Here is a 227,310-nt window from a genome sequence, read left to right as displayed (position 1 = left end):
TCCACTGAGGAGCTCAGCAACAACAAGGCCACACTGGTGTGTCTGATCAGTGACTTCTACCCCGGAGACGTGACAGTGGCCTGGAAGGAGAATGGCAGCCCTGTCTCCCAGGGCGTGGAGACCACCAAGCCCTCCAAGCAGAGCAACAACAAGTATGCAGCCAGCAGCTACCTGAGCATGTCAGCCAGCAAGTGGAAATCTGCCAGCCAGTTCAGCTGCCACGTGACGCACGATGGCCGCACCGTGGAGAAGGCAGTGGTCCCCTCCGAGTGCTCCTAGGACTCTGAGCCCCTACATTCAGGGTCCTGCTCAGCCAGTTCGCCTGTTCCCCAGCCTCAGCTGGAATCCAGGGACTTCCTCCATCGCCAGTCAGTTCTGACGGGACACATCTCACCCCCGTCCCTCCTCTACTTCTCCTTAATAAAGACCTGATCATTTATCATAAACTTGTGATGTGAATTCTGTGTCTGGATGGGCCTCTAGGTTAAAGGGTCAGTAATTAAAGGAGGGGGTAGTTAAAACCCAAATTCCCCTTTGTCATTGTCCTGCCACCCAATCCCCCAGGGAGCATGCTAGCTCTGTGTTTGGGGGAAAGCCTGATCCTCAGCAGGTACTTGTCCTGCAGGGAGACCCACTGAATGTAGGCTTTGTCCCCTGGGAAGGGAGAAGGGCTGAGTGACCGGGATCTGGGGGCCCTGAGGAACAATCAGGGAGAAAGGAGGAGGGTGACAGGGGAGCCTGAAGCACAGAGGCCAGGAGTTTATGTTCAAATGTTTTGGGGATCAAATTCAAGCTCAAGGTTACCCCACCCAGGAACTAAAGGACCATAACCATGAAGAGTGTGGACATCTGAATTCAGTCAGGGAGAGAGCTCATTTAGGCCTGGGTGATGGACAGAGCTGATGATTTCAGCCTGCATGAGTGGGAGACACAAAAACACAGGGTCACTGAGAAAGAACACTGTCCTGGGTGCAGTGAGGACATCAGGAGAGAGGTCACTTTCAGAGGAGGGAGTGAAGTTAGCTTGGGGCAGATTAGCACAGGGTAAAGTGAGCATGGTCAGGGGGTACAGCAAGGTCTTGTTTTCATGGCGACTGGGAGATTTCAGACCCCCTGTGCACAGCCCCTCAGTTGTCACTCGCTGTGGCTAAGTCCATGGTGCACCTGCAGCCTGGTGTCAGAGACACCCTCCCTCCCAGGCCCTGAGGTGGGGGTGGTCAGCTCACAGATGTGCAGGCCCAGCAGGCTGCCAGCCCACAGCTGCCAGACTCTCTGGCTTCCCTGTGTGAACCTCCAGCTCTTTGGTGACTTGGAGCTGCCCTCAGCACTGCTGCTGGGTGTCCACAGCAGCCCAGGGACAGCGGCTATAAGGGCAGGGAGCTCTGGAGCCACAACAGAGCAGGAGGGGCCTCCTTGGAGCCTCATCACAACTGCCTCTGCTCCAATCACACCCAAACACGTGGAAGGAGGACTAGGGGTCCCAGTGTCCCACAGCATCTGTCTGACCCCTCCCCTGAATCTGAACGTTTGGGTCCCTCCAGGGAAGGGGCTGCCCAGCTCTCTCTCATCTTGGTGGCCCTGCTGCTACAAGGCCTGAGTGTCCCTTCCATGTTACACCACTTTCCCATTCACTTTGTGTGATTTTTTATTGTGGAAAACTGGAGACACAAACATGAAAACGCAGATGAATAGAAATGACCTCATGTTTTTATCAACAAGTCCCCCAAGTCATTGATTCTCTTATCACGCTCAGCCAACAAAACCATAGTAACTCCTATCTTATGCAATATGTTCAAGCAAATCCCAGATGCAACTCTTCATCTGTAAGTATTTTGTCAGGGTGCTGGGAGGCAGGGCCTTCAGGGGTAACTATGTTATCATTGTCAAGCCTCAGCAGAAAGTATCAATAATTTCTGATATCAAAAAAGCACTTTCTCATTAAATGATTCATTGTTTTCATAGTGTATTTTCTTCATTATAGTTTACATAGAGTTATACTTGGTTATGTTTATTGTTTGTTAGTTTGTTTTCTCTCTGTATGGGGATTAGATGAAGTTCCACATACTGATTGGCAGATGCCGGCTCTCTAACTGTGTCTCAATTTGCTCCAGATTTCCGTGCAAGGAGGCAGCTTCGGGCCTGGAAGGGCTGGTGGTGCTGTGTCTCCCAGGGTCAGGGTGTGGTCCCCAGGCTCCCCACACAGTACCTGAGTGGGTTTCTCTGCCTCGTGTCCCTACAAAGTGGTTCTGGCCTCAGAGGCTTCATGAGGTCCAGGTTGGACTGGGGCAGAATTGATCCCAGATGGTTGCTGACTTTGCACCTAGGGTCAGATTGGCCTACTTTGAGTGGCCTAAGCTGCTGTCTTGTGCAATGACTTGCCCACCAGATAGGAAGGAATGCATCATGGGAATTCTTAGCTCTGCCCTCCTCCTGCTCTGAGTGCCCCACAGGCAGAGCCTTCAGCAGCTCTCTCCTCACCCCGCAGGGCGCTTCACACCAGGAAGAAGGGAGCAATGGAGACTCTCCTCTGTTGTCCGCCAGGTCACAGAAAGTCCTTTTGGCCCTGCCTTCCTGTCATGGTGAACGGTTCCTGCTGAGCAAAGTGGCAAAGGACATGGTGTGAATGAGTCTGCTGTGTGAAATTGGCACCATCATTCTCCAATAATGACCACAGTGTGGCTGCAAATGTGGACATTTGTCCCCTGGGAGCCTCTATGGTGGGAAAGGTGCTTCTGGATGCCGTCACCTGACCCCAGGTGATCTCTATGGCTCCTACTTCAGGGTCACACCGTAATGTGTCTCATCTTGGGCAGACCACCTTTTGGCCCGAGATGAGACCCTGGCACAGATTCCCTTCAGTGCAAAGGGGAATTTAGGGCCACAGTCAAGGTGCTGCTCGTATTCCCCTCTGATGAAGGAGAGCCACCATGGCATCACCAGACCCTTCTCAAAATGAGATCAGATGGAGGGACCACAGGGAACACTCGCAAGGTCACCTTATAGGAAGGAAGCCATTTCCTACTAGGGCACCCTGACTTCACCCAGTACAGTCCTACACTAGGCTGTCACTAGAGAAGACAAGGCTGGACTCCTATTTACATGATGTTAGGACATAGAAACTGGCCAATAGACTCTGCACACAGGCCACCTGCCCTTCTTTGGAAGGGAAAGTAGACAGGAAGGATTGTACTCTGCCCTCCCCTCATCATCTTTCCAAGGAATTGGGGTGGTTAGAACCTATAAGCAATGCACCAGCTATTGCCATGGAAACCCATCATCGTGACACCAGTGCCTGCCAAACTCATCCCAAATCCCAGGAGACACAAGGGGGGACAGCATGTTGGACACCAAAACCAACTGGGGGAATTGCTTCCCAAAACCCTGTCCCTATACATGCCCTGTGTCACCCACCCTGCATCTGCTTGTGGGGGAGGGAGTGCGTGTGCCCCACGGAGAGAGGACAGCAGCCTGGGGCACAGGCCTGGGCTTCCTCCATCACAGCTGCAGGTGGGGGGCTGAGGGGTGGGGCAGGGCCTCCCTCAGAGGTTTTTGTATGAGCCTGTGTCACAGTGTCGGGTGTTCGGTGGAGGGACCCATCTCAGCGTCCTAGGTGAGTCTCTCATGCCCTGTCCTTCCCTGCTCTCCCAGCACCTTGGAAAATTTTCCTTTGATTCTACTCCTTTTCTTCATCTTTCCCCATCCAATAGCCAAGATTTCACCTAGGATCCCAGCTACTGGGATTCTGACTTCTCCTATTCCTCTTCCTACTGTCCTACTTGCCCCCACTGGCCACTATCAAACCTTCAGCTCTGGCCCCGGAGACAAAGGAATAGACCGTGTGATTTGTGGACTTTTCTCTGTGTCTGCCAGGTTCAGGCTGGATTCCTGGCCTCTGTTCTTCACTCTCTTTCTGGCCCTGTGTATCAGATTTATTTCTAGGGGTTACTAGGGGTCCCACCTCAAGGAAAAGAGGGGATAAGTAGTATTGAGGCTGTGATGAAACGCAGACTTTTCAAGAACCCAGAACCCTCAAGACCATGGCTAGAGACACACAGGTTTAGAGTTAATGGAAGGACCTCCGGGGTGCGGGATTATGGTCACGGGACAGGAACTATGCAGGCATGGATGGGGCCTGCACACAGCTGCCATGAAGTATCCTTTACCAGTCTTGGGTGGGAGAGCCGTGCAGGAGAGAGAACACAGTGGGGAGGAGAAGGTGCTGGAGAAAGGGTCGTGCAGTGGCAGGGCATGAGGACAGTTGTCCTGCTCTGGCTCCCCAGGACAAATTTCACACAGAGAAGGGCAACCCTACAGCATGAAGGCTCTAGCTGTATGACCAGTTTCCTGAGCCTGCAGCGGGTGGGATAAATGTACAAGGGCAGAGACTGAGGACAGAACAAAAATGTCTGTTGACGAGTCAAGATGCTGTCATGACAGAGAAGGACCAGGAGAGAAAGATTTCAGAGAAAAAGTGACCCCTTCAGACAAAGATCCCAGGAGCTCAAAACAGAAGTCTCAGGTCAGAAATGTACAGAGACTGGCCCCAGAGGAGCTCAGAGACCTCATATCTTCTCTCTAGGGACAAAGAGGACAGACAGCCCCTGTTATGAGGAAAAGTCAGAGGCAAGAGGGTGACAGTCTGGTGTCAGTAGAGTAGAAGAGGGATCGAAGGACATGTGAAGGCAGGGGCCCAGGCTCCCGGTTTCTCAGGAAACTGGGGACTTGTGTTAAGAGCACAGCTAAGTGTTGTGCATGGCAAGGACACTCAGACCCAGAGTGGCCTCTGAGATAGACACCTGACCTCCTCCCCCTCCCCCACCCCACAGGTCAGCCCAAGTCTATACCCTCGGTCACTCTCTTCCCGCCATCCACTGAGGAGCTCAGCAACAACAAGGCCACACTGGTGTGTCTGATCAGTGACTTCTACCCCGGAGACGTGACGGTGGCCTGGAAGGAGAATGGCAGCCCTGTCTCCCAGGGCGTGGAGACCACCAAGCCCTCCAAGCAGAGCAACAACAAGTATGCGGCCAGCAGCTACCTGAGCATGTCAGCCAGCAAGTGGAAATCTGCCAGCCAGTTCAGCTGCCACGTGACGCACGATGGCCGCACCGTGGACAAGGCAGTGGTCCCCTCCGAGTGCTCCTAGGACTCTGAGCCCACACAATCTGGGACCACACCTATTCCCCACCTCTCCATGGTACCCCTGGGATTCCCCCAACCACTATTCTAATACTAGGCTGGTGTCACTGCCTCCCCATTTCTCCATTTTCTCAATAAAACCCTGGTCATATATCATTGTGTGACTTTATGTGTGTTCAGCATCTGATGTCGTCTCCAGGATACAAGGGTCCTCACCCAGACTCAAGGATTGCTTTAGCATGAAATTCTGCTTCTCTGGCCTCCCACCCATCTACTCCCTAGGAACCAGCTGTGTTTTCAGTACTGGGTGGAGCCATGACCCAGAAAATGAACTTGACCTGCACTGCTGGCCCCAGGGACCCTTGTCATCTGGGAAGGGAGAAGGGTTCAATGAGGGGCTTCTGACCACATTTTAGGGTCGGGGGAAAAAGAAAAGAGTCGGGGAGGGTCAATGTAAAGAATCTGGGGGAAAAGATCCTTCAGCCAAGCCTTGTTTTACAGGAACAGCTGTTTAACTTTGCTGTTTTCTCAAGAAACCCACTGGAGTGAACCATTACAAGGTGAGGGTTTTGTTATGGGCTTGTCACCACAGAAATCTGGAGCAATGTGTCCCTTGAGGACCTGTCTCAAACTCCCTCACTGGACCGTAGCTCAGGAACACCCTGACAGTTCCTACAGCAAACACACAGCTCCTTCCGGGAGGGAGCAGGTGAGCACCATCACGAGGGTAGGACACGAGACGAGGAAGGGCACCGTTCCCTGCACTGAGGAGGCAGCACGTCCTGTCCCAAAGAGGGTGAGTGGCCTGGTGTCATGAGTAGAGGGAGGCCTGGTGAGAAAACCTCAAAGCAGGGGGCCTCTTCACTCTGGACACAGCAGGGGCAATCCCTTCAGGGTATGTGTTCCCTGGTGAAGAAGAGAAAGTAGAAAGTCTTCTTTTATTTCCCACTTCACAAAATGAGGATAAGGTTCTCTTCAGCCCTACTAAGGGGACAATTAACATATAAAACAATGACAAAGGACACACTGTGTCTGTATCTGCTGTGGGAGAACAAGGCAATGATCCTCTAGTGTCCACACCAATGTGGTCGCAATGATGGAACTTCTCTGCTAGAGAATCTGCAAGGGGCTCCCTTGGGCCCTGACAGGACCTGGGAACATCCACGGCTCCTTCATATGGACGACACCATGATGGCTGCTCCCTGTGCCTTTCCAAACCCGGGGCTGGAATCCATCCTGACGGAGTGCCCTGAACACGAGTGTAGGATTCAGGGAAACCAGACCCTCATGCTATAAAACCTGATCGTGGAGAGAGAAGGAGTCTCCCAAGTTCCTGGCAGAGGACAGCTTAGCATTCCTTGCAGTACAAATTGAGGAGTCCCTCTGGGCAATCCCAACCTCACAGGTCCACAGGCAAGATGAGGCTGAGACCTCAGGACGCAGCTGGGATCTGTACGTGCATTCTCTCGACTACCGCTCACCAGCATCACGCTCCTTCCTGCTGGGGCTGCAGGACATTCCAAACCCCTGAAAGAAGAGACCTTCTGCTCATTCACATGGAACTTGACCCCTTACAGACACAAATGCCTCCAAGAAATGCATCTCCAGTCCTGGTCTAGGTCATGGAGATAAGAGATCCCAGAGAACTGCTACATTCTCCAACCTGGCAGCCTACTCTTGAGTGCATAGAATCATAGGTCCTGTTACTTGCTGCAACTTGTAGTTGGGGTGGGGGTTATGGGACCCATACAGAGCAGACAACACCCCGGGTTCAGGCCCAGGCTGCCTCCATCACAGCTGCAGGTGGGGGCTCAGGGGTGGGGCAGGGCCTCCCACAGAGGTTTTTGTATGAGGTTGTGTCACAGTGTTGGGTGTTCGGCGGAGGAACCCATCTCAGCGTCCTAGGTGAGTCTCTCCATCCCTTTCTTCCCCGCTCTCCCACCCTTTTGTGCAATTTTCTGCTCTTTCTGCTTCTTTCCTGAATTCAGTCTCAGCCTGTAGCCAAGCTTCCAGCCAGGATCTCAAACTTGGGACCCTGAGCTCCTCCTCTCCCTCCTCTTACTGTCCTGCTTGTCTCCATGGGCACTCTCAGAACTCTTTCTCTGATGCAATGGACAGAGTGACTCGGGGACTCTTCTCTGTGTCTGCCAGAGTCAGGCTGCATTCCTGATGGGCTGTGTTCTGAGTTCCCCGTCGAACCTCTTGTACCAAAAATTTGTTTGAGCAGTAGGTTACTAGCAGTCCTCTCTCAAGAGGAAAGGAGGGTAAGTCGTCCTGAGGTGTGGTCCCATAGAATTTTACGACACCCCTTGGACCCTCAGGACCTTGGGTATAGAGGCACAGGTCAGAGGTGAAGGGAACATTCCTAGAGATGAGAGATTCGTGATCATGGCCTGGGAACGGTGCGGGCCCTGACAGAGCCCGCACACAACTGCCATGCAGTGTCCTTTACCAACTGGGACAGGAGAGCCCTAAAGGACAGAGAACACAGTGGGGAGGAGAAGGTGCTGGAGGAAGGGTCATGCAATGACAGGGCACGAGGACAAGGGGGGCCCCTGGGTCTCTGCAGGACAAACTGCGCACCAAAAAGGGCAGACTCTGCACCAGGGAAGCTCTAGCTCTATGACCAGTGGGCTGAGTGTGCAGGGGGTGTGACAAATGTGCAAAAACAGAGACCTGAGGACAGACTGAAAGACATCTATTGGACTAGCCAAGATTCTACCATGACAGAGAAGGGCCAGGAGAAAGAGATTTCAGAGAAAAATTGGCTCCTTCGAACGGAGACCCCAGGAGCCCAGCAGAGGAATCTCGGGTCAGAAATGTACAGAGACTGGCCCCAGAGGAGCTCAGAGACCTCATATCTTCTTCTCTGAGGATAAACAGAAGGCCAGACACACCTGGTCATGAGGAATAGGCACAGCCAAGAGGATGACAGTCAGATGTCTGTATGACAGATATTCGTCCAAAAGAGAGGTGAAAGTAGGTGCCGGGCTCCAGGTTTCTCAGGGAAGTGGGAACTTGCATTAACAACACAGCAAACTGTTGCACATGAGAAGGACCCTCAGACCCAGACTGCCCTCTGAACTAGACACCTGACCTCCTGTTCCCCTCCTTTTCTACCCGACAGGTCAGCCCAAGTCTGCACCCTCAGTCACTCTCTTCCCACCCTCCACTGAGGAGCTCAGCAACAACAAGGCCACACTGGTGTGTCTGCTCAGTGACTTCTACCCCGGAGACGTGACAGTGGCCTGGAAGGAGAATGGCAGCCCTGTCTCCCAGGGCGTGGAGACCACCAAGCCCTCCAAGCAGAGCAACAACAAGTATGCGGCCAGCAGCTACCTGAGCATGTCAGCCAGCAAGTGGAAATCTGCCAGCCAGTTCAGCTGCCACGTGACGCACGATGGCCGCACCGTGGAGAAGGCGGTGGTCCCCTCAGAGTGTTCCTAGGTCCCTCACTCTGCAACTCCCTTGGTTGGAACCACAGGACCCTGGACAAATCTCCCTACCAAACCCCAATCCATCTCCCTCCTGAATAGAATCATCTATCAATAAAATACCTGCCTGGTCAATCAGACACCATGTTTTCTGCTCATCTTTGCTTTACTCATTTGTGTCCAAAGTCCACCAAATGCAAAGTGGACACAACCCTCTGGCCATGAGAAACATCTTCAGGAAAATAGCCTCCGTGTTTCCCTAAGTGGCAGTTTCACTCCTAATCTCAACGGCCTGTAGAATGTTCCAGAAAGGAGGAGAGGGCAGCATGGCCCAGGAGAGCCCTCCCTTTGCAGCTGTCCTACTACTGCTTTCGTCCTGTGGACCATGTCCAATCCCAAGGCTTGGTCCCCACAGACAGCAAAGTCCTGCTTGAGCGCACTTCCGGGGAATCCTCATTCTTCTTCTTCACTAGCCTTGCATGGCCCCCACCCCATCGGGAAGCTTCTCATCCTCAGGTTTAGGAACTCCCTTCCTGCTTATACACCCCACCACCACTATTCCTGCTCTCCCGGTGAGGACATGTGATGTCTTCAGTTACCAGTCCCTCACTGACACTCTCACCACAGGACCCTCAGTCTCTAGGACCTGGTCGCTCACTCTCACACTCTCTGCAGTGACCCTCACCTCTCACAGGTATCAGCAGGGTCCCCGCTCTATGTGAGGCCCCTCAGAGACAGGACAGGCCTGCTCTCTCCATCCCTTTCCAGGCCGGCCCCTACTCATCCCACCACAAGGTCTAATGTCTAGTGTTCCCAGTGACCTGCCTGCACCTCTATCAAAGTCAGGAATCAAATTCTGAGAATGGGCCATTGACTCTTCAATAATCAGTTCACCTCCTATGGGTGAAATTAGAACAGTAACACACACACACGTGTAGGCCCACATACACATACACTCACACACATGATGTTCATGAAGACACAGGTCCATTGACAAAGATGCCCTTAAAGGGCATCGTTCTGAGAAGCCCTGGAGAAGTTCAGGGAGAAAGGGTTCGGTTGGGACCCCAGGTGCACATGAACAAAGAGAGGCAGCTCACTGCAGTCCCGGCTCTAGAGACAGTCAGGGACCAGACAAAGGGCAGGGACACGCTGGTCCAGATTGAGAGTGAGATGGGAAACCTGATGGAGTTTCTAGGAGGGGGAACAGCCTTCAACAATAGGCTGGCAAGGGCGGGGGGGAGGGGGACGGGAGAGTGTTCGGTGGCCCTGAAGCTGTCAGAGAAGGACCCCAGGCATGTGTGCACCTTGAGTGAGCCCTGCAGATGACATACAGGACAAGAATGAGGGCTGAGCCCCTGGGTGTCAGGTTCCCACTCACAACACACACGTTCAGCCTAGGGCTGCAATGTCTTTGGGAGGCTGGCGGTGCACCCTGTGCGAGTGACTTTGGTGAACTGGGACATCTGGCACTCGGGGTGTAAGGAGGCTCAGGAACTCGCACACTGAGCACTCACAGAAAACACTGTACTGGCACAAGTGACCACCTACCTGACCGTGCAGGGTCCTGAAGGGGCCATTCCACCTCTAATTCAGCCATGGACTCACACAGATTGAAGCTACCCACACTGTTCAGGAGGGGCTCAGTGACTGTCCCAATGAGGCTGGCTCAGCTGAGGCAGGGACACCGCAACATGGGTCTCTGCAGACTGGTCTGGGGACTGGGGGTGAATGTGATACTCCCACACACACACTCCCCATCCCCACCCCTGACCCGACTCCACCTCCTGTGCTGGGGGTGTGATGGCATCCAGGACCTCCCCACAATTCCCAGCTCTCCTCAGGGCTCCCAGCTCCATCCCCGTTCTGTATACACAGCCCTCCGCACCGACTGCACAGTGACAGTGTGCTGGGGGTTCGGCCAGAATGCGGCTCCTTCCCACAGGTGGAAGCAGGTGGAAATCCCGACAGCACTAGCACATTCTCTGCCGTGCCACGTCGTGATAGCCTAGATAGAACTCATGGAGTCCCAAGGTCCAGAGAATGGAACTTCTATCCACAGGGCCACCCTTGTAACTGCCCCCACCCCCCATCTGCCCGATCAGCATGCGTGACAAGGAGGCTGGACCTCGGGCCTCCCGTGCAGCTGCAGGTGGGCCTGGGCAGGGGCTGGAGGGGGTGACAGGAGGTTTGTGTTCGAGGCTGTGTCACTGTGTTATGTGTTCGGCGGAGGGACCTCTCTGACCGTCCTGGGTGAGTCTCCCCTTTCACTCCTGCTTGGGGTCCAGAGTGAACCTGGGCTGGATTGGTCTCCTTTTCTCATTTATGGGCTTGAGATGGGGTTGCAATCCCTCTGGCATCCTGGGACTCCCACCTTTGGCTGTCTGTCTTAGCCCTCTAATTCCTAACTCCTGAGGCACCTGCTGGGGACAAGATGGGAGCGTCCCAGGCTCTGTTTTCTGCCACTTTGCCCTGCGGCCCAGAGATCTGTCTCAGGGGCCGTTGCCTCTTCCCCTCCAGCAGCCTGGTCCCTCAGATCCCCAAGGCTGAGGGCTTAGGAGAGTGAAGAGGCTGAAGGGCCGTGAGAGAAGGGGTCTCTCCATGGTCGTCCAGGGGTATGGGATGTGGGTACAAAGCAGGGGTCCGCTGAATGGTACATGTGTGTGTCACTCTTGACTTCTGTCTCTTCTGGGTAAGTGGAAGTTAGCGAGGGGCGACAAGAGGAGATCCTCACTGAGACCCAGACACGAGGAGGAGACACAGGCACAGGGCAGACAGAGTGGAAGGGAGATTTCCCATGAGACAGCCTCGGGTGCTGGATCTTTCTCCCTCCCCCAGACGGGCTGAACCCGCAGACAGAACAAGTGGCAGGACCTCCTGACAGAACAGGTGGTGGGAGCTCCAGATGGAATAGATCGTGGGACAGTCGGGCCCCAATGACTGCCCAAGCCTAGAACAAGTGCCCAGAACACAGGCTGGGGTCACCTCCTGGGAGAAGTGACCAGGGCAGAGCCGGCCTAGCAGATAGATCTTCTAAGACAGCCAGATTCCCCAGTCAAGCTTACAGGACAGGAAGTCCCACTCAGAACAGTCCCAGACTCAGGCTAAGAACTCAACAGCCATGTTCCATGGAAACCCAGGTAGCCCCCTAAAAGTGAGCCCCCAGTGATAACACCCCTCGATCCCCACGTCTGTAGCCCTCAAGGGTTCTCTGCAGGCAGTAGGGCAGGGGCTGCAGCTACGGGGTCTGGGGACTGTGAGCAACATATGCCATCCCTCAAATGAAGGAGAGCCTGAGCCCAGGACAGACACAGGCCCTCTTGTGAAGACACTGGGCAAAGGAATTGGCTAGGGGTTGTGAGAAGGATAGATGTCCTCGTTCTCTAAGGACAGATGAGCTCTCAAGATAAAGGAGACAGAACCAGGGGAGCAAAGGGTAGGCTGGCAGGTAATGAGAACAGTGGACCTGACACGAATGATGGGCAAAATGGTAGTAACACTCCCAAGAGTCAGGTACTGAGATTTTCCCTACAGGAATTCTCACTCCCATCACTGACTGGACAAAGGGGACTCAAGATGGAACTGGGGTCCATGCCTTAAAAATGGGTGCCTGCTACTGGCATAAATGTCTAAAGACTGAGGTCAGGAGCTTCCAGGATGGATCCTGAGACCCTGACCTCTTCCCCCTCCCCCACCCCACAGGTCAGCCCAAGTCTGCACCCTCGGTCACTCTCTTCCCGCCATCCACTGAGGAGCTCAGCAACAACAAGGCCACACTGGTGTGTCTGCTCAGTGACTTCTACCCAGGAGACGTGACGGTGGCCTGGAAGGAGAATGGCAGCCCTGTCTCCCAGGGCGTGGAGACCACCAAGCCCTCCAAGCAGAGCAACAACAAGTATGCAGCCAGCAGCTACCTGAGCATGTCAGCCAGCAAGTGGAAATCTGCCAGCCAGTTCAGCTGCCACGTGACGCACGATGGCCGCACTGTGGACAAGGCAGTGGTCCCCTCCGAGTGCTCCTAGGACACTGAGCCCCCATATTCTGGGACTCTGCTTACTCACATCTCCCATTTGCCACCTCCCCACTGTGCCCCTGGGACTGCCACCCCTGTCTGCTCAGACTGGACTGGTCTCAGTGCCTCTCCCATTTCTACATTTTCTCAATAAAGCCCTGGTCATTTATCACTGTGTAGATCTATGTGTGTTCAGCATCTGATGACATCTCCAGGATAAAGGGTTACTCATCCAGGTTCAGGGGTGACTCCATTGTGAAACTGCTTCCCTGGCCTCCCACCCACCTATTCTGCAGGAACCAGCCATGATGTCAGTGCTGGGGGGAGGCATGACCCAGAAGATGACCCTGCAGGCCTGGCCCCAGGGACCTGGTCCTTGTCACCGGGGAAGGGAGAAAGGCTAAGTGAGAGGCTTCTGGCCACTTTTCAGGGTCAGTGGGAAATGATGAGGCTGGGGAGGGTCAATGTTAGAAGTTTGGGAAAAGAAGGCCCTTGAGCCAAGCCTCGTTCTTACAGGTACAGCTGTTTAACTTCCCCATTTCCTCAAGAAACCCACAGAGGTGAACCATTTGAGGTGAAGACTTTTGTCATCTGCCTGTCACCACAGAGCCACAGAAATCTGGACCAATGTGTCCCTTAAGCATGTATCTCAAAGTCCCTCATGGGACCCTAGCTCAGTCAGACACTGACTCCCCTGCAGCAAACACACAGCTGGTTCCCGGAGGGAACAGGTGGTGTCCGCCATCGTGAGGGCAGGACACGAGCTGAGTAAGGGCACCTTTCTGGGTGCAGGGGGAGCACCGTGTCCTGTCCCAGAGAGGGCATGTCACCTGAAAGTTGAGAGTAGCAGGAGGGAGGTTCAAAGGTCCTCAGGTCAGGGGTCTTGTGCACTCTGGAAAACAGCAGGGTCAGCCCTCACACACACACACCCTCCCCCCACTGCCTCCCTGGTGACTCAGCACTTTCTTTAATCTCAGGACACCACACCCACTTTGCCTCATCACCAGGGAGCCTTCAGCTGCTCTTCCTTCTTACAAGAGTGTGAGTTCTCTAGTGAAAAACAGAAAGTGAAGAATCTTCTTTTATTTCCCACTTCACAAAATGAGGATAAGATTCCCTTCGGCCCTATTAAGGGGACAATCAACATATAAAACAATGACAAATGACACATTGTGTCTTTATCTGCTGTGCAAGTACAAGGAAATTATTCTCTAGTTTCCACCCCAGTGTGGTCGCAATGATGGAACTTCTCTGCTAGAGCCCCTGCAGGGGACTTCTGGGGACCCTGACACACCTGGGAAAATTGATGGCTCCTGCATATACACGACAACATGATCCTTGGTCCCTGTGCCTTTCCAAACCCTGGGCTGGAATCCACCTTGAAAGGGCGCCCTGAGCATGAATGTAGGATTCAAGACCATCAGATCCTCATCCCATAAAACCGGATTGTGGAAGGAAAAGAGGAGTCTCCACAGATCCTCATGGAGGACGGGCTGGCAATGCTCGCCATACAGGTTGAGGGATCCCTCGGGGCAATCCCAAACTCATATGTCCCCAGGGAAGATGAGGCTCAGACCTCTGGGTGCAGCTGGGGTCCACTGGTACATTCCTATGGCTACTGCTCCTTAAGGTCATGGTTCCCCTGGTGGACTTGTGGAATCTCCAAACCCCTGAATGAAGAGACCTTCTGCTCATTCAAGTGGAACTAGACTCCTGATGGCACAATGTCTCCTAAGAATTTGGTCTCCAGTTCCGGTGAAGGTCATGGAGACAAGGGATCCCAGAGAACACCTACATTCTGGAGCCTGGCTTTCCAGGCAGCCTACTCATGACTACAAGGAGATACTGGTGCAGTTAAATGTTGCAGCTGGGAGTGGGGTCGGGGTTTCAGAGACCTACACAGAGCAGACAGGAGCCTGGGACAGAGGCTCAGTCTTCTTGCATCACAGCTGCAAGTGGGGGGCTCAAGGGTGGGGCAGGGCCTCCCACAGAGTTTTTGTATGAGCCTGTGTCACAGTGTGGTGTGTTCGGCGGAGGGACCCATCTGACCGTCCTAGGTGAGTCTCTCCTTCCCCCTCCTTCCCTGCTTCTCCCAGCAGCTTGGAAATTTTCTGCTGTTTGCAACCTTTTCTGAGTCTTGTCACATCCTGTATAGCAAAGCCTTCACACAGCATCCCTACCTGGGGATCCTGAGCTCCCTCTGTCCCTCTTCTTAATGTCTTTCTTGTCTCCAGTGGTCACTACCAGACCTTCAGACCTCGACTGCACAAATGGGTGGATGGACAGAGTGACTTGTGGGCTCTTGTCTGGGTCTGCCACGGTCAGGCTGGATTCATGAGGGGCTCCAATCTGTGTTCCCCTTCCAGTCCCGGTGTTGTAGATTTATTTCCAGGGGTTACTGATGGGCCCATCTTCGGGGGGGAGAATGGATAAATAGTACTGAGGGAATGATGATGTGCAGACTTTAGAAGGAACAAGAATTCTCGAGGTTATGGCTAGAGACACGCAGGTGTAGAGTTAAGTGAAGGATTCCAGAGTGTGAGGTTATGATCACAGGCCAGGAAATATGCAGCCTTAGGGGGCCTGCACACAGCTGTCATGCCGAGTCCTTTACCAACTGGGAGGGGAGAGCCCTGCAGGAGAGAGAACACAGTGGGGAGGAGAAGGTTCTGAGGGAAGGGTCATGCAATGACAGGAGATGAGGACAAAGCAGGTCCCTCACTCCCTGCAAGACAAACTTCACACACAAAAAGGCACACTCCACAGCATGAAGAGTCTAGTTGTTGTAGGATCAGTATCCTGAGTGTGCAGGGGGTGTGACAAAGGTACAAGGACAGAGGCTGAGGACAGACTGAAAGGCTTCTCTTTGACCCCCTAAGACCTGCTGTGTCAGGGAAGTTCCTGGAGAGATTTCAGGGAAAAACTGATGCCTCTGAACAAAGAACCTGAGACCAGCAGAGAAGGCTCAGGTCGGAATGGTACCGAGATTGGCCACAGAAGAGCTCAGAGAGCTCATATCTTCTTCTCTGGGGACAAATAGAGGGACACACACACCCTGTTATGAGGAATAAGCATAGCCAAGAGGGGGACAGTAACATCTCTGTATGACAGATAAGGGTCCAAAGGACAGGTGAAGGCACGTGTCCAGAGTCCAGGTTTCTCAGAAACCTGGGGAGTTGCTTTGCAAACAAAGCAATCTGTTGCACCTAAGAAGGACCCTCAGACCCAGACTGCCCTCTGAACTAGACACCTGACCTCCTGCCACTACCCCACAGGTCAGCCCAAGTCTGCACCCTCAGTCACTCTCTTCCCACCCTCCACTGAGGAGCTCAGCAACAACAAGGCCACACTGGTGTGTCTGATCAGTGACTTCTACCCCGGAGACGTGACGGTCGCCTGGAAGGAGAATGGCAGCCCTGTCTCCCAGGGCGTGGAGACCACCAAGCCCTCCAAGCAGAGCAACAACAAGTATGCAGCCAGCAGCTACCTGAGCATGTCAGCCAGCAAGTGGAAATCTGCCAGCCAGTTCAGCTGCCACGTGACGCACGATGGCCACACTGTGGACAAGGCAGTGGTCCCCTCCGAGTGCTCCTAGGACACTGAGCCCACACATTCAGGGTCCTGCTCAGCCAGATCGCCTGTTTCCCTCTTCTCCACTGGAATCCAGGGACTCCCTTCATCCCCAGTCAGTTCTGACGGGACACATCTCACCCGCGTCCCTTCTCTACTTCTCCTTAATAAAGACCTGATCATTTATCATAAACTTGTGATGTGAATTCTGTGTCTGTATGGGTCTCTAGGGTAAAGGGTCAGTAATTAAGGGAGGGGGTAGTTACAACACAAATTCCTCTTTATCACTGTCCTTCCACCCAGTTCTCCAGGGAGCATGCTAGCTCTGTGTTTGGTGGAAAGCCTGATCCTCAGCAGGCACCTGTCCTGCAGGGAGACCCACTTAATGCAGGCTCTGTCCCCTGGGGAGGGAGAAGGGCTGAATGACAGGGATCCGGGGGCCCTTAGGAAGAATCAGGGAGAAAGGAGGAGAGTGAAATGTGAGACTGAAACACAGAGGCAAGAAGTTTATGTTCAGATGTTTTGGGGATCAAATTCAAGCTCAAGATTATCCTGGCTGCACCATAACCATGAAGAGTGTGGACATCTGAATTTGGTCAGGGAAAGAGCCCTTTTAGGGCTGGGTGATGGACAGAGCTGATGATTTCAGCCTGAATGAGAGGGAGACACAAAAACACAGGGTCACTGAGAAAGGAAACTGTCCTGGGTCAATAAGGACATAAGGAAGGAGGTCACTTTCAGAGGAGGGGGTGAAGTTATCTTGGTGAAGATTAGTTCAGAGTAAAGTGAGTGTGGTTGGGGGGTACAGCAAAGTCCTATTTTCAGGGTGCGTAGGTGATTTCAGACCCCTGTGCATAGAACCTCAGTTGTCACTCACTGTGGTTCAGCCCCTGCCTGGTACACCTGCAGCCTGCTGTCAGAGACACCCACCCCCGTCCCAGGCCCTGACGGGGTATAGTCAGCTCACAGATGTGCAGGCCCAGCAGGCTGCCAGCCCACAGCTGCCAGACTCTCTGGCTTCCCTGTGTGAACCTCCAGCTCTTTGGTGACTTGGAGCTGCCCTCAGCACTGCTGCTGGGTGTCCACAGCAGCCCAGGGACAGGGGCTATAAGGGCAGGGAGCTCTGGAGCCACAACAGAGCAGGAGGGGCCTCCTTGGAGCCTCATCACAACTGCCTCTGCCCCAGTCACACCCAAACACGTGGAAGGAGGACTGGTGGTCCCACTGTCCCACAGCATCTGTCTGACCCCTCCCCTGAATCTGAATGTTTGGGTCCCTCCAGGGAAAGGGTCGCCCAGCTCTCTCTCATCTTGGTGGCCCTGTGCTACAAGGCCTGAGTGTCCCTTCCACGTTACACCGTTTCCCATTCACTTTGTGTGGTTTTTTATTGTGGAAAACTGGAGACACAAAAATGAAAACGCAGATGAGTAGAAATGATCTCGTGTTTTTATCAACAAGTCCCCAAAAAGTCACCGATTCCCTTATCACGCTCAGCCAACACAACCCTATTAACTCCTATCTTATGCATTATGTTCAAGCAAATCCCAGATGTAACTCTTCATCGGTAAGTATTTTGTGAGTGTACTGAGAGGTAAGGCCCTAGGGATAACTACGGTATCATGGTCAAACCTGAGCAGAAAGTATCAATAATTACTGATATCAAAAAAGCACTTTCTCATTTAATGATTCATTTTTTTCATAGTGTATTTTCTTGATTATATTTTACATAGAGTTGTACTTGGTTATGTTTATTGTTTGTTAGTTTGTTTTCTTTCTGTACGGGGATTAGATGAAGTTCCACATAGTTTTTGGCAGATGCCGGTTCTCTAAGTGTGTCTCAATTTGCTCCAGATTTTCATGCAAGGAGGTGGGTGCAGGCCTGGAAGGGCTGGTGGTACTGTGTCTCCCAGGGTCAGGGTGCAGTCCCCAGGCTCCCCACGCAGTACCTGGGTGGGTTTCTCTGCCTCGTGTTCCTACAAAGTGTTTCTGGCCTCAGAGGCTTCATGAGGTCCAGGTTAGACTGGGGCAGAATTGTTCCCAGGATGGTTGCTGACTTTGCACCAAGGGACACAGGTCAGATTGGCCTAGTTTGAGTGGGCTTAGCTGCTGTCCTGTGCAATAACTCGCCCACCAGATAGGAAGGAATGCATCATGGGAATTCTCTGCTCTGCCCTCCCCCTGTTCTGAGTGCCTCACAGGCAGAGCCTTCAGCAGCTCTCTCCTCACCCGCAGTGCGCTTCACACCAGGAAGAAGGGAGCAATGGAGACTCTCCTCTGTTGTCCGCCAGGTCACAGAACGTCCTTTTGGCCCTGCCTTTCTGCCATGGTGAACGATTGCTGCTGAGTGATGTGACAAAGGACACGGTGTGAACGTGTCTGCTGTGAACAGGCAGCCATTGTCCTCTTGGTATGACCACAATGTGGCTGCAAATGTGGACATTTGTCCATGGAGAGCAGCAGTGTGGAGGCTCCTCTGGATGCCCTGACTTGACCCNAAGTATTTTGTGAGTGTACTGAGAGGTAAGGCCCTAGGGATAACTACGGTATCATGGTCAAACCTGAGCAGAAAGTATCAATAATTACTGATATCAAAAAAGCACTTTCTCATTTAATGATTCATTTTTTTCATAGTGTATTTTCTTGATTATATTTTACATAGAGTTGTACTTGGTTATGTTTATTGTTTGTTAGTTTGTTTTCTCTCTGTACGGGGATTAGATGAAGTTCCACATAGTTTTTGGCAGATGCCGGCTCTCTAAGTGTGTCTCAATTTGCTCCAGATTTTCATGCAAGGAGGTGGGTGCAGGCCTGGAAGGGCTGGTGGTACTGTGTCTCCCAGGGTCAGGGTGCAGTCCCCAGGCTCCCCACGCAGTACCTGGGTGGGTTTCTCTGCCTCGTGTTCCTACAAAGTGGTTCTGGCCTCAGAGGCTTCATGAGGTCCAGGTTGGACTGGGGCAGAATTGCTCCCAGGATGGTTGCTGACTTTGCACCAAGGGACACAGGTCAGATTGGCCTACTTTGAGTGGCCTAAGCTGCTGTCCTGTGCAATGACTTGCCCACCAGATAGGAAGGAATGCATCATGGGAATTCTCAGCTCTGCCCTCCTCCTGCTCTGAGGGCCCCACAGGCAGAGCCTTCAGCAGCTCTCTCCTCACCCCGCAGGGCGCTTCACACCAGGAAGAAGGGAGCAATGGAGACTCTCCTCTGTTGTCCGCCAGGTCACAGAACGTCCTTTTGGCCCTGCCTTCCTGTCATGGTGAACGATTGCTGCTGAGTGATGTGACAAAGGACACGGTGTGAACGTGTCTGCTGTGTGAACAGGCAGCCATTGTCCTCTTGGTATGACCACAGTGTGGCTGCAAATGTGGACATTTGTCCATGGAGAGCAGTAGTGTGGAGGCTCCTCTGGATGCCCTGACTTGACCCCAGGGGATCTCTATGTCTCCTACTTCTGGGTCACAACACTATGGGCCTCATCTTGGGCAGACCAACACTTGGCCTGAAATGAGCCCCTGGCACAAGTCCCCTTCAATGTGAGGGGGATTTAGGGCCACAGTAAAGGTGCTGCTCATGTCCCCATGTGAATGAAGCAAAATAACACTGACAGCACCAGACCCTTCTCAACATGAGACCAGGTTAAGGGACCAGAGAGAACACTCAAGTTGACCTTAAAGGAAGGCAGCCATTTCCTACAAGGCCACCCTGACTTCACGCACTGCAGTCCCATATTAGGCTGTCACTGGAAAAGATAAGGCTGGCTCCCTGATGTGATGGTGGGGGACATAGCAGGTAGCTGATAGACTCTGTCCACATGCCACGTGCCTCTCCCAGGAAGGGAAAGATACAGAGGCGGGGATGTGTTCTGCCCTCCTTTCATGCCACCAGCAAATTTCGGTGATTTGAACTTATGAGAGATGTGTCGTCCATTGCCATGGAAACCCATCCATGGGGACACCAGTGCCCTTCAAACTCCTCCCAAATCCCAGGAGACATAGTAGGGACATCATGTCAGACACCAAAGTGAACTGGGAGAATTCCTTCCCACAGCACTCTTGCTGCTCATGGCCCATTTCACCTTCCCTGAAGCTGCTTGTAGGGGAGTGAGTACATGTGCCTCATGCTGAGCAGACAGCAGCCTGGGGCACAGACTCGGGCTTCCTCCATCAGTTGCAGGTGGGGGCTCAGGGGTGGGGCAGGGCCTCCCAGAGATGGGTTTTTGTCTGAGTCTGTGTCACAGTGTGTTGTGTTCGGCCAAGGAACCCATCTGACCGTCCTAGGTGAGTCTCTCTCCCATTCTTCTTGCTCTCATACACTTTGGGGCAATTTTCTGCTGTTTGTGCCCCTTTCCTGGGTTTAGTCTCAGCCTGTAGCCAAGCTTTCAGCCCCGACCTAAAGCCTTGGGACCCTGGGCTCCTCCTCTCCTTCTTCTTACTGTCTTGCTTATCTCCATGGTCACTATCAGATACTCACATGTGACCCCGCAGACAGAGGAATGCACAGAGTGACTTGAAGATCCCTCTCTGTATCCCTGGGTCAGGCGGGATTCATGACAGCCTCTGTTCTGTGTTGTCTTTTGAGTCCCAGTGTTCCAGATTTATTTCCAGGGGTTACTAGGGGTCCCATCTTTGGGGGACAGAATGGGTAAGTAGTATTGAGGGGGTTACAATGTGTAGACTTCTCAAGGAACAAGAACCCTCAGGGTCATGGCTAGAGACACACAGGGGTAAAGTTAAGGGAAGGAGCTCAGGAGTGTGGGGTTATGATCACGGGCAGGGAAATATGCAGGACTCTGGGCACCAGCGCAGAGCTGCCATGTAGTGTCCTTTACCAACTGGGATGGGAGAGCCCTACAGGAGAGAATACACAGTGGGGAGGAGAAGGTGCTGGAGGAAGGGTCATGCAATGACCGGGGATGAGGACCAGGCGGGTCCCTCAGTCTCGGCAGCACAAACTTCACACAAACAAAGGCACAATCTACACCATGAATACTCTAGCTGTGTGACCAGTGTGCCGAGTGTGCGGGGGGTGTGACACATGTACAAGCACAGAGACAGAGGACAGACAGAAAGACATTTCGTGGACTAGACAAGATGCTACTATGACAGAGAAGGTCCAGGAGACAGATTTCAGAGAAAAACTGACTCCTTCGAACGGGGACCCCAGAAGCCCAGAAGAGGTTTCTCGGGTCAGAAATGTGCAGAGACTGGCCCCAGAGGAGATCAGACAGCTCATATCTTCTTCTCTGGGGACAAACAGAAGGCCAGACACACCCTGTTATCAGGAATAAGCACAGCCAAGAGGGTGCCAGTCAGACGTCAGTGGAGCAGAGGAAGACACCAAGGACACGTAAAGGACAAGGTGTCAAGGCTCCGATTTCTCAGAAAAGTGAAAACTTGCGTTAAGAGCACACCTAACTGTTGTGCATGGCAAGGACACTCAGACCCAGAGTAGCCTCTGAGATAGACACCTGACCTCCTCCCCCTCCCCCACCCCACAGGTCAGCCCAAGTCCGCACCCTCAGTCACTCTCTTCCCGCCATCCACTGAGGAGCTCAGCAACAACAAGGCCACACTGGTGTGTCTGATCAGTGACTTCTACCCCGGAGACGTGACAGTGGCCTGGAAGGAGAATGGCAGCCCTGTCTCCCAGGGCGTGGAGACCACCAAGCCCTCCAAGCAGAGCAACAACAAGTATGCAGCCAGCAGCTACCTGAGCATGTCAGCCAGCAAGTGGAAATCTGCCAGCCAGTTCAGCTGCCACGTGACGCACGATGGCCGCACTGTGGACAAGGCAGTGGTCCCCTCCGAGTGCTCCTAGGACTCTGAGCCCCCATATTCTGGGTCTCTGCTTACTCACATCTCCCATTTGCCACCTCCCCACTGTGCCCCTGGGACTGCCTGCCTGTCTGCTCAGACTGGGTTGGTCTCAATGCCTCCCCATTTCTACTTTTTCCTCAATAAAACCCTGGTCATCTATCACTGTGTGACTGTATGCCTGTTCAGCAATTGATGACGTCTCTGGTATGAAGTGTTACTCTCCCAGACTCAGGGGTCATTCCAGCATGAAGTCCTGTGTCCCTGGCCTCTCCCCCACCCCTTCCCCAGGAACCACCTGTGATCTCAGTACTGGGGGAAGCCATGACCCAAAAGATGTTCTTGTCCTGCTAGGCTGGCCCCAGGGACCTTTGTCACCAGGGAAGGGAAAAGGGCTGAGTGAGAGGTTTCTGGGCACGTTTCAGGGTCAGGTAGAAATGAAGAGTTTCCGGGAAGGTCAATGGCAGGAATTTGGAAGAAAAAGGCCCTTGAGCTAAGCCTTGCTCTTACAGGAAGAACTGTTTAACTTCCCTGTTCCCTCATGAAACCCATTGGGGTGATCTTTATAAGGTGAGGATTTTTCTCATCTGCCTATCACCACAGAGGCGCTGAAATCTGGACCAATGTGTCTCATAAGCATGTGTCCCAAAGTCCCTCACGGGACCGTAGCTCAGTGAGACACTGACTGTCGCGCAGCAAACACACAGCTGATTCCCCTAGGCAGCAGGTGGTGTCCGCCATCAGGAANAGACTGGGTTGGTCTCAATGCCTCCCCATTTCTACTTTTTCCTCAATAAAACCCTGGTCATTTATCACTGTGTGACTGTATGCCTGTTCAGCAATTGATGACGTCTCCGCGATAAAGGGTTACTCTCCCAGACTCAGGGGTCATTCCTGCATGACGTCCTGTGTCCCTGGCCTCTCCCCCACCCCTTCCCCAGGAACCACCTGTGATCTCAGTACTGGGGGAAGCCATGACCCAAAAGATGTTCTTGTCCTGCTAGGCTGGCCCCAGGGACCTTTGTCACCAGAGAAGGGAAAAGGGCTGAGTGAGAGGCTTCTGGGCACGTTTCAGGGTCAGGTAGAAATGAAGAGTTTCCGGGAAGGTCAATGGCAGGAATTTGGGAGAAAAAGGCCCTTGAGCTAAGCCTTGCTCTTACAGGAACAACTGTTTAACTTCCCTGTTCCCTCATGAAACCCATTGGGGTGACCTTTATAAGGTGAGGATTTTTCTCATCTGCCTATCACCACAGAGGCGCTGAAATCTGGACCAATGTGTCTCATAAGCATGTGTCCCAAAGTCCCTCACAGGACCGTAGCTCAGTGAGACACTGACTGCCCTGCAGCAAACACACAGCTGGTTCCCGCAGGCAGCAGGTAGTGTCCGCCATCAGGAAGCAGGACACGAGCTGAGGAAGGGCACCGTCCTGGGTGCAGAGGGAGCACCGTGCTCTGTCCAAGGGAGGCTTAGCCCCAGGAATTCTGGAGTAGAGTGTGAAGGTCAGAAGAGCTCAGGGCAGGAGGCCCGTGGGCTACAGCCGGCTCTGCTCCCCCCTCCCCAGGACACAGCACTGCCCTGGAGCTCAGGGCCCCACACCCACTAGGCCCAACCCCAGGGGCCACTAACAGTTCTTCCTTCACCCCACAGTGTGTGTGTTTCTAGGGAAAAATAGAAAGTGGTGGTTTTTTCTCCATTAGCCACCACCCAAATGGAGGCAGAGACAACGCAACCCAACTAAGGGGACAACTAACATACAAAACGATGACAAATGACACATTGTGTCTGTATCTGCTGTGGGACTACAAGGCGATTATCCTCTAGTGTCCACGCCAGTGTGGTCGCATGATGGAACTTCTTTGCTAGAGCCCCTGCAGGGGGCTCCTGGGGACCCTGACACACCTGGGAACATCCATGGCTCCTGCACAGGGATGACAATGTGATCCTTGCTCCCTGTGCCTTTCCAAACCCAGGGCTGGAATCCAGCCTGCAAGGGCGCCCTGAATATCGATGTAGGATTCAGGACCTTCAGACCCCGATCCCACAAAACCCGATGGTGGAAGGAAAAGTAGAGTCTCCAGAGATCCTCATGGAGGACGGGCTGGCACTGCTCAAAGTACAAGTTCACGAACCCCCATCGGGGCAATCCCAAACTTGCATGCCCCTGGGAAGATGAGGCTGAGACCTCAGGGTGCAGCTGGGTCCACTGGTACATTCCTATGGCTACTGCTCTCTGGGGCCCTGCCTCTTCCTAGAGGTGTGTGAGAGTCACCCTTCCCTGAGTTCACCCAGGGGATCATGTTCCTTCAACCCTCAAAGGAAAGACCTTCTTCTCACTGTGTCGTAGCTTTACTCCCAGTGGCATAAATGCTGTCCAATAAATCCATTCCCACTCCTAAAGAAGTTAATGGGAAACAGGATGCATGAGAACTACGTTCAGCAGCCTGGATTTTCAGACTCCTTCTATTGAGCACAAGCATTCACCTATCCCGTTACGTGGAGGAGGTGGGCATTGGGGGGAGGCTATTACATTGCTTACACAGCAGACATGTGCCTGCAACAGTGACCCCAGCTTCCTCCATTGCAGCTGCAGGTGGGGGGCTCAGAGGTGGGGCAGGGCCTCCTAGGGAGAGGTTTTTGTATGAGGCTGTGTCACAGTGTTTGGTGTTCGGCGGAGGGACCAAGTTGACCGTCCTAGGTGAGTCTCTTCTTCACCCTTCCTCCCATGCTCTCCCAGGGGTTTGGGCAATTTTCTCCTGTTTTCACTCCCTTTTTCTTACCCTCTACCCAAGCTTTCACTCGAGACCCCAGTCTCAGGTTATCACTTCTTCCACCCCTGTTCTGTCTGTCCTGTCTGGCTCCACTGGTCTCATCAGCCTTCACCTCTGACCCCTCTGACAGGCAGAGGAAGGCAAGAGATGACCTGTAGACTCTTCTATCTGTCTGCCACGGTCAGGCAGGGTCCTGGACCTGCTCTGCTCTGTCTTCTCCTATGGGATCCTGTGGGAGCAGCCTGATTCTGGGGGGTCACTTGGGTGCCCAATTAATGTGCAAAGATGGACGATGTACACTGAAAGGTGACTCCAAATGCTCTGAGCTGAGTCTGGGGACAGACGGGTCGGTTTTCAGGGAGGCTCTTCAGGGCTGGGGGACTGAGGATCCAGGGCTGGCAACGGGGCAGGGAGGAGAGGCTCCATGGAGCTGCGATGCACAGTCCTCGGCCACTGTGGGACCCAGAGAACCAGGCAGCAGGGGAGGGGGACTGCAGAGTGGGGAGCTAACTGCTCTGGATGCTAAGAGTGAGGTAAGGAGAATGGAGGACAGGGGACAGTAGGAGAGTGGACTCAAGGATTTCAAGGGAGATGCTCCTCAGAAGTGCAAACCCTTGAGGAAAAAGATCGCAGACACCTCCGTGTTAGATCTTAGGACAATCAACTCGCACAGGTGAACCTCAATCCAGCTCTGCAGATGGGAGAGACCCAAGGACAGGCGGACAGACTCTCCCTCCTCAGTGACTACCCTACCCATTGGAGAGGATCAGGAGAGAGTGACTAGAGTAGAAACAGACCCTTTAGGACAAAGGCCCAAACAGATGGGAGGGTCACGAATGCTTCAAGATTGTCCCAGTTGAAGGTCAGAGTGCACATCATCCTCTCTGATGAAGGGCAGACCCCTCACACAGACTGCGTTAGAATGTCAGGAGGACACAGAGCAGAAGGATATAGGTCACATGTTTGTGTGAATGACCAGTGCCTAGCAGGGTCTGAGGACAGTGTTGCAAGGTGTCCAGTCTCTTGTTACTCCACAAAGGAGGGCAGTTGTAAGGGCAGACACCCAATCTGGTTTCTGTGGCATGGACCTCAAACCAGAGTAGTCCTAACATTAGGGACCCAGATTAAATCCTGGGGAGTGTGCACCCCACATCCAGATGGAGATCAGAGGCTCCCAGGAGGAATGCTGAGCCTCTTACCCTCTCCCTCTCCTTCACCCCACAGGTCAGCCCAAGTCCGCACCCACTGTCACTCTCTTCCCACCCTCCACTGAGGAGCTCAGCAACAACAAGGCCACACTGGTGTGTCTGATCAGTGACTTCTACCCCGGAGACGTGACGGTGGCCTGGAAGGAGAATGGCAGCCCTGTCTCCCAGGGCGTGGAGACCACCAAGCCCTCCAAGCAGAGCAACAACAAGTATGCAGCCAGCAGCTACCTGAGCATGTCAGCCAGCAAGTGGAAATCTGCCAGCCAGTTCAGCTGCCACGTGACGCACGATGGCCGCACTGTGGACAAGGCAGTGGTCCCCTCCGAGTGTTCTTAGTGCCTTCAGTCACCACCCTTGGGGACTGGATCCTTATGGTCTCCCAGGAGACTCTCCCTTTCCCAATGTCTATTATTGTCCCCGCACTTAACTCTCATTAAATCTTTCTTATTGTCCATCAGACATCAAACCCTCTGCTCATTTTTGTGTATGTACTTTGAGCCCAAATTCAACTGTCTCTAAAGGTGAATACAATCTTTTCGACGTTATGGGGAAGGAACCAGTGAAGGAGTCTTTATGTTTCCCTGAGGGGGTCTCACTCATACTCACAAGTGCCCACAGAGTGTTCCTGAACATAGGATGGGACAGCACGATCCAGGAGAGCCCACCCTCCACACCTCCTTCACTACTGCGTTTCTCCTATGGACCATGTTTACTCCCAAGACCCGGCTTCCTTGGTCTCCGTGAACACCAGAAGTTCCCTTCCCTGGAATCTTCAGTCTTCCCATTCACATGCCTCCATTGCTTCCTACCCACTCTGGGAACTTCTCATCTTCATAGTCTAGGGCGTTTCTCCTTGTTTAGCACCCACCCTCCTGCCTGCCTCATCTTGGACACTACCATGTGCCCTGTCTCTTTGACCTTCACTGCCACAGTCACTGCAGAACCCTCAGTCCCTGGACCCTGGTCACTCTCATGCACAGTGTGCCTGGGATCACCGCCCCAACGTGTCACTAGGTTTCCATGGGAACTCATGGCCACTTCTTCTCTCTTTCAACCCCTTGGAGACTAGCCCACCACAGATCCCACCACAAGCTCTAATGTCAGAGTAGCCAAGGGTGGCCAATGAGGCCACAAGTTTAAGGCCAAGAATATGATTCTGGGAATGAGCCATGAACACGTCTCTGAGCTGACTCACTATCTTGGGGCCCCAGAGTGGGACCTGAGAAACCAGGAGATTATTGTTCTTGTAGCTGGCACAGGGTGGGGTTCTGAGCTGTCACACAGGCACGCACACACGCATTCTGACTCACCACGCAAGTACACACATCATATACATGTTTGCACACACAGTTGACACTGCAAACATGGCCCCGTAGATCATGTGTCCAGGACATGTGTGGCATCCAGAACCTCCCTATGGGCCTCAGCTCTGCAGACGGCACAGGCTCCGTCCTCTCTGGGTTGTAAAGTGGACTTCTCACTTCTCCGACTTGACATTCCCTGAGGAGCCAGAGACACAACTCCTTCTGGGACTGTATGGTCCCTGGGATATAATGGGACACTCAGATACTTCCTCCTGTTCCCTCCACTACTGGGGATGGATAGAAGTTACCAGGCGAGGAAGCAAAGTTTCAGGTGGGGAGATGACCACCCTCCCTCACTCTCTCATCAGCCGGACCAGCCCCCATGACAAGGAGGCTGGACTTTGGGCCTCCTATGCAGCTGCAGGTGGCCCTGGGCAGGGGTAGACGGGGTGACAGGAGGTTTATGTTTGAGGCTGTATCACTGTGTGCTGTGTTCAGCAGAAGGACCTATCTGACTGTCCTGGGTGAGTCTCTTCCTTTCCCTCTTCCTAGGAGTCAAGTGAAATTTGGGTCCGTTTTTCTCTTCTTCCCAGCTAGCCTTGGCCTAGAGTCTGAATCGCTCTGGCGTTCTATATTATTCACCGCTTTTGTCTGCTCTTCTCTGGTGCCTTGTTTGGCTTCTGGGGCACCTGGTGAGGACATAATGAAAGGATGCCAAGGACCCTGTCCTGCCCTTCCTCACTGTGACCCCAAGCTCTCCAGGGGACCTTCTCTTCTGGACTCTGGGCTTGATGGGGCCTTCCTTCTCCCCTGAGGGGAGTTCACTCTCACCCAGAAATACCCAGAAAAATATTGCAGAAGAGAAGGTAGGGCAGAGGACCCAGGATACTTGTCCTGGGCCACTTTCTCTCTGATGACTATTCTTTTGTTTTTGTTTTTTCTTTCAGTTTTATTTTGCATTGGTTTCAGGTGTGTAGCTTAGGGCTTAGTCAACTATATACTTCACATAGTGTTCCTTCAGTATTTCCAGTACCCACCGGCACCATACCCAGTTATCGCAGTGTTATTGACTATATTCCCTAGGCTTCACTTACACCCCTGTGGCTATTTTGCATCTACCAATCTATACTTCTCGGTCCCGTCACCTTTTTCACCCACTCCCCCACCCCCCTCCCCTCTGGCTACCACCAGTTCACTCTGTGCATCTCTGAGTCTGTTTCCATTTTTGTTTGTTTGTTTTTCTTTAGATTCCACATATAAGTGAATTCACATGGTATTCTCTGACTTATTTCACTGAGCATAATACCCTCCAGGGCCATCCACGTTTTCACAGGTTGTAAGAATTTATCCTTTTTTACGGCTGGGTAATAGTCCACTGTATATATGTACCACTGCTTTTTTATCCACTCATCTACCAGTGGGCACTTGGGCTGCTTCCATAGGTTGGCTATTGTAAATAACGCTGCACTGAATATAGGGATGCATATAGTTATTTTGAATTGGTGTTTTGGGTTTCTTCAGATGAACCCCAAAAGTGGAATCACTGGGTCATAAGACAGTTCCACTTTTAATTTTTTGAGGAAGCTCCGTACTCTTTTCCATGGTGGCAGCACCGGTCTGCATTCCCACTTCCAGTGCACGAGGGTTCCCTTCCTCCACATCCTCTCCAGCACTTGTTTGCTGAGTTATTGATAATTGCCATTCTGACAGGTGTGAGGTGATATCTCATTGTGGTTTTAATTTGCATTTTTCTGACAACTAGTGACATTGAGCATCTTTTCATATGTCTATTGGCCATCTGCATCTTCTCTTTGCAGAAGTATCTATTCAGGCCCTCTGCCTATTTTTAATTTGATTATTTGTTTTTCTGGTGGTCAATAGTATGAGCTCTTTATAGATGTTTATTATTAACCCTTTATCAGATGTATCATTGGTGTATATGTTCTCCCACTGAGTAAGTTGTCTCTTTGTTTTGTTGATGGTTTCTTTTGCTGTGCAAAAGCTTTTTTAGTTCCATTTGTGTATTTTTTATCTTATTTCTCTTCTTCAAGGAGATGTATCAGAAAAATGTTGCTGAGAGAAATGTCAGAGATTTTCTTCTAGAATGTTTATGGTTTTGAGTCTTACATTTATGTCTTTAATTCATTTTGAGTTTATTCTTGTATATGGTGTAAGCAGGTGCCTAGTTTCATATTTTTGCAAGTATCTGCCAATTTTCCCAGCACCATATCTTAAATAGAATGTCTTTACTAATTGTATGTTCTTGTGGTCTTTGTCAAATATTAATTGGCCACATAGACATGGATTTATTTCTGAGCTCTCTGTTCTGTGCCACTGATCTCTATGTCTGTCTTTATGCCAATACCCTACCATTTTCATTACTTTGGCCTTGTAGTATAGTTTGATGTCAAGTAGCACGATACCTCCAACTTTGTTCTTCTTTCTCAATATTGCTAAACTTATTTGGTTTCTATGTGTGTGTGTGTGTGTGTGTGTGGTTCCATGTAAATTTGGGGGTACTTTGTTCTGACTCTGCGAAATACACCATTGGTATTTGATAGGAATGGCACTGAATCTCTAAATTACTTTCTACAGTATGGACATTTTAATGATGTTAATTCTTCTTATCCCTGAACACAGTATATGCTTCCATTTCTTTATCTCTTCTTTTATTTCTTTCTTCAGTGCCTTATAATATTCCAAGTACAGGTCTTTTACCTCCTTGGTTAAGTTGATTCCTGGGCATCTTTTATGCAATTGTAAATGGGGTTGTTTTCTTAGTTTCCCTTTCTGTAGTTCATTATTAGTATATAAAATACAACTTATTTCTGAATATTAATTTTGTACTCTTCTACTTTACTGAACTCATCGATTGGTTCTAGTAGCTTTGTGGTGGAATCTTTAGGGCCCTTTATACACAGTATCATGTCATCTGTGAATAGCGATCATTTTACTTCCTCTTTTTCAGTTCGGATACCTTTTATTTCTTCTTCTGGTCTGACTGCAGTGGCTAGGACTTCCAGCTATGTTGAGGGAGAGGGGCAAAAGCAGGCATCCCTGTCTTGTTCCTGATCTTAAGGGAAACGCTGTTCGTTTTTCTCAGTTGAGTATGATGCCGTCTGTGGGCTTGTCATACGTGGCCATTATTATGTTGGGGTGTGTTCCCTCTAGTCCTCTTTGCTGAGAGTTTTTATCATAAATGGGTGCTGGGTTTTATCAAGTGCTTCTCCTGCATCTATTAATAGGATCATGTCATTTTTTTATTGCTATTCATTTTTGACCCATTTCCAAATCCTACTGCCTCCCACTGGCCTCCAGGTTAATGTCTAAGCTCCCTTCTCTGGGATCCTGGGGCCTCATTGTCTGGGACTGTGGGCAAGACAGCCTCTCCCCAAATAGGAGGAGAATCTGAACCCAGGACAGACAGATGCCCTGAGGAATGATAAGACCTCAAGGCTGATATCCAGCAGCACCACAGAGCACAGCGGTGGGGTGGTGAGTTATGAGGATGTGAGAATCCAAGGAGAGGTTAAGGCCGAAGAGAAGCCCAGAAGTTCCATGATTAGGGTGCTGAGATTCTCCCTACAGATTGGTAGGGCTCTCTCCCACCCACCCACCCACCCCTGTCTTCCCCAGCCCCGCTTCCTGCACCAATGGGCTCTCAATAAAATGCCCTCACTGTGTCAGTCAGGAACCACACTCCCTGCTCATTTATTTTGTCTCATATTTCATTTGCAACCTCTCATGGTTCTTGGGATGGGGTAGGGGAACCTTGGCATCCAGTGGGAAAACACCCTATGGGGAGAGGCATACAGTCTTCCTGGGACACCTCACAAGAATCTCACCAGGACACAAGGAGTCTGGTTACCGATCAGTCCTCTGCCCTCTCTGCTTCCCCCGGTTCCTCCTCCAGCCCACTCTGTCCCTCCTTCCTGGTCAGAGCTGGCCATGCCCAGTGACCTCCAGGTAAGCCCTCCCTTTCTGCTGTGGTCAGGACCCTTCCCCGCCACCCCCACCCCTACCCCTCATGCCCTCTCTTTCCTCGGGCTGGAACCCTCGCTCTAGCTCCCGGCCCTCGCCCCTGGAACACCCTTTCTTCTGTGCTCAGCTCAGCTCCTGCTCACCCTCACCACCTCCCTGTCTGTCTCTCAAGTTGGGCCACCCATGGAATCCGGGACCCTCCAGCAGCCTCTGCTTCACAGGCCTTAAATCTGGGCCCATGTTGACTCTTCACCTGATGGCACGTTCAGATGTAAGAGGACTGGAAGGAAGGCGGGAAGGAAGTTGGTTACCACATGAAGACCAGTCGGGAGGCTTTGGCACTTGACATAGATAAGCTCTGAAGGACGTTTCTGAGGACTAGGATAGGGACACCTATGGGGACCCCTATGGGGACACCTATGGGGGACCATGGTCAGTTTCCCAGGGGTTTGAGAAACCTTCTCCTATATTTCTCTCTGTTGCTGCATCCTACCCAGTGGTCAGTCTGGGCTACTTCTGGGGCCTTCTCAGCCCAGGCACAGCCCTCCTCCCTCCCTGGTCCCCTGCAGTCCTTTCTCTTCCTGGGGTCACGGGGTGGGCGGAAGTTGTTGATTTTAGCTTCAGCCTGAGGCATTTCCTCCCACTGGCCCCAGCTAAATGCTCTCCCAGTCTTACCTTCTGAACACCTTACCACACTTGAAGGAAGATCCTGCTCTGGTCCTCAGACTGCAGATGAAGACTCCAAGGCCCAGAGACCCTGGGCGACGCTCTCAAAGTCGCAGCAGGCACTAGACCCACAGCCGCCTGCCTGGAGATCTCAGCTCCTGACCCCCGTTCCCACTGCCCTCAGTGTCCTGCCCACCTCGGCAAGGCCTCCTGGTTAGTCCCACCTCCTCCTTGGAGAGCTCGGGGCCCACCTGTACCTCGATCCCCACCCCAGGACCCATGGCCTTAGGGGGCAGAGTTGTTGGGGCTGATGAGAGACCAAGAGGGACAGAAGCCTCAGGTCAGAGAGACTGGCTTTCTCAGACCCTTTCTCCTTCCTCCAGGTTAAAAATCAGTGCCAGGGCACCTGGTGGGGCAGGGGCGGGGGCATGAGGGTGTCTCCTATTCCTGGGGATCTCACCTGAGGTCGGGTCCTGGGAGGCACAGGTCACCATAATATTCACCCTTGGTTGCCCCAACTCGGGAAGGCCAGTCTCTGGCAGGCGGCTTCCCTGGTTAATCCCTCCGTTCCCTGGCCCAGCTGCTCTTCCCCAGGAGACAGGACTTCTAACAACACCTTCAGTCGAGGACTGCTCTCTGAGGGAAAAACACGCGGAGCTGTGGGTTTGGGGCTCCCGAGAAAAGGGGCCCAGGGCCGAGCACAGCAGGTGGTCCAGGGCTGGCAGGTGAATGGAGACACTGACTTGCGCGAAACTCCCAGGGAGCGGGCCAGGACAATGCACCCAGACCAGTAAGAACACCAGGCTGGCTTCCCTTCCCCCCACTCCTGACCCCCTCCGTGCCATCCACTCCCACCCTTGCCCTTTCCCAGTGAGAAACTTCCAGGCCCCTGTTTCCTCCAGTATCATATCTGCTGCCCTAGGAGATGTCACCAAATCTCCAGGGGGAGGTGCAGAGGGGCATCCAGCAGAGTGGATGTGGCTCCGGGGAGGGACCCTTGGACCCGGAGATGGACAGACTCACCTTACAGGGGAGCACACACAGCCCAGGTGGCAGGGTTCGCTTTGTCTCCCAGATCCACCATCAGCTCCGCCGCCTCACCCCTGTGAAATCTCAGCAACACCCCATTCCCTGCTGTCACTGTCAGTGCTTGCTGCTCCAGTCCCCTGCCCCTGGGGCCCTTGGGAAACCGAGGCTGGCGCTGGGGCTGGAGAAATGGCAGGCCCACAAAGGACCCCAGCCCCACCCACGTCCCAGGCCACCACCACAAATCAGCAGCAGTTTTCCAAGAGCCAAGTGTGCCCAATCCCAGTGGGGGGCCCAGTCCTGGCCTTGCCTGGCCCCCGCCGCCGCCGCCGAAGTCATGGCAGATGCCGCTCAGGCGCCCTGGGCTGCAGTCACAGCTGCCTCGGGGCCCTGCGCCTTCTCTATGAGCCGGCAATCCCTCAGTCCCCGCACCACTGACCGGGCCTCAACACCTCCCAGTGGCCATCACTGAACCCCAGACGCGCTCCAATGGGGAACAAGTAACCCAGGCCCAGTGAAGCACCTGGACTCGGGCTGGCCCACCTGTGACCTGACATGGTCTTGAGGATTTTATTTCTCCGTAAGAAAACAATGAGATGACTGAGTGTGTGAACAACCCTATAGGGGATTATGTGAGGAAGCCCCTCTAAATCTGGGACACAGGACACCAACAGAGCCTTTGACCTCTGACCCCCTCAGTTAGCAGGCAGCCCCAGTGGCTTCCAAGGTACTTGGTCACTCCGGGGTAAGCCATCTGGTCTGTCCAGGTTGCCCCTCCTGGTACTCCCCGGGCCCGACCTTGGGTACAGCACATCTGATGAGCCCCTTTCCCATCACCCCTCCTGTCCCTGTGGCCGTGAGCCCACTCTGGTGCCCTCACCAGACCTCATCTTAAATGCTACCTTCTCTCCCCTTGCGCCTACTTCCCTCCCGCCCCTTCCAGCACATCTCTGGGACTCCAGGACCCCTCCCTTTCTGCCATCTCCCCATCTCTCCCCTACAATGGCCAAACCACCAGTGACCTTCAAGGGGCCAAATTCAACTGCCCCCTCATTGTCTTCCCCATTGTCAGCCTCTGGGTGGCCTTGGGCACCACACACTGTCATCTCCATCTTGAAACTCCTCAGCCCCCCAAACCCTCTCTTGGGTCTGTGTAGCCTCCAGCCTCCCTGCCTCGTTGGCCCCGCCATGATCAGCAGGGGCATGGGAAGCTGGTCCCTTAGCTGTTCTTCCCTTCTCTGACCCTATAAGGCCAGAAGCTGGCTGTATCTAAAAAATGCCTCTTATTTCTTTACCCTCACAGTCTCTTAGGCTTGCCTTGGCCTTGACAACCAGGGCTACAGACTGGGTTCAAAATGGTGGGCGCCTGAGGGCAGGGGCTACATCTGCCCTGGTCCCCCAGAGGAACAGATGGGTGCTGGGCAGGGCGTGGTCAAGCCCTGATGACTGCTGCCCAAGTGTGGAATTGTCCCCAGCCCTGTTCCATGGTGGCATTGTCCCCTGCTCTGCTCAAGTGTTATCTCGCCCACTTTGAGAACAGCGACCCTGGCCAATTGCTGCTCCTTGAGGGAAGTTCTGCTCTGACGTTAGACGTGCTTCACCTCCTGTGATCCCCAGGTCACCAAAGAGCCAGGCGCTCACACCCGTACAGAGTTTCCAGGCCCCGAGGCAGCCTGCTCATGTCCCACAGTTGTACAGGGCCACACAAATGGCAGGTACCCAGGCTTCCTACCCAGGGTCCACCCAAGGCCACTCATTTTTTCCGATGCCAGACTAAGGAGGACCCGCCACAGGTGCTCAGGACCACACAGACTGCCCACCCTGTGGTCATCTCCACTCCCGGGGGACTGTGCCTGTGCCAGGCCAGGGGAACATGCTGAGCACATGGATGCCAGAGGCCTCCTTAAGCCCCAGGGGTCGGGGGGTGGGGGCGGGAATGGGTGGGGATCTAGGTTCCTGGACCTGTAGGAAGGAAGTCAATAACCCTCTGAATCCACAAAGTGGAGCAGGAACAGGTATTGTGTCCCCATTTCACTGGGGCTGTGATGGGGGTGAGCTGCTCTGGGTCACGAGGTGAGTTGGTGGCTGACCTGCCCCCAAGTTCTCTCCACAGCTCCTCAGACCCGTGTGACGTGTCATTCACTCAGTCACTCATTCATTCACTCAACAACGCTCAGTGAGCATGGCTGTGGGCACAACGAGATGAGAATGACCTGTCCTGCCAGGGCTCATACATCCAGAGGGCAGTTCTGGAGACCCTGGATGACTGCCAGCCCTGTCCCCAGGCCCCTGGGGTCAGCCCCCAGGCCNGGGGGGGGTGGGGAATAGGTGGGGACCTAGGTTCCTGGACCTGTAGGAAGGAAGTCAATAACCCTCTGAATCCACAAAGTGGAGCAGGAACAGATGTTGTGTCCCCATTTCACTGGGGCTGTGATGGGGGTGAGCTGCTCTGGGTCACGAGGCGAGTTGGTGGCTGACCTGCCCCCAAGTTCTCTCCATAGCTCCTCAGACCCGTGTGACGTGTCATTCACTCAGTCACTCATTCATTCACTCAACAACCCTCAGTGAGCATGGCTGTGGGCACAACGAGATGAGAATGACCTGTCCTGCCAGGGCTCATACATCCAGAGGGCAGTTCTGGAGACCCTGGATGACTGCCAGCCCTGTCCCCAGGCCCCTGGGGTCAGCCCCCAGGCCCCTGATGCAGCACAAACCTTTCCCTGTGCACAAAGGACAAGGTTTCACCCACAGAAAAAGTCACCCCATGTGGCAGTTGCCCCCAGCTGCCAACACTGGGCACCTCTCCAAGCATATCACACTCCCTCATGGACCCTCCAAGTCCCTGTCAGGGCTGTCATTGCCCATTTCACAGAGGGACACTGATTGTGATGGTCACACTGGGGCTACCCTGCCCAGCTCAGGGCCAGGGCAGCCCTGGGGGTAATGCCCCCAACGCAACAGGTGGGTCCATTTTTTGGGGGGCGGACCCTCCTGGGACAGAAAACAGTGGCAGATCTGGAGATGGGGGACTTGGCTTGGGCCCGCCTGCCCCTCTGTGCAACCTGAACAGGCCTCTCTCTCCTGGGCATTGCTGGTGGCCAGGGCGAGGGCAACATTGAGTCAGATGGGGGAAGGGAACGGTAGCTTCCTCCACAGCCAACCAAATAACCAGAGCTCAGAATAGTCTTGGGCAGAAGGGCCCTGGGGGAGGGGAAGGGAGGATAGGTGAGTGCTCAGGGCCCTGGGAGAGGGGAGGGGAGGAGAGGGAGGTGGCTGTTCAGGGCCCTGGGGGAGAGGAGGGAGGTGACTGCTCAGGGCCCTGGGGGTGGAGAGGGAGGTGACAGCTCAGGGCCCTGGGGGAAGGGAGGGGAGAAGAGGGAGGTGACTGCTCAGGGCCCTGGGGTGGAGAGGGAGGTGACTGCTCAGGGCCCTGGGGGAGAGGAGAGGGGTGACTGCTCAGGGCCCTGGGGGTGGAGAGGGAGGTGACAGCTCAGGGCCCTGGGGGAAGGGAGGGGAGAAGAGGGAGGTGGCTGCTTAGGGCCCTGGGGGTGGAGAGGGAGGTGGCTGCTCAGGGCCCTGGGGGAAGGGAGGGGAAAGGGCTGCTGGGGCCCTGGAGGAGGCCTGGGAGCTTCTCCTGGGAAGAGCTGGCTGACCCTTCCTGTACCAGGACCCCTATGAGACCTGTAGAAGCATCCCCCAAGCAGGCACAGCACTCACTGAGCGGAGCAATGGTGGGAAGGGGGTCCTGCCCCCATCTGTGACTTCTGGAGACATACACTCACCAGGAAACAGAAAAACAAGACCTGAATGTCCAAAATGAGGCAAAGCCCACTTTTCAACACAAAGGCCCCAAACCAGGCTTCCAGCCACCCTGTCAATACAGCCTCCAGGAGTGTCCACACTACAATCAACTGCTCACCGTGGCACCCACCAGTTTAGTGACACACAACACAGCACAATGACAGTCACACCTCTCAGAGTGGGATGTCCTTTGACACATTCCTCCCAACATATCAGCCTCCCTTGGAGACCTCTACCACCCCCAGGCCTGGTGCTGCCCAAAGCCCATCTGGGGCCAGATTTCACACGCACTTCCTCCTAGCAGGAAGCGTGGGAGGGACAGGGCCCACAGCACGCAGGGGAGCATCCCAAACCAGCACCTACAGAGCAGGGCAGCTGGCTCTCCCCCCAAAACACTGCCATGCAAAGTCTGCAAGAGACACCTCTTGCGGTGGCCTTTGTGAGAACTCTCTCCCTGGGGGGCGACCTGGGAGAGCCCCTGCTCCGTACGATCACCTTGCAGAGCCGCAGCCCGGCCTGCAGCATCGGGTCGGGCAGGGCCAGGGTTTGGATCAGCTTCTCTGAAAAGCCAGTTGGTCACTTGGAGTCACAACGGACTTAATCCTCTTTGGCCCAGAATCCTCAGTGACGGTGTCCCCTGAACCACCAGGTCCAGAGCGAGCTCTGGGGGTGGCCTGGTCCTGGATTTTCCCAGACTTTCCCAGTTCATGCCTGGGTCCAGTATTAATAACACCCCTTCCATTCCCTGAAATGGAAGATAAATGTTGGTCACCTAAGCTCAGAGTGACTGATTGCTGAATGACTAAATGACACTCCCTGTAATGGGTTAAAACGGAGGGGGACCAAGGCCTGTCCCTAGGCCCTGTGTCAGCTGTGCCGGACACTGTGTGGCTCCCGCCTTGACAGAGGGGCCGAGATGGGGGCCAGCGGCCTCACCAGGGACCACATTCAGGAGGCCACCGTGAGGTTCCAGGTCTCTGCAGGCCCTGCCTTGGTCCCCTGGGTGTGAGCTCACACCATTTCAGCCCCTGAGAGATCCAAGTGTGACCCGGATGCCATTTCCCACTCAGTGACCACACAGCGTATGGGGAGGGTCAGCAAGGGACTGGTCTCCTGGGCAGCCTTTGTCCCTGAGGAAACGGGCAGAGGTCAGTGGGACTGTTTCAGGGCAACCAAGACAGAGGCCAGGGTAGGGCTGAGTAACTTCCGTGACCAGCGTCACAGAGCTGGGGTCAGCAGATGCCTTCATGTCCCTCTGGGGACAGAGTAGCGGTGGTCACCATGACCCCCCCAAGGCACCTGCCAATGGGTCTGTTTCCACACAAGTCGCCCCTTTGTGGTGGCACCCACTTCCTGTGGCCACATCAACAGCCCAGGTCTCTCCTGCTCCTCAGCATCCAGCCTGGGGACATCTGAGGACGGGGTTGATGTCCCCTGAGTGTTCACGGGGCCCAGGGTTGTGCTGGGCACCAGGGCCCAGACCAGCCACAAATCCTCATTAGGAGGGGCAGTCCCAGCCACCACCACCCCCCCACCCAGTGCCCAGCCTGCGTGGGGAGATATCGGGGTCTCCTGACTCTCCTGAGAGGAAGGAGGAACCGCAGCCAGACCCGGCCTTGCTCCCAGCGGTGGAGAGAAGGCTTCGAGTGCTAGGTGGCCAAGAACAATTCTCTGAAGCAGAACAGGCTGGGAAATGCAGGACCCTAGACCAGCCAGGTGAGCCCCCATTCTACTAGGGACCAAGGCCCAGCACGAATGAGGCCCCTGTGCAGACACCACCCAGAGCAAAGCTACCCATTGAGCGTCTCTCTCGGAGCCCCCGCTGTGTGGGGCCACAGCAGTGGGCAGCCCAGACACAGCCCTGCTTAGAGCTCACTCATTCGGGGAACGTGGGGTCAGCCCCACAGTGTGGTGGTTCCCTGCAGGAGACAGGGCCCTCGCAGTGGGGAGAACAAGGTCACGGGGGTAGGGGGACAGGGTCAGAGCCAGGGCCAGGGACCCTCCTGCCAGGGTCTAACCAGTCAATGTCCACACAGCTGGAGGGGGCGCAGGGCCAGGAGGAGCCCTGACTCAGGGCCAGGTCCCTGCAGCTGGGGTTGGTGGTTGAAGGCCTCAGTTTCCCCCCAGTGCAGCTGGGTTCACAATAATGGAACCACACTCCCTGGAGGGAAGGACTGTCGGATGGAAAATGGACCTTCTGCTCATCTCTGTGGTTAACTGTTGCTGCCGTTGTTGGTGGGCTGTGCCGACCCCAACCCGCCTCAACCCAGCACCCCGGACTCCAGCGGCCCCACACCCTTGCCCCAGTGCAGCTGGCCTGGCGAAACCAAGAGTCCCCGATGCCCAAAATAGCTGGGAAACTCCGACCGGTCCCAGCCTTAGCAGCAGGTGTCCCCAGTTCCCCAGGGGGGGCCGGGATTGGGGGGGGTGCTCCAGCTCTGGAAACTTCCACCAGCCCAGCTGGAGAAGGGGCCCACATCCCAACACGATGGCCACCAAGCTCCTGTGGCCAGGCCTGAGCAGGGCAAAGTCTCACTCAAGATCATGGTCAATTCACAGTCAGGAGAGGATCTTCTGCTCCAGAACAGTGCTCGTGCGGGTCGCTCTTGCCCTTTTGGCACCTTCTAAATGCCAGGCGCAGAGCTGCAGCTGCTGTGGGCACAACCAGACACCCGGGGTTCAGGGGGGCCCTGCGTGTGCAGGGCTGGCCAGGGCTGGTGCAGGACACTGTGGGTCACACCTCAACTGTCACCCCCAGGCCAGGGACACTTCAGGGTGTCTGGACCAAGTCAGGGGAGGGAGAGAGAAATGTGGACCGTCACAGTTGCTGCCCTAGGAGCCCAGGGTCTGGGGTAATAAGGAAGAACCCAGAGCTCAGCTGTCCCCCACAAGGCCACACAGCGTCCTCCCCCAGTGGACAGGACCTCAGACTGATCAGTCACTTGCCTGTTTGTCCCTGCACGAGTCTGTCCATCTGTTTGTCCACCCATCTACCTACCCATCATCCATACTTTCATCCAGTCGCCCACCAAGGCCCCCTGAGACTGGGGACCTCATCTGTGTGGGGTTCTCAACCGTCATGTCCCAAGCAGAGTGGGACAGGCCCAGTCAAGGCCAAAGTGAGGCCTGGAATGTGCTTGCCTCACCATGGCAGGGGCGGGTGTCAGGCCCTGGGTGCCCGGTTCCCTCCGAGTCTGCCCCAGGCTGGCCCTCGATGCTGAGGACAAACACAGGGCGGTAAGGTCTGATGCCCCTGCCCAGAGGGTGACCAGAGTCCCTAAGCACCCCAGTTAGGGTCTTCCCTGATCCACCCTTGAAGCCGACCCCTCCTTCTGTTTTCTCTCTGCCCTTCTCCAATCAGACAGGTCCTCAGGACATTCCAGGGCTCCAAGGTCCTACTGGGAGTGGAGATGGGGGTCCATGTACCCAGCCACAGTTTCCTGGGTTCACCCCCAAGGTTGGCATATTCCCTCCACCAACGGGGCTTTACCAGTTCATTCTCGGGGGACACTGCCAGTAGCTCCCTCGGCCCAGAGAAGCCAGGAGCCAAGCCTGCTGGCTGCAACCAGATCACCCTGTTACCTGACACACGAGATGTACAGGGTCTGGTGGCCCAGTGCCCTGACCGGGGGCCAGAGGGAGTGTGCCCCCTTCAGCCGTGATCAATTGGCTCATCACCTGCACTCACTCCCACCCCGCTCAACTCCCCTGTGACAGGCATATACCTGCCCCGCCCAGGTCGGGTCTTGGACTCACCCCTGCTCAACCCAGAGCTCAGGCTGTGGGCCAGACCCTCCCTGCCACAAACATTAATGGAGAAGACACAGGATTGGGGACACTGGGGGTCCTGGACAGTCAGCAAAGGTGGTTTGGTGGCAGCACCAACTTGAATCACCTCAAAATAGGGCCTGAGAACTAGATGCCCAGGGCTGAGGGACAGAGAGAAGAGGGGCATCCGGGGTGGGGGAGTCTGCACCAGCAAAGGCACAGCACCCCTCAGATAGCACACAGACGCCCGGTGAAGACCCCTGACCCCTCCACCTCAGTGACCCCAAACTTCTGCCTCCCATGTCACCTGGCCCACCACCCTGCTCACTGCCCCAGGAGTCCTTGAATTCTGTGGTCAGGCCATGCCCTGGTAAGGAAGGAAGATTGGATGAAGCCAGTAATGCCAGGCAGAGGGGAAACATGCAGAGGATGCTGGGATTCTGACCCAGGGTGAGGCCCTAGGGGATGCACAGGGTTCTCCAGGGGTGAGGTGTGGGTACAGGACACAGAGGGGGCAAGGCCAGAGGTAGAGGCCCCGGAGGCCTTGGCATTGACCAGACCTGTGCTTGCAAAAGCTGCTGCACCCTGAGACACTGTTGAGCAGCTCATTGTCCTTGTGCCGTTTGTAAAACACAGGAGACGAGTTATCCGGCTAAGCCACTCACATGTTCTGCGAGCTGACGGCCAGAATCATCAGCCCATCCCACAGGCAGGAAAACTGAGGCTCAGAGTGACTAACATCTTGAGAGGGAGACAGAACCAGCTCCTGGGTGTCCCAGTGCCAAGCCTGGTCTTCCCATCTGACGGATGAAGAAACTGAAGCCAGCCTGGGCTCACACAGTGGTAGCCTGCATGATGCACTGCCAGGAGCCATGTGCTCACTTGGGGCAACTTCCCCCCACCATTCCCCAGCCTTGGCTCCATCTCAGGAGTGCAGAAAAGAGGCCCAAGAGTGGACCCCATGGCCACCCCTTCCCAGGGAGGAGGGTGGCTGGCCAAGAGCCTGAGGAAGACTTGGAGTGGGAGACCAGACCTCAGAGCAGACAGGGTGGGGTCTCACCCACACACAGCCCTTCTCAGCCCTTGACCTTGACTGTAAGCTGTGACCTTGCTTCTCCTCTGTGGGCCTCAATTTCCTCCCTGGCAGGGTGGGTTTGGGATTAAAGAAGATGCCTGTGGCATGCCTGGCCCATGGTGACTCTCACCAACCCCCCCGCCATTGCTATCATTTCCTGGGCTCTCACTGGGGCCTGCCTCTGACATGCTGTGTGACCCCGGGCAACTTCCTTCTCCTCTCTGGGCCCCAGCCTTGCCTTCTGCTCAAGGAGGAGTTGGGTGAGGGGACCCAGGGGCCAGAAACTACAGGAAAACTAGAATTCCTGAAGGAAGGGTTTGCTTGGGAAGGCCCTGGGCCTAGAGGGGCCGTGATGCCTGAGGCGGGAGCAGGCTGAGGGCGGGTGGGGAGAGGGGGGAGGATCGGTGTTGGCCCAGGCTGCAGCTGGCCACCCCTGGGAATCCCCAAGCTAAAGTTAACCCTGAGCTGGTTGAAACCAGAACTCAGGGTGGCAAAAGGGGAGAAGTAAGGGGAAGAGAAACTGAGCCCATGGTCAGCAGGGCGTGGGGCCAGAGACAAACAGGACCAGCTGTGGCCCAGAAATCAGATTGGGCAGTTTCAGAGCTGCGGCCGGATGTTTGTGCAGCTCCCAGGTGGGGGGAGTGGAGCCCTCCTGCCACGGCCGGCCCCTCCGGGCCCAGTGCTGCCCCCTGGCTGCCTCCCTCCTCTCCCCTGAGTTCCATCCTGGGCCCTGGGATCCTGGAGGGCCCTACCTCAAGGGATCTCAAAACCACCTGAGGTGGCCCTCATTGTCAGCAGGGTCCCAGGGAGGGGATGAGCAGGGTCAGAGAGCAGGTTGACACAAGAGGGAGGGGCCGGGCTCTGGGGCCGCAGCCCAGGCCTTTCCTGCAGCAGAACGAGCGGATGAGTGGGCGGGCGGGCGGGCGCAGGCATCCTGGCTTCCCAAGACCTCGTGATTCTGAGGGGCCTCAGGGACACACAGTGCAGCCTTTCAGGAGGGAACTTGTCCCCTGTGTCCATGACCTGGGAAGGCATTTCCCTTTGAGCCCAGCAGGCCCGCTTGGTAGAAAGTCATGGTGAAGGCATCACAGGGCCAGCACGCGGGGATGCCAAGGTGAGCCCTTCAGTGCGTGTCTAACTAGCCCGTCTGCTCGTGGTGGCCTGAGGCCTGCAGCTCCCAATTGCTCTGGAGCCGGGCAGAAACCGATGCCAGGGCGGGGGACAGTGGCACCTGGGCAGGTGACAGGAGAAGGAAGGCCTCTCTTGAGCCCATCTTTGTAGAAAGGACACAACTGCATTCAGAAAAAAGTCTGGAAGGACCCTGGTCAACACACTGACAGGAGTCCTCTCCGGTGGGGAGAGGGGCTGTTTGCTGTACTTGATTCTTTTTTAAAAATTTTTTTTTATTTATTTATTTTTAGAGAGAGGGGACGAGAAGGAGAAAGAGTGGGAGAGAAACATCAGTCTGTGGTTGCCTCTCATGTGTCCCCTACTGGGGACCTGGCCTGCAACCCAGGCATGTGCCCTGACTGGGAATCGAACCAGCAACCTTTTGCTTCACATTGTAGCCCGTGCTCAATCCACTGAGCTACACCAGCCAGGGCTGCTGTACTTGATTCTTCACACATCTCCCAGCCTTCTTATTTCTCCAAGGATGTGTAGTACTTTTACCACCAGAAAACAAAATAATGAGCTGACTGAAGATGAATGATCCACAAAAAAATGGTCTCTGAGGTTTGAATGACATCTGAAAGGGCTTGAATGTGTTAGCCCAGAGAAGTCACAAAACGTGACCCGTGTGAGGGCGTCTCTCTTTTTCCACACCTGTGCTTGTACCCGAATCTATTACCAGGGCCACGGTCGGGGGGGAAACGACAGGTAATGTTGTTTTCTATTGTGAGCACTCGACTTTTATCATTTTGTGCAATGATTATACATTTAATGTATAGTGATGGAAAACAGAAGATTTTTTCTCACTAAAGTAAGTATATTTATTTCCGTTCACTTGACACCCAACACACATTTGTCTCATGTTTGCTGCATCAGGACAGGCCAGGTGCAGGGTCTGGGATCACAGGGATGACGAAGACAGAAGCGTGTCTCTTGGGCCGTGGGACGGGGGGCATGCCTAGGGAGAAAGGTCATTGAAGTACCAGTGTGGGCTCTTACTCCTTGGGGCTATTAAAAGCCCCTCAGGGCTCCATCCCCAGCTCCACACGGGGGCAGGAAGCGGAAGGAAGGTTTCTGGCCACTGGAAAAACAAGAGAAGGGAGCTCCAGGGGTGGCGAGGGCCCGGCAGCCAGCAGTGAGCACAGCCGATTGGGGAAAAGCAGCCCTTTAAATATGGTTAAAAACAGAAGAGTGAGCAATTGCAACCAGAGTTTAAACACTGCCTTCAAACAGTGATACGAATCCCCCTGCAGATAAAGCAGAGTGGCATGGGGCTCGGCTCGTCCGGGGCTGGTGGGAGTTGCGAGGGGAAGGAGCACCAGCTGAGGCAGGCCCGAAGCCACCTGGAGAGATGTCCCTGGTCCCTTGGACAGGGAGACCTAGTTATGTATTGCTCAGAGCTTGGTGCGTGAAGGCAGGAAGACCTAGGTTGACAAACTCCTCTACCGCATAGGTGACAATGCACCCTGACGGTCTCTCTCCTGGTGTTCTGATCTAGTCGATGTTGATAATATTAGTTGCTAGGCTGCATTGTCCATTATGGGGAACGTGAGAGAATATAAAAAAAATCCCTCAACAATACCTGGTTTGATGAATAGTAGACACTCGTTAGAAACTGTTACTGGAAACTCACCCTACGTTATCTAGCTTGTTCATTCTAATTATATTCATGTTAGCTACTAGTCATTTCTAGACATGCCATTTCTTTCCTTATATTCATAAAATCTCTGTTTACAGAAACTCTCCACTGAAGCTCATGGCCAGTGTTCTGTTCCACAAGTGACGCGTGGACAGACACCATACCTCAGTGGTTCACTCCTCACTTTCCTCCCCGAAAAATACAGTTTTAAACACAATCCGGTGACCCTAGTGCTGTGGCCTAGAGCCCCAAATGACAGGAACTCGGCCATCTCTCCAGACTCTGCTTCCTGGCCCAGACCCCCCCTTCCAGAACCCTCACTGACCAAGGAAAACCCTTACTGGCCCCAGGAGGTGCGGCTCCTTCCCAGGTCTGCAGACTCCTCGTCTCAACGCCAGCCCACTGCCTGGCAGCTTCACGATTCTCAATAAACACTTTGAATGAGGGAGAAAGGGAGGGAAGGAGGGGAGGAGGGGAGGAAGGAAGGAAGGGAGGGAATGGACGTGTGCATGGCTGAATAACTTATTGATGGGTGGATGCGTGGGTGGGTGGAAGGATGAGTGGGTGGGTGGGTTGGTGGGTGGATGGTTGGGTGTATGGTTGTATGAGTGAATGGAAGGATGAATAGTTGGGTGGGTGTATGAGTGGATGGGGAGATAGGTAGGTGATTGATGGATGTCTGGATGGATGGGGAGGTGCATGGATGGATGGATGATGAATAGATAGGTGTGTGAGTCAGTGGGTCGGTGGGTGCAAGAGTGGATGGGTAGTTGGGTGGTGAGTGGATGGATAGATGTCGGCTGGGTGGGGAGACCCTAATCATGAAAAATGTAGAACCTTGGTGCCTGGCAGCTCTTGGGAGAAGAACTGAACCCAGCCCTTGGGTTCCAATCCCACATCTGATGCTGACTTGAGTGGGACCTCGGACAATTTCCTTAATGTCTCTAAGCCTCGTCCTCTCATAGTCAAAGAGCATGTTGGTCCCCACCCTGCACACCTCGCAAACTGCTGGGAAGGATACGGAGGGACACACGTCCGTGAAGGTGCTGTAGAAACTGTAGAGGGCTTCTCGGGTGCACTGCTGGTGTTGGGAGGACCTTGCAGGTCATCAGGCTGACCGCCCCACCCCCCAGGGCTGGATCACAGCTCGTGGTAAGAGTCTGAGCTTGGAGCCCAGACAGACCTGAGTTCTAGTCCTGGATCCACCACTCTCCAAGTGTAGCTACCACCTTGAGCTGGCAACTGTCCTCTGTGTGTCCTCCTCTGTGATGTGGAGGTGACAAGAGTGGCAAGCAGCCTGCAGGGCTGTGTGAGGAGTGACATGCGGACAGCCACGGGGGAATAATTTCATAAAGCACTCGGCACAGCACCAGGCACGGGTGGAACTAAGGTCTGCCTCCGGCGTCACGAAGAAGAGACTGAGCCCCGCTACCTGCAGTTCAGGGCCCTGGAGGCCACCTCATCCCGAGGTGGCGAAACTCTGAAATGTGTCTGTATGAACGTGCGTTGTGGGGAGAGTGCCAGGGCTTTGGGCAGAAAGGGGGCCATGACCCAGAAGGGATTAACCATAATCCAAGGCCCTCGTCTAGGAGACTGAGACTTGCAGCCCCCCCAAGAGCTTGCGGTGGGTCCAGGGACAGCAAAGCCCGTGCATTCATCCCAGTGAGGGACCCTCCCGGCCCAGGAGCAGGGCCCGCCTGGGAACACCTGGCCTGAGACAGACCACCCCCACCAGGCAGAGGCTGCAAGCGTTGGGGGTTCAACTTTCCTTTCAAATTCGTCTTTCAAGTTTGTTACAAGAGAGCTTTAACAAAAACTGAAGTTGAAGGAGGAAGAGGCAGTGGCTGGTGGCAAAAAATGCCCACCCACGCCCTTGAGGGAACCTTCGGTTCTCTAGTCCACGAGCTTGTGCTAACAAAAGTCAAGCGAGAGGCCAAAACAAGGGGAAATACAGAGTTTGTCAAACTCGGAGTGTGCCGCAGGGCCTGGGGCCCATCATCCAGGAGGGAAATTGCCGGGGCCAGAAGAGATTTCTCTCCAGTCCAGGGCCCACCCTGTCCGAGGTTCCAGAGCCTCCAGGGCCCCGAACTCCAGGCCCAGGTGGAGGCAGCAGGGTGTGAACGAGCAGCGAGGACACAGGTGTCCATCCAGAGTGCGGGAAATCACCTTGTTGTTTTCTGAGTTCCTCTTAAAATAGAGTATTGGTCTTGGTCTTTAGTTTAAAAACAATAACTCCTCGCTGTAAACAATGTGGAAAGCGCAGAAAAACAAATAGGAGAAGAAACTCACCTGCATACTTCACCCAGAAGAGCCACTGCTAATACTTTGATGGATCTCCTGTTTTAATTGTAAACTGTAAGGAGCACAAAACAAACAAATAAAATATTATTTATTTTTTAATCGCAGAGTAATAATCATAGTGGTGATAGTTGTACAATGTTGGGAATGTATTAGGTGAACCACTGTTCCCTTTTAAATGGTGAATTCTGTGTGATGTCAACGTCCCATCATTAGCCTCCCAGACCCAGAAGGTGGCCAGGACCTCGGGATCCCGAGTTCTCCACTTTTCCTTACAGCTTCACCTCCTCCGCGCGCGCCCCTAAGCCCCCCACTCCTCAGCTCCATCTGCGTGTGAACGTCACACAGGTTGTTAGGCGGCGTCTTGGACACGCACTCTCGTGGGCAAGGAACCCACCCCTCCCTGCGCCCGGCCGTGGTCCACGCTTGGCGGCTTGTCCCGGAGCAGGGTCCGGCAGCACCGCCTGGAGCTCGGGTGACGGTCTCTGATGCCCTGTGTGTGCGCGACGCCTCGTTTCCCTTCGCTTGGCTTTCGAAGACGGAGACAGCTTAAGTTTTTTACTGATTATGAGAAGATATACAAAGACTCTTTTAAAATGAAACAGGAAATTAAATATAAAGAAGTTTCCAGCACAGCCTGCAGATCCATGCTGGGTGTATGTAGTATGTGTCCTTCCAGACATGACCTTGAATTTCACATTGATGATACTTAGATAGGTGGATGATAAATGACAGGTAGACGACAGACAGGTGGAAGGGGAGTGTTCCTTCTGCCCAGAGCGGCACCCCACGCAGCTGTGGGTCACCCGGGCACACAGCACCCCGTGAACCTGCGGCTCCAGCAACACTCAGGCTGCCCGTCCCGGGTCCCGCGGGCAACACTGTCCCACACAGGACACAGCCCGTGCCCGGCTTCCATCCCTTCCATCCATGGCCCCACCGCTGACTGCAGGTTGACCTTCCTCCCACAGATCAAAGGCCGTGCTTGCCTAAGGCTTCGAAAGAAAGACACAGACCAGCTTCCAGACCTTCCAGAAAGACAAGAATGCACCACCCCATCCCAAGCACCCCTCAGACCTGGGACGGCCCCCTGGGTCCTAAGGAAGGAACGGCGCAGGTGTGGACAGAGAGGAGCCTGGGAACCCTGCTCTCCCACCTGTCCCGCCCCCACCCCGGCTCTGCTCTGAGGCAGAGGCAGAGAGGGACCCCAAAGCCTCTCCCCGGCTCCTCAGAGTTCCCCCCACCAGAGACCTGAACCAGGCCCAAATCCCCTTCCACGTGGAGGCCTTGGACCCCCCACACCCAGTTGCTGTGTCTGCCTGGCAGCACCGAGCCCCCCCCCCCTGCCCCGAGGGAGGAGAGGGCTCAGTGCTGTGAACGCGTCCTCTGGCTGCTCTGGGGGTTTCGAGGGTGTGAGCGCTGGGAGCAAGGGACTCGGAATGTGGCCCAGGGTCAGCAGGCTGTGCCGGGGGCCCGTGGGGTCTGCCCTGTGGGCTGTGGGAGGGCAGGAGGGGCCCGGTGGTGGTTCCCACAGTTAGGGCCCAGGAGGGGGATTTGTCACTCCTGTCCCAGATAACACATGGCCTCTCAGGTTCTGGGGACAGAGACCCCAGTCTGACCTTCTGGCACAGCTGCCCCTGACGTGGGGGGTTGGACAGACCTCCAGCCCCAGCACCTCCAGTAGCAGAGCCTGGTGCCCCCACCCCTGAGCCTGGTCTCAGAGCCTGGAAGTCAGGCCTGTCAGGGGTCCCGGCTGCCCAACCCAGCTGCCCCAGAAGCCAGAGGAAGGGTTGGGGGTCACTGGGGAACCTGGAAGGGACAATCCACTCAGCTTGCACAAGAGAAACCAAGTCCCACAAGCGGCTAAGGACTCAGGACTCAGGGCCTATTGCACCCCCACACGGCACCAACATACCCTTGGCCCTAAGGGGGCCTTCCTCTCAGCTATTTGAGCCCTGTGACCTGCATCCTGAGGCTTAGAATTGGCCACTTGGAGCTGAGGAGCCCCCCTGGTCCACAGTCAAGGCCAAAGAGCTGGCTGCCCCCTCCAGGCCTCCTGGCCCAGCCCACTTGGCCCTTCCAGGCCCGGGTCTTCCTTCCTCTGGGCCTTCAGACACTCAAGACTGAACGTCAGCCTCCCAGTCTCTCAACTGCCCACCTCACACCCTAACCAAGGAGACCCAGGGTCAGGGGCGGCACCGGGCTGGAGCAGGCAGCCCCTGTGTGACCTCCCTGCGAGTGGGTCTAGTCGCACCCTGACCAGACAGAACGTGAGGGGACCCGGGAATGGGGTCTCAGTTGTCAGGAGCATGGTATACAGTGTCTGAGAGGACAAGCTGTCTCCTCCTGCCACCCCTCCTTCCAGGTCCCAGAGAGCACAGTGACCCCACTGCCCTGTACTCCACAGTCACCCACAGACCCAGGTCCCTTCTGACCAACCAGGCCCCACCCGGGCTCTCCCCAGGCCCAAGGGGCTCAAGTGCACCCTGAGGAGAGGAGCTCGGGCCTGTCAGGAGCTGACCTGGGAGCAGAACAGCCGGGTGGCGAGGACCCCAGCCCAGCGGGCACCACACACCTTGCAGAGGTGACGCCTGCACAGAAATGTCACCACCTTCACCTGACTGTCCTCCGTGGGCCACAGAGAGGTGTCCCACCTGCACTCCTGGTCAACACACCCCAAGTGTCCCTGCGCAGTGCCCCCTCACTCAGGTTCAAGTGCACACATTCACATACGCACACACACACAACTCATGCACTTTCACACTCACACAGGAGCACACCCAAAGTGACAGTGCCCTCTAGTGGTACCTGTTGTTATTTCTCTAAAAGGTCACACTCCTCTCAGTAATAACCCCAGGAGTGTTTATCACAAATCCCTACTGCAGGAGTCTGAAGAACGTTCTCTCCTTTCACAGGGAGGCATGTGACCTGGCCAAGGTCATGCAGGAGGTAGGTGGTGGAGCCCTGGCCCCCTGACTCCTAGACCAGTGCTCTCACCCCTTCCTACTTGGCCTGGGCGCTCAAGTTTCGGCTCCCCAGGCCCTGCCAGAGCACAAGGGCTGGACCCTCTCCCAGGGGAGGGGCTGTGGCAGAGGGGCTGATGGGGGTCTCGAACCCCCACCTTTCACATGCACAGGGTGCACAGTCCCCACGGAGGGAAGAACGGACCCTGGGGGAGAGGAATTTCCAGACCAGAGAGTCCCTGAGGCAGGGCTCCTCCATGCTGGATGGGGGGGGGGGGGTGTCAGCAGGGAAGGGGGTCAGGCTTTACAGAAACACAAAAAGGCCCAAAACGTTGATATATAAACGCAGAAGCAACAAATGCTGACCTGGGGTCAACTAGCTCAGGTGTTTTTATGAAGGGAAGTGACTCCCCTTGCCCCTGTCCCCACCCTGCATCTCAACCCCCAACCCCATCCCATGAGCTCCCTCCTTCCCCAGAAAAAAAAAAAAACAAGCACTTTTCATTCCACAGGCAGCTACTGCGCAGCTGCAAAGCCTGGTGCTGCTCTAGGTCCTGGGAAACCAGCAGTGGCCTCTAAGACCAAATCCTGGAGCAGAGTTCCAGTAGGTGACACAAGCCAGAACAAACAAGACATTATTCTATAATTGGACAGAGAAGGGGACACTGTTGGTTTAGGTGGGTGCTCAGGAGAGGCCACCTCGGAATGACACAAGGGGACTAGCCAGGGAGGTGCCTGGGAGGGAGTGTTCCTGGCAGCAGGAGCAGCACATGCAAAGGCCCTGGGGTGGATCATGCCTGACAAAGGACCGGAGCAGCAAGGTCAAAGTGGCCAGATCCAAGGAAGTGGGGGGAAGGCAGGAGAGGGAGCCAGCGGGCCCCTGGGGCCTTGAAGGTCACGCTGGGCACCTTGCATTTTGTTCCAAGTCTTCAAATGTACCTGAAGGACATCATGCCAGCAACCGTGCTCCTTCTAACTTCCTACGAATGTAGGAGTAGGGTCCTACCACATCAAATACAGAGAGCTAGATGGCTGTGTGAGAGCAGACCGCACGGTACTGGCCTGTCCCCAGTGGGTGGATGCAGGGGCAGCTCTGGTTCTTCTCTCACACACGTGGCCCAGGGGACCACTGCGCATCCTCCACGCAAACACCAGCACTTCAGGAGTGTACATACCCGACCTGGAACTGGGGGACACAGGGCGTCTATGTTAGGGTCACCTGTGAGCTGCAGCCCACTCTCTGGAGCAGCAGGATTAATGTACAGCCCAGCGACAGGCCACCGTCCCATTCCCCGAGTCAGCCCTTCCTTGGGTTGTTGACACCGAGAACTTGGGATCCCCAATAGTGGCTTCATCCACTTGTGGCATAAAATGAGGACTCAGGTAGAGCGCACAGGCATCACTCGGCAGTCACTAAGTCCCACCGTCCTGGTCCCTACACTGTTCCTGTCTCATGTGACCCTGGACTCTGAGACTCAGTATCCTGTAGCGTCCCTCGGAGGTCCCTGAGCCCCTCCTGCCTTCCTAGTCCCCACTCCTCTGATCTTGGAGCCTTCCAGCATCTCCGTGCGCTTCTGGCGAGGGGACAGCGACCCCTGGCGGCCGATGTGAGTGAAGCGGTCCCAGAGCTTGATTGCACAGGATTAGAGGAGGACTAGACCCAGCGGGGCGGATCCCCAGAGTCCCTCCCCAGGGCCCACACTCTGGGAAGAAGCTGGTCCAAGGCTGTGCCAATAGCAGGGACAACTCCAGGTCGCCTCTCAGTTGGGGACAGGGTGACCCAGCTACTGGGTCCTCAAGGACAGAGAGGGAGAATTCTGAGTGGTCACTGGAGAGAACCAAGACCTTCTAGCCATGACCTGGAAGCTGTCCAGATGGCCAAAGGAAGGAGGAAAGCGCTCTTCTCAGTCCAGTGGACCTGCGCTTCTCTCGATTAGAATCAGCTCCTTGGCTTCTACCTCCCTGGAAAAAGGTACAGGAATTTTGCACCTTTAACCAGTTCCCAAGGGGATTTACCTGTCAATTTGGGGAACACTGACATCTTCACCACACTGAATCTCTCAATTTGTGACTATCCTCTCTCCCACTGAGAGGTTTTAATAATAGATTTTAATCTTCCCCATAAACAAATGGCTCGGACAGCTCTCTAGATTAATTTCCAGTTAACTCACATTTTCGGTGTAACTGTACACTTCTTAAATGTTTTCTATTCACTTGCTGATGTATAGAAATACAGTGAGTTTCTATACTGAAATTGGGTCTGGTAAATTTGCTCTACTTTTTCATGGATTTTGTTCATTCGTCTGTACATCCTGTAGGTTAGGTATCTGTACATCCCTACATACCTAAGTGTGTCACCTGTGAATGATGACAATTTTGTTGCCATCTTCTCAGTTCTCACGCGTTCCATCTCTTTCCTGGGCCTCACTCTGGGTCTCCGGTATCAGGAGCAACAGCAGGAAGGGTAACAGGCATTCTCGTCTTCTCACACGGAGATGTTTTCCAGCATTTCATTTTGAAACACGGTGCCTGCAATAATTTCCTCCAAAGATTCTCTTAGCCGATGAAGGAAGTCCCCATGTGTTCCTTATATGATAAGTGGGTTTGTAAAACATCATTTGTTGGGTTTTATTCGCTGGTTTTTTCTGCATCTTTTGATGTGATTTCTCTCTCTTCGCATTTCAAATTAATGCATAGAGTTTCCTAATGTTGAGCTGATCTTCCATTCCTGGAATGCGTGAACCAGGCTTGCCCATTATGCTGTTCTGCACTATTGCTGAATTCAGTGTGATACTATTTTGCTCAGAATGTTTTCATCTCTATTCCTGAGTGATAGAGTGCTGTTTTCCTCTTCCCACTGCCCTTGTCAGATTTTGCAGTTAAAGTTGTGTTTGCTTTATGAAATGAGATGTTGTTTATTCTCTAAAAGAACTGCTTTAGTCTCTGGAGACATTTGAACAAGGTTGGAATTGCTCACCAATGAAGCCCTCTGAGCTGGTTTTCTTTGTAGGAAGATTTTTGACTTCTGAGTCAATGCCTTTAGGAGAATTGAGATTTTCAAGTTCTCCTTGAGTCAAATATACATGTTCGATCAAGTTTTTCTAGGAATGCCCTCATTTCATCTCCAATTATTGGCATAATGGTATTATAATAGACTCTGGTTTTTCATTTGAGGTATTCCATGTCTACAAAACTGTCCCCCCTTTCCTTCCTGATGTAATTTTTGCCTTCTTTCTTTGGTTCTTGGTAAATTTGCCAAATCGTTTCAGTTTCAGTTGTATCGTAAGGGAACCAACTCTCTGTTTTCTTGTTTTGCCATCTCCACTATTCGTAATCTGTTTTTTCTTTTTTGTGTTTGTTCTTCTCTTTCTGATTTCCTTTATTCTATTTTCTTTGAGATTACTTTGTTGTTTTCTAGCTCTCTGAGATATATACTTAGCTCATTAATTTCTGGCTCTTTGATTCTCTATAAGATTTCTAAACACATTTTAAGGTTATCAATTTCCCTCTATGTGCTGCACTAGCTGCATGCCACAAGGATTTTATGTAGTGATTTCATCATTGTTTGGTTCAGAACGTTATCTAATTTCCGAAATGTTATTTACTTCCCTAAGCTGTTGGGAGCATATTTCTTTATTCCCAAACATGTGAAGCTGTCTATTATCTCTGTTATTGATTTCTATTTTATCATTGATTTCTACTATTTTGCATATAGAATATATGCTGAATGATTTCAGTCATTCAAAATGAATGACTTCAGTCATTGCTTAGGCTTGCTTTATGACCCAGTGTATGGTCAATTTTTGTCAATGTTCTTTTTTGACTTGGAGGAGATATCCACACTGAAAAGCTGGGTGTATGTTCCAGATATAAGTCCACTGGGTCAAGTCATTGAAGTCTTCCAATCTGTTATTATCTTCTTCAAGTTATTTCAGGTAATGCTTCTTGGCCATAAAGCTTTTAAATCTGATCTCAGCATGACCACACCATATTTCTCTGGGGTAGGAATTTTATGGTATCTTTGTCCATCCATTTACTTTTAACTCAACTGAATAACCTGACCCACCCCCCATTCCTGGAAAGAGTGTTCTTCTCCAAATGACACTCTCCATGCATCATGCATTTGTGGAGTGTGTACCAAGCATCCCATTGAGCAAAGGCATTTGCCCCTTACATTTTCCATAGCCTGCTTGCTTTGGTAGGATGGAAACTCATGGCCTTTCCTCTCCGGTCTTTAAGGCTGGGGCAGAACTACCAGGCACCTCTCCATCCTTTAGGAGCATGTAGGCAGACCGATGCTTAGTGTTTTCAGTGATCCTGTGGAGCACACCAAAAACCAAAATAGCCTTAAACAAGGAAGGAATTATGGGCCCACCTAACTGGGCATTTATACCTGGGGCACTCAGGGCCACCTCAATGCAAGAGACCCTGGCCCTGCTTCTCCCTGCCATGCTCTGGTCCCCACATGGGCTGGCTTCCCTTCTGGAGGACTCACCCCTGCACCTGACACCGGGTAGGAGGTCGTGAGCCTGGTTTCCCAAGGGGTCTACTGGTACCACCTGAAAGTGGCCATCGGCAGCGCTGCAGTCCACGTAGGCAGGACAGCAGTGAAGGAAGGACACCTCTCCCAGGGACAGAAGACTGAAGAGACCATTTCAGATCTGCTCAGTCTGCACTGAGCAATAGCAAGAAATTTGTATCCACAGTGATTCATAGTAGTCACCAGTGGTTTGGATAGATGGTCAGTGTTATGGGCTAAATGTTTATGTCCCCCCCCCCAAATCCATATGTTGAAGCCATCACCACCAATGTTGTGGTGTTTGGAGATGGGGTCTTTGGAAGGCACTTAAGTTTAGATAAGGTCAGGAGGGGACCCTGGTGGTGGGACTAATTTTCGTATGAGAAAAAGAAGAGAGGGAAATCAGTCAGTATCTCCATCTCTATCTCAGTCTATCTCCATGCACAGAGAAGGGCCAGGTGAGCACTCAGTGAGAAGGCAGCTGACTGCAAGCCAGGAAGCTCTCATTGGGACCCAAATCTGCCCACACCCTGACCCAGGACACCCCAGACTCTAGAACTGAGATAAATAAATGCCTGCAGCTCAATCCACCTAACCTACCGGTTTTGTTGTGGCAGTTCAAGGTCTCAGAAGGATCAGTAGTCGGTATCTGAAAATATATGGCACAGAGAGTCAAAAGAGGTACAGGATGGGTCTCTTGGAATGGGCACTACGTAAAGATATTCATATTCCACGTCACTGAACAGCATTTGAACACTCTCTGCAAAAGAGGTCCCAGTAATCAAGTAGACAAAATGACACACTGCACGATGGCAGTCGACCTCATTCCCAGCCATGCCAGTGTTTGCCCAATGGGGCTCATGAACAAAGAGACCCTGGTTGCAGGCATGAGGACTGGGCATGAGCTGGTGGACATGGTCTTCCCCTTACCAAGGCTGAGCTGGATGCTGCTGCCACCTAGTGGCTAATCTGCCAACAGCAGAGAACAACAGGGAGCCCCAGAGCCATTCCTTGGGGGAATCAGGTAGCCACCTAGTGGCAGGTTGATTTCATTGCAACTCTTCTGTCATAGAAGGGATACAAATTCTGGATACGGATTTGTTTTCACTGTTATGCTTCTTCCCGCACCAACATACCTAGACTCTTGGGATTTCTTAGCCACCATCATGGTATCCCCCACAGCACTGCATCTAATCGAGGAACTTATTCCACAGCCGAAGAAGTGCAACAGGGATTAACTGGTCGTAGCATACACACCATTGCCCTGAAGCAACTGACCTAGTTAAAAGTGAGAGTAGCTTACTGAAGACTCTGTTACAGCACAAGTTGAGAGATGACACCCTGAAATAAAAATACTGTAGTTCTGCCTTGCAGGATGCAACTTATACTTCTAATCAAAGATCATGAAATGGTACAATCTCTCCCAGAGACATAATACTTGAGTCTGGGAATCAGGAAATAGAAGTAGGAATGGTTTCTTTCATAATTAGTCTTCATAATTCGCTCAAAGAATGTTTGCTTTCATCCTGGAAGCGTTGAGATCTTCCACTTTGGAGATCTTCATTCCGAAAAAGGTAACACATCCAGCAGGGGGCGCGGCAGTGATGCCACTGAGTTGAAACCAACAGGCAGAAAAAGAGGCTGCTCTTCTGGTGGAACTAATTGATCCTGATTGCTAAGGAGAAATTGGGCAGCAGCTACACGAGGGGGCAAGAGGACTTTGTCCAGAACCTAGGACAGTGAGCATTTTAGGACTTCTTAGCACTCAGAGCCTTAAAGAACAAATGTTTAGATCCACCACCAGGTAAAGAGACCCGTGACCAGCTGAGCTTCTAGCTGAGGACAAGAGAAATATTGAATCGATAGAGGAAGAAAGATGTCATGGACATTAACTCTGACCTCATGACTAAGGTTGCTATATTTAGCACGTAGAAATACAAATGGCCGCTTAAACGTGAATTTCATATAAATAACAAGTAATCTTTTTAGTATAAGTATGTCCCATAAAATATTTGGGACATATTTATACTTTAAAAAAACATTCATTATTTGAGTGCCCTGTATTTTATCTCAACCCTATTCGTGACCAATACACAAAGGAGAACTGCAGTAACCTTTCACCTTTTTCCTTTCCTTGTTATATGTATACATGTATTTGTATCTATTACCCATGTTCTGTTTTCTTCTCAGTATTACTTTGTATATAAGTTGGTGGTGGTTAACAGAATATTCAGTGCAACGGTGACTGAATTTGAGGAGAAATCAATATGATTAGCAGTGTTTACAATGACTCGTGAGAACATGTCTCCTCATTTGAGGGAGAGGATGAGATTTTTGTAGAAAAGGATTGCTGTTTCTCAGATGAAAAGTTTTGCCAGCTGGTGCACTGCTAGGCTTTGCCAGTAGAGGGTGCTAGAGGGACACTGCAATGCAGCAGCGGCACGAAAGCACCTTGCTCATTTTCCAGCTTTCCAACACAGCACACAGTAGGGTTCTTTTCCGGTTTTGCCACAAGTTCAATACACTCCCCGAGCTTCAGTTTCCTAGTCAGTGTCACTGAACGGTCACTATGCCCAATGGTATGCTGGTAAATGTTGAACAACCAACCTGGAAGCTGCTGGGGGAGCCTTCATTTGTAGCATTTGCCATTTTCATGCCCATGATGTCAATCTTCCCACCGAGGCCAATTTAAAGCTACGAAGGTGCATGAGTGAACGCAGAGTCAGGAAGGGACAAGTCCAAAATCAGCTCTTGTGAGCTGGTGCAGCCGGCTGCACACACCACTCACTGCTTGCAGCTACCCAGTTCCTCACCTCCCTGTATGGGTAGACAGCGCCATCTAGTGGCAAAGCTGAGCAAATCTCAGTCCACCTGGAGAAGCACCTAGAATGTGGGGACAGAAATACAAAACCCCCGCCCTTCTACCCCCATCTCCCCAAGGTTTCTCTCCTCTCTCTTGTTCAGTCCCAGGATTCCTTACCTCCAGGAAGGACTTAAAGCCTGAGGAGACTCCCACAAAGGAGCCCCTGCTGGTCGCCCCCCATGTTGGGGACAGGGTAGGGCTGTTCCTGGGATGGAGGAGAGAGTGACCTTGTAAGGCAGTAAATCGCCACGTCCTGAACAGGCCACCCCTGCAGACCTCCAGCCTACCCCCGACTGAGAATTACCAGGACAGTGCCTCAGTCTGAGGCAGTGACACAGCACCCCTAGGCAGGGGTCAGTCAGCCAGCACACCCGGAAACACCTGTTCCTGACGAGTGTTTCTCCCAGGACCTGGAGTCTGGCCCGAACCCCTGGGCTTTTCCTTGGTCCAAGACTCCCCTCTGATTTTACGTGTAACCCTTTCCCCCCAGATCTCAGAGCCCTATATCCTCACCTACGGTAGGGTAAGTGGGGAGGTGAGGGCAGCCTCTGTAACAGCAAAATTATGACACTTAGCCCCTGGCTTCCCAAGTTCCCAGCAGATTGCCGACCACCATAGTTTTATATTTGCTTCTCTTCCATTGTGTATTCCTCCAGAAAGCGTCTGCTTAGCCCAGAACTCCATTTTCCAGATCCCTGTAAGGGTAACAGGGGGGAAAGATCATTAATCAAACATAAATCCCATCTGCCACTTGCACAGACCAGCTCCTGCTGTATACTCAGGCAGCCGCCCTGGGAGCTGCTCCAGCAGACCTTGCCAGCCCCCCACCCCGCCTGCAGCGCTGGCCACTGCTAGGGACCAGCTCTGGCCCAGGCCCCGCAGCCGCACGTCCCTGCCCCTGACAGGCTCTGGGGCAGGGTGAGTGAAAAGATCATTCATTCAAACATCGACCTTCTGGTACAGGTAGAAACCAATTTCCATCCACCGAAGGGGGAAATCTACAGAGTGGACAAGGCTGGTCGTTTTGGGGTAGTCTTTAACGAAGACGGGTGGGAAGCTGTCCAATATTTTGCATCTGCTGCTCTCAAAATCTCCAGGCTCACCCTTCTGCTTCGTTCCATGGCCTCTGGGCTCTAATGGATGAGGCCCCCAGCACTGACCCTGCAGAGGGCAGCCGGCCAGCTGCCGCAGGGAGGAGCGGAACACCAGTGTGGTGGCCACACATCCCAACTGCGGGTCCGCCTGATCCGAACTGGGGTTAACCCAGAGGGACTAGATCAGCCGTGAGGACACAGGCAGCTTTCTTCGGGGTGGCCATTGTGGGGAGGGGCAAGAACTGGACGGAGATGCTCTGACGCTCCCCGAGGGGTCACGTGGCAGGCGAGGTCCTCGAAGACGGTCGAGGTCTAATCCCAGCACAGCGATGTTAGAGGAGCCTGCCGGGCAGAGCACAGGAGAACCAAGAACATCTGAGGGTGTTCCAAGCTGCAAGGACTCGGGACCGAATGCAGACACTTTCAAACACCTCTGGCCTCACTCCAATGACGAGGCCTGAGCAGGCACCGGCTGCGCTGCCCTGGCGCCAATTTTCCTTTCCCTCTGCCTCTCCCCAGGGCTTCACGTGGAAAGAGTAAGGTTGTACACGCAGCTCTCCCTCTTCAAAAAATGTTCTGTCCCCCCGTTTCCTGGATGGAGGAAGTCAGCCTGTCAGCTTTCCACGTTCTTAACGAAGTCTTAGGGAGCGGACAAAACTTCTGGCTTCAGGGACGGCCTCAGACAGGATGGCCCCCCATGTCATGTTTTCTCGAAACAGATCATCCCGTCTGTTTTAGGGCTTTTCATATGGGACGTCTCATGGAAGGTGGGACCGGTGGCAGCCTACAGGAATTAAAGCCAACTTTCCAAGACAAGCCACTGCCAAAGAGGTTGGGTTCTGGTTTTTCTGAACGATCCTTCCCAGGAAAGGTAAGGAGCTGGTCCCTGGGCAGCAGCTGGTCAAGCCAAATGGCGCACAGGACGCGGCTCACAAGCACAAGGTCGTGGCTTCTGACTTGTCCCACAGACAATAGGCCTCTTGGCCTTGGGTCACAGATTTGGGCAGTGTTCCCTGAAAACCAAGGGAAGGCTGGGTGGTGGTATAACAGGGTGCGGTCAAGAGGGGGGCCCCAAATAAGGATTTGGAATGCAGTCCAGAACTCCAGGTGTCCAGGAAATATTAGAAAAATATATATATGGGATGTCCTCATCCCCACAAGTCTGAGCTGGGGGAATGGGACACATGGAGCAGGGCCACTGAGAGCTGTTTTGCATAACAACAGCTTTGCAGCTAACCTCTGGCCTGGTCATTTAACATACCTACAACCTTTAACTGGTTTCACAGATATGCTAAATAGCTGTGGCCATGCTTTGAGGGGGGGGGGGTGGGATGGAAGTGACTTCCGCCCAAGATGCACCTGGGGAGCAGCTCGCCCTGGTTACAGAGCCCGTGTGAGAACCTGGAGATGATTGGCTCCAGGACATGGGGCCAGGCCAGCCCAGACTCACTGTGGCAGCCCAGTAAAGCTGGAAGGATACGGGAGTGCTGGCGGGTGTAACCAATTGTAGGAGGAGTCGGAAATGGGGCTGAAGAGGAAGATTGGTGCTGGGATTTAAACCCGGGTGTGGCAGCCATTGGAAAGAGAACCACCCGGCTTTGGTAGAGTGGGGACCACGGGGCTTTGGGGTGCTCCCTTTTGCCATGTGACTTAGGAAGCAGGAGAGACTTTGCCTGGAAGAAAAGGGGTGAAAGGACTCTTGCTGGGGGAACATGAGAAAGTGCCACATGGCTTTGGATTAACTCGAGATCCTGGCTGCGACACAGCTGACGGTGCCAGGAGCCCGAATCACGGACTTCTGCTTCTTTTCCTGAGATGCGGTACCTCAGACTAGGGCAGAAGGAGAAGGAAGAACTGTGTGCATCTGTGAGTATTCTAAAAGACTTGAATATTTTAATGAAGACATTGAGTCACTACTTGAAGTCTGTATAGCTTTAAATAAACATTTCCTTTCCTTTTCACAGATCTCTGGCATTGAGAGACGTCTTTCCTCTGGTGGCGGACAAGCGAACCCAGTGGGAGGTCCTTTCGGTAACAGTGTATTATAATCTCCCTTAGCTCTGTTCTGTAACGGGGGGACGTCTGCAATTAGATCAGCCCCAGTGGACGCCCTCTCCGCTGGGAGGAAATTGGCATGAAATCATTAAATACTGTGAGATGGAGTGAAAGGATCTGAGATGGGGGGGAACCCAACAAAGAAGGGAGAAGGGTGCCTTATGTCTTTAAAGGTGCAGGTATTTTTTTTTTATTTCAAACCAGCCTTTCTTCTCAACCCTTGCACAGCTGGCCAGCAAATCTGGAGGAAGACTAGACTGTGATGCCTCCCTTATAGCCTTCGCAATCACCACAAAAATCTTCTGAGTTAAATGCATGAGCCCCAAACCATGAAAGTAACTCTGGGTGCTGACCTGGGAGGAATCCTGAATAGAGTCCTTGGGCGGGGGGGCAGAGGGGTGGCAGGGAATGGACTTGCCTTCAGTGTCTTCAAGGAGCCTAAACCTGGCCTGTGCCGAATGAAATGCTAACTGACAGCCTGTGGACATGGATACGGGTTGATTACTCTGGCCCCTCAGCTAACAAGCCCCCATGTCTGGTCCCTTGTAAAAGGTGAACATACTCAGGGTGTCAAACATCACTTCATCACAAATAAAGTATGGTCAATCACAAAACACCAAGCTACGATATTCCATCACTGGAGGGAGCTAGAGACCAGTAAATCTAATCCAGGCTCAAGGTGATGTACAGAAAAGTTGCCACCAGGCGGCGTGATTGCCAGGAGAGGGCTATCCTGCAAACAGCTGGTTTCCTCATCCCCTGGGGCCTGTGGCGGGATGCGGGATGAATCCAATCTTTCTGGGCTAGCTAGGTAATGAGTGTTCTGTATCCCCAAAGGACTCAGAAAATTAAAATTCAAAATAACAAGAGCTTTAGTTAACAAGTTAATGTGTGGCCAGCCAAAAAAAATTTTTGTTTTAATTAAAAAAGAAAGTAGGAATCACTGGGACGTCTATTCTCAAGTCTTCCTGCAGTGGGAGTTCATGTAAGCCTCCAGCTGGGCATCCGCACCCACCAGCTGGGGAGACGGAGCGTTCCACCTCCGGGGAGGCGACGCGAAGTGGCCATCCACTCCCCAGCAAAACGGGTGAAAATGATGTCTTAATATATGTGTTTCTATACTCATACATTTTTCTAATACACAGAAATATGTTTGTAATCTATAAAGACATTATTAGAATTTTATATATTATTTTAAAATGTATATAGTACATAAATTTTAAGAAATATATAGGCTTTATCTATAAACATTTAAAGTCCTATATGCCTAGTCGCTGTGTGAGTAAATTTAAAGACTTTTTTAAATTATTTAAATCTCTTTAAAGGATAATGTAATAACAATGTTTGGCAACAACATCACAGAGGCTGAGAAGGGAGAAACAAAAGCGTACTATTGGGAAGTTCTTTACGTGAAGTGAAATGGTAGCATTGGAAGGTAGATGGGATTAAGTTCAAGGTGGGTACTGTGAGCCCTGAAGCAACCGCGGAAATAACTCAACAGCGTCACAGCTAAGAAGCCAGCAAAGGAAGTAAAATGAAGGTGTCAAGGTTCACACAGACACCACCAATTAATACAAAAGAACGACCAAAAAAAAGAACATATGGGAGACATGGAAATAGCATGATGGCATATTTAGACACGACCATGTCAATGCTTCAGATAGAGATTATCTGATTAAATAAACACTCAAGATCCAACTATATGCTGGCAATCATAAATATACTTTAAATATAAAAGTATAAATATAAATATATAGAAAACAATATGGAGAATACTCAAAAAAATAAAAACAACCCTGGCTGGTGTAGCTCAGTGGATTGAGCACGGGCCTGCGAACCAGAGGACTGTGGTTCGATTCCCAGTCAGGGCACATGCCTGGGTTGTGGGTCAGTTCCCAGCAGAGACCAGTTCCCAGCAGGGGATGCACAAGAAGCAACCACACATTGATATTTCTCTCCCTCTCTCCTTCCCTTCCCCTCTGAAGATAAGTAAATTGAATCTTTAAAAATAATAATAAATAAATAAAAATAAAAACACACTTCTGGGTATTTATCCAAAGAAAACAAAACACTAATTCAAAAAATATATGCACCTCTACATTCATTGTGACATTACTCACAATAGGCAAGATATGGAAGCAACCTAAGTGCCCATCGATAGACGGTTAGATAAAGATGTGGTGTGTCCATAGAGTGGAGTGTTACTCCGCCGTGAAAAAGACTGAAATCTTGCCATTTGTGACAACAGGGATGGACCTAGAGGCTATTACGCTAAGTGAAGTCGGTCAGACAAAAACAAATACCATATAATTTCACTTAAATGTGGAATCTAAAAATTTTAGAAAAACAGAAACAGATCCCTAGATACAGAGAACAAGCTGATGGTTGCCACAGGGAAGGGGTGCGGGGAGATGGGTGAAATTAAAGAAACTGGGAGAAAAGGAAGGGAGGGAGGGAGGGAGGGAGATTGCAGAGCAAAGGGCATTGCTAGGTAAAAAGGGGTCACTTCCTAACAACAAAAGGGTCACTTTGTCTAAAGGACACAGTGCCTATGCACCATGTTCTGTATGGTAGAGCTACTTATTGGGCGTGTAAAACTGTAAAACTAATTAAAGATAACTTAGTGAGCAATATAAAGAGAAATTTTCAACTACAGAGTGAATTTGATTTTTACAAAGTTGCTCTCAGTGATTTAAAAAAATGACAAATTTAGTTGCCTGAAATCAGAAATAAATGTCAAAAAATTGTAATTACTTTAAATAGAATTTGAGTTTGTACTTCGGCCAGCTCTAAAACAGCTTGGATTCTTGTACCAAAAAGAAAAACAATTTAGATGGAAAAATGTCAAAAGGAAGTATTCCCATTATGGAAATTTGTTAGAAAATTATGATAACATGCTACAAAAAGATATTTTACAAAAAGTCGAAAATTTTTCAATTGTCTCAAAACAATTGCCCATAGAGCAAGCCCTTCCTAATAATATCAAAAGTGGATACACTCGACATGGGAGTTTTCAGGTACCTTCCGTCGAGCCGGGTGACATGACACATGGCCCGATTAATATTTTGAAACATTATGTCTCAAAGAACACCCAAACCCATGAATAAATGTTGCCAATTCATAACCTAAAAGATCAAACTTTTGGCATACATATTTTTAACCTTCTTTATATTTATCAAAGCTTTTCAGGTGAATATGGAAAAATATCAATAGTTTTTATCATGGCAAATAGTGCTCCGACCATGTTAGGTCAGAACACCAGATTGAATGGAATTTTAAAACAGGAGACTCATGCTTCCCTACTGCTTTGTCCCACCCAGTGATACATATTGAAAGATATCTGTGCCTAGTTTTTATGGCGGACTTTACAAAAAGTGTCATGGATGGACACAGTTGTCGAAACCAGTCCGTGTACGCGTGCAGAGATGGACCACTACTCTACGAAAACGTTGAAAACGTAGAAGGCGGTGAATTCGATGATGTGTTTTTGCCGATGCTCACTGGTTGATTATTGGAAATTTTACAAAGAATGACTGTGCTGTCAGTTACAATTTACATATTTTACGATTTTCCTGAAGCAAAAGGAATGCTTGTCGAATATTCACTAGTCAAAGGCAATAGATGGCATTCGGCCTTACTTATATTTCTCACGAATGTGTGCTATATACAGATGAGCTAAATTTAAAGTTATTGTTTGTAACCTAGCCAGCCAAGTGTAGGGATTTATATTCAAACGGAAACTTCATAATACAAATCAATAACAGTGATTGTGCATGTTCTCCAAACATGAGTCAACATGTCAGAGATTTTCACTGTTACTGGCTGTGCTATGTAATTGGAGGCCAAAACTCCCAGAAAAGTCTGAAGAGCTCTTTGCGAGATTGACCAATTTAGAAATGCATTTTAACTGTGCACCCCAATGTTCAAAGCAGCACAATTTACAATAGCCAAGAGCTGGAAGCAACCTAGGTGCCCGTCAGTAAATGAATGGATCAAAAAATTATGGTACATATACACAATGGAATTCTATGCAACAGAAAGAAAGAAGGAACTCCTACCCTTTGCGACAGCATAGACGGAACTGGAAAGCATTATGCTGAGTGAAATAAGCCAAGTGTTGAAGGACAAATACTATATGATCTCACCTTTAACAGGAAGCTAAACAACAAAACAAACAAGCAAGCAAAATAAAAACAAAGACAATGAAATACAGAACAGGGGGACAGCGACGAGAGGGGAGAGGGGAGGGAATTTCAGGGGAAAAGGGAAATGATTTACAGGAACTAATATAAAGGACACATGGACAACAACTAAGGGGGGTGGATAGGGGAGGGAGGTGGGGAGCACGGGGTGGGGGGCTGGGATGGGAGTAAAAGACAGAAAACTTAAACAATAATTTAAATAAATAAATAATTGAACAATAATTGAACAATAATTTAAATAAATAAATAAATAAAAAGACATGCGTTTTAACTATGTAATGCCTCTTTGAAGTCAATGTTAACAACACTGAGTGGACCACAGGGGCTAGGGGACGACTAAACTTGGACAGACATAATTTTGAAACTAACATGCTTTTGCTTCAAAGTCAAATCAATTCCCCTAAAAAGATGAACCAGTTTTGTCATTGACTTAAAGGAAAATAAAATGTTGATAGCATAGTTAGCTACTGGAAAATTTTTAAGTATGTTTAAAACAACTTGGTTTGTGCATCTACATTTTGAACTGTACATTTTATTAAATTTAAGGACACATCAAGTATTTCTGGTGAGAAGTCAGTGTGAGACTTGAGATGTGCAAAATACACATCAGATTTCAAAGACTTACTGACGGGAAAAAGTATATGAAATATCTCAACAGTTTTTACACTGATTACATACTGAAATAATAATATTTTGGAGATATTAGTTAAATAAAATATATTACTCAAATTAATTTTACCCACTTCTTTACTTTCGTAACATGGTTACGGAAAAATGTTCAATTGTACCTGTGGCACTCATCGCGGAAAACTAACCAACTATTTGCAAACAGCACACCTGGTAAGAGGTTACTGCCTGAAATGTATTAAAAATTCATATAACTCAATAGCATCAAAACCCACAAATAACCCAATTTTTAAAATGGGCAAAGACTCTGAATAGAAATTTTTCCAAAGAAAACACACAAACAGCCAACAGGTATATGAAAAGCTGCTCAATATCACTAATCAAGGAAATGCGCATCCAGGCCATGGGTTAGGGTGGCCACTCCCAGTGAGTCACGAGGTGAGTGCTGGTGAGGATGTTGGCGCACTATTGGTTGGGATGGAAACGGTGCGGCCACTATGAAAAATTGTATGGAGGGTTCCAGAACACTGAAAACAGAACCGCCAAATGCCCCAGGGGTCCCACTTCTGAGTGTACATTCGAAGGAAATAAAATCTCTATTGCGAAGTGACATCTACACCGCCACGTTCATTACAGCATTATTTACAGTAGCCAAGATATAAAAACAACTTAGGTGCTTATGGACAGATGAATGGATGAAGAAATGTGAGGTATATACAGAGCAGTACACATAATTTTGCAAAGACATGGGTGAACATAGAGGGCATTACGCTAAGTGAAATCAACCAGACACAGAATGACAAACATTGCGTGATCTCACCATGCCATATTTTTAAAATATTTTACTGAATGTTAAAATCTTTTTAAAAAGCTGAACTCATAATAACAGACAGCAGAATGGGGGTTACCAGAAGCTAGGAGTCAGATGGAGACAGGAGATATTGCTCAAAGGGTACAACCTTTCAGTAATAAGATGAGAAAGTCCTAGAGACCTGACATACAGCCTGCTGACTAGGGTTAATAATAATGTATCATGCACTTAACATTTGCCAAGTGGGTGGATCTGAAGTGTTCTCACACACACACACACACAGAGCAGTAACTGATATCTTCATTAGCTTGATATGGTGACTATTTCACAATATACACATACACCAAAATATCAGGTCATTCACCTTAAATGGGTACAATTTTTATTGGTTAGTCTCAATAAAGCTGTAAAGGTAAAATAACCCATGGCTCATAATGTGCGTCTTCCAGACAGCCCTGAACTAAACTGGCACTATGGAACTCTGCTCAGGGGACCGTAGCCCTCCCACTGGCACAAGGAGCAGTCTCCCTGCCTCGTGGTCATGGACGCAGACTAACTGGTTAATTTGTAGAATAAAATGTGTTCATATATGTGAAGTGCACAGAAGGAGGCCTAGCACCTAGCAAGAGCTCTGTAAGTATTAGCTATAATTATAAGTATTAGCATTGTTGACCTAAATTTCTAAAACTACAATTTAGCAGAGAAACACACCAAGGAGAGTAGCTGCTTGGCTTAGATTGAAAATTCACCAATAAAAGTCAAACTGTGAAAAGCTGAGGACCCTCATCGGTTGGTCCAAAGGGTCCATGACCAGGGTGAGCCGAGTGGGGCATTTTCCTAGGAGTAAAATTTAGGGAAGCAGCCAAAAAAACCTCAGGACTCAAGAGAGATAACATTCTAATGTAATATTTTAATAGGTCTAAATGATCTGTAGAAACACATCAGATCTTTTTACATTTGTAGCCTATTTTAATAGGCCAGAAATCCACAGTGAGCAAAACATCAAAATTATTAATAAATGACTGGCGCAGTGCTACTGGTCTCTCCCTTTGCCTCAGGGTCCCGAAATGGCTCGGAAAGTCAGTTACTGATCCCGCCTGGGCAGCTTCCTGCTAGCCCCGGCCTGGACCCAACTCTTGGTCTGGGATGAAGCGACCATGGCCAGCAAAGCCAGAGCGTCGTTGTGCCTGGACTGGCAGCAAAGACGTGCAGCAAACAGCACAACGAGGGAGCAAGGAACTCGCTGCTCAGTGAGAATCTGGCAACACAGCACCCCGGCCCATCCGGGACCTCCCAGGCTGCCCCGCGGCCGTTCCCAGGATGCCCTGCGGCCCCCAGAGCCGAAGCCGGAAGTCAAAGTTAAAGCCGTTGCAGCCTCCAGTGGAGCCAGCCCTGCCCTGCTAGCCCGGTCGCCCAGCCATGTACTTCCCCTGGTCTGGCATCGCCTCTAACTGGAGTGCTGTGGACTCCGGTGTCAACAACGCAGTAGACATCCTCGTGATGGTTTTGTACTTCCTGTTGGTCCTGGGCATCGGAATGTGGGTACGACAGGCTCCACGGGGGAGGGCAGGGCCCTGGGCACTGGGGCGCCCTTGACCGTCCCTGCCAGTCGCCTGGTCCCCACCTCCACCTGCAGCACCCTCTCATCCCCACTCCTGCTTGTGCACAACCCTCAGCCCAGACCTCTCCACCCTCCCTTTATCTCGTTACTATCCACCCTTCCAGGCAAGAGTGAGTTCAGGTTCTTAGCAGCCAGGTTGTACTTGACCAAACCCACCTTCCCTCCCTGTCCCAGATAAACAGCTGGGTCAAATTCCTCTGTGCCTGCTGCCTGGAACCTAGACAGGAGTTAATGCAAAGTCGTTACGGTCATCGTGATGATGGTGGTGACAATGACAGGTGCCAATGGTGAGGTCTTCAGTGTCACAGCCTCACAACTGTAGTGTGATCAACCCATTAGCTCCTCCAGTTTCACAGGTGGGGAAACTGAGGTTCAAAGAAGTTAAGTAACAAGCAGGAAATGGTGGAGTTCAGAATTGAACCCAGAGCTGCCTGATGTGACTTAGGAGCTCAACCATGTTTGCCTTGCTAGCAAGACCTCAAAGGCCACACACATATAGCTTTAGGGATCTTACATGTTCTCTTTGAACTTGAGTAAAGAGCTTAAAGTTTCTCTTCTGTTACAAGGTTGTCTTAATAAAGTAGAGACTGTGTCTCTCTTAACCCCATTCGCTCACTAAAGCTCAGCATGTTAGCACTAAAAAGCAGTCCTTCACCGCACTCCCCAGGACCAGACCCTGCCCAGGAGGGGACGGCCCTTGTGCCAGGGAAAGGTCAGATTGGTGTGAAAGTGTCAGCTGATGTCATGGTACCATTGTCCCTTGGCTAAGCTGCCAGCCATCAGGCCTCTGCCTGGCCTGCTTCACCACGCAGAAGTAGCTGGTAACAATGCCACCACTCACTAACGGGTGGCAGACTTGTCACTCCATATGGTCCCCACCCAGCTGAAGCTTTCATGCATGTGTGACCTTTAACTGGGGTCACGTCAACAGGTCACAAGTAGGACCTTGCTGTGAGGAATCAGGACCTTTGCAGTACAACCACTGGACACTTTTCAGGCCTTACAGTGAGTCGTCACACTGCTGGTGGGCAGAGAGAGCAATGGAGACACAGTCTCCACCCTCTGAAGGGAATTTTGTACTGGAAGAGAGAATATAGGCCCTTTATTCCGAGTGTAAAAAGATCTGATGTGTTTCTACAGACCATTTAATCAAACAGAAAGAACTGGCATCAGTTATGAGAAACATCCCTCTAGGTAGCCGAGGCAGGGGCTCTGATAAGTACTTGTTTTGGGATCTTTTCCCCAGTTTCTGTTACTGAATTGAGAAGCCCCCACCCAGCTTTCTTCCTAGCCCAGATGGGGCCTAGGTCTGGCCAAGGTCAAAGTACTAGTAAGCCATCTGGTCACTTCCAAAGGAAACCTGCTGTTCCTTCTGTTCTTGTTGGAGCCATAAAATACGCACAGTTATCCAGAAGGCTTTGATCTTTTTTTTCTCCGGTATATTATTATCTTTTTGGTTCTTTTTATAAACCATATATTGTTTTTAACTAGGAGAGTATAACATGCTTATTTTAAGAAGCAAAAAGATGTGTAAGTATCTGAAGAATAAGTCACTAGTCTTCCACCCCATCCCTCTGAGGTGACCATGGACTGTGGAGCCTTCCTCCCCCTCCTCAGTGCTTATGCAAACCTATTGACACAAATGCAGAGTTTCTGTGTTTTTGTCTTTACAAAAACTGTGATCATATTCCTATGTTATTCTGCAGCTTGCCTTTTTTCACTTGCTAAATGGTGGAGAGAGTCCCCCCGGGTCAGCAGAGAGCTCTAGCTCCTGTTTTTATTAGCTGCATGGCCGTCATACCACTGCATGCGCTGGTCTGATTTTCTGTAGTAATTGACACTTAGGTAACTGCCAGGTAGATTTTTCAGTTTTTAATGTGTTGGTGCTTTTACTCGGTGTGGCATGGATTCCGAAACTGGAATTGCTGGGTCAGAAGGCTATGTTTACTTAAAATTAAGTGACAGTCAACAAAACGTGTTACAGTGTACATCTCACAAGCAGCATATAGGCATGCGCTTTTCCCCACGCCCTCCTCACCAGCCTTGCTCATTGCTGCTTGTGTAATTGGCCAGTCTGATGGGTGAACAGGGCATCTCATTGTGGCTCTAATTTGTGCTTGCTGGGATCCTAGCGAGGCTGGGCATCTTTTCCATTGGTTTTCCTCTTCGGCGAATAGCCAGTTTATTTGCACATTTTTTTTATTGTTGTTATAAACTTGTCTGTCACTTTAATTGTTAATATGTTTTTTCCAAGCTATGATTTGTTTAGGCCAGTTTCTCAACCTCAGTACAAGTGATGTTTGGGACCAGTTAATTTCTCTCTTTTTTTAATAATATATTTTATTGATTATGCCATTCCAGTTGTCCCATCCCCCCTTCATTCCCCTCCACCCTGCACACCCCCTCCCACCCACATTCCCCCCCTTTAGTTCATGTCCATGTGTCATAAGTTCTTTAGCTTCTACGTTTCCCATACTACTCTTGCCCTCCCCCTGTCTATTTTCTCCCTGCCATCTATGCTACTTATTCTCTGTACCTTCTCCCCCTCTCTCCTCCTCCCATTCCCCTGTTGATAACTCTCTATGTGATCTCCATTTCTGTAGTTCCACTCCTGATCTAGCTGTCCTCTTAGTTTGCTTTTGTTTTAGGTGTGGTTGTTAATAACTGTGAGTTTGCTGTCCTTTCACTGTTCATATTTTTCATCTTTTTCTTAGATAAGTCCCTTTAACATTTCATATAGTAAGGACTTGGTGATGATGAACACCTTGAACTTGACCTTATCTGAGAAGCACTTTATCTGTCCTTCCATTCTAAATGAAAGCTTTGCTGGATAGAGCAGTCTTGGATGTAGGTCCTTGCTTTTCATGACTTGGAATAGTTCTTTCCAGCCCTTTCTTGCCTGTAAGGTCTCTTTTGAGAAATCCGCTGACAGTCTGATGGGAACTCCTTTGTACGTGACTGTCTCCTTATCTCTTGCTGCTTCTAGGATTCTCTCCTTCATTTTAATCTTGGCTAATGTAATTATGATGTGCCTTGGTGTGTTCCTCCTTGGGTCCACCTTTTTTGGGACTCTCTGAGCTTCCTGGATTTTCTGGATGTCTATTTCATTTGCCAGATTCAGGAAGTTCTCCTTTATCATTTGTTCAAATACATTTTCCACTTGTTGCTCTTCCTCTTCCCCTTCTGATACCCCTATAATTCGGATGTTGGAATGTTTAAAAATGTCCTGGAGGTTCCTAAGCCTCTCCTAATTTTTTTGAATTGTTGTTTCTTCATTCTTTTCTGTTTGGTTGTTTCGTTCTTCCTTCTGGTCCACTTCATTGATTTGGGTCCCAGTTTCCTTTCCATCACTATTGGTTCCCTGTGCATTTTCTTCATTTCACTTAGTGTAGTCTTCATTTTTTCATCTATTTTGCAACCAAAATCAACCAGTTCTGTTGGCATCCTGCTCACCAGTGCTTTGAACTGTGCATCTGATAGGTTGGCTATCTCTTGGTTGCTTAGTTGTATTGGCTCTGGGGCTTTGAATTGATCTTTCATTTGAGCCATAATTTTTGGTCTGGTTGAGCCTATTACATGTGAGGGGCAGAGCCTTAGGTGTTCACCAGTGCAGGGCAACCCAGTGGCTGGGTTGTGATGCTGTCTGTGGGGGCGGGGTCAGAGAGGGAGCAATGGCACTTGTTCTGCTCTCTCTCTCAGATTTCTGTCCCCTCTACTACTTCCCACAGCAAACTGGGCCCTTCTGGTGCTGGTTCCTGGGTGGGTGGGCTTGTGTACATTCTAGGACCCTGTGGGTCTCTCCAACGAACTCTCCTGTGAGGCTGGGAGTCTCTCCCGGCACCTCAACCTCCACAAGTGTTTTCAGTCAGTGCTTTTAGGCTTTATTTCATGGTGCTGGGACCCTGGATTGCACAGTCTGTCTCACTGCCCGTTTTTGCTTAGTTTATCTGCATGCAAATGTGGGACCATGGTCAGCCTGCCGCCTGTGCACCCTCTGGGTCTGCACATTTCCTCCCTGTGCCCAGGGTCTGCTAGCCCCACACTGTCTGTGCGCCCAGGTCTGCCAACCACTGCTTTTCCTGCTGAGACCCTCTCTGCCCCTCTTACCAGTCTGGATGAGTGGTTGTTGGACTTCCGTACAGTTCAATTTTCTGTCTGTTGTGGTTGTGTTTTTGTTTCTAAATCTTTGTTGTCCTTAATTTTGGTTGTGTGAGGAGGCACAGTATTTCCACCTATGCCTCCATTTGGCCGGAAGTAGGGGACCAGTTAATTTCTTATTGTGGGGTCTGACCTGTATGTTATGCAGTTCCTAGAAGCATCCCTGACCGTACCCATTCACAACCAAATAGACATTGCCACATGCCCCCTGGAGGGATGGGGCAGAAACCACCCTGGTTGAGAACCACCGGTCCAGACTCTATTTAAATGGTGCTTTGTTGTCGTTTGAGTTTTTGTTCACTTAGAAGAAGCCAACTGTCTCCCTTTTTCTTTACGTCTTCTAGATTTCCCGGTTGGCTTTTCCCCACTCCAAGTTTGTACAAATATTACTGTAAGTTTTCTTCTAATATTCTATAGTTTTTGACATTTAAATCTCTAAAACGTCTCGGATTTACTTTTATATGTGAAGTGAAAGAGGAGTTCAGCTTTCTGTACTTCCAGTTATTAAACCAACCACCCTTTTCTCGGTGAACAGAATTGCCCGCATTGGCACATTCGGGTCTCTCTCTGTGAGTCCATCAGCTTCTGTCGGCTGAGCACCCACAGGGAGCTGGGGAGTCGGTCTGTTTTGCTGATGCCTTGGCTGCTGGTGCCTTGTGTCTGGCACAGTGTTAAATGGGAAAAGCTTTTCTTTGTTATTTTTCAATTACAGTTGGAATTCAATATTGTTTTATATTAGTTCCTGGTGTACACCATAGTGGTTAGATTATTATGTAATTTAGGAAGTGGTCCCTTCTATAAGCCCAGTGCCCAGCTGGCACCATACATAGTTATTACGATTGTACCGTCAATTTGTACTTTTTAATCCCTTCACCCTGTTCACACAGCCCTCCAACCCCCTCCCACCTGCAAATCATCAGGTTCTTTCTCTGCATCTGTGAGTCTGTTTCGGTTTTGTTTGTTTATTTTGTTCTTTAGATTCTACATATAAATGAAATCGTACAGTATTTGTCTTTCTCTGTCTTGCATTTCACATCATTTAGCGTAATACCTTCTAGGTCCATCGCTGTTGTGACAAATGGCAAGGTTTCATTGTTTTTATGGCTGAGTAGTATTCCATTGTATGTATACGCCCCATCGTCTTTACATAGTGGGGCTCTGATGGACACTTAGGTTGCTTCCACATCTTGGCTATTGTAGCTAATGCTCCAGTGAACGTAAGGATGTGTTCTTTCTTGAATTAGTGTTTTGAATTTTTTTCAAATAAATAGCAAGAGGCGGACTTGCTGGCCCATAAGGTAGTCCTGGTTTCAATTTTTTTAGGAACCTCTACTGCCTCTCGTAGTGGCTGCACCAATTTGCAGTCCCACCAGGAAGGCTCCCTGTCCTCACGTCCTCGCCGACACCGATGCCAGCCACTCGTACGAGTGTGAGGCGATATCTCGTTGTGGTTTCAACTTACATTTCTGTGATGATGAGCGACACTGAGCATATTTTCATACGTCTGTGGGCCATCTGCGTGTTCTCCTTGGAGAAATGTCTCTTCAGGTCCTCTGCCCATTTTTTAATTGGATTGTTTTGGTGTTAAGTTGTATGAGTTCTTTATAAATTTCACATATTAGCCTCTTTTTTGGATGTATCATGGGTGAATACCCTGTCCCGGCCATTAGGTTGTCCTTTTATTTCGTGAGCGGTGTCCTTTGCTGTGCACTTTTTACTTTAATGCAATCTCATTTGTTCATTCTTTCTTTAGCTTCCCTTGCCCGAGCAGCTATGTCATAAGAAATGAGCTGTGTCAGAGAGTTCACCACCCATCTTTTCTTCTAGGAGTTTATGGTTCCAGGTCTCACATTTAGGCCTTTAATCCATGTTGAGTTTATTCTTGTATGTGGTATAAGATGGTGGACTAGTTTCATTTTTTGGCATGTACCTGTCCACATTTCCCCGAGCCATTTATTAGGTAGGTCTGCTGCGTCTCCCAGTCTTCACCAGGTGGCCTTATGTAGTGGGTGACCTGTGGGCCCATTGGTGCGGTTTCCCTGATTACCTGACCTACATGCCCCAGGTGTGTCCCTTCTGTGGGTTGTGTGTGCCCTGCTGTTGCAGTTGAGCCTTGATGGCTGTTGGTACATTGGTAGGTGGCATTGACCTTCAGACTGAGTGGCTGTGAGTACTGGTCATGACCACAGCGTACTAGCTGCTATACAAGGCTGATCTCGTAGAGTCGGATTTGCCCCAACAGGCTTTGGGGCTTGCTGAGACCACTCTTTGGGTAGGCCTCTTGTGGATCTAATCTGGTGGTGCTTGTTTTGGTCTGAAGTGGCTACCAAGTATGTTGGCTCTGGTTCCTCTTGGGTGGGGCTCTGATGCAGGCCAAGGTCAGCTGCTGCCTGTAACCGACCCAAGGCTACCTGGCCACCTAGAAAGGATGTTTCTCATAACTGATGCCAGTTCTTTTTGTTTGTGTACATGATCTGTAGAAACACATCAGATCTCTTTTGGGGCCTGTATTCTCTCTTCTGGTATAAAATTCCCTTCAGAGGATGGAGACTGTGTCTCCATTGCTCTCTGCCCACCAGCAGCGTGACTCACTGTAAGCCCTGAAAAGTGTCCAGTGGTCTTACTGCAAAGGACCTGATTCTGCACAGCAAGGTCCTGCTTGTGACCTATTGACATGCCCCCAATTAAAGGTCACACGTGCATGAAAGCTTCAGCTGGGTGGGGACCATGTGGAGTGACAAGTCTGCCACCCGTTAGTGAGTGGTGGCATTGTTACCAGCTACTTCTGCTTGGTAAAGCAGGCCAGGCAGAGGCCTGACAGCTAGCAGCTTAGCAAAGGGACAATGGTGCCATGACATCAGCTGACACTTTCCCTGGCACAAGGGCTGTCCCCTCCTGGGCAGGGTCTCGTCCTGGGGAGTGTGGTGAAGGACAGCTTTTTGTTGTGGTCTTCAGAGGAGGTGAGCACTGCATTTACCTACTCTGCCATCTTGGCCGGAAGTCTAAAGGGGAAAAACTTAGATTTTTTTATTGTTTGTTTCCTTTCTTACTATTCTCTGCCAAGAAATTTGAGCAGGTATCGGATGTGCCTTCCACCCCGTGAAACTCCCTGCTGTGGTTATTGAATTCCGGAAAGAGAGCAGAGCAGAGAAGAGGCAGAGACACGGGCTTAAGCCACATCCTTCCCAGAATCTCCTCTTCTTCCTGTCAGGTTCTCTCTTTAATGGAAAGAGAGGATGAGTTTATTCATCTTAGAATATTTTGTAAATTTTTTTTAAAAGTTTTAATGCACCTCTGTCTACATACGACTGATGTCCTCTTTAGAAAAGATCAGGCTCTGCACATAGTAGGCCCTTGCTAAATATTTATTGAATGGTAGAAATGAGACTGACTTAATGTGACTGACAGAGAGCTGTTTCTTGGGTTTAAGGCTTTATGATGTGAGGGGGGCCCCATTATAATGCAGATACCTCAGATGGTGGTGATATAATAAGTTCACTCTTCCCACGGAAGAGCAGTCCATCCATGGGCTGTCACCCTTGGGTTGTGCTAGTCATGGGCAACCCAAGAAATCCCCAGCCAGTACTGCCTTTTGACTCTACCAGGCTCTGGGAACCAGAGCTGGGGACGCCAAGTGGAGAGGACACCCTTTGAAAGACTCTACAGTGACGGTGTGACTGCTCTCCTGGAAGAAGCCAGGCATACATTCAGACCTGCCATCCCTGATCGATCTGTGCAGTCACTAAACTGCACTAAACCTCCTATCTCTGAGGCTCCGCCCGGAACCATGGCCCTAGTGCACTAGTTGGGAAAAATAAAGCAGTATTATTCTCACAAGAGTGCAGAAAAATGGACATCCCCACGCAGCATCTGAGCTGGGAGAGACTGCAGTACTGGCTAGGTATCCAGGAGCCCTCCTCTCACTCAGGGGGTGCGGGCTTCTGTTCCTGAAAAAGAAAGAAGGGAAAAGAGGATTTGGGAGCCCATAAGAGACCTACGTCTCTGTAGCAGTTTTGTGTCTGTATTCCATTGTTGTTTGTTTTGTTTTGTTTTCCTTTGTTTCTTTAAGGCGATTATATCAAGCAGCCGTGGAACGGTAGAAGACTTCTTCCTGGCCGGCCGGAATCTAGCGTGGTGGCTGGTGAGTGCGGTGGTCCACTCTGGGGGCTCCATAGTAACTCGTTTATTACTCTAATCTGGGTGTCTATACGCAAAATAATCTGAAGTTTTTAAGGCAGGAAAGCATTCCATTGGTGGTTCCTTTAACTCTTAAAGTAGTTTGTTACCTAAATGTTTTCATTTAACTCAGTTTAGTTCAATAACCATTTCTTTGGTTACCGAAACCTGCTTGAGACGCTCTGCCCTCACGGGACTTGCATGTCTGTTTTCTTCACCAGGTTAGGGAAGTTTTTCCGTCCCAGTAAAGCCAGTGTGTACCAGGAAATGGCACCAGCCTCTGGAACCACACAGCCCAGATGGGAGTTAGACACGCCTCCCGTGAATTACACAGTGGGTTGCGGTGCAGTGGGTCCAACAGGAGGGGCGGGGCCAGACCCTGGTGTAGGACTGGAAGGCCTCACAGAGGTGAGGTTGTTGGAGCGGTATTTGGAGGTGGAGTAGGCAACTCAGAGGTACAGCTCTCTGATTTGTCTTTGAATCTTCTTTTTTGTAAACCTGATTTAGAAATTGACTGTGGCAGAGCAGTGTTTGCAGCGGCCCTCCTCCCTTGGTTTATTCTTCAGCAGAGAATTCTGGCAACACGATCTCTTCCTGGGCTGCGAGGTCCCCAGTCTCTTGCCTGAGCCACTCCAGGCTCTGAAGTCCTCCATTCTGTCCCCGGAACAGCGGCCGTCTGCTGCCCGTGTTACTGTGCGTCACTGTGGCACTCGCGGTGGCTTTCACATGGCCCGAACACGCCTTGGCCTCCCCGTGCTCGTGCCGTATGTTACGACTTACTGACTTCTGTGCTGTGACCCCTGTTCTCATTAATAGGGTCAGTGCTTAGTGAGCAAAATATATTGTGGTATCATTAAAGGAAAGTGAAACAGAAGAATAATTCTGCCACTCCAAATTTCTCTTTTCTTTTATATTTTTGTTCAGTCAGCAGGTGTTTGACGGATATCAGTCGCTCTTGCCGGGGTCCTCCACATGGCTGGTTCTTCTCCTTCCTTTTTAAATTGTTCATGGCGTATTCTTGCAGTCAGTTCTCGGTCCTCGATTCACTGGGCCTGGCCGTGGAGAACCTCTGGAACTCCCAGTCCTCCCTGCCTCCCCGTTTCGCCACCCAGCTCTCCTTTCCTGCCGCCTCCCCGGCCACTCATCCTCAGTCTCCCGGGCTGATTCTCTCCCAGCTCCTTGGCTTCCTAACGCTGGCTCCCCCCAGGGCCAGCGCCCGACCTCTCCCCTCTGGTTACTCACACACGTGGCAACCCCCTCTAGCCTTATGGCATTAAGGCTAACGCTTACAGGCTAATTACAGGCTAACGCTTCCCGGATCTCTCCCTTGACTCCAGATTCATGGGCCCGGCCACCTGTGCAGCGCCTGCACTGGACCGGCGTCTCAGGTGTCTCCGACTGGCCGAGTCCAAAAGGAGCCCTGGACTTTCCTCTGCAAATCTGCTCTCCCACCTTCTTTCTGTCTCCTGAATGTCAGCTCCATCCTGGGGCACAGCTTGACAAACATGGAGTCATGTTAGACTCTTTATTCTCTCTCACACCCAACATCCAATCCAGCAGGGGGAGGGAAATGTGTTTGAAGTCTGACCACCTCTCATCAGCTCTGCCTCCAGGTTCAGATTGCCGTTGTCTCTTCCTTGGAGTGGTGGTAACGGCCTCTTTTCTGAGCCTTCCTTCCACCCCTGCTCCTCTGTCTCTAGTCTCAACAAAGCAGGGAGCCAGTTAAGGCTTGAGTCAGACCCTGTCATTTCTACGCTTAGGACCCTCTGGGGGCCCCCTGTCACCCAGATTGAAGACCCTGCTGCTTATAATGGCCTGTGTTAGGCCACAGGTGATTTGCCCCTCCTTACCTCTCTCCCCTCACCTCTAGGGCCTCCTGTCCGCAGTCCTAGCCAGTGTCCTTGATCAGTCTGCTGTGCTCCTGCCTCAGGGCCTTTGCCCCTGCTGCTTCTCCTGCCAGGAGGCTTGTCCCCACATGGCTGAAGGCTTGCTGCCTCCCCCAGCGTTCCTCAGGGCTCCTCCCAGACAGTCTATCCCGACTGCCCAATTGCTCAGCACTCCCTATTCATTTTCCAGCCTTCCTCTTTATTAAGCTAGACAATAACCCTGTCATTTATTTTGTTTATTTTCTTCTTGCCAAAAGAACGTTATTGTCATGACAGCAAGGATTTCTGTCTATTTTACTCACTCACGTTTCCCCAGGATGCTGCCTGGCGCACCGGTGGCCGTACATGACAGCTACAGTATTCATGAGTGGTGACTCTTTAACCTGCCTTTAATGTTGTGTTAGTGTCTTCCGAGGTCTATATTAACCTAGGTAGATAGATAGAGATATTTTACACAGGGGGGGGGCAAAAGTAGGTTTACAGTCGTAAACACATGAAACAGAGTTTATTACAGTATTATTATTTGTTAATTATTATATTAGTTTGGCCAAAAAGTTTGTTTAGTTTTGTCCGTACAATGGCTCTACTAGTGCTTAGTTGTCTTTAACTTCATCCAAAACAATTTTGTGAGATTATATTGTGACAGCTGTCATATCAGCGTGCATTTAAAAGAAAATCAAAAATTGGCGAATTTTTGTGCAGCCATTTTAATATTGGAGTTGGAAGAAGATATATAACACTTTTGGCATATTATGCTTTATTCCTTCAATCAAGGTAAAAACAGGACTGAAATGCAGAGACAGATGTGTGCAGTGTGTGGAGAAGCCACTGTGCCTGCTCAAATGTCAGAAGTGGTTGGTGAAGTTTCTTGGCACCATTGACATTTTGGCCCAATAACGCTTTGCGGTGGGGCTGTCTCATGCACTGGAAGATGTTTAGCAGCACTGCTGGCGCCTACCTACTAGAAACCAGTAGCAGCAGATAGCCGATGTACTCAAAATGTCCAAATCAATAAAGTTGGTGAAAATGAAAAACGTGTCTTCCATTTTATGGAAAAAAATAAATGGACCTTTTGGCCAGCCCAGTATTATTCCCCACACGAACAGCTGTGGCCACTCTTGCCCCACCCTGCGTTTGGGCGAGGCTGCAGGGCAGTGCGTCACAGGACACCTCACGTTGTGTTCACGTTGTAATCAGGCGCTGTGGCCTGTGTGTGAGTTTACAGTGTCGTTGTGAACACAGTGCACGTTCCCAATGGGGAAAACCACTACCGTTTCTGAGTACTGAGTATGTGCCTCTTCTGAGATTCTTCCGCCTCACGTTTGCGTTTGTCGCTGCTAAGATGTTGGTGCCTGTGCATGCTGGACAATGTCCTATGACTGCACTTTCCTTTCATAGTTTCAACAACACAGTCTCTCATTTAATGCTTTTGATATCATGTGCTATTTGATCTTATGTTAATATTGCCAGTGCTGTGTGTGTTTGTTTGTTTGTTTGTACGTAAAAGCTTTGATATTTTAAGCCTCTCTTGATCATTTGGTTTTAAATGTGTCTCATGTCAACAGCACAGTACTCGGGCTTTTGGTTTAATGGAGTGGCTGTCTCCACTCAGTTAAAAAGCCATTATTGGTTTAGAAGGGATTTTGTTCATTTTAAATGCCTCTGGGATTTTTTTTTGAAAGTAACAGGTGTTGGTTGTAAAAAAAAATTTAAAGTTACAGTCTAAGTGTAGACCTCAAAATTTTCTCCCAGTTCCATCCCTATACCCATAATTTCAGCCCTAATAAGTACTCTGTCATATATGTGTGCGTATCCATATGTACATATATGTGTGTATGTATGTGTACACACATGTATGTCTCCAGAATCTCTCCCATGCATATATAAACATATATGTGCACAAGTATAATGTACACACATAAATTTTAATGAGATTATATTGTAAAGTTTTTTATTTTTATTACTCAATAGAGCTCCTTTATTCTTTTTTATGCTACATTGTATTTTGTTGTTTTCCTGTACTTCAACGAGTCCGTTATAGATGACCAGTTAAAATGTCAAAGTTTTTAAATGATTCCCAAACAGTGATGGAGTTTCTCTCTGAGTGTATTTCTGCATCAGGGAATTACCGGTGAGTCGGTGGGGAGGGCGGCTACGTACGAGCGCTGTTCTGCCTTGTTCACCTTCTCCCTCTTCACTCGGCTTCTCATCTGTGGTCAGGGTTCATGTAGAAGAAACACGAATGGGGATTATGGCCAGGGAATAATGCCTTTTGAAAAATTGTATAATTCGGTTTGAGTTGACATTTGTGACATTAGTTCTTGGACTGGGACCCAAAGTTCTGACGTGGAACTGCCTTTTGGTTCCCAGGCAGGTGCGTCCCTCTTTGCCTCCAACATTGGCACCGCCCACTTCATGGGCCTGGCTGGGACAGCAGCAACATCGGGGGTCGCCGTCGGGGCCTTTGACTGGAATGTAAGTAATTTGTCTCGTAGCAGCCGGCGCCCACCGTTCCCACAGTCCAGATAGAGCTCACAGACACAAAGACTCACCTCCAACCCTGAGGAGACACTAAAGAGAAGCCATGCAGGAAAGGGACCAAGTTTTCAGTTTCTCCAAACACTGTGCTAGTTTCTTATCTTCTTGGTAAATCAGTGAAGAAACAGCGAATCTTTACCTTCCAGGGTCTGTGGCATACACTAAACAACACTTAGTGTTTTAGGAGAGCGGTTATGTAGAGAAAAGATCATCTTAGTATTTACATACCTATACATGTGTGTGCATACGTACACAGGCATATAATGAAGTATAAAAGCTAAAAAAGAAATATGTCCAGTAGAAGTAACGCCTGCTTCAGTGTGGTTGCTAGGGTAATAATATGGGTGTGATCATTTATAGTTTTAACTTGAACATTTCACCTAAAATGTCATGTGGTGTGCTTGAGTGTGATAGTGTTATGCTACAGAATCACATGCTTATGATTTTGTAATGAAGAGGGGTGTTATTTGTGCCAGACCCTATCTCTATGTACGTGTATATGTGTGCATAAATATACATGTGTACATGTATCTGTATGCATATATTTGCAGTATATATTGAGAATGGGCTCACCTGAGCTCAGTGAGATGTTCAACTAGTTACTACAAAACTCCTAATTAATCTCCTTAAGGATACCAGATTTTAACTATAAAACTTATAAAGTGGATTATCTGTTTGACCTGTGGGTTACATGTGTTGTGGGACATAGAATTGCTCACCTAAACTGTAAGTGTATTTACCAGTCTTCTGTCAATCAGCCTATCGTCATCTGACTTCTGGACAAATCAGAAAGCTCCCTGCTTTCCAAGTCACCCTTCTCTCTGACAGACTACAGAAATAGGGGACACTTGTGGCAGTCAGGTCCAAACCGAGTAAGCCACCCTGGACTGTACAGCCATTTCCTCTCAGAATTGACGAGTGTTTCCTTCACATACTCAGTCTGCCTTACCCCTTCTTGGTAAAGAAAGCCAGACCCAACCTTTTACTTAGGTTCAGTAACATGTGTGAAATGTTGGTACTGTCCCTCTCCCATTTCTCTGAATGGTTTCTGATTTGTCTTCTTTTTAAGCTGTCTTTTATATTTATTCCTATCAGGAAGTAGGCAAACAATTAATAATAAATACTTTGAAATTGGTCTCAATGAACCACCCCTACAATTAAGAATGCACCCCTTTGTAGGCAAAGATCAATGTGCCTGTAAGTTCAGTTCACCGGACGGAAACATTTACACTCGGGCTGTTATTCGAAGGCCCCCAGTAGTGATACCTTAGTCAGGCTCAAAACGGATAGGGAGTTCACCTCTCCGTTCCTGTGTAAATACTGAGTGGGTACCTTTTTCTGTCCTAGGGTTGTCTTTGTAATGCTACTTCTCTATCCAATAAATATAGGACATTGAAGAGCTCGACCTGTATGGGACCCTGATGTTTTTCTTTTTGATTTCAGGCTCCATTTCTGCTCTGTGTTCTTGGTTGGATATTTTCTCCTATTTACATTAAGGCTGGGGTGAGTGTCTTTTATCAGTTCCTCAATTTTCTACAATACTTTGTCTTACAAATACTGCCTTTGTACATAAAAGCATCCTGGAAGATAAGTCCAAGTTCTTGGCTTCTGATCCCTGTACTGACTCCCCTAAATCCCAAGAAATGCCTCCAATAGCATTGTTCTGCTGGGCAAACAGGTGCCAGTAACTGCCTGCTCTTTTACCCTGGACTTTACTCAGGAGTTACCTCTTCAAGGTTGTATGGGAAACATTTTATTTTAAAACTTTATTTTAAAAAATAGGCCTAAATAAATGAAGAGAACAATTATGTTAATGATTGGCAGACAGTTGCCTAAAAATGTTAGTTCAACCCAGATTGGTCTGTTAGTGGAATGCAGTTCCAAACAGGACTTTTAGGAACCAATGGGCTGATTCTAAGGGCGCAAAGACTCGCCCGGCTGAAAGGATAGAACGAAGAGACCATCTAGGCTGCACATCCACAGGGACATGTGGAGTGATCAAGTGACATGTGGACACTTGTCATCAAGATGGCAAAATCGGACTTTTCCACCACCTTCCCCTGAAGAATACCAATTTAGACAATCACTCACAGGCAGAGGGCATTATGGAAGTCCGTGAGTCTAGTGGAAAACTTCTAGCACACTGCTAGATTAAAGAGGAAAAAACACTTTGGACACATTAAAGAGAATAAGGGGAATAGTTCACTTTATCTGTGCCACCCCTCCCCAGGGTGACACAGCTTAGTACCAAGAACGAGCTTCTCAGCCTGAGTTTTCTCCCGAGAGCCTGCAGATAAGAGCCTGGCTGCTCCGGCTGTGTGGCTGCTGCCAGAGAGACATAGTGCCTTCCCGTCTCAGGCCCTGAGGTGTGCTGCCTCACTGGGCGCCAGGAGGTGGCTGAGAGAACAGCAGTCAGGGCTCCCAGATGGCGTCAGAGGAGCGGGGATCCTACCGATTCCTCTGCAGACTGTCAGGAAGCCTGCCAAGGACCTGTTGGGGCCTTCTTATCTGCAGAATCCCCTCCTGGCCCGTGGGTACCCCACCATTCTGCACATCTCACCTATGTATATTTCTACCCTGTCCTCATTGAGCACCCTGATAGTGGCAAGAGGGAGCCTTTGCACGAAGCTGGTGGGCACGTGCAGAAAGCCAGCCTGACTCTGGCTTAGGAGAGAGCATGCAGACTTGAACCTTCAGCATCACGCATGGGGAAGCAAGCAAACAGGAGGCTGGCAGCACTCAGCCTGGCTCTGCAGGATCGAGAGAAGACAGACCTTTTTTAGAATTCCCCCATGTGAGGGGACAAGAAGAGTGGAGGAGGGTTACTCACAGAAAAGGTCCCAGAAAGCTCCAGAATCCCCAGCAGGGGCGACAGAAGGTGTTTCTCTCCAAGGCCAGTCAGCAAAGACTGGAGGAGGAGGCTCTTCCTCGAATGCCAAGACAGCAGTGCAAGACAGTGAGAATGCGAGAAGTCAAGGGTAAGCACACCACCAAAGGAGCACGACAGTTTTTCAGTGACTGACCCCAGAAATGGAGGTCTGAGATTTGCCTGACAAAGAATTCAAAACAGTCGTTTGAAGGAAGCACAGCAGCTACAAGAGAATACAGGAAGACAATCCAGCAGAATAAGGGAAACAATAAACAAAGAAAATGAGCTGTTTGACAGAGAGAAGTCATAAAAATAACCAAACAGAAGTCCTAGGGCTGCAGAATACAATGAATGAAATGGAGAATACAATGGTGCCCTGGCTGGTGTAGCTCAGTGGATTGAGCACGGGCCTGTGAACCACACGATCGCGATTTGATTCCCAGTCAGGGCACATGCCTGGGTTGCAGGCCGGTTCCCAGCAGGGGACTCACGAGAGGCAACCATACATTGATATTTCTCTCCTTCTCTCCTTCCCTCCTCTCTAAAGATAGATAAATAAAATCTTTGAAAATAAAAATAAACAAAATCTTAAAAGAAAATACAATAAAGAGTGTCAGCAGCAGACTGGGCCCAGCAGAGAAAGAAACTGTGAAGCAGAAGACAGGTCAGGTAAAGTTGTGCAGGCGGAGAAGAGCAAAGACAAAGGAGCGAAGGAAGCCTGCGTAAGCCATGGGGCGCCGGGAGAGAAATGATCCACACACTATCGGACTGTGAGTAGAAGAGGAGGGGGGATGAGGCAGAAAGTTTATGTAAATAAATAATGGCTGAGAACTTAACAAATCTGGGAAGAGAATTGGATACCCCAAATCATGAAGTTCATAGGTTCACCCCAAAATTTCAATAAAAAGTTATCTTCTCCAAGACACATTATAATAAAACTGTCTAAAATCAAATACAAGAGACACATGTTTAAGGCAGCAAGAGAAAAAATTCCTCCCTTGCAGAGTGACACCCATAAGGCTATTGGCGGGTTTCTTGGCAGAAACCACACAGGCCAGAAGACGGGGATGATACAGTGAATGCGACAAAAGGAAAAAACTGCCAAACAAGAGTACACAAAGTTGTCCTTCAGAAATGAAGGCAAAATACTTACCAAATGGAAGGACGAAGGCATTCATACCACTAGAACTGCCTTACAAGAAATGCTTAAAGGAGTCCTTCAAGCCTAAATGGATGCTAATTAGTAATGTAAAAATATACAACACACTGGTATAAGTGAGGATATAGTCAAATTCAGAACACTCAAATACTGGTATGTTCATCAACTTAAGTCTCGTATAAATGTTCAATGATAAAACTATTAAAATGACCATCTACATAATACATACATAATATAAAAAAGGTAAATTATGACATCAAAATACCAGGGGGAAGTAAAAGGGTAGAGTTTTTGTATCAATCAAAGATACCCACTTAAAATAGACCGTTACAGCTATGAGATGGGGGGTTGGTTTTTGTTTTTAAGATTTCACTTATTTTTAAAAAGATGGGAAGGGAAGGGAAAAAGAGAGAGAGAGAAACATCAATGTGTGGTTGCCTCTTATGAGTCCCCCACTGGGGACCTGGCCCGCAACCCAGGCATGTGCCTGACTGGGAATCCAACCGGCAACCCTTTGGTTCACAGGCTACACTCAGTCCACTGAGCCATACCAGCCAAGGCACTGTGAGATGTTTTATGTTAGCCTCATGGTAACCACAGTAGCAAAAACCTACAGAAGATTCACAGGAGATGAAGAGGAGGAAATCAAAGCGTACCGCTACGGAAAGCAATCCATTCACAGGGGAAGAAAATAACAGAGGAACTACAAAGCAGCCAAAAACAATTAGTGCAATGGCATTATGAAGTCCTTACCTATAAATAATTACTTTAAACATAGATGAATTAAATTCTCTCATCAAAAGGCATAGGGTGGGTGGCAGAATAGATTTTTCTAAATAGCATGGTAACTATAGTTAATAATACAATATAATATACTTAAAAGTTGCTTAGTGAGTGGATCTGAAATGCTCTCACCACAGAAGAAATGTTTATTCCGTGAGGGGATGGAGATGTTAACTAACCTCACTGTGGTAATATTCACCTCACAATACATATATGTATCAAATCCTGCTGTATACCTTAAACTTACGTGATGTTTTCTAGCAAAGCTCCATAAAGCTGGAAAAAATAAATAAAATGTATGTAGGAGAGCAAAAGTATGTGAATTGCAAAGACATTCCTGTCAAAGAAAAAGAAGGACTTGCCCTACTTAATCTAAGGGCTTCTTGTTGACGTGAGGATGGCAAAGGGACACTTGCCCATGAGGCAGAGGGAAGCCCAGGCACATTCAGCGTGTGACAGCGTATGACTGTGACAGCGTAGTAGATCAGTGAGGGAAGGAGGGCCATGACTGTCATGTGAAAAGACAAAATTGGATCTCTGTTCTACACAATAATTTTAGATTGATTAAAGACTCAAATGGGAAATACAAATTTTCATATTTTTACAAGAAAGTATAGTCTATTTGTATGGCCTTGAGATAGAGAGTTGTAAAATAAGATACAAAAATTCCAAATTCCTGGCTGACCAGCCAAAAAAAAGAAACTAGAGGATGTCTGTCCTGCGAAGACAAGAGCACACAAGGGTATTTGGAACAGAAGGTGGGACAGGCTTCATTTAACAATTGTTTGCTTGCCTCCCATGCACAGGCACCGTGCTCAGGCCCAGGAATCTGCCGAACAGAGAGGGCACACTTCCCACCACCAGGAGCACACAGCCTGAGAGGACGGAAGCAGGAGTGAGCTGGATTATCTGGGCACCAGCACACACAGGGCATCGCTCACACAGAGTCAAGTTCTGTCTCCAGCACATGCTGTACTTGTAGTGTGTGATAAAACATTTCATCTTGCTCTGTGACTTTTTCAAAGAAGTCATTTGTCATCATGAAACATTTTCAATTAGCTGGATCTCCTTCTTTCTGCAGATTGCACCGGAAGCTCAATCCCAAGCTTCTTGAAGACAGCAGTATTTCCCCTCCTTTCTTATTTCTGTCATCTTCACAGGTACTGGGTAGTAAGTACAAAGCCAGAGTTGGTGACCCTGCATCTTGCCTTCCTGGGCCACTCCCACCATCAGCTGAGTCTCTGTGACAACCAGCACGTGGTGAGCAAGGCCCGTCCCCGAGGCCTGCCTCTTCTGGCGCTCCTACAGTGACTTCTCTTGTTCCTCGTACAGGTGGTGACAATGCCGGAATACTTGAGGAAGAGGTTTGGTGGCTGCCGGATCCAGATCCTCCTCGCCACTCTGTACTTACTCCTCTATGTCTTCCACAAGATCTCAGTGAGTTGTTTCACAGTCAGTCCAAGAAGGAAAACAAACAGAACTCAATGGACAGGACTGGGCTGTGCCTGTCCCAGTAGGTCACCCTGGGGCCCCATACGTTACTCATTGGCCTCTGCTGGGAAAGCCAGGGCAGAAAAAGAAGAGCTTCATGAGAGTTTACAAAAGCTGAAAGAGACACCAAACCAGAGACATCTTCTTTGCCTCCGAGCCTGGGTTACAGGCCCCACCTCTGTATTCCCAGAGAACCTTGGGCTTGCCTGTGTCATGTCATTAGGTAATGTCACTCCTCTGCTTAAAACAACCCAGGAGCTTCCACCACCCTTGCAAGCACACCTGCATCCCTTGGTATGACCAATAAGGACTGTCTTATTCTAGCGCCTGCCTCTCTGGCCTTGTCCCCTCTCCTACAGTCACCGTGCCATAGCCACACCAGCGGCCTTATTGTTTCTCAAATCCTGCAAGCTTATTCCCACTTGAAGTCCTAGACACCTGCTCTGCACTCTGTCTAGAATGTTCTCCCCCCATGTTTTCCAAGTATCTCCTTGGAAACACCTTTCATGGATATGGCTGTCAGCCTCTGCTCCATTACTCTGTCTTTATTTTCTCTGTAACACTTGTCACCACGTGAAGGGGATTTATTTGCTTCCTTGCTCATTATCTGTCTTCTCCACTCCAGAACAAACTTCTTGAGGCCCAGGGCCTTGCCTGGCTTATTCACAGCCTTATGCCCCCTGTGCTGAGAACACGTGCAGCACATAAGACACTCAATAAATGTTTCCGGAAGGATCGAATAAGTGCCACTCACCGTGTCATGTGAAAAGTGCCTGTTTAGTGGGTCTGTGTCTGTCACTAAGTGTCAGCTACTTGAAGACAGTGCCTGGCTTTTCATAACCCTGTATCTTCAGAATCCTGCTAAATACCTAATATGTTGCTGGTGCTTGGTAAACCTTTAGTACATGAATGGATAGGGGGATGTTGGGAGAATCTGCCTATTGTACGTCTGGCTTTGGAGACCAGAATAACAAAACAGGAAGTTGGCTGGTTAAATGATGCGCAGATGCTTCGGAATCTAAGCCAGGGATCAACAAACCCAGCCCAAAGGCCAGTCCTCATAGTGGCCTGCTTTGAACAGCCCTTAAGCTAAGAATGGTTCTCACTGAGCTAAAGGACTGTAAAAAAACAGAAATGGTATGTGGCCTGCATAGCCAACAGCATTTACCATCTGGTCCTGTACAGAAAAAGCTGGCCAACGCCAAGGGAGCTGTTCCCTTTGCCTTCCCCAGTGCAGACCTTCCCCGGTGCAGAACTTCCCCAGTGCAGACCTTCCCCGGTGCAGAACTTCCCCAGTGCAGACCTTCCCCGGTGCAGAACTTCCCCAGTGCAGAACTTCCCCGGTGCAGAACTTCCCCGGTACAGAACTGCAGGAATAGCTCGCTCTCTGAGCAGGCTCCCCACTCTGATGCTCCAGGGAGGAAGAGGCTAAGTGGTATTAAATGGATTAATTGGGTTAAACTAAGCCCTGAAGGTGCTGACCTTGGCTGAACTCATGGGGCACAAGCCTTGTTGCCCAGCAGAACTCGGGTGACCCTCACCCAGTGCCCCCTAGTGCTGCAGTGCTGTACTGACTGCAGGTGGCTTCCGAGGGCTGCTGTGGGCTGAGCTGCAAATGGAAAAGCGGCCCGGTGCCTTGTTCTCATTTCAGGTAGAGATCTGCACTGGGGCCATGTTCATGAGGCTGGTTCTGGGCTTGGATATTTACCTGATCACCATAGTCCTGCTGACAATTACTGGTATTTATACCATCACAGGTGAGGCTACTCTGACCGTACAGGTATTTATGTTAACACAAAAGCTCAGCCCCCTAGGGGAGTCCTGGTAGACACTGAGGCAGGGGTCCTCAGCTTTTACATTTTCCTGAAGTCTGTAGAGCACATTGCTGAGGCCTGGTGAAGGGAGGGGACACAAATAGTGAAACTAATCAGGGCAGGAGTGCCACAGTGGAGCCGCACCCCCAGACATCAGCTCGGGTGGGCGGGGCTTTCTGACCAGCAGGGTCAGCAGCGATGCCAGTTTAGGTGGTGGTAGGCCGGATACAGCAGGCTGCTCAGTTAAAGAATGGGACCACAGCCCTGGCTGGTGTGGTTCAGTGGGGTGAGTGCTGACCTGTGAACCAAAAGGTCACTGGTTCAGTTCCCAGTTAGAGCACATGCCTGGATTGTGGGCCAGGTCCCCAGCTGGGGAGGTGTGAGAGGCAACCGATTGATATTTCTCTCACACATCGGTGTTTCTCTCCCTCTCTTTCTCCCTCCTTTCCCCTCTCTCTAAAACTAAGTCAATAAAAACTTTTTTTTAAAAAAAGAACCCAGCAAAAGAGGAGATTAAAGAGAGAGAACAAGGTGTACCAAGACCAAGTGTACGTAGTTGTCCTACCCACTGAATTAAAGGGACAGACGGTGCCAATGTGGAGACCTGAGGAAACCGGAGTGTAGATTAGGATGCCAAAGCAGCTTCCAGCAGAAAGAGCCAAATGTGCTTCCGTTCCTCTTCCCCCTGCCCCTTCAGGTGGTTTCGCAGCTGTGGTGTATACTGACACTGTACACGCTGGCGTTATAATTCTGGGATCAGTCTTGCTAATGGGCTTTGGTAAGTAAATCTGGAGAAGATTGGGTTCTGTGGATGGTATCTTTGAATCTGGTTGCTGCCTAGAGCCATTTCAGCTTGCTGGTGGGGAGACCGAGGCCCTCAGAACCCAAGATCATCACCTAAGGTTGTGCTGAAAATTGGGGAGGAATCTGACACTTAATGAGAAGAAAGGAGTCCAGGGGTGAGAGTGGCGACGACAGACTCTGGTGCTTTGTGACGGGCCGGGGTGGTCCGCCTCTGCCCACGCTCTTCTTCTGCGCTCGGAGCCCCTCTGCTTTGCATCCACTCAGTCAGACCCACCTGTGCGTGTCAGTGGAAGATGCTGCCCCGGAGGTGTGATTCTGTGGTCATTCGGTCTGCACACCTTTCTCCCCTGGCCCTGCAGCAACCGCCACACAGCTTATTTTTCTCTGCACACACGCCTGGGTTGTTCATCGGCTGTGTCACATGCGTAAACCGTACATCCCAGGTTCAGAACTCCTTAAGAACCAGAGCCATCGTATCCCTCATAAGGTGCAGTGTGAGGCACATGGTAGATTATTCATTCATCCAAAAAAAGGGGGGCATTAAGGGAAATTGGGAAATAAAAGGGCAAGATAAGAATCCAACAAATTATTAAGTAATAAGAATGAAAATAATAGCTGGTACAAATTGGCTGTCAGGTACCGTGTAGGCATTTGTCTGTGTTGCCTCTTTAACCATCACCAGCACCATGAGGCATCACCGCTATTGTTACCCCCATTTTACACACGAGGAGACTGCGGCTCAGCTAAGTAACTTGCTCACAAGACTCACCAAGAGCAGAGCCAGAACCAGGTCTCTCTGACACCGAAGCCCTGCCCATGAACATACGTGTTGCAGTACCTGTCATGGCAAGCGCTCTTACCTTCTCACGGAAGTCTCCCTGCACCAGCTGGGGCAGGAGTGCGACTTAGGGAAGTTGGTGTTGCCCACTGCTCCTCGGGTAAGAGATCGGTCTTGCAGAAACCTAGAAGGAGAAGTTCTTGGCCCAGGTATTGAAAAAATCCTGAAGTGATATGTGAGTACAGAGGAAGGATTATGGTTTCCTAGATCTCATTGTGCCCCATGCAGTGAGGACAGATCAAATCAAACAGAACACACTGTCCTCGGCCTTACTGATCAGTGAGCATGAGTGTGCCCTGAAGTACACTCGGTGCGGTGTTGCTGGGGGAAAAAATGCACGCCGAGCATGACCCAAGGAACTCTTCAATGAGCTGGGAAGCGATGGCTTCTGAATGACAAAACTATAAACTAAAACACACTAAGCCATTATGATTAATTGTGTGCTGGTGTTAAACATCAACACTTTTCTTATCCTCACCTGAGACATGCTTATTGATTTTAGAGAGGGGGAAGGGAGGGAGAGAAACAGCCATGTGAGAGAGAAACATCGGTCAGCTGCCTCCTATGCACGCCCTGACCGGCAACCGAACCCGCAACCTGGGCATGTTCCCCGACCAGGGACCGAACCTGTGATCTTTCTGTTTACGGGACAGTGCTCCCCCCAGCTGAGCCACACCAGCCAGGGCAACATGAACATTTTTCAAACCGGCCAAGGCCCCCCCCAGTAGTTGAAAATGACATCCAGTTAAACTTTAGGAGTGGGTGGGATATTCCATTCAATGTTAGAAATTATATTTCTTAATAATTATATTTTCTTTCCTGTTGTAGACTGAATGTCTGTGTCCCTCCAAAATTCATATGTTGATATCCTAATCCCCAGTATGATGGTATTAAAAGGTGGGGCCTTTGGGGGCCTCTGCCCTCATGAATAGCATTAATGTCTTTATAAAAGAGACCCCAGAGAGCTCCTCTCCCCTGCCACCCTTTGGGGGCACGGTGGGTGCAAAGAGGGCTGTACCTGGACCAGGAAGTGTACCCTCACCAGACGGCCAGTTGGCCAGCACTCTGGTCTTGAACTTGCCCACCTCCAAAACTGTGGGAAGTAAATATTTGTTGTTTATAAGCCACCTAATCTATGCTATTTTATTAGAGCAACCTGAACAAACTAAGACATTTTCTCAGAAATTTAATGGGATTTTTTATTGAAGTATTCATGTTAGTTCTTTTGACAAGTAAACTATTATAAAGTAATAGAATAATTGCTTTCTTTTTAAAAAAAAATCTTTTATTGATTATGCCATTACAGTTGTCCCATTCCACCCCTTTCATTCCCCTCCACCCTACACACCCCCTCCCACCCACATTCCCCCCTTTAGTTCATGTCCACGTGTCATAAGTTCTCTAGCTTCTACATTTCCCACACTACTCTTGCCCTCCCCCTGTCTATTTTCTCCCCCCCATCTATGCTACTTATTCTCTGTACCTTTTCCCCTTCTCTCCTCCTCCCAATCCTCTGTTGTTAACCCTCCATGTGATCTCCATTTCTGTGGCTCCGCTCCTGATCTAACTGTCTACTTAGCTTGCTTTTGTTTTAGGTGTGATTGTTAATAACTGTGAATTTGCTGTCTTTTCACTATTCATATTTTTATATTCTTTTTCTTAGATAAGTCCCTTTAATATTTCATATAGTAAGGACTTGGTGATGATGAATTCCTTGAACTTGACCTTATCGGAGAAGCGTTTTACTGTCCTTCCATTCTAAATGAAAGGTTTGCTGGATAAAGCAATCTTGGATGTAGGTCTTTGGATTTCATGACTTGGAATACTTCTTTCCACCTCCTTCTTGCCTGTAAGGTCTCTTTTGAGAAATCCACTGACAGTCTGATGAGAACTCCTTTGTAGGTGACTGTCTCCTTATCTCTTGCTGCTTCTAGAATCCTCTCTTTCATTTTAATCTTGGCTAATGTAATTATGATGTGCCTTGGTGTGTTCCTTCTTGGTCTACCTTCTTTGAGACTCTATGAGCTTCCCAGACTTCCTGGAAGTCTATTTCATTTGCCAGATTTGGGAAGTTCTCCTTTATTATTCAAAAAAGTTTTCCACTTGTTGCTGTTCCTCTTCCCCTCTGATACCCCTATAATTCAGATGTTGGAATGTTTAAAAATGTCCTGGAGGTTCCTAAACCTCTCCTCATTTTTTTGAATTCTTGTTCTTTCACTCTTTCCTGTTTAATTGTTTCGTTCTTCCTTCTGGTCCACTCCCTTGATTTGAGTCCCAGTTTTCTTCCCATCACTATTGGTTCCCTGTGCATTTTGCTTCATTTCACTTCATTTTTTTCATCTAATTTTCGACCAAAATCAACCAGTTCTGTGAGCATCCTGCTCACCAGTGCTTTGAACTGTGCATCTGATAGTTTGGCTATCTCTTGGTCTCTTAGTTGTAGTGGCTCTGGGGCTTTGATTTGTTCTTCCAATTGAGCCAAAAATTTTTTGTCGGGTCGCACCTGTTACACATGAGGGGCAGAGCCTTAGGTGTTCACCAGGGCGGGGCAACCCAGTCGCTGGGTTGTGATGCTGTATGTGGGGGCGGGGTCAGAGAGGGAACAATGGTACTTGTTCTGCTTTCTTGGATTTTAGTCCCCTCTGCCGCTTCCCACAAGCCAGCACCTTTTCAATGGCTGCTTTTAGGCTTTATTTCCCATTGCTAGGGCCCTGGGTTGCACGGTCTGTCTCACTGCCCCCTTTTTTGCCTAGTCTATCCGCGCGCATGCATGTATGTCCACTGTCAGCCAACTGCCTAGCGTGTCTCACTGGGTCTGCTCCTTTCCTCCCCGCCCCTGGATCTGCTAACCACTGCCTCCTCCTGCTGGGACCCCTCCTCACTGGCCACCAACTCCGCCCCTGTTACCAGTCTGGCTGAATGATTCATTGTTGTTGGACTTCGGTACAGTTCCATTTTCTGTCTGTTCTGGTTGTGTTTTTGTTTCTAAATCTTTGTTGTCCTTAAATTTGGTTGTGCGAGGAAGCACAGTGTCTCCACCTATGCCTCCATCTTGGCTGGAAGTCAGTTTTCTTTTAAAATACAAGATATACAAGGACTTATATATCCAAATGAGTACTGTCCTTCAAACTGGTCACCATGGGAACCCATGCCAATTTTAGCTCTTCTTTTCAGGTAATGTATACATAAACTACACAAATCAAAAGAGGACACAGTGGATCGCTCATTGCCCTCAGTTTCTCAGCCTCAGTCCCTAGAGAAGCAGTATTGGAAGTTTGTGTATAACCTTGCGGAGACAGTCCTCATGCCTATAAACATTTTTGATCATTGAGATATACATTCGAACAGAATCAAAACAAAATTTTGTGCCTGTTTTTCCACCACTGGTACTATATCATAGGCAAATTTCTGTATCAGTGAATAGAGATCATCTTTTTTTGTTTTTATATTTGTAATAAACTTTTTACAGAGAAGTGCGCAAGTCAAAGAGTGTAGCTATATCAAAGATTACTGCATAAACACACTCCGGTAACCAGCACCCAGGCGCTTTCCGATTAGCTGAGCCTGAGTCTCAAACCCATCCGTCAGTCACTGCCCAGGGTACAGGAAGCATGGGTCAGGCCTGGGTCCCATAGCAGACTAGAGTGGCAGGCAGCTTGACAGGGCCCTCCTGCAGCCACAGAGTATGAAATGTCGCTGGAAAGGGGGCTTCTGCCACCATACACAGGCACAGGGGTCCCCAGGGTCCCCAGGCACCCAGCCACAGATGCCCACTATGTTCTTTTCATTGCACTTTCTAGATTGGACAGTTGGTCAAACTGAGTCTGTCTTTGCAATATTGGTTCTTCAGACAAGTGTCGTTATACCATTTATGGGTACTGATAAGTTTCATATTGTTTCAAAGCCTTTAAGGAAGTAGGAGGATACCAGGAGCTACTGCACAAGTATTTAAATGCGAAGCCAAGCATAACCCAGGAAGGAAACTGGACCGCCAAGCCAGAGTGCTACCTCCCTCGGCCGGATTCTTTCCACATCTTCCGAGACCCCATCACTGGAGACATCCCCTGGCCTGGCGTCGTCTTCGGCCTCCCCATCCTCTCCTTGTACTACTGGTGCACCGACCAGGTAATGAGACGGTTGCAGCGGAGCAACCGCCCCGGGGGTTGCCGGCCCCTGGTGGGTGCCAGGCTGCACCACAGAGGGCTGGTGCGTACTCGGTGGTCCCGTGCCCCTGCCGATATTTATGTATTGCCTAAGTAACTTTGCATGAAATTCTATTTAAATGGAATTTCTTCCGCAGGCCCATCTATAAAACATCAGCTATTTTCATTTTGTTCCTTCACTATCACTATCGAAAACAGTTTTAGGGATGCAAAAAATAAGTCAGTTCTCCTCAGTTGAGTCAATAAGTTAAATGCAACCAGTCAGTATTTCAGTTGGAATTTTTAAGGACTTGAACTTACTCTAAAAATTATATGGCTCTTTCTCAATGGTAGATCATTAAATAAAGTGTGAAATATTCATACAGTGAAAAGGAAATAAAGAAATAAGAAGAAAGTACAGCTACATATAGTAACACTGAGCCTTCAAAACACGGATTCTGAAGGCTGGGTCCTGTGTGACTATGTTTGTGTAAAGTTTAACACCACAAGGCTGCTATGTTGTTCAGGTATTCAAATTAAGTGGCAGAAATTATAAAGACAAGCAAGGAAGAAATAAAATAGTCACGCAAGTGGTTATTTGTAGAGTAAGGGAAGGGGTTGAGGTTTAAAAGAGGCACATATCTCAGAATGATTCACAGCTGCCAAAAAGTGAAAACCACCCCCATATCCATCAACAAATGAAGAGTAAACAAGATGCACGTCCGTGCATTGGACTGTCATTCGGTCATAAAGGAATGGGGTTCTGGGACGGGCTACAACCTGGAGGGATCTGGAAACATTACACCGAGTGAAAGAAGCTGGACATGAAAAATACCTGTTACGAGATTCTTTTTCTGTGAAATACCCAGGATAAGCAACTCCATAGAGAGAAGATCAGTGAGTGCTTGCCCAGGGGCGAGGGGAGGCGGAATGGAGGGTGACTATTAATGCATGCAGACACTCTGCTGGGGTGAGGGAAAGCACTGGGACTAAAGAGAGGTGGCAGTTGTCCAACGCCAGGACGCACCGTGCTCCGGAGCCGTTCACTGCCAGTGGGCAGTCACGTGCAATGTGAGTTCCGTGTCTCTTCCTCTGTACAAGAGTCACTCAGAGAGTCCGGGGTCTTCCATCCCGTGATTCGGATGAAGGTTGCAGGGTGCACTCTGTCACGTGCTGCGGTCTGCTTCTGTGTGTTGTGACACAATTGTAAAAGTTCAGCCGTTTCGTGGAAGGAAAAATTAGGGTATATAGCTAACCCAAGTTTGAACATGAAGAACGAAGGCAGAGAACTTGCCCAACCAGATATTTGAAAATCTACAAAGTTGCTGTAAGGAAAAGGTTGAAATTTCCCAGAACAGACACGTGGCCTAAGGCACCAGAATAAAAACCTCAGAGACAGACTCGTGTGCTCCTGGGAATTTAACACACATTCAGGGAGGCTCTACTCATCACTGGGGGGGACGCATACTTCTTGGTACTCTTTGCGGTGACAACACTTCATCCCTGCCTGGCCCTTATACAAGGTGGACCTCAGATGGACAAAAGACTTCAGTGTATAGGGCAAAGCTACACAGTTAAGAGAAGGTAATGTCAGAGAGTGTGTTTGAGATGGGAGTGTAAATCATATCAATGTGATCACATTACAATAAGGACGTTTTAACCAAGAATACCATGGACAAAGTTGACAGATGGCAGATTAGAGAAGCTCATTAGAAATGTTGATAATGGACAAGAGAAGAATGGAAAATCCACAAGAAAAAGGAGCCCCAACAGAACTGTGGGGGAAAAAACACCGATAGGCCCCGTATAGGAAGGGAAATTCAAACAAATGTGAGTGTGAACAGGCATAACACCCAGTGACACTGGGGAAGTGCAACTCAAACCCACAACAAGACTGGCAAAAGTCAGAAAGCTTGGTGACACCAAGCGCTGGAGAGGGGACGGATGTGCAAGAGCCCTCATGCACTTCCGGTGGACTGTGGGCTGGGGTGTCTGTTCCAAAGGGCGGTCTGGCAGTATTTAATACAATTAAGCACACAGTGCTCTGTGACCCAGCAGGGATGTCCCTCAGGGTCTACCTAAACCATCCTCGTGCGAGGTCGCAGGTACCACGTGTGAGACATTGACCGCAGTGCTGATCCTGCCCTTGTCTGAAGCGGAGAGGTGAGGCGGGGGCGGGCACTGCTGCGGAACCGCAGGCAGCAGCGAGAAGCAGTGGACGCACTGGACACGCAGCGACACTGACGGGCCTTCGGAACGTGCTGTGTGGAGGCAGGAGACCCCAGGTGAGACCAAGAACACAGTGCGTGGGTGAGCTCTGCAACACAGCTGTCATTCCATAATTTGTTTTCTTTCCCTTCTACTGATTATGGGTTTTGATTATGCTGCTTAACTTACTTTAATAGTTTTCTATCCAATTCTTCTGTAACCATAACTTTAAACTAGAGTCCCAAACTATCTCCCAGCACCAAATGCCCAGGAATGCTGAGCAAAATACAACACACATCTTTCTATGATCACAGAGGAGCTCGTGGGAAAGGAAGAAAAGCCCAGAGGCCCAGAACAAAGAGACGATTGAAGTCAAGAGAGCTTCGCTGGCACCGACAGTGCCCTGACCGCACTGGTTCTCAAAGACCTAAATGCCTGGGGGAGAACAGGAGAAAGGCCCCGGACTGATGAGTGGTGAAGAGTTAGCCCTTCATGCAGAACTGGGTTTCCCGAAAGGCTGTCACCTCCCTGAAAGGGTAGGCTAGGGAAAAGAGTCCACCCACGGGCAAGGAGAAACAGCGGCAGAAAGAGAAATTTTAAGTGCCTCAACCTGAGTTCCAGAAAGAGGAAAAACGTCTCCTCTGAGAATTGGTAAGGGCAGGCTTGCCTTCCTTGTATGTTTGGGTTTTTAATTTACCCTATATGGGCAGAGAAAACCCCATGGGAAGAAAGGACATGAGCTCATCCAAAATTCGTTGCACACTGACCTAGCGGGGTAACCGCAGATTCTCTCTGGAGAAACGCCCTCTGGCCATGGTTCTGCAGGGTTCCCATTAATAAACGCCTGCTCATCATGAGCCCCCACCCACCCAAATTAGAAAACATGAAAGAATCAAACCACCTTGAGCAAGAAACAGCAGAATTAGTACTCTAAACTTCAGAAAATTAAAGTATTGGATAACCAAATACAAAGCACGCATTTAAAGAAATAAAAGTGGGACTGAAAACATTAATACTGTTCTATCAAAAAAAGAACAGATTTGAAGACTCAAACCCCTAGAAATGAAATATGTACGTATTGAATTGTAAAACTCAGTAACTGCTAAAATAGCAGATTAAACACAGGTGAAGGAAAAAAATTAGTAGTCTGAAAGAGAAAACTGAAGAAATTGCCCAGAGAGCACAAAACACAAAGTGGGAAAAAGAAATGGCATGACATAAAAGAATGAGAATCAAAAGACATTTCAGCGGCGTTCCAAAAGAAAAGAGACAGGAAGCAATATTTCAAGGAGAGTGCTGAGAATTTTAGTTGTTGAAATAGCAGGAACCATCAAAGTCAGGAATCCCAGCAAATCTCAAGCAGAAATGATTCAAACCTTCACGCAAAGTTACATCATAATGAAAGTTCCGAACATCGAAGACACAAAGACAATTTTGAAAGCCTCTGGGAGTAAAGATTACCCCGACTGACAAGTCAATACAGTTACAACGGACAACAGACGACTCAGTAGCAACAATGTAGCCCCAAGGCAGAGGGGCAAAATTTTCAAAGCTCTAAGGACAGGGCAAAACCAAGAGCAAAGTAAAGATGCTACAGTCCCTAGAGAAGGACTGAAAGGTGTACGTGAAGGAAAAGGGAGAGAGACACTGACGGGCACGCGGGCAAAACAGAGGTGTCAACTCCTTTGACTCGAACCAGACAGCACTGGCTGATTATTGCTGAATAATTATGAATATAGAAGGTGAAACAGGACAAAACTAAAATTTTGGAGCACAGTTTGGGGGTAAATCTAGCAATGGACTTTAAATTGTTCAGAATGGTGGGGATGTGGATTTTCTTTAGACCTCGAAGTTGTATCCACATTAAAATTTTGAGGGCAATTATTCAAAACATCGGAGTAGAAGATACAACTTCCTAACTAGTAAAGAAAATGATATGAGAAGAAATTTTAATTTTTTTTAAATGGCAGATAAATTGACAGTCGGAAAACTGTTCATCTCTGTCCCACCACCGTTTTTAAACAATCATCCTTTTACTGTGTAACATGTAGACGTACTTAAGACATTTCTACCCAGAATGGTCTCATGCCCTTATCATCACCGCTTCCTCAGAGTACGTCTGTGCCCTTGCCCTGCTTCTTCACCTCCTCCCCGAGGGACCATCAGACCATCGTGGGGCTGAGCGTAGACCAGGAAACGCAGCGGACTGTGCCCCACGGCCCCTCCCCCACCTGCTCTGCACGGACACATGTCGGCCCCCAGGCCAGTGGCAGGGTGCCCGGAGAGCCCCTGAGAAGCAAGCAATACCTGTGGCAGGAGGCAGGACCACATTCAGGTTCTTCCTCCTACTATAAAAATAATACCTTTGGAGCCCTGGCTGGTGTAGCTCAGTGGATTGAGCGCGGGCCTGCGAACCACACAATCGCGGTTCGATTCCCAGTCAGGGCACATGCCTGGGTTGCAGGCCAGTTCCCAGCAGGGGACTCATGAGAAGCAACCCTACATTGCTACTTCTCTCCTTCTCTCCTTCCTTTCCCCTCTAAAGATAAATAAATAAAATCTTTAAAAAAAATAAAAAATAAAAATAATACCTTTGGAAAATAAAAGACAAAAATGAAAATCCCGCATTAATCCCCACTAATTCTGTCACCCCAGGATTAACCACTATTATCACATGGGTTTATTCCTGTGGACATTTTCTAGGTACAGAGTCGCAGTGTATATGCTATTGTTGCATCCTGTGCCTTTTAGTTGCCATCAAAAAAGTGAGCATTTTTTTCGCCTTATTTAAATGTTCCTCAGGAACATGCTTTTCGTGCATCCTTAACGCCCAATTGTTCTTCGGTGCACTGGACCGTGGCCTTGCGTCTCCTTAAGTGCTCCTCCACCCGCCGGAGGTGCTGTGCTGTTCGGCCTGAGTGCACACTGCCCCTCCCAGCAGGGGCTCCGTGAACCGTCGTGAAACATCCTGTGGAGGAGATTTTTACATTTTAAAGGCCTCTGCTGCTCCATTTACATTTAGATGGATGAAGTTGGGTCCCAGTTCTGAAATGAATACTCAGTTGTTTCGAGGGAGCCACCTTCACTGTGACCCATGTCACAGGGCTCTTTCCCTTGTACCCAGCAGAGATGGTCTGTGGCCTCTGGGAGGGAGTCTCATCCTTGCCAGGGGAAAGATTGAAAGCACTGTGCCGCCATGATGGGTGTATGGTGTCGGCAATGAGGCCAAGGTCATGCATGCCATCCCTGTCCCCTCCAGCAACTGTGCACTGAGCAAAGTGTGCTTACTGGTCATATGCATCTCCTCTGGCCCTCAGTGCCTGGAGTTGGCTGGGTGATAGGGCTGAGAAGCTTGGCAGAAACCCACCAGAGGGCACGTCTGGCTGCCGTGGCAGGTCAGTTATTCTGTCTGTGCCAAGGCGGCCTGGGCTTTCTATACTCCGATAAAGCTATCACCGCCCTCACCCATCTGTGTTTCCTGGCAGATTTTTGTCCAGCGGTGCCTGGCAGGGAAGAACGTGTCTCACGTGAAGGGCAGCTGTATCCTGTGCGGGTACCTGAAGCTGCTGCCCATGTTCACTGTTGTGATGCCCGGAATGATCAGCCGCATCCTGTACACAGGTAAGTTCTTGATTTGGATGTGTTCACCCTAGTCAGCTTCTGTCTCAGACATCCAGGTAGGTCTCCTACCGTGTACTGGTGCCACGGTGCCCAGCTTGCTGTCTGGGGAGGTAACAGGTTTGAAGTAGGGATGCAGCTGAGCAGAAGTCTGGCAGAGACCATGGAGGTAGGTGGCAAGAGAGAAATTGCAGACAGAAGTTCAGGCAGGGATGAGCCAACCAGCGCTCTCTGCAGCCAGGGCCCAGTCTTTGTCGTGGCAGGAAGTCTGCATTCCTCCCCTGGCATGCCAGGCAGCACCCTGGCGGGCCAGTGTGCCAGGTGCTGCACTGGGGATATGACAGATGTGTCCCTGCTCTAACAGCCCCAGAGGTGGCCTTCGGTGGCCTCATTGCACAGATGAGGGATGTAGGAGGTGGAGCTCCACGTAACCCCCAAAGTAGGTCTGACTCAAAGGCCCACGTTCTTTCCATTAAATGCTATGAAAAAATCCCCTTTTCCCTAAATGAGCTCTCATAATTCTGTGGATCTATCTCATCCCCTAGTTTTACTAGCTGTACTGTCCCCCAGGGTCCCGGGTTTGTTTATCGAAACAGCCTTTATGGAGCATGTGCTCTGCCAGGTGCAGCCACTGGGACAGAGCCAGCAACCTCCTTGCGAGCCTCCTGCTGCAGAGTGAACGCCTCTTCCTGCCCGGAACTGCAGGAGACGTCTCTGACCCTAAGTCATCTTTCAGTCTGCCCTGGACGTGTCTATCTCTTTTTAATCCTATCTCCTTTCCAGTTATTTTTAAAGATTTTATTTATTTATGTTTAGATAGAGGGGAAGGGAGAGAGAAAGAAAGAGGTAGAAACGTCAGTGTGTGGTTGCCTCTCATGCAGCCCCTACCGGGGACCTGGCCTGCAACCCAGGCATGTGCCCTGACTGGGAATTGAACTGGTGACCCTTTAGTTTGCAGGCCAGTGCTCAGTCCACTGAGCCGCACCAGCCAGGGCTTCTTTCCAGTTTTAACAGAAAAGGAGTGTTCTGTTTCAACATTCCCACGTTTGGTCTTTGGCTGTTGGGCAGCGTTCTTTGGGGTCTCAGAAGTGGTACGTCCTCATTGAATAGAAAATAGGCCCCTGTGTTCTCCAGGACCCAAGAGGCACCTGGAGCTCCGTGGCCCTGCCTCCCTGCCCCCACTCCATACTGTGGACCACTCTGCTCACTGAAGAACAAGACTGGGCAGAACTGCATGTATTTTAGACTCTAAAAGCTGCTAAGGGAGGGAGGAAAAGAGAGTGGGGCAGAGCTCTTCCCTATAGCTGGAGTGGGCCTCTGGGAAGCCACACCAGCCTTCTGACATGAAATGAATGGAGTTGATGGGATGCACTGGGGAGAGCCCTCGGGGTGGAAAAGGGCCCAGAACCACTTGTCCCTGATCCTCAGAAATGGCCACATTCACAGATCCACTTATACATGCCAAGTGTATAAAGCCAGAAAGCCATTTATCATGAAAGCTTGGCACTTGCCCACGTTCCTGGAAGAAGATGCTTTTCCAGTAACCCGAATGCTTCTGGCCCTAGGTCCTGGATCTCTCCCGTGGCCAGAGCTGGGGGCCAAATACTGACAAGGTGTGATTCTCTAAATCTAGTTTTCTGTGTCGGCCTTCGTATGACTTGGGATTTTGTTTGAAAATGATGTGCACTTTTGGCTCCTCTGTCTTCTGAGCTGGTGTCATGCGCAGGACATCAGGTGGCAAGATTGTCACCAGCAGCACCAGGCCTCTGTCCCACCAGCTCGTAACCCGCATAGAAAGAGTATTTCCCTCCATGTGGTCTCCATTTCTATGGTTCCACTCCTGGTCCAGCTGTCCTCTTAGTTTGCTTTTGTTTTAGGTGTGGTTGTTGCAACAGGGGAGGGGGGTGGAGAAGGGGAGAGAAGGCACAGAGAATAAGTAGCATAGACGGTAGGTAGAAAATAGGGGGGAGGGCAAGAATAGTATAGGAAATGTAGAAGCTAAAGAACTTGTGACACATGGACATGAACGAAAGGGGGGGAATGTGGGTGGGAGGCGGTGTGCAGGGTAGAGGGGAATGAAGGGGAGGGAATGGGACAACTGTAATGTATAATCAAAATATATTAAAAAAATAAAATAAAATAAAGAGTGTTTCCCTTCCCAGTACTTCCTGGAGAAATCCCACGTGAGTCCTAGCAAACTCAGTTGAGTGATAAGCACTCATTCTTGTGATCAAGGGGAAGGAATTTCCAGGAAGACCAGGCCTGGCTCCTGGGCCCCTGTAAACCAGGGCGAGTCAGACCGCGGCTGTGTTTCCCGAAGCAGGAGGGATGGAGAGTGGGCAGGTGAGAAAGGAGGGTCGCTGTAGCCACCCCCTTGAGGTTTCATATCCTTTCTCCAGATGTTTGGTGACCACTTCTCAAGCTAGATAGGTGTTCCTAAGAAAACAGCTTGCTTTACCCAGAAACCTAGGCAATATCTTGCCTCTTTCCAGTCTGGGTTGATTTGTTATTTTTTTCTTTTTTAAGTATATTTTATGCTATTACAGTTTTCCCCCTCTATTCCCCCTCCACCCCCAACCTTCTAGCATCCCCCCTTCATTCATGTCCATGGGTCGTACATATCAGTTCTCTGCTTTCCATACCATTCTTAACCTCTCCCCGTCTGTTTTATACCAATTATGCTTCTTATCCCCTTTACATTTCCCGCCCCCTGCCCCATTCTTCCCCTTCTCCTCCCCACTGAAAACCCTCCATGTGATCTCCATTTCTCTGATTCTGTTCCTGTTCTAGTGGTTTGCTTATCATTTGTTTTCGGAGGTTTTTTTTTAGGCTCAGTTGTTGATAGTTGTGAGTTTGTTGTCATTTTAGCGTTCATAGTTTTTGATCTTCTATTTCTTAGATAAGTGCCTTTAACCTTTCATATAATAAGGTCTTGGTGATGATGGACTCCTTTAACCAGACCTTATCTGGGAAACACTTTATGTTGTTGTTTTTCTCATATGATAACTTTAGACCCTTTATTTAAGCTCCTGAAGGGTATATCACATTTCCTCCCTTTACTTCCCTTTATCTAAAATTTCTTCCCAAATATTCTAAAATAGCACCTGTATCAGGGCTAAGGTAGTAAGGTTATGAGTTGTTCACACATTAGCGTGTGGATAAATAACCTGTTTGTTTTCCCAACAAGTAGCTGGGGTCATTAAAAGGTTGGTCAAGGCCATGGGGCTTGCTTTGGGTCAAGCAGTGAATTGGTAGAAGTACCAACTCACTGGACTCCTCAGCGCCTAACTCTGCTTTTGTGTCTACCCCAAGCTCCTCAAGTGTGTATAGGGTCATGAATAGGAGCAGTTGCCAGTGGACCGAGACCCTACAGAATTAGGAACCTAATTTGCGTCGCCTATTTGCATCCCTTTCTCTGAGCTCAGACTTCAGAACTCTAAGGCCAATGTGTTGGTGTGACTGTATCCTTTTTTGCAGACAAAGTGGCATGCGTCACACCTTCCGAATGTGAAAAGCACTGCGGCGCCAGAACCACTTGCAGCCCCATCGCCTACCCAATGCTGATAGTAGGGCTGCTACCCAAAGGTAAGAAATGGGCCCCACCATCAAAGGCCATGGAAACCGTGGATGTCTGTCCCCACTGACACCCCACTGCCCTCAGGCTGTGAGAGCTTATCCACCAGTCTGCCCACCCTTCTGGGTGGAAATGTAGGCTGTTGACTGAGAGAGTTAGTTGCATAGAGGAAATCTTTCATGGCCTGAAGGAAGGAGTTGGACCTCTTCCCTCTTCATTCTTCGTACACTCACATTCTGTGCTTACGATTTGCGTAGTCCACTTCCCTGGCTTAGCTCATGCCTTGGTGCTTTCCTTCTATAGGCGGGCTCCACACTGTGCTAGACAATGTCCTAAGCCATGAGAATGCAGAGATGGGAGAAACCTAGTCCTGTTCTCAAAGAGCTCACAGCTACTGGAATGGGCAAGGAGATGGGCAGTTCACCCACAGGGAGGTGGCTTTCACTGCAAGATAACAGTGAGCCTGTGCACGCATTTCACCTGCACCTTGAAGCCCCATGGAAATGCCCACCATAGTACATTGTTTTGAATTTCCATATTAGCTCTGAAGATCAATAGGCTGGAAAAGTTGAGACTTTTCTGTGAAATACAATACAGAGGGAATCTGAGTGAGGGAAATGCTACCCATCCCACAGTTCAGGAAGGAAGTCGTCCAGATTTCCATCTGAGCCCATCTTCAAGGGCCATGGGTAAGAGTGGGCTGCAGGGCACCTGAAAGAAGGCAAATCCGAGGATAGTAGTGTTTGCCTGGCCTGAGTGCCCTGAGTAGCCCAGTAAATATCGAGGGGGCCTTGCTTCAGTAGACCTTCAGTTCAGAGCCTGGTCACCCTCAGGCTCTCCCGACAGAGCAGAGCCCCTGCCACGTGATAATAATACTAGATTGTCGTGCTTATAGCTAATATTTGTTTAGTGCTTGCTCTGTATTGGGAATTGTGTTAGCCCATCTACTTCATTTGTCTGAATCTTAACAACAGCCTGTGGTAAGTACTTTTATGCCCAGTTTACAGATGAGGACACTGAGGCACAAGGAACAGCATCACTTGCCTGCAGCCTGCACTTTATCTGAGCCTCTGGCTCTGCATCTGTAAAGCAATGAGGGAGGGGTCACTGGTTTCCCTCTCCCAGGCCTGAAGGGCCGACTGTGCAGGCTGGTGCCTTAGGGAATGTTCTAGCACAAAGTAACACTCAGGAGATATTCGCTCCCATTGTTATATAAAGGCACAGCAGGACACTAGTAAGTCTGGTCACAGAGCAAGGACAAATGTAATGCGTTAATGTATCTTAGATGGAACCTCACTCCAAATACAATTTAGTAGATAGAAAAGTTTCTTGGGAGGCCTCAGGCATCTTCTAATGTGGACAAAGAGCTGCAGGTCCAGGAAATGTCCCTTCTCTTCCAGGTGCACGAGGCTTGATGCTGTCCACGCTGTGGGCCTCCCTCATGTCCTCCCTGACTTCTATCTTCAACAGCGCCAGCGCTCTGTTCACACTGGACATCTATACCCAGATACGGCCTATGGCCACGGAGAAGGAGCTCATGGTAACAGGAAGGTGAAGGATTCCTCTGATCACATTAGTTACTGCTGTCAGCGAAACGATGGCCACAGGGTTATCACATGAAAAATTTCGGCTGTAATACTGTAAATGGAATCCTCCTGTTTATATACAGTGTGGCTACAATTGTCACCGCCACTTTGCAGTGAAGATGCATTGCTTTCAAAATCACATAGGAAATTATTTTCATTTGGGGAAAAATTAAGTACTTGCAGCAATAAAAATGAGCATAGCTTACCGACCCCCAAAATAGTCCTTGAGAGGACAGTTACATACAGAATCTCATTTTCTCACTTTGTCCTCATGACAGCCAAAAAGCTAAGTGTTACTGTTCTTACTCTCTTTGGAAGCGCGGGGGGCGGGGGGGTGGGGCGGGGAGTGGCGGAGAGAAGGGAATTGGTCCGCCTGAGGTCTCACAGTGAGTGGGAGAGTTCGTCTGCCCCAGGGCCATGCTGTTAACCATGGTGCCACACAGCACCGTGGAGGCCCCGAGCGGGGAACACAGATACGTGTGTGGAACGTGGTCCCTCTCTGGATTCCGTGCGTCGCCTGCCCTTGGACCTCGTCCAGCACGACCGCGTTCAGTGGGACCCGCATTGGGTCCATGTGCTTCCTTTATCTCGCATCAAGGACCGCATCTCATCTACTTTGTCTCTTTAAACCCTGCTTTTGAGGTTGAAAAGCACTTTTCTGAGAACTTTAAAGAGACAAGTACTGCTTTTACTTAAATTTTTATAGGCAGAGAGAAAAGAACAATTTAAATTCTTTTTATGAAACTCAAGGTATTGATGCCAAAACCTAACAAACATAGCACAGAAAAAAAAATTTAAACTAAAGACTAATCTCACTTCTAAATACCAATGCAAAAGTTATAAATAAAATAATAGACACAAATTCAACAGTACATTAGAAGAATGTTGAAATACCTCATTACCAACTGTGATTTTTTCCAGAAGTATAAGAATGATTTAATATTAGGAAATGTAGTAATATAACTCAACATATCAATAAATCAAAAGAGGAAAATTATGTTTCTATTCATAGGTGATGAAAAGGTATTTGGTAAAGTGGGTGTCTTTCAACATAATATAAATATAAAACATAATATATCATCTAAAAGCCTACATTATACTTAATGAAAAAACTAGAAAGGAACAAGGCAAGAATGCCCCCCTTACAGTTATATTTATACTAATATATATGTTTAAAATTGTATTTACTAAAAGTAGACCCTCAGGTGAGGTTAGAAGACAAGGACTTTAAAATAACCATGATTCATATTAAGAAGAAGAAGGAAAGATATACAAAAATTAACACAAAATTTGAGAACTTCACAAACAAATTAGAGCTTATGAAAGGGTTTTAAAGACGTTTAGAATTGGAAAGCAGATGTCTGAAGTTAAGATTTCAGTGGGCAGGTTACAGATGGTTGGGCGTGGCAGCAGGCACAGCCTGCGGGTCGGAGGCGGAGCCATGGCCAATGCCACACTGAAACGCAGGGAGAGGAGCAAAGGGCGCACGTGGACCGCAGTCGGAGTCATAGGAAGAGAGGAGCAGTTGGTCAGAAAAACAGTGCATTTTGACATGGTAATGTTCAAGAATTTTCCAAAGCTGATTTTCAACCATTCAGAGATTTGAGAAGTTCAACAAATTGCAAGCAGGGTAAATACACAAGAACCGTACCTAGACAACATTATAGTCACACTGCTGAAAACTAAAGAGAAAGAGAAAATCTTTAAGTAGCCAGAGGAAACTAAATTACATTGCCTTCAAAAGAGGAGCAAAGAGACAGCAAAATTCTCAACAGAAATTATAAAAGCCAGCCCTGGCTGGTGTAGCTCAGTGGATTGAGTGCAGGCCTATGAACCAGAGGATCGTGGTTCGATTCCCAGTCAGGGCACATGCCTGGGTTCCAGGCCAGTTCTCAGCAGGGGATGCACGAGAAGCAACCATACAATGATGTTTCTCTCCCTCTCTCCTTCCCTTCCCCTCTAAATAAGTAAAATCTTTAAAAAAAAATAGTCTCCAAAAGAAAGGTGAAATATATATATTTTCAGATAAATGCAAGTTGAGAGTTATAATTTTGGGTATTAACCACTTTTTGGCTGAGTTCTTATTTGCAAACATTTTCTCCCTTTCTATAGGTAGCCTTTTCATTTTGTTGATTATTTCTTTTTCTGGTCAAAACCTTTTTACTTTGGTGTCATCTAAGTAAAGGATTACACTCATTCGCTATTGCTTTTGTTTACTTGTGCTCTTGGTGTTATATCAAAAAAAATTGCCAAAACCAATGTGAAGCAATTTTTTCTCTATATTTTCTTCTGGGGGGCTTACAGTTTCGTGTCTTATATTGAAGTCTTCAATCTATTTTAAATTGGGTTTTGTGACTGTTGTAAGATAGAGGTCCAGTTTCCTTCCTTTGCGTGTCAATATCCAATTTTCCCAGCACCATTTATTGAAGGGACCTTCTTTTCTCCATCAGGTATTCTGGACTCTCTTTTCACATATTAGCTGACTGTACATGAACGGGTTCATTTCTGGGCTTTCAGTTCTGTTCCATTGTCTGCGTGTCTGCTTTTGTGCCAGCACAGCACTGCTCTGATTAACTTTTGTTAATCTTTTATCTTTTGTTATTGTTGTCATATACTTTTATATCTGCATACATAATATGCCCCACAGTACAGTTATAGTGATATATTAGTTGCCTTTTAAAGAAATTAAGAGAATAAATATATACATAGCATTTTATATAACCCCTATATTTTATGTTTTCTGTCTGTTTTTATCAAAAAAATGTTTTTATTCAACCTTTATTTTTGAAGGAAAGTTTTGTTAGATATAGAATTCTGAGTTGACAGTATTTTCACCACTTTAAAACTGCTCTCCCATTCTCTTCTGTTCCTTTATTTCTGATGAGAAATCAGTCATATTCATAGTACTTCTCTCTGTACTTAAGGTGTCTTTTTTCCCTATGGCTTTCAAGACTTTTTTCTTCATTTTTGGTTCTTAGTTGTTTTGTTATGATCTGCTTACAAGTGTGTGTGCAGCGTGTGTGTGTGCTTATCCTGACAGTTATGCCAGGCTTCGTTTCTTTGCATATTTTTCTACTCCATCTCTCCTCCTTTGGGGGAATTCTACACACATATTAGCTCTTTTTAAAAAAGATTTTATTTATTTATCTTTAGAGGGGAAGGGAAGGAGAAAGGGAGAGAAATATCAATGTGTGCTTGCCTCTCATGCATCGCCTGCTGGGAACTGGCCTGCAACCCAGGCATGTGCCCTGACTGGGAATCGAACTGCGATCCTTTGGTTCACAGGCCCAAGCTCAATCCACTGAGCTACACCAGCCAGGGCCACAGTAGCTCTTTTGATAATGTCCCAGAGGTCACTGAAGCTCTATTTATTTTTTTATTTTCTCTGTGTTCTTCCGTTTAGTTTTCTATCAGTTTGCCTTTAGGTTCAGTGGACCTTCCTTCTATGATTTCCAATGTGATAAGGCCAACCACTGAAATTTTCTTTTCCTTTTTTTTTTAAAGATTTTTATTTATTTATTTACTTTAGAGAGACAAGGGAGGGAAGGAGAAAGAGAGGGAGAGAAACATCGATATGTGAGAGTTATATCAATTGGTTGTCTCTCACACATCCCCAACCAGGGACCTGGCCCTCAACCCAGGCACGTGCCTGACTGGGAACTGAACTGGTAACCTTTTGGTGTACAGGCCAGTGCTCAATCCACTGAGCCCCACCAGCCAGGGCAAATTTTTTATTTCATATATTGAACTGGAATTTTAATTCTGGAATTTCTACTTGATTTCCTTTTAAAGTTTTTATAGTTATAATTTTGCATAGGTTCATTCTTCATCATCATTTCCTTTAAGTCCCATAATGTAGATTTAATAGCTGCTTTGAAGTCCTCATCTGCTCATTTTAATACCTGGGCCATCTTGGGGTCAGTTTCTATTAATTACTTTCTTCCTTGACTTTGGATCACATTTTCTTGTTTCTTCGCCTGCCTCACACATTTTACTGTATATTGAACACAGTGGGTAATCTATCATAAAGACTCTGTCATGTTCCTCTGGAGAGCATTGGCTTTTGTTCAAGCGGGCAGGTGGATCACTAGCTAATAACAAACTTATGGAGCCTGGTTGTACACTTTGCTAGGGTGTCTGTTTCAGTTTCGTTCTAGTCTTATGGCAAATTCTGAGCTCTAGGATATAATGTCCCAGACAGGGTCCAACCTTTTGGCATCTGTGGGCCACAGTGGAAGAAGAGTTGTCTTGGGCCACCCATGAAATACAGTGTGACATGTAATCACAAAAAATCTGATAATGTTTTAACTAAATTTATGATTTTAATTTGGGCCACATTCATAGCCAGCCTGCGCTGCATGCAGCCCACGGGCCACAGGTTGGACACCTCTGGCTGAAGCATGGTCCTTTAGGGGTTTCAGTGAAAATCCTGAGGTGCTTAGATAGCCATTCTAACTCCCTGAGATTCAAACTCCAAATTCTGTCTCCCCGCTGTAGGCAGGAGTTGGCTCTTTTCTTTTTCTGCCTTCCAATGGTTGCTTACTGGCAGAACGTTTGGCGATTTTCTTCCACGTGCATAATTCAGGGGTCAGCCATGGATTTAGGGGGGTTATGCACAACTTTGGACCTCCTTGCTCTAGGCTCCCAACTTTCTGGAATTCTCCCGAAATATTTTCAACCAGTCTGCATCCCCAATGTAAGAGTGAGGCTTTCTGTTTAACTTCTAGCCACCCCCCACCATGCAGACGAGGGAGGGGCTGGGGCAGAATGCTGGAGAAATGTCGGTAGCACCCACTACGGTTCCATTCTTCCAAGGATTGAATCCCAACCCCTCTTGGCTGCCTACTCTTGGCTGTTCTTCAGTGTTTTTGTTTTGATATTTGACCCTGAAGTTATCATTGTCAGCTGAGGAAGGGTCGTTGCCACGCCAGCCCATCGGCACTGGAGCTGAGCTCACTTCCTTGACTCTCCTTCCACTGTCAAGGTATCAGTGCTTCCTAACATCATTCGCTTTCTGAGTCTTTCTCTCAGAAGTATAATGTCTACGCTTTTGTCGACACAGAAGTAATAAGATCTGTTCATCTTTGGGGTGACATTTCACCTAGTGTTATTTTGTATGTAGAGACATATTTTAAAATCTTTCACTTAGAAAAGGCGATGAACATTTGGAGCCTTGACTCAGTGCCTTAAAATTTTCAGCAAAATTTAAATAGTAAAATAAGCTTTGGAACTTGTTGAAATCGTTAAAATCGTGTGCCATACTAATCTGGCTGAAATGTGTTTTTGTTTTGTTTTTAGCTCAGGGAGGGTTTGCTTTTATTTTATTCATTCATTCATTCATGTATATATTCATTTGTTTATTTTATTATTGTTATTCTATTACAGTTTTCCCAATTTTTTCCCTTTACCCTCCTCCGCCCAGCCCACCCCCGACTCCCACAGTCAGTCCCCACACCGTCGTCCATGTCCGTGGGTCATTTTTACATGTTTTTTGACTAGTTTCTTCCCTTTCTTTCCACCATTCTCCCCCTCCCCCTTATCCTATAGCAGCTGTTAGTGTCTGAAATGTTTAAAAATGTATTACCTCTCAAGAAATTAATATTTCCCATGTATTATATTTTTTAAGCATGACTGCCCCAAAACCACGCTACATACGTATGTGGTAAAAATGTACCCATGATTCAGCGACAGGCAAACAGACACTGTTTTTTTGTTCAGAACTTGAAAGACTTTGGTCGGCAGCTGTACGGCCCTATTGGTGTTTAGGAGCATGCCTGTCTCCTCTGCCCCACACTTGTGAACGGGCACCTGGATTTAACCTAAGGAATGGTTGAGTCAGTAGTTTATGGTTTGTAGATATTTTCTTGGCAGGGGAAAGAGTCACAATCGCCACTGACTGCTGGTTTCATTGGCAGGTTTTTCGTTATCATCTTACTTGCTCTCACCACCATCCGGGTGCACCTTGTTCAGACGACGCACAGCGAACAGCTGTTCAACTACATGCAGGCTGTGATGAGTTACCTGGTGCCACCCATTGCCGCCGTCTTCATGCTTGCCGTATTTTGCAAGAGAGTCACTGAGCAGGTAGGTGGGGGTTGGCATGGTCACCCCAAGGCACAGTGTAAGGGCCTGCCTCCACATCGTAGCTGTCTTGGCCAGAGTTGCCCTGGGAGGGTCTCTGGTGCCTCAGGCGTTCACGCCACTGCGTCATTTGCTTTCTGAGAGACGATTTCCTCCTGGGAAGATTTGGGCCATGCTCCCACTTGGGCATATGTAGTAAAGGCAAGCTCTGCTTGGTTTTCCTCACTTTGCAACATAACCCACTTTCAACCATGCCAGGGACAAAGCAAAGCATGCGCGTGATCCTCCCTCACACACATCTGGCTGTAGGGAAACAGTCTTCTCCTGCCTCTGCTTGGATGTGTCGTGCCCAGAGATTCCACCACTCACAGAGGGATACACAGCCGTGGGCTCCTTCCACCTTCCCCACAGTGAGGGCCTTCTGCCCCAGCCATGCTTTAAATAAAGGTCCCAATGAGTGGTTCAATCGCTCTTTCATAAGACTTTGAACACACAATTGCCAAAGTAGTTTTATTTATTATTTGACTCATATTTTTATGTTTCCCTTAACAACACCGAGTGACTGGACCTTGTACAAGTTCGTGAGCACAGGGCCTGAAGTGCCCCTGATCTGGCCCCTTCCAACCTCTCAACCCTTGCCCTCTCCATGCACAGCCCCTGCCCACCCCCCTGCTGATCTGCAGGGCTGATAGCCTAACACTCTGTGCCTTCTGCGGCCTCCCTTTATTTGCGTAGACTGTTTGCTTTGCTGTGATTATCTCTTTTTCTTCTCCACCCCACTGACGCTTCCCCCAAGGCTCATCTCAAGTGTTCAGTCCTCTAGATCACGCTGCTAGTGCTCCCTGCTCTACCCACCTCTCCGGGACCCAGTTTACTACCTATAATGTGAGGAGAGAGTGGCTGGGCTCCATGGATGCCAGAGCCTCTTCTCTTCACTGTATCCTGGAAAGAGCACGGGCAAGGGGGGCAGGCAGTTGGGAGAATCTGCCCTCCACCGATGATACCAACCTTAAGATGTTGGGACCTATCACCAAGGAAAACTGGGGGTCCGGGCAATGGCTCTCCTGCTACCAGTGATCCATGGTTACAAGTACACTGTGGCTGCCATCTTCACCCGAGAGAACGTCCCCAGACCCTCTCCCCTACCCTGTTTCAGAGGGCATGCTCGTCTGGCTTCTGCTGCCCGCCCTTTTCTAGGTCTCTCCTTTCTACGTGTCTCCTTCAGTAAATGGTTCCTGTTGATCATCCAGCTGGCTTCTGGTTTGAGCTCTTTCTCCAAGATATTTGCCCAAATACTGGAACCTCTGTCTCCTCCGACATCCATCCCCCACTGGTTCAAGATGAAGTTCTCACTCTTCGAGAGTGTACAGCATAGTTGCAGGAGACAGATGATACCCAGCAAACAGGCAGAGGTTTCTGATAGTGATGTAGTGCTGATGGAAAGATGAAAAAGGGGCATGGAGGGTGGTGGGCTGAGGGGGTGGAGGACATTAGCCAGGGTGGTGGTAGACTCCTAAGAAAATGACCTTGAATCTGAACTCTGAAGGATGGGCTAAAAATATTAAGATCTATGGAGAGAACCATGCAGAGAGAAGAACAAGTGCAAAGGCCTAAGCCAAGGGCAAAGTAGGCAGTGTCCACATGGAGGAGAAGGTCACACACAGTGGCCAAAGTGGAATGACCAAGGGGAGAGTGGCAGAGCCAGGCGGGGTCACTAAAGAGCAGAATTTCAACTTGATTGTGATAGTGAACTGTGAGAAGCTATTGGAGAGTTTAAGCAGAGGCATGGCCTTCTCCGATACAGGCTTCGAAGAGATCTCTCTGGCTCCCGTGGGGACATTGGGAAAGCAGGAGGCCAAGGAGGGAAACAACTTGTGTGAGAGAAGGCGGCGGTCTGGGATTCAGGCACTGGCCATAGGGAAGGTGGGGGAGGCTGGATTGCAGATACTCTAGAGGTAGAGCCAGCTGGATTTGCTGCTGGGTTGGCGGCAGGGCGGGGTGGAAGGAAAAGGAGCAGGACCGATACCTGGGTGTGTAACCTGAGCAACCAGGGAGATGGAGGAGCCCCTGAGAGCAATGAGGAGGACCAGGGTCTTTTAGGGATACACGCCCATTCAAGACAACTGTTTATGATCTAACCTAAAAATATGTCCAGTGTTTCTGAAGTTCTCTGAGTAATGTAAGAGAGTGCAAGTTCCTCCAGGTCTTCGTTCAGCCCAGGAAGGAACCTCCACACTGGCGCTCACACAGCACTTCTGCGTGGTATTTGAAGCCCTTATTAGGACCAGGGTAACTTTAGAACTCAGCGAGGGAGGGGAGGCTGACAGTGGTTTGCCCCATCACCCACCTTCCTCTCAGATGACTCTCTCGGGGCTCCTCCTTCGGCAGGGTGCCTTCTGGGGGCTGATTGGTGGACTCCTGACTGGCTTCATTCGAATGGTGTCTGAGTTTGTGCAGGGACCCCAGACCTGCTCAGCAAACAGCAAGTGCCCTCCGATCATCTGTAGCGTGCATTACCTCTATTTCGCCACACTCCTCTTCTTACTCAGCCTCTTCACCATGCTGGGGATCTCCTTATTCACAGACCCCATTCCGGATAAACACGTAAGTGCTGCTGTCAGGGTGTTCCAGGGCCACCCAACAGTCCCAGTGGGCGGTGACTTCGCTCTGCTGGCTTTGGACGAAAGTGGCTGAATCCTGCCTTCATTTTGAAAGTGGGAGGGCCGGAGCCACGCGTAGGGATTGGATCAGATATAGGCAGATAGCACAGAAAGGACCTGCCTTAAAAACAAAACTAAATTAAAAACCTTTTCAACTGTCCTCTGCCAATCAGGCATTTACTTATAATAAGAAGTTTGGCTTTTAAAATACAAAATTTCCTTGGAAGTGTTAGGTTCCCTAACCCACGTATGAATTCATGTAATCAGGTCAGTCCCAGCTGCCACCACCCAGAGGGAATTAAGCCAACAGGAAGGGGGAGGGGACAGTTATTGGCAGGGGCCTGTGACCAGCATGGGGTGGGTGCCTCTCAGCCTCTCCTGGCTGGGTGCCTCTTCCCAGCAGGCAGTCATCAGTCACCCCAGTCAGAAAGCCTGGGCTCAGAGCAGTTAAGTCCCTTGTCTAAGGTACCAAAATTAGTAAATGACACATGTGTGCCCCAACCTGGCTCTGCTACATCGCCACCTGCAGCACGGCCAGCAGGCTCTGCAGGTCAGGGCCCTGGCCGAGCCAGAGAGCAGCAGGAAGGTCCTGGGTGTCCAAAGCTGCTGGAGGAGCTCAGAAGGGAGAAGATTTTGGAATACTTACCTGCCTCTCTCTTGCCTTTGCCTGGGGTATAGGTAAAAGTCATGAACTTGGAAGGCAGCTTCAGGGTCCCCAGCTCACCGTTGGGCATTCCCTCTGGCCCTACTCACTGCTAAGTGGTTCCCATGTGATTCCTTCCCTTCCTGCACACGGAGCCCAGCTGGAAGAGGGAGAGAGTCTATGGGTGGACAGTCGGGATAGTTAGGGGTGCAGGCCCACCACACCTCACCCTGTATCCATGACAGTGGGGGACTTCCCTGCTCTGGCACCGTGAGAAGTCGAGGACGATGGACTTAATTTCCTGTTGCTCAAGGCCTTAATCATTTAGATTGTGTTCTTTTCTACCCTTCTCTTACTCTCAACATTTTGGTTTTGTCTGCTGCTCGGACAATCAAGTACTTGTTGAGTGTTTCCCACCTGCCTAGTAGTGGCCAGGTGCTCGAGAGAACACAAAGTAGCTGCTGGCAGGGGCGGGGTGAGGAAGAGGAAAGTCAGCACCAATGTCCAGGCACCGGGCCAGGCCCGCTGCGCACCAAGGAGACGGGACAGCTGGCGAGCCCAGGCTGCCCCGATGCACCCCGGACCTCGCCCGCTGGGGCTGATGGTGTGGTTGGGGAGGCAAATGTGCACACACAGCATCATCAGGAAGCAGAGACTAGATCCAGTCTCTGTCGTGAACACAGAGAAGAGTGTTGGAAGTTTAGTTCCAACACTCTGAAGCCGACAGGTGGGCCTTGGCAGGTCTTGGAGTGGGGCCCCGCCCCACTCAGTCACATCCTGAGGGGGCACTGAGGTTCCTGTGTACCAGGCTAGTTTAATAATGGGTTAGAGTTCATTCCAGGATAGGTAGGCTTGGTGGAAATGTTCGCTTAGCTGTGCTTCTGCTCACCCCAACCCCTGTTGGGGGGAAAACAAAAGCAACAACAACTGGCTGGATTTTGTTACTTCCCACAGTTTCCATATATGTTTTCAGGAGGAGAACAAAACCACAGACCAGAGGGGAAGGGATGCTCCCCTTCTGCACCTACAAATGCCTTGTTGAGCTCGAGCAACTGAGCTCAGCCACGGGGCCAGGTTAACCAGGTAGACCAGGTAAAGCCTCTTTGGAGCTGAGTTAGCACTCTTCTCTGGCAGCCAGGAAAGAAATCAGCTCCTGAGTCTGCCCAGTCCCCTTCATCCAGTGAGAGGGCCTCCTCCACCGGAAGGAGTAGACCAGGGGTGACAGGTGGCTACCCCCAGCCAAAGGGCACAGGTTTCTGGACCCTCAGAACTGGAAGGAGCCCTGAGCGAGTTGCCTCCCAAGCCTTATCATACAGCTGAAGGACACGGAGACCTGGGCAGGTCGTGTCACCCTTTGCCAAGGCCACACGACCACACGGTAGCAGAGCCAAACCTGAAACCCAGGGTCGCCAAGTGCCAAGCTTTCCCCACCCCACACTCCCTCGGTCTCATGTTGGAGTCTAAGGACCAGATCCCTTTTCATTCCATCAGGACCCCAGTGCCCACCTGCCAGCCTTGCCACCAAGAGGTCTGTGTGACGGGGCCCTGAGTGGTCTCATGCCTCTTCTCTCCCCCAGCTCCACCGGCTCTGTTGGAGTTTACGGAATAGCCGAGAGGAAAGGGTAGATCTGGATGCAGAAGTACAAGAGAAGAGACACGCACTACGAACACAACCAGGTGAGGAGGAGGAGGAGCCAAAGCCCTGGGCTGGGTCCTGTCCTGTGGGGCAGGAGTGACCTACGCTGCCGCCCAGCACCCCCTGCNCAGGACCCCAGTGCCCACCTGCCAGCCTTGCCACCAAGAGGTCTGTGTGACGGGGCCCTGAGTGGTCTCATGCCTCTTCTCTCCCCCAGCTCCACCGGCTCTGTTGGAGTTTACGGAATAGCCGAGAGGAAAGGGTAGATCTGGATGCAGAAGTACAAGAGAAGAGACACGCACTACGAACACAGCCAGGTGAGGAGGAGGAGGAGCCAAAGCCCTGGGCTGGGTCCTGTCCTGTGGGGCAGGCGTGACCTGCGCTGCCGCCCAGCACCCCCTGCCCACCTGAAATATGGTTCCAGGCAGAGGCCCTGTCTTCCATCTTTCTTACCATACCTTCAAGGGTTTGCAGGGCTGTTGAGGCTGCGATGCCTCTCCACCATTCATGGGGAGTGATCTGGGCTGGGGAGACCCATGTGGGAGACATCAGCAGATGCTCTAGGCCACCCCTGAAGTGCAGGGGATGGGGGGAAAGAAGGGGACTGGCATGAAGCAAGGGGACAGTCCAGGCCATGAGGAGGAGCCAGCAAGGGGCAGAAGAACAGACGTGTTCAGTGACCTAGAAGCATTGTGGGGGCGGGTGGTCCACTGAGGCAAATGCTGATGGGTGAGGAAAGCTTCCTGAGAACTAGCCACTGGGTTTCGCTGCACAGATCGGGTGCCTGGACTGGAGCAACGTGGTGGAGCAGAGGGGAAGGGGGAGGGGAGGCTTACACAGGGATTCGAAAGGACAGAGTTTCTCGGAAGGGAGGCAGGCGGTGGTCTGTGAGGGCGGGAAGCAACCCCACCTAAGAAAGCACTGGGGGAAACAGGCCCAAGGACAACCCGATTTTGGTCCAACCAAGAAGAGCGAGGATGTTCCAGGCAGAGGCTCGGGCCCTGCGGACCTGGGGACCAGAGGAAGGGTTCAGCAGATTGGGTCAAAAAGAAGTCTTCAGGGCCACAGGGAGGGCGGCCTGGGCTACTGGAGCCCTGACGCACACAGGGATAAAGGCCTAAAGAGATTAGGCCTGAGTCTGGGGCAGAGAGTGGGGGCGGGGGGAGGCTGTAGTTTGGGGGAGGGGAAAAAGGGGCGAAGAAGCTGCATGAGGAGAAGGCAGTGTTCTAGGGCCTCCTCTCCGCTCTTGCCAGGGAAGTTTGGAGCCCAGAGGGGCCTGGGCTCCCTCCAGACCCTTGCAGAGGAGACGCGGGGTTGGGTGCGCTCCTTGGACCTCTGGGGGGCCAGTGCAGGTGGCGGGTGGCCTCTCTGAGCAAGGCTGCCTCACGCACCTGGAGCATACGGGCTCCCTGGGCGTGTCGCTTCTCCAACTGGGCAAACCGGTGCACAGGGTGCCCAGTGTGCCAGGTGCTTGTTCTTGGTGCACCTCTCAATTCTCTTCACCCCCAGTCCACTGTCATGGGTGGCTGATGATGACAGTGGCTAACATTTGTCACCCACTTGGGATGGCCAGGCACTGTCAGAATTCTCCTCATGTGTGAGAAGTTCAATGTTATTCTCACTTTAGAAATGGGGACGGGGAGGCACTTAACAGTTAAGTGACTTGCCCCGGGGTCCATAAGGTAACTAGTCAGTGGTGGAGCTGGGATTTGAACACAGGCAGTCTGATTCCAGAGTGTGTGCTCTTGGCCACTGGCCGACCCCACCTCCCATCACACTGCTCTTAGACTGACGTCAGACGATCCGTTGCCTTTCACATAAGCCATCTCTTTGGGCCGTAGCAGCTGCACACTGGTGTTATAACTCGGGCATCACAGAGCACGGGGCCGGAGTGTGCTGCTCAGGACTTCTCAGCACTGATAGCAGACGCTGCTGTCCATGACTTGGGGGCTCTCTGGCTACAGCCACCCTTCCCTTGTAACAAGGGCTCCTCCATCTCTGGCCATTGGGCCCCATCATTCCTGGCACCCCTTGAGCCTCACGATGCGGTTGGCGTGGAGGCTGCCCAAAGGAATAAGACACAGAGCATGTTACAGCACACGCTGCTGGGCGCCGGCTCTGACTGAAGCTCTCGTGTCTCATCACGAAGGAGGAAACCTTCCCCAGGCAGCGCTGGGTGCGGGGAGGGTGGGAGCTGCGCCGGCGCTGGCCGTGGTGCTGACCGCACCCGAGCAAGCCCCGAGGAGCAGCCAGTGGGCTGTACCGACAGGAGCGAAGCTGAAGCCTCAGAGTTGGGTGTTTACACAGATTTGGCCTAGAAAAATGAGTGGAAACTTTCCTATAATTCCCAGACTTTCCTCCTTTGCCTCCTGGAAAATGCTAGTGATCCCCCCTCAAGGGCCTGGAGAGCCTTACTTTGGGCCCAGCTGTAAGACATGCCTGCCTGGAGAAGACATTCCCTGAGACATTACCAAGGAGGGCAGTGTCTCTTTCAAGAAATCAGGAGATTCCTTCCGTCCTCTGGAGAGTAGTGACTGGGGAGGGGACTACCAGAGGGGCAGCCACTTGCCCCAGACCTGCGGAGCTGTGCTTGGCTGTGTGCCCGAGACAGAGAAGTGTGGGCATGCTGAAACAAACTTGGGGGAGCCCCCGACACTCTGCCACCCAGTTCAGGGATCTGGGCCCAGCCGAAGGCTCTGCCAATAGAAGGCAAGTATGGCCCCAGGCAGCCCTGCTCTGCCCCCCCCCCCACCCCGACACGCTCCCCTCGTCCCCTGTCCCACCTTCCCAGATGTCTGAGGACAGTGGCAGGCGTTCCGTAGCAGGGGCTAAGGACTGGCCTTCATATTAGAGCGAGGCTGTCAGTCTTCCTGCCGGACTCACCACTGAGATGTGACACCTGCTCTCTCCTCCGGGGTCCTGGTCTGCACCTCCTGACCCCCGCCTGTTCCCTCTGTTCCAGATGCATCCAAGGGGCCCCAGAGCTGCCTGTGGAAGGCCTTGGATGTGTTCTGTGGCCTGGAGCCAAAGCCGGGCCCCAAACTGGCTCCGGAAGGGGCAGCCACGGAGAAGGTAAAGAAGCATGGTGCCCTGTCTGAAGAGCCCGAGCTCGGTGACACGTGGGAAGGGGCGAAGTGCCATGACACACTGGAATCCCCGTTCTGGAGAAGAGTCACCAACGTCAGCGGGTTGCTCTTGATACTGGTCACAGTCCTGTGCCACGTCCTCTACCACTGAAGCCACTGGGGCCCGGGGCCGTCTGGGAAGAGCAGGAGACTGCTGCCTCTTCCAGACTCGCTGGCCTTTGCGGGGAGGAAGTGTTTCCTACCAGGAGACCCAGGGTGTGGGACCAAGGATCACACTAGTGAAAACCCTCCCTCATTGTTCCTCACCGAGTGCGGGCAGCTGCAGGGCAGGTGTGCGGAGGGGCAGAGTGAAGTCGTTCCGGTTGCGGAGACTATGCAAATGAGAACATCTGTTCCTTTACAGAATGAGTCATTTTCCCCAAATGACTCTACTGCATAAACACTGACTTTCACTTTAAATTGAATTTTGGCTTTTTATCTCTGATGTACCAGGGATTTTCACTTGTGTTTACTGTCACCATTTCTTTCACACCCAACCTTCGTTTGCTGTGTCCCCTCCTCCTTTTTCAATGTGTGCCCCTGCTGGCAGAGGTGCCCTGTAGGGTAAGTGCCACCCCCGTGCTGGGCTTCCTACCTGCAGGTGTTGTGCCCACCAACAGCCACACAGGCCAGCTGGAGTCAAATCCACCTGTGGACGAACATGGGCTCCTGCTGGTGAGGTGGGGGGCAAGGCCGTCTCTGCTTAGGGAACAGGCCCCGCCCCCTTAAGCACTGCCTGGCTGCTTCCCGGCCAGCCTTGCCAAGCCCCTCCCAGGCCCTCCCAGTCTGCAAGCTATTGGGATGTTATTGGGGGTTGGGTCCAAGGATCAGTTTCCCTTTCACTGTCAAACACAGGCTACTCCTGGGCAGTGTTTCTACAGGTCCCCTCCTAATTCTTTTCAGACCAAAATAAATTATTTGCATCTTTAGAAAAAGTTTTGAGTGCCTTGACGTAATTTGGGAAGACCCACCGGCATCCCAAAAATCACACTCGGAAGGCGCACTAACGTGCCCGTGGCTGGTTCCTCATCCCCGATTTAATCCTTTGGCTGGGATTGCTGAGTAGCTCTTATGTGCCAGATGCTGCAAGGAACAGCTGTGAACAGAGCACATGGCCCGTGGGGGAAAGAGAATGAAACACCAGCGGAGCTTAGGTTCCCAAAAACAGGCAAGGTCTGCAGGTCAGGCCCCTCCCCACCCAAGTGACTGCCAGCATTTGGACTGCTGTTTTCCTTCCTTCCTTGGCCTTCCTGGGCCAAGAACATTACCACATTCAAGCCACAGAACCACCCTTGTGGAAAGACGAATTAACCGCATTTCACAGGGGAGGAGACCGAGGCTCAGCAGGGGTCCTGATAAATACAGAGTGTGCCTGAGGCCTGAGCAGCCCTGTCTGACACCCAGCCGAGCTGACGTGGGGCCCTCCACACACGTGGGCACTGCAGGAGTGCCCAGCAGGGAACCCACCTGGCCTCGGGGGTCAGGGAGAGCCTCCTGTGACTGAAGAAAGAGGTCAGTCAGCTGGACAACAGATGGGACAACCCGTGGGAAGACACAAGGCAAGAGTTCCAGGCATGTTTGAGGCTGCCGAGACACAGCCTGTGCAGAGGAAAAAACAGATGAGAGGACAAGGTGGGCAGGGGCCTGACCTGAGGCTTTATGTGCTTTGGAATCCTAAGTCCCTGGGATTCCAAAGTCCTCCCTTTGGAGGAGAAGTGACAGGGTCAGAATTGCTGGCCGCTGCAGAAAGATGAAAAGGGGCCCAGGACACCCAGCAGAAGGCGGTTAGAGCAAGGGAGCAAGTTAGCAGCAGAAAACTGAATGAAGGGCACGGCATCCCTTCATGCCATGAAGCGTCCCTTAGAAGTAGCAGGACTTTGGTGACTAGACTTCTGGAGAGAGGCCAGGGGTGACTCTCTGGCCTGAGCACACGGCGAGGCCTACACCGATTCCGGAGACCAGCCACACTGGAAAAAGAGCAGGTGTGGGAAGGTCCAGCACTGTTTGGGACACGCTGAGTCAAACTCCCGTCTGCATCTATTAAGATGATCATATGGTTTCTGTCCTTTATTCGGTTTATGTTACATTGATTCATTTCCTGGGATAAATCCCAGTTGGTCATGGTGTGTAATGCTTTGTAAAAGAATTTGTCTGCATTTGATTTGCTAACATCTGGTTGAGTGTTGGGGTCTATATTCACAAAGGGTACTGGTCCGTAGTTTTCTTTTCCTATGACGTCTTTGGCTTGGACATCAGGTAGTATCAGCCTCACAGAATGAGTTGGGAAGTGTTTGGGGGAATACTTTGTGAAAGACTGGTAATTCTTGCCCGGGGACACTGAAGGGTAGATGTTAAGTTGGACAGAAGGATCCAGAACCCATGAGAGAGGCTGGGGCTGGAGACCCAGATCTAGAGGGAAGAAGGCAGCAGGCAGGCCCAGCTAAGAAGGGAACCTGGCAGAGGAGGCCCATGTCAGGCAGATGAGGCTGTCTGAGAGAGTGGGAGGGAGGCCTAGATGGCAGTGGAAGAAACAGCCCGGTCGTGGAGGGAAAGAGGGCTCCCGAGGAAACCGGGAGGCAGCGGCCCTGGGAAGGGACACCTGTGTCTGGGCCACTGCACACAGTGCGGGGCCTCCGCAGCAGGGAGGCAGAGCCCTCAGGTCCGAGCCCTTGGGTGAGGCAGTAGGGGTGGGACCAGCCTGCTGGGGGCTGAGGTGAGATGGGGACCTGAGGAACTGGAGCCCTGGAGCCCCGTTTTCCTAAAGGAAAAAATGTTTCCCCTTAATGGGACCCTTTTTTGAGAAAGAGGCTCAACCTGACCCCATCTGGGCCCAGCAGCTAGTCCTTTGCAGGACAAACACACTCTCTTGGAACTATTTAGGCTAACCCTCTAATTCTAGGGACACAGACCTGTCTGGGTTTCTTCTAGGAGAGTGAAGGCCACAGTCCCTGAAAGGACAGCCAGCCGGCGCTCGCTGGGGAATTCTGGGTCTGCTGATAACGTTTTCCCGAGGAGGAGGAGGCATGCCATGAGCCAGGGAGGTTCTGTCCCACAGGAAAAATGGCTGCTGGGTGGGGATGTAACAAGCAAGACATTGTTTGAAACACAGAGCCTCAAGAAGTTCATGGGCAAAGAGTAAGGCTCTAGCTCAGCCCAGACAAATGAGTCCAGCCCGAGTCCTACAGCTTCTCCAGCTGAGGTCAGAACTGGCTGGAGGTCAGTCATCCTGCCAGACTAGGCAGGGGTGCGGGGGGAAGGCTACGGGGTCCCTGTGTATACCTGGATCGCCCCTCTCCCTGGCTCTTCAGACTCCTCAGCCAATTTCTCCTTGGGGGAGGAGCAAGGCGGGTGAAGGCACAGGTGGAGGCAAACCAGACCCAGGCCAGGCTGAGAGCAGGTGGGGGGCAGCGGCCTCAAGCCTGCCTAGACCTTACTCAGGTGACTTCCTGCCTTTAGAGGAGAATGCGGCTGTTTGGAAGGAAGACTTTAAGGAGCATCCCTATCTGGATGGCTCATCCCCAGAAGGACCTCTTACAATTCACCCTCCTCCAGCAAGAGCACCCATGGGTGACACCTTTGACCTTCCTTTTTGCTACCCAGTGTGGGAAGGGAGCAGCCCCGGCTGAGCAGGGCTGTACCCAGGCACACCCCGAGGGCCGGGTCGCTCCAGCGTCTGGAGCTGCAGTGGTGCCTGGTCCAGCTGTTTCTCCTCCAGCCCAGTCCCTTCCCCTACCTCTTGTCTTTGGAAGGCTCAGGCCTGCCCTCTGCCTTCTGAGAGGACTCTGGGTCCCAGCAGGGAGCAGAGCTGCCTCCCATGGGCTCTGTGTTCAGCCCGTGCTGCCTCACCTGGCCACCTGTGACCTGGTCCTTCTGGGCGGGGTGTTTCCCCTTTGGCAGGAGACAGAGAGAAAAATGTGACCATGTTCCTTGAACATCAAGAGACGTGCAGACCCAAGAGAAAGAAATCCAGCCCATTTATTCAGGCATGGACCATACCAGGTCTGCCCTCGGAGGGCCTCAGGGTTTCCACTCAATGACTTTGATGGCCACCTGGGCCGCCCGCTGCACAGCCTCACTGGGGTCCATCTGCAGGGCACGGAAGATGGGCACTTGCGCCTGCAGGAACTTGCGGCCCTCTGGGGCCTCCGCCAGCATGGTGAGGGCCTTGATGGCGTTCAGGCGGGCCTTTATCAAGCTTGAGCTCAGCAGGTTCAGGAGTGGGCGGATGGCTTCTGCATCCAGGGCCGCATACTTTCCTGTGGGTTACCAACACCGGGCGTTCCCATGGGGGCCTCTGCCCTCCACCCCAGTGCTCATCTCACTTCTGGCTTGCACAGCCCTGGGGAGGCACCGCCTGCCACCAAGCTCCCTCCTTCACCCCCATGCAGGCCCTTGCACCTCCTCTGCCTCCAGCCCAGGTCAGACCCCATCAACTCTGCCCCCCCGCCACCTCCTAACTGGCTTCTCCGCTTCTACCCGGTACCCACTCCGAAAGCCAGGCCTCATGAGGCAACACGAGTGGGCTCTTAAAAATCGGTATCCAGTCATTTACTCATGTGGCAAACATGTCTTGAGTACCTACTGTGCACCAGGCACAAAAGACACAAAGTGCTTGCCTTCACAGCACTTGTAGTCTATGGGGGGCACAGACATTAATGTGGGAAGTAGACACCCCTCCTTAACCCCTCACTGCCTCATCCTATCCCCCACTCCACCTCACCTGCTAAAAGATGTGGCTGTCCCCCGTCCCCAACCTTCCTGCCCTGAGTACTCCTGTCTTTGCTACTGGAACCTGTCCAGCCCCACCTTTGCCCTGCTGACTCCCACTGTCCCTTGAGTCAACATCCATGGCCCCCTCACGGGAGGCTTTGCCCCTGTCCGGTACCCAGTACGAGTGGCACTTCTCCCCCATGTCATTCATCAGTCTGTCCCTCCGACTAAGTGCAGCACCAAGGCCGAGAGCTCTGGGTCCCCACCACCCAGCACAGCTCCGGGCTGCCAGCTCCAGAAAGGGCGGCCCAAGCACCCCAGGAGCCCTCTGGCCTCTAAGAGCTCCCACGGGAACCCTGGGTGGAGACTCCGCGCACTGAGGACGCCCCACCCGCACCCGTTGGCCCACATCCTCACTGCATAGTCAAAGTGGGGTGCGGACTCCAGGAAGGCGCCAACCTCCTTCCCTCTGGGGTGTCTCAGATTCCCCCACTGGAGTCAAGGGGGGAGTGGCTGGGAGGCCTCCATGCTGGGGTCTTTGCAGGGCGATGGTTGAGAATCAGAGGCCCAGCAGTCCTCTGAGGAACAAGAAGAAAGCCTGGAATGTGGGGCTGGTGCAGGCGAGGGCGGGCCACGGGGACGGTCGGACGGCCTTTGGAGGTCACCGTGGGGGGATGGCCTGCCCTGGCCTCCAGGTGGGAGAACCAGCCCTGGTCCCTTCTGCCAGCCCAGGGTTTAGTGATTGCGTACAGAAGCCTGAGTGGCTGGAAGTCCCAGGTTGAGGAGATAATCTCATACTCTGAGCACCACCCCCGGCTCCAGTTGAGAAAGTAATTTCAAACCAGAAATGCCATAGAAGCAAGGGGGCCACTGTTTGCTCAGGCCACAGGATAACTGAATCGCAAATGGCAAATTAATCAATGAGAGGCCTGGGACAGAGGCCCAGGGAGGAGCTGGGAGGGAAGGGTCAGTGATCCTGATGGGAGTGACCAAGTGACTGTGGCCAGGAAAAAGAGGGCGGGCGGAGCCCAGGACCCAAGCTTGAAAGGACTACAACAGCAGTCCAGATGTACTTCGGCAGGGCAGGGAGGGGGCGAGATGAGGCATTCTGGAAAGCTGGCCAGGGTGGCCAACGTGCTCGGAGGCTGCGGCGACCTGCTCCCCCCACACGTTAGCTCCAGTGCCCACACAGGGGATACCTCCCACCTGGATACCCAGCCCACCGGCTGCCTCACCTTCAGTGGTCACCGTGGCGTACATGAGGGCCCCAGCTGCATTGGCCTGCACTTTCTCCACCGGGTCTTTCAGCAGGTGCACCAGGATGGGGATGACGTCATACTGACACACCTGTTTCTTGCCCTCCAGAGGGATGCTAGGCCAGAGAGGGAACAGCTATGTGGCTTTGCTTGGGGGTAGGAAGGGAGCAGGCCCAGGACCCCCCGACAGGGAGACAGTACAGAAAAGGAGTTGTGGCGGGGCCATCCACGGTTGCCCAGGCCCACCGAGGCCCTGGGTCCCAGGGTCCAGGGGAGCATTGCTGTGAGGTTTGAGCCTCATTCTCACACCCAGAAAACCTGGGGGCATGGCCTGGAGCCACTGAAAGTGAAACCACCCAGGAGCCAGTGGGTGACGGAGCTTTGTCCTAAGGTCTCATGGGAAGAAGAAACCAGACATAAAACAGGGAAAGTCTCCATAAGAGTCCCAGTGGCCAGGATTGACTGAGGCACACACACAGCAGCCACCTTCGAGCGAGATGACATTTTTGGTCACTGTTCATCCTGGCATTGTATGAAGCTGTGAAAGTGGTGGACTTTCAAAGGTCTCCCCAACGTGTGGTGGGGCCAACACTGCCCCCCAAAAGAGAATGGTTTCTTGAACCCGGAAACATGGGCCCTACAAGAGAGTCACAGTGCACATCCCTCCCGCAGCGAAAGACCCTGAGCTGCTTAGTTAAACCAGCCTTCCTCAAACTTTGCTGTCCACAGGGCTTTTGTGCTGGCAACACCCTTAATAACACCTTAAAAGACCCAGATGCCCTGTGTCCCAGTTGGGGAAACAGAGGTTGGCCAGCCACTGGCTGACACTGTGAGGCCACCGAGCTGTCGGACCTGCTAAGGCAAAAACAGGTTTTCTTGCCTCAGCGCCCTTGGCACCCTGGACTCTGGCTGGGGCGGCGGGGGCAGGGCTTTGGGGGGACGCTGCCCCGCATACTGTGAGATGTGGAGCAGCATCCCGGGCCTCTATCCACTCTAGGCCAGGTGCTGCATGTCTCCGGGGTGAGGGCAGTGGGGCGGCAAAGCCCCCCCACTGTCACCCCTGAACCTGCTGCGAGGCCAGGGGCAGCTCGGTGGTTACCTTCCTTAGGCCTCAGTGCCCGGCCCGGGGCTGACCACTCCCGCCCTCCCTGCTCCGTCTGCACGGCCGGGCCTCACCTGACCGCAGTGAGTGTGGAGGCAGCTCTGGTGCGGATGTTGTCGTTGTTACTGAGCAGCATCTCCTTCAGGAAGGGCACCGCACGGCTGGCCAGAGCCTCACTGGCATCCTCCAGCAGGCAGGCCGCCAGCGTGTCCAGGAGGATCTCCTGGACATTTTCCTGCTCTGTGTGCAACTGCCACACCAGGGAGGGGATCAGGCCGCTGTTGACAATGCCCAGGGCCCCTGTGGGAAAGGAAATGGCACTGACTGTGGGCTTCCACGCACCCCACCCCATGCTGGGTGTCACGCAGGGGCAGGCGGGGAGACTCCCACAGAGTCCTGCAGGAGGCTGGACAAGACAACTTGCAAATGCCCCCACCGCCAGGCAGGGGGACTGGGCAGCCACAGGAGGCCGTGGATAACACGTGGGGATGGATGGGTAACCACCAGAGGACCCGGGAAGGTGCCAGCCTGTGGTAGCCTGTGACTTGGGGGCATCAGCCCAAAAGAGGTGCTCAGCAGCTATCTCTTAGAGAGCACAGCCGCTCACCGCTGGGGAACCCAGGCCCACAAGGAGACCCCGGCCCTTCCACGCCCTGCACCACAGGGAAGCATTGGGTGGGGGACCAGCCAAGCTCCTCCTTCCCACCTGCAACGTCTCCAACCTGCTCCAGGCCCTAGACCAGTCTGGCTGGCCCTGGGAGATAGGTGGAAGAGCTTGAAGTGGAGTCTGAGGGGGAAGATTCAGAGTGAACAGGCCAGCATCTTATCCACCAAAGAGCTGTGTCCCCAAACAGAGGTGAAAGGAAACCCATAGATTCTGGTCAAGGGGTCTTGAAGGAGCCTGGTGCCCCCAGGGCAGGGCTCTCCAAAGCATGGCTAGGGTGCCGGGGCTGGGAGGAGCACAGCGAGGCGAGCCTCCCTCGTGCAGGGACTCCACCTCGCTCCTTCCAGCCTCAGTCCCTCTGCGGGGGGATGTCGGTGAGTGTCTGCCAGGAGGAGAACCCAGAACTGTCCCAGGTGGCCCCCCTCGGGGCCCAGTTCCTGAGTGGGCAGAGCAGCACTCACGGGGAAGTGAGCTGGGCTCTGCCAGGGAGGGCGGCCCTCACTACTGCCCTGAAGCCCACCCTGTCCCCTGCCTGCCCATCAGCTCACACCACGGGCCCACGGAGAAGCCACCTATGGGGGAGAAGCCACCCCACAGAGGTGGCCCCTGGTAAACACCTTCCTCTTCCGCCCTCCCCAGATAAACCCTCTAATTTACTCTAGAGAGACGAATAAACAGGTTAATTAGCCTAAAGGTCTCTGAGTGCCAATTAACACCAGGGATTTCCTCTTTGAAGACATCACCCCTGTCTTTCTACATCACTCTCAAAGGACATCAAATGGCAGCCCCCAGGGCGAGAGGGGCAAAGCGAGAGGGACGCAGAGGCCAGGCAGCAGGCCAGGGGGTCCAGGGGCTCCCAGTCGCCCTGGCCAGCTTCTCGCTGGGCCGATGGAGCAGCTCGTTGCTCTCAGTCCACTGACAACAGGAAAGGCAGTCTCCTATTGCTCAAGAGTACTACTGATTTTTTTTAAAGATAAAATACACATAGATTTCAAAAAAGAAAAGAAAAGAAAGAAGGCTGGACTCCTTAATGTACCCAGCAAATTAACCTCTCTGAGCCTGGCTTTCTCATTACTGAAACGAGCCTACCTCGTAGGGCGCTGTGTAGTGCCAATGGGGTAGTGGTGGGAACGTGCTCTGTGTAAGGGACTGTCACTCTATGCCCTGGACATCTGGGCCTAGCACGGCAAGGGTCTCCAAATTCCACCAACACTGAGTCCCGGCCAGAAGCAAGAGTCGGTGGGATGGGGACGAAGGGTAAAAAGTGGAATAGCAAGACAAGAGTCATATGGTCCCCGCCCTGCAGGAGTGCCTGTCAATGGTCCCCACGAGCCATTGCACACCGGACCCTCACCCCCCGACAGCCCTCCCTTCCAGACGGACCTCTGACAGGTGCACACCTGGGCCTCCTGCCCCTGCTCTGCTTCCCCGTGCTCCCTACCTGCCCCAGGCTTGGGTCCCTCTCAGCCACAACCTAGATGGCACCTCCCCAGCTCACAGTGGGAAGGTGACAATTTCCCTTTCCAAGAAGGGTTTTGCTGGCTGATAGAGGGAGAGGGTTCCTAGTGGAGGGCAGCTGAGCAAAGGCCTGGAGGTGAGGAATTTGTGCATCATCCAATCTGGGCTTAACTGTGGCTCCCTTTGCCCCGGGGTCTGACCTTCCAGGAACAGCCCATGGAGAACCCCGGCTGCGGGAGCCACAGGCTGGGGCAGGGTGAGAGGCCGCCAGCAGGGAGGGGGTCGAAGTCAGAAAGTTGCAGTGTTGGAAGTCACTGCCACTGCGCCCCACCTTGATGAGGACACGGAGCACCCAGAGGGGCAACTCTAGTGCCCAAGGTTATGCACGCAGCGGCCAGCGCTGGGCCGGGCCCTCCGGTCCCCGGGTGTTGCTCCTCAGGTATTTGACTTGGGCCTCTGCTCCTAGAAATGCTGGGCACCGGGACCCGGCCTCTTTTTGAGACAGAGGGAGAAGATTAAAAATAAAATGTGTGCCGGGTGTGCCTCTCTGCTCGTTCACTTTGCTTCTTTTCAGCTAAAAGGAGAGTCGCAGGCCTGGCTATTTATAACTAACCCAGATCTGCAATAGTTTGTTCAAGAGTGGATGTTGCGGGGGCTAGTGCACAGACCCCAAGAGACAAACTAGAGAGACCCCCACCTGGCCCGCCACAGCCTGGGAATTGGCCAGCAAGGGCTAGGGGGACTGGACAGGTGTGGCGCAGAGCCTGGTCAGCCAGGGGGGGACCATAGACAACAAGACACCCTCCTTCCCACCCTTGAGGAGTGGGAGACTAGTGGGAGAGTCAGCCAGGACCAGCCATTACAGCACAGGTAGACACAGGTGTAGATGAGGAATTCCAGGGTCCTAGGGGCTCTTGATGTGCAGGAAGACCCACAGCAGCTGGGCCTCACAGGGCAGAGGGGTGAAGGCACCAGCCGCCAGTGTTTGGGAAGGGCCCTGCCTCAGAACAGCTGGTGTGCTAGCTGTTCATTCGGTGGCTGATGCACCAGAAAGCTTCACCGGGATGGAGGGTCACAATGTCCATAGCCTGGTCCCCCACTTTGACCGTGGTTTGCTCATTTCCTCGGGGAGGGGTTGACAACACCTCCAGGGGCGACTCCTTGGCCAGCTGTCCCTGCTGGGTTGTGAGGTGCCAGATAGACTCAGTCACCAGGGCCCTAGTCCTCTTCCTACCACAGAGCCCCACCTGTCGTCTCTGGTTCTGTTTTCTGGCCAGCGAGGACTCAGGACAAAGGGCTGGCCCCAGCCCTGGGGACCACACATCCATGCCTGGGCAAAGGGCCACCACAACCCATAGTGGCCCACCTGTCCAGCTTTAGCCTGGTGTGGCCCCCACGCCCTGAACTCCTTGGCACACTGACCCCCACCTGTGCCCGCCTTTGCTCATGGGGACGCTTCTCTGTCCTCAGCTCACACAGCCTTGCCCGCAATAGCTCAGGGCACGGCTAACCACAGCTTCCTTCTTGAGACACTCCCTCCCCATGACTCTGGGACATGCCACTCCCTGGTTTCCTGGCCACCTCTCCAACTGCTTAGTAAGGGCCAACCCTTCCTCCAGCCTCCCATGGGGGCCCCCTCTTTGGGCCCCCTCCTCTCCCACCCTATCAGAACCAGCACCTTCTCTCCATGGCTGCAACCACCACACTGCCATCCCCTGGGACGTGCTATCTGTCGCCCAGTGACCCTTCAACCCTACCCTGAACCTGGCCTGCTGCACTGACTTCTCTGCTTCATTCCCTCGGGCTGACTAGCTGCTGTGTTGTTATTGGATTCTGCATATTAGGACAACACACGCTCTGGGAACGTGCCTCCTGCCAACACGAAACAAAAAAAACTGCCTTCCTCCCTCTCCGATCCAAAAGGCTAACCCGGAAACTCCCGATCGGTGTTCCTCGCCCCCTCTTTCTCCCCCTTCCCCTCTCTCCAAAATCAAGAAGCATGCCCTTGGGTGAGGAATTTTTTTAAAAAAAAACCTCTCTGGTGGGACTTAGGCCAATGTCCCCAGTTCTACACCAGAGTCATCTTCCTGGTGTGACTGTTCCTACCCCCACAGAGCCTTGTGTTTTTGCACCCGCACATGCTCACTGGCTCTGCCACATGGGTCTTCTCTGGGTTCTTCCAGGCCTCGTGCCCCTTCACACCCAGTGCCTTCCTCACCTTGCCACATGTTTCTCTGCTGCCCCCAGTCACCAGCCACTTCCACTCATGGCACCCCGGTGCCCAGTGCTTCCCCTGCCACACGCCCTCAGAGCCCTAGTGGGTCTCCCCCATCAAGCCATGAACAACTGGTGGGTTACCTTCTGCTGACTGACTGCCTGTGTCCCGCAGACAGGAGGGTCTAGCAGGCAGGGCTGGATCTGTCTGAATCCTGGAACTGTGCCGAGTGAGGAGGCAGTCGTCAGTAAGGACTGCTGTGTGAAGGGTTACAATCATGGGTTGATACCGTGTGAACTCTCACTCGGAGAGGTCCACCAGGGTCAGGTGAGGGAGGCAGCAGCCAGCCCCCTTAGGCCCCTCAATGGGCTAGCCACTGACCTCACACCTGCACTGCTGTAGAGGGTCATCTCATGCCTGCTTCTAGGTTTGCCCCGGCAAGCAGCTCGACCCTGAGCCCTGATCCTGCAACAGAGTGGACATTCATCTTTGAACATGTGCCAATGTGCATTCTTCCTCAGAGCCACCTTCCAGGGACAGTCTATTGGTGTCCCTTTTTGAGAGAAGAAAAAACTGAGGCTCAGCCAGATAAGTCACCCAAGGGTGCACAGGTAGGAGCAGCAGAGCTGGGCCTGTGCTTCACCTACAGCCCCCTCTCCCCTCTAATCCATCCTAGGGCAGGGCCTGTGTCACTGTCTTCCTGGTGTCACAGCTGTTGGCCGGTGTGGTCCTCTGGGCAGAGGTCCAGCCTGACCCAGCCTGGTGCTATGGAGGACATGCACACAGAGGAGCCCTGGACTGCTGGCCACATTCCTTTGGCCCTCATTGGTCACCTCCAGCTAGCACTGTGCCAGGTCTCAGTTCACCTCTGAATGCCCACCAATAACCTCTGTCCCGTCCCTGACAGCTTAGGCAGCCCCTTCACCAGCGGGTCATAACCCTGAGGGCAGGGAGTGCAGGGGTCTCCATTTCACAGGAGAGGAACCACACCCGAGAGGGCCTGGGATGAGGTTGACATGCCACCCTGTCCAGCTGGCAGAACCAAAGCCCTGTCCCTGTCTTCTGACCACAGACCTGGGCGGGGTCCAACACCCCATCTACCTCTACCAATGGTCAGCTCCAGTGCTTCTATGCCCATGAGTTGGGGTGCTCTTTGTAAGATGACTGTGACAGTGTAGAGTGATAGGGCCTTGTTGGCTGGGAGCTTCTGCATTTTACCAGGGATGCTCTAGAGTGTACAAAGCTTCGGGTTACAAGGATGGAGATGTCTTTTAATCATAGGAGTGAGGAGGCTCCTGGCTCTGAGGCCCACAGATGGTCTCCCGCTGAAATTTAAAACAGAATTTGGCAGACTGCCCTCGGATGCATTTTGCTGAGCATCCCAAGCCTTCTTCGAACTCCCTTCCCAAAGGCGTCAGTGGGACCCTAGCCTTTACTAAACTGGCTCCCTCTCATCTCTGTGGTCTAGGGGGACAGCTACCAGGCCCTTCTCCCTCCACTCCCTCCTAAGGCAATCTTCCGTGTCAGGCTCGCCAGGGACCCTGAAAGGGGCAGGGAGGAGGGCAAAGGATGACGCTGCACAAACCAAACCGCTGTAAACCTTTAAGGTTTGCACAACCCTTTCACACATTCTAGCGGACTGTCGCGACAATTCAGGGAAGTGAGTGCCACTAGCTCCACTTTACAAAATAGGCCCAAATAGGTCAGTCGGTTGCCCAAGGTCGAGGAGCTCAGAAAAGGCCAAGCTGTGTTTGATTTCAAACAGAAGGAGGCGAGCGGGGACAAGGGCCACCCACTATTTGGTCTCCGGATCCGCGAGAGGCGGTTCCACTCGGTCGGCTCCCAAAGCTCTCGGTAGTGAGGTCCAGGGACTCCAGCACCGGTAGCGCGTGCTGGACTGCGGCGCGCGATGAAGTGCGGCCCCGCCCATGCCTGCCGCCATTGGACTTTGGACCCGTCCGTCATCCACTTATACCCAATGGGCAGGGAACCGGCGCTTGTAGCGGGGAGGTGGCGCCCGGCGCGTGGTCACCGGCGGGCGCTCAGCTCCCCCGCCCGCAGTTGGCCTGGCAACGCGCTGCGCTCGCGGCTCCGCCCCCTGCCGGCGGCGGCAGCGCGGGGCGGGTGGACCCGCGGGCGGCGGGGGGCGCGGGAGAGCGGGCGGAGGGAACCAGGGCGGCCAGAGTGTGTGCGCCGCCCGCGGTCCGGTCACGTCCCCGCACGGGCGCCGCCGCCCGCATAGTGCGGAACGAAGGTGCCGCGGCCCTTGTTTGCCACCCCGCCAGCCCGCGCTGCCCGCGCCGCCCGGAGCAGCTCGGCGGATGCACGGTGCCGCGGCCAGGAGGTGAGTGAGTGGACCCCGCGGCTTGGGCGTGCAGCTGAGCTTCAGGGGGCCGGGGGCGCGGCCAGCGGGTCTACCCCACCCCCACCCGGGGCCCCGCCCGGGCCTTTGTGCTGAGGAACCGCCCGAGCTGAGGGTGCCGGGCTGGGCGAAAGGGATGCCCGGCCGGGGCGTGGGGTGGCGAGGGTGGAGATGCCCTCGAGGTGTGCAGAGGGTAGCCGTGGGCCTGGCAGGTGCTGGGGAAGGGGCACCGCCGGACCAAGGAGCGGGCAGAAGGTGAAGGCTGCGGACCCAGGATAGTAGACAGCAGCTGCTGGAGATGCCTAGCGGCGCCCCCGACCCAGCAATCTCTGGTGTGGAGCAGGACCAGGCCAGGCGGCTTGCGGGAGCAGCGCTGAGGCAGGGTCTCCCTCTCCGGGAAGCGGAGAAAAGGCGACCGGGGAGGCGGGAGCGTCGACGCGTGGCCTTGGCTGAAACGGAGGAAAGGGCCACGGAGGCCTGGGCCCGAGGACTGACGGCTCAGTTTTCGGTCACTGCTCTTGCAGCGGGCAGGTTGCTCGGAGGCATTTAGAGCAAGATGAGTATCGACCCACTGCGATTTTGATATGTTCCTGGCTCAATATTTTTTTCCTTAAAAGGCGGTGGGGGTGATCGAGGGGAGGGGTGTGAGGGCCTCAGGGCTGGGGCTCACAATCATGCCGGAGATCCGGGGGGACTCTGCCTTCAGGGCGGTGCTGAGCCTCTGGGTAATGGCAAGAATCCGCCTAGGCCGAGATTCTGTCTGTTTTACGATGATAGAAAGGCAGTGCGAGACCAAGGTTCCTTGGAATCCGTGTGTGAGAATGGAGGGACCTGCCTGGTAGGTGAAGTTGGCTGGGCTTGGGGAGGCAGCCCAGCCCCTGACTGGCTTTTTCTGCCCAAGTGATTTCCCTGCCCTGGGGACCAAGTCCCGCTGCCTTGGCTCTGTCTGGAGGTGGCTCCTTGGCCATATTCGATTAAGCAAATATTTACTGAGCTTTTGTTCCCCCCAGGCTTGGAGCTGGGGTGGGAGTGGACTGGGCCTGTCCTCCAGGGACTGACTCACCACCCCACAGGGGAGCAATGTCTCTGTTCAGATAACCCAATCCTGATTGTGGGTGCGAGGTCTCAGGAGGGACCTCAGACACGGGACCTGAGACGTGACCCAGTCTAGGGTCAGACAGGCCCATGGGCAAAGTGACATTTGAACTGGAGCTTGAAGAACACAGGCACGGTTGGGGAGGGCATTGCAAAGGGGAGAAATGGACCCAGACACAGAGATGGAGCTCGGGCAGTTGAGTGTGGCAGGAGCAAAGGGGGTGGTTGGCAAAGCATGGGAGGTGTGGCAGCAAAGGTGGGGGATGGGGCGAATAGGGGCCAAGGGGCCTGGGGGAAGAACCCCATTGCTTGTCAGCTGTGGCTCTTTCAGTGAAGGTTGCAGTCCTCTTCTCTGTAAAGGGGAGAAGGTGTGTGACCCAGGCTGGGGCGGGCCTGGGAAAGAGCTTGAAAGGCTTGGGGGGGGTTGCTCCTTGCAGCCTAGGATTGCCCTTCCAGGTACTTTATCCCTTGAGCCAGGCCAAGGAACTGTGTGACCAACCAGCTGGCCCCCTTCTTAGCCAGGGTGGAGGATGGTGTCTAGCTGTTGTCCCTTTAAGGTGTGGACATCAGGAAGCAGTAACTGAGGAGGCCTAGGACTCTCCATGCAAGGGCTTGAGGGTGCGGGACGCCCGGCCACACTCCTGCTCAGACAGAGTGACGTGCCTTCAGCCATGAGACACTGGCACTTGGTTTCAAACTCCTCTTGTGCTTTCCTCTAACGGACCTTGGTTTCCTGAGACAAGGCGACAAGGCGTGCATTAAAACGTAGTCCCTCCCCCTCGGAAGGCCGAGTCACCTTCTGCCGGAGATCTGCTTGCTTGCTTGCTTGCTTGCTCCCAGGGATGTTTTGCTCTCCCTCTGAAGAGGCTGTTTGTTACTCATCTGTTTCTTGATCCTCCCAGCCCCACCCCCAGACACACACCCACTTTCAGCTTTTGGGTGAGGCCCAGATTGCTGCAGCAAGAGCAAGCAGCCCACCTGCCCTCATGGAGGTGCTTCACTCTGTGCCTGCTGCCCACCCTGTTCCGGGGTCCTGCCATGGACTCTAAATTTGGGACACAGGGAATAAATTCCTCCCTCCGTTCCAGTGCTCCTGGAGTCCAGGAGGAAAAGTTCCTTGGTCTGGAACTTAGGAGCTTCTAGGGCAATCCCAGGTACTCTGGGTAACCTGGTGGATTTGGTAGGGCTGCCCAGGGTCCCTACAGGGAGGCTGGTGGCACGGAGCGCTGATAGCAGGAAGGCTGGCCTCAGACTCAGGGCGTGGCCTCTGCGTGGTTGTCTTGTGTGTGCGGGCGCTGACAGTGTGCCGGGCCTTCCTCCCCTGGACTTGAGGACGAGCAGCCCTGCACTGCCCCGTGCGAGCCCTCTGGAGATCTCCACCGTGCAGCCAGGGGCCATTCTCACCGAGGCTGGCCAGGGTGGGGCTCACAGGAACTCTGAAGGAGGAAGATTAGCACACTGCTCTCCCACAGCCCCCCAGGAAGGAAACCTCTGGGGTGACCGAGTCCTCAGAGGCAGGCCTTTGAGCGCCATGGTTGGCAGGAAGGAGGGCGAAGAGAAATGGACAGGCACTGAGGCAGATGCTGTATCAGCCCCAGGCAGGAGCATGAAGTGGTGGCCTGACACAGCTTGTGCAGACTGGGCAGGGGAGAGGGCAGGGCCCCAGCTGAGGCACCAGAAGGCCTAGGTGAGGACCTGGTCATGCTTCCCCCTGGCCCAGCCCCGTTCTCTTGGAGCCACCTTGCCCTCATCCATAAACAGAGCCAAAAGTTCCTACACAGGTCCCCCCGCCCTCACACCTGGCCCTTGTGAGCTCCCAGGGACTGCCTGACAGATCCAGGAGCACACAGGTAGAGACATCAGCCCTGCATACAGAGCCGAGAAAAACAGAACTTCATATGCTTGGTTCATTCAGTCATTCCTTTGGCTAATATTTACCAGCTCCTGCTGAGGGCTAGGCACTATGCCAGGCACGGGGTACCGCAGGGAACAGAGCAGACCAGTGTCCACTCTTGTGGCGCTCACATCAGACGGCGGGGCAGGGGGGTGGGGCGACACAACAGCTGTGTAGCTGAATGCCAGGTAGGGTAGGTGCCGAGAGAGGGAGGGAGGAGTCTCTGGTGGAGACTGTGTTGGTGCAGTGCCAGGGCAGAGCCATGGGCGAGCCAAGTGGCTGACAGAGAAGAGCACCAGGAAGGGGACGGCAGGTGTGAATGCACCAAGGCCAGACAGCCCTGCTGGAGGCCCCGCCACAAGTCCAAGTGGCTGGAGCTCAGCAGAGGGCTGTGCTGGGGGTGGGGCGCTGTGGAGCATGTCAGGTGGGGCTCTGCAGGCCCCACTGCGGCTGGAGCCCAGGGCAAGTTTGGAACAGAGAGCTAATTACACTTTTGAAAGACCTGTCTGGCTGATATGCATGGGGGTCAGACCAGAAGGCTGTCAGGGGAGGTTGTGGCACTGGGGGAGGAGGCTGCTGGCCCAGTAGGGTGGGAGCAGTAGAGGCAGTGAGAGGCTGTCAGCTGGAGAAGAGCAGGAGAGAGAGCTCTGGGAGGTCGGAGTTGGCATTGGCTGAGAAGGAAGATGGGGACTCATCCGTGAGAGGCAGAGAACTAGTTGGGTGAGAGCCCCTGTGGGACGTGGGTGAACGTGGCAGTCAGGGGGAGAGCAAGTCTGGGGACAGAAACCTGGAGTCTTTGGCATCAAGTGTGTGGGAAGCCAGGGACCAGCTGAGGTCACTTGGGGATCGAGAGCAGGGGGGACCAGGAGAGCTGAGCCGGCCTCGGGGCCTCCCCTGCCCAAAGCGTGAGCTGAGAAGGGTATCCAGAAAAGGCGAGAAGGACTGACGAGCGAGGGAGGCAGGAGGAGCACAGTCGAGGTGGCCACTCAAGATGTGTGTACTCCCGGGAGGGTGGGTCCCCTGCAGCAGACACTGGTAGACCTGGGGTACGCAGGGACTGGGTAATGTGGGCTGGACAAGCTACGTAATTTGTAAGGCCCTTGTTCGAAATGATTGAGCATTTGAAGGCAGGGACAGCAGAGCATCGCACCCGGTGTGAGGCCCTCTGTGACCGCCCGTGCTCATGCCTATGAAGCCTGGTTGGCAGTGGCTGCAAGGACCATGCCGCCAGCCCAGCCCCCTCTCTCCCCTTCATCTGCCTCCCTCGGCCAGGTGGGCTGTGTGTGGCACCTGAGGCCACCGGGGTGAGTCAGAGCCACCCTGCAGGCCTCACCCTGGCCTCCTAAGGTGGTTTCTTCCCCCTCTGTCCCTCGACCCCCTGTGGCCTCTGGCACGAGGCACAGCTCAAGAATCGAGGGACATCGAGTCCCATCATCAGGACCTAGGCGAGCGCAGTGGGCAGCTTCTCACAGCAATGGCTTCCTTGAGTTCATCTCGTTTCCAAAGAAGCCTGCTACATCACAGAGTCTTGAGTTATTTGGTTCTAAATTAAGGTATAACTCTCATTTAGAGACGTCCCTGGAGAATCCATCAAAAAGTGTTAAGAAGCAAGACTGAAAAATCACGGTGCGGGGAGGGGCCTCACGAACCCTGCCAGGCCCCGTGCTCCCTCCAGGAGCCTCCAGCCAGCAATCACCGTCCTCCTGAGGGCCTGGCCAGCCCCTGCAGCCGATGGTCAGAGCACGCCTTTCAGACAGAAACCCTGTGCCGCTGACCACCCTGCCCCCTCCCCAGTAGGGAAAGCAGGGACTGGGTAACGTGGGCTGGACAAGCTACGTAATTTGTAGGGCCCTTGTTCGAAATGATTGAGCATTTGAAGGCAGGGACAGCAGAGCATCGCGCCCGGTGTGAGGCCCTCTGTGACCGCCCGTGCTCATGCCTATGAAGCCTGGTTGGCAGTGGTTCCCTGGGTGGGGTGGGGGGCTGCCACCTTGGGAGGCCACGGTCCATCGTGGAGGAGAGAGGACTGGATGCGCGTTTTCCCCAGAGCCCAAATGCAAATCCAGGCCTTCGCAGGGAGGCAGGAGAATCTGTTGCTCCTGACTGCAGAGGGCAAGTGCCTCTCGGTGGGGGGTGGGGGTGAGAGCGGGCAGAAACTCCCGTTATCTTCCCAAGGCCAGCTCTGCCAAGAAGGGGCCTATTTTTACCTCAGTTTCCTCCTCACAGTTACAAAGGCTGACACTTGGGAGATGGGTGACTTTCCTGAGTGGGTGACCCACTGGGCTCCAGGGAAGGCGTCCAGAACCCTGGGGGCTTGCTTTTCAGCAGCCCAGGGCGCCCACCTTCCTATAGGTCGTCCACTCCACTGCCCCGATGGTCACCGGGACTGGCGGTCCTGGAGGGCTGGCTGGCCGGCCCACTCTCAGGGCCTGGCCCTGCCTTGGGCTGCTGCAAGCCCTTAGTCTTTTCACTGGAGGGACCAGCCTGACCCTCAAAGCTTCCCTTCTCACCAGCAGTTCTCAGACAGGGCCCACCCACATCCTCCGGTGTCCAGGAGAAGGGTCCCCAACCTGTTGGTTTTGTTTTCATCCAGAGGGTCTGTCTGGGCCCTCCATCTAGAACAGCACCCATGCCCCCACCCACAGGTACCCTGTACTCCTTCCTGCCTCTATTTCTCCCCCTTAGCACTCATCACAGTGTGATTTACTGCCTGTCTTACTCATCTGTGTAGGTTCCATCTGTCCCCACCCCCACCCCGGCCTTGGACCTGAACTAAGCTCTAGGAGGTCAGGACCTTCGTTTGCTGTTCACCACAGAGAATCTGGGCCCGGCACCCAGCCCAGCCTGCAGCAGGGCCTCAGGAAGTGGCTTCTGAAGTGGGGTGCACACTAGCCAGTAGACAGGCCCAATGTCACCTGTTGAGCAACTTTCACTCAGAGGGCTGGGCTTGCCGGTGGCTGTAGCCCTCACATCAGAGAACAGCTCCTTCGGCTCAACCCTCTGCTCCTGAGACATTATGCCTTAGGGTCCCAAGAGGTATGTCTTTGGGTCTAAGCGTTGGCCAGCGAACGCAAACCACCCATGTTGGACATCACTGGTTAGGTGTGGTCAGGCCCGACTTCGGTTCACCGTGGAGCCAGAGGCTGCTGAGCTCCCCAGCTTCTCACACTACCACACAGGCCCAGGTCCCCACCGCCCGGAATCAGATACCTTGGGCTGACACCCGGCCCCTCCGTGATGTGGAATGAATAGGCCAGGCCTTGGTCAACCTTAGGGGACCACATAGTCACGATGTACAAAGGCGTATCCCAGGAAACTATCCCGAGAGGGCAAGGCATGATCCTGGCAGTAGGAGAGGGACATAGTGCCCACGGTGACCACAGGAGGGTGGAATGGCCTTTCCAGACAGCCCCTGTGCCCAAGACCAGCTCAGCAGGGCAGCTCAGTGCAGGGGAAAGGGCACTGGGCAGAGTCGGGAGACCTGGATCCTAGCCGTGGCCCCGCCTGTGATGCTCATGCTGGTGAACCGTCTTCCCTCTCTGGACCTCAGTGTCCTCCACTTTACATCGGGCTGGGTCAAAGGCGCAGATAGTTTTTATTTCTTATACTAACTCTGGAGTGGCTGCCCAAAGCACACACAGTGCTGAGAAGGATTCTGAGGCTGCCTCATGGTTCGGAAGGAGAGCGGTCCTGGTGGCTGAGTGATGAGTGATGCCTGCAGCAGGTACGGGAGGCAGGACGTGCTCCCCTGGGGGGTGGCCTACCCCTCCCGGCCCGCCCTCACTCTTGCCTAGCAGCTTCAGCTCATCCTCCCTCTCTGAATGTGGCCCCTTTTCCCAGACACGTGCCCTGGCCCCAGACCAGGGGAGGACTCGCCCTCCCCTCAGTGCTTCCCCAGCAGTTCGTGAGCCTTACGGCAACTCGGGCCATCGGTAAACGTCTCTTCCTACAGAGGCCTCTCTCTGTGCCCTGAACAAATGCATGAGCCTCGTGCTAAGCTCTGCTCAAGCACAAAGAAGCCCACCTGGAAACGGGAGACCAGACAACCACAGAAGCATGCTAAAATGTGTGGTCTGGGCTCTAAGCATTAGGGGAGTGGGGACGGCACGGGAGGAGGGGCTGTGAGCAGGGCAGGGTGGTAGGGAGGTGACCGGGCCAGGGAAGGGGGGGTCCCCACGTGATGAACCTTTCTCTGAGGCCATCCACCTCTGTTCTGAGGTCCTGGCCCATGTGTCTTCCCCTTGCCCTGCCCACCTCTTTGTGGCCCATCCTGTGACCTCAGCTGTCCTGGCTGTGTGTGGCCTCTGGCCTGTCCAGCCTATCCCCTCATGCTTCCTTGTGGCCCCATGGAGTGACCACCACCACCCCTGTCGGCGTGCATGGGCTCAATGGTCCTGTCCCTGAGCTGGGCTTTGCTCTAACACGGTCGCCCCCTCACCCACCCTGCTGCCTCTGATATGCTGTGCAAACATATTTCCCGATGAAATGCTGGGAAGAAAAATAGAGTGTTGCTTCCATTATCCAATTTCTGATTAATCAAACTCTCTTTGTCCTCGGCCAAAATCTATTCATTTCCCTTAAACACTGGGCCAGTGCCAAGCATTGATTTCCTCTACGATAACACCACGCACGCAGGCACACGCACACATGCCCAGCCCTGCCCTGTAGCAGGGAGGAGGACACTGGAGCACTGACAGGGCCGTCCTGGTGACCTCCGCCACCCGCCTCCTCCAGGAAGCCCCACGGCCACGCTGCGCTCACCACCCTTGCTGCAGCTCCTGGAGTTGCATGGCCAGTCTTGGTCCCTGTGTGGCCTCAGTCTCCAGGGGCATTAGCCTGCTCTTGCTGGCTATTCCGGGGCTCTCCTGGGGCAGGGCAAGGGATAGAAGACCAGTGCAGAATGGGCAGGGAGGGTGTGAAAGGCGCAGCCACTGAGGCTGCTGAGGACTGGAGCAGAAGGGTGATGCAGCTCCAGGCTCTGGGTGGGCCAGTGTTGCTGGCATAGGAAAGCCGGAGCTGGGCAGGGAGGGCGGGGGCCAGGGCTTGTGAGTGGGCCGTGGGTGGGGGTAGTGGCATGCTTTCAGTGGCAACAACAGAAGCCCGGCCCTAATGGGTTTACCAGATGAAGGAACATTCTAGACTGGGGTTCCGAGGCAGGGCAGTATCTGGGTCTGCCCAGGCGAGGCAGGAGGCAGCCACACATCCACCACGTCCATTTGGGGGAAGGCCGAGGGCCTTTCTAGAAGACTTCCCAGAAGTCCCAGCTGTCCTCTCCCTGCACCAAGTTGGCCCCTCCTGCCAGACACTTCTGGGCCCGTGGGACGCAGCAGTGACAGACCAACAGCCCCTGCCCTACGGAGCTGGCATTTTATGAGCATGAGGGGGGCGATCAGCACAAACACGTTAGGCAGCATGTCGGAAAGCAGCAACGCCGGAGGTACCGCATGTGGGAATGAGCAGGGAGGCTTCTGTGGAGAGGCCCCTGAGCCATTGGGGGGAGGGAAGGAGTGGCTGTCTGGACAGAGCCTACCTCCCAGAGGAACAGCCAGTGCAAAGGCCCTGAGGTGGGAGTGGGCACGAACTTGAAGGACAGCAGGAGGACCACTGCAGCAGGAGTGGAGAGGAGAGGGGGCATGGGGGGAGGGGTGTCAGAGTCAGGGGCCCATCACAGAGCCCCGGGGACTGGAGCGCTAAACTGAAATGGTAAGCAAGCTGTGGGAAGGTTCTGAGCACAAGAGGGGTGCTCTGCCTTATATTTTTATAAGGCCCCCTGGCTGCTGTGGGGAGCGCAGAGTGCGGGAACTTCGTTGGAGCAGGGAGGCTTATGAGATCGCTGTGGTAACCCAGATTGGGGGTGGGTGGGGGTTCGGGCAAGTGGTTAGATCTGGACACAGGGCCCCCCTGGCCTGAGACACTGGGATCTCTTAGAAAGGAGGTGGGGAGGGGGCCGAGGGCTGGTGTGCTGGGCATGCGGTAGACAATGCCAGTGTCCCCAGATACCCTCTCCTGCTGGCACATGGCTCCCCCACAGTCATTGCTGTCTGCTCACACGCTGCACCGCCTCCGACAGAACTGCCCTGGGCCCTCAGAGCCCCCTCTCCTGGAAATGCCTGGGAGGCCCTGGCAATGAAATCCACACGTCCCGAGGTGGGACGTGTGGATTTCATTCATGCTCTAGAGTGCCCACGGGGTCAGGCCAAGGGAAAAAGTGGCCGAAACCACACCTTTACCTGCTTCCCTTCCTGGCCCTGCCCACTATGTCTCTCTCTCCTGGACCTGCTTCCTCAACCAACCGGGCGCCCAGGAATCTCCAGCTTGGGCTGTCCTTCTCAGAACCCCATCAGGACAGGGTCGGAGGCTGGTGTAGCCTGGGAGATCCTGAGGATGGCCGGTCAGGATGGGAGGACCAATGCCGGCCACTGAGAGTGAGCTGGAGCAGCTCCCGGTGCAGGGCCCCAGGCCACCGGCGGACCCGTGTTGCCTGACAACACACACGTTCCTGGGCCCTTCCTCAGGCCTGGGGGCGAGCCAGGTGTAGGCACATCTCTGAACCACACCAGCCTACACACTCAGCTTCCCCAGCCTGTAGGTGGAAGGCTTGGGGAGCGGGCTGTGGAGAGGGGCAAGGATGAAAAGGGTTCCCGAGAAGGCGATGCACACCTTCCAGGTGGGAAAGACATAAAGGAGCTGCTGGGGGGCTGGAGGGGCTAGGGGAAGGAGCCAGGCACTTGACTGGCCCCACAGAGTCCTCACCAGGGAGGGGAGGGCAGCAAATAGCCACTATGAGGGGATGGGATGCCGCGCTCAGAGGCAGGGGACAGGAAATGGCAAGGCAGCGGAGATCCAGAATGGTTTAATCGGAGTTCCCGCTCAGCCCAGGGGCCCACCTGATTGCCACCAGGTACCTTCACTACGGAAACTGGGGACCCTGGTTCTCCCCAAGGCAGGACCCCTCCACTTGGACCTCAGTGGAGGCTGCACCACCTCTGTGTAGTGGCGCCTCTTTCCCCTTGTACGGGGAACCTTTCTGGTTTTATTCACTGACTTACTCCTGGCCTGATTTCCCCCTGAGTCAGCGCTCCTCAGACGATGCTGTCGCATCTCCCCTGCTCAGCCTGGTGTCTGTGGGCACGTGGTCGAGGGTGTCCTGAGCCACTGGACTCTGTGGGGCCAGAGGGCAGAGCCTCCCTGGTCATCTTCGACAACACCCCAAGGTGAGAGGCTGCCTCGCTGAGGCGGAACCACCTGTTAGGGCCGGTCTGCAGCTGGGACACTGCATGCTAACCTGGCCCTTCTCCCATCTGCTTCAACTCTGACTCCAGAACCAGGAGGGGGAAGAAGAAGTACGGCTGCTTTTAAGGGGAGACCTGCTATGGGTTCGCTGGTACCAGGCCGGTCAGGCTGGTTGCCCAGCCTGGATAAACTAACCCAGTGGCCAGGGCCCTGGTGGCTATGGGGTGGCTGCAGAGAGCCCATAGACGCAGAGTCATATGTCCCCAAGTCCCTTTCCTGGCACACAGTCAGGAGTGACTTGTGTATGCACATGCTACCATTTTTTTTCTCCCAACATTAGCAGAAACTGTTGTGATAAATGAAATGCAAAGTTGTTTAGAAGCCTCACGGGGGCTTCCAGTGAAGATGCAGGCATAGGTAGACACGCTTCGCCTCCTTGTGCAACCACAAGAGTTACAGTGAAGCCTCAAAACAACACCCAGAACTGTCAGAGAATTGAATTGTATGGGAGTCTGACAGCCAAGGATTTAGAGAAGCCACCTGCATCGGGATGGGTAGGAGGGGCGGAGTCACAGAGATGGGCGGTGAGGTGAGGAGACGTGGTATGGTGCAGAGAGACGGCAGTGGAATGGCGGATAAAAACCTGGAGGAATACCTGGGGAGTGAGTGATCCCAGCCTCAGATCAGACTGCACAGCCCAGGGTTCCAGAGCCGTGAAGATAAATCCCCATAACTTCTGGCTTTAAAAACCAGTGGGAGCTGAGCCTGCAGAAGAAACTGCCAGATTTTTAGGAGAGTCGATTTAAAGGGCCTGCACGGACCTAGAACGTATGCAAGGCCACCCACTCAGGGATTCACCACCAGGGCAACAGCTGGAAGGGTTCCAGTCTCATATGGGAAGTGGGGGAAGTGACTGGGAAACAGGGTAAGTGCCAGGCAAACCTCCAGGAGCCAGGCAGCGGCATTGCCCTGTTTCCAAGCCCTCGCCCCACACAGAGCCTCAAAGCGATGAAGCTCCAGGGTTGTTCCACACTAGTGATTACCTTAGGCTCCACCCCATATAAGTTAACAGGTGCGCTAAGACAGCGAATCAAAGCAGTTCGACCTAATACACTGAAACAAACACCGGGAGGCTGCCAAAGTGAAGAGACAAGGGAAGATAGCCCAAATGAAAGAACAGGACAAAACCCCAGAAAAAGCACTAAACGAAATGGAGATAGCCACCTATCAGATGCAGAGTTCAAAACCCTGGTGAACAGAACACTCAACTCATGGAGTATGGCAACAACATAAAGGAAGAAATGAAGGTCACAATAAGTGAAATAAAGAAAAATCCACAGGGGACCAACAGAAAAGGGAAGGAAGCCTGACTTCAAATCCACAATTTGGAACAGAAGGAAGAAATAAGCATGCAACCAGAACAGCAAGAAGAAACAAGAATTCAAAAAAAACAACGAAGATAGTATAAGAAGGCTCTGGGACATCTCCAAATGTGCCAACATCTGAATCATAGGGGTGCCAGAAGGAGAAGAGGAAGAGCAAGAAATTGAAAACTTGTTTGAAAAAATAATGAATGAAAATTTCCCTAATTTGGTGAAGGAAATGTCAAGTCCAGGAAGCACAGAGAGTTCCAAATAAGATGCACCCAAAGAGGCCACACCAAGACACGTCACAATTCAAATGCCAAAGGTTAGAGACAAAGAATTTTTTTTTTAGATTTTTTTTATTTATCTTTAGAGAGGAAAGGAAGGAGAGAAGGAGAGAAACATCAGTGTATGGTTGCCTCTCATGAGTCCCCCTGCTGGGAACTGGCCCACAACCCAGGCATGTGCCCTGACTGGGAATCAAACTGCGATCGTGTGGTTCGCAGGCCCGTGCTCAATCCACTGAGCTACACCAGCCAGGGCAAGAATCTTAAAAGCAGCAAGAGAAAGTCAGAGTTACCTACAAAGGAGTTCCCATCAGACTGTCAGCTTATTTCTCAAAAGAAACTTCGCAGGCTAGAAGGGGATGGAAAGAAGTATTCAAAGTGATGAAAAGCAAGGACCTACAGCCTAGAATACTCTATCCAGCAAAGGTATCATTTAGAATGGAAGAGCAGATAAAGTGCTTCCCAGACAAGGTCAAATTAAAGCTGTTCATCATCACCAAGCCCTTATTATAGGAAATGTTAAAGGGACTTTCTTAAGAAAAAGAAGATCAAAACTACGAACGTTAAAATGACAACAAATTCACATGTGTCAACAACTGAACCTAAAAACAAACGAAGCAAACAACCAGAACAGGAACAGAATCATAGGTATGGAAATCATTTAGAGGGTTATCAGCTGGGAGGGGAAGGGGGCGAACAGGGGAAAGCGTACACGGAGTAGAAGCATAACTGGTAGGTAACAAAATAGACAGGGAAATGTTAGGAATAGCATAGGAAATGGAGAAGCCAAAGAACTTACATGCATGACCCATGGCCATGAACTAAGTAGGGGAGGTTGCTGGAGGGAGGGGGGTACTGGGTAGAGGGGGACAAAGGGGGGAAGACAGGGACAACTGTAATAGCATAATCAATAAAATACACTTTTAAAAAGCCTTGCAGAACTCTTGGTGCTCAGAAACCCCTTTACCCCGTCCCGTGTGCTCGCTGGGGGAATGGTCACTCCTCGTTCTCACGGCAGGGCATGCTGGCCACAGCCCCTGCGGGGTGCGTGTGCCAGGACAACAGTCACCTGTGCCACGCACTTTGGTGCCTGCCCCTTTGTGCTCCGTGGCATCTGTCCCAGACCTGCGTGTGTGAGTTGCACTTGTCATTGTGATTGTGTCCTCAACTGTCCTATAAACGGATGACACGTGCATGTAGCAAGGGCTTCCATGGAAATCCAGAAGATGCCCTGAAAAACCTCGGTGAAAGCGGAGGTTAAGTTAGCCTGGGCAAGACAACCGTCAGGTTAGGGACGGGGAGTTGTGACAGCTAGGATCCAGGTCCCGGTTACATTGCCACCTCGCGCCTATGGGGAACGACAACTGGCTGTGGCACCTGGTGGGCTGTGGTTTAAACAGAGCAGGGACAGCCTGCTCCAAAAATTGGCAAGTGCATAGATGTTTACCTGTTTTAGGTTAAAATATAATGTTTACAGTGCATATTATATCATTTCTTAGGACTCTCTGCTTTAAGTGACTTTTTAATGAGCTAACCAGCCAGCAGTCCCAACTTCAATGCCTAACTTTCAGTCACTAATGAATCTTAAACATGAATCTGTAATCACAGTGGAATCTGCCGGGCTTTGATTTTTTCCCTACCATCAGAACAGGGAGGGGTGGGCCCCTCTCTCTGAAAAGGCTGTACAGTGCGCTGTAGCACAGACACGGGCGGAGGGGAGATGCTCGCCCAGACAGGCCAGCCCGGAACCCCCTTCCTCGGGACTGCCCGAGGGGGCCCTTGCAGGGAGTGTGTGAGTGCGGGGTTTCCTAGCACGAGGACACCTGGGGGCAGGCCTGAGGACCAGGACAAGCAGTTTCCCCGGGTGGGAGCTCACTGGGGGCCCAGCCACGGGTGCCCCGGGAGATGCACCATCCATGCTGCTCTGCTGCCCCCAAGGATCCCGTGTCGTTTTCAGTGGGATGTGGGGTGGTCCGGATAGCGCTTTCAGCAGGGCGGGAGCTGGCTGGGAGGGGGGGACGAGAGGGCTGCCAGAGATGGCAGGAGGGGGCAGGAGGGTGGGCAGGAAGAAGGCTCAAGAGGACCCTTGCCACTTAGTGAGAATGAGAAGGTGGGCGGAGGAGCCATAAGCTGCGGGCGGGGTGACAAAAGCACAAAGTGCCACACACCGTGGAGTCCTTGGGGAGCCTGCCTGCCACTGGGGAGGAGGGTGAGAGGTACTGGGGCATTTGGGGGAGCGAAAGGCACAGGCAGAAGGGTCGCAGGGCCCCGGGGGTGGCAGGGGAGTGGTCTGTGAGAGGGCAGAGGCCCCCTGAGGGGTCTGGGGAGGGCCACAGTAAACCTCAGCCACAGGCCCCGGGCAGGGGCCGGTGAGGCAGCGTGCCGAAGGAGGGCTGGGGAAGCCCGGGAAGCCCCCCGAAGGAGGGCTGTGCACCGGTGTTCATGCATCTGCTCTGCATGTCTTTTGAAGAAACCAGCTTAGAGGGAAGCAGAGCAGGCAGCTAGGGAGGGAGAGTGGAGGGTGAGGTGGGCCTCAGGCAGGAGGCCAGACCAGCCGGGGGGCACAGCGAGGGCAGTCAGGACAGGTGCCTGCCGAGGCTGGGAGCCCAGAGTCCAGCACCGGCTGGTCTGTGGGCATCGCTGCTGGACTTTCCGAGGTGAAGTCCAGTCCCACTGCCTTGCCAGCAGTTCACGACCCTCTGCTCAGGATAACACAGGTCCTGGTGGCAAGTCAAAGTGAGACCCCAAGGGCTCCAAGGGGGGGCTGCCTGGCGCCATAGCAACCAGCCTCAGAGGGTGACGGGTAGGTCGGGCAGGGCGCAGTGGGCATGGAAGATGCAGCCAGGGAGGCCGGGACCCAGCTTCCGTGGGGTTCGCAGGAAGACAGGAGTGGGGCTGTAGAGGCCAGCGTTCCCTGGAGGGCGCTTCCTGGGAGGGTGGCCCGGCCCTGCCCCCCATCTAGTGTTTCCGCCATCGAGGCAAGAAGGGGCTTTTATCTCCTCAGGGAGGGGTCTTTTTAATCCAAAAATAAGGTGTCATATTGAAAACCATCAGAGTGTCGGGATGGCTGAGCAGATTCCGCCACATGTGAGGCTGGCCAGGTGCACGCACGAGCTGTACGATGTGAGGGGAGAGGGTCCGTTCAGCCTCCAGCCTCCAGCCTCCCCCCCAGCCTCACTCCGCTGGCCTTCCTGGAGAACGCGTGCCTGGCATCGGCCCTGGGGCGGGGTGACAGACACGCTGGGTCCTGTGCATGGGTTGGCGCGCCCCCTCACCACGGCACTTCTGCGGGAGAAAGGGAGCCTCAGGAGGGACAGCGCCTGCCTTCTGGCCTCTGGGAGGTTCCTACCAGGGCGGCCGTCCCTGAGCTGCTCCCAGGGGACCCGTGGCAGGGATACTGCTGGACGGACCTGCTCGGAGCTGGGCCCAGGCCAGCCCTGGGGCAGTGTCACCCTGAGAGGTCCCTGCTCCAACTGCCTCCTGCCCTGGCCCCGCCCCACCCCTGGGTGACTAGCACCTGGGGTGCTAGTCCTTGTGTCTCCTCCAGTATCCCTGGACCCCACACATCTCTACCCGCTCCTCTCCAGACACAGCTCTTCATCACAAACAGCCTCGCTCACTCCCCAGCCAGAGGACAAGCTCCTGGGTGCACAGACTCAGCCTGTTCTACCCCCGTCCCCCAGCCCCGGAGCAGAGCCTGCCTACGGGGCCTGTTTCCCAGAGGGCAGGGTGAGGGGCAGGCAGGCCCAGTGGTGGACTGATTGATTGCCCACAGATCTACGTGTGGAGGGCCTCAGCCTGGGCAGGTGCCCGCTGCACTCCTGCCTGGGTGATTGCTGCCGGGAGATGCAGCTGAGGGGGGTACCCTGATGAACTGGCCAATGGAACTGAGCAGTGGGTGCTGCAGGAGGTTGGGGAGGGGGCACCTCCCCGGGGTAAAGGACAGCCTCCTGCCTGAGTGAGGACGAGGGGTGTAGCACTGACACCGCAGCCCAAAGGCCCTCATCCCAGCCTCCCTGCCTCTGCCTGGGGGTCCCAGCAGACAGGGCCTCAGGAGCCAGGTTCCCTGTGTGCTCCTTTGCACCCCCAGGGGCCGGGCAGCCACCCGGGCACAAGAGGTGGCCTGAGGCCGCGCTGCGAGCTGCACCAGGGGGAAAGTAGTGCTTTTCTGTTTCTCAATCCTTTCCTTGGGGGAGAAAACCCCAGTTTGGTGCCCGTGGAGCTCTGACGCCCTCTGGAAGGCGGCAGTCCCAGGCAGACGGCAGGGACTGGGCGGGGCGGGGGGCGGGGGGGGGGGTGCAGGGGGCAGCTGCCTCTATGGACCGTGGTTCCTGGTTAGGAGCCACAGTGTTTCCTTTGCACCAGCTGAGATTTTAGGGTCACTTCCGTCTGTGTTGAGTGGCTCTGGCCTCCCATTTAAAATGCAAATGTGAAGTCACGTTTAAAGTACATCTCTGAGTAAAAGCCATAAGTCAACATAAAGGAAGATGTCTAGTAAGTAACAGCAGGTAGCCAGGTTATGCCACAGTCATTGGCGCTGGGAGCACTTGGGGACCAGAGGCCTGGTGGGGGCTGAGCCCTGCAGGCGCCGGCCAGGCAGGCCTGAGGGGTCTCCCTGCCTCTCAGACCTTAGCTCTTACACCAGCGAGGTCATGCTCAGGTCCCAGGAGCACCATGATGCTCACCTGAGAGCACACACGAGAGGACAGGCATGCGCGTAACTGCAGGCCAGCCCATGCAGGGTGAAGAGGTAAGCTGTGGCCATGGCTGTGACAGCCCCTTCCTCCCCCTGGTGGCCCCAGTGGCCAGAGGAGGTATGATAGACGCAGAAAGTGCTGCCGGCCGTCTCCCCGTCCCCACCATGCCCAGCTTTCCTGGGACAGACTCTTTCCGAGGCCCAACCTGCAACTGTCCCCACTGGTCCAAGAACATGTGGAGGCGGCTTCATGAGGAGCCTGGCAGGGCCCCAGACTGTGACCAGACCTTCAGGTGCTGTGTGTGGACAGGACCAGGAGCGCACTGCCAGCTGGCCGGGTACGGCAGCGGCTGAGCGCCAGCGACACATGCCACCGTGGGCCGTGGCTCGTGTTCAGGCCGAGTAGGGAAGGTAGAACTGGCGGAAGACCCAGGCCAGGCAAAGGACATCAGCTCCTCAGAGGCCACAGAGGGGCCGCTGCCACCACACGGGCTTCTGCGGGGTCGGGACCAGGCTCTGCGTGACCTAATGAGGGACGTGCACATGGACCCTGGCACGACGTTCAAACAGAAAAGGGCGTGAACGCTGGATCCCAGGATACCAAGGGACCAGGCAGTGGGCACATTTTCTCATCAAGAGGGGAAGCGAACCGATAACCCATGACGGCCGCAGGCAGAGGCTTTTCCAGACCTTTGGTTCCTAAAATAGAGCCATTGGGGAGGGGGCCTGACAAGGGGCCACATTGCTGTTCCCGAGGGCAGGGACAGGGGCCGACTCCTCAGAGGAAGGATTTGGCGACACCCTGAGTGGGTTTGGGTTGGGGGTCTGGGGGAGCGCCTTCTGACCTGAAAGCCAACGTGGCCCCAAAGTCAGCAGCAGAGGCAGGTGGACCCCAACATGTCGGGGGACCTCGACATGCGTCTGCCCCTAGCAGGTCCTGCAAACCCTGAGACACAGGCCTACTGGGACTCGGGGCAGCGACGTCCCTGCTCCGCCTGAGGAAGGCCTGAGGTCATGTACGCCCATGCCAGGCCCCCTTCCTCCCACTTCAGGGCACCACTGAGAGACTGCTGGGTGCCAGGGTGGAGCTGGCAGGTGGAAGGGCTGCTGTTGCCAGGGCAGAAGGTGTCCGAGCAAGCAGGGGTGAGTAGTGCTGAGTCATGGCCCTGCCCAAGCAGGCTGCAGCTCTGCCTTCGGAGGGGGGAAAGCCAGTGACTTCAGGGTGGCGGGAAGGCCCGGGCCCCAGACACTGCCCATCAGCCGTGGGCTGGGCGCTTCTCTGCAGCCGAGGCACCAGGCTGGCCTGTGGGTCACATCTGAAAGAGGACTGGGGCCCCTCGGTGCACTGGGCAGTGCACTGGGCATGTGGCCTCAATTTGCCTCACTTGCCCTGTGACCTTGGTTGCCCTCTGCCTTTGGTTGCCCTTTGCCTCTGTGGTCCTACCCCTGTCCCCCTCATAGCTGGCCATCTGAGGAGTGGCCTATGGTTGGGCCTCAAATATGCCTCTCTGTCCATTTTGTCTGGGTGCAGGTGCCCCTCCTCAGGGGGCCAAACTACCTCCATGCAGGAGGATCTCACCCCTTTCAGGGCTCAGTGTTGAGCAGGCTTTCCTTGGGGTGGGAGGGGGTCTGGAGAGTGAGGGGCTTGGCTTCTCGTCCCCCTACCCTCAGAGGAAGTCGGGGCCGGTCGGGAGGGAGCCCTACCTGCCAGCTGCAGGCTTTCTCCTGCCCAGTAAGCTGATAAGCCGACTTCTCTCCTTGGAGACCCTCTGGCTTAGCCTAGCTGGGGCAGTGACACAGTGAGTGACCTTGGCCCCAGGCTCCCTTCCCTTGGGGGAGGCCCAGAAGGGCTGTTCAGAAAGCAGCAGGGGCCGGTGCACTGCAGCCTCACTCTGCCTTGCACCCTGGCCCTGACCTTGGCTGTGAGTGAAGGTTACAGTGGGCAGGGGCATGTCATTGCCAGGCCATGGGGACAAGTCTGGGGACAGTCATCGCCTGGAGTGGTGGGTGCCCAGGGTGTAGAGCACCAGAAGTGGCAGCCTGTCCTCCACCACCACGTCCCCACCCCTGGCACAGGGCTGTCACTGGATGTCTGTGATGTGAATAGAGACTTGAGAGAGACCTGTCTGGGGGAAGAGGGCTCTGAGATGCAAGGTGGGCCAGGCCTGCTGGGCCTGCCGGGCAGTGAGTGGGCAGTGAGCGGGGTCAGGGGGCAGGGCAGGGACTGGAGTATCCGGCCTTGAATCTGCAGGGAACCGAGCAGCTTTCAGCCAAGGGTTCCCTGAGTGGGATGTGGTTGGGGGCATCACACCCAGGCAAGTGGGTAGGTGACTCAGGCTCCTGCGAGGAGCCTGGATGGAGTGTTCCAAGAGCCACAGTCAAAGGGTCCCACAGCCACAGTGAGCCCACCAAGGACACTCCTGCCGCTTCTCTCCAGTGTCCCCTTTCCAAGAACAACCCCCCTGCTGGCCACGCCCCGGGCACCGTGAGCCTTAATGCCACACCTTCACCTGGTGCTGTTGATTGTACAGTCCTGGGGTTCGCCTTTCCTAGCCCCTCCCACACCGCTGCCCTCCTGCCTAGACAGCTTCCTGTAGGCTCCCCCCACCCAGGTCTAGAAATAGGGTTCATACATAGGACAGACCACATACTCCCCCACTAGCTCAAACCCCGGCTGGCTCCCAGCACGCTCAGAGAGAAAGCCAGAGCCCTCACAGCAACCTCCTACTGCAGCTCCTCACTCAGCACCGGCTGCCCACCTCCCTCCTGCCCCTCAGCCTGGCCAGCCCTGCTCCCACCTCAAGGCCTTTGCAATGGCAGTTCTGCTTCCCAGCCTCCTGCTCATGACGGCCTCTCGAGTGTGACCTGCTGGGAGGCTGGCCCACCTTCTCAGACTTGCTGCTTTCACACCCCATCCCTCAACCTTGCTCTGGTCTAGGTGCCTCCCCCTTCACTGTTCATTTGCCACGTTTGGTCTGACTCCTGCCTTCCTCATGTGCGGAAACCCACACGTGGATCTTGGTCTGCTTCCGTCAGCAGTGGCTCCTAACCTGACCCAGGTGCCAGGCTCAAATCCATGGCCTGGTAAGTACCTGGGACCATGGAAAGCCCCAGCTGCCCCACTCAGCCTCTCACCGGAGCCCGTTCCTTTTGTCTGTGTGTGCCTCTGTTCCCAGCATACCACACACAGCCATACGTGTGCACCTACATACTTGCATGTATGTATATGGACCTGTACATACAGGCACATATCTAGACCAGTGCAGACATCCGCATGCAGTCCGGTGTACCAGATACATGCACAAGTCTGCACACATGCAACCACAGATGCACATGTGAACGCACATAACCACACAGTCGCAGTCACACACCTGATGATGGTGGGTCCCACCGGTCAGCCCAGCCACCCCGCCTTGTGCCTCTATCCTCCGTCCAGCCTCTCTGACCTTCCCACAGCTCCCCAGCCACGCTATGGTTTCTCTCCCCTCCCACTCAGGCCTCTGCACATGCTCCTCTTCTGCCTGATACTCTTTCTCAGTGATTTCCAGCCAGGCCTGTGGTGGGAGGGGTCCTGGGTATTGGGTGCTGGGGACCTGCAAGCAGTTATGGGCCAGGGAGCAATGTGGTCGTCCAGCCCTTTGCCTCTGGGTCCACCTGGGGAAGCCCTGGAGGCCCAGTCGGACTCAGGGAGGTGAAACTGGCAGGCTTGCGTAAAAGCAAAGAAGCAGAGCCTCAGAGCAGGTGGGACTGTTCTGAGGTCTTGTTTGGAACAGTCCAGACCAGTCCAGACCCCCGCACACAGGCCTCCCATCCCAAGCCCAAGCACAGCCCCATCCCCCCCACTTCCAATTATTGGCACCAGCATCCACCCACTGGAATGCACCTGAGCGCCACAGAGCTGCAAGGAGAAGCCTGGGTGGGGCCTTCTGGGAATTAGCTCTGATGACCTTAAGGCAGAGGGTATCTCCAGCAGAGGGACTGCCCGTGGCAGGACTGATGGTGGCTGCCCCATGCAGATGGTAGACAGTTTGGCTGGTTGCGTACGGCCGACACCTGGCTACAGGCTCCCTTTTACTCCTGTGTTGCCCTGTGGCTGCTGGTGTGCACTGGTCAAGTCCTGATTCCCAGAAGCCCAGCCCTCAGCCATGAGGCTGCGGAGTACACACTTCCCAAAGCACAAGTCACACCTCCTCAGACAGGGCAGCTTTGCACCTAAAGCTGGCTGGGGGAGGTTTGCCCCCCACGAGACCTGGCACCAGGCCGTCCAGTGTGGGCAGTATGGCCCCAGCAGTGGGCGAAGCCAGGATTGGTCAATGGCCTGCCTCTCTTTCTCCCACAACACCTGGCCTTCTGCCTTTTGGGGGGTAGGTCTAACAAAACTTCTTTGGTGGTAAAATACACATAACATAAAATATATCATTTTAACCATTTTTAACTGCAAAGTTAAGTGGCATTCAACACATTCATAATGTTCAACCATCACCAGCCTCCATCTTCAGAACCTTTTCACCTCCCCAAACTGGAGCTCCATCCCCATTACACAGCATCTCCCCATCCCCTCTCCCCGCCCCCCCCCCCCCCCGCACCGACCACTCCACTCTGTCTCTGTGAATTGTAGGACTCTAGGGACCTTGTCCCTATACATCGAGAACCATACAGCACTGTCCTTTTGTGGTGGGCATATCTCACTCAGCATAACGTCCTCAAGGCTTGTCCCTGAGTGGCATGGGTCAGAACGTCCTTCCTTTCTCAAGGCCGAGTATTATTTCCTTGTGAGGCTGGACCACAGTTTTTTGACATACCCATCCATCCGTAGACCCTTCTACATCTTAGCTATTGTTAAAAACGCTGTATAAAAATCTCTCCAAGACCCCAACTTCAGTTCCTTTGGGTGCACATCCAGGAGTGGAATTGCTGGATCACATGCTGGTTCTATTTCTAATTTTTTTAGAAACCACCGTGCTCTTGTCCAAAGTAGCTGTACCACCTCGTGTTCCAACCAATGATGACGAGAGTTCTGGCTTCTCCGTGTCCTCACCAACGCTTATTTTCTGTTTTTTTTTTTTTTATATAGTGGCCATCTTGCAGGTGTGAGATGTGTCTCTCTGGTTTTGATTTGCATGGAGCTAAAGATTAGTGATATCGAGCATCTTTTCATGTGTTTGTTGGCTGTTCATGTACCTTCTCTGGAGAAGTGTCTATCTAAGTTCTCTGCCCAGTTTTGAATCAGGACTTTTTGTTGTTGAGTTTTAGCCATTTTCTGTGTATTCTAGATATTAATCCCTGATCAGATACATGATTTGCAAATATTTTCTCCTAATCTGTGGGTTGCCTTTTTATCCTGTTGATATTATCTTTGGATGCACAAAGTTTTTTCGTTTTCATGAAGTCCAGTGTGTGAATTTTTTTTGTTACCTGTATCTTTGGTGTCATATGCAAGAAATCATTGCCAAATTCCATGTCATGCACTTTTGCCCCATGCTTTAAGAGTTTTATAGTTTTAGGTCTTACTATTAAGCCTTTGATCCATTTCAAGTTAATTCTTGTACAGGGTTTTATTTAAGGCCCTCGGCACTTTTAAGGAAACCCCAGTGTGGCGGGAGAAAGGGAGAACATGGCAGACAGAGGCCCGGGGGCTGGGGGACGGGGTGCCTGCTGCCGGGCATGGCCACCGTGTGTGAGCTGGTCTGTGAGGAGCAGGGGCAGTTCCGGTACAGGAGCCAGACGAGAGAGGCGCTGCAGCAGCGCTCCCGAGGGCGACAGGCAAGCACTCCCGAGAACAGTGTGTGCCAGGCTGGCCTGGCGGCCTCGCTGAGGCCCCTGCCACAGGGGAGGGGTTTGGGTTGGAGAAGGACCCGAGATGGGGTGATCCTGTACGGCCCTCTGAGGAAGCAGCTGGCACCTCTGTCGGTTCAAGTGCAGCTCTGCAGGGAGGGAGACTGTCCCACATGATCCCAGGCTGAGGAACTTGCTTGGGCCAGACCGTGTTTCAAGAGTGAGGTCACTGCAGGGTGCCCCAAGGCATGCAGACCTGGCGCGTGGGAGCCTGCCTACCCCAAGTGACAACAAACAGTGGGAGGGACCCACTCTTCTGGAGGACCTGTGTCCCTGTGACTGACCAGCTGAGGGAGAATCGATCACATGAGACCTGCCTGTATTCACATTTTAAAGCAAAATTGAGAATACCAGAGAACACAGTGGCGTTTCCTTGGGAGCGGTGGTGCTGGTGGGGGTGTCCCAGGGGCCCTGAGCTGCTCTGGTGTGGAGCAGGCCATCCCAGGTGGCAGGCTGAGGGCTCTGGACGCCTGTCCACACCCAGTGGGCGGCTGGGTCATCAGGGACCAGGGAGCAGCACTGGGGCCTCGCCCGACCCACTCACAGTGCAAGGCGGCAGGGACAGTCCCAGGTGCCACGAGAGGCAGGGCCTCGTCAGCGCCCGGAGGCTCACTTGCAGACCTTCCTTACAACAGGAGTCATTGAATAAAACATGGTCAGCGTGGTGAAACAAAGAGAAACCTCTCGTAGTCTCAGTGCTACGTGGGGAATGGCGTCACAGACCTCTGCTTGCATAACACATGTACACACATGTGAGCATATGTGCTGCATGTATTGTGTGCATGTTGCCCCTCGACATATGCTCCACAAGCACCCCCTGCACTCTGGGCTGGGCGTCTTCACTGAGCTTTCGCCCTAAGCAGTTTCCCACCTCTGTCCAGCTGCCACTCCCTCAGCAGGGCTCCGTCCCGGGTGTTTCCTAGCACGGCCCTAACCATGGCAGCCCGGCAGGTGGGGCTGCCGTGGACCAGTACAGCCCCTCCACCTCTCTAAGTCTAACTCCTTCCCTCCGTCCTCCCTCCCTCCCACCAACACTGGATGAGCACCCTCTGGGTACTCCACACCACCTTGCTCCAGGCCCTTCTCAGCACTCCCGATCCTGGTGCCTGTCCCAGGAAGGGCGGGCAGCGTCAGCACGCAGGCCCTGCTGGGTCCCAGGTTCCTGAGTTCTGCCCCAGAAAGCAGGACAGGGTGGGGCGGAAGCATCAGAGGTGGGTCAACAGGGGGCACTCACGGCTGGCTGCACTTGCTGGGTACCAGGCTCTACAGTGGATGCTTTACTTTTCAGGGACATCTCTGGCTGGCAAGGAACAAGCTCTGAGCTGTGGAGTTGTGTGCCCAGTTTACCGGCTAGGATGAGATGCCCACCTGGGAATGGAGTGGGGGGCAGGTACAGGGAGCTTCGATCCAGGGGGAGAAGAAGTGTGAGAGATGTTTAAAGCACCCCAGCTGTGGAGGCAGGTGGGCCCAGGGACAGAACAGGCGCTCAGAGTCTGCTTCAGAGCCTGCTGGGACCAGCGAGTGAGGGGGCCAGTGGGGAGGATGTGGACGGGTGGGGAGATGAGACCAGTCCTAGCTCTCAGGGCCTGTCAGCCTTAAGTCCTTCCTGCTGTGGGGGATGGAGGTGTTAGTGGTGTGAATGCTGAGCGTGGGCAGAATGGGGAGGCTGCAGCAGGTGGCCGGGCAGGGACAGAGGTTGGGGGGAAAGGTGAGAGGTGGGGGTGCGGTGCATTGGGGTCACCTGGCACCCTGGGCTCCCAGTTGCAGGGAGAACCTGAGCCACTCTGGAAGGAGGGCTCTGGCCTTGCTGCCCACAGCTTGTTGGGGGACCCCTGGGGAGAGCTTCCAGGTGTCCTGGGGGATCAACCAGGAAGGGGTGGGAACATGAAAGACAGCCTGGGACAGGGAGCCTCTGGGCCCTGCCCGGTCCTGGACTTGGTGGTTCCCCACAATTTGGATGCTCTGTCCTGTCGCACCTTCCACACCTAGCCACCCCTTCCCCTCCCAGTCTCTGCTCCCGGAACTCAGCCTGCCCTGCCTGAGCCTCCCTCCACTTCACCCACCAGGAAGGAAGCCACCTTGCCCCCAGAGGGCCTCGGCCCCAGGCCCTTGTCCACCTTGAGGTGCTCCCAGCTCCACCTCTGTGCTTCCTGACTATCTGCTCACCCCCAGGGCTGGCCAGCCTCCTGCTGGTGAATGTCCTCCCCCAGGAGAGAGCAGAGGTGACCCAGCTCCTGGAGGAGGTGGTAGGAGTCGGGGGCACCCAGTCACCCTGGCCTGGAGGGAGAGGCTGAGCCCTATGGAGGCCATAGCACCTGCGGGCACAGCCCAGCAGCCGTGGGAGAGGGCACAGGGCAGCATCGAAGCAGGGCCACCATGCTGAGCCCTCACCACCGCCAGATGGGGAGACCAAGGCTCAGGGAGGGTCAGGTCGCCGGGTCCTGGGCAGGGAGGGGTGGCAAGGCCTGGGTTTGCTCCCCACAGTGTGAAGACCCTCTCGTGGTGTGTGTATCCCTGGGCACTCTTTCGTTGAGCACCTGCTTCGGCAAACAGGCCACAGGGTGCTGGGGCTGGTGTGTGGGGGGCCAGGTTGTGGCTTGGGCACCAACTCCATGGAGCTTTACAGAGGGGAGGGGGCTTGAGTCACTGTTCCCCAGGCAGCTTTCTGCTTTCTAGAAGGCTCCCTTTCCCACAGTGGGAGGAGGCTTATGCTGTTCTCTGTGTTGGCAGGTGAAGGGCGGACGGATGCCCGAGGCAGGGGGACCACAGGGAGCACCTGTGGCAGCAGCGCTGGCGGCGGGCCTTCCAGCCACACTTAGCAGCATCGCCACAGCAACTGGGGACCAGACGGCAGCAGCCTAGGCAGAGGCGAGTGGGCAGAGGCGAGTGGACTGCCTCCCACCATCAGGAGGACAGGAAATGACTGCTGGGCATCAGGCCAGGTGGCATCCCGGGGAGGGGGCGTGTCACTAGAGGGAGGGCTCAGCCACCTCCCGCAGCAAGAGCGCCATGCCAGCAGAGAAAGAGGCGCTGGGGCAGGGGCTGCTGTGGGACCTGGCCTTGCCCCGCCACCCGCACTGAGCACTCAAGGGCTCTGTCATTTGTTGGGCACGCCACCTGCGTCTCAGCGTCCCGTTCTCGTGGGGCAGGAGGAGAGGGCCAGTCCCGTGCTCCTGTCTGGTCCCGCTGCTGCCAGACCATGGGATGTCGGCAAAGCTCAGAGGAGAAAGAGGCGGCACGCCGGTCCCGGCGAATCGACCGCCACCTGCGCTCAGAGAGCCAGCGGCAGCGCCGCGAGATCAAGCTGCTCCTGCTGGGCACCAGCAACTCGGGCAAGAGCACCGTCGTGAAGCAGATGAAGATCATCCACAGTGGGGGCTTCAACCTGGAGGCCTGCAGGGAGTACAAGCCCCTCATCATCTACAACGCCATCGACTCGCTGACCCGCATCACCCGGGCCCTGGCCGCCCTGAAGATCGACTTCCACAACCCCGATCGCGCCTACGACGCCGTGCAGCTCTTTGCGCTGACGGGCCCCGCCGAGAGCAAGGGCGAGATCACCCCGGAGCTGCTGGGCGTCATGCGGCGGCTCTGGGCTGACCCCGGGGCGCAGGCCTGCTTCGGCCGCTCCAGCGAGTACCACCTGGAGGACAACGCAGCCTACTACCTGAACGACCTGGAGCGCATCGCCGCGCCCGACTACATCCCCACTGTGGAGGACATCCTGCGCTCCCGGGACATGACCACCGGCATTGTGGAAAACAAGTTCACCTTCAAGGAGCTCACCTTCAAGATGGTGGATGTGGGTGGGCAGAGGTCGGAGCGCAAAAAGTGGATCCACTGCTTCGAGGGTGTCACAGCCATCATCTTCTGCGTGGAGCTTAGTGGCTACGACCTGAAGCTCTACGAGGACAACCAGACGGTGAGTGGCCAGGCTTTTCCTGTTTGTTCTGCCACCGCTGGCGCCTGGGAAGCAGGTGGGCTTCTGGATGTGTTGAAGGGTGGGGCGGGAGAGGCCGCCGTCGGAAGGGGGCAGGGCAGCCCCAGCGAGGTGAGTCTGGCAGTAGAATGTGGAGCTCAGCGGCTTCCACAGGCTCTGCAGGACCTGGTGTCACACCTGCCGTCAGGACGCCTGCCACAGGGGCAGCTCTCGGTGGCCACCCCAGCCTGGTGGGCCGCAGTCTGACTCGGTGCCCTGACAGGCCTCTAGGTGCCAATCCCTCTGAGTGACCACTCCAGGGCTCCACCACCGGTGCCCCCCACCCTGGGCTGCGACTCCCCTCACCCAGCGCAGACAGCACTGCCCTTGCAGCTCACGCAGGCCCTGGTGCCCAGCAGTGGTAGCCAGTGCTTGGGGTGCAAAGGCCCCGGCTCTGCTGGAGGGGTCCTGCTCCTTGGCAACCAAGAGCGTATTGCTCAGAGCCCAGAGGAGGGGCCCTCAGCTGCCTGGGGGTTGAGGAAGATTTGCTGGGGAGGAGGATGGGGAGGCTGGGCACTGAGAGGGGCTTTGCTGCGGGAGAGGCTGGGGAGAGTCAGGTGCGCTGGGTAATGCTGGAGGCTGGGAGCGGGGTCGGAGGCTCCGCAGGACAGTAGTGGACAAGGCCCGGGCCAGGCAGCCAGCTGTTGGTCTAGGTGGCAGCTCAGTGAATGCACCCGGCACCTACCAGTCTGGGCACTGTGCTGGGTCCCAGAACAGCAGCTCTGGCCCCACCGCCCCACCATGCACATCCTCAGAGTCTGGTATCAGGAGTGCTAAGAACTGTATCTGAGGTTTAAGCCTCAGGGGTTGGGTGCATATATGGGGTCCTTTCAGGCCCCCAGCTCAGGCTGAGAACCATAGTATGTGGAGGGCTCCACAGGTGTGTGCAGCGCACACAGGTGCCAGAGGCAACCCAGCCCCAGTGCCGAGCCAGTGGGGGCTTGAGGGGAGCTGCTGAGCAGGGGAACAGCCAAGTTGCTGGTAGGGGCAAGGAAGAGCACACCACAGCCCAGCCAAGCAGAAGGCCCGGCGCACGAGGCACCATAGCTCCCCGGCTCCCCGGACTGGCGGTGGTAGATAGAGGCCACACAGCCAAACGTGTTAGATACAGGCCACACAGCCAGACAGGGGATAGGCATGGCCAAGGTCTCCCACCACCCCTCCCTGCAGCGGTTCTGTGCCAGGCAGGAACACTGAGCAAAGACTCGGAATTTGCTCTCAAGAGGCCTTTGATCCTGGGTGGAGGGCCTGGAGACAAACGGGGTCTAAAAGGAGCTGTAGGCAGAGTGGGGCTGCGGGTGCCAGGGATTTGGGGCAGCAACAGCTGGCGGGAACCTAGGGGAGGGTGATGATGCCCCTGGGGGACCCACCCCACTGGTAAATTCTACTCCCAGCCTTTAGGGTCCAGGGGACTAGGGCAATGGCAAGGAAGGAGCCTGCTTCTTCATCCGGTCTTCTTAAGACTGGTGGTAGCTTTATTTGGGGCTTCAGCTGGGGAATCCTGACTGGGCCCATAGCCCCCAGGTCGGTGGACGGCTGCAGGCTGCGGCCTCTGTGCTGGGCAGCTGAGCGTTCTCCTGGAGAGATGGTCTGCGCTCCCATAAGGTTCACATGGAGACCCCGCTGTTGGAGAAGGGGAAGCGGCTACAGGCGGCCGTGGAGACAGGAGGCAGGGCTCTCCTCATGTCCCCTTTCTGCATCTGGGGCTCTCCACAGAGCTGTGCCCAGGCAGTGACAGTGCCCCTGGTGGGAGTGGCCCGAGCTGAGGACACTGCCCACGAGGACAGGCCCACATCACTCCCAGCGCCGTGTGTCTTGAGGCTCCAGCCACCCCTTCATCTTCCACCTGCCCTGACGTCAGCCCATGTGTCGCTGCTGGCAGGGGTCATCCCAGCGGACCAGCAAGGCCAGGGTCCTTGATGAGGCCGTGCTGTGGGGGGAGGGCTTGGGCCTGATGGGCCTGTGAGGCAGCAAGGCGAGGCAAGGTGCCCAGCCTGGGCCTGTCGGTGCCAGCACAGGTCTGCCAGCCACACGGACTTCGGGAGTTGGCTCTCGAGGCCTCTGCCCTTTTCTGTTTGTCCTGAGGCTGGTGGTGGCCTGTGCTCTGAGGCCTTCCAGGGCTCTGCTTCCTGGGCTGTCTCCTCTGTCATCTCCGAGGCTGGTGGAGCAAATCCCTCGGCGCTGTGCTTGTCAAACAGACTGTCCATTGGCACACTCTGCCCGCCACGCTTGTGCCCACCGGTGTGCCAGGACGCAGGCCCCGAGGTGTGCGCGGGCCCTGAGTTGGTCCCGTGTTTCATGGAGGAATTTGGCTTTCATCTCTGCTCTCTGAAGCAGTCAACCAGGAATTGGCCCAAGTGTCCTCAAACAGGCCCTCTTGGCTCCAGCCAGCCCATCCCCGCCTCCTGGCTGCCCCTTCCTCTCTCTGGTCTGGCCTTTGTGGACTTCATTCACTCCCATGGGCTCTGCTCTCTCTGGCCTTAAGCACATGACCACCCTGCCCATCCTCCCCTTGCCCACCTGTCCCTGTCCTTCAGGTCTCATCTCAAGTGTCACCTCCTTGAGAGGCCTTCCCTGACCTCAGCTTGGCACCTGCAAGCCCCTCCATTGCAGTCACTCGTTACTGGGTGGGTCCCACTCATGTGGGCGCAAGTGGCTGCACCACCAGGCTGGGTGGAAACCCGGGTGCACAGGCAGCCCACAGGGGCCTCGTCCCCCCAGCCTTCTCCGGGCCCTGTCCCTGTGGGACACCACGGTGGGAAACCCTGGGTGAGGGCAGTGGCTGCTGGTTTGGCTGCCAGTGGGGTTTGCTGTGAAGCCAAGCAGCCTCCTGGAGGCAGCCAGGCCCTGGGGCCCTTCCGAGCATTTTCTAAAGGGAGGGGTTGGCAGCCAGGCCTGTGCCCCGCCTCCTGCTACCACCCTAGTCTCGGCAGGCCCGGGGAGGTGGCTGTTCACCAGAAAAGGAAATTCTTGATGAGAAACTCAAGCAAGCGAGGCTGGAAATTCACTGGATTCCAAATGGTTCTGACCTTTCATGCTCTACCAGCAATATCTCAGGATGGAAAACAAGCAGGCTGCTGAAGAAAGACAATACCCCCAAGATTTCTCCTGCCGCCGGCTGTCTACTGAGGTGGGCCGGCCGCCCAGGAGAGCGCCGGGCCAGGCAGCGAGGAGAGCCTGCCTCTCCCAGTGCCTGCAAGCAGCTCCTGTCACCGCCGCTGGCACACCTCTCCTGTGCCCTGCCCTCCTCCCGCCTGCTGCCATAGGCCTGGGACAGAGCCGCCACCCCTGCCTCCTCCTTTCAGAGGCCTGAACTGTTCTCCTGGGCTCCAGCAAAGGTGCGGCAGCCAAGAACAGGGCATGCTGAGTTTTGCAGAAACCAAACGAGGCTGGGGGCCCAGTGCCAGGCTCTGGACTCAGAGCTCAGGGCTCTTCAGCCCCCTACTCTGCTCCAAGGCCTTGTCTTCCCCTGATGGCGGTTGGCAGAGCCCCCGCCCCCACGCCTGACGGAGGAGCCACAGCCCCCTACCCGCCCGCTGGCATTTGCGTCAGCACGTTGCCACGGGTAACGTCAGGATCTCTGGGTTCCTGGGCACAGAGGGCTGCAGCGAGTGCAGGGCAGCACCTGGGCAGGAGGAGGCAGATTCCAGGCATTCACGGAGCTCAGCAATGAGCCGTGCCCAGCCTTGATAACGGACCGCCCCCTTTTGTTCCAGAGGGTTCCGTGGGCCCTCATCCCCCCGTGCAGTCCGCCAGGCACCCACAGGCTCCAGAGTCCGTAGGCCTCTACTACTCCTATGGGGGCTCCCTTCGACAATGTGGGGGGCCAGAGCAGGGCCCAGGGAGGCATCACCTGACTGATCATGTGCGGCAACAGCTGTGCCTCCTGTCCTTGTCACGGGCAGGTGGGACTACCCAGGCTTAGGACAGGTTATGGGCCCAGGCCTGCAGCTTGTGGCAGCCGCGGGCCCTCCCTGCTCCACGTCTGCCAGGAGAAAGCCAGGCCCGCCTGCCCCAGCCCGCCCTCCGCCAGAGCGCCACTCCCCGGTGGCCCGGCCTTTCTCTCTGCCCGCCCCATGGCCCCTCCCAGGGGTGAAGAGAGGCAAGTTTTAAATCCACAGGCTCAGCCTGGCCCCACTCAGGTGCAGAGACCACCCACCGACCACCCACCTCACCAGGACAGCCCTGGAAGCCATGTGCCTGAGGGTCTGCCACAGGCTTTGAACTTGGCCTGTCCTCAGTCGCAGGGCTCTGCCCCTTCCTCTTTCGTGCCCTGCCAGGGGGTCACAGCACCCTTCTGGAAATCTCAGGAAAGCAGGAAAATGGGGGGTTGCTTGCTGCCCAGCCTCGGCCCCTGCAGATCTGCTAATGGACTATGTGGTCGCTTAATAGTGAAGGGAACCTTCAGAAGAGGCAGATAAAAAGTGTCTGCAAAGTGTCCAAGTGTTCCCATGTGAAAACCCATGGGAGCTCCCTCACTGCCCGTTTCCTGGAGAAGCTGTTATGTTCCCAACGTGTGCCAGGCCTGGTGTGCGCCTGTTGTGTGCCTGTTGTGTGCCTGCTGTGTGCCTGCTGTGTACCTGCCCAGGGGCCAGGCGCCAAGGTGAGCCTGACTATCCCAGAGGCACAAGGGGCTAGTAGGAGGGGACACTCACACCCCACAGTCACAGTGTCATCTCTATAAACCCTGGTGCTGTCTGGGGACACCCACCCCCTCCTTTAGGACCCAGCAGGTAGCAGTTCCCAGGGTAATCTCCCCGCCTTGGCTCCTATGCAGGACCAGCTGGGGCTACAGGTGGGCTGGGCCACAGCAAGGCTTACTGTGGGAGGCCGGGTGTCCCCACTGCGTACCCCACAGATAGCTAGTTAACATGAGTCAAGGAGGGTCCCTTGGGGGGTTGGTGGGACACAGAACATGCCCTTTAGAGACTTAAGTTCTGCAGGTGGCTGTTGCTATACAGCCAGGCTCCAGCCTAGGGGGTCATCTCCCCCAGCCCTGGCCAGTGGTCCCTTGTACAGGTCCCTAAGCCCCTCCCAACCCCTACACGGGTCACAGCCCCCTCGTCCTCCCACCTTGTACAGCGTTTGCCGTGGACATGGGCCTGGCACAGGGTGGTGTTCAGGGAAGGAGGCAGGCAGGCTCAGGAAGAGCGCGAGTTCAGGGCCCTGGCTCCTGGGCGGGCCGTCGCTGGTGCAGGCCCTACTGGGAGCGTGCGTGTGCACTGCACGCCTGAGGAGGGGGCTGCTCAAGGCCGTCCTGTACACACTATGCCACTGTGCCTTGTCATTCAGCTGAAAAGGGAGCTTGTCTCTGTGCTTTAGAGATGGCGTGTCGTGAGTCTGTGCATTGAGGTGACATATGGTGCTACGGTAGGACAGGCTTCTGCCTATTGATCACGGGCTGGTTCTGCTTGTCCGAGGAGGGGATTGCGAAGGGGAATCGGCCGTCTGTGATGACACCCGGCTCAGATTTGGAAGGGGCCTGGCGTGTCGTCAGTGTCCTTAACCAGCCATCTTTGCGGGTGCGGGGTCCCAGGGCACTCTGGAGTCCCCCATGCCCGGGGGGACCGGGTGCTCCAGAGGGGGCTGTGGGATGTGAGCTGGCTTCCACCCTTGGGGGCTGGGCACAGGGCAGTCACCTGGGCTCAGAAAACCTGAATGGCCATCAGGGTCGGCACTGCCCACTGCCCCCACCCTGTCAGCAGCAGGACCACAGGGAGCCGGAGCAGAGCATGTCCCCACTCTGTCGAGGACGTAGATTCAGGAATCCTGCTGCGGGGGCCAGAGAGATGTGCCACTGACCTGCCTGGAGGCCACCAGCCTTCCCCCGCCGGGGCCGTGGTCTCCCTGAGCAGCTCCTTCCAATCTCATGATGTACCGGGACCATGTGCAGTTTGCAACCTCCACAAATTATGGTGACCCTGGGATGGCAGAGGGGCCTGTGCTCCCTTGGAATGGACAGCTCCAGGCACACATCTGAGGAGCTCTGCAGAAGCCCCAGCCCTCAGCCGGGCCGTGACAGCACCTCCCTTGGAAGGCGCAGGGCTCGCCTGGCTATGTGCTCTCCCCAGCTGGTGTCCCCATGAAAGCGCGGACCCAATCTGTCTCTGTGACCCTCACCCTTCCTGAGCATGAGAGGGTACGGCCAGCTGCTGGGGGCAGGGCAGCACTCACAGCTGGATGGCCCAGGTGCTGTCTGCCCTGTGAGCAGTCTCCCGCCTCTGTGCAGGCTCCTCAAGCCTGGGCCTCAGCCAGCGTCCTTTGCCCTGTTGCCTGGCCTTTGTCTTGGCCCTAAAGAGGCTCAGGCCCTCTGCTTCTCACCTCAGTGGCTCCTGGGTCTGAGCCTGTGGCCCTCACTCAGTGAGCAGCTAGCAGTGACCTGCTCCCCAAGGCCCCGAGCTTCCCATAGCTTCAGTGGGTGTCGGCTCCAGCCCGTGATGGGCAGGGGTGAGGTGGAGGGAGGGTGGAAAAGGCAGCAGAGGGCCCTCCCCTGCAGCACAGCCTGGCACCTATTCTCAGCCCCTAGCACTTGCCAGCTAACATTTCTTGGAATAAGACCTCCTCCCCTCTGCTCCCAGGGAGGCAGCAGCCGTCGAGGCCTCTGTCAGTAGTAGCTTCCTCCGTTCCCCTTCCCCTCACACTGGGAGCTTCTGAGGACTCCCATTTCCTCTACCTCTGGGCTTGGCTCCCTGCCCTGAGCAGGTTTTCTGTCAGATGTCAGCCGGGTGAAAAGGACGAGACAGGGCTCTCCTGCTCAGTGTGTCCCCCCACCCCCACTCCACACCACATGGTGGGGCTTTGGGGTGCTTCTGGGGCCTGTTTCTTTGGCCCAGGCTCTGAACCCTTGGGGATCTACTCTGCCACCAAACATGCCAGCCGCCCTTTCTTGGTGGTCAGACGCCAGGTGGGGCTGGCGGGGCAGGGCTCCCCCTCTGAACACCAGTCCCTTGGAGGGTGGAGCTGGATTGCAACAGCTCACAACTGTCAATTGTTCAATTTTTAGGAATTTCTGGGTGATTTGACATCATGTTGTAGCTTAAAATCAGCCAGGTGAGAATGATCGCAGCATGGCACTCGGCAGACGCTTGACATCACCTCCCAATGGGTTGTTAAACACTCACCAGCCTGCCACATCCTGTGGCTCTCAACCCCGGCCCAGGGGCTCTGTCTGGGTCAGGCTCAGCTAGGGGCGAATTACAGGATTAGCTGCCCCCCTCTTTCTGCAGAGCCGGCAATGCCCCTGCTTTTCAGCCTCCTCCCGGACTCCTCAGCGATCCCCTCCTCTCCCCCGTGAATGCACGTGTTACTTCTGCTCACATTCATCCCATTTGAGAACGGCAGTTTCCCAGAGTGGCTCCTGCTCGTCCACCCTCCACCCCCCACTTCCCGCTCTCCCCAGGCAGATTTTACAAGAATCCTGTGCAGAGAAGCAGACTCAGAGCTGGGCGGCTCTGCCTGCTCTCGGGCAGCACATCAGCAGACTAGCATGAGACCATCTGCTCAAGCTGGGGCCCTTCCTGCGTGCTCCGTCTGGGAGAGAAAAGCCCGTACTGCTCACTCAGGAAGCACTCCTTACACACCTGTGTGCACAGCCAGCTGGGGACAGAGGCAAGTGTCCCTTCCTCCTCTCAGGTCAGATGGCGCAGCAGCGAGCAGTCCCTGCGGGGCTGGAGTGGCTTCCCCAGCACCCACTTCCACGCGTGCTGCGGCTGGGCTCAAGGCCCCTGTGCAGTGGCTGTCTGGGCCCAGGGATGCTAGGAAGCCCTCCTCTGCCCCAGAGACCAACTGGCAGGAGAGGAGGCCCAGACATCAGGAGCAGGACTTCAGCAGGTTGGAGTGAAGGAGGGGCGGTGATTTGGACTTGATCTGGACCTCACAGAACCTAGCCTGGGCCTTGAGTGTTGAGGGGCAGCCAGCACAGGCAGGGTCGAGGGTCTGTCTGGGGCCGCGGAGAGTCTGGGCCTGGGCACCTGGCAGAAGGGGCCAGGTCCCAGGTGCTGCAGAGTCCAGGGGATGGTGTAGCCAGGGTTCGCTGGGGTCTCTACAACCTGCACATCTGTGTGCTCCCCACCCTTTGCCACCTGACCTCTCCCAACAACGCCCCTCCGACTGGCAGAACACCTCCATTCTGCGCTCACAGGCCCTTCAGGACAGAGGAATGTCCCCAGCCTGTGTCCTGCTCAACCACTGGGCCAGTGTGGTAATTAACGTTCTGGGCACATTAGCTCTGCTCCTTAGGTACATATCAGGCAGCTCTGGGTTTTAAGATGCAGATTATTATTCTTTAAGGTATTTTTATAATTCAAGACTAAAACACAACTTCTTCACTCTTCAAGAATAGCATGGGAGGCCAAGCTGACTTGGGGACCCTCAGCATAGATTGGGGCCAGAGTGGGGTATCTGCCCGCAAACAACACCAAGAAATATTTCTGGTCTAACAGAGAACAAGCTTGGGCCACCCCTGGCGGGGCTGGGCTTGCAGCCCACCCAGTCCCATCTTCATCACCCCTGGTTGATGTATCCCCCGCTCACGTACTTTTTCTAGTCCCATTAATAGAGCCAGTCAGCCAAAGGCCCTGGGCCTCATATCCTGATGTTGTCACTAAGGCCAGCCCCAACCCACAGTTCTGCACACCTTTTGTGGCCTTAGTGACCCCATGAAGGCTAACAACATCCCGACGTCGGGAGGCCTGGAATGCCCAGGCCAGCACGGCCCATAGGAGTGGCCATAGGCGAGTCCTTCCCCACGGGGCCACACAGCCTCCCTCCAGCAGTGGCAGGTGGGAGCTGGGAAATGTGTGACCTGCTCAACATTCCCCCAAAGCCACAGCCTCTGCCTGCGGTGTCCCAGGCTCCAGGAATCCAGGTCTGTAGCTCATTACATCTACTGAGGAAAGAACACTCTGGAACAGCTGACCCCGGCAACCTGTGGTTCTTGGGCCGTTTCCAAGCCCTGGCCCAACGGGAAAGATGCTAAGGGAAGACGTCTGCTCTGTGGCCCTTTGTTAGTGCTGGCCAGGCCCACGGCATGCAATCCCCTCTGGCTCCTCTCAGCCTCAGCGGCCCAAGGACAGGACCACTGCGGCGAGAGGGAGCAGTCCCCGGCCCTGGGCAGCCTCAGCTTGGAGGACCTGGCCCAGTCGTGGCTTCCTCCTCTGTGAAGTGGGACAGACCTTCAGCTCAAGGACAGAAGGACGTAGTTTTGGCAATACCTGCCATTATCTGTGCCCATGTATGGGGCCCATAGGGCCCGGAACTGTGGGGCGTGTGTTCTGATAAAGGAGAGTGCCGGTCACTGGGAAGCAGACGCCAGCTGGCTGGGCAGGCCAGCTGACTTCTCCTGGCTCCCATGGCCTCACCTGGGATGCTGGTGACCCTGCCTGATCCTGGTGGCAGGGAACACCATGTAGGACAGGACTGCCATTGTGCCATTTTATTTCCCTCTCATAAGAGATGGCCACAAGGTCACCTGGACAAGCAAGTGGGCAGAGCCCTTGTGCACAGCATGAGGCACCCCCAAGGCCGAGGCCAGCCCACTGTAGATCAGGCTGGGTCCCATGCATGGCCCAACCCAGTGTGGCCCATTCAGAGTAAAAAGGCCTGTCCCTCCCTCATCAGCCTGTCCCTAGTGCTTCTGTCACTCTATGTGGCCTCCGCGGAGCCCATTGGCAGCTGTCCTGTCCCCTCTGCCCATAGACCTGCCTAGGCCTCAGGCTCCAGGCTGCAAGTGCCCCTCAGGGTGCTGGTCAGGCCTGCCCTGCTTTCCTCTGATGCCCAGACTTAGTAGGCTGGCCTGTTACAGCCCAGCTGACCAGGGGACCTGGCATGGGGGTCTCGGAGCAAAGACGCTGGGGCACTGCCAGGCCTGGCATAGTGCAGGTCCCTCCTGAGGGCATCCCAGACCCCGGCTGCAGGGGAATGAGGCCCAGCGAGGGTAGATCTGGACAGCAAGGAGCCCTTGGGCACAGAGGCCTGACTGTCCCCCAGGGCTGCAGGGATCAGACTGAGACACTGTGTGTGATCCCAGCCTGGATTCAGAGAGACGGAGGCCACGGCCCAACGACCAGTCCAGCCTTTGGCGCACCCTCCCCTCAAACCTCGTCACTGCTCCCACCCAGCGCTCTGTCCACAGACGCAGCTCTGGGCCCCCTCCCAAGCCGCCTGTGCCATGGCCACCCGAGACAACTCACATGACAGCCTCTCCTTAGCTCTCCATGGCCCTGTGGCCAGAGTGCCCTGCCCACCTGTGGCCTGGCCTAGGGGTCACCCTGAACTGTCCCCATGCTCTCGCCCAACACCGCTTGCCTTAGAAGACATGCTGACTGCCCTGGGTGTGATGCGGGTGGGGTGGAGTGAGGTGTTTGGGGACCCCTCCAGGAGGCACTGATCCCTGAGCTATACAAGCCAAAGGCCAAGACCACCCTAGTGAAGACAAAGGCTTAGGACCAGAAATGGCCCACCCAGCCCGTGTCACCTCCCCGCCTCATCTGAGAGGCTGGCTGGTGCCAGCCAGGTGAGCGCTGGGAGAGCACTGTCAGCTGTTGGCAGCCCGGCAGGTGTGGGTGTGCTGGCAACAGTAACAATCCCGCGTGAGCCGCACACTGCTTTCAGGCTTGATTTGGTTTGGTTTCTGCATAGCGGCTCATACCTCACTACGTGGATTTTATAACCCACAGAGGGAATGTGGTCTTGAGTCCGGTCCTTGGTCACTGTCCAGAAAGTTTCATCTCGGAGAGCCCTCCGAGTTGGCCGGGCCCTGGTGTGGGCAGTGCCTATGGCTCACGGGGGCTAGGAAGTGGCTATGCCGCACATCAGCCTCTTGGCTACTGTCTGTGCATCTTGTGACCAGGTCATTGGCGGGGGATAGAGAAAGCATTCTCTTCCCTGAAGCAGCTGCTCAGAAACATCAGGAAGCTTTTGCCCTGGCTCCGCTAGCTCATGAACTTCCGGCAGCTCCTCCGAAGGGCCGTTAGCAGCCCCAGCAGCCTGCGTGGCCCTGCCACACTGCCAAATCCTGGGCAGGATAAAGCCATCAGCCACTGCCTTGGGCACGCACAGCGACGGGCACTGGGTTAGGAACAGCCACTCCCAGGCTCAAGGTCTCCGTTGTGGCAGGGCCTGGGAGCCATGGGAAGTCCCAGGGGCTGCAGAGTTTTCCTAAGTCCCGTCCCAGCTGTGTGACTGCACCAGCACACGCATGGGGATCCTTTGATCCAGTTCTCGATAGAGCCAAGACCTGGAAGGCTGCATTTGCCCAGCTCTCCCACTTCCTGCCGAGCAAGAAGCCAGGGTAAGGCAGTGATGACCCAAATTCTTTTTTTAAGCATGAGCATGTCTGAAATCCATCGTGTTGGCCACAGGCAGAGGGTCCCCACTGGGAAATCTACCCACGTCTTCAACCTCTCACTGCAGGAACTGGCCTCCAGCCACTGCCAGTGGTTTTCACCAGCCTTCGCTCCTGCAGGTGTGACCTGGGAGCGCCCAGGAACGCAGGAGAGCACGGCTTGCTGAGCAGAGTCAGACGAGGTTGTTAGCCTCATAGGCTGCAGGGGGTCCTCTGGAGCTGAAAGAGGAGGCGCTTCTTACACTCTGGTTTCCTCCCGGTGAGAGTGACACCGGCAAGCCCTGGGCCAGGCCTGAATCTGTTGGCAGCTTCCAGTCTGCACACACCTGCATCCTGCCGTTCACTAATTTCCCATCAGTGACTGACAGCAGGGGGACTGGGATCAAGCCAGCAAGGTTTAATATAAAGACAAATAGAGAACAGTTCTCATTTCAGTTCAAGCAAAAATGAACTGGAAAAAGCATTCTTTCCTGCAGAGTGGGAGGAAGGTCAAGGTGAGAGTAGGCTGCTGGCCTGCCCGGGGGCCCTTTCCCTCTCTGTGCCTGGGCGTGGAACCGGGGAGCAGGACATGGGAGCTCCAGGCCCTTTCAGACCCAGTGCTCCCAGTGTTGGCCTGGGAATTTGCTGCCCCGGAAGTGGGAGTCTTAGGCACACCCGAGTCACAGCCTCAAGTTACAGGATGCCTGCCATCAAGGTCACACTTACTCCGGGGCTATGGCCGGCACTGGCAGCAGGAATGGTCTTTTCTTGCTCTAAAATCCTTCAAGTTACTGATTCTGAGGTTCAGCGAGAGCAGAAAGCAAACAGTGGTGNGGGAGCTCCAGGCCCTTTCAGACCCAGTGCTCCCAGTGTTGGCCTGGGAATTTGCTGCCCCGGAAGTGGGAGTCTTAGGCACACCCGAGTCACAGCCTCAAGTTACAGGATGCCTGCCATCAAGGTCACACTTACTCCGGGGCTATGGCCGGCACTGGCAGCAGGAATGGTCTTTTCTGGCTCTAAGATCCTTCAAGTTACTGATTCTGAGGTTCAGCGAGAGCAGAAAGCAAACAGTGGTGTGTGCGTTTGGGGGCTTCAGGCCTGTGCTGGGCAGGCCTGCCCACTGCCAGTGTCCCGGTGGGCTTGCTCTTGGGGGCTTCAGGCCTGTGCTGGGCAGGCCTGCCCACTGCCAGTGTCCCGGTGGGCTTGCTCAGGCTCCCCAGAGGGCGGCTCAGTCAGACGGATGAAGCACCCTGGCTGGGGACAAGAAAGCGCTCTGGCTGCAGGCCTACCTCCAGCTCACTCTGGGGCCCTGGGTGGGACCAGGACATGGCCGGGACCCCAGGGTTGTGTACCCACCTGTGCCCATTTGGGTTGCCTGGGTCCAGGCTGTCCCAGTGGCACAATTCCGGGCCCTGTCTCGTCCCTTGCCTAGCTCCTGAGTAGTCGGGGCAGTGCAGCCACCAGGCCCAGCATGGGCTGGGAGCTCGGAACAGTCTTGCATGTTGTGGCTGGCCACAGGGTGAATGGAAGGGCGAGAGCTGGGCTAGCCACACATGTATTGTGGCGCCCCGGTCCTCAGACCTGTGCCAGGCACCAGGGGCGAGGTGGTGGGGTCCCAGCCGTAGTCCTAACTCCCTGGGGGCTGATGTCCAGGTGGGGAGATGAGGGCGGGGCAACAGAAGCTTCTGGGCCCCTGCACTGTCATGGGGCTCTGCACACACGACCTCTGAGCCCTCAACCCAGCAGGGTGGCCCCCACCACACAGATGAGGGAACTATTCTTATTTCAAGAATAAGTTGCCCTAGTGGCACGGCTGGTCTGTCACCTGAAGAGGAACCTTGGCTGTCCCCTACACAGGGGGCTGCGGGAGCTGGGAGGCTGCCACCCTTTCCACTACTTAGGGTCACCCCAGCCCTTTCCACACTGTACAGTGGGGAAACCAGGCACCAGTGAACAGGCTGGTCCAGAGTGGGTGGGGAGGAAAGAAGGCTGTGTGAGACTGAACTGCTTCGTGCGGCAGGAAGTAGCACTCTGCTGTTTCTGGCGGGTTCGGAACACAGGTTTCAGGCTATTAGGGCCTGAGTTACGGCTCTGTTGCAGCCTGTTATCTTGTTTAAACAGCCCTGGCTGTTTGAAGTGGCAGGCCTGCTCACGGTTACCACGAGGTTTGCAATTGTCACTGGATGGGAGAGCGGTGGGGGCCGGAGACGGGGACAGGCAAGCAGTGACTCTGACTTCCGGACTCCTCAGAATATGTTTGTTTCCGCCCCAAAGAAGCCCCATCTGTCGCTGGCCTCAGGGCTGCAGGGCCGGGCCCTCTACAATGGGCTCTTCTGAGTCCCCCGGGGTGGGCAGAGGAGCAGGTGGGGTGGGGCGAGAGGTGGTGGCCGCTCTCGAGCCCCACTCGTCCCTGGGGAAGGTCAGGTGCCTGTGAAGACCTGAGGCACAGAAGTGTCTGGTGGCAGGTGTGCTCCTCCTAGTTGCTCATCTTTGCCTGTCACTTGCTAATCTCCCTCCTGACAAGTCCTGCAGCCTCAGGGCTGTCTGTCTGCAGGTGGCAGTTGGGGGTAGAGGAAGCAGGACCTGGAGGAATGGCTCGTCCTCACCCTGGGAACACAGCAGTGGAGTCAGGTCCTGGGGCTTCTGTACACGAAGCCCCTGGGGTTTGGCCACCAGCGGCTCAACTAGGGAAATAATACCCAAGGCTTCATCCCCCAAGACATAGGGTCACGTCATTCCGATCATTTTAAAGCCGAAGAGCACCTGCTTGTCAAACACCTCCTAGTCAGTTTCGCCAGAGTGACCCACTGAGCCATGGAGCTGAAGTGAGGAAGGACACAGGCCAGCTGTCAGTGAAAGGCCAGGCAGTGCCCAGCCCTGCTGTCGTCCACATTCCCAGCCAAATGTTAAGCACGGAGAAGGAAGGGCTGGGAAGGGGGGCAGTCTCTGGGCCCCTCCCCACCCTCCCTATCAGACCGTTTGTGGGCCAGGGCAGATGCACCGGTGGGGGACGGTGGGGCAGGGCACTCGGGCACCCACGCCTGCTCTCAGCCCAGCCCCCGCACCCGTGGCTGCCATGCCAAATGCCCACAGCCGGCACCATCTGGCCCTGCCTGCCATAGCCCCACATTAGGCAGACTGCCCTGGCTGGGCTCTGGGGAGAGCGGTCCCCGCGACAGCCCGGCACCACACTCATGGGCCAGCCACGAGCTGCAAGGAGTGGGTCCACTGGGCCTCAAAGCTCTGCAGCAAATTAAGAGGAGGAATTACAACAATTGTGACTTGGGGGGGGCATGTCAAGTGCAGGGGCGGGGGGAGGGCTGGGGAAGACCTCTGGGAGCCTTCCTCCCTGTGGGTTAGGAAGGAACAGCATGGCCCCCAGGCGGGAGGGGAGGGTGCTCATGGGATGAGTCCAAGAGCCGGGCAGAGTGTGTGGGGGTCACCCAGTCATGTTGGAAGCCGTTGGAGAGCCTTGCCCAATGAGATAACGTGATCTGGTTGGCTGTGATGGGCTGTAATGGGGGTCACACAGCAGAAGCAGGAAGTCAGGTCTCAGCAAGAGGGGAAGGCATGGCAGCGGGAAGGAGGGGCATGGACAGATTTGAAGGGACAGCCCTGTTCTCCCTCCTGCCCCTCCCCCCAATATCAGCTCACTAGCCATCACCCCTCCCTCCACACTGCCTGCCCTCTGGTTCACACTGTGTAGTGCTAGGCAGTGGGCATGTGTGTCTCCTCCTCTGGGTGACTCAGTCCTCGTAAGTCAGGCGGCTCCCTGCTCTTCTCTGTCCCTCAAAACAGGGGAGTGCTCAGTGGAGCTTAAGGTACATCTGAGAGTGAGGCCAGGGTCCAGCGAACAGGTTCGGGGAGGACGGCCAGGGCGGGGCTTGCAACTAGCTCTGCACCCAGAAAGGTGCTCTGTGTGGGGGGCAGGTCACAAGGCCTCCAGCCCCCTTGTTATGTACCTGTTGACCACATTTCAGTTGTGACTCGCCTCCCAATAGGCTGAAATAACTGCCCTCTCATGGCCGTGGGGACCTGAGGCCCTCAAGAAAGGCAGAGCCCAAGCAGAGCCAGGCAGCTGCAGGGCTTCAGAGCAGAGAGCACCTCGCTCAGGCCCCACCCTGCGGGGCTGCCTGCTGCCTCATGCACATCACCCAGGCTGAAGTGAGCAAGGAAAAGGGGGCTCAGATGGAAATGGGTGGGCACTGAGGTGAGTGTTCATCTGACCAAGGGTCCTGAGAGCAGAGTGGCTGGAGGCGGGTGTGGGGCACCAAACGGGAGTCCCCCAGTGGCTGTGACTGGTAGAGGGGCATGGGACTGTGAGCTGCTGTCCCTGCTGTGTGTCTTGGTTTTGACACCCCAAGGGCCCAGGCTTGGGGAGCGAGTTTGGCTGACCCTGGGCCTGGGGAGAGGGGCAGGCGGCCGCACTCCCCGTGGACCCCTGTTGCCCGCGTGGCTGGTCCAAGCGTCACCGCTCTGTGCAGCCCCTGCAGACTGGCTCCGGGAATAGTCAGTGGTTCATTGATCCACTGGCCTCGCTGCCCCGTCTCTCCAGCCCAGCACAGCAGCACTTAGGTTTGTGGGAGGAAGAAGTGGGGAGTGGAACCAGACTGGTCTGGAAGTGACCCTGGTCATCCACCTCTGTCCCCAGACCCCTTCCCATTTCCTAGGGCCCGCAGTGGTGGGGGACATGATGTCCCACAGGTGTCTGGCTATCTGAGGCTCTCCTTGGAGTGGGGACGAGGGGAATGACAAGCAGAGGGGCCAAGGCAGGCGAGGTGAGCCCCTCTAGTCCCAGTTTCCACATCTGTAAAATGGGGGCAGTGGGGGGAGCCCTCCACAGCGTCTCTCCCGGGTGTGTCTGGGCACCACTTCTTACAGACGAACAGAGCTGGACACCTGCCCAGAAGTACCATGGCAGCCTCCACACAGAGGAGGGAGCGACACCCACGCTTTCGGGGTGGTCGTCAAGCTAATTCTGCCGACGGTGACAGAATGTCAAGGTGACATTCGGGAGATGCCACCCAGGGCTCCGTCAGCAACAGCGCCATCTCCCGGCCTCCCAGTCCACCAGAAGGCCCACCCCAGCCAGGAGCAGGTCACCAGAAGGGCCTTCCCACTGCCCTGTCCCTCAGGGAGAACAGGGTTCCCCCCAGATTCCCAGAGGCCCTCACCGTCCCCTACCCCCACCCCAGCAAGCAGACAGTGACAGACAGCTGTGGAGGGACACTTGGCCTGGCTCACATATCCACCACCTCCTCCCGCCATCAGCCTGTGTTGGTGTGTTGGGCTCTGAGGGTGGAGGCTTCCTCCTGGTTGTCATGGAAATGGCAGCAAGTCTACTGAGTGTCTGGATACTAAGCTCAGTGGAGGGAGGGGAGCAGCCCCGCTGGGCGGCAGCTGCCGTCACAGACTCAGCAGCGTGGCACTGGCAAGGCCCTGAGGGGCTGTCATGCTTCTCAGCCTGAGAGTACAGAGGGCAACTCAGAGATTCCCTCACCCTCTGTCTCCCTGTGGGTGGCTGACCATGACCACATCTGCCCTCTCATCCACATGGGGTTGTGGTGATTCCGTCCGGGTGCTGGGGAAGCCAAGCACACGGGCCCTGTCCTCCAGGAATCGCTTCCAATAAGGGCACTCAATTCTGTGGGGCTGGCTGGGGGTGGAGAAGCACAGATTCCAGCAGGTGACGGCAACTAGGGCTGCCTGGGGAGGCCCAAGCTCTGAGTCCCCGTCCCTGCAGGCATGAGCAGGATGACTCAGGCTCCTCCACCTGCTCCCTCGCTGGGCCTCTGCGGAGAAGGGCAGCGTGCTGCTGGGCTGCNCTGGGGAAGCCAAGCACACGGGCCCTGTCCTCCAGGAATCGCTTCCAATAAGGGCACTCAATTCTGTGGGGCTGGCTGGGGGTGGAGAAGCACAGATTCCAGCAGGTGACAGCAACTAGGGCTGCCTGGGGAGGCCCAAGCTCTGAGTCCCCGTCCCTGCAGGCATGAGCAGGATGACTCAGGCTCCTCCACCTGCTCCCTCGCTGGGCCTCTGGGGAGAAGGGCAGTGTGCTGCTGGGCTGCACAGTTTTTGTCTGCCTGTCTCTGCCTCCTGCCATTGGCCCCCACGTACTTCAGAACCTCCTTGAGCACGGGGGAGGGTCTAGAATGGCCTCCCCCTTAGACTCAAAGGCAGAGTGGCAGGCAGTCCCCAGGCCCCGGCCAGGCAAGCGAGGCAAGCACACAGCCCAGCAGCCAAGGGAGGCCAGGAAATCTCAGACCTGGAGGCGGGACCCAGCCGCTCTCCCTGCACCCGTGTGCAGTATGGTGGGGACCAGAGAGCAGTGGTGAGGACAGGCTTCTTACAATGGGGACTGTCAATGGAGGCTTCAGGCCAGTACGAGCACCCCGGCAGTGCCAACACACACAAACTCCAAGCTGCCCCAGGGTCCCCTGGGAATACTGGTTCGGGACAGGAAGTGGCAGGCCTAAGGGCAAACTGTGTAGTTTGGTGGTAGAATGAGGGCTGGCGCCAGGCCAGTAGCGCATTTCTGTAGGAACGCAGGGTGGACAGGCACCTCCACCCCACCCACCCCAACCTAACCACACTCCTGACACTCCGGGTCCCTGAGAGCCCCCCACACGCAGGGGTGGGCTGTCTGAAGTCCAAGGTCCCCTGTGGCAGCCGACCAGAGGCCTTTGGTCATGGCGCCGGAGAAGCCACAGAACTCGAGTGCCTGGCTCCAGGGCCCAGCGTCATATACTCAAATAGGTTTAATCTCACCCATGACTCAACGGGACTGGAGCCCCCGGCACCCGAGAATGATAGGCATTGCCTCTGGCACCAGTGCCCAAGGCTCCCCCTCCACCCCACACCCCTGGGGCTCGCTTCTCCCATACCACAGAGTGGAGTCCCCAGGCTGGGTCCCAACGTGCATTTCTGGTTTCCAAGGGGCGCCTCTCCTGCTCCCCCAGCTGCCAAGTCCCTCAGCTTCCTGGCCCCCACACATGCCAGGTGCCAATGTTCACTGGGTCAGCTGCCCTTTGACCCTCAGTCAGTGGCAACCTAAGACACTGGAAGGTCCAGGGTCCCGGTCAGTGGAAATGCCTCCACAGGGTGTGTGGCCAGGGTTGCAGGGAGCACATGGTGTGCAGCCAGAACAGATGACCACAACCAGCATCATGACGTCACTGGGACAGCAGGTCTGGGGTCAGGAAGGAGTTGTTGGCTGTTGGAGGAAGAGATAGCCAACCCACAGGACACTTGTCTGGGAGCCTGGGTGGGACAGTGTGGTTCAGGAAGGCGCCCCTCCTGCGAGGGTGGGGCACTTCAGGCTGGGTCCCGACGAGCAAATAACAAATATGGGGGGTGGGGGAGCTCAGTGCAGCTGAAACCTGTGCAGAGTCACCAGAGTGGGCACCTGGCTGGGGGAGTGGAGAAAAGTCTACCGGGGCCAAATCCTGAAGCGCCGGGAAGACTTGGGGGGGGGGGTGCAGACCCGACTGCAGGGAGCAAGGAGGCAGCTGGGTAGGGACTGTGGCGAAGACTTAAGAGACGAGGCTGGCTTATCAGAAAGCAGAGGGGACTGTGGCCGGGGTCTCCAGTGCTCCAGCTGGAAGGAGCTCCTGCTCCTTAGGACGCTGTGCTTGCATGAACCACATGAGCAGAGAGACCAGCACATCCTGATAGGAGGGAGTTCGGACACCCAGCTTGCTGATTTGACCTGGCCCGCACCCCAGCGTAAGGGTCCCCCAGGACCAGGAAGGCCATGTGGGACACCAGCATGGCCACAGTTCCTCACTGTGGCTGCGACTCCTCTGGAAGGAGAGCAGAGCATCCTAATGTTGGCTAAACAGCAGACTCCCCCGCCCCCGCCCCTGGGGACAGCCCCTCAGTCCTTCCCTGGCTGTGGCCTGTAGAGCCCTCCTGCCCAGCACCCCTCAGCCTGAGGGAAGAGGCGGGCCAGGACCCTGCTCTTCTGCAGGCCCCTGGGACGATCCGAGAGGCCAGAGGGTAAATGAACTTCTGAAGGATGAGGACCCCCAGTGGACGGGCTGGCTGGGGAAGCACAGGCTTTAGGCCTGGGACCTGGGCCCAGCCTGGCCTCTTCCCCTCGGCGCCCAGGGCCACCCTCCCTCTGCCTGCCTCCCCTGGCCACCCAGCAGGGCTGCCCGAGCACCCCCAGGCCTTCAGAGACGTCTCTGCAGTTCAGCAAGCAGAGACACTCACTCCCCTCGCCCTGGACAACTCGTCTCCCACTTCTTTGGGGACAAATCATACGCCGATTCCCTGAGGGGCCGACACCACCTTGAAGTGGTCTCACTCGGGCGGTGGTACAACCCGGCACCGGGTTCCACAGCTGCAGGCACATCTGACATACACACCCCTGCCTTGCCCCCCTGGCAGGACCTCAGGGCAGGGGTCTGACTGTCAGGTGCACCTGCTGCCCCCACCTGGAAAGTCTGGGGATGCCCAGGCCAGACTCCCCCTGGGCAGGGCTCAGGGGGGTCACAAGGCTCCTGTCCACCAGGCCCATGACATAGGTCTCCGAGCCTCACCACCCCAGCCAGTGATTGATGGGGGAGGAACAGCCATACCACACTGAGGGTGGACCAGACTGTTGACTAGGCTCACCACTCACTGTGTCAGCGGCGCCCCTGTGCCCCTTGAGCCACACCCTGCCGGCCGACAGGCAGCCCCCACTGTGGTGCCCCCAAGCCTTCCACTGCAAAGGGAGCCCAGAGGGGCCAGAGGCTTGTCTGTCGCTTCATGAAAGGTGCCAGCTTGACATCCAGCCTCGTATAAAGCCTCACGCCAGCCAGGGTGCCGCCAGGCTGCCTCACTGCCCAGGTCGTGCCTTCGGCGCCCTTGGAGCCTGGCACCCTGCTGCCCGGACAGGCCTGGTGGCTCAGCTGCAGGATGGGCAGCCATGGGATGGCTTTGTCCCTGGTGAATGGAACTCATTCACAGCCACAGCCCAGCCTCTCAGCTGTACTTCCACTCTGGAAGCCGAATCCATGGTTCCCGTGAACAAGCACTGCAGGCTGTTCCCCAACAGCAGGCTGGGGCTTTCCAGTCCATGGCAGAACTGAGAACTCATCCTAGAGACGAGGAGACTGAGTCCCAGGGCCAGACAGAGCTCCCCTGGCCTTCGCTGTGTCCTCTCCACCACCTCTGCCAGCACGCCCAAGCTCCAGGCCTCTGCGCCGTGCCGTTGCTGGTGGTCATCCCTGCCCCTGCCCCAGGAAGACTCCCTTTTAGCTCAGAGCCATGACCACAGCGGCTGCCAGCAGCACCTGGTGCCTGTCACACTTCAGCCTTCAGCCACCTTGTGAGCAAGGTGCACTTACAGATTCCATTTTACAAGTGGGAAACTGAGGCTCAGAACAGCTAAGAGCTGGTGGCTAGCTGACAGCGTAAGACGCCGCAGACCGCTGCTTGGGCCCACTGGCCTTGCCCTGTGCTGCGACTGCAGAGAGCCCTGTGGGGTGGGGAGCTGCCTGAGAGCGAGCGGGCAGGGCGGGCCAGTACAGGGCCTTCCCCAGCCACACACCGCATCACACGCCACCACCGCCTCCCTGGCACGTTCCCTGCTGAGTGAGAATGACCCATCAGTGTTGGGTGGGTCGCCACCCGGCTGCCCCCATGCGGCGAGGATTTCGTGGGTAGCACATTCAGCATGAGTCAGCATTTTCATATGGCTACCCCAAACCAGTGTGACCTTGGGGGACAGGGAGGTGTTGGCCACCCCACCTCCGGAGTGTGTGTCCACACGAGAGACAAGGGGTCCGGAGCAGGGGGTACTGGACCAGCGTCCAGGGGGGCGGCCCACAGGAGCTAGAGCTGGTATGGAAACTGAGAACAGCTGGAGTGTGCCCAGGCCTCCTGGAGGGGCCATTGGGCTGGGAGGAGGGGCTGGGCACCCCACAGGGAGGCATCGGGGTTGGCCGAGAACTGAGTCAGGTAGGCACACCTGGACAGGTGTTGCCTGGTGGGGACCCAAGGCCCCATAACCAGTGACGAGAACAGTGAGTGCAAGTCTTCGAGTTCCTGCTCCGTGAACAGCACACTCCTCTGTGAAGCGGCAGTGACGGCCCTCTCCTGGGCGAGGCTCCAAGAAATAAACATCTCCATCCAGAGTGGCCCCAGGGCACATCTGGCCTGTGGCGTGCAGGAAAAGGGAGTTGGGGAAAGCAGGGGCCAGGCTCTTGGCAGGGGGATGAGAACACCCCAATCTTGAAGGGCCGACCTGGCCCCCTGCAGAGTCCAGAGTTTTGTTCTCAGCTCGGTCAAGAAATGGGAGGAAGAAAGGAGTTTCAGAGTGTGGTGCCCCTGCCCCTCCCCCAGGGCCCTGTCCTGAGTCAGCAAGTCACCACATCCAGGACCTGGGTCCTAACGGGAACCCCGGTGGTTGCCTGTGAGGAGAGAACAGGAAGGACACTGCCCTCAGGGGAAGTCTTTCAGGAAGGGTGCAGTGGACCGGGGGTCAGAGCCTGGGGCTCTGAGACCCTGGGCTTCCATTTCCCCAGCCCACCTGCCCACAGGGTGTCGTCATAGGCTGGAAAGTGATGGGCATGTTATGGGTGAGGTGTGGGGGCAGTTAGGCCATGGCGAAGAGACCCGCAGATGCCCTGGAGGCCTGGCAAATTGCAAATATGCTGCCCACGGGATCCTACGCTCCCAGACTGGAGGCAAGCTACGTGAGGCTGGAGGAGCTGGCTCAAAGGTTTGGGAAAGGAGGCAGGATGGCCCGTGAGGAGAAAGGGCTGGAGGCTGGAGTAAGCCCCTCAGGAGGGCACACACTGGAAAGAGCCAGGCAGGCCAGCAGCCTGGAGGTTGTCAGCCAGTTCCCTCACCCTGTTCTCCTCCCCTGGCCTTCTGGAAACTACAGCGCCTTAGAGGGGCTGAGAGATGCTGCTCCCCACCCAGCAGGCCGGGGGGGCAGAGGAGGGCGCCTACTGTCCCCTCTCCCTCAGGCAGGCCAGTGAGCTCTGGAACCGGTGGGAGGTGGATGTGCTGGGAAAGGCCACCCTGGCCGTGTTTGGGCAGACCTTGTTTATTGGGGAATCCAGGCTCCTCATTTGTAAAACACAAGCGTTGGACTCAGGTGTCCAGAGTGAAGTCCAACGCCAGGTCTCCAGGGAGCAGCCAGTGCCCACCCAGGCGGGGTGCAGGAAACCAAAGGCAGCCCTCCAGTGGCACAGCTCATGGCCTGGCCTACTGAATCAGGGAAATGATGATGACGGACACTTGGCCTGGAACTTGGGGCTATCCTGTGCCTCACAAACAGCGAGGGAGCCGACTGCCAGGAGGCAGGCCTCACAGCAAAGCGGGAAAGGTTCAGAGCTGGGAGGTGCTGACATGGTGTGTTACAGGGGTCAGAGAGCAAGTGGGGAAGGCCCAGGTGGGTGTCAGGTCTGCAGGCCGTGGGCAGTCCCAGGAGCCTCTCAGAGGAACCAGGCGGACTAGGACCCATGACCGGAACAGAGGCGTCACTGGCCCAGGAGCTGGCAAGTGCCGGCTGAACCCCAGCCTGCAGCGTGCAGCCCTTTCCCCTGTGCCATGGAGCTGCCTGGAGCCGGGCGGCCACATCCCACAGTGGCTTTGTGCTGGGGGTGTAGGGGGGGCAGATCTTCCCTGAGAGGCGAGAGGAAACGAGAGACACGCAGCGCCGGGGTGCGGGGCTGTAAGCAGCACGAGCGAGTGCTCCCTGGGACTCAGTAGCAGCCACAGGACAAGGCCAGCAGATCCAGGTTCTTCCCGCACCAGCACCGCCACCCCTCCTCCCAGCAATCCTGACACTGAGTGCCACGGCCACCCCCAGTCACTGATGAGGGCTGAGGCCCAGAGTGGAGGAACAACTTGTCCCTGGCGCCTTTTCACAGGTGGCCAGGAAATGACTTCCGTGCCACCTGGGGACTGTGCCCAGCTCCCACTGCTTCCCAGTGTCTAACATGCTTTGTCACAGAGCACTGGTTCCTCACCACTGAGAGGGAGATTCCCGCCATCGCACAGGCTCCCGTCTGCCCTGTGATATTCATGTAAACAAACGTGCAGACAAACCCCAGACTCCTGGAAGGTGCCATCTCCCTGGCGAGCGGGCCCTGGAGAGAGCTGGGCTGGGTGCGTTTCCTCCCAGGAGAAGCATCCGTGACCTCTGCTGCCTTCGCAGCTGGAGAGGTAAATGCAAGGAGGGCTGCCGGCTGATAGAAGGTGTGCTTGGTGGAAATTCAGGCTCCCGGCCGAGGCCTGGGAGTTGGCCACCCAGGCCTCCGTCTCTGTCCCCCTGCATGTGAGGTGGGTCGCGCCCCCACCTTGCAGCATGGCCGTGAGTGGCAGGAGCAGCTCTCTGACTCTGGGTCCACAGGGAGGATGTTTGTGTCAGGCTGATGGAAGAGGCGGCAGGACAAGGGGTGTGACATGGTACAGTGATGCCAAAGCTGCTCCTGGCTTCTCTCACTGAAGGGGCCCAGTAGGACCCCATGAGGATGGTGCTTAACCTGCTTTTCCAGCTTCCTGGCCCTCGGAGGCAGCTCTGACCCTGGACAAAAAATGGGCAGAACTGGGTAGCAGGGTGGAACCTTCCCCAGATCAGGGAGGGGTTTGGAGAGGAGAAGAGGGGCGTTGCAGCTGGCACCCAGGCCATGTACACCCAACCAGGGGTCAGCGTATGCCAGAGGGGTCCCCAAAGGCCATTACTGAGAGGCTGTATCCTGGTGCAGGGCACAGCCAGATGTGTGCCACAGAAAGCTGAGTGCAGGAGCAGGAGGGAAAAGTCAGGGGGACTTCCAGGAAGAGGAGGCCTTGAGCAAGGCCATGGAGTGTGAGCAGAATGTGGAGAGGTGCGAGGAAAAGGGAAGCTGACAGCTGTGCTGCTGAGGCCTGCAGGGAGACCCCAGAGGCTGGTGGGCTCTTTCCTCCCTAACTCGCACGTGCTTCTCACGGTTTCCAGAGTTACAGCCCGAAATAGCAAGCTCCTTTTTCAATGATTTGAGATTTGAGGTGTCAAGGTGCTGCTCTGCCCACCTGGCAGCGCTTGGGCTGCAGGAACATGCATGCTACAGTGACGGTGACACCATGGGCACAGTATCAAAGGACCAGAGGCCTCTGGCCCCACCCCACCCATCCACTCTGTGGCAGGGCCATGGGGGCAGGGCACCGACACAAAGGTTTTGTGGTTAATCTAGGATGCCTGTCATCTCCCTGGCACCTAAATGATGGCCAGCGTGGTGGTCCCCATGGTTTGTCCCAAGGAAGAGGGGGAACCGGAAGCCTGAGCCCCTGAGTGCCTGCAAAACCAGAGGAGCCACAGGAGTGGGCGAGGGCCTGAGATGAGGGTGACGCCTGGTCTATGGCCCTGATGTGACTGCACAGGCACAGTGACACTAGGATCAAGTGTGAGGGGTGGCCCAGGGCACTGCTGCCTTCCCAGCCACCTCAGGGGACACGTGTCTGTGTTCCAGGTATTTCCAAGCAGGGAGCATGAGGCCCAGACAGTTGTCCTGCTCCACTCTCCGAGGGGCCCACGTCTGCCAAGGGGTGGAGGCTCGCACTGGGCAGAAGGGCCCTCGCTGCATCAGGATTCCCGGGGGCTGGTCCTGGGGGTCTGGAGTCAGGGGCCTGGAGTGTGTGCTGAGCAGGAGGAGGGCAAGCAGGCTGTGCAGGCCAGCTCCACTCCAGTCCACTTCGGACCCAGCGGCTGAGCTTTTCCCACCTACATGTACCCCCCCCTCTGAGCCCCCTCCATGACTATGGCCTGTGCACACGCCCACCTCAGTGTGTGGAGAGGCCTTCCTGCCCCTCTTCCCAGGCTCCACGGCCTGTCTGTCTAGACAAGACTGGGCTGCGCACAAGACCCGCCCGGCTCTCACCCAAGGGACCCAGTAGGGCTCAGGGAGGCAGGCCTTGGCCCCCAGCCGGATACCGATGCCAGGACCCTGTCCATGTCCCATGCCCTCTGCCTGGCCCTCACTCTGGGCTGGCCCACCCACTCTCAAAGCGCAGCTGCATCCCCAGCCATTGGCCTGCTGGGTCCCCCCTGCTGATGGCCCACCTGTGCCCCTCTCAGCCTCAGGGGAAGCCCTCTGCCTGGTTTCTGGGGCTTTAACCCCTGTCAGAAGAGCTGGGACCTGTCACTGACCCCCCAGGTATGCTCAGCAACTATTAGCTCAACAAATTAATGAATATGTGCTAATGGCCACATCTATTATTTATCTGGTGTAAAATGTAGGGTCAGAAGTGCAGCCCCTGATTATGACATCACCCCTGGGAGAAATGACGGCTTGGTTAGTCTCTACAGAGCGGCTTCCAGGAATCCACAAAAGCTGATTGCCCCCCACAGAATGTGACAACCCCGAGGCACCACTTAGCTCTCACGTTTGGGACGTGCACGGCTGCTCCTGGCGCTGCTGCCAGTGGGGCTCCAGCGCTCTGCATCGTGCAGAAGGCCCTCCCCCCGAGGCCCGAGACTCCTCGCTTTTTACAGCTTCTGTGATTCCCGAGCTTGTTCGAAGGAAGGTGCAACATGGGTTTTGAAAATCAGGATCAGCCGGGTAAAGTGCAGGATCTCAGGGCAGCTGTCGGGGGTAATGACCACGGCCCGGCGTCCTCCCCACGTCCAGCCTGGTCCCTCCTCAGCACTGTCACTGTTGGACCTGCACCTCAGACAACTCAGGGTCTGTGGGATAGCGAGGTCTCAGCGTGGCATCCTCCCTGGCACCCCCACCCTGGGGTGACTCCCTGGAGTCCGGCAGCACCGCCCGTCTGTCCCGGGGACGGCAGTGAGCTGGAACTCCGGGCCGTGGGACTTCTCTGAGCCTCAGTCTCCTCACTGGTATAATGGGAACGGGAAGGGGTGAGGATCAGTGGGCCGGCGCCCTGCTTCTACCCTGTGGGCTCCAGCTGCATTTCTCGCTGTTGTTACCATGCCAGTGGTACGCTTGGTCAGAAAAGTGCTTAAATCCGAAGCCCCAGATCCAAGCGAAACTGGTTCTAGACTTTGGACACTCAGCTGTCATTTTATTTTTAAATGAGGGGCGGCTTCCGCCAGCAGTAATTCACGGGCAGTAGAAATTCCTCTTAGTGGCTAGAACTGTCAGTTCCGTGTGAAAACAGTGGGCTTGGGAGTCAGACAGACACATTATGTTCCTTAGAAAACCACAGTCACTGCGGCACATTTAAAGTGCTCAGCCTGGGATGGGTAAAGAAGGCCGGCACCACCACGCCCTGTGGCTCCTGCACCTTCTGAGCCGCCATCCCGTGCCGCACCAGGAGGGGCAGGGAGCACAGGATCTGCCTGGGCTGGGGGAGGCCACCTGTGACCACCAGGGACCCCGAGGCCCTGAAAGCGCAGGCCACGCCCCACAAACTCCGGCGGAGGACTGACAGCCGCACACATGGCAGGAGCAGGGCTTACAGGACGCGGCCGAAGCCCCGGCAGGCTGGAGCCGGCCACTGGGAAGGCTGCCCGGGCCCACGTTGAGGGGGATGTGGTGATCGTGTCTCCCATAGGAGATGAGCTTGTACGTGCAGGTTGGGCGAGCTGGGCCCTCAGGCTGTGAGGGTGGAGGTGCCCCAGTCCACCAGGCTGAGGGATGCCAGGCTGCTGCCCCAAAAAGAAAGTACTCCCCCCAAAAGCTACATATTGTTACTACTAGGGCCCAGAGGAGGGGGCAGCAGGGAAGGAGACGCCAGGCTCCCGGGCTTGGATGCAGGGCCCAGCCACTTCAGGGCTCCAGACCCAGTGGGAGACGGGTGAAGACAGTTGACCCAACAGAGGCAGGACTTCCCAACAGAAGGGTGCTTTGGTGGGGGCCGGCCGCAGGCTGGGAGACTGCCAAGGCTGGGGGTCTAGGGCCTTTCCTTGCTACACCAGATTAATGCCAGCCTGTTCCCCCGGCCCCCCAGAGTCGGATGGCAGAGAGCCTGCGCCTTTTCGACTCCATCTGCAACAACAACTGGTTCGTCAACACCTCACTCATCCTCTTCCTGAACAAGAAGGACCTGCTGGCGGAGAAGATCCGGCGCATCCCGCTCACCGTCTGCTTCCCCGAGTACAAGGGCCAGAACACCTACGAGGAGGCCGCCGTGTACATCCAGCGGCAGTTCGAGGACCTGAACCGCAACAAGGAGACCAAGGAGATCTACTCCCACTTCACCTGCGCCACCGACACCAGTAACATCCAGTTCGTCTTTGACGCAGTGACAGATGTCATCATACAGAACAATCTCAAGTACATAGGCCTCTGCTGAGGGGCTGGGCCAGCCCGCCTGCCTGGGATGAAACCCCTGGGGTGTCACCCCCCAGCTTCACTCGTGCTAGGGAGACCCCAGCCTGGGGGCAGAAAATGGGGGGCCTGAAGAACGTCCCTCCACCCCTCCGCCTCCTTGGCCCCCACATTTCCACAGACATAAATACATACGGATAGACGCTAGGTAGGTAGACACACACACGCGTGCACTCACAGTCTGGAGACAGCCAAGTCCCCTGAAGCGTCGAGGTCTCTTGAAGAGTTGAGGAGCTGCCACCAAGGTCCCTACAAGCCCTTTCCCCTCCCCGAGTTGGCCCCACTCTGCATGGGGGCCCCTGTGGGACTGTGGGGGAGGCAGCTGGGCCACTTGAAGGGGCCAGCCCTGCCCTAGAATAGGGGCCCTGCCCCTGACCAGGAGGGAGGACCAGAGAGGGTCCGAGCATCTTCCCTGCGGGACACGCCCACCTCCGGCCCCCTCGGCTCTGGAACCAGGGTGAGCAGCCAGAGGACAGCCCTAACCAGACCTCCAGCCACTCACAGCCCTTTTTAAACAGCTTCAAAATATGCAGCAAAAATCCATATAATAATGTGAGTGGCGTGATTGGTTTCCAACCTGGCCAGCTGAGTTCCAGCTTTTCTTCTACTCGTCTGGTGTTTTATAAATCAAACTTGGTTTTTCTTCTCTGACATCCTTTTTTTTTTTTGCCAAACCTCATGGTGTTTCGCAGAAAAACAAATACAGACAATTTCAAATGCAGTTGAGTGTTCTTTTTTAAAAACGCAGATTTTCGAAACCTATTTTTTTTTCAGGTGGTCCTTTTTGTGTCTGGCTTGCTGAGCGTAACAGTCGTTGTCTGGACGAGTCTGTCCCTTGCTCCCGAGTGACGCTGGCGCGGCGGCCGCCTCGCAGGGCAGCGTTGTACATACGCCTGCGCGGCGTCCTCTCGTTACTGGTGCGGTTTCTGCTTCGTTTTTATTTCAGAAAATAAATGTGATGTATTTAAAGAAGGTTCCTCCCCTAGGAGCGAATGAACAATAGCTAAATGTCTTGGTACTTAAAGATTAAATTGTCCGTGTGGCTTTGCAAGTGGAGGAAGGGAAGGCGAGAGATGGGCCCTGGTCCCGAACACCCCGCGCCCGAGGCTGAGAGCGGCTGTGACTCCTGTGAAGGCTCAGCCCGTGTTGCAGCCTGAGGGAGGCCCTGCTGGGACTGCCAGCTCTGCCCGTTCTGCCCTGGGGCCCGTGGCACCTGCTACCATGAAAGGACCTTGGCCCAGGGCCTCTCGTAAATCCGAACCCCCGCTGCCGCCACGGAGAGGGAAGGCACCACCAGAGACCCTGCCAAATCTTCTCTCTCCGCCTTTGTTTGGTACCCGTGTGTCCAAGGTCAGGGCCCAGAGTCGCGTCCAAGGTCAGGGCGCTGGGTTGCAGCCAAGGACTTTCAGAGATGTACAGAGGGAAGAGGAGCCGGTATGGTATGAAAGTCAGAGATTGTCTACTTTAAGAAAATAAAATATCCTGAATGAGCCAAGCCTCGTCTCAGCATGGTGTGTGTGCAGGGCTGACATCAGGGAGGGCAGCTGGGGGCCCCTTCACCCCGAGCCTCCTTTTTCTCTGCGCCCCACCCTGCCCCGCCCCACACGCATATTTAGGTAAAAAGCATCTTGAAAGGAAAGCAGGGACAAATAACCTCACAGGAGGAAAGAGCCTGCAAAAGTGGGGTTCGCCAGTCATATGTTTCCCAGGAGGCTGAGGTTTGGGGGTGATGATGGCTCCCACTGTCCTCCAGACCCCGCCCAGGTGGTGCCATTACTCCGACTCCTCATATGCTAGAGACACCTCTGCCAGGGTCAGAGCTGTCCTCTGAGCAGAGGTGGTGTCCAGAGAGCCAGGAGGGTGCCGACAGCCCCCCACAGTGTCGGGCGAGCCCTGCCGGGTACAGGGAGGAGACCCTTCATTTGCTGAGTATTAGTGGCATCTCCATGTGGTGGAAAGCACTAATCAGAGGTCAAGGACGTTTGTTCACCCTGCACCAGGCTCCTTACAAATTACTTACTTAACACTCACTACCACGGTAGGTTGTCTGTGGTGACCCATCATATAGATGAGGAAAGGGGCCCAAGACCAAGGTCAGGAGTTGGTGGAGATGTCCTTCCCAGGAGGGGCAGAAGGGGGCTGTGCCTCCTGAGTCCTGGGTCCTCACCGGCCTCTGCCCCTGGATGGAAGGGGCAGAGCCCACGGGAGGCACAGAGCCCCTCTTCCTGGCCGCCTTGGATCCAGGACCTACACAGAGCCCTGGGCAAGGGGCGGCGGACAGACGAGCGCTCACAGACACTCGGCACGCAGACACACTCGAACTTCGCTCTCTCCTCACGCCCTGCCACCCTGAGCCCATGTGGGGATTCCCTCCATGCTGTCCCACGTCACCAAACAGCAAAAGCCCAAGGGGACTCTCGTATAAGAAGAAATAATGTGTGACAGAATCATTGAGGCTTATTTTGCGCTTTTAATGCCAACCGTGAAAAGAGCAGTAATCTCCTTGTGAGCATCTTTAACCTAAAAATACACAGCTAGAGGGAAATGGGAGGACTCTGCCTTCTCTCCGGAGGCGTTCAAGGATGGGAGGAAGCTGTGCGGGGCCAGTGTTCCTCTGGGCTCCCACCCTCCACTGCGCCCATTTGTCCCCAGGAGCCCGCTGGGATGTCCCCTTCTCCACCCTCAGACTGAAATCCCTCTGGCCCTCAGCGCTCAGCTCCCTGGGTGTTGGAGGTCCCCTCGATCTTGCACTCCACCTCTTAGCGTGCCCCCAGCAGGGCGAGGTGGGGAGAGGCGTCCACACTGTCTGACCCACCCCCTTCCTCCACGGCCCAAGCAAGTGCAGCAAGGAAAGGCACACTGAGCTGAGCTGAAGGTCAGGAGGAAAACCAGCTGAGGGATCAGCACGGGGGGGGGGGGGTGGCGAGAGCAGGCTAGAGACGGCGCAGCACCACCTGAAGGACACAGGCCCGCCCCGGTGCAGGGGGCAGCTGGGCCGAGCCCACCTTCTGCAAGTGACTAACTCCTCCCAGGTCCGACCACCAGGGCCCACCCTCCTCTCCCTGGACATAGGCTCCATGGACATTGTTTTCCTCCCCCACAGGTGACGCAATGGGAAAATGACAGAGTCACACAATACCCCAGCTCCCTTTGGTGATGGCTCACAGCACACCAGCCCCCCCGCCCCGCCCCCGGCTGACTCCCTGGAAGCCCAGAGCATTGATCCTACAGGGTCCAGCACAAATAACGCCCCTATCTTATCCGCTGGTAATCTATACCCAATCTTTTATCACAAAATCATAAGCATGTAATTCTGTGACATAACAACATCACACTCGAGCACACCATATGACATTTTAGGTGAAATGTTTGCATTGCTGTCCGTCTTGTGCAAGACATTCCAGCCGCACTCAGTTGGCATTACTTCTGTCGGATCTCATATTTTACAGAAAAGAAAGCAGAGACCCTGAGAGGGGATGACTTCCTAACATCACACAGGGTGCAACAAGGCACCCAACTGGGCCTGGGTCTGCAGGGGCTGTGCCCCGTCTGTGTGGGTCTGGTGGGCAGCAGCAAGCACTGGGAAAGGCTCCCCACACCCTGCTGGGCTGGCCTGCTGAGAGCTGGGAGCGGGGGGGGGGGGGGNGGGGGGGGGGGGGGGGGGGGGGGGGGGGGGGGGGGGGGGGGCTTTGGTGCTGAGTGGGTCCTAGGCCCGGTGCCAGCTGATTATGCCCAGCACATGCCCAGGGAGGACCTGGTCTTTCTGGTAATTTCATGTGTAATGGGCTGTCCCAAACCACCTGGGAATATTGTGAAAATCTTGGAGAAGGCTGAGAAAGGCCACCTGCCCCATGAGAGGGCATGGGAATAGACACTGGGACCACAGGCGGGCTTGGCGGGGTCAGGGGGAAAGGCTGTCCCTGCTGGAGGGGCGGGTGGAGTGGGAGGGTGAGGAGAGAGGGGGCATCTGGCAGGTGCAGCAGGCTGGGACTCAGGAGGGCAGTGTCCCCTCTGGTGGTAGTAGTCGTCCTTTGCTAAGTCCAGGAAGGGGGCAGCAGCCCCTCAAAGACAGGCTGACCAGCACCCAGGGGCCCCGCCCTGTCCCACCAAGGCAGATAAAAGGAAAGACCCGCCCCTCTGGGGCAGCCCCCCTGAGGTGACAGGGCCAGGAGGAGTGGAAGGGGCGGGACTGCTCTGCACCACCTCGCCCAGCAGAAGGGGAGGGGCACCCCGTGTGGCTTCTCCAGCAGCCGCTCACCTACCTCCACTACTCCCACAGCTTCAGCTCCCCCCACCCTCCTTACAGCCGCCCCCCCCCACTTCTCTCTCTAGCCCTGATGGCATGTGACTTCCAGAACGTCCCCCAGCACCTCAAGACTACCAGGATCAAACCTGTGTCCAGACATCTCTGCCTCTGTGTCCTGTCCCTCCCTGGCCGTGCCCTGCTCCTTCCTAAGGCCAAGGAGCCAGTCTCCACAGCAGGGGCCTGAGCACATCCTCACAGCCTCCCACCCCCGAGGAGGGGCATCTGCCTCCACCCTCACACTACCCCCAAACCCAGACTGCACACAAGGTTTCAGGATGGAGCAGTCCTTACCGCAGACTGTGGCTAAAGCCAGGCCAGCAGCTCCAAGCCTGGAGCCGGAGTGAGTGACAGGGAGCAGCCAGGCCAGACTCCTTCCTGGGTGTGCCAGTCAGGGCCCAAGGCCACCATCAGAGAGGGGGCCCAGGGGGCCCAGGCATGGCCAGCGGGTCTGGTAGGGGGACACTTCCCAGGTCTGCAGGGATTCAGCTGCACCCCAAAATCAGTCACAGAAGAGCCCTCACTTTCCGCACTGGAGCTGAGCACATGGCCACAGAAGGAGGCACGTTTGCTCCAGAACCGCCAGCAGGCACCCAGGGAGCCTGGACCTGCAGCCTCTGCGTGGCCTTTGCCTCCGCAATCCTGGTCTCTCCTCACCTGCGCTGGCCCCACCCCGAGGCCCCAGGTCACAGCAGAGCCCAGTCGGGCCGTCATTGGTCTTGTGGCGCCCCTTGCTGGTTACTTTGGGAAACACACAGTAAGCCAGACTCCACCCAGCAGCAGGACTCAGGAAAACCTGCACTCCCGACAGATACCCCAACACATTTGTCAAACAAACGAAGGGATGCGTGAGTGAACTGCAGCAAGAAAACAACTAACAAGTGATCTTTACAAATCCCGCTAAACAACCCGCAGTTGTTGAGTGTCGGCCACACGCCAAGCATAGCACCTGGGCAGAAGGCGCCTTCCAGTGCGGCCGTGGGTAGAAAGCCCACACGGACTGACGACTACCAGCACGAGGAGGGATGGCTGAACCTCCAGTGCGGGCGTCCTGGCCTAACCATGCAGGCGCTGCGCTGCCCGTTGTTACCCACACACGGTGATGCGACCGACACCAAAGCCACCGCTGATAATGGTGGAGCCACTGACACAGATGCCCTCAGCCCACCCAGAGCCCCAGGGAGAACACCCCCAAAGGACACTGGCCTGCCCAGAAGCCACAGCACCCGGAGCCCCACCGGCAGCAGGACCTCGTGGGATGCTCACCACACGGCATGTCTCCCTCCCTCCCTCCAGACAGGGCGTCCCAGGCCTCCCGTCTGCACACATCACAGACAATGCGCAGCACCCAGGAAATCCTGCAGTAAAGGCAGAGGCTGACCTACCAGGCCAGCATGAAGGCTTGTCAGGACCAGAGCTGCTCCGCCACCCCACCCCGTTCATGGCACACCCACAGCATGTAGATTCCAGAGAAGTTTGCAGGGAGGAGATGCAGGGGTGGGGCCGGTTCTGACCGGAACCGGTTCCCACCAGAACCCAGACTACCATAGAGCTGCGGTGATTCAGACAGTGTTGGCCTGGCGAGGGCTAGACAGGAAGACCTCGACACAGACGAGTAGAAATCCATTCCAGCGACCTTCACAAGCTCAATGTGCAAAGCTAAACTCACACTTTGAGAAGGAAATATGGCAGAATGTCTCCGTGAGCTCTTACACAGCAGCAAATTCTCTTAAATAGCACCCCCCCACACACCAAAAAAAAAAGACAGAAAACTGATGAAACTGATCACATTCAAGTGGAAAACTGTTGGACTAACGAGTAAACAGATAAATGGCAAAAACCACACAACCAGCCCGGGAAATGGCGATTCCAGTGCGTGTGACTCCGGACGAGCTGGAACCCACACTCCCTCAAATCGATGAGAAATGGAAACAGCAAATGGGTTTGGGCTCCCAAGGGGCACTGGGCAGGAGAGGAGACCAAGGTGGCGCCAGACGGAGGAAAGATGCCCCCCCCCCCCGCCCCAGTCACAGGAGACAAGAAAGCGACACAACAGTGACACAGCACAGCACGGCCAGGATGCAGCTGGGCGGGCTGGAAACAGGTGCAACATCAGGCCAAGCTGCAGGCCTGCACCCTCCGTGCCCCATGACACTCTCCTCCAGCTGAGCTCCTCAGCGCTCGGGGGCAGACACGACCCAGCTGGCGGGCCTGTCGGCCGGGCCGGGTGAGTGCATTGCCGGGTGAGTCAGTATCCACCCAAACACCAGAACAGCAAGCCGTTGTTGTCATAATGAAATAGAGCCCATGACGCGGCAGGTGAAAACTCAAAATTGTAACATCACATTCCTTTGAGTAGCGAAGAGACACAGACAGCAAGGCCCATTCACATCGAGTTTGAAAACATGCGAGGAAAGACCTCTATCTAACTAAGTCTGTGGCAAAATATAAAGACGTGCGTTGGGGATGCGGTCCCCAAATTACCGTGGCTCCAGGGAGGGCAGGAGAAAGGGTGCTGAGCGGAGGAGGTTCACATGGCTCACACAGCGCTTGGACTGTATCTTTTTTAAAAGAAGAATCTCAAGCACATATGAAATAGGGTAGAATGTTAAGATTGAGCAAAGCCAAGTGATGGTGCCTCGTGTTCATTATTATTGTCTCTCTACTTCTCTCAACACTTTCAAGGTCCTTGCAGAGCACAGGGCTTGGCGTCAGGCGCCAGCCCTTTGTAGAAACACCCCCGTACCCCAGCGCCCCTCGACCATGGCCTCGTGAAAGAATCAGCCACGGTCCCTGTAAGAAAAGTGTGGGCTGATCCTCATCCACAGAGCCCTTCCAGCAAGGGATAAGGGTGGTTTTTTTAAAAAGACCACCAGGGGTTCTGCTGTCCAGCCCAGTGCACCGCCCACACCCAGCACCCTCTCCCCAGGGCTCCGCTCTGTTAGGCCTGCCTCCCTGCACCTCATCCCACCGTTGCGCTCTCTGGGCCCTTCCTTCAGGGAGTGCTCGCTCCTGGCCCTGAATATTTCCAGCGCACCTTGTGTGGGGTGCTGGGCCACATGGTGGGGGAGCATCTTCCCATGTGACCCTTGCTTCAGGCCTCGAGGTGGGTGTCATCAGCCTCATGACAGCCTGTCCAGGGCACTCAGAGAAGGAGGGGCAGGGCAGTGGTAGCCCAGGTCTGTTCGACTCCTGGGCTTCCAAGGCCGTCTGTCTGCCTGAGAGCACACCCAGGCCCGACAGCGTGCCTTTTTCAATGAGCCCCTCATTTGAAATGCTCGTTGCATCACACGATGCGGTGAATGTCAAGTTGACACAAATCTCCACCCTCGGGTGGCCATTATCCTGGACTCTGTGTCTAACTGGGGAGGGTTGTGGACATCAAGCCGGAGGCAGAGTGGCCTTTGGGGGCAGGCATTTTTAATCCTTAAAAGCATGTTATGGCACTTTACAGAAGAAGACGTTTACTGGGTTATTATCAACAGGGAAATACAAATTAAAGCTACAGTGAGACATTACCACACACTCACCAAAATAGCTAATGTAAAAAGATGGGAAAGACTGAGTGTGGGTGAGACTACTGGGAGGAGTGAAAATTGATATAACTTTTCAAAACCCATTTACAGTATCTTCTAAAGCTGGACACAAACTCTCCTCCTAAGTATAACTCAAAAGGAATGTATACAAGGTCCACTGAAAGACGTTTGTTTACAGCTGCTGTACTCTTGGTAGCCATGCCCTAGAAACCATTCAAATGCCCATTGGCAACAGTGGATAATAAACTACTTTATTTAGGGGATAAATAAACTGTAATATAATGCAAATACCACACTCCAGTGCAAATCAGCAATAATTGATCAGGCATAAAGTTTTAAAAGAGGCATGAACTAATCTGCAGTCTTATAAATCGAAGATCCTATTTACCTCCGGTGAGGGCAGGATCAGGTAGGCAACCTGTGGGAAGTGTCTGGAGAGCAGTGGGGTGCTCCAGAAACGTCCCAATTTGGGTAGGGGTTCTGTGCGTGTTTGCTTAGTACAATTTAATCAGATGTCCGTGCATGGTTGGCGCCTTTTTCATCTGTATGTTGTCCCTTAATTAAAGCATAACTTTGTTTAAAAAATTGCGCTCTAGACTGTGACCTGCAGCACGGTTCATGCCTGACCTGAACAGGAGATTGAGGGGCTGCTGAGCGCCCACTGGGAGCCTACCTGAAGGCAGCTGGGCCAGGTGCTTGAATGCCAAGTGCGTGTTCACCCGGCAGGCCATCTGGCTGTCGTTTAGCAAGAAGGACAGCGCCGCGATGATGTCATGCTCCAAAAAGCCTTCTCTGAGGAAGAGAAGTCAGATTTAGACACAACTAAGACCAAGCTTGGAGAGGACAAGGAAGAACCAAGAGTCAGCTGCCCACCCTCAGCCCCACCTGTATTCTGAGCCTGCGCCGGCTGCTACAGACCACACCCCTTGGCTTCCAGGGAGAAGGCGAAGGCTGGAGTGGACAACGTATTACGGCAACTCTCCAGGCCATGAGGGCAGTGTGGCTGGGGTGGTGGTGGTGGAAAGAGCCACAACTCTGCCCCTCCCTAGCTAGGGCTCGGGCTCAGGTTCTTTGTGCTCTGGAGCCTTCCTTTCACTCCTCTGAGCCTCAGTCTTATTGTCTGTAAAATGGGAACGCAGCAGCAGGCCCCGAACTGCCAGCTGAGTGACTGTCTGGCTCCACCCGCCCAGCGCTGGGTGGCACCCTCACTCCCAGCGGAGGTGCCTCCAGACCTGTGTGCGCTTGTTATCCTTGTTGTTATAATTATGTGAGTTAATTAAATATTAGGAATGCCAATTAGAGGAGAGAAGAGGGTTTTTTTTTAATTTCCTTATGAGAAGACTCAAAAGTGATTCTCTAAAAAAAAAGGGGAGATGATTGTAAAAGACTCTGCAAGGTTTTTGCATACAGATTACTTCATTAATTTCTGAGTTCTTGTTCTACTTTAAAAAACCAAAGCTGCAAATTAGATGAAGTTACAGGTGTGGTTTCAGCTCAAAAGAGGATGGGAAACAGCCACCGGCGGGTCCTTACCCGAGAGCAGGCCTGAGCGACACACAGAGGTTGATGAATGCCTAATCATTGGTGTCTGTGGTTAAAATGCACTGTTTCAAGGGAATGTACAATTTCTCCAAGTCCTGGCTCTTTAACCATTTGTTTTGATTAACCAACTCACTGCTACCCAATCTCATCTGTCCAGGGGACTTCTGGGGTCACACCTTTCAAGGCTGGGGTCGGGATAGGTGAAAGCTCAGTGTGAGCCCCTCGCCCAGTGCCCAGCACTCAGGAAGTGCCCCACCACACTGCTGCTGCTGGACTGGCTGGGCTCAACCCTGTGGGGTGTTCTGCGTTGTCCCTGAGAAGAAAACAGCAGGGGGTCACCCAAGCTGCCCTGGAACTGCCCCGACTACCTGGTGCGAGGTGTCTGAGCCCTCTTTGGTCAGCACCCAGTCGCCCACCCCGTTGTCGCCCCTGCTTTGTAAATCTTCTGTGTCTGCCACTAGGGCATCTGCCCCAACCCCCAGAGGGTGAGCAAGAGCGGGGCAGGGGGAGCCAGGCCACCCAGGAGGCTCTCCTGTGTGTGGGCCATCACACAGACTAACTCCTCGGGGTGACAAGATGCCAAGTCCCAGGCTTGCCCCCTGACCCCCTGCCTGTCACTACTTGTATGGGCACAAGAGGGCAGAGGGTTTCAACATGGGCAAGTACCTAGCCCTTGACAGGCTCCGAGAGCTCTGGCATCAGTTATAAGGTGGCCACTGAACCCCGGGAGAACTTCAGAAGTTGCTCCCACTTGGTTTTGGCCCTTTGCATGCTTTGTCCAACGTGGCATGGTACAGTGAGCCAGGGTTTTGGACTCCTAGGCACTGACCACATGAGTTGCCTATTTGAGGTCAGGGTGACTAAAGAACAAGTGTAGCCGGCACGCACCCAATCGGGGCCCGTGTCCTCACCAACCCCATCCCAACAACGTGGCCACAGTGGGAAACCTCCTCCCCCGCCCAGACCTCCCGGGGCTGGTAAACAAACCCACCATTATCTTCACTGGGCTTATAGTTTCCTTAGATTTGCCCAGGTTCCAGCATCTCTGCCTCTCAGCGTCCATCACCCCCGCACTGGGGGTTACTACCTAATGTCCATATCAGGTCCCGAAAGAGAAAAGAGGATCAAGAACAGCGAAAGATGCTTCGCTCCTCCGTGCCCCTAAGGTATTAACACACTGGCCCTAGGACGCTCTCAGAGAAGCACCGTGAGACCCCCACGCAGGGTCCTGCCGGGACCCAGAGCAGAAAAGGGAGGGGCCGTGACCCCCTAGGCCAGGGCTCCCACCCCCCATACACTGCTCTGTCCCCTTCTTGGTGCCTGTGAATTTGCAACTTTGGTTTCTCTAAAGTAGAAAAACACTACAAAGACATTAAGAAGGAATCTGCATGCTAAAACCTGCCAGAATCTTATTTTATTTTATTTTTCACCCTCATCCAAGGACTCTTTTTTCATTGCTTTTAGGGAGAGAAGAAGGGAGAGAGAAAAATATCTGTGAGATAGACATGCATCCGTTGGTTGCCTCCCAGACACAATGAGTAGGGATCATTGCCAAGGCCAGGGACCTCACGCATCCAGACAGGGGGTCACACATACCTGCACCCATACTGGGGATTGAACCTGCAACCGAGGTATGTGCCCTGACCGTAATTAAACCAGCAAACTTGGTTATGGGACAACACTCCAACCAAGTGAGCCACGCTGGCCAGGGCATCTGCCAGAATCTTTTACAATCATCAAACTCTTTAAAAAGACACTCACTTTTGAGTCTTACTATGGCACCACCTCTCCACATGTACCTGTTCCTGGTGACTGCACACAGGACCTGAAATTAGGTCCCAGAGAGGAGTCGGGGAGTTGGGGGGAGGTCAAGGGGACTGAGGGACCAGGGTGGCCATCTGGAGACGGCCCTGAGCACATGGGTGTGTGAATTCAGAGACTGCAGGAGACGGAGGCTGCAGTCCCAGAGAGAGGAGCAGCTACCCAGGTCAACGTGGGGCGGACACGTCCGAGGTGTCCCAGGCTGGGCACTTCAGGCGTGTGGACTCATTTAACTCCCGGCTCCAAGCATAGACACAGACGAGGCCCCTGAGGCACTGAGGGTTTGGGGACAGATGGGACCGAAAGACCTTTAGTTCTGTGAGATGCCCTGCCACCATGAAAGGATGTGAAGCTTCTTTGAAGGGGCGTCTGTTGCCTGCAGCGTGCCCACAGCACTAAACGCCCTGTCCCTGCAGTGGCTTCGGTCATCCTTCTTATCACCACTTTTCTTCCTTCCTTGCTGGGCACGTGCATGCTGGGCATTGGTCCCTGGCCAAGCCTGGGGACCCTCTGTGATTTTTGGATCTGTTTTTAATATAAAGTAAAACTAGTGTTTCCAGGCCAGGAGGATAAACTGAGCGGTTGTGGGAAAGCACCTCCAACAGCCCCACTCAGGAACGAACTCCTAACCAAACGCTAGATGAACCACTTCTTCAGTGGGAGGTTGGCAGCTGTGCTTACACAGGAAAGGCCCAGTTCCAGGTGCCAGAAACCGGGAAGAACCTCAGCATCGTGAGCAAGGGTTGATGCCACCGGCCCAGACCAGGTGGACACTTTGAGGCTGGTGCCTTAACACTTGCATGGGGATGGGAGCCAAAGCCATAGGCCCTGTCAGGGTCTGGGAGAGGGAACTGGGCTCCCCATAAAGAGCCAACAAAAGGCTGGGCCCTGGCTGGGGAGCGGAACCGGTTAGAGGTGGCCAACACAAGGCCCTCGGGCCGAATCCAGCCCTCCACCTTGTTTTATCTGGCCTGGCCGGATAAAAATTATTCTGCCCAGCCGCAGCGCTGAAGTCTTGCTTAACTGTTAAGGAGTAGTTACATTTATACAGTCCTAAAATTGCATTTGCCCCTTTGAAGGTAACCGCGAGGCTGATGTGGCCCCCGGAGAAAATGAGTTTGACATCAGTGGGTTAGAGCATTGTCCCAATAGGCCAAGATTGTGGATTCGATCCCTGGTCAGGGCACAGACAAGAATCAACCAACTAACGCATGAATAAGTGGAACAACAAATCCCTCTCCCTGCTTCTTTCTTTCTCTCACTCTAACATCAATTTTAAAATCTTTTAATTTTTTTTAAAAAAAGGCTAAACAGTTGCGGGTGTGGGGCCTGGACTTTCTTTTCACCTTCAGAGGGGAAGGCTCAGACCAGGAGACTCACATAAAAGTGGGTCTGGCCAGGTGCCCACAGAGGCACCCAAAACCACCCCACCGAAGCCTGTTCTGGCCAAACAGAATTCCCACCAAAGAACTGCGCTGCAGACAAGAACTCAGAGCACTGAAGTTCCTTCAAGGGCATGCCACCCAGGGCTGGGATGTAACTCCAAAGCCTGACACTGGTTTCCACGAGCAGCGCCCACCTGCCCACGTTGTGGGCCGCCATGATAGACAGCACCTCCGTGGCCTTGATCCGCACCAGGTGGTTGGGGTCCTTCAGCAAAGCTCTCAGGTTCTCCAGGCAGCCTGCGAGAAGAAGAACCTTTGAGCATTTATCAGTCTCAACATTCAACGAACCCAGACTTCAACGGGTAAGCTCACATCAGGCACTAGAGATTTACTGGAGGTTTTGCTGCTGTGGGGCATGGGGGAAATCGGTTAGGAAGCATTTCGGAGTCGTTGCCGGGGGTGCTATGTGCTCACTCCAGGGACCGCTGCGTCTCACACCCTCCTGCATCTCCCCGCACACTTCCTCCCCGCACCTTCTTCTCCTGGGGTTGCCACCGGGTTAAGAAAACGGGCTCTGCCTTTGGAGAGACTCAATTCCATCCCAACTCTGCCTCCAGCTGGTCCTGTGCCTTTCGTGGGTTACCCCTAGGGATACCACACTGAGCAAATACAAATCCTGCTTTGTTTACTTATCAGGCCACTCTCACTACACACTCCTTCTCAGCACCTCGGTTTTCTTCCCTGTTGGCTGAGAGCGCACCTTCCCTCCCAGGGCAGGTGCTGAGGACTACAATAACATGAGCACGGCATGTGGGGCACTACTGGCCCAAAGTCAGGTTTATTAAAGAGCAACCTTTCTTACTGAAGCTCCAGCAGGTGTGCAAGGCCATGCTGGGACCACCACCACCTCTTATAGTAAACCGGCCCCCCAGCCAAGGCTGGAGGGAGAAGCGTCAGTTCACACTCACTGATGTACCTGGTCTGGGAGGTGTGGCCATGCCTCACCTTTTATTTTGGTAACTAGGAGAGTGGGGAACAAGGGACACAGGTCCCAGATACCATGTGGTTTCCGCAGAGCGTGTGCCTGTCGTTTGTGACAGTCTGCAGATGGGACAGAGAAACAGGCTGCCTGGTGGATTCGCAGCCACCTGGTGGAGCCAGAGCAGAGAGAGCTAGTGTGTGGCTGTGAGTCATCCCCTGGGGGTATCCTGTGGGGACCGACCAACCAGCTGGGAGGGATGCTGTGAAGGGACCGGGTCACCTCAGCCCCTCCCACCTCAAGCTACTCTTTGTCCATCCAGATCCTGGTCACGGTCACCTAGGCTCTGAGACACTCTCACCTGTTTTGATGGCCACATAGATATGTTCGGGGTCGTGCATGAGGTCACATAGAGCCATGAGGGCTTTCTGCCTCGTCAGCAGGTCTTCCGACTGCAGCTCCTCATTCAGCTTGGGCAGGGCCCGGCAGCCATAGGCAATGGCAGCCTGAGTGGGGTTGATGTCGGGGGGCTGGTACAGAGAGATCCGGGTGTGGGCCATCTTTCCACACCTGCAGAAGGTGACTCTCTAAGGTTTCCAAACAAAGCTCTGCAGAAACCACTGACGAAAAGAACCCAAAATGTTGTCATTCTTGCTACTGGGATTTAGAAGCTAACTCTCATTTGATTCTCAAAACCGTAAGCACAGCTGGGTGGTTAGTTTCACAGCCATTTTACAGATGAGCACACTGAGGCTGAGAGCAATGAAGACATCTGCTCATGGTCACGGCGAAGTGAGTAGCGGCCCAAACTGCACACTCCAGAGTTGTCCCATGCTTAACGACAGAAGAAACCACCCACACTTTACTAATATGGTCACTAATTGAGTGCTTATCTGGTGCCCAAATTACCTGGCATCTAAATCAACTGCCCTAGAAGAAAGGGACTTGGATTATCCTCGTTTTACAAAGGTGGAAGTTGAGTTTCAGGGTCAAGTGACTCGCTCAAGGAAACAACTAGGAGGATCAGGAGCCAACATTCAAATCAGGGCCCAGCTCATTAACCCATCAGGGACTTGTATTCGGATGCTTCTGACACATCCACAAAAGTGAATTCAGAAGGCCTTGGGGTTAAAAAGGTTAAAAGGTGAATTATTTTTATCACACACACACATACACCCCTTGAGCAACTCTAGGCAATGTGGTTTATTTAGTACTAAGAATGGGCTCCAGCCTCAGGCCATGGGTGGCCCTTGACAATTTCTTCCCCTCTGTGTCTTTCTACAGCTGCAAAAGGAACTTGATAATAACTCTGTTCCTACTTCCCCGACCGCCACACCAAGGCTCCAGGGATGTCGGCTGCGGTTATTATAATGGTGGCAATGGCAGGTCCCAGCCCTGTAGGATTCTAGTCCAGTTAAAGAAGTTAGCCGACTCTGATCCTGGGCACCGAGTGGTAAGGGGAGGCCCGCGGCCGGCAGGGCTGGGAGAAGTGCAGCCCTTTTGGATTTGGGGCTTCCCTCGAAGAGAACAGTGGGCCCTGGGGCAAGGGCCTGCCCTCCTCTAAAGGGCATAAGCAGCAGGAGTCTGGCTGCGTTTGAGAGAGATTTGGGGTGTGAGGACACTGGACCCGTATGAGCCAGACTGGATGGGTCTAGGGGCCCCCTGTCTTAGGACCATGTTTGGTCGCCGCTGGCTCACCTGCCTCAGCTCGCTGGGTCCCGGTAGTGCTTGCCCGTTGCCAGGCGACTCGGTTACTAGGCGACTCCGGAGGCGTCCGGTCGGCTCTGCGCAGTTGTCGCCCACCGCGCAGGCGCACACAGCTATGAGCTACGGCCGGCTGGCTGTAAATAGGGGACAATGATACTTTACAGGGTTACTGTGGGGAACAAAGGCGGCTCAGCTTTGTTTATGGCACGGAAAGGTAGGGAAATGAATATGTACTCCTTTCCCTGTACTGAACACTTTGCATGCCTTTGATCCTCCGAGTAACTCCGTGAGGGGGTAACTTTAGCCAGTTTACAGACAGGAACCTCAGGGGGTTTAGTATTTTGCCAAAATCACACAGGCCAGATCCCGAGACTGCCTAGCCCTGGCCCACCCTCCTTGCTCTGTAGACTTGTTGCCTGGTAATGACGCAGATCGGTCCTTGCAGTGGACCCAAGGCACGGCCAACTGGAGCAGTTGTGCTTGAAAGCAAGCCAGACCCAGTCGTCACCTGTATTAAACCCTCCGTGGCTCCCCAGAGGCCCCAGGACAGAGTCCAAACCTCTAACCTGCTACTCAAGACTCTGGATGATGGCCTCCTCCAACCATGCTGGACTCTCAACCCCCCAAATCGCCAACTCGCCTGCATCCTGGACTGCCTGTACCATCAGCCACCTCTTTGGCCTTCAGGACACAACTCGGTGGACACTGCCTCCATGATGCCTAACTCCTCCCCACCTCCAAGTCAGAAAATGATCCCACAGTTAAATTACCTCATGGCACACTTCCCTTCCCTAATTCTCTATTTGCTTCTCAGTTCCCCCCAGCAGACTCTGATTTCCCTGAGGGTGGAGGCTTTGTCAGTCCTGTTTACTTGCCTCTCCAATGCCTGCAATATACCAGGAGGCTTTGAGTAAGTGTAGAACAAACCAATGGGTAATGCACTCAATCAAACTTTATACTAATGTACAAAACACTTTCACCATCTTGTGTGATCCTCACAACAAGGTAGATGGGCCCTTTTATAGCTGAGTAAACTGCGGCATAGGAGGGGGTGGAGCCCTAAGCCTGGGCCTATTGTAGTGAAACTCACTAAAAAATGCACCAAGTGTAAGCTTCCAGCACATTTATCTTGAAATGAAGATAACCAACTTAGACCTGTGTGCCAAGGACCCCATATGGTGACGTGGGGATCTGCCTCCTACTGCTGTCCCTCTAAGGAGAAGTCATAAGGGTCCCCCTCTAACCCAGAGCACCCTAGCTTTTTTAGGAAGATGGTATGGAAAGCACGGGGCCAAGAGTCAGGAAAGCTGGGTCGGTTCTGACTCTAGTTCTAACTCACTAGGTAAATCTTTCTGATCATGCGAGCCTTAGTTTCCTAGCCTGTGAAATGGGAAGCTGCATGAAATAGATTCTCAAAGCTGGGAACCCTGGGCCTCTCAGAATCTGAGTATACAGTCTCTCTCTCTCTTTTTAATTGCCCGTCAATTTTATCATTTTTCAATCTCCTTTTAATTTTTTTAGATGCACATATAACATTCTGTGGAGCATATGCTAATTTGTGAAAGATAAAAATGTAATAACCACCTGTATATTTAGCAAACAGAACATATCAATGCCTGTGTTCTCTCCCCCTTCCCTATATTCCTTCCTCCTCTCCAAAGGTAATCACTGTCTCTCTCCTTTTTGGGATTACACAGCCTTTACCAGCACCCCTGGAGGCCTTCCCACCCGGGGTGCCTCACTCTCTAAACCGAAACTAGCTCACAGGGGCGAGTGGCTTGGGCCAGCTTTTAAACAGCCGTTAATTACAGGAATTAGTTTTGTTGCATGAGCTCTAGAAGCCAGGCATTTGGTATTTGGGTACCATTAGATTCTGAACAATGCTGATTAAGGTCCTTAAGTGGTAGGTATGTCCATCACTTTGCCGCTGCAGGGTGCTAGGCTCCAATCAAATACCAATATTACAGCCAAAGTTCTTAAGCCATGACTGGGGAAAGGCGGAGGTGTCTGCAGGAAAGAGTCCAAGGAGGGACGCACATCAACATACATTAGAGCTGACCTGGAAGGGCCAGAGATGGGGACATTATTGTATTCTGTGTTCCAAATTACTTATTTTCATTCGAGTTATTTATTCAATAGCAATATATACCCCAAATTCTCAAAAGTGTAAAAGAAAAATGTCTCCCTCGGTCCGCAGACAACAAGCTGTCCACACCTGTGGCAGCCACGGGTATCTTTCCAGAGGTGAGTTACACTTATACAAGTAAATGTGATTTATTTACTGTTTAACGTTATGGCAGCATACTTCAAACACTGTTCTCCACCTTCTTTTTTTAATTTAATATTTGTCCACTCATGCAACACTTACTGAGTGCCTGCTCTGTGCAGGCAGTTTTCAGCCCTCGAGATTCATCAGTGAGCTAAACGCAACAGCCCCTTGCAGTCCTGGCTCTCAGTGGAGGGAGCTACACAATCAACATAAACGATAGTATGTTAGAAAACAGGAAGTGCCTGGAGAAACAGAGCAGAATAGGGGTCGGGGAAAGGCTGCAATTGTAAACAGGATGCTTAGTGAACATCTCCTCTAGAGGTGACATCTGAAGTAAAGAAGATGAGGAAAGGGAGCCATGTGAATATCCGGGGAAAGAGTATGCCAGACCCAGGGAACAGCCAGTGCAAACCCCCATGTGCCTAGCCTGTTAGAGGAACAGCAGCAAGGATGCCACTGGAGTCAGTCGGGGACGGGCTGCGGGAGGGTGGTGAGCACTAGATGATGATGAAGTAAAAAAGGAAATGGGGCCAAGGCCGATCACATAGCCACTGAAGCCATTATAAAGACTTCATAAAGACTTCATTAATCTGCAAGCCATAAGGAGACGTTACAGGCTTTGAAGCCAAGATGGACATGACCTGATCCCTGTTTTAACAAGATAGCCTGCTGAACTGTGAATAGAATAGGTGCAAGGGTGGAAGCAGGAAGACCAGTTAAGGCGACAGAAGATAATGGCTTGGACCAGGGTGATGCCAATAGTAGTGGGAGGAAGATAGAGAATACTGGACAAAATTTCAGGTATAGCATAGCATTTACTGATGTATGAGATATGACATGTGAGAAAGGGGGTAAGGGATCTTAAAGATCACTCTATACCAACATATAACGAAACCTATGAAGTATTTCGATAACCAGAAAAGAATAATATTTAATAAATAAATACATAAACACTTCATATCATAATCCCTGCCAGTAGGAGCCCCCAGCCCTCCAGCTATGCAGACTTGCCAAGGAGGTAAGGCTCCCAGGCTTTTCATCGTCAGCCCCGCCCAGTCCACGCCCCTGTATTCCAGGCCCCACCCCCGCGGCCCTGACCCCGCCCGTTACCCCATATCCGGTTCCGCCCCGTTACCATGGTGATAGCCAGCGCTCGGACCTGCAGACAGCAAGAGGACAACCTTTCCTAGCACCCCCAGCTCCCTCTAGGGCCAGGCTTTGGTTGCTATGGTGATGGTTCAGGCAGGCCGCCAAGGGACTCTTTCTGCTGCGAGCCCCGCCCGGACCCAACCCCCGACTTCCAGGATTCGTCCGCTGGGCTCTAGTCCCGCGCGGCCCTCGTTGCCAAGGTGATGATGCAGCGAACCTAATCAGACTAGGTGGTGCAGAACCCCCGAGCGTCCGCAGCCGCCGCGGGTGAGTCCGCTGCCCTACTCCTACCCTCGGCCCACCTCCATAATGGCGCTTCTCGGAGGCCGGGGTCGGGAGAACACCTCGCCTCCGCCCTCCTCATCGCCTCATCGCCTCATCGCCTCATCGCCTCCGATCTTAACCTTGAGGCGGCCTGAGGCCCTGAACTCCACCCTGGGTCAGGCCCATGCTGGTCCTGGAGGAGAGCTGGGTCAGAGCGAGGAAGACAACCGGCCTAGGTCAAGGCCATCCTAGAGGGGAAAGGGTGCAGACAAAGAAGGAGAGGTAGGACTGTTGAATAGGTGTCAAGGGCCCGGTCCTGGGTGTGCTGACAGGCCTGGGCTGAAACCTGAGGCCCTTGGCCCACCCAGAGCCTCCATCCCTTAGAGAGTAGGAGCAGGGACACCCCTGTCCCCATTCCACTTCTGCACCCAGTCTGCCTGCGATATTTGTGCCTTCGTGTGGTGCCTCCTCACTCAGCCAGTCATATGCTCTGAGAGGGGCGGCAGGAAGAGGGAGTTGCAGGTATTCTGGACTCCCAGGCACGGTGGGGCAGACCTGCCACCCCTGTCATAGGGCCCGCAGATTGAAAGATGATGACCTCTGGCCCATACTCCTGACAGAGGTGAGGAGGCTTGGATCTGTTTTCAAAGCTACTGAAGAGTTAGGCATAAACTTGCATGTGAGTCCCCAGGGTTTGGCACAGCTCCCTAACTCTCTTTCCCCTGGTTGGGTCTACAGAACTCTCTGGAAGGATGAGGTCCTCCTTGCTGCCTCTGGGGCCCCCTGTGAGCCGGGACCGCGTCATCGCCAACTTCCCTAAGGTAGAGAGTCACTAGGCCAGACTTTGTGTGTGCGCTGCTCTCTGGACACCCCGTCCACACCTAGCTTTCCCCGCCTGCACTCACCACCAGACACACACCAGGTGAATCAGGAGGGCATGCCCTTGCTGCCAGACTCCAGGAACTTACCAGACTTCTTGAGAAGCTGGGAGACCTGGGGTTGCCCTGACCAAAATGGGGCAGCACGATAAGGGTGAGACCAGAAGACAGTGTGGCGTGGAGGTTAAGGGCATAGACTTGGCAATCCTGGGCATCAGGTCTGAATCATCCTTAAGCTGCATGACTGTGGTCAAGTTACTCAACCTCTCAGAGCCACTGTTACACAGGATAACGCCTGTCCCTGCTCCCTTGCCTGAAGGTGGTCGTTGCTCTGGTCTCATTATTATTATCATGATGATGATTATCAAAACAGCACTCCAGTTTCCTGACACCAGATCCAGGTTCTCCCCACTCATCCTTCTGCCTTCAGTTTCTACTTAAAACTGAGCTCACTTCCATTTATATTACAACCCAGCTGTAATGTATGCAGGAATGCAAATTAGTACAACCTCTATAGGGGGAGTGGAACAATATTTCCCCAACATTGCAATGCCCCCACCCTCCGATCCAGCATTTCAAGGCCAGACATTGCAACAGGTTGTAAAGCTAAAGGTCAGACACAAAGTAGATGTCCTTGGAGAGAGGGCTGCGTAGTGAACAAAGTGCTACTTCCTGACACTGGAGAAAGAGTAAGGCACCTCTCTAGGTGCTAATGTGCTGTGAGAGCCGAAGTAAACATGCAAGAGCAGTGTGTGTCGGGCACTCCCACACGTAACAAAGAAGATGGGAACCCAGAAATGTATGTGTTGGTACATGCAGGGAATAGCTTTGGAATGATGCATAAGATCCAGCTCTCAGTGGCTGTCTGCATTTCACTTGGGAGGGGCATGAGGGGAGAAATCTCCAGGGAGTGGCCTTCCTACCTTGTGAATTCTGTGCCCATGCTGGTAGGGAAGAAGGAGGTGGCTGAAGCAAGTCATCCCTTCTCCCCCTTTTCTGCTTTCCCCCACAAAGAGAGCCTTAATGCCTCGGATCCACAGGCAGCTCCCCCAGGATTTTCTTTCTTATCAGAGGCTCGGGCAATTGCTTCCCTACAGAGCTTGAGAGTGGTACCCAGGGATCACGGAGAGTGGCATTTATTGAGCCACAAGGAAGGGAAGTGTGATTAGCCCAAAACAGTCCAGGTCTCATGGGACGAAGGACCCCATTTACAGAGCAGGACATTACAGAGGCTCAGAGAGGTAGGGGGGCCTCATAAAGTCACATAGCGAGGCGTGGTAGAGCCAGGACTGTGACTTTCTCCTACCCTGGGAGGCATCTGACCTATTTCCACAGAGGGTGAGGTTCTCCCCCACTGCCTGTGGCAGTCAGGGGTCATGTGCCCCAGTTGGCCAAGTTCAGCCTGCCCCCCAGGACCATGCCGTTTCAGACCTGAGAAATTTATGGTCGGGTGGAACCAGTCCTTCCCTCTGCTCTGCGTGCCTGTTTTCCTGTCTCTAAAATCACCTCGTACTTCCTGCCCATCCTTCCTTATTACACTTCTCCAATCCATCCAAAATTAGGGGGTTCCTTTAATGACCACGGGCCACCCACCACCGTGTCACAGCAGAGCACACCAGCAGTCTCCAGTGACACCGTCCTTGCCACACTCTGTGCGCAGCCTCGGCCAACCCGAGAACAGAACATAATGGCCATCTGATGTTCATTTTTCTCATTTTAAAACAAGTGTATATTCAGCATGTGCCACGGCATCTCAGTGGCCATGAACATTTGCTGAGCACTTAGTCTGAGCCACGCTGGCTCTGTGCTTTACCAACATCATCTCATTTTGTGCCTCCGAGCCTCTGAGATGGGGAAATTGCAGTTAGGAGACATTAGGCAGCTGCCTGGGGTCACATGGCCACTAAGGGCAGATGCAGGTCTTCTCGACCCCAAGGCTGTGCTCCTAAACCACTGCCCAGCCCTGCCTTCCAAAAACTGGAAGGCTTTAAGTGCCTTCCATGACACTTTCCATGCACATATGTGCATGTTTTAAAAACAAAAACAGCATAGGAATCTGTAGAAGCTATGAGAGGATCTGGGAGCTGAAAAAAGCCCTTACTGCCCACCTCTCATCTTATCCCATGAGGACAAGAGGGGACAGTGACCTGCCACCTGCCTATGGTAAGGGCGCAGCGGCTGCCCCCGGTGAGACCCAGCTCTCCCAGTCCTCACCTGAGCTCTTTGGTCTGGCTCTGCCCCTGCGGCTCCTCCTCAGGCCTCATTAGACCCTGGAATCTTGAGGCCGTGGACAAGACAGAGGATGGATGGGACAGAGGGATCAATAAAGCTGACGAGGCTGCCCACCCTGAGGCTTGAGGAGGAAATGCTGAGAAGGAAGTCAACACCTCACTGCCCTGCTCAGTGATAGAGCCGCAGCCTCACAGGGTGATGTGCCCGTCTGTCTGTCTGTCTGTCTGACTCTTTCCAGTGGTACACGCCTGATGCCTGCCTGCAGCTCAAGGAACACTTCCACGGGCAGGTCCATGCCGCCTGCCAGCACCGGAACACGGGGACCGTCGGGTGAGCACCGCCCCAGCTCACGGGGCGTGGGGTGGGGGGCCAGCAGGAAGGAATGAATGCACGAGTGCATGTGTGAACGCAGCAGGAGAACCCTTACCCAGAGCACACCAGCGCATCCCGGGCCAGGCCCGAGGATGATGGGAGTCTCATCTGGCCTTATTGGGCACACTTCTGCCGTAGAGAACAGCTTCCCCATTTCTCAGCCTGAGGCTTCAGTGTTTGCCTTCTTCTCTTGTCTGTAATGTTTTTCCTTCAGACCTCAGTATAGTGTCAGGTCCTCTGGGGGCCTTCTCTGAGCCTCCCCCCCGTCCCCAGTGTGGGTGTGCGGGGCACCCCTCCTGTGTGCTCCTGTGCCACACGCACTTATCTCATGGGACTGCGAGTTTGGGGGTGAGGGCTGTGTCTGTTCTTTCCTGGGCACAGCCGGCACAGGGATCTTGCCGCACTCACAATCTGCTGAGAGAGTTGGCTGGGCTCGCGGGTGACACAGGTGTGGGGAGATGGCAGTGGGGCCCAGCTCTGAGGTCCCAAGGTGGGTCAAAGTGAGGCCAGCCTCAGGTCGGAATGGCCAAAGCAGCCATGGTCATAGGATGATGTAATGGCCACCCGTTTGGGAGTACCGGTTCTGTACCAGGTGCTTCACGCAGATTACCCCCCAACCCTTCCCAAGAGCACAAGGAGGTGGGGAGACTAGGGCACAGAGGGCACCCCACCACACCTCAGCAGTGCCTTTACTCCTTCACCTGGGAAGCAGAGGAAGGGGCATGCTGTTCCAGAGCTAGCGTCCACTTGGGAACAGAGTAGACACAGCCTCTCCCCTGGCAGACGTGGCCAGGTGACGTGCACCAAGTCACCAGAGGTGCCCTCCTGCTGTCTGCAGGCACAGGAAGTGCCTGGTCAGATATTACCTGTTGAGCTTTGGCATGAGCTGCAGAAACTCAGAGTATCACCCCCAGCCCCAGGAATGCCACTGCGTGGAATGCAAGACACTCCCAGAGTGAGTGGTAGGTGCCCTTGGTGAACACAGTCCCCAGAGAGCCCCAGAACCTCAGAGCCAGTTGACCTCATGCCACAGTCCAGATGCACAGACCTAAGTTCCATCTGTGACATACCCCTTGGCCTGGCTGGGCCTAGCAGAAACCTCCAAGGGAGGGGGCATGCCCCGCTCACCCACGGGAGTGACTGCTTTTGAGGAGCGAGAGGGAACCTATCGGGCATGTAGCCCCAGGGGCAGGTAGAAGGTGCAGGGGCCCTGCCCCCAACCCCGGGCTGTGTCCCCTGCACACGTGGGCCCTGTGTCTGCACCCTCAGTGTGCTCCAGGTTCCTTCCTGCACCCTTAGCTTGGACGCAGACCCACCTTATGGCTCCTCCCTCTGCTTCCTCATCTTCTGGTCCCAATTCTAATTCTCACTCAGGACTTGGGCCCAGCAGGGTCCGGGGTACCGCCCCAGGGACAGCACAGTCCCCAGAATGAATACAGACTCTCCTGCCCTCCTCTCTGATGTCCAGGAGTGGACACAGACTTCCCAGAGTGTCTCAGCAGATGTCTTGTCCCCTGTCCAGGGTTGAGGGTGGCTCACAGGTGGAAGCACAAGGAAGGAGGAGCCTGTGGTGTGAAGATGCTCTTGTGACCATGCTTGAGCACAGCACGGTCGCCTTCTTTACAGGCTCAGCCTCTCCAAGGTGGTAGTGGTTGGTGACCTCTATGTGGGCAAGACCAGCCTCATCCACAGGTAAGCACACCAGCCATACTGCCCAGCGCCAGGTTGTCAGGACTTTGCCTGAGGGGCCCAGATGACAAAGTCAGGGAAACCACACTCCATGGGAGGGTGTAGGCAGTCAGGGCAATGGTGGGGTCAGCAGAGAGTGTGGCATCTCAGGAGCCTGGCATTGGTCACGCTGCCCCCCTAGGGCCATGGGCTCAAGCCTCGCCAACCCCCTTGCAAAAGGATGCCCGGTTTCTCTTTCCCCGTCCCTGACTTGCAGTGTCCGTTGCAGCCCCCTGCCCCGCACGTGTGCTGTTGGCTGTCCACGCAACCTGTCTCTGCAGACCTCCATCCCCACAGCAACCTCCATTCAGCAGGCTTCATTGCCTCCAGGCGCTCGGTGCCGGGAACAAGTGTCCTGCAGCCTCTCTGACTACTCACTCCCACAGGTTTTGCAAGAACGTTTTTGACTGCAACTACAAGGCCACCATCGGAGTGGACTTTGAAATTGAGCGCTTTGAGATTGCTGGGATTCCCTACAGCCTCCAGATGTAAGTCCCTGATTCCTGCACGGCTCGTGGGGGCTTTGGGAGACCGTTGGTGAGCTGCTCCTCAACTGTCCAGTGGTGCTCAGAGAGGTCCTGTTTGAACGAGCAGGGCTCCGTGTCCCGCACCACCTGCACCTGGCCATCTGCGACCGCACTCGCCGGGCCAGCAAGGTGGTCATGTCAGGTCTCTGTGCCTCTGTCCCATCTGGAAAATGGAGCCAAAACTGGGTCCCCGTGTGCCAGGCTCTACTGGAGGCCACGCGGTCCCGAGCCTTCCTCAGTCCTGATGCACCTCCTCCTCCCCCCATGCCCTTGCTCTGCGTTCCCTCCGTCTTTCTTCCCTGCTGGACCCCATGCCTCTGCCTCTCAGTGGCTGCTGGCTTCCTCCTCTCCCCTCTAGTTTCCCTTAGAACAGCCCAGAGTTTCTCCCCCAAGTGCCTACCTTCCCACCAGAGCTCTGAACTTTGTCTTCCCTCTCCTCTGGTGCATGGAGGATGCTGCACCCCCTCCCTGCACCCCCAGCCCTGCCGTCTCCTGTGTGGCCCCCACTTCATCCCAAGCCACGCTTCATGTACCCTCCATGCTCCCCTGCTGGTGTTCACCAGGCTTCTGTCCTGGTCCCTTCTCCTCTCTCTCTCCCTGGGCTTCACACCTGCTCCTCTGCTTTCATTCCTCAAACCTCCATGCCCTGCCCAGGCTGGGCTGGGAATCCATGGTAACCAAGATGGAGCTCACCCTCTCGTGGACCTCAGCTCCTAACTCTGTTGAGACTGCCCCCTTTCTCTGAGGACTTCTATAGCCTCAGTGTGGTCCTAGAGCCAGGTGGTACCACTGACCCTCACCCAAAGGAGAGCACAGGGTCAGACCAGAGCAGAAGAGGCAGTGGGAATGCAGGGCTGCAGGACCAAGGGGATCTGGAAGCAGGAGAGCCGAGAACAAAGCTAATGGAAGCAACCTAGGTGGAGCCATGTAGTGAGTGGCCCGTGGCTGGGCTCACCATTTCAACCACAGGCTGTGTCTAATTAGAGGGCTGAGGCCAAAATAGGGACGCTGTCCTGGCTTAGCCTCTCATTGTCCTACATTAAGGCCAGCCAACCAACTGGCCTCACCTCCAGGCCACCCTTCCAGCTTCCCACCTAGAGCCATCAGAAGTAAAAGCAAACGTGAATGAATTAATAAAAGAATAGGACCAAAAAGTTCTCTCTCATGGTGATCAATTGGAAAAATTTCAGACCATTGATGTTTTGTTCTGGCTTGTTTACTTGTCAGTTTACTGAGAAAAGTTTGTGTTGTTTTTTTTTTTTGAGAGAGAGAGAGAGTGGAGGGAGGGAGAAGAGAGGGAAACATTGATGTGATTTTTTTTATTGCTTTTAGAGACAGTGGAAGGGGAAAGAGAGAAACATCCATCAGTTGCCTCCTATACACACCCCCACCGAGGACCAAACCCACAACCTGGTGCCCTAACCAGTGAGCAAACCGGCAGCCTTTCAGTTTACAGGACAGTGCTGCAACCAACAGTCCTTGCCTTTCACTGGCCAAGGCAAGAGAAAAATTAAATTTTGACCTGTTGATTTTATGAAGGGATGGGTTTTCAGACTCAGCCCTGCACATTGACTCTGGTTCCAAACCAGAGTCAGTGGATCACAGCATCTGCATCCCTCTCTTCTGTAGGGTGCCCATGCCAGACATTATTAATCAATTGTCCCATTCTTTTCCACTGAGCCAGGGCTCAGTTTCTCCAGAGAGTCAGAGCTAACCAATCAGTCACCCGGGAGATACAAACCAGGTCCCTGTTAGACACCTGCACCCCCACCTGGGCTCTGAGCAAGCCCTCTACTGCAGTGCAGAAGGTGGAGCCATGGCTTAGTCATATGTGAGCAAGTGGCAGAGCCGCGGCTGGCTGTCCACCCTGGGGCCCCTGTCCCATTCACAGGGCCTGCTCCATGGGAGCACTTCCACATCCTCTGAGCGAGCACATAGGGGCGTGTTCTCTTTTTTTATAATACAGTCACAAGCTCAGTCACAAGGGGCTGAGCTATAGCTCCACGCACCTGGGCAGTGGACCTGCTGAGCCCCTGCCCTTCTGCCGTGGGTACAGTGTGTCCAGCTGGGGAATTCCCCCATCGGGCACCCTAGAAAGAGACCCTAAGGGGCCTAAGGGCTTGGGAGGTGGACACGGCGGGCACTTCCTGAAGCCCATGCAGACTTTGGGGTCTGCTGTCCAGGGCCCCACCAGCCCCCTGAGCTCTGACCACTGCAGTCACTTAACCTGCCACCTCTCTGTTTCCCTTTCTCTCTCTGCCACTGCACAGCTGGGACACAGCAGGGCAAGAGAAGTTCAAGTGCATCGCATCTGCCTACTACCGGGGTGCACAGGGTGAGCAGCCGTGTGGTGGCAACAGTAGGACCCTCAACGTCATACAGCAGAGGGCTCCCTGCCAGGTTCCACAGTGAGAAGTCTTGACCCTCTGCCCCAGCACCAAATCTGTCCCCAAGAAGCACTTAGAAACACTCAGGCCAGTCTGTGGGGCCAGGACTGGCCTCAGCAGTCACAGCCTTTGGGGACCCTGTGGTGACGGGGGCTCCCTCTGCGTCTCAGCACCAGTTGCAGCTCACAAAGACACACACAGAGAGAAGCATGTGTCCAGAGAATCTAGAAAGGAGAGGAGGAGGAGGTGGGGGGCGTCTCAGCCACTGATGAGAGAGCGGAGGGGGGGGGGGCTGGCTGCATCTTCCCATTTCCCGCCCTTGCTGCTCCCCAAAAGTTTCCCCGAAGCTGGTTGTTGCGATCACTCTCACAGCATAGCTGCCATGGGTCAAAAGTCTGCCGCACACCACGTCCTGAGCTGAGAGCTTTTAAAATAACTGCTCTGGCTTAAACCTCCCAGCAGCCCTAAGAGCTAGAGCTATGGTTCTCGCCCTTTCACAGATGGGAAGACAGGCTCTCAGCAGCTAAGGCCCTTGCCTGAGCTCCCTTCTCCATGTGTGGCAGAGGCGAGATCAGCATCCTCAAGCTCGTCTTGCCTCTCTGTATCCCCCACTGTGGCTGCACCGCTGGGTGTGGGTTGGAGAGAGCGTGGGAGGGAGGGTCACGAGGGTCAGCCATGGGGTATCTCCTTCCCAGCCTCCGCTGTGGGGCCAGAGCTGAGTGCCTGGGGTCCCTCCCCCGCAGTTCCTGGGCAGCAGGGAGCCACCTGAATAGAGTGCCCCTTGTCCCAGTTTCCCTTACCCATCACTGACCAGCTCTTGGCTTTTCCCCACATGCGCAGTGATCATCACAGCCTTTGACCTCACTGACGTGCAGACTCTGGAACATACCAGGCAAGTCTGGGAATCTATAGCTCCTGGGGTCCCCAGGGCTCAGAGAACCACCTGAAAGGGGACCCCAAATCTGGACCCATGAGCTGGGGCCCCACTGGCAGGTGTGAGTGACCAGTTCCCTTGTTAGGAGTGCCCACAGGCCGCTTGTTTAAGTCACCTTATGATCCCTCGAGATCTGCACTGAATGCTGGAGTCAGGGCCGCTCAGGGTGCACAGCCAGCACAGTGGCCCGGAGGCCTGCGCCCCGCAGGGCCTGCCCTCGGTCTAATGCTCCGCTGTTGCCGTCTTGAAAGCCCTGTTGTCAGATGAAGGGCCTCATATTTCCATTGTCCCTGGGCCCTGCAAATCATATAGCAGTCTTGTCTGAAGGAACGTGATTGGCATTTGTTGTCTTGGGCAGAGATGTGGTCAAGAGAGCTGGCCGGCAACGAGCAGTTCTGGGAGGCCCTCCTGCTTCCGCCGGAAGTCATCTGGCTAACGGACCAAAGTCCCCTTCACCTCACTTCTGTTTGGGCATTCACCTCTAACATCTGTCAAGCCCTGTGAGGGAGGCCAGAGTGATTGTACTGGTTGATGACAGTGCAGGACTCACCCAAGTTGACACGAGACAAGGGCAGAGCCACAGCCAAGACTGGGTCTTCACCTCCCCTGGCCAGTGCGCTTACACCACCATTTCCCTGTGGTCCAGCAGAGGCCCATCTGACCTCAGGACCAGCGCCCTCTCAACCAGTGTGGGTCAAGGTCCCCTCCTGGCACCTCCCAAGTCAGTGCTCCTCCCTGGGGAAGAACCTGGGTCTGCACCCATTCCTTGGTCTTTCTCAGGCCTCTCTGGGTGGGTAGGGCTATGTCTCAGCCGGTCTTCCCCAACCCTAACCCCCTGTGCATTCTAGGCAGTGGCTGGAGGATGCACTGAGAGAGAACGAGCCAGGTTCCTGCCTTGTATTCCTTGTGGGAACCAAGAAGGACCTTCTGGTGAGCAGGGAAGGCCCCCAAGAAAATGTAGGTGCTTTCAGCCCGAGCCTGGGAGAGGGAGGGTAGCACTGACGTGGCTAGATGAGAGTTTGAGGACTGCAGGCCTGGGGCCTGAAGGTTAGGGGCGCTCTTCTCAGGGAGGCACAGCTGGCACTAAGATTTGCCTGGGACTACTGGGGTCTCACCCCCGGGGAAGGCATCTGCTACCTGCCCCCTGAACTGGGTCCTGCACAGCCCAGGGTGAAACGGGGAGGAAGGAGGCACCCTGGGAGGCTAGCAGGACCCTCCTCAGGTTCCTCCTTGAAGAGAGGCCAATTCTCCCAGTCAAGGGCAGCGTGTGAGCAGGCAGAAGTGGAGGCTGTGCACCTGGCCAAGGAGATGCAGGCCGAGTACTGGTCGGTGTCGGCTAAGACAGGTGAGTGGGTACGGGCCTTTCGCTGTGGTGGGCTCGGGGCTAGCTGTGGGGGACTCACGCATTTCCTTTCTCGGGCCCGTTGAGTGCCTGCGTCACAGCCAGCTGTGCTAATCACGGTGAAGGTGACACCTGATCTTCTGGGCAGGTCATTTTGTCCCTGTTAAGTCGATTGTAGGGTCCCCAGGTGGCACTGCCAGGTCTAGGATTGGAATTCAGCCCTCACCTGTGACCCCTGTGGCTTCCTGCCCACAACCAGTGGGTATTGGGTGGGAGGCACCACCTGGCACATAGAAGGTCCCAGCAACAGGGGGCTCCCATCCCTTCCCTGGGTGTCATCGTGGAAGACACTGAAATATTACAGCCTCCAGTCCACATGCAGATCCCCCCGATCTGTCCCCTGGTCCCTGAGCCACCTTCCCCATGGGCCAGTGCTCACCATGGCCCCTGAAAGATGCCCAGCGTCTCCGGGCCTCAGTACCCTCATCTGGGAAGTGGGTGATGTTGTTCACCTCATTTATTTTTACAAGAGCCATGTGTAAAATAGATTACACTGAAAAGAAAATAGACAACACAGAACAGTGGAGAACAGACTTAGAAAACACAGGTTGTTGGGGGCGTGAAATGAGGTAACGTGCAGTGAGTGCTGGTGTGTAGAGGCTCTGGGGACAGGGGGATGGGGAGGATCCCCCACCCACATGGCAATCTCAGCCCTGGTGAGGGGCAGAGCAGATACTGCCCAGGGGCTGGCTGAGGGACGGCCGAGGGTAGGTGCCGCCAGGAGAAGACCACCTCCAGCTCAACACAAGCAAAGAGGGGCAGCACCCAGGCCTGGTAACCCCTGATGGTATCCCCGTGCCCTCTGAGAGCTCTCACTCCCATCCGTGTGACAGCGCTCTGCGCTCCCTGCAGGCCGAGCAGAACGGCCTGTGTGTGTGCATGTGGGCCCCTGGACCCCGGCCTGGCCCAGATAGGTGGCTGCCTCCACCCAGAGGAGGCTCCACGAAGGCTCCACGTGGGGGCTGGCAGCATGTGCTCACCCGCACAGCCGCCCACTGCACAGGCGCTCACAGTTACAGAGAGCAGGCACCTTTCCGCTCACACGTATCCCCGCGCCTGGCCCGCAGGAGGTGCTCCATGCCAACTGATGGGAAGAATAGATGTGACGAAGCCGAGGTGCAGAGATTTGGGGAAGCTGCTTGGGCCAGTGGCCAGAGGGGGAGAGAGGGCTAGAGCCAGGTGGGGACCTGGGCCAGCAGGCCAGGCCCCTGCACTGCACTGTCCCGTGGAGCCCCAGAGGGGGACTACCCTGACCCTCGTACCCACCGGCTCCCGCCCAGATGCTCTGCAGCTGAGGGCAGAGATGGACAGACAGGGTCACAGCTGTTTCGTGGGCCCACAGGGGAGAACGTGAAGGCCTTCTTCAGCCGCGTGGCCGCCCTGGCGTTCGAGCACTCGGTGCTGCAGCACCTGGAGAGGAGGAGCAGCTCCCGGCTCCGGGTCGGCGATGGAGAGCTCATCCGTGCGTACTGGTGGCTGGGGCAGGGCGGGAAGCAGGCCTGTGGCCTGGAATCCACGTCCACCGCCCTCCTGTCCCCTTTTCTGGGCTGTCCTTTCCCTCTGTGCTCTGACCTCCGGCCTGCAGCCTCCCCGACCCCACCTGCCAGCTCAGACTCCTCCCTGGCTTCCCTTGTCTGCCTGGCAGCCTCCTCATGGGCTGGCCGAGCATTCCAGGCTCCACGGGCGTGTCCTGGCTCTCCCAGTACCTGCCTTTGCCCACTCTGTTCCACCACCTGGAATGTGTCCCTGTGCCAGGCCTTGAATAAGGGGCCTTGAAGGTCAAGGTCACAGCTCTGGTCAGCAGTCATCAGTATGGGGTCCCTGTCCATTGTCCCTGGAGGTGCCTGTTTGATGCCAAGTGACCTCTCCCTTCCTTACAGATATGGAGGGAAGTCCGTCTCAGACCCCGGAGAGCAAGAGGCCCTCTGGCCTGGGTTGCTGTTAGCTGGGGACTGTGGCAGAGGCCTCCACCCTCCACACATGCCCGGGCAGTGCCTTCTGCACTGTGGAGGAGGGACATGGAGCCTGAGCTCTGCGACACGCCTGTCGGCCCACCACTGCAGCATTCAGACGCTTCTCTGGAGCAGGTTAGGAGCCAGGAAAGGCCCTCACTGCCCCCCCAGAGCCCCCACACTGCCCAGCATGTGGGGGTCCGGTGATGATATCTGGAAAGCCAGTCTCATCTCCAGTCACCAGTCCACCTGGCCTTGAGAAGCCTCGGACTGCAGACAGAGGACACTTGTGCCCCGTGGCCCACATCCTTTGCCCGCAGCGCACGTCAGCACTCCGCCCAGGTGCTCTTCCTCAGCCTCCCTGCGTTGACCTCCAAACCCTTCTGATCTCAGGTCCAGGTATGCGGGACTCTTTGGAGTCGGCACTCACCTGCCCTCCCTGCCCAGGACTTGGATGTTTGCAACAGGACCTACAGTTCTGGTTGTCCTGTCTGCTGGCCCTCTGCCATAGTCTCGCAGGGTCCGTGGGTAGCCTTGCCTCTCTGTAGGAGGGCGAGTGAAAAGGCCTCTGTGGCCCCTTCTGGTCAAGGGTCCATCTCTGCTCCTCCTCAGTCCTCAGGGTCTTGCCCTCTGGTCAGTGGGCAAGGACCAGCAGAACAGGCCCCTCATTCCTCTGGCCCATCTGGACAGTAAATTTCTCTAGCCAAGCTGCAGGAAAACAACTGCCCGGCTGCCCCTGGGGTAACTCACTGTGACACCCCCTGAGCATGGCACTGCCCTGATCTGCCTCTGGCATCAGCCCCCCAAACTCTGCTGGGCTAGTGCCCACTGTTGCCCTCACTACCCCTCTCTCCCACTGGCCTGGGAACAAGGAAGTGCTGGGCTTGCCCCTCGGGACCTTTGTGATGGCGTGCCCATGTCCTTGGAGGACACCAGAAGCCATGCAGAGTCGAGTGTGCTCCTGTCTCCACCAGCCTCCCGCACGCCCAGACGGGCTGCAGTAGCAGGGACCCCGTCCAGCTCCTGCCCATGGCGCCCCCTCCTCTGTGTGCCCTCCTGTTGCCCCTCCATGGGGGCTGTTAACTGCCCCTCACGCCCCTCATACTCCCACAGCCCTAGGTGTGTGCCCGCTCATCCCTGCCCACCTTGTGCCGTGGGCAGGCAGGCACATCCGGACGCACCCCACCTGCTTCTCGCAAGTGGCCAGCGTTCTGCGGGCAGCCATTCCAGGTGGCACTGTCGCCCGGCACCCGGGACAGTACCTGGCACCACAGGCACTCACTGCCACTGCCAGACATCAGTGGGGGAGGACGCTGGCATTTTTTCCTGTTTATTCCCCCTTCACCACGCGCTTAGCACTCATTTTTATAGATATAAAATACTTCTTTGTATAAATCACTCTTAAAGGAATTGTGTACTAATAGTGAAACAAAACAGGAGTACAAGGCTTTGTATGCGAAGGGGAGGTCCCCCTCGGGCTGTCGGTAGTGCTTCTAGGGAGCGAGTGCTGTTCCCAGCCGGCAAAATCCCTCCAGACTGTTCCTGTGTGAGCACAGCCATGACCTGTCGGCCTGTTTGTCGTTCACTCAGCACAACCCCTGTCCACATACCCTGCCTGGGAGCTTGCGTCCTTGATGACCCGTGGAACCCCCCCAGCACACACCACGCATGCCTGCCCCCTCAGCAGCTGGCAGTTTTCCTTCGTGTGGAGGGACTGGAGTCCATTCACCCCACCCTGTACCTGGGACATTTGGTTTGAGTCAGCTTGTAGCTTTTACAGGAGGGCTGCAATGGTCACCCTTGTAGTTACGGCTTTGCACACTCAGAATTCCCCAAAGAGGCCTTGCTGGCCTCCTGTGGACCCTCACCCCAGTTTGGTCCACCGGATACAATCTTGGGGGGCAGGCCACATTGGGGGTGTATTAGAGGTGGGTTTGCAGCACACAACAGAAAGCGTCACAGGGTGGGAAAGCCTGGGCCTGGTGGGCTGGCATTCTCCATGGTTCCCTCTCTTTGCCTCTCTAGGCCCCAGAATTGGGGGCAGTAGTGGCATCTGGCTGTTACCAGCTCCTGAGCTGGGCTCCCACTGTCCAGTGTGCGCCCGCCCTCCCTAAGTGGCCCTTTATCACACTGCACCCATGTTGCCCACTCTGTGTGTTCAGTTTCCACCATCAACCCGTGTCTCCATCAAAGTCGCTGCAGTGCGGTTCCCCCAATAGGATAAGTCCACAGAAACCTCTTTAAGCGCCTCCAAGTTTGGCTATGACGTCTTGTCCTTCTGCCTCGTTCCCCAGACCCCTTCCCTGCTCTCTGCGCGCACACTCTCGCCCTGGTGTTTGAGGTCCCTCACTGGCCACCCCAGCCCACCCTTCAGGCCCCTGTGCTCCAGCCTCCATCCCAGGGGCTTTGGCCCCCTTCCCTGCCAACAGCTCCGTGCCCCTACTCTAGGAGGACTTTGTGGGACCCCCACGATTCATAGAGCACCTGTTACTTCTGGGTGCAGTACCTCTGTGTCTGGGCTCCCTCTCCCACCCTCTCCTGGTTTATTTGCATGGCCCCACCCATGCCCACCTCTCCTCAGAGTCCTAGCAGAGCCCGGAAACTCAGTCCCTTCCCTCATTACACCCAGCTCCCTGCCCCCAGGCTGTCGTCCTGCCCAGCCCCACAGCCACGTGGCAGAGGTGCTTAGCAGGGTACTGGCTCTCAGCTGCCTTAATCACATGTCCTGGCTGCACGTGTGCTGCCCTGGCCCTCCTCCCAGCCCAGCTTCAGGCCTCTGGAAGGGAGGGGAGGCCAAGGATCTATTCAACCTTCATTTCAGTCTGGGGGAGGGGGTGGGAGCCACTCCCAGACAAGCCTCACTCTCCAGAGGGACCTAGGACGTCTTAAGCAGGGAGACCTAAGGTCACCTAAGAGCTAAGGAACGAACTTAGTGAAGGACAGCAGATCAGTTACAATCACATGTTCACAGTCACATGTTCACTAATTCACAGGAGTAAGAATTAGTGAACCCAGCCCTGGGCTGCAAACTGAAAGGTTGCTGGTTAACTCCCAGTCAGGGCACATGCCTGGGTTTCGGGCCAGGAACCCAGTTGGGGGCATGCATGAGGCAACCAGTCTGTTTCTCTCCCTCTTTCTCCCTGCCTTCCCCACTCTCAAATAAATAAATAAATAAATAAATAAAATCTTAAAAAGCCAAAGAATAAGTGCACCAAGGAACGGCCCAGGGAGAGGAACAAGTTCCAGGCTATACCTGCAGAGGGGTCCCCTCTGCTGAGGGAGGAGGGCCCCTGGAGGTGAGGTGGGGACGAGCTGGGCACACTGCCAACCAGGAAGCCTGAGGCTTTGGCCACTGCCTTGTCTGAGACAAGACACCCTCCGAGCAGCTGCAGAACCACTCTGCCATCTGCTGCGGCCTCCCGGTGTCACTTTCCATATGTCGGGCCTTCCCCGAGGGAAGTTGACAGGCAGGCAGGAGCTGTGGCTGTCACACTGCCTCCTTCCAGGCAGAGCTGATCCTTCCCAGACTCCACCCCCATCCAGATGCCTCCCTAGCACCCAGGGCCACCAGCCACCTGTCTGAGCCTGCGCCCCAGGCAACTGTGGGAGCAGTGGGTTGGTGTGCCAGCCCTTCAAACAGCTTGATTCCCTCTCAGTCCTCAGGGGAAGCAAGATAGCCCCAGGGCTCCCTGCTGCCCCTCAGTGGAGTGGTACCCCCTGGCCTGAGGATGCTCTGGACCTCTGACCATGGGAAGCCACAGCCTGGAGCATCTCACTGGCCAGGACTTCGGGAACGAGCTCATTTGTCCCTGCTCCTCTGCTCTCATGGAGGCTGGAAGGCAGCCAGAATACTCCCCTGGGTCTCCCCAACTGTAAGGGCCTCATCAATAATTGATTTTGCAGAAGGTAGGCGGAGTTACAGCTGAGGGGGTCTGGCAAGAAAGACCCACGCCCTTACTCATTTGGAGCCCTTGGCCAAGGGAGCCCCAAGGAGACCTCTGCTCCTCACTGTGGGCTGAGGCTGGGAGCCCGGAGGAGGTGCCTGGCCAGGCACTGTCCAGCACAGTTCTCACTGTGGCAAGCAAGCAAGCAAGACTACAGCACAGCTGTATTAATTGCCCTGGTTTTCAGATCTTGCCTGCTGATCCTTGGGGCTGACAGATGATGGATGGTGGATGACAGATGACAGATGGAGGTCATGTGGCCACCTCCCCCTTGAAGAGAGCCCTCCTTCAGTCTCTGTCCTACAAAGCGGGTGGGGATGAGGGTACAGACAGGGCAGGGGAGGAACAAGAAAAAGACTCAGCTTTTCAATGGGCCTCAATTATGACGCCACATCTGACCACGCTGCTCAGTGACTCAGTGGTCAGAAACAGCACTTTGGGACTCGGGCCGGCCAGGCTCGAGTCCGAGCCCCTTCCCCTGCCTCTTGCCCAGATGATGGTCGTGAGGGTGGAAGGAAGTCGTGTCTATGGAGCCTCTAGCCCCAGGCTGGGCGGCTGGTGAGACCAGGGTGGATATGAGCCCCGAAGATTGTGTGACTCTCAAGTGCCACTGTGCCCACCCACTTGGTGTCCTAGCGCCTTCATGTGCGAATTGGAAAAGGGCATCCTTGCAGTCCCCGAAAGGTCAAACACGGAATTGCTGCATGACCCAGAAATGCCATCCCCAGGTATGTTTCCGCAAAGAATTCAACACACGGACTCAAACACGTACGTGCACTCACCATGTGTTCAGCATTATGCACACCAGCCAGGCACCCACCAGGATGGACAGAGAAGCAGCATGTGGTACCTCCACACAATGGAATAACCTTCAGCCTTAAAGGGAAATGAAGTGCCGACAGGCGCTTTATACAACATGATGAACCTAGAAAACAGTACACTAAGTGAAAGACGACAGTCACAAAAAGCCACATTCTGTAAGAGTCCATGACACATCCAGAAGAGGTGGCGTCACGGAGACGAAGAGCAGATTGGTGGACGCCAGGGGTGGGAGGGCGGGAGAAACAGGAAGCAACTGCTTCATGGCTGTGAGGTTTCATCGCTGTTTGGGGCAATGAAACTATTTTTCAACCAGATACAAGTGATGATGGTACAATGTGGTGAATTTCCAAAATGCCTCTGAATTGTTCGCTTTGAAATGGTTCATTTTGTTCGATGAATTTCACCTCAATTTTAAAAATGTACTCATTGTTCAAGGGCCTTGCGGCCCCTCTGTTAGAAAACTGTCATTAACTGATTCTGTGAGAGCAAGACACCTTTCCACAGTTGCTGCCACCACCAGGATCCCCATCACCAGCTCTGAGCACGGAATCGTGTCCCCTTGGAGGTGTGCTTGTCCTGCCCAAGGGCGGCTGGCAGCCCTGCCCAGGGAGCTCCCTGGAGGGGCAGAGGCAGCCAGTCCATTTGACAATGAGCAAACGGACACCCTGAGAAAAAGCCATTCTCTTCCTGGTTTCACACTGGTGGGGCCTCCTGACGTCAGAATTACAGAGGACACAGGGTCTGGAGCTGGAAGCCTGGGTCTCAGCTGAAGGGCTGGGTGACCTGAGAACAGGGTCTCACCTGTGCAGAGGGAGAGTTGGAAAGGATGCTAGAAAAATGCTCACCCTTACCCCTCAGTGAGCAGGACCAGGGCCTGCTGAACTTAACCTCAGAGATTTTTGTGTTTTTAATATAATAGCTGCTTTGAGACATAATTCCCTTACCATATAATATACCCATTTCACATGCACAACTGAATGGTTTTCAGCATATTCACAAAACCACACAACTACCACCTCTTCCTACTTCTAGAATGTTTTCGAAAAGAAGTTTGGTGACCATTAGCAGTCACTCCCCATTCCTCCCATCCCCCTATTCCTAGGTGATTACCAACACACTTTCTGTTTCTATAGATTTGTCCATTACGAACATTTCATGTAAATGGAAACATATGCATGCCTTTTATGGCTGGCTTCTTTCACTTACCATACTTTTTTCAAGATTCTTCTCTACTGTAGCCTGTATCTGCACTGCATTCCTTTTTATGGCCAAGTAATATTCCATTGTATGGGCATACCACTATCTGTTTACCCATTCATCTGTTGATGGACGCTTGGGTTTTGAAGCATTGGAAGTTCTGCGTTCTGTCCAGCAGAGTATGGGCTGAGTCCCAGCCTCTTCTTCCAGCAAAGAGAAAGGACAGCCTTGGGAAGTGGTTTTGTAGAAACTTGGTCTGGGCTCATGGACCACTAGGGCTGCGGCTGCAGCTTCGGCTGTGGGTTGGGGGAGAAGGAGCAGAGGGGGTGGGGTGTGTGGTGTGTGTGTGTATTTTAAACATAGAGCCATGTGACCACATCCCAGAAAATGGAGGGGAGACATCACCAATAATCCCACTTCCCTGTCCCACATCAGTTTTTAGGTGGAAAAAAAATATCTATTGGGAGTAATGAAAATATTTACCTGTTACGATGATTTCATGGGGAGGCACAGATGTCAAAATTCATCAGATCGCACACTTCAGATTACACAATTTATTGCACGTCAATTATACCTCAATAGAGCTGTAAAAAATAACAAAAAGTAACATCTATTTTTTAATTAAAAAGGATAGACATTTTCATTATGAAGAATTCAGAAAAGCATAATGATGACAGAAATGTCACTCACTGCTCAGAGACAGCTGTGGAGTCCTTTGTGATGTCCCTTCCACCTGTCAAACCCTTTGGGAGGCTCCCCTGGGGCTGGGACTCATGACCTCGTCTCCAGCTCCCCCAGCCAGGCTCCAGGCCCCACCTGGGCTGGTTCTGACTTCATGGGGCCAGACCCAGAGCCCTTCCACCAGAGGGCCTAGCGGTCTAGCACTGAGATGCTGTCCTCATCCCTGGGTCTCTGTCACTTCCCTGGTCTTCTCAGTCTCTTCACCTCTACTTCCCTAGTGCAGCCTCTGTCCTTCCACTAGCTGTACACTGACAACACTCCCATTTCTGTCTCAGGTGTTAGCTGTTCCTCAGTGCCCCAGACCCACCCTCTCTCTGCCTGACTTCGCCCTGTGGGTGGGCTATGGGCCCCTGAAGCCTCACATGAGCACCCTGCTTCCCTGCAGCCCTTCTCCTCCCCACAACCAATCTGGACCTGCACCTGCAAGTCCAGAGCAGACCTGGAGTCTGACCCCTTCTCTCCATCGTGTTGCTTCTGCCCTTGTATGGGTCACCAATGCCTCCCCACCTCCTGGCCCAGCGCCATGCTTGCTCTGCCCCCACTCCTGCCTCCCACTAGCAAATCTGAGCAAGTCACTCCACTGCTAAGGGCAGCTGCTGCAGCTATTTGAACTTAAACTCATTAAAGTTAAATCAAATTAAACATTTCATTCAGTTGCAGCTGCCACATTTTAGTTGCTCAGGAGTCACATGGGGAAGCTAATGGCTGCCGTATTGTTCAGCGCAGAGCACAGAGCATGTCCATCATGTTGGAAATTTCTCTCGTATGGTGCAGACTTAGAACCTTCCAGGGGCTTTTCCTTGCATTTAGCCTAAAACTCAAACTTCTTACAAGCCTGGAAGGCCCTGCCTCACCTCTAACGAAACCTCCTCCCCTGCCACCCACACCAACCTTGTCTCCTAACCTAGATGCTCCTTAAACACACCTAGAACTTGGAACTCTTCCTGTCTTTGCCTTTCTGTTCCTCATCCCCAGGACCAGCTCAGCTGTCACCTCTTCCAGCCAGCCTTCCCCAGACCTCTGCCTCCCTCTGCTCCCCAACATGGGACACATAACTCTGTTATGGCCTAGCTCCTCCTGCCTTACCCATCCCCGCCCCGACACATGCACCTCTCTCCCAAGGCTGTGTGCCCCAAAGGAGCACACATGACAGATGCCTCATTCACCAGCACTGGCTAAGGACCTACTATGTGCTGAGCACTGGGTTGGGGGGGAGGTCTTGGGTAACAAGACAGATTGATCTTTGAACTCCAGAGTTTAGATCTAGCTGGAGACAGACAGCAAATGGGGAATTACAGAGCGTGATGTGTCTGGGACCCCATGCTCCTCTGTCCTCAGGGGAGATGGATGATGATGACGCTTTTCAGGAGAGGACCAGAGACCAGGGTGGGAGTGCTTTCGAGAAGGGGCTGAGGATGGGAGGAGTGTCCTTGGAGTTAGAAGAAGCTGTCTCCACAGGGAGACAGCCACTATCTTGTTGTGTCTCTCCCTGGCAAGAGAATAGAGTCAGCTAACCCAAACTACAGAGCTCCAGGGTGTGTGAACTAAGTTTGCTTATGTCTACAATATTTAGAGGGAAAGGAACACCTCACTAATAGATGAAGCGCCCCCTCACCGACCGTATCTTTTCTTTCCCAGGTGGTAATTACAGTGTCCCTGAGGAGCCCATGATTCCCCCAGGAAACCAAGGGGCCCTGTCAGCAAGGGGAAAAGCCATTTGTGGTTTGGGGATTCTCTTTGCCACTGGCCTGCAAATGGGGTTCCCCAGGCCTGAGTTCTAAGCCTGCCTGACCCACTTGCTGGAAAGCCTAAACAGGCAATCCGATGAAGGCAGCTAATATCAATCACGAGCCGCCCCACACCCTGTGGGGTCAGGATTTATTACGCCCATTTTAAAGAACTGGTCACAAGGATGCCAGCACTGCTGGGGTTCCAGGCTGGCTTTGTCCGCCCTATAGGCAGTTGGGTGGAGAGGCCTGCAGAGGGCAGCAGTGAGCTGCGCCTCGAAGTATCTGTAAGTCAAGCCCCAAGGGATTTCCCGCGACTCTCCCAGGGCACTAACATTAAAGAGCAACTGACAGAACACCACATGCGGGCATATTGAAGTGTGCTTTATGTTTGTCCCATCTGAGTGCTTTACATACAGTGCACACAGCACTTTACACAGGGGCACAAAATGGGCTTAAAGAACAGAACCGCCAGGAACCAGGTCACAAATGCCAGAGTAGGGGAGACCTGGCCCTGGCCTCTGTTCTCCTGGATTAGATATTGGGACACC

General features: G+C 53.8%; 4 protein-coding genes, 5 long non-coding RNA genes and 6 gene segments (V, D, J or C); 14 read left to right on the top strand and 1 right to left on the bottom strand.

Moving 5' to 3' along the window:
* Positions 1-3: 3 nt before the first annotated feature.
* LOC119001879 (Ig lambda chain C region-like) lies at positions 4-442 on the top strand (the record flags this gene model as incomplete). The annotated part of the segment is given in 1 exon segment: positions 4-442. A coding segment is annotated over 1 exon segment (276 nt), but the record flags the coding sequence as incomplete, so codon positions are not given.
* Positions 443-4,147: 3,705 nt separating this feature from the next.
* Positions 4,148-5,292, top strand: LOC119001867 (immunoglobulin lambda constant 1-like). The segment is given in 2 exon segments: positions 4,148-4,172; positions 4,827-5,292. Coding segments are annotated over 2 exon segments (345 nt in total).
* A 451-nt stretch (positions 5,293-5,743) lies between these two features.
* LOC119001866 (Ig lambda chain C region-like) lies at positions 5,744-22,133 on the top strand. The segment is given in 4 exon segments: positions 5,744-5,848; positions 6,837-7,044; positions 8,267-8,586; positions 21,973-22,133. Coding segments are annotated over 3 exon segments (633 nt in total).
* LOC119001865 (Ig lambda chain C region-like) lies at positions 10,595-12,755 on the top strand. The segment is given in 3 exon segments: positions 10,595-10,607; positions 10,692-10,826; positions 12,276-12,755. Coding segments are annotated over 3 exon segments (468 nt in total).
* LOC119001876 (Ig lambda chain C region-like) lies at positions 18,602-22,127 on the top strand. The segment is given in 3 exon segments: positions 18,602-18,616; positions 20,393-20,432; positions 21,653-22,127. Coding segments are annotated over 3 exon segments (375 nt in total).
* A 1,886-nt stretch (positions 22,134-24,019) lies between the features above and the next one.
* LOC119001875 (Ig lambda chain C region-like) lies at positions 24,020-26,404 on the top strand. The segment is given in 3 exon segments: positions 24,020-24,108; positions 24,513-24,664; positions 25,962-26,404. Coding segments are annotated over 3 exon segments (561 nt in total).
* A 1,331-nt stretch (positions 26,405-27,735) lies between these two features.
* LOC119001836 (uncharacterized) lies at positions 27,736-30,943 on the top strand. The gene is made up of 2 exons (XR_005069641.1): positions 27,736-27,773; positions 30,649-30,943. It is a non-coding gene; the product is annotated as an uncharacterized LOC119001836 (long non-coding RNA).
* Positions 30,944-51,280: 20,337 nt separating this feature from the next.
* On the top strand, positions 51,281-56,264 carry LOC119001881 (uncharacterized). Its single transcript, XR_005069645.1, has 2 exons — positions 51,281-51,608; positions 54,773-56,264. It is a non-coding gene; the product is annotated as an uncharacterized LOC119001881 (long non-coding RNA).
* A 3,678-nt stretch (positions 56,265-59,942) lies between these two features.
* Positions 59,943-60,355, top strand: LOC119001883 (uncharacterized). The gene is made up of 2 exons (XR_005069646.1): positions 59,943-59,978; positions 60,077-60,355. It is a non-coding gene; the product is annotated as an uncharacterized LOC119001883 (long non-coding RNA).
* Positions 60,356-66,871: 6,516 nt separating this feature from the next.
* On the top strand, positions 66,872-116,192 carry LOC119001874 (sodium/glucose cotransporter 1-like). The gene is made up of 14 exons (XM_037067438.1): positions 66,872-67,349; positions 75,656-75,727; positions 80,019-80,123; positions 81,630-81,689; positions 86,330-86,434; positions 88,140-88,245; positions 89,000-89,080; positions 93,849-94,069; positions 99,780-99,915; positions 103,390-103,497; positions 104,887-105,037; positions 110,988-111,156; positions 113,542-113,757; positions 116,034-116,192. The coding sequence occupies exons 1-14, from the start codon at positions 67,227-67,229 to the stop codon at positions 116,190-116,192; spliced, it is 1,812 nt and encodes a 603-aa protein (XP_036923333.1). The 5' UTR covers positions 66,872-67,226.
* A 53-nt stretch (positions 116,193-116,245) lies between these two features.
* On the top strand, positions 116,246-120,189 carry LOC119001846 (uncharacterized). The gene is made up of 2 exons (XR_005069644.1): positions 116,246-116,409; positions 119,055-120,189. It is a non-coding gene; the product is annotated as an uncharacterized LOC119001846 (long non-coding RNA).
* A 2,984-nt stretch (positions 120,190-123,173) lies between these two features.
* RSPH14 (radial spoke head 14 homolog) lies at positions 123,174-202,299 on the bottom strand. Its single transcript, XM_037067350.1, has 7 exons — positions 202,226-202,299; positions 200,889-201,147; positions 199,743-199,845; positions 195,474-195,592; positions 126,360-126,585; positions 125,163-125,299; positions 123,174-123,473 (listed from the first exon to the last, which is right to left on the bottom strand). The coding sequence occupies exons 2-7, from the start codon at positions 201,085-201,087 to the stop codon at positions 123,235-123,237; spliced, it is 1,023 nt and encodes a 340-aa protein (XP_036923245.1). The 5' UTR covers positions 201,088-201,147; positions 202,226-202,299; the 3' UTR covers positions 123,174-123,234.
* On the top strand, positions 132,744-187,494 carry GNAZ (G protein subunit alpha z). The gene is made up of 3 exons (XM_037067349.1): positions 132,744-132,966; positions 158,119-159,310; positions 186,582-187,494. The coding sequence occupies exons 2-3, from the start codon at positions 158,588-158,590 to the stop codon at positions 186,924-186,926; spliced, it is 1,068 nt and encodes a 355-aa protein (XP_036923244.1). The 5' UTR covers positions 132,744-132,966; positions 158,119-158,587; the 3' UTR covers positions 186,927-187,494.
* A 3,337-nt stretch (positions 202,300-205,636) lies between the features above and the next one.
* On the top strand, positions 205,637-218,468 carry RAB36 (RAB36, member RAS oncogene family). 2 transcript variants are annotated; one of them, XM_037067385.1, is made up of 11 exons: positions 205,637-205,919; positions 206,655-206,737; positions 209,265-209,356; positions 211,025-211,090; positions 211,513-211,614; positions 213,924-213,988; positions 214,881-214,932; positions 215,823-215,904; positions 216,229-216,319; positions 217,719-217,838; positions 218,257-218,468. In XM_037067385.1, the coding sequence occupies exons 2-11, from the start codon at positions 206,669-206,671 to the stop codon at positions 218,319-218,321; spliced, it is 804 nt and encodes a 267-aa protein (XP_036923280.1). In that variant the 5' UTR covers positions 205,637-205,919; positions 206,655-206,668; the 3' UTR covers positions 218,322-218,468. The 2 variants fall into 2 exon arrangements, with proteins under 2 accessions (XP_036923280.1, XP_036923281.1); XM_037067386.1 differs by lacking the exons at positions 205,637-205,919; positions 206,655-206,737 and adding an exon at positions 210,133-210,353 and having other exon boundaries at positions 209,267-209,356.
* A 69-nt stretch (positions 218,469-218,537) lies between these two features.
* Positions 218,538-219,035, top strand: LOC119001844 (uncharacterized). The gene is made up of 2 exons (XR_005069643.1): positions 218,538-218,727; positions 218,948-219,035. It is a non-coding gene; the product is annotated as an uncharacterized LOC119001844 (long non-coding RNA).
* The last annotated feature ends 8,275 nt before the right edge of the window (positions 219,036-227,310 follow it).

This window comes from Sturnira hondurensis, unplaced genomic scaffold, assembly GCF_014824575.4.
Source record: "Sturnira hondurensis isolate 20B ecotype Veracruz unplaced genomic scaffold, ASM1482457v3 Scaffold0017254, whole genome shotgun sequence".
Lineage (NCBI taxonomy): Eukaryota > Metazoa > Chordata > Mammalia > Chiroptera > Phyllostomidae > Sturnira > Sturnira hondurensis.
The sequence above is the reverse complement of the archived record's forward strand: the minus strand, read 5'-3'. Positions and strand labels throughout refer to the sequence as shown.

Excerpts from the sequence above, each read along its gene's own strand:
- LOC119001874 (XM_037067438.1), top strand. The coding sequence starts at position 67,227 with ATGTACTTCCCCTGGTCTGGCATCGCCTCTAACTGGAGTGCTGTGGAC. Across the intron at positions 89,081-93,848 it reads AGTCTTGCTAATGGGCTTTG|CCTTTAAGGAAGTAGGAGGA; the intron begins GTAAGTAAATCT and ends ATTGTTTCAAAG. Across the intron at positions 105,038-110,987 it reads GAGCTCATGGTAACAGGAAG|GTTTTTCGTTATCATCTTAC; the intron begins GTGAAGGATTCC and ends TTTCATTGGCAG.
- GNAZ (XM_037067349.1), top strand. The coding sequence starts at position 158,588 with ATGGGATGTCGGCAAAGCTCAGAGGAGAAAGAGGCGGCACGCCGGTCC. Across the intron at positions 159,311-186,581 it reads TCTACGAGGACAACCAGACG|AGTCGGATGGCAGAGAGCCT; the intron begins GTGAGTGGCCAG and ends CCGGCCCCCCAG.
- RSPH14 (XM_037067350.1), bottom strand. The coding sequence starts at position 201,087 with ATGGCCCACACCCGGATCTCTCTGTACCAGCCCCCCGACATCAACCCC. Across the intron at positions 199,846-200,888 it reads CTATGTGGCCATCAAAACAG|GCTGCCTGGAGAACCTGAGA; the intron begins GTGAGAGTGTCT and ends TTCTTCTCGCAG. Across the intron at positions 125,300-126,359 it reads TCCACACTCACTGCGGTCAG|CATCCCTCTGGAGGGCAAGA; the intron begins GTGAGGCCCGGC and ends TCTCTGGCCTAG.
- RAB36 (XM_037067385.1), top strand. The coding sequence starts at position 206,669 with ATGAGGTCCTCCTTGCTGCCTCTGGGGCCCCCTGTGAGCCGGGACCGC. Across the intron at positions 209,357-211,024 it reads CGGAACACGGGGACCGTCGG|GCTCAGCCTCTCCAAGGTGG; the intron begins GTGAGCACCGCC and ends CCTTCTTTACAG. Across the intron at positions 211,615-213,923 it reads ATTCCCTACAGCCTCCAGAT|CTGGGACACAGCAGGGCAAG; the intron begins GTAAGTCCCTGA and ends GCCACTGCACAG.